This window comes from Papilio machaon, chromosome 13 (genome assembly GCF_912999745.1).
Source record: "Papilio machaon chromosome 13, ilPapMach1.1, whole genome shotgun sequence".
In the NCBI taxonomy this organism is placed as follows: domain Eukaryota; kingdom Metazoa; phylum Arthropoda; class Insecta; order Lepidoptera; family Papilionidae; genus Papilio; species Papilio machaon.
The window spans coordinates 6,809,920-7,018,173 of NC_059998.1; the positions used below are offsets into that span (position 1 = coordinate 6,809,920).

The window sequence follows — 208,254 nt, forward strand, 5'->3', positions numbered from 1 at the left end:
TTTAGTACGACGCGACCAGCGCATCCATTTAACTAACTTGGGTGTTATCATTAACCTATTAGGTCCCCTTTTTCCTTACATTAAATAATCATTATGTAATTGACAATAAATTTACGTTCGGCATTAGTGTGACATGACCTTTAAACTTTTTTGACAGTTAACTAACGCCACTGTCAATGTCAAAAATGTATAACAAATTTTTTTTTCAGCAGCTGTTTTTTATGGCGTTTTCTAAGTAGGTTTTATATATTCTATGATAGCTTAGCCCCTGTCAACGGGACAAATAACCTTGTTTAACTATAACAGTGACTTTCCACTGCCAAAACGCTTGTTAACAAATGTCATCCTACTAAATATATTTGAAATAATAGACAACATTATGTTTTTATACAAGTCTGATGGCAGTTGAAACCTATATTCATGGTTAGAAACCAGAGTACAGACAAAGTGACAATCAGTAGATGGCTACGCGCGCGCAGATGTCGGATGGTAGGTGATGACGTTGTGCGCATGAGTGAAGGGCGGCACCGGCGTGGGCGAGTGGGGAGAGTGGGGGGAGTGGGGGGAGTGGTGCGCAGGCGCAGGCGGCAGCTGCAGCGCGCGACTCTTCCCGCCGAGGATGCAGCGCGTCGTCACTCCGCTCTCCACTTCCACTATCAGCTCTGAACCAGTTAACCTGTATCAAATGTTACTTTTGTGAATACTAAAATTAGATTTAGAAAATATCAAAAATAGTAGCAGCTAAAAGTTCAAATTTTAGAAATTGCTTAAAGTAACAATTAAGAGAAAGCCAATATTATTAATAGAAAATGAACTTAGAAATATCTGAAACCTATAGTTTTATCTTCTTATGTAATTGTGTGCGCATGCGTAGGTGTGTACGTGTGTGTTTACGTGCGTGTGTAGGAGCGTGTGTAGGTGCGTGTGTACGTGCGTGTGTACATGCGTGTGTACGTGCGTGTGTACGTGGGTGTGTACGTGCGTGTGTACGTGTGTGTGTGTACGTACGTGTGTACGTGCGTGTGTAGGTGCGTGTGTAGGTGCGTGTGTAGGTGCGTGTGTAGGTGCGTGTGTAGGTGCGTGTGTAGGTGCGTGTGTAGGTGCGTGTGTAGTTGCGTGTGTAGGTGCGTGTGTAGGTGCGTGTGTAGGTGCGTGTGTAGGTGCGTGTATAGGTGCGTGTGTAGGTGCGTGTGTACGTGCGTGTGTACGTGGGTGTGTAGGTGCGTGTGTAGGTGCGTGTGTACGTGCGTGTGTACGTGGGTGTGTAGGTGCGTGTGTAGGTGCGTGTGTAGGTGCGTGTGTAGGTGCGTGTGTAGGTGCGTGTGTAGGTGCGTGTGTAGGTGCGTGTGTAGGTGCGTGTGTAGGTGCGTGTGTAGGTGCGTGTGTAGGTGCGTGTATAGGTGCGTGTGTAGGTGCGTGTGTAGGTGCGTGTGTAGGTGCGTGTGTAGGTGCGTGTGTAGGTGCGTGTGTAGGTGCGTGTGTAGGTGCGTGTGTACGTGCGTGTGTACGTGGGTGTGTAGGTGCGTGTGTAGGTGCGTGTGTAGGTGCGTGTGTAGGTGCGTGTGTAGGTGCGTGTGTAGGTGCGTGTGTAGGTGCGTGTGTAGGTGCGTGTGTAGGTGCGTGTGTAGGTGCGTGTGTAGGTGCGTGTGTAGGTGCGTGTGTAGGTGCGTGTGTACGTGCGTGTGTACGTGGGTGTGTAGGTGCGTGTGTAGGTGCGTGTGTACGTGCGTGTGTACGTGGGTGTGTAGGTGCGTGTGTAGGTGCGTGTGTAGGTGCGTGTGTAGGTGCGTGTGTAGGTGCGTGTGTAGGTGCGTGTGTAGGTGCGTGTGTAGGTGCGTGTGTAGGTGCGTGTGTAGGTGCGTGTGTAGGTGCGTGTGTAGGTGCGTGTGTAGGTGCGTGTGTAGGTGCGTGTGTACGTGCGTGTGTACGTGGGTGTGTAGGTGCGTGTGTAGGTGCGTGTGTAGGTGCGTGTGTACGTGCGTGTGTACGTGGGTGTGTAGGTGCGTGTGTAGGTGCGTGTGTAGGTGCGTGTGTAGGTGCGTGTGTAGGTGCGTGTGTAGGTGCGTGTGTAGGTGCGTGTGTAGGTGCGTGTGTAGGTGCGTGTGTAGGTGCGTGTGTAGGTGCGTGTGTAGGTGCGTGTGTAGGTGCGTGTGTAGGTGCGTGTGTAGGTGCGTGTGTAGGTGCGTGTGTAGGTGCGTGTGTAGGTGCGTGTGTAGGTGCGTGTGTAGGTGCGTGTGTAGGTGCGTGTGTAGGTGCGTGTGTAGGTGCGTGTGTAGGTGCGTGTGTAGGTGCGTGTGTAGGTGCGTGTGTAGGTGCGTGTGTAGGTGCGTGTGTACGTGCGTGTGTACGTGGGTGTGTAGGTGCGTGTGTAGGTGCGTGTGTACGTGCGTGTGTACGTGGGTGTGTAGGTGCGTGTGTAGGTGCGTGTGTAGGTGCGTGTGTAGGTGCGTGTGTAGGTGCGTGTGTAGGTGCGTGTGTAGGTGCGTGTGTAGGTGCGTGTGTAGGTGCGTGTGTAGGTGCGTGTGTAGGTGCGTGTGTAGGTGCGTGTGTACGTGCGTGTGTACGTGGGTGTGTAGGTGCGTGTGTAGGTGCGTGTGTACGTGCGTGTGTACGTGGGTGTGTAGGTGCGTGTGTAGGTGCGTGTGTAGGTGCGTGTGTAGGTGCGTGTGTAGGTGCGTGTGTAGGTGCGTGTGTAGGTGCGTGTGTAGGTGCGTGTGTAGGTGCGTGTGTAGGTGCGTGTGTAGGTGCGTGTGTACGTACGCGTGGTATCTGTGTGCGAGCACGCCGAGCAGCTCGCCGACGAGGTCGGGCGCGGTGTCTGCGGGCGCGACCAGACCCAGCACGAGGTCGTTGCGGGCGCTGGGCACGCTGATCACCGCCAGCTGCGCGTCGCCGCTCATCACGCGCACCGCACCCACCTACACATACAGTATAACAGGTAAACATCAATCAATCTACCAGATAACGTGCTAATAAGTTTAATTATTATTTTTTTTAGAAATGCAAGAAATAAAGAAAAATAAAAAGAATGGTGGTTGAAATTAAGGCGAAGTTTTTTTTTTTTTTTCATATTGCGAGCATGTAAAAAATAGTGCTTATGAAGAGCTAGTGGAATACATAACTAGGTATAAAAAGCATGAGAATTGTTCCAATCTGAAGTGTGACCAGAATTATGTTATAGTGTCAACGTCTAACGACATCTATTTGCCGATGTATGTTACCTCAGTGATGGGTGTGGGCTTCTTGAGCAACTTGAAGGTGTTGGAGTCGAGTTTGCAGAGTGCGGTGTCAGTGACGAGCAGCGCACGAGCAGCCAACTTGTTGTGCCGGTTGAACTTGTGTACGCGACATGAGAACACAGCCCGACCCACCTGATGAGACTTCTGGAGGTGCGCCAGCGCTGATCTGTACACAGCTGTAAGAAATTATTATTTTTTATATTCCATCGCAATCTTACTAATATTATAAACTAGCTTTTACCCGCGCCTCCGTCCGCGCGGAATAAAAAATAGAAAACGGGGTAAAAATTATCCTATGTCCGTTTCCTGGTTCTAATCTACCTGCCCACCAATTATCAGTCAAATCGATTCAGCCGTTCTTGAGTTATAAATAGTGTAACTAACACGACTTTCTTTTTAATATTATAAATGCGAAAGTTTAGTTTGGATGGATGGATGTTTGAAGATATCTCCAGAACGGCTCAACGGATCTTTATGAAATTTGACACAGATGTAGAACATAGTTTGTAAGAACACATAGGCTACTTATTACTTTTTTTTTAATTCCACATGGTCGGAGTCAAGGGCAACAGCTAGTTATTGATAAATTGAATAACAGTAGCGAGATTATTATTTTTATTTTCACTCAAAATGGTAAATTCTCAATTGGAAGTGTTCAACTCAAAAAATTCAACTAACCAGCTTTATCATTATAGCTATCGACCGCCAAATAGTCCCCCCTCCACAGTCTCGCAGCTCCCCAGTACGACCGTCTGCCGCGGAGGGCGCTGGCGGCGCATATCTTCAACTTCAACTGCGGCCACTGGTCTCTCGGTACGGGACGCAGTACCAGGTACGCGCGCCAACGTCGGTACGCCGCCTGTATGATGGAGACTGGTACGCGCCGCGGAGGCTCCGCCCACCTCTTGATCACGCCCCCATTGCGTTGTAACTCTTGTTGCAGCTCGGATATGTAACGTCGGTAACGATAGCGTCTGGGGATAGATAGGTATTTTAATTATTTCTTATAGTAATTTCCAAACTCAGAGTCTTTAACTGGTCACTAAGTGTAGATTTAGTTCTAATGCTAAATAGTTGTTCAAGTAACTATGTGCAGTAATATGGAAGTTTACTTACTTCCAGGCATTGAATATGAAGAGAGCTGCCTTCATCTTCTTGTAGCGCAGTCTGGCGAGAGTTCCACGCCACAGCTTCTGCAGCAGCACCACTATGGAGGGAATCAACTCTGCGCGCGCCGCCTCCAGCGCGTGCACAGTCTGCGCACTCCTACATTTACCACATACATGAAGCGCCTTTTCTTATACATGGTAATGGGAAGGGTATTTGATGGAGGAGGAGACGCATAAAAAGCTGAAATATTTTCTATCTGTGCGTCTCCTCCTCTGTCAATTAAAGATAGGCAACGCATCTGCAAGATCAGCGGTTGCTTCGGCAAAAAAGCCTGATGGTTCGGTATACCGATTACAGATTACTCAGTCGTAGGTTCAAACTCGAGTAGTGTTATGAACCATATCCCAGGACACGTGGTATTTACATTCGTTTAATGGTCACTAAGTGATCATGTTTAGATATTTCACATGAGAAATCTAGATCATTAACGATTCTGTAATTGGCAACGGTGACGACACATCTCTGGAATCAATATTACTGACCTGATAAACAGCTTAGTGTGTCCAAACTGTACGTCGTTCATCTGCAGATCTCTGAGCAGCACCATGACAGCATCACGGTCGCTGGTGCCGCGGAAGTTGGGCCACGTGTACTGAGACAGCATCTTGTAGCGCTTCAGGAAGCGGTCGTAGCGCTGCCGGGACGCGAACCCAGCGCGGCGCACGCGCACGTTCTCCACCAGGCCGAGGTACGCCACCTGGTGCCGGACCTGGTAACAATAATATTTTTTAATTTATTTATTCACAAAAATACTGTACACTAGATTCAATAAAAGGTACTAAACTGCACAGCAGTTTGATGGCGACATTCAACTGAGCAATCCAAATAGTAATAATTAATGAGACGTTTTCTAATAAACATTTTAGAATTAATTTTCTAAAAAATACGTTTTTTAACTTTTTTTACAACATTTTTTGATGTTATCACATGATGTGGGTCATTTCTAAGCCATTCTATCATCATCATCATCATCAGCTCACTATACGTCCCCACCGAGGGGCTCGGAGCCTACCCCAATTTTAGGGGTGACTAGGCCATAGTCAACCACGCTGGCCAAGTGCGGGTTGGTTGACTTCACACATATCATTGAATTTCTTCTCAGATATTGTGCAGGTTGCATCACGATGTTTTTCCTTCACCGTAAGAACGTCGGATAAATGTACATATGTAAATCGAAAACCGAAAAACACATTGGTACATGGCGGGATTTGAACCCAGGACCTGCAGATTGCAAGTCAAGTGCTTAACCCCTGAGCCACCGACGCTCTATTGCATTCCAGCCATTCTATAGCATTGTACAATTTCGGAACAAGGTATTTAATTGTAACATATTCCTTTATTCATACAAATTGTTTTTAAAACAATTACATACATAATTTCATTCGTTAATGAGTTAAAGACTTAATTTTTTTTGGATTCATTGTTTTTTTTATTTAGTCTTAGTCCCAATATAAGTGAATATATACCAGCTGTTCGTCCCATGCGTGTGGTGCTTGTACAGGGTTTGGTTTGACACAACGCACGTAGAATGGCTCCTTGCTCTGCAGACCTGACACCAGCGCAGACATTGAGTTGCGGAACAACGTCGCTGCTGATGGAGGACGCTTTGACGTCTGAAACACATTAAAAAATTAAAAAAATTCACACTTCAACTGGAACTTTGAAAAACACAAAAGAATGTCTACCTTTTCCTTTTAGATCTATCTTAAACTAACTTTTACCCGCGACCCCGTCCGCGCGGAATAAAAAATAGAAAACGGGGTAAAAATTATCCTATGTCCGTTTCCTGGTTCTAAGCTACCACCCCATCAATTTTCAGTCAAATCGATTCAGCCGTTCTTGAGTTATAAATAGTGTAACTAACACGACTTTCTGACTATATATATAGATAAGATGTCATTTATTAGAATGCTGGTGATCATTTGAAATCAGCTGAAATAATTTACTTTTAATACCACATTTCGTAAAAAGTATATTTATGTGTCGAGCAGCGTCGGTGGCTCAGGGGTTTCAGCACTTGACTTGCAATCTGCAGGTCCTGGGTTCGAATCACGCCATGTACCAATGTGTTTTTCGATTCTCGATTTACATATTTACATTTATCCGACGTTCTTACGGTGAAGGAAAACATCGTGATGCTGCACATATCTGAGAAGATCAATGATATGTGTGAAGTCAACCCGCACTTGGCTGTGGTTGACTATGACCTAGTCACACCTAACTTAGGGTAGGCTCAGAGCCCTCAGTGGTGACGTATATTGAGCTGATGATGATGATATTTATATATTATGTTATGAAGAAATGCATACTTTTTGTATATTTGTGGCACCTTCCGGCCACATGTTGGCGAGGGAGGTATTGCGTGAGGAATGCAGCAGCCTCTTGAGGTCCTGCCACAGCGAGTCCTTGTTCTTGTCCATGAAACCCGTGATGGCATATGTCACCTCTCCCGCGTAGTGACTGTCGATAACAATACGTCAACTATATCTAGCAGTTAGTTAACACTAAGGCCCTTTGTACACTACACTAATATTGTACGCACGTACGCACAACGTACTATCTAATATATAAAATTCTCGTGTCACAGTTTTCGTTCCCGTACTCCTCCGAAACGTCTTGACCGATTCTCATGAAATTTTGTGAGCATATTCAGTAGGTCTGAGAATCGGACAACATCTATTTTTCATAACCCCCCCCCCCCATTTTTTAACTGCGCGCGGACGGAGTCGCGGGCGACAGCTAGTAACTATATAAATTTGCTCCACCATCTTAGAAATCACAGCGACATTTTCACGAGGATCTTAACAAAGGTTGCGAGCGACTAAGAATAAAATGTCGGCGACTTGTGCTGTGTCCGAACTGTGATATTATATTGCATAAATCGCTTACATACACTATCCTTGTGTACGAAGGACCTAACCGACATCCGACTCGAAGGACCGAATACACGTTTAACTTAATAGCAGATTAAAAAATGTTAGAATAAACAATAAAAGACACTGAGTTACAGAATAAGGTGTTATTTATCACCTATTTAACTTATAACCGTTTACAAATAAACCTGAAGTCTGTATATTCGTAATTTTCGTATAATTTGATAACTCACGTGATCCTAAAGTCGATGCTGTGTTTGAGTTTCTTATCAGTGGGGCTGAGTTGTCGCGACGTGTAGTGTTTGTGTCCGTTCAACCTCTTGTCCATTGCTTCCAGCAACTGACTGTCTGATATCTGAAATAATGAAAACACTTGAAGTAACATTGTGATACATACAAGTGCAAATTAGTGTGATTTTTAGTGATTTTAATGGACTGTCAAATGTAAGAATTATTTACACAGACAGTACCTCAGATATTAGTTAATAAAATTGTTATTATACGCGACTTCATCAGAGCAGAATTAAAAAAAAAACATGGTAGCATCAGCTACCTTCTCGTCGAAATAGGAACCAAAAATTACTCAGAACAAATGCGGCCTTGAAGACAAGTAGTCAGTCAGACAGACAGACACTTTTATTAATGCGTACAGATAGATAATAAATTTAGTGAATTATGTTACCTTGGTGGGATTGAGACAGGCCTCATCCATGATGGCGATGATGCCCTGGTGGGGGGCGTCCACCAGCTCGCAGATGACGCGGTTGTTGAAGTACTGTACCGGAGACCACTGGATACCCTCGCGAGCGTACTCCTCCTGTTCCTGCTTCAGCACCAGCTCTACAACGTAACCGATTTATGTTATCACAGTAAATTCACCTAGTTTATATTAAAAACTTAAATACCGGTTCTGGTCGGACTAAAAAAAAACACTTGAATCCATTTCATCAATAGAAAATCTTACTTATAAATGCGAATGTTTGGATGGATGGATGGATGATAGAGGATGGATGGATGTTTGTTTGAAGGTATCTCTGGTACAGCTCAACGTATCTTGATAAAATTTGGTTAAGATTTAGAACATAGTCTGAAAGATCACGTAGACTGCTTATAATTTTTTTTAATTCCGCGCGGACAGAGTCTCGGGCAAAAGCTAATTTATTAATAAATTTACACTTATTTTTTTTCAAATTATAATTTGTTAATCTATGCATAAAACACAGACTAAAGTCTTTGACCACGTGACAGAAAAGAACGAACATGATCTGATTTATTTCAAAACTAATCACATACCAATGAAGAGCTGCTGCAGCTTCTCATTGCAGTAATTGATACAGAACTGCTCGAAGCTGTTGGTCTCGAAGATCTCGAAGCCGTAGATGTCGAGCACACCGATCAAAGTGCTGCGGTAAGTACCTTTCGGTGCTTCGATCGCTTTGTTTATCTGTTGAACGAATTTATACCTTAACTCCTTAACAATAAAGGCAAAAGTTGCATAAAGAACTTTGATAGTAGAGTTTAAGTTTTTCAAAATTATATAACTTTATCGAAAATAATTTTGTTATTACAATATGGTTCATAGAATCTCTGCAAAGGACTAGGCTTAAGGATTAATTTCAGGCACCCATAAGTCTCACATAAGTCTCTTTCTAAAATGTTTTTAACGGAGATTTTGGCTTCAAAAACCAACGTTTAGTGAAAAAAAGAGTCTTATCTCGTTGAAAAAGAGGCTTAAAATTGACCTAGAATTATTTATTAAGCTTTTTCTGTTACCTCTTGTACAATCCAGCTGAACAGTCTATCATACGCGGCCTTTGCTAGTGCTAGCCGCGTATAGTGCGCGTCACTGAGCGAGTGCCGCTTGCTGACCAGTTCTCCGCCGGCAGCCAGTACTCGGCACGCGAACGCCTCACGTAGCGCAGTCTCGCTCACACCCAGTGCACTAACACATGAGCGCAAAGGACCGCCTATGTTCAACTCGCCTTCCGCTGTCTCTGTAAAACTTAGCTCGCCCTGGATTGAAACAAATTACGTTAATTTTTATCTTAAAATTTGCTAACGAAAATTCTAATGAAAAAAAAAACACAAAATTTACCAATAAAATAACACCAGCTACAATACTCCAAATATCCTCGACAACCGTAGAGGAAAATCCTAATGCATTAAAGGCACTATTCGTAACAGAATAGAGTTTAGAATCGTGTGCGGTGCCGCGCTCGCTGCCCAATATCTTGTAAACCTCGGTTGAGCTTAGCCCGAACTTCTTTGTGTATGGATTGTTTGTACTTAATAACTGTAATTAGAAAAAAGTTGATTATTAATGGCACAATGTATGAGCAATAATTTACTATAATTTCTAGTTTATATATTTTAGATTTTCATATATGACTTCACAAGGTGATGTTTACGGTCCTGTACTTTTCAGCTGGAACCGATGTTAGTGCCTATTTTCACAGAGCAAGTGTCATTAAGATAAGACTAAGATATATGTTTTTGTTTCGACAGTGAAAACTCACGTTAATATAGCAAGGTAGAATTCCATAGTGATGCAACGGAAGTGTCTTACCGGAACCAGAAACGGAAACAGATGTCAAAAATAAATTTTAGCAGAAACGGAAACGGAAACGGATGCGGAAACAGAAGTGTAAATAATAAAAAAAACATTTATAAAAAATATTATTTTGTAAAATCAGTTTGTATTCGTTTTTAATTTATTAAGGCATTGGATATCGGTGTCCTTTAGCCTTCAATGTATGTATTTTTACTGTTCTGCAATAAGTTAAAATACGTGTTTTTTTTTTTATTTATTTTCAGGAAACAAAATTATACTATTTAAAAATTAATGTTCGCCAAACCACTCGTGTTGACAAACAACAAATACATTTTTTTATTAATACATTCACTGCTGACCACTGTTAAATACCTCCTGAAACCCATTTTGCTCTCCCTTCATTGCCGCCTTCCGAGCTACGTTAGGGATGCGATCCATACCCGGCGCCTTCTTATTCTTTATTGCGTTGTATGCGCCTACGAATTCCTCGTTCGTGATTGCAGGGACTTCGGCGGCGTTTGCGGGTATTTCGTAGTCCAGCTCTTCTTGTTGTGGGAATAATGTAGTGACAATGCTATGACACATGTGTGTATGTGTGGGTGTGTATGAAATGTTACAAGATCTTGAACCGAGAAGATAAAAGCTGGTTTTGATTAGTATCCTTACATGTTTTGATCAATATTCTGGAATTTGATGAAAAACTTGACTTTGTCAAAATCTTGTAACATATTAGTACATAGAAATGCATGCAATAGTGGAACAAATATCTACATATTAGTGAACTAAACCATTGCCATCCCTAGTGCTCAAATGCAAAAAATGTGTTTTTTTTAAATAATTATAATGACATTATTAATTTATCTATATGTTCAAACATTCCCAGATACTAAATAAAAATTCATCATAAAAAGTTTTGGCTCCCAGCTGTTACCTTTTTTATTTTGTAAACAGTGAATGTGCTAAGTATCAAATACACCAAATCTAGATTAGAAAAAGATATAATTATTAGGCGTCGGTGGCTCGTGGCACTTGACTTGCAATCTGCAGGTCCTGGGTTCGAATCCCGCCATGTACCAATGGGTTTTTCGATTTAGATATGTACATTTATCCGACGTTCTTACGATGAAGGAAAACATAGTGATGCTGCCTGCACATATCTGAGAAAAAATACAATGATATGTGTGAAGTCAACCCGCTCTGGGCCTGTGTGGTTGACTATGGACTAATCACCCCTAATTTGGGGCAGGCTCCGAGCCCCTCAGTGGGGATGTATAGTGAGCTGATGATAATAATGATGATGATATATTGCATGGTTATCACTTATTCAAAAGCACATTTAATAACTCGTAAGTATGAAATAGTCACATTTTGCCAGTTGTCAAATTTTATATGGACAACAACTAGACAGTCAACTCCAGCAAGAGAAGCTGATTGTTTCAAACAGCAGCAGAAAATATTACGCGCTTAAATTCACGAAAAAGTACGTAAACGAACAAATGCGACAAGTGCCGAAAGGCCGCGCGCGGACTGCGCGTCTCGCGCCGCGCATTTGGATCTCACAGGTGTCGTAAAGTTCCGTTTTATCTCCGTTATAAAAGTTGCGGAAACAGAAACAGAAACGGATGTTGAAAATGGTGCGGAACTTCCGCACTTGCGGAAACGGAAACAGACATCCGTTGCATCACTAGAATTCCATTAGTTTGTTGCCGATCTTCCGCGTTTCCAATGTAAACGAACGCTTACAATAACAACCGTATTATACATCGTATATGTTTAGGTTGTAAAATGTATTGTAACGTTGGAATTGTATCAACATTGGTCGTCCTAACATTTACACAAATTGGACAAATCTTACTAATGTGATAAATGCGAATATTTGGATGGATGGATGGATGTTTAGTTTTTTTTAGTTTCGCCGTAAGAAAATTTTTTCGTTGATTACCTTCTGCATGATTTTACAATTTTGACAAAATTTTCCATTTTCCCATACTAATTTTGCAAATCGGATGTGGTATATCAAGGTTACATACGATAAAATAATATTATTTAAATAAAACACATAAAAAGGAAGTTTAAAAAATTCCATTACAATGTCATATAAAAATAAAATTCTTATCGCATTTAATTCAAAGGTCACATAAAAACGACATTATTTCAATTCGGATTGTACCAGACACAAAGGTTTTCGTCTTCTAACAGTTGATTTCTGAGACCAACATCTCTGTATAAAACATATCATCATCCCAGTCATCATCATCTTTGACAAAACCGTGATAAAATGTGTTTTAAACGGAGATTTTTATCTCAGAAACCCACAGTACATCGACGTGTCATATATCATTTCAGTTAGCACTATATTCTTCATAAATTACATTCCACACACAATCTCATCTCTCATCTTGATGCCTCCTTATCACATGCAATTATTCCCACTTTTATACTATTCTCATACCATAACCCCTTCTCCCTAAATGGAACTAAATTCCGCCACAAGATTAAAACGCTAGCAATTATTGACTAATCGCAACACATTACCTGATAGAAGGAGTGAAAGTTTCTCTCGCCTGGTTGCAGACTGACAACCCGGCTCTTTTCCAGCAGATAATTACTGATATGTCCACCGACAGGATCGCCCTTATAGTCGAAGTGAATATCCATGTACTTGCCGAAGCGAGACGAATTATCGTTACGATTCGTCTTCGCGTTACCGAACGTCTCCAGGATCGAATTCGATTGTATAAGTACGTTTTTTACTCTGAAAATAAATATTTTGTTGACAATAAGATGATGGGAGATTTAGTTATTGATATATGTATATATGAAGATGTATATATGAAGTTGTGTCAAACATAATTACGGAATTATACAGCTCTAATTTAATTATATATTAAAGACTTTTTCTTTAGACAGTTACAACTTAACCATAGGTTTTCACTGCTGAAATACGGATATAATCGTCACTATTACTCTTTAGAAAACAACCAGACACAACAATATGTCTTCGTACATCTATTTTGTCAGTGAAAGCCAACGGGTATTTGATCAAAACTTAGTTTCCCATTACCTGTCAATATACTCTCTGTGAACCTGCGTAGTGTTAGCGGCGATGTATTTCATTATAAACTTGGAGGCTTCCGTCTTCCCTGCACCAGACTCTCCGGATATCAAGACGCATGTGTCCCTGCCCTGAAATCAATAAGTTCAATATTAACGTGAGTTTCTCCTTTTTTTTATAAGAGAAGGGGTAAACTAGCAGCGGGAACACCAAGGTGTTCATCGACGCCCATGGACATCTGCAAGACCAGAGGAATCGCAGATGCGTTGCCGGCCTTTGAGATGGTGATACGCTCGGTTCTTGAAGGACCCTAAGTCGTAGCGGTTTGGAAATACCGCCGAGGACAGACCATTCCACAACGCGGAGGTACACGGTAGAAAGCTACGGGAAAACCGCACGGTTGTGGATTGCCAGCCATCGAGATGGTGTGGATGGAACTTGGCAGTCTGTCGGGTCGTCCGATGACGGAACTCGGCGGCAGGAATTGTTCTACTACCGAAACACTGTACAAAAAGATATTTTTGTAAAAATATGTCGTCAGTGAAAACAGTACCCTTATAAAATCTGAAGGAATAGTTCTGAAAGAAAGACATTCCAGTCTTGGCAAATTACAAGAGGTAACAATGGAACGTAACAATATACGGGCCCGAGAACATAACTCGTCCATCAATCAGGTAAAAATATGGACTGAATACGATGTACATATATATTAAGTGTAATGAACTGAATATTACAACAAGAACAGTATATTTATAGCAAGAACAATACAAATGAAACAAATCGTTTATTACATTTTAAACACCGCAGTGCCCAAAGACATACTTCAAAGCGGCGGTGATTCAAAGACATTTTCGAGCGCAACTTTACGATCTTTCGACTCAAGTTTATGCTGGTATTTTGTCATAACGACACAATATAAGTATGGAGTAAGAGATGCAAATTTACACAGAAAGAAACAAGCTGTATATATTAACTGAATTATTATGTACTAGCAGTCATCCGCTTCTTTTGCGCGGAATAAAAAACTTAGTAGCCTATGTTTTCTTCCAGACTATGTTCTATATCTATGCAAAATTTCAGCGGGATCCGTTAAGCCATTACGGAGATAAATTCTAGAAAACATGTATCCATCCATCTAAATTTTGCATTTATAACATTAGTAAGATTAAAAACGAAGCGGACTACTTGTATCTAATTTGAGCCGAAAAGTATGTATATTTTTTTTTTACTACAAACTACCATTGTAACAAAATTTCGCTTAGTGTAGAAAAGCATCTCTATATTTTAATACGAGAGCAATAAGAGCTAATATAGCTAACTGTAGTACATGTTTCATATTTACCAGAGGTGACGAACCAATGGTGCATAATAACAGTCATAATTAAATAATTATTTGATACGTCTATGTGTTAATTAAACATTTCTTTAGTACGTAACGGTTTGCAATCCCTCAATTATATCGTTGTCACCTTTACATTAATTAATGTAACAACTATTTTAGAATATCCGAAAAATAAATAACAATGTAGAAAAAGAAGAATATGACAGTTTGGTACAAATAAACTTAGTACCATAAGTTTAACAAATAAGCCAATGACGATGTCGCCAACTTTACGTTGTACTGCGGTCGCGTGTCCATTGTATTGACTTGTGCGTGACAATTGAACATTAAAATAAAAAAATAAAAACATGATGCTAACGGGAAAACTCATTGAAATTGCAAAGCTAACGTGAAAATAAAATTGAGAAATCCAAAATTTGTCAAATAAGTCATACTGTAAGAAAAAGTCAATTAACATAAAATTGTAAAAAAAAATGATCTAATCGTCAGATTTTTATGCACAAACCTTTCTTAGCGTAAGCAGAACATCTTACCAAAGTCTTATCACAATACATCCATTGGTTTAGGAAGACACAGGGCACAAACAAACATGTATACAAAAATTGTGTAGAGTAAAAATTCAAAAACCAAAAAGGAACGCCACAAGCAAAGTACGGGTTCATTTCAAGGTTAGTTCTAATTATTCCTAAATCTAATAAACTAAATCGCCTACGTGATTAAGGGGCAATTTAACAACAGTTAAAAACTAAGGCTTCTACGAAAATATACTAACAAGTTAGATTTTCTTTCCTACAATATAGAAACAAGTTTCATCAAAAGGCGTTGAAATATTACCTAGTTCAATACGCGAACAGGGATAATTCAACTTTAGCAATCACTCATTAAATGTTACTAATGCTTGCTTATTCGAAAGATGAGTCCATCTTTAAAGTGAATGAATATTCCTAATTCTACTAAATAAATAAAACTACACATCAAGTATCACTCAGTTGTGTCTTGCGAATTGTTTATTCACGCGGGTATTATTATGACAGTTGTTCTTTAGAACACAAGTTTAATTAGTCTACATCAAGTTTATTAGTTACAGGTATAATAACGATTTTGAATTGAAATGTAACTGAGATGGATTAAAATTACAAAGCGACATGTATTATAGAATAGAAAGTGAATATTAGAACACCGTTAGCATGCAACTAAGTTTGTAAACTGATTCTTTTGCAGTCATCAACCGCATATTGTCATACGATATTCGTGGAGCTAGTAAAAGTTATCAAATTAAATTATTGTGACAACACTCTTAATAACTGGAGTTGGTACATTCAAAGAAGCAATCATATAATAGCAAGAGATCAAGCCGAGGATCGGTCTTCTCGGGGAACCTGAATAGCAATGCTAAACGCGTAATGAGTCAAAGTGAGGACCTCGCTCTATCGGAAGCTCCTCACTCCATGAATTGTCCACAAAAAAGACTTAAGAGCTCAAAGGCCTTTCAATCCGATAATAATAACGAAGTAACAGCCCGAGCCGAGGCTCCTGAGGGTGCCCTCAAGCCTAGTTACTCTTGGCCATCTCAAGCCCGGTGAAACTGTAAATGCCTCTTCAAGGCAAACAGTGACTACATCCTGAGAATTGTATTGTGACAATGACATTACAATGAAGTGGTTAGGATATAAACTTCCTCGACTGTAAGATACCTTTTAGACTGGTATTTTAGATGGAAACCCACGCTAGTATTATCCCTCACCTGTTGCCTGAGCACTCTCTGACAGGCATCTGCCACAGCGTATACATGTGGAGGCACTTCAAACATCTCCCTGCCCCGATACTGGGCCATGTGCTGTGCATTGTAGATGTCCAAGGTCTTGTATGGGTTGACGGAGACCAGCACTTCGCCGATGTATGTGTAAATCTTATTGTGTTGGAACCTGAAACAAGAGAATAAATACGATAAGACACTATTTATGACCCTGGATTTCTACTGTTTAAAAATGTGTATAAAAAAAGTTGATCATCACCGTCGTTCTTTTTGATATAAACAAAGATAACATTATGTTTTTCATAAGTGTTTCTGCAGCGGAAATCAACGATAAAACTGACTAGCCGTCTAACTTATCCTTGAAATTCAAGAGCCGACAGTTTGTCGCTCGTCTTGGCCATTGTCTGTACCTTTCTCTACTTCCTATAAACCATTTAATACTCTAACACTAATGGGTATGACAATCGACAATTTTACTTCTAATAAAGAGTACCTTGCCTAACCCTAGCCGATAACAAATGCATAGTAGGAACTAATATTAAAAAGTAGTTTTTACATAACTTCCTAAAGTATGATTCTTGGCAATTCTCTTCTGACATGCAATCCTCGACGCGTCGCAGTACAATGACCCCGAAAGCCTTTACGATTTTTTGGCACACGACGCCTTTACAAGGTTCACTTAAAGAAAGTTTTTGTTGTTTTGCTTGTGAATCGACACGCCGTGTTAAATGCACATCGTGCAAAAAAATAGCGTAAGTTTCCACTGCCGACACATGTACAACAACATAATGATATTTTTGTTTTAAGTAATAATAGGAAGAACTACATTTTTTATCAATGTGTACAGTAGAAAGCAGGATCAAAGGAACCACATGGATGGAATTTTTCGCGAAATACTATGGAGTATGAAAGAATATTTTAAAAAGAAAAAATCTCAAAGCTAACTGCAGAAGCACAATGGATCTCGATGTAATTTGGCCTAGATGTAGAACATAACCTAGAGAACACATAGGCTACTATTTTTTTTTAATTCCTTGCTAGTAAATAATAATTCCAAAAAGAGTAGTAGACAACTTCCTATTGTGTCAAACAACATTACCCGGAAACTACACATAACTACAAACACGATACTGTTTAATAACACGAGATGATGTATTATACACAGACGGGTAGGATTCCGGCCACGTGTTGACCGGTTACAAGCACACAGACGGTCGCTAATCAACTTGTGAATCAGTGCACAATTCATGTTTGCAACCTGTAAATGGTGAAGTCTATGGCTCTTGTGCAATTGCTTACTATCCTGCAATTTTTTAATTTTATATACTTGATGTTTTAAAATAAAATTTTGATAAGTTGGCAAACGAGGAGTAAGAACAAGGAACTTGAATTGATTAAATTTCTTGATCTTCCTTTATTGGTAATTACAGTTTTTTTTTTGCAAAAAAATAACGAAAAGGTGACAATATGTCTTTTGTAAATTATCAGTAATCTCACAGTAACAACACAATTCTAAAAGTTACAAGTCAAATGAAATCTACAAACACTATAGATGTTGCATCAAACGGCAAACCCGTTTAGTGACGTCATCACAAGCCGGTTTCTAGTTCAAGATCAGCGGCTGCCAGCCGGTGAGCCGGGACACCATATTTGACTCCACACATACATGGATTCAAGGAAAAAAATGGATTCGCTTTCAATGCCTCGAGGTTACCGCGTATTTTGCCCGACAGAGAGCTATTTTTTAACAGACTTCAAAAAGAAGAAGACTATTCGCATTATATTACAGAGCTCAATTATATTAGTGCATATGCATGTATAAAAATGTATTCAGAGATAAAAATGTATTCAGAGATAAATATGGATAGAAACCGATCTATCTATCTATCTATTCAACCTCGTAACGCCCACTGCTGGGCGCCTCCCCCAAAGATCGCCACGATGATCGGTCCTGTGCAACCCGCATCCAGGATACTACCGCAACCTTGAAACCGATCTAGATTGGTCTAATTCTTGCATTAACCCATTAAAGAACAATGGCAGCCGCCCATATATCAAAATAGTTGAGCCTAAATTATAGCGTCTAAGCATGAAAAATATCTTAAAACGATAATAATTAGTTGCGGAGCAAATATCTGAAAGAATTTCGGCCCGAGGAAGCCGCAAAAAATAGATATTTTGATTTTAATTTTTCGTTTTTTAAGGTTACGTCATAATGACAGCTTGAGAAAATTCGCAATGAAGGTTGTTATTTAAGTAAATATCTAGTACGTGATTTTATTTTGTATATTAAATCAGAACTGTATCGTTATAAATCAGGCAGATGGTGGTTACGAGTTATGTGGCTGATTTCGAAAAATATAAGAGTACCACTAGCTGTCACGCGGCATGTTGGTACTCTTTGCTACGAACGCCACACAAACTCAATCGACACAAGGCGGAGTATTTGTGACATGCGTGACATTTTAAAAGTTGCCATAACCATAAAAGCGAATAGTTACAACATAGTGCGGTTTACATTCATTTAAAAATGCCTGAAGCCCAAAGAACTATCTTTTTCACTAAGTATACACCTAATATAAATAATAAGTATCTATTTGAAAGTAAGTATTGGAATATCACACAAAAAAATAATTTCTAATTCGTACACTTTGCTAAATATAATTCCGAAAATACGGCATTCTTTAAATGGTGGGAACACTTTAATGGGTGATAATACGATTAGTCAATATACATTCTTGAAATTATTATAATGTTTCTGTGGCTTCAACAAAAATAGAATTATTTACGTAAATTATTAAAAAAATATGTAAATTAATTGTATCTATATGATATTTCTAGACGCTAATTTTTTTTTCAACTATTTTTCTGCCATTGTTCTTTCGTGCCAACGAGTCACAGAGTGCGAGAGAGTGTTTAATTATTTATATCATAAAGTGGCAAAATAGTGAAGCGACCCTTGCTCATAAACATCCGCACACTTTAAAAAAGTTTCATTAGAACTAAACAATTTAATGTCATTACAAGAAATCAATGTCATTGTACATCAAGGCAACTAGGTCTATTACATCCCTGAGTCACTCGGCCCGTGGTCATTGGGGCTCATTAATTCTGGTCACACGTCACTCGTTAATTCATCACACGTCTACAACGCATCTGCTTACCCCCGTTCGAGATTGAAAGCGTTGCAATTCTCTTACAATAAGCGATTTAGTGCCACTTGGAGAAAATGGCTGTTTTTTTTTAGTTTACATCTATTGCTTATTTCAATAAACCATTTGAGCGAAAACTACAAAGACGGCGTACTTAAAAAAAAAGAAAAAAAAGTACGAAATTGATTTTTTTTATGCCCGATTAATAAGAGGGCAATACTTAAAAATTAACCATAAAGCAGAAAAAGTTATATATATTAACTACAAAAGTAAAATATTTCAAATTCCGCAGTAGATTATTGCAAGGAATAACAAAACATTATCATCGTATTGACTTATCACAAAGCGATATCGCGCACGACAGGCTCGATAACTATGCGATAAATTATTTATGACCCGATAGTGACAAGTGGCCAACTTGTCGTGAGTCAGTACAACGTAAGGGCGCGGTCAAGAATGTATGACAAATCTGATATTTACAAATAGAGTTATATAACTATAATCTTTTGGCGATATATAATGCAAACGTAAACACAAGTAACTGGCTTCAAATCAAATAAGAAATTAAATTATAACAAAGTCCAAATAAGCCAAAACGAGAACAGCTCTAAAATAAACCAGAGCTAAACACCAGATGTTCGTCCAAGACCACACAAGCCGCAGAGTAACGAATAAAAGTAGGAACTTGTCAGTACCAAGTTGTACTGACATGTTGTATGCCATGTGCATACGTGATAGTATACTTAGCTATCGTCACTCAAGTCGAAGTGAGAAAGCGTGTCGTCCAGTGTCGTCAGAGGGCTCTACACGTGCGATGACCTCGGTTGTCCAAACAAGTCCCTATGTATACCTTTGAAAACATCCGTGCTAAATACTTAACCTTGAAATGTATTAGGAACTAGAGATAGCAATCATTCGACAACTCTGTGCATGGATTATTTAGTAACAACTAAATAATCCATGCACAGATTAAGAAAAACAATTTTTCAAAACAAGCTTTTTCATGTCCTTGATGATTAAAAGAAGTAAAAATGACAAATGATTCGTAACTACAATACAAATAATAAGTCAAAACTCGATGAGGTTGTGTCCTTTCATTGCGAGATTCCAGCACCATCATCAGATCAGCACCATGTCATCATAACATTGCATTATAACACGATTTACATATGAACATGAAACATGTGCAAAATTTCAGCTTAATCAGACTAACGTCGGGACAGATGAAACTAAGTAAAAGCTTTGAATAGTACTTAGATATGGCCATTCATATTAACATGATATTTGTCACATCAAACTGAGAATTTGGCATCGCAATTTAATTTTTTTTTATTAAAAGGTGGCAATCGGCCACCTGATTGTGCTGAAATAGCGAAGTGACCGATGCCCATAGGTATCCTGTTGATCTTTAAGTTGTTGAAGCGTTGCCTACCTCAAAAGAAAGACCAAACCACCTAAGAAACGTATCACAAGTAAATACAGGCCCTTGATAATTTCGTCGTGGTACTCCAATTCATATATTAATAAAAAAAAAGTTAAAACGTCCTGCGATCAGTTTCACGCAAGCGAGGTGACACCAAAATAGTATTTATTGCGATACACGAATAAATACCGAGAGCAAATCGTAAGCAGACAGGAATAGAACAAAGGTTTTTGACACTGGTGTGAAAAAAACATGGCTTGCGTGAAAAACGAATACAAGATTTATTATGGCTTAAGATGCGTTATATTTTATAGGTGACATTTTCTTGAAACTCAGTAATTTTTGTAAATTACTGTGATCCGACTGTGAAAGAGGATATGCGTAAGATGGGGGTAAATTCAGATATGACGGCTGATAGAGATGTATGGCGGAGTAGTACATACTGTGCCGACCCTCCATAGGGATAATGGCAGGTTGATGATGATGATGATGACTGTGATCCGATTTCTGACGCATATTTCCTTTAGATAAATTTAATAATGAAACAAACACTTTGGAGGACAAAAATAACGTTCACATAAATTTCACAACTTTAAAAATAAACATGAATCCTTACTGTTTTATATTATACTTATAAAAATTGTAATGGCATATTAAACTTCAACAGCACTTTGGAAAAAAGAAAGGCAACTTTAAAAAAAAGATACATATTCCTGTCCTATACCACGCCTTTCCTAAGGGAAGACTAAGGGATAGTCCAGCCATAGATAGCCGTTGAACAATTTACCTATTTAGTCGTCCTTTAATTTTTTTATTACATTCCAAGGTAACGAGAGTCGTAAAAATTACAACTATTTAGAATCACGATAATTGAATTATAACGAATCTGTTAACAATTCGACATGATCAAGAGCCATAATTATATACTCTTAGCAACGTAGCAACTGGGAAGGTTATTTTTAACAACTTTGAACGTAACTTCATTGATGAGTCTGTAGGACTTATTTTTAACTAGCTTTTGACCGAAAGTTCATCTGCGCGGGATTTAAAAAAACATACAGACCACAGACAGATTACGCTCTACGTACATCTATGCCGAATTTCATTCATCAACAAACATCCATCCATCCATCTAAACTTACGCATTTATATTATTAGTACGATCGCTATTACTTAGATTAAAGTGTTTATAGTACGTAAAGTTTTTCAACACTTTCCTCGCTATAATATTTTCTATTTACTCCACGTAATGTAGTCTATTGTTGATTTTCTACATTAATATAAAGATTAAAAAAACAAACAAATAGAAATGAACGAAGCAAAAAAAATCCTGATTTTGATATTAAATTATAATAGTTATAATTTAATTTAACGCAGAAAAACGAAAATAATTTACTAACATGGTGGCATTTAATTTATCGATATTAGATAGAACAATAAAATACATATTTATCTATCATTAAAAGAAACTAATCAATATTAATGTAGTACTATAAATTAAAATAATCAACAATTTTTTTGAGGGGGGGGGAATCTTAAAAAGATACTCTGCCTTCTTGGGGAAAGGCAGGGTTATGTGAGATTTGACTCTCTAAAACCCGTAAGAGTCCCGGGATCTCTAGATTAACGAATAGAGACTAAAATAATCAACACCTAAGATTCCTTTTAACAATAATCAGCTTGCCCTTTTCCCTACAGAGGATCAGCATAACACTACTCTACCATACATCTCTATCAGCCGTTCACAAAATTCAATCCTTTCTTCGTTCAACTTTTAACTAAAACATCTGAAAAAGCATCATCATCATCAGTTCACGATACGTCCCCACCGAGGGGCTCGGAGCCTACCCCAAGTTAGGGGTGACTAGGCCATAGTCAACCACGCTGGCCAAGTGCGGGTTGACTTCACACATATCATTGAATCTCTTCTCAGATATGTGCAGGTTGCATCACGATGTTTTCCTTCATCGTAAGAACGTCGGACAAAGCATCACGATACCAATATTAATAAAATCAAACTGAAATCATCCAGAGATATTCCTATTGCCTTCTCCCTCTCACAGTCTAATTATAGAAGACTTTCAACATAGTCGTTTTATATTCGTGAATCGTACACGTTTATCGACGTCAAAATTAACAAAAATCCTATGGACTTGTAGTGTGAAAACTTTTATGTCAAAAGTTCGTAAAAATCCGAATAAACACTTCCAATAGTGGAAGTTAACTTTGAAAAAATATAGTTAACAAAATATATTGTACAATTCTTACACAACCAATAGTAAAAGAATATCTCAATCTAATCTAAATTTCAATTTATTACAATATAAGCTGTCGCCCGTGACACCGTTCGCTCGGATTTAAAAAAAAACTAAATTAGTAGCCTATGTGTTCTTCCAGACTATGCTCTACATCTGTGCCAAATTTCATTAAGATCCGTTCCGGAGATACTTTCAAACAAACAAACATCCATCCATCCAAACATTCGCATTTATAATATTAGTAAGATATGGTATTTAACTTAAAGTTACCATAAATAGAAGACATAAAAATCCAATAGGAAACAACGGAAATGACATACTCAAGTGTTCAGTCGCAATTTCCGGCACAAGGAAACATTTCTTATTGAGTAACTAAACTTATGAAGAAAAAGAAAATGCTTTTATTTGGGGTTGGGTTCAATATCCGGCATTAAAAAGATTACACCTTTATTATTACATATCCAAATTATGTGGGGTCGATGAAATTTTCTAATGCGTTTAATAGCAAAGCTTGTACATTTATAAGTATTGATTGAATTAACTCAGAAAAAATGGAGCAGATTATCAAAAAAATCTTATCTTTATTGTACATTTCTGATAAATCGAACTTGTATTGATAAAATTGTAAAACAATATCTTATCTGTGTCTATGGATGTTTATTTCCAGTGTGTTTCCTCAAATTGTCTTTAGAATTCGTCAAATTGTGGCACCAATATTTGTGAAATGCATAATCATATCGTCAACGATAAAAGTTGTGAAGCGGGTAAATTTGTATCAGACGTAAAATACACCAGAAATCTCATAATAACTTTGACATAATCTATCTTCTATATATATAAAAGAAAGTCGTGTTAGTTACACTATTTATAACTCAAGAACGGCTGAATCGATTTGACTGAAAATTGGTGGGCAGGTAGCTTAGAACCAGGAAACGGACATAGATTAATTTTTACCCCGTTTTCTATTTTCTTTTCGCGCGGACGGAGTCGCGGGTAAAAGCTAGTCTATCTATATATATAAAAGAAAGTCGTGTTAGTTACACTATTTATAACCCAAGAACGGCTGAATCGATTTGACTGAAATTTGGTGGGCAGGTAGCTTAGAACCAGGAAACAGACATAGGATAATTTTTACCCCCTTTTCTATTTTTTATTCCGCGCGGACAGAGTCGCGGGTAAAAGCTAGTTGACAAATATTTGTGTTCACTGTTCTTAGTCAACGAATAAACCCCACGAAATGCATCCCAAGCGGCATTATAGAATATATCATGTCTTTACGTGGTATTGCAAAACATACAGGTTAACTCTAGTAGAGGGGTTAAATATTTAGAAAATTTAGCCCTCCTATAAAATATAGTATGAAACATAGTTGACTAAAGCTCAAACATAGGAAATGACACAATGTCTTTATCGATAATGTCTATTTACAATGAGCGCATCACGTCGCACTTACATCATTGCGATGCGCACGATGACTCAGGGGACGCAACTGACGGACAGGACGAATTTTGTGCTAATTTTATATATTTAAACAAGTTAACAAATTGACGATCGACAAATAAAGTTTCTAGCAAATTTTATCGAGAGCGAAACGCACATAAAAGACAGAGTTCCCTCCGTGTTAGATTCTGTTTCGTTTTTTAAGCTTCTTAATAGATTGATAAGAAAACCAAGCAACATTCATCCCGAAATCGGTTTCGCTAAGACCAAAATTCGTTTATATTAAACTTTACAAAGCTTAGCTTCTTTTGCAATTTGTGAATGAATACAAAACGTCAAAGATAATTATTTTTTTTATGCTTTGGATGAAATGAAAAGAATTTTAACGCTAAGTCATCTTGCCGTGCAATGTCACATATGTACATTAACTCCGCGAGTTAACTGTAAGTTAGTTTTTACCTCTCATTACGCAGTGAACTGCAACGGGGACAGGCGGCGTAACGCAGATGAGACCGTTAACAATATGTAGCAGAAATTGTCACAATCTTTCACAGTGAAGTGAAGGCTTTGTTAACCTTAATCTAAGTACTGATTTGTTCTGTTCCTTAGTAATATTACATGGTTTTTCTCGCTTAAATGAACCTAGAAATTACGATAGACGATTCCATTTACGTTAAGAATCTTAAAGGTTCTGCTTTTCAGATCTGTAATTCGTCTGTTATAATAGTTATTCAGCAGCGATTACCGTCCATCTTACAATCCTCATCATCATCATAATCAGCCTGAGTTTGTCCACTGCTGCACGTAGGCCTCCCCCATCGATTGCCATAATGCCCGGTCCTGTGCCGCCCATCCAATGATTATATAAGATTTTTGTAACAAAATAGGTTTAAAAATAAATTCTGACTTCACACATGATTCACTATAATGCAAAGTCGATTGACGATAAAAAAAAAACAATGAGCAATCAAACAAAATGTACCTTGACTTTCAACGTTTCAATTGCTTACATTAACAATGCGATCCGACCATCACTTTGTCAAGTATAGAGTTATTATCATAACAAACATGGAACTTATGCCATACATTTATAATTTTTATACACATACATACATACATTATCGTGTCATTAAAAAACCGCATAATGTTGGCAACAAACATTTAAATTCCAATTTAATAAGACACACGCTTCCTTCGTGTGCGTTGTGACCTTCGATGTCCTCATGAGGAAGACCGTATACTGTGGAAATAACTGAGGAGGTCTTATCCAACTGTAACTGGCAAGCTGATAATTTCTTCTTCTAATAAGAGATATTTTTAATAGTGTATGGTGGTAAACGAGCAAGCGTAACTTCACCTGAATTCATCGAAATGGCGAAGCAACCGCTGCCCATAGACATCCGCAATTGCAGATTCGTTGTCTGCCTTAAATCGACGGAGGAGAGGACGCACAAGGAGAGAATATTTCCCCTAACTATACATCCTCTCCTCCGTCAAATCCACATCTCCTTCCCATCTTTTCTCTTTTAAGAAAAGGGTGGGAAGGGAAAAGGTCTCCGTGACGCGCACCGGGCGAGCCTGCCCATTCGTGAAACAGCTGTTTTCGTTGCCGACTACCACTGTTTCATTAATGCATTTTTAATTAACACCCTCTCTCTCGTTTCAAATTCGCTTTAATAGTCAAAATCATTAGAGCATTAAACGTATTAAGACACTCCATACTTGAGTAAATCCATGCTTCAATAACGCGACTGCAAAGGGTTGTTTTATTGACGTACAGCTATAAAATCTAATATTAAACGTAGTAATGGTCTGTGGACATTCCAAACGCAATACACGCCTTATCGCCCAACCTAATAACACTAATAAACACTTGTTAATTACCTTTGAAGTTAATATTTAACTACCAACAAATGACTGTTCTAAATGCAATTGGAAAAAAAGTACTATATCCGTTTCTAATTTATCTTTAAAAAGCTTCATTTTAGTTTAGGAATAATAATCGAAGAGCGTCGATGGCGCAGGGGTTAAGCACTTGACTTGCAATCTACAGGTCCTGGGTTCGAATCCCGCTATGTACCAATGTGTTCTTCGATTTTCGATTTACATATGTACATTTATCCGAAGTTCTTACGGCGAAGGAAAACATCGTGATGGAACCTGCACATAACTGAGAAGAAATTCAATGATATGTGTGAAGTCAACCCAACCCGCACTGGGCCAGCGTGGTTGACTATGGCCTAGTCACCCCTTTTTTTTCTTTTTTTTTTCAGAGGGGAATGCTTTATGCATACTCCGCGCCCCGGGTGAGGCGCGGTAGTTATGTGGGATTCTCTTCCAGATGGGAAGCATACCCACTAAACCCCTCTGTTCCTCCAACGCATGATGGAGGGGCTGCGGGCACGCTTTCGCTTTCGTCCGCAACCCCGCCTGCGCCAGCTGCCGAGGCAGCTCCCACTACAGGGGAGGTCGATCCCTAGCCACAGGTGACGGATCCGGCCTAGTCACCCCTAACTTGAGGTAGGCTCCAAGCCTCTGTGTGGGACTTATAGTGAGCTGATGATGAAATCGAAGAAACTTCAACATTCGTTTCAATAACGAAAGAATATTTGGGCTTTGGCTAAAAATGATGGATGTACTAATTAAAAAAGTTAATTTGAATCTACTGATCAAATGAAAGGGTTCGCAATAAGTTTTTATACAAATGTTCCAGCGGTAGAACACGGTAAGGTCGCTATAAAGTATCATAAATACAAATCCAAATATTGAATACAGATTTAATATGCATTGTATGTGATAATGGCCAGTAATAAAAGATATTAAAAACAAATAATACCGCTCTCTTGATCCATTAGCTTACGAACTCATATAGATTATAGAAACACGTTATAGAGTTATGAAAAACAGAGGCGGCAAGGTCGTGGAAAAGGAAACTGAACTATCAGAGGTGTCGGTTGCGTCAGAGGAGATACTCCGTGAATCATGAGGCTAGTAGAGTAGTACATTTAGTTACTTATGAGTCAATCTTATATTTTAATTTAAATAATTTGTATTTAATTTGAATAAACATATTTATTTCATTTAACAGAACAATAATAACCGTAGAGGTGTAAGTTGTGTGTGTAATTTTTTTCTATGCTATTTCAAGGTCATTTGTGTTATACGAAGGAATGTATGTCTGTTTACATTTCTATTGTTGAACTTTGCTCCTTTGTGATTTCTACTTTAAAGAGACATTACCAGGTAAATTACTCGACCGAGTCGTTTTGATATATTTCTTTATACTTTTATACCCTCATTGAATTCAATATAAGGAAATAAGAAAACACTTTAAAGTCACGTACGTCAGAAACTTATGTACAATTGTCTACTCGATAAATGAAGTACCTTGACTTTATACAACACAATCTTAATTGTATTAAACGTATACCGTTCATTTCTTATAAAGTATCAAGACATCTCGAACGTACTACGTTAGGTTACGTACGATACGTAGTTTGACTAGATTTCGCCGTTGTCATGGTTACGTATGACAAGAATATCTCCTGCTACGTCAGTGAAATATAATTCTCAGACATTGGATATCCCCGGCGGCTGGTCAATGACCCCCTTAATTGCGCCTACCATCATTCCAAGTGCGAACCGTCTCCTCGTCACTTAATACACATCTTAAAATTATAATTATTTTTGCTTCAATATTATACGTAGCGGTGACTGCAAACTGCCTACTGCTGGTAAAAAAACTTTATGCGCCTTCATCAACTTCTGAACTAATGTCTACCTCTTGTTACTGTAGTCAGATTGTTTGTAGTCCGTGTATGGCTACCCTGAATGTTCTGCCTGCCACTTAAGCTTTCATTAGTGCGCATGACCCACTTTACATATAATGATCGAGATAACTAAGATAGTACTTTTAGCTGTGTAGACAATTTCTCAAAGACTAACATTCTTCATACTGTTACTGAAGTTAGATTTTATCAAGGTTTGTTTGATATAATTAGTACCATTATTTTGAATCAAATACAGAAAATCTTACTTATATAATAAATGCGAATATATACATGGATGGATGTTTGAAGGTGTCTCCAGAACAGCTTAACAGATTTCGGTGAAATTTGGCATAGATGTAGAACATAGTCTGGAAGAACACATTGGCTACTAATTAATTTTTTTTCAATTCCGCGCGGATAGAAAGTGTAATATATAATTGCCGTAACAAAGATATATCTCATAAAAGATCACATAAGACATGTAACCTTTTACTTATATATCGGATAGATTGCGTGAAAGGTGATATGATCAAGAAGGAGGTGATAATGGAGATGGAGGCAGACAGATTGATTTGGAGGACGGAAACCTGGTGCACCGACCCTAGGTAAGTGGGATAAGGTCAGAGAGATGATGATAATCGGTCGTATTACTCCGAGTAACGTGGATATATTACTATAGATCGGAGTTAAGCGACTATTAACAATAAAAGTAATAAGTAAGTTGCACAATCACTTGACCACGTTAACCACAAACAGACATTTAGATAATCGCTTAACCGTCACGCGGTAATTTATAACATCATGGTTAAGTGGACTAATGCTTAAACATTTTAACTTTGTTTAACAAGTCCTTTATAAATTTGGAAAAAACAGCGATTTTTAAATATAGCTTTTGGAAAGTACACCGATATTATAATTTTCATCGAAGCATACCCTTACTTAGGGGTGAGTAGGCCATAGTCCTTGCTGGCCCAGTTCGGGTTGGTTGATTTCACAAATATTAATAAATTTCTTCTCAGATATGTGCAGGTTGCATCACGATGTATTCCTTCACCGTAAGAACATCGGATAAATGTACATATGAAAATCGAAAAACACATTGGTACATGGCGGGATTTAAACCAAGGACTTGCAGATTGCAAGTCAAGTGCTTAACCTCTGTGCCACCAACGCTCTTGCCGGTAGTATATATAGTATCAAATCTAACTATACATAACTCATCAATACAAACTTTGGCCGATAGTTTATCAACTATCCATAGTTTAGTTCACATTCCATAACAAAGAATACGCATATAAAACTAGGAAAAGAATAACAATACAATATAAAGTCGACGGTGTTTTTAAACTTTGAGTCCTCAAAGTCGTTGGCTTTACTACATTCATAAAAATATTTACACAAATTAGTCTATTGAAAGAAGTTTAAAAATCACACACGATTTCATCTATAAAGTGATTGTTTTCAATGCTTAGTCATTATTAAAACATAGGTCGAATAACAAAGGGGGGAAAATGGATAAATTGAAATATCTTAGACACAATAAAAAGGTAAACTAAACGTGATGTCAGCCACTGATTGTAACTATGTATATCTAAATAATATTACTAATATTATAAATGCGAATTTTTGGATGGATGTTTGTTTGAAGGTATCTCCAGAACGGCTCAATGGATCTCGATGAAATTCGGCATAGATGTAGATAATAGTCTGGAAGAACACATAGGCTACTTATAAATTTTTATTTTTATTCCGCGCGGACGGCGTCGCGGGCGACAGCTAGTAATATAAATGCGAATGTTTAGATGGATAGATAGATGGTTGTAGGGATGTTTAAAGGTATCTCCAGAACGAATCTCGATGAAAATTGGCATAAATATAGAACATAGAATGAAAGAACACATCATAGACTACTTATAAAGTTTTTTTTTTCATATTCCTCGAGGATGGAATCGAGAGCGACAACTAATATATAGATATATCTTCCGAAACACCAGTGCAGAAACATATGTTTTTGTTTCAGATTTTTAAACAATATGAAAAGGATGACAAAAATAAAACATTTTTTATTAAATTATTTAAATTAACAGATATTCGTTTATCTTTGCCGGGATTCGAAGCCTCGAAAACGTGATCGGATATTCGTATCCTTAACCATTAGGCTATTGGTGTTTCGAAAGCGCAACATTCATATTCTTTGCTTTCGATAATAATAGGTTTTGTGGTACATTGGTTACGATAAGCTACCGTACTTGCAACAGTTGCGTGACGACCAGCACTTACATCGAAAGTGATGGTCAAACACCTCAACATACATGCTTATATTAATGTTATTGACGAATTAGTGACAATAAAACGGTCAAAAACCTGTCATGAATATTAGTAGTTTGTACTTTTTATGTTATGTAATTCTTGGGAATTGATATCCAGGTCTAGATAAGAAATTATAAGACAGAATTTAATGAGTTTATTTTTAGATTAGCAATCTGCTTATTTTCGTAGAAAACTTTACGAGTAAATTTGTTCAACATAAACGTATTATAAAGACGAAGAGACAACAATTGCCAGAACACAATAACAATAGTATACTTATATATTGTTAGTTGTACCAACTACGTGTACTAGTTATTTATACTACAATCAAATTGTTCATATCAGACAATGGACCGCACTTCTTTAATACGAATGGATACATTTTCATTTGAAAATTTGTATGTAGTGTTATTCGTTGGAACTTTGGATAGGAAGTTACACAAAATTTTGTTTTGCGATTTAAAAAATGTTGTTATAAAACATATTAATCAAATTGTATATAACACATAAATAAGTTGCTATGAAACATCGTGGAATCGTTTTCCCGGTTTTAGCACAGCCCATATTACCAACTAGACTTAAACCATGCTTAATAATCTCTATCAATTTTTTAAACAACATTTTTCCCTTATAGCACTATTTTTAATTTTATCATTTACTAACACATTTAGGTACAATATTTTGACATGTCTCCTTCCGCCATCTTGAATCGCACTGACCTTTAGAGAAGTGGAGCACGAAAGTACTGGGCGGTAGGAAAAGGGCAATTGCTATAACTGCACGCGTCTTCACGGGCTTTATAGGCACCCTCTAACATTCAAAATAGAACAAAACTGCGGGAACCTTATTATCCTAATTAGGTCGACAGTATAGAGAAAAGGTCTGAGTAGTTTTGATATTATTACGGATCACAAAATTACGCCGTAATATTGGTTTATGTCTTTAGGAATACTTTCCTTATTTCTTACCTAATACATATTATTACAATCTTTTAATCTACTTTAACTTACAAGTATTTCGAGTTTAATAAGATGTTTATTCTATCTCATAGTTAAAATTAATTATTGTATGAGAAAATATACTACAATAGATGCCACCAACATAAAGCTTAATTAAATGTCTAAATATTAACTTTCACATAAAACAAGAATAGTACATTGTTTATTATATTAAATCACAAACAAATGTTTCCCACACGGTGAAATAAAGAAGCAATTTTGTTAAAACACCGTGAAAATAATATACAATATGAAAAGACGTCTTTACCGTACCGACGTATTGTAGAGAGTTGGTAATTTCATTCCTTGCTATTGACTGGTATTGGATTGAAACATCGGCTGATAGGTTTTTGCGGTGGCCAACAATTGTGAAAGGACATTCACAATTGAGTTATACGCGACAGGAATGGAGACGAATACATTTTGTGGTATGCGGAAGATATTACTAAAGTCGGAGTAATATTACCAGAGACAAGAAAATTAGAGGCGGCAGTAATACAAATAATTTAGTTTTATCCATAAAATAACAGTAATGCTTTTATATGAATATTGTTTCGCAAAGAAATATAGAGACAACATTTAGGTAATTTGCAACCAAACCTTCTTGTTTGAAGGTATCTCCTTCGAACGGTTCAATGGATATTGTTGAAATTTAGCACAGATGTAGAACACAGTCTGGGAGAGCACATATCATACTTATTACGTTTTTTTATAAATTCCGCGCGGATGGAGTCGCGGGCGACAGCTAGTCTAATAACTTCCAAAACCAGAAATTATAAACTGCCTCTATATTTCTATACGGATTATAATATCCCTTAATAAAATTATTGATTATTTTATTTTAAAAAAAAAAGGTACAGTAACAGTCCCCAGTATTTAATCTAGAATTTAGTGTCACCAATAGGTAACAAGGAGTGACGGGAACAACTACTGCGTACGGGAAGCCAACAAACGGTCGAGGTGAAGATGTTTTATGGCGGGAAACATTTAAAACACAGAATCAGCGTAATTCATTCGTGTTTAAGAAGGTTTGAGAGACAATTTACATTTAGAAAATGTCAGCGTTTTTGTACAAGTATTTCGGCAGTAGAAACTCGAGGTAATAATTATATGACATATCAAGTATTTAAAAAAAATTATTTAAATATACCAAGAAGCAATTATATAGAAGTTCATTAGAGACAATAACATGTAACTTTTCTCTCACGGTGCATCCATTATGACAATAATTAGCGAAACATCTGCCAAGTTTATGCGACAAAAGCAAATAATAATTACTTCTTACGGTTAGAGGACAAAAGCGAGGCCTTGTAACGCAAATTAATTCGTATACCATAGACAATTATTCTCATCGATGATCTCACGGCGCGGACCAGAGTTTGACGAGGAGCATGATTCATAATTACATCATAAAAAAACTTACTTTACCATAAACAACATTACATGGCCAGTACACATATTAAAATGAGAACAAACTAACATTAATATAAAATACCAAATGTGTTTTCTAAGATCTATCCTTTTGTTCTTAACTATCTCATCATAATGCATGATAACTAGTGAAAACGGACCTTAATTTTATCAAATCAGCAAAACTAGAGTATAAGATAAAACTTTAAATATATCACGTTCGTGAAAACGCGATTATTTATTTGTGTGGCTATTTATTGATACTAAATTTAAAACACGTACCAAAGAATTATAAAAGAAATCAGAATCAGGCATATATTAATTTGTTAAATTACACATTAAGTGTTGTAAAAAAAGCGAGGATATGTCGAGTACAGTTGACGAGGAAAAAACCTTTAAAAGACAAAGAAACACCTTGATTCATGACATCAGAGCCATTGATTACAAACAATATGTAACTTCAACGCATAAGTAAAATTTTCACGTATCAAGTATTAAATAGAGGTTAGATAGAGACTAATGTTTTTCCCGTAGATATAAAAAAATGAATCCGCCAAATGCGCGCAAAAATTTTCGTGTTAAAACATTTTTATTTTTTAATGGGTCATAAGGTGACCTGCGTGTTATAGTTTGATGACCTTGCATTGGCGTCTTTATAAATTTAAGGCTACACGCATTCACTATATTTATTAAAAAATAACTTGAAACCAATGATGTTAATTATGTATATCATAAAAAAATTACAAACATATTTATGGTAGTCTTTCAGTTTTGTATTTTTGTAAAAAAAATCTCGCGATCTTTCACCGCGCGCAAAAAAAATAACATTTAGATTATTGATTTATTTTAATGTAAAATCTTCCCTCTTAAACTTTTATAAAAAAAAATGTTTTCAATACATTTTACTGTTTTTATCTTTTTAGTTTATTTTTAATTTTAGTTTAGTGTCTTTCCTATAGCTAAAAAAGCTGTTTTACAAAATAAACAACTTATAATTTAGAAGTATAAAAATATCGAAGCATAAATATCTGATTACGTTTTCTGAATTAAACAAAAATAAAGAATTAACATAAATTAATTTTGGATGCTTCAAGGCCACTCAAAATTGCCTACTCCACTGTGTCACAGTCTCACAGTCGAGTGTTCTAATTTTAACTTTAAACTTACCAAAATCTTTAACGTGTTCATAATAAACGAAAAAAAGATTTATTATAAATGTACCTTATGTATATTAAAATGATTTATATATTTATTTAAATCCTAGAATCTATTTTTTTGTTTGAAAAATGCCACATGCCTATTTATCATAGATAAAAACAAAATTTTACATCTTTCCTTGTGGACATTGTGCAACAAAATAAGAAACGCAAGTAGAACATTAAATAATATTATATGGAAAATATTGATGAAATAATGCTGATTGCAATTCTTTAATAAATATTAATTTAATTGACTTTTCAAATATTAATTATCTTTTATTGTTACAATAAATAATTCAATTTTTTTTTTTTTAGATTTTAATATAATTTGTATCAAGAATAATGTGAGTTAATTCAAAAGTTCGTCAAAAACATTCGAATTAAACAACAAAAGGCCAACAAGTTTGTATTTATTCAAGTGGATAAGACAAGGTGAAATAAATATGAAGTCATAGCTAATAATACGTGTAAACAATTTTAATGCCCCAACACCAAACGCGATGCTTCCAAAACTATACTTTCAAACTTTTTCTAAACTTACAAAAGAGAACAGATGGACAGTATTTTGGAAGAAAACGTTAAAATAACATTGCTTACAAATAAACATAAGAGTAAATAAACTTGCTAAACGTTAATTAAAAAATAAATTTACCTGAGTTGCAAATTTTCTATGAATTTATCAGTGGTCAAATTGTCTAGCAGGACGAAGTCAGACACACCGACTTCTGGCTGGGTAGCCATCGTTACGGTTCACTTTTTATACCACAAAACAAATTCTAAGTAGGGTTCACACTATTTTTGATAATTATTACAACAATTGTACAATTTTTAACAACAAACCGTTAAAAATGTAACGACGCCAAACACAACCACCTCTCGTCGACATTTCACGTAAACTGACATAATTTTAAATTCATGTCAAATTAAAGAAAAAGCTAAAGAACAATAAAGAACGCAAATTTAACACAATAGCAACATTATTCGTTACCAGTCAGAAAAATTAAAATCTAATTTCCTAAAAATGAGATTTTTTGTAGTTTTAAAATATGAAATTATTTTTTTTAAGTCAATCTAGATAATTTAGATTAATTTTTATTCATACTTGTGTACTGCGCAAAATTTTCTCACTTATCTGTGCGCCGCCATTTTCCTTGTTGTAGGCGCCTCAAATGTCATAATAATTCCAATTTACTGAAAATTACGTTTTCTTTACTTTTTACGTTCTTTTTTATATTTACTTGCTATTGTTGAGAATTTTTATGTGCAATTAGTTTTTATTTACGTAAAGAATATTTGTTTTGCCTTTTCCAACTGTTCAACAGTCCAAGGCTGTTTGATTGATATTTTACGATGAATATCAAAGATCTTCATAAAAGGTAGCGAGATATTTTGACGCCCACGGAAGTGTAATACTAACGGCCTTAAAAGGTAGTTTTTCCTAATTCCCGCAAAAATATGTGCGCGTAAGGTGGTGTAGCGATAAGTTGTGTATTGTGTACGAGACAATGAGCGAGTCGCCAGGCGTAGAGTGGCTGCCGGCCTACAGCCCAGGTCCGCCGCGCCACAGTCCCCTCGGCCCAATCCCTCGGTTTCTCTACGAAGATGTTCAACCGCCTTGCCTCCAACAAGAAAATAACAACAAGGAAGTAGACCTAAAAGAAAACTTGAACAAAATCAAACACACAAAACCTGCATACAGGTATTAATTTTTCCTCTTATAATTTAACACTTTTAAATTCATGCGTCATCAGACGCTGTAGGTCATCTCACTTAGTACCTAATTGTATTTTTTGTTAATGTATTTTCTTGCATGATTGCAAACCTGTCATAATTTTTGCTACATTATAAATTTTTTCGTATTACTTACCAAGCGAAATTAAACGTTGCTGTACATTCAATTTTCACACAATTTTTTATCATATAGCCTTATTCTCCCAAATAGTATTTAACTCTACATCAAGGATGGCAAACCAATGACAATATTTTGGCCATAGTATTGATAAAAAAATTCAATATGCAGTAGGAAGAAATTGTGAAGTGAGTATAATATGGGGAGCAAATAGAAGTGATCCCTATGTTAAGGAATAATCTTAATAATCACAAAGTCAAAATTATTTGATATATCAGAGACCTTCTGTAGAAAAATCTTTATACAAGACTATCTGAACCCAACATGAGTTACACTATCTAAATAATATAAATAAAAAATGTATTGAAATGTTTCATTTATCTTATAAATATTTTTTATTATATACATCTTAGCTCAAATTATATAAAGTTGTGTCCAATAATTTTGGATCACAAAAACCTGTATTAGTAGGATAAGGACAGGGAGATGATGAATATTCATTTTTATAGATGAGTATAAAAATGTTTATGTAATTAATACACCTACATAAAAAGCTGCTTACCAAGTTTGTATGCAGACTTGTGATGCACTTTTTTTCGCATCGCTGTTGTTTTCTCAGTTGGCGACCATATAGTGCAATTGTTAGTCAGAATAACACAAGCTATTTATCTCGCTTATAAGACCCGTCAAATCTTTTGTTGTAAAAAATATTGAATAATTAAAAAAATTAAAATTAACGATGATGGAATGTAATGAAAAATCTTTCAAACAATTATATGCGGATTCTTTATCTGATTGATTTTTAGTAGAATTGCCATTCAACAATGTGTTAATATGCATGCCCATGCAAATGATTTGTCTAGAACTTTATCTTTAATACAATGAATGCATCTTTTATCCAAATTAGGAAAATGTTGTTTCTATCTAATATGTATTTGGCCAAGGACAGAGAAAGATGGAAGAGGATGGAGGAGGCTTTTACCCAATAAGGGGCCACATAACTAAACACACAAATATATAATCTGTTTTATATTTATTTCATTTTTAAGTGGAAAATAAAGCTAAAATAAAAAAAAAATTTGATAATCTTTAATTATGTGTTTCCACTGTCAACAAACATGTACAAAAACATTGATACATCCAAAAATGGTAGTTTTCCAAAGCCTAAAATAATAAATCTTTGTTTTTTTTTCATAATGAGGTACCAAACAATTGTAATTAAAAATAATGTAGTTATTATGGATTTTTTTAAATAAATGAATTAATTCCAGTTATGCAAGTATGATCAGACTGGCAATCAGCAGCTCGCCCAATGGAAAGATGACCCTCAATGAGATTTATAACTACATTTGTAATGCATTCCCATATTACAAAGAAGCTGGCAAAGGTTGGATGGTAAGTAAATAACTTATGTGTAAATATTATCAACAGCAGAAGTGGCAATCATGATCGGCCGGTTGGTCAAGACTGTTAGTCTGATTGGTCAAGCAACTGAAATTATAAATGCATGAAACATAATGTAGCAGAAGAAGGTACTCATTAACAAATTGTCAGTTTTATGATTGCCCTTTTTTAAGATAAAAAATCTATTTCATTTAAGATTTCACAAAGTTTAAGTAATTAATAGATCACAAAGGTTTCGTCAGAAAGTAGATCTCTGGTCTAATCAAGTTGACTAGGGATGGTCTACTGCAAAGTTAATCTAGTTGTAAATGTTTTAAGTTGTTTTGAGAATGAGTGATTATGCTTGCTATTGGGACAAGGTACAAGGACATTCTTGTGAATGTACTTAGAGTTTCAGAATTTGAAATAGATATGAAGTAATCTTATATTGATGATAACACTTGTGATAATGTATTTGTATAGATAATATTAGGTCCTTACATATGAAATTGGCGTTTTTCGTACTGGCCACTTTAATCACGAATTTCTCCTCTTTGGTAAGGAATTCCAAATTCAAATTTGTACAGCTATAGACTCATGTATTTGTGGTTCGATGACCGTCATTCATTTGTTTTTTTTCTTCTGTTTTTTTCTGTTTGCGTCACTCATTTTACAAAATGGAAAACTTAAAATATCGCATTATTTACGAGTACGAGTTCCGCCGTGGCACTAGTGCTGCGGAAACGACTCGAAGGGTGAATGATGTGTATGGCGGTCGTGTTGCAAAAGAAAACACAGTTCGTTTTTGGTCCCAACGTTTTCGTTCTGGAAATTTCGATCTGCAGAACAAGCCCCGTGGACGGCCTGAGACTCAAGTTGATAATGAAGAGTTGAAGGCTATTGTGGAAGCGGATCCATCGCAAACCACGTCCGAGTTAGCTGCAGGCTGCGATGTTAGTGATAAAACTGTTTTAATTCACTTGAAGCAAATAGGGAAGATTAAAAAGCTTGAAAGGTGGGTACCTCACGAATTGACTGAAGCAAACCGGCAAACGCGCGTCGACTGTTGCGTTACATTACTAAACCGGCACAATAATGAAGGTATTTTAAACCGAATCATTACCTGTGATGAAAAATGGGTTCTTTACGATAATCGGAAGCGCTCAGCGCAATGGTTGGATCCTGGCCAGCCAGTCAAATCCTACCCCAAGCGAAAATTAACCCCAAAAAAGTTACTTGTAAGCGTTTGGTGGACTAGTGCCGGTATTGTTCATTACAGTTTTCTCAAATCTGGCCAGACTATTACGGCTGATGTCTATTGTCAGCAATTGCAAACCATGATGGAAAAGCTAGCGGCTAAACAACCTAGGCTGGTCAATCGCTCCACGCCACTGCTGCTTCACGACAACGCTAGACCACACACTGCGCAACAGACGGTTACTAAATTAGAAGAGCTTCAATTGGAAAGTGTAAGACATCCTCCGTACTCCCCGGACCTTGCTCCAACAGATTACCATTTTTTTTGAAATTTGGATAACTTCTTGCAAGGGAAAAAATTCAACTCCGATGGGGCAGTCCAAATCGCCTTCAAAGATTTTATTGATTCCCTTCCGACTGGTTTTTTTAGTAAAGGGATCAATGAACTACCTATGAGATGGCAAAAGTGCATAGAAAATAATGGTTCATACTTTGATTAATTAAATATATTATATTAAAAAATATTCGACTTTTTGTTCCTCCCATACAAAACGCCAATTTCATATGTAAGGACCTAATATAACAACTGAGAGAGATATATATATATATATATATATATATATATATATATATATATATATATATATATATATATATATATATACATATACTAGCTTTTACCCGCGACTCCGTCCGCGCGGAGTAAAAAAAATGCACACAAGATAGAAAAGTTCCTATCTCCGTCTCCTAGTTCTAAGCTACCTCCCCATCAATTTTCAGCTAAATCAGTTCTACTGATCTTGAGTTATAAATAGTGTAACTAACATAACTTTCTTTTATATATATAGATATAGTAGGTTATTTGTGTGTGTGTTTTTTCAGAATTCGATCAGACATAACTTATCACTGAACAAGTGCTTCATGAAGGTGCCTCGCAGCAAGGATGATCCAGGCAAGGGCTCTTATTGGGCCATGGACACCAGTTACAAGATGGCAGAGGTCACGCCGCGTCGCCGGCGCAGCCTCAGGGTACATTTTCACAAATTAAAGTTAAAACATCTAGTGAGAGGTCATATTTGCACATCTGAAAATATATTATATCTTCACCAGATGGCGCCGTACAGTCCGGAATGTAGTTCAAACAGCAGCGGGGAGGCGGGCATGTTACCTTGTGCCATAGACGCCGCTCCTACGCCCCCCGCCACGCCCACCACTCCCACCTCGCCTACTGTCACTGCTGTCACCACGGTCAAGGAGGAGCCTGTGGTTAAAGAAGAGAACGGTAAGTATGACCTGTTTAATCGCCCATCTCTTAAACATACTTTACAGACTAGAGTAAACCGATGTAAGGACTCATGTAGAGGGCACTCAGTAGTAGAGATAGGAGATAATAAATATATAAGGGGACAAAATTAAATAACTTGCTAACTAAGTTGTTCCACCAAGTATGTATCTAAGTTACAGTGTTGCTAGTATACATTTTAACGATCAATTTAAATATTTTTAATAATATTTATGTTTCAGATATGAGCCACACCGATGACGCACTCTCTGCTCTTATGAACGAAGAGCTGATGCCAGATGTAGACATCAGTAGAGGTGAGTACAGATGAAAAACGTTACTAAATATTACAGATTTATTAATAGTGACTACAGGGACCTGGTGAACAAAGCTTTGAGAAGAGTGAGGATATGATGGTGATGATTGTTCATAGAACGGTGGTGGTGGTCTGGTGGAAGGCGACATGTTTGCGGGGCACTTCGGCACAGCTCGCTCACAGACGACTACGGCAACTTTGTGGAGGTGCGCGACGACTGCGACTGTCCCGTTGACTGCGAGGACACGCCCCTTTCGCCTCAAGCCACGCCCCCCGCGCCTCTAGCCACGCCCCCAGCCGCGCTCTGGCCCCCAACATTATAACACCGCCCGTGTCGCAATCTGAACCCTACCGCAGGTCAGTTAAAGGCCAGTTTTGATTGCAACAGCCAGGAGACATCATATTCAACCTTTGAATGGTCAGTTTAGTTAAGATTTTTCATATTTCACGGTGCTCTCCGTTGGGCTTTTATACTCATCAACTTAATTGTTGTATTATTTCATTAATTAGTTAATATATGAGTACATTTATATGGTATTATATAGTCGGATGTGTCGTCCGACAGTCTACAATGTTAGTTATTTTGTGTGGATTGCTGGTAGAGTAGTATACACGTATATAGAATTTAGTATTACTTTGTATAGTTGTATCGATTCAATTTACAATACTGCTGTCAATTATGACAGATTATAAAATGTTAATGCATTTAATTTGGATTTCACATAAAATTAAATAATTTAATATATTGAAACTACTTAAAATATCATATATAAATCTAACAGGGTAGACGAAACTAACAATTTTCTAATAATTTATTAAAATTTGATAGTTCAAATGTCAAAGAATTGAAAAAAAACTAAAAATGTAAAAATAGTATTGTGTTAATAATAATTCTCGAACTATTAAATTAACTACAGATTCATATGCATAATAGATACGTAAAATTGTGTATATAAAATTAAGAAAAAACTATTTGGCAATGGCAACACCAAATAATGTCACTATCGACTTTGACATTTGACCTGTCAAATTTGACAGATGTCATATGTTTCCAGTGATCCGAAGTTTTCGCAATTGATTTGAAAAAATATTTTGTAAATATGAATTAACTTTATTTAATAAACAAAATAAAGTACATAAAATAGAAAGAAATAAATAACATATCTGCCAAGTATTTACATAGATTTAGTTACCTTATGTAGGTGTAATGTAACATAATTTTGTTATGTATTGTCATAATGAAATGGACCATAGAGCATATAGAGCAGTGGCATAGAGTTGACATTTAGGCTTGGTTATTATTAGAAATGGCTAATGATGCAAATATTTTTATTTTTTGCAATATTTTCAGACAATTATGGGTTTAAATATATTTGAAATATTCAATAATCTAATCTTATTGTCAGTTTGTATGAAATAGGACAATATTATATTTTTTTTTTTATAATTAATTCTTCAATAAAATGGTGTATTTTATTTATATATGAGATGAGGAAATGAGTAAATATTGGAATTAGTTTGGATAATGAAAAAAAATTGAAAAAGAATCTTGTTATTTTGAATGGAAAATGCAAAAAAGATAAAAAAAAAAACTAAATAAATATGTGTGCCAAAATTTTATTTTCTAAAAAAAGTATGGAAGGAATTGTATGGACTTAACATTTGTATGGAAAATTTTGCACTCATGCAATTTGTTATACCTATCCCATTATAGCACCAATTAAAAAAACTCTGTACATGTTCAATTGAAATACATATATTGTCCCATTTCATACATACTTTGTGCAGTGTATATATACAACAGTATTGAAGACAGATTGAAACAGACGGACAGATCTCATGTGACCAGTATAAAGATACATAACAATAAGAGAGCAGATTATTTTACATAGCGTTTATAATTACATATACAGGGTGATCGGTGATACAATAACAATACTTGAGTATGGGCTTTTTGGCGATCATATAAGAAGAATAATTTATAATAAATTAATTACGCAACGCGTTCACTATGCGTGAAATATCGCGACAGTGTTACTTTGTTAAGACGCGGTGACAAAATCAACTTTATCAGCCTCAGTAATATTATATCCAATGCTTTAATTATTAATAGAGAAATTTGGTAAATTATGAAATACATAGAGCGTCGGTGGCTCAGGTGTTAAACACTTGACTTGCAATCTGCAGGTCTTGGGTCTGAATCCCGCCATGTACCAATGTGTTTGGCTACACATTGGAGGTCTGTGATTTCTGCCTACTCCTCTGGGTCACAGGCATGAGTTGTGTGTATGAAACTAGTTTTTTTTTATATAAACTTCACTTAAATCAAGTACAGAGTGCGTTACTTCAATATTTTTAGTATGACACCAATCACCCTGTATTTTATTTCTATTTTAGTTAATATTATCATGTATATATATATATATATATATGAATTAGTTTGTACGAATTTATACTTTAATTAGATGTATCGCTGTAACTCTGAGTCTATACGTAACCGGCCTAGATGTTGCTTGAACATGTTTTTACCGCGTTTACATTGTGCCATATCAAAGTATGGCGGAACTCGACTGTCCCATATCTTATTGAAATGTGTTCAGAAATTTTTTAGATATTGTATCTACATATATGTAGTAATATTGTACATATATATATAGTGGTTATACGACTAGATAATGGATTCTGTGACGTTTTGGAATGGATTCAGGAAAACTTTGAATGGGTTTTTATACATCGCTGGCGATTGTATGGTGTTTATATTTCTTGGATCAGAAATGTAACGTCCAATTGAAATGTATAGGTTTGGATTTATATAATACTATTTAGAGTTTTTTTTTTTAGTATTTTTGACGGTGTGTCATAAAATATTGTCGGCGGGAGTGTCATGCAGTTCGCTAATCGTAGTTTAACATTCCTTGCTTTATTTAGTTTTTATTTGATAGAAACATTTATTTACATATAAATACGTACACAAGCGCTATACATAGACACCAGTATTTACATTTAAGTATTTTCTTAATATTATTAGTTTTTAATTGATTTATATTGAAATTATAGTCCTACAAACATATCTGGCCCGATGAGAAAAGTCAAAATTACTATCACAGTTAGTACTATCAGAAAATATGTAAAATATTAACTGACAAGATAGCTAGAGTATGACAAGGATCTTGTGACACTGTTTTGATACTGAAAGGAATAATGGGAATGTAGTAGAAAAATTGAAAGCTCTATGTATGTGGCGGCAGCGCCAAGAGTCCGCTGACTCCTGTCAAAGTTTTTTATAGGTCATATGTAAAAAAATGTATTCCTTATTGACTTTGCCGGAATTAAAAAGACCTCCGAAGCCAAATTGCATCCACAGCTGGAGAAAAAAGCATTTTTTTTTGCTTTTAATAATTTATGAACTATCTTAAAAATTACTTATTTTTAATTTTTTTTTTATGAAATTTGACGGAAGTCGTTGTTATGACTACAGACCAAAAATACAGTGCTACTGTCTTGATCACTGCAGTGAGAAAAACGCATATACATTACATCATCGCGTTTCTCAACTTTTTGTTTTATGGAGTTAATCGATGTGTGCACTGAGCGGCTCATATATACATTTATTCGATGTTCCTACTGTGAAGGAAAACATCATGCAATCTGCACATATTTGTGAATTCCCGGGAGAAAAAGACGGCGACGTTCCGTCTCCCAATTTAGTGTCGTTTATGTCCACCGGGTCAGATAAGTTTGTCTGTCTTTAGATTTATCTTATTCGTAACGCGGTGCATAATCGAGGTTGCCATCATTTTTTTTACATTTTTTTTTCTGTGATAACCTTTATAATAATGAATGTACGATTTATATTTTAAATAAAACATGCATATATTTTCGTAAATATTATTAGTTTTAGTATAACTTTATTATATTTCTAATAATTTAGTTTTCACCAATATAATTTTTTTTTCTGCATATTTTTTGTAAATGTATTTTAAGTATATAACATAAATGAAATGATTATAAGAATTACTTAATTGAAATAAATATAGAATTATTTATTTTTGGTGCGCAAAATTAATTTCAATTTGAATTGTATATGTATTGCTAATTATAGTCCTCTTTTCTTTCCCATCCTTTTCTTATTAGGAAGGGATGGGAAGGGGAAGTGGATTTGGCGGAAGAGGGGATGCATAGGAAGGGCAAATATCCTCTCTGTGCGTACCCTTCTCTGTTGATTAAAGGTTGGCAACCCATCTGCATTTACGGATGTCTATGGGCAACGATCGCCTCTATTTCGGGGAATTCAGTTGGCGTGCGCTTTTGCCACCTTTTTTTAAATAAAAAGAATAATTTCAAATACTTTTTTTTATCAAATGTATGTATATTTATAAATAATAAAGTTAAAATGTTTTATGCAACAATGCAAATTAGATTTTTAATGTCTATCGTTTTATGGAATCATTCAAAATAATTTTAAATTGGTTAACGACATGTTTGTTTTAGTTGTGTATTGTTCAGTTGTCACTTTCCGCCTATAGAAGATATTTCTGAGGCCGATTGCGCGCCCAAACTTATGTATATTAACCCCGCTCGAGTTAGTTTTATAAAAGTAGAATGTTCTACCTCTAAACAAAATATAGTTGATGTACAATAAAAAGTCTTTTAACAATATTGTGACTCTTTATTTATTCCTTTACAAATATCAAAACGATCAAACGTACAAAACAAAAAAAATGACAATTTTTTTTCTATTGTTACACATCAGTTACAGTTATGCTGATTTTTTTTTTTATTCAATATCTTGTCTCAAATTTCTGTTGTCTTGAAGAAAATTACGTCGGCTGGTGCTTAAAAGGTTAAATCTTACTAATATTATTAATGCGAATGTTTGGATGGATAGATGGATGGATGTTTGTTAGAAGGAAGGTATCTCCGGAACGGCTTAACTGATCTTGTTGAAATTTTGGCACAGATGTAGAACATAGTTTGGAAGAACACATACGTTACTTATTACGTATTTTTTAAATCCGCGCAGACGAAGTCGCGGTCGACAGTTTGTAGTAAATAAAAGTCATATATTTGAAATATCAACAACTTTAATGATTGAATATATACAAGAACAATCATAGATAAATGTGTTATAACAATACTCCGCAATCTCCCGCCAACTCGCAACAAACTAAAATTAACCAGCGACTGCGACCTTTCTATTTATTCTCTATTCTTCTAACTACAAAATATATTTGCTACGAATAGTTTTGTTATGTATAATTCTGAGACATAATTAGTACAATGGATTTTTACGATGTACCATAAATTGTTGATAAACGTTAATTTATATAAAATAACGATATAAGTTATAGCAGTTAACCGTTATAAAATAACAGTTGATCACTAAGGTTTGTTCGTTAAACGTGAAATGCCAAAAGAATATTTGCTGGCTGTACTTTGTTCAGACAAAACATCGAATAGGCATTTGATATTGCTATCAAAATAATATTAAGAAATAAGACAAGATGGAGTCGTTAGCATTATTTTTAAAGTAACGAATTTAATTTCAACATTTTTGAATTGTGGCAAGTTCTTTTTATTACTTTTTGAATTTATTAGAAAATAATAAATTAGGCCAACTTTTAAATTTAATTAGAAAGCAAATCTATCTTATACTTTTAAGAGTCATTGAATTCGTAGTTGTAATAAATCAATTCAGTTGATCTCCTCTAAGAAATTTTCATAGAAATTATGAAGCAAAATTTCAATTAAAAAATGATAGCAACTGCAACTAATATCTCACAAAAATAATTCGTTCCATTCGCATAAGATATCTAAAATACATTCATCAATAATACAAAATCAAAACTACATTATATAATAAAAACTAAACCTATGCTTCATAAAACATGACCATTTTGTATAGACAGTGTACATGTGACATGTGTAAGAGGGGGAGGGGGACTTGACAAAGTAACATAATGTAAACAAAGTCGCTAAAGTCGAAAAGTAAAAAAGTGTGGAAGTGACAACGTTCTGCATGTAATGTATTTTTAAAATGTATAGACATTTTGATACATTTTGTCGATTTTACCAACGATATGTTACATTGTCTATAACCGCAGGAGGCTTAAATAAAAAGCAAAAAATACAATAAGGCCACGAGAATTGCACAAAATAAAAAATAAAAAAACAAAAAAATCGCGCGTTCGACGGAAACTAAACCTTAAGTGTATTACATTAAAGATCAAAATCAAAAGACATTCATTGTCTATTGTCACACTAATAAAAATTACATTAGAAATATAAACCTCAGACTAAAAAAAAAGAACTAAACTACAATTACAGCAAAACTGCAGGTTTAATCTGAAAGTTTTTAAAAATATATATAAAATAATAAGTTAGATAATAGTTTTAAAATGTACCGCCATCGACCCATCTAAGAAAAGTAAAACTTTACATATTCACAGCCCTAACAACGTCCAACATCACATCTGATTTGACGTATTTTGTCCTTTTATGACACGTCAGGTCACAATATGACTCATCTGGTCACAATATGACTCGTATAGTCACAATATGACACGTCCGGTCACAATATGACTAGTCACGTCACCATAAGACACGTCACTAGCTAGCAATGATTCTGGTCATTCGTAAAGTAAAGGGTTTTTATTTTTAATTTAATTTCATTGTTTTAAATGAGGGTTGTTACAATTGAACTACAAAAAAAATCATAAGAATTATGATCTATCAAAATAATAATATGATAATTTGTTTTATTTTCGTCGAAGCTGATTATAAAATGTTGCCATATTTTGGTATCAGGAATGGAAATTGATGGTAAAGTTACACTGAATGTGTCTGTTTCCATGATTTATTTATTAAATGATTTTATAAACATATAATTTAGTTTATTTTAAGACATATTTAAAATTTAACGTCTCATATTTTAAGAGTAAACATTTTTTTTTAATAAAAAAAATCATCCAGATCTAAGTTTTGTATTTTAACGCTATATAAAGTTCATCTCTTTTAATGTCTAATTTAAAGCAAGCTTGTTTTTTTTTCTAAATTTATTTTCATAGTTATTAAGCAATTTACAACAGATTAGAATATCAAAGTAGTAAGTGATTTCTGTGATGGTTCACAAGAAACATGTTCTCGTTCCCATTGAAAGAAACATGTTTTTATTTGAAAATTTCATCTGCGAACTGACACAAGTTATTGCTAATTTCACTCGATTATCTTATCAACAAATTATTGCCAAAAATACACTAATCAAATAACTCTATGAACTAATTTTCACTTTAATATTTTATTTTCAAGAAACATTTCAAATCTTTCCAAATAAATCCCAGATAAATAGAGCAATCAGCTAAATGCTACAATTTAAAAGCTAAAATAAAAATAGTTTTTAAAAAACGCGGTTAACGTCAATTTTAACATAACACATGTTGAATATTTTCTTCAAAGATGAGAACTTGTTGTTATACATGTATCACAACAGTGGAGACACAGTAACGTGTTAGTAAGCAATAAATATTTAGGGACGTGGAGACATTTGCGACAAATTGTCTTATGTACTGAGAATCTTCTTTGAAGTCTGTACCTGAAATGGAACAATTAATTTTATAAATTACTAAGAAAATATTCAATACTAGCTTTTACCCGCGACTTCGTCCACGCGGAATAAAAAAAATGCACACAAAATAAAAAAAAGTTCCTATGTCCGTCTCCTAGTTCTAAGCTACCTCCCCACCAATTTTCAGTCAAATTCATTCAGCCGTTCTTGAGTTATAAATAGTGTAACTAACACGACTTTCTTTTATATATATAGACATAGATGTACGTTTGATTCAACTATATTATCTTCCTTTTCACTCGTGTAACAAAATAAGTCAGCAATAGATTCTTACATTCATCGTAATGCAATATCTGAGAAGAAATTCAATGATATGTGTGAAGTCAACCCGCAATGGACCAACGTAGTTGACTATGACCTAGGCACCCTAACAAAGGGTAGGCTCAGAATCCCTCATTGGGGACACATAATGATCTGATGATGATAAGTCACATAATTATTCAAGCTGTTATATCTTTTTAATAAATGTAAAGATATGTTTCATTATTTTCACAATAGATGTCGCTATTATTAATAAATAAGTTATAGATGTCGCTGTAGTGCTCGTGGTACCTCATAGCGAGTCACGATGCCAGACCCAGGTGCGCTTGGTGTGGTCGAAGCGGTGCGCGAGCCACTGCGCCTGCAGCAGCTCCAGCCGGTCCTGGCTGAGGTAGAGCGGCTTGCCACGCTTCAGGTCCCGGTCCTCCTCGTCGTAGTCATCGAGGTACAGAGAGCCCCACAGACAGGCGCGTCTCCCGCGGATCACAATTATATACGTCGAAGTCACCACCAGGAAGATGCCCGTGCCACCTCCACACTCCATCGCGTGCTGCAACATTAATATACCAACTTGATGAAGTATTTGCTAAAAATTCAAGTATACTGTTGTCGATTTCAAAAGAAATGAGAAATTATGACTAACGTATCTAAACAATTTTACTTTTATAAGGCTGTTGTCACAAAATTATTATAAACAGACATGTCCAAGTGTTCCAAAATCAATCCATAGACAATAAATAACTTGTCAAGTAGTGTGACAAGTGAAAATATAACTATGTTTCTTGTCTGTGACCATTTAGTGAATTTAAAGTGGCTTTAATTTTCTAACTCGGCTTAGTTATCTGAAAGCAGCGTATTACCTGTACAGCCTCGGCGACCTGATGTCGGCGGCAGCAGGCCTGTTTGAGACAGACGAGGGTACCACAAAGTAGACAGACGGAGGCCTCCTTGGGCACGGCGCCGCACTGCAGGCACACGCGCTCGTGGTAGTACGTGAACAGGCGGTCGTAGTCGCGCGGCAAAGCCAGTAGTGCAGGCTGACACCACGACACGTGAAGCGACCGGATCACACGACGTATCTACATACACACATTCATACAGACATACATTATACTATTTACAAATATTAGAATTAAAAAAGCAACATATTAATGCTTCGCAAGTTTTTTAGGAAACAGGCAATTAAAGGGAAAGGGATGGTAAGGGACGGAATCTTTAACCGTCCCCGTCATACATACATATAAAGATATGTATACTCACAGCGAGCTGTCCGCCAGTAGCGGCGGCGGCGAGCTGGCGTGCCCATGCGCGCGCAGCTTGAGGCGCGTCCTCGTGCAGCGCCGAGGCGGCTCGCACCTCCCCACCTATACCTCCTTGCACCAGGTCCAGGTACTGCACCAGCTGCGGGAACTCCTCTTGCGCGTTGTCGATGTCGGGCAACGGCTGGCCGTAGATGTGCTTCCGCAACAGTGCGGATATACGAAGGAACGGGAGGAGGAGCTCTTGAACCTGCGCCTCTAGCAGGTCGACATCGAGCGGTCTGGCGGCCTGATGCGTGGTCGGGGGCGCGTCGTCGTCGAGCAGCGCGGCACCCGCCAGCGCCGGCAGCATGAGGCGCGCGGCGGCCCGCACCGCGCACCCGGCCCCGCCCTCCGCCTCCGCTTCGCCCGGCCCCGCCCCCGCCTCACACAGCCCCGCCTCACCACCGGCGAGCAGCTGACACACCACTTGGTAGTACGTCAGCGCGTACAGCGAGCTCACTATGCACGTAAAATGTTCTGAAAAACCACAACACACATGTTATAAACTTAATATAGATATAAAATACAGAAAATAATAAAATGATACTAACGTATCTCTAGATAGGGCGCGGTGTGTGGTGCCAGCAGCAGCAGGTGCATGAGCAGCGCCAGGGGGTCGCGCAGCAGCAGCGGCACGGGCCGGCTGGCGGCGCCGGGCGCGGCGGCCACTGCGCCCCCGCCCTGCCCCGCACTCCCCGCACCACCCTGCGGAGCGGGCCGCAGCGCGCGCCACGTGTTGGCGGCACCTAGCGCTGCACCAGCTGCCGCTAGTGCACGCGCGTGTGCTCCAGCCACCGCCATCAATGGCACTATAAACACATTTTACCATTGGCATGATTATTATTGTCAATGTGTATAGAGTTAGCAGCATTGTGTAGTGCATGAGTAATATATAATGGCGGCTGACCGATGCAGTCATCTCGTGGTTTGTACCGCGGCGCGGGGTGTCGCAGCAGAGCACCGCCGCGCTGCACCAGCTCGCACTCCACGTTGCTGCGCACGAGGGACGCCACGAATGTAAAGATGGCCGCGGGCGAGGAGCCGTAGCGCTGTTTCAGCTTGCCGCCCGCCATCGCCGTCATGTCCTCCATCGCTTTGCCCATCGCCTCCGACAGACGCGAGGGGCTCTAGAACACATCAATATGCATGTTTATTTTGGCAAAACACGATTTTATATTGCTTTGAGATACTTATTATTTGGTTTCTCACCGGGGGTGGATGTTCGCGTTCGAGCATGTCCAGTATCTGTTCAACTTGTGAGGGTGGTGCGGGTGGAGCGAGTGGCGAGGCGGGGGAGGTGGGGGAGGCGGGTGAGGGCGTGGTTGAGGAGCGGGGCGGTGCTGGTGCGAGCGGCAGCACGCTGTTGGCGAGCTGGCGGCACACGGGGCAGAGGAACTCGCCGCGCTCCACATGTAGGTTGTGGGGGCGGGGCGCGGCCAGCGAGCGCAGGTACGCGCGCAGACAGCGCAAGTGCAGGTGGTGGCCGCACGACTGCGCGTGCACACCACCCTCCCACCCTACGCTCACGCTCACCACCCACGACTCCTGATATAAAAAAAAATATTAAAATGAAGGTCAAAGTAAATTTTCCTTTTTTATTTGCGAGACACTTAGCAACGCACAATGGTCGCTTTTAGGGCACTGACCTGGTCGAAGTGCTGGTGCAGGTCATCGTGCAGGCGATAGTGGTGCGCGGCGGCGGTGAGCTCGCGCTGTCCGGCCAGCCGCGCGCGCTCCGCCTCGCACAGCGCCAGCCGCGCACCACCACTGCCGGCGCGACGTCGGTGACCCAGCACCGATGTTGACTGTACAAAAGAAACAAATCCACGAATAATTAGAAACTAGTACATGAAACGTGCGCCATATTGTGACGTCATAACTGTCAAAGGTAAGAAAGTAACGTATTTGTGTACCTGCAGCAGGACGACGAGTCCTATAGGGTCGTGGTGTGTGGCGGGGGCGGTGGTGTTGCAGATGACACAGTCGTAGTCTCGCGCCGGCTGCTCGTCCTCCCAGTCCATGGCGTCGCCGGCCTCAGCTCTCATCGCAGACAGGAACTGCTGCTGACGTCGCGCGAACTCTCGCATCACCGCCTGCTGGCGCTCGCGGGCGCGACGAGAACGCTCCTCCTTCTCGCGACGCTCCCTGCAATATAAACATACAATAAAGTACATTGCAGCACATCAAATATATTTAAGTTGGAATGGGGGAGGGGCCAGAAGGAGGTGACAATCTTCTTTTTTATGCAGCACTCACTAAGGGTCTACTTTACTCTTCAGTTACTCCCCTATTTTTGTTTGTGTATGCATTACTTATTTTAATTAGTATAGAATTAAATGAGTTTATTATTATTAATTTTTTATCTCTTGTTTGTCAAATTGTCTATGTCTATGTATCATGTGATCGTAAGATATATCTTTGTTATTTCTAAGATTAATTTACTGGAAAACTTATTATTGGCCTTGAATTAATTTATATGTATTGAATGTCATTTTTGTAATTAATACGCTGTTGGTTTTCTTCTTAAGAAAAAAAAATATTGCCCCTTCATTGTCTAATAAAGATTAAACAGACATTTGTCTATGTGTTCTTTTATATCACAAGGTGGCAAACGAGCAAGTGGCCCCATGAATTCGCCGAAATGGCGAAGCGACCGTTGCCCACAGGCATCCGCAATTGCAGATCGACGAAGGAGGAGACGCATAAAAAGAGAATATTTAACCTTCCTACGCATCTCCTCCTCCATCAAATCCACCTTCCCTTACCATCTTTTCCTTATAAGAAAAGGGTGGGAAGGGAAAGAGGACTAAAATTAGGTCAGTATGATAATATATATACATTACCTAGCACGCTGCTCCGCTTGCCGCTCTCGCTGGTGAGGCCAGAGAGTTCGGCGTACATGCTGCACGGCGGCGGCGCAGCGCGCGTCCAGCGCAGCCAGCTTACGTAACACTTGACCTATGAAATATGGACCATCGCCTGCGCAACAATAAACACATGTTATTAGTCTTTTTTTACAATTATAAGGTGGCAATTGTGGTCGAGGTATGAATTCGCCAAAATGGCGAAGTGTACCTACCTTTAATAAAGGAAGGAGGGGATGCACAGAAAGATAATATTTCTACTTTCTATCAAATCTACTTCTCTTATTCTTTCCTTATAAGGTGGGAAGGGAAAGGGAACTAAAATTATACCTCCAGCACTACACTCATCTAACAGACACCTTTTGTTAGACAAAACAGAAAACGTAGTTAGTTTTTTTTTCTCACCGATAGGTTCCTGTGACGCTGGCGCAGGTTCTTCCAAAGAAAATGAATCCAATCTTCCAGACATTTGCGAGTGCAATTTGAGCAGTAAAGATATAATAGATTCGTTCACTGGGATAGATTCGTCCGGTTGTTGATTGTGTACTTGCATCTGTAAACGTACAACATTATTACTAAACCCTCCATTTATAAATACCTAACTTTTAAAATAATGGTCCTTCGAGCCATAAAAAATCAAAAATCAACAAACATGTGTCTGAAGTTATTTCACATATTTTGAAGATAAACAACTGAAGAGTTCGATAGTAGTTACTTTCAAAGAACCAAGTACAGTCGAACCTGAATAAGCGAAAATTCAAAGGATCACAATGATTCTGGTTTATAGGAATTTCTCTCCAACCCGTGTTTCTCGCTTTTAGTTATTCGTTGAGACTGGACAATGACTTATCCAGGTTTGACTGTATTTGTTAATGTAGGTGTTATTGTTTAGTTTCAAGTAAATAACCTGTGTGTCTGCGGAGGAGGGTACTGGTGGGGAGGGCGCGGCGGGGGGCGCGGGCAGCGCCTGCCAGTGAGTCTCCAAAGGGTCTGTTGTATCTACATATAAAATTCATAATTTATAGTCTCCATTTTTAAAGACAAAGAGGATTTTTATGGCTACTTCAATGGGGATAAAAACGAAAAGCTCTAAGTAGGTGGTGCCAGCGTCAACAGTAGGCTGACATCTGTCAAATTTATTATACATAATTCTCGTAGAAACGTCGTTGGCTCAGGGGTTAAGCACTTGACTTGCAATCTTCAGGTCATGGGTTCGAATTCCGCCATGTACCAATGTGTTTGTTGATTTACATTTATCCAACGTTCTAACGATGGAGGAAAACATCGTGAAGCTGCACATATCTGAGAAGAAATTCAATGATATGTGTGAAGTCAACCTGCACTGGGCTATGGTTGACTATGTCCTAGTCACCCCTAACTTAGGATAGACTCCGAGCCCCTTAGTGGGGACGTATAGTGAGCTGATGATGATGAATTCTAGTGATTTAAAATGTATTCTCTAAAATGTATTTGACAGAAGTCATTGCTAAGACCGAGTTATTTGTAATTTGCAAATAAAGTCTTTTTTTTTTGTATATCTGCGGTACATTCAGTGGCACATCCACACTTGATCATGCTGACATCAAAAAACAGTTTTTCTTCCAATTAACGATAATTTTAGTGCTTGTAAATTAACAGTACTTAGGATTTTTTTTAATTTCACAATTAGCGCATATTTCTCGTATGTATTGTGGATATTGAACTTACCATATTCAATGGGAACTGGAGGTGTGTCCAGATCACTCTGTGTGGGTATCGCCAGGGTCATTTGGTTGTCGGAGTCCATGTCAGAATCGGTCAGGGTCTGCAGCACCAGAGCTTGACTTTCTCCACTTCCACTCTGTAATAAACAAATCATTAATTAATTTGAACAAAAAGACTACTTAAGTATCTCCATACATTTTTGTATAGATATACCTCTAACGCTCGTACTTCTGTTGAATCACCGCCGGCATCTGATTGGTCATCGGGAACTGAGTTTCTATGCACCAATCGCGCCATCTACAAACCAAAATGAACATTACAATCTTATTGAAATTTAAAAAAAAATATATGAGGAGTCTCAAGTGCTCTCAGTTATGAAGGAAGATCTTCAACTTCATACTCCAATCCCTGCTAAGATACCAACAAACTTCAGTTAAACTGCTGCTACATTCGTCAAAAAGAAAACTACGATGCCCTATTCCTCTCATCAAAACTAGTTTTGCGCAAAGGCACTACAACTTGCTCTTTTGATATATAACCAAATATTAGTTCAGTGCGACATCAAATTAGGTGATCTAAATTACTTTAAATTAAAAAAAAAAATACGCAACGCAATAGCTAATGACATTCGATTATGACCAATCTGAAAATCTTTTTAAAAATAATACAATAAAAAAAAGAAAAAAAAAACATCAATATAAAAAGAAATTCACATTCATGACTGTACACACATATTAGTAACATATTTTGTACACATACTACACAGGTTATGCCTAGCACAGGTAACAGAACTCTATTAAATTTGTAAAAAATATATTTCTAGTTCAATAAAGAATTATAAATTTTATATAATTATAATTTACCTGCATGGCGGTAGGTACAGCTAAAGCAGTGCTAGTCGCTGGTAAGGACACAGACTTATTGGGTGGAGGCAGTCTCCCCGCTTCCGATTCTGAAGGCTCCCATTCTGTATCACCTGAAAGTAAAGACGCGATTTTTTGAGACTCGAATTAAAAGGAAATATAAGCTATACTAGCTGTCGCCCGCGACTTCGTCCGCGCGGAATAAAAAAATGCACACAAGATAAAAAAGTTCCTATGTCCGTCTCCTAGTTCTAAGCTACCTCCCCATCAATATTCAACTAAATCAGTTCGACCGATCTTGAGTTATAAATAGTGTAACTAACACGACTTTCTTTTCTAATATATAAAATTCTCGTGTCACAGTTTTCGTTCCCGTACTCCTCCGAAACGGCTTGACCGATTCTCATGAAATTTTGTGAGCATATTCAGTAGGTCTGAGAATCAGACAACATCTATTTTTCACAACCCCCCCCTCCCACCATTTAGTTTTTTTAACTGCTGCGCACGGACGGAGTCGCGGGCGACAGCTAATATATATATAGATATGTGTGGCTTGTACTCACTGTCGGAGTGATATGTGGAGGCATGTCTGGGGTAGAGATGTGGTCGTGCTTGTGGTCGGTGCAGTGGGGGTACAGCAGTGACCACAGTGCGTGCGTTGTCACACAGCGCGCCGCCAGCGAACGCACGCAGCAATGGTACTCCACGTACACAACGTGCACGCGACCCGCCCTCACTGTGCGCCACGCACACTGAACGCTGATATACGAACATATATAATATATTAAAAATTTATATCTTACTAATATTATAAATTCCAAAGTTTAGATTCAATTTTGGATGGATGTTTGAAAGTATTTCCGTTACAGCTCAACGTATCTTGATGAAATTTGGTACAGATGTAGAACATAGTCTGAAAGAACACATAGACTATTTATACAGCTAGTAAAGACATATTTGAAAGTGTAATCTGAATTTGATCTGAATGTTGGACCACCAAGGTTTCGGATGAAAGAAAATTACATGTAGCTAAGATGCATATGCTAAGATGGATGTATGGACAAGAAAAGATAAAGTTAAGAATGTGTATATCAGAGGAAGTTTGAAAATAGCACCAGTTATCAAGAAATTGAGGAGCAGAAGATTAGCGTGGTTTGTACATGTTATGCGGAGGGATGATGTTCATATAAACAAAAAAGTAATAAGATTGAATGTGGATGTTTATAAAGGTTGAGGAAGACCAAAGAAAGTATGAATGGATTGTGTGAAAAAGGATGTGTAAGAAGGGGGTAAATTCAGATATGAGGGCTGATAGAGATGTATGAAGGAGTAGTACATACTGTGCCGACCCTCCATAGGGATAAGGGCAGGTTAATGATTATGTAATAATTTACAAAGATGTTTCACTGTGTGTGTGTGTGTGTGTGCCTGTGTGACGTACATCGTGAGCGCGCTGCGGTGTGGCGAGGTCCGCGGCCACAGCCAGCAGGTAGACAGCGAGCGCCAGCACGTGGTCCGGCGGCGCCGCGCCCCCCGCCCCGCCCGCACCCCCCGCACCGTCCCGTCGCCGCACGCCGCGGTGCAGCACCGCCAGCAGAGCACCGTGCAGCACTCCTACACAACAACATGTTCACTAATCAGTTATTTTTGTGAGTTTATCAAATGATATGGTAGGACAGCGGCGTCCATGTTGTTTTGGAATAATACCGTATTAAGAACGGAAGTACTGTTGCGGGTAGTCTCACAAAAGTTTTGATGTGAAACATCTATAGGCTCACTTGTAAACCGAATCGTTGGCGTGGCGACGCTTGCCGTGGCGACGGGTCGCCACGCTATATTAAGGTATACATATATATATTTTATGTGTAGTAGAGTGTACGGTGTGGCGACGGGTCGCCACGCTATACTGAGGTATACATATATATATATATTTTATATGTAGTAGAGTGTACAGTGTAGCTTCTCACTCAGTTCGACGTTGTTGTTTACTACGGTACACATTACCTGCGTTTTATTTAATTTTAATGTGAAACATTTTTATTTTAATTTTTGACAATAAAATATGTGTGATATGTTTCACATCTGCCAGGCGTCCCATGACGGCTCACTTTTTTTTTATAATACTTTTGGAATTTCGTTTTAAGCAACACTGTACTACACACTCACAATTCATTGAAAATCATTAAGTAAGATCTGTATTGGTAAAATAAAGCTACCGGAGAGACAGATGAGTCTAGGGTCGCCGGCGGCTGCGGGCGGCGCCTGCGCAGGTCGGAGCGGTGGCCACAGCGTGCCCGAGCCGCTCGCCGAGCTCGTCCCCGCCGAGCTGGCCGCACTGCTAGGACTGCTTGCTGCGCCACCACTGCCACCTCCCTCCGCCTTTTGCTTTTCCCGTACGCTGCGGAAAGTGTGAATAAAATTTTATAAAGCTATACTAAATTTTATAACTCGAAAATGCAACAAAACAAAAGTATACTAGAACTAACAAAAGGCAAAAATCTTTTCATCCATTTATTTATATCTATAAAATTAAGTAAATCGGTGTGTCTGTATGTAATAAAGTAGGGGAAAAAATAGTATTTGCGTTATTTTTAACAAAAATAAATTTTTTGTTACATATTTGTGCCGGATTATCTCCAAAACGGCTGGACCTATTTTGACGGAACTTTAACTGGTAGAAAGCTAATGTATACGGGAATAACTTAGGCTATATTTTCGTTGTCAAAGTTTCAGACGACAGCTAGTTTACTAAACATATAGAACATGAAGATTACAGTAACAAATGATCTCACTATGCGGTGAATCTGTCCATGGAGGAGTGGAAGTCCCTGCGGTGTACGGCGCGACGCAGCACGTGCAGGGGGTCATAGTGCTGCTCCCACACCACAGGCTTGGGCACAAACAGACCCTGTTCCAGGTTCTCGGACCCCTTCGGCGGCGGACGATACGTCGACAACTGCAAACACGACATCACAGTAAATAAAATTTTACTATGTTTCCGATTTCTATTACAACCAAAGCCTTGAATTTTGTAGATTTAAAAATATCGAGCACTTAATTTACATTTCTAAGCGTATAATACGTTCACGCATGCGCGCGCACAGCTTAGTAAGCATCTCAAGGATAAAAAAAATTATAATCTCAAAGCAATTTGATTCATCAATGTCATTGATTTGCACATTTTTATTGGAAACTAATACTATATTAATATGCTCACCTCTTTGAGTACGCTCTCAAAGTTCCTGGTGTGCGCGTTACCGGAGCGCTCCGGCATCAGCTCCAGCAGCTGCGAGTGCGTCTTGTCACCCGCAGCCAGCAAAGTGCTCACCTCCAGCCGGGATTGCGTCAGCTCGTCGTTACCTGTGCAGTCACCTCATACATAGTTAAACACACAAGTCACAAGAACGTAATCCTGAGTTTCCACTTTCAAAACATCTATACTGAATGGCTCACAATTGTCCGATTTGTAACAGACTGTCATTGAATACTTTATTACGATTGGACCATTTTGTGCTCAAAACAACTTGTACACTTCAATTTTACATACAAATAATCTTATATAACCGAAGTTCAGTCTCACATTATTCAACACTAAAAAACCTCCTTGATAACGAACCGTGAATCCTATTGCGCCAGTTAGAATTACATCTTGTATATGTAGGATTACCTAAATTAGTTCTGGAGGATACGAGTATAGCGAGGAAGGTGAGCAGGCCCTCCAGCATGGCGTCTTGCTCGGCCGCTTGAGCCGGCGACAGCGGCGTCATGCTCAGCCATTCACGTACACCGAACCTGTGTTTAAAAGATAAACTATACAGTCAAAAACTGCTCGTGTTACACTGTATGAATCTTCGCTTACTACAGGTACAGCAAGCAAAAATGCAAATCACTTTGATAGATTTTTTCCAATGCGAAGTGTAAACTGATACAAATAGGCCATCATTATAACTTTAGTAAATCCTAAAGATACTCGTACAGTAACCGAAATTTGATTTTGTTTTATTTGATTGAATGACAAGAACAAAAGAACTCTTCTGACACACGACAACGGCGTGTATTATAAAAGTTTTGATGTTTTAAAACTGGCTTCATTTTCACATTACCCACTTACATATCAATACACATATCGAGGAACTGATCAGCGGGCAAATGAGCTGCGCATATCTGTAGCCAGTAGATGTCCATATCCACCATGGAGTTGCAGAAGTTGGCCTGAATGTACGTCATCGCCTGCCCTTTGATCTGCAGCCCGTTGCGCACCCACACACCCGCCAGGATCTCGTAGAACAGACTCTGTGAGATAACACACACTATATAAAACTTTTGCACTACGATCAAATTAACTTAAAAAAATTATAAAAATATTAATTTCTTTTGAAACCAGGAAAACAATTTTAAAATTACCAATGATTGATCTGGAGTACATAAAAATAAAGGTGGGTATAGACTAGAGCATTTACTTGTAACAAAACAACAAGCCGCTTTATGATATGTTCTAGTGTATCACACTTTCACGAATTACCCTTTCACGAACCAGACGTGCTTTGGAAACTATGCTTTTACCAATATTATACCATTCGTAAGAACGTTACATTACATAGAAATGCTTGAGAAAATGCTCTAGTGTATATTCACCTTAATGCACCGATGCCATAGAATATAATGAAAATAATGAAGTCAGTAGATAGTTACAATGAACAACGACGGTCGGCCGGCATTCCTTAATATTATTGCAAGATTAAAAACTATAATCACACGACCAATGGTTCAATATCTACTACGTAAACATTTATACTCAACAACTTAAATACAAAGTCACGTCTATATAACAACGGTCTTGATGAGGTCTCATACGTAATCTTTAGATGGATACATGGATGAATGGATGGATATTTTTTAAAAGGTATCTACAGAACGGCTCCACGAAACTCTATGAAATTTGGCAAAGATGTAGAACATAGTCTGGAAGAAAATACTAATTAAGTTTTTTTTTTAAATTCCGCGTGGACAGTGTCGCGGGCGACAGCTAGTCATCTTTATAATTTACATCAGTAAACATATTTAAAAATTCGTCGAACTTGTCTTTGTTGTAAGGTGAACTAGAGGGGGAAGAAAACATTTTAACAAAAAAATGATCGACGTGTTACATTCCTTAACGATAAGAAAAACAGGAAAGTTGAGTCATTATGCGCAAAAACAAGCGAAACACAAATAGTAACAAGATATGTGTAACCGGTAAAAGATTACTGATCCTTTTAACATATTTTTAATATCGTAACATTGACTCCATAACTATAACTAAGATATAATATGTCTGTAATCTACACAGCGACAAGCGGATACTACCGTTTTTATGTATCAGCGTGTCTTTCGACAAAGGCCTCCTCTAACACTTTCCACTTCTATCTTTCTTTTGCGAGACAGGTCCAATTTGGGCCCGCTACTTTGTTAGCTAGTTGTTAATACATAGTTATTAAATATTTTATATGTTACGAAATAAAATACATAGGTCTAATAAAAATAAAAGAAGATTTTGATACGTTAATCATAAGTCTCTTGGTTCCCTGTTAATAGAAATATCTTCAAGACAAATCTTTCGTCAAGAGAGAGTTCAAATTACACGTAAAAACAATTTATTGCGGTCGTATACCATCAAAAGAATTACGACCCTTTGTAATAAAATAGTCTGCTAAAGAAATAGTATAAAAAAAAGGATTATTTTAAGGTTTTATTTACAACGGATATAAAAAATAGTGTTATAAAATCCCAGAAACACTTAGATTCTATATATCGTCTTATAACATTTATTTACAATACCATTCTTGTGTTTCGAGTGACGTGAAACTTGTACAAATATTTTGTTGTCTTTGTTTTTCAAAGAGAATATGAGGGATGATATATCAATACTAGCCGTAGTCCGCAACTCCATCGGGCGAAATTAAAAAAATACTTAATTAGTTGCCTATGTGTTTTGCCAGACTATCTATTATTTATTCCATCTATTATTTCTAACAAAAACCATCCATACATCATTCTCATTTATTATATAATATTTTACTAAGATTTAAATATATACGTGTGTAACACACACGTATATATTTCAAAAGCGGATAATTAAAATTAATAGTGAAATTCTTAAATCATTGCGGACTGTAGTGTATAAAAACAACAATACCAAAATAAATGAAGAGAGAGACACCACATCAAAAGCGAAAGTAACAAAAAGCTTAAGTTTATAAATGGGGGAACAGTAAGGCCTGTGTTGCTAGTTGCAATACGCTTCCCACATTTGTCACAGTTTTAATAGAATGATTGCATTTCTTAACTTTTTTTTAATCGAAACCCAATTAATATCTAGGATATTAAAGGAATATTATGGTAAAAATAACGCACTATTCATTCTTTCAGATTAATTGTTATTTCATTGCAAACATTGATTTTTTCCGTTTTATTATGTGACGTTATTTAGTATCAAATACGGAGGCGTTTTTCGCAAATGTTGAGCAGTAATTGTGCTCACGCAAAGCAGCTAAACCGGTCCGTGTGGCGGGGATGAAGGTTTTGTAACGGAATACTGTATGCGCCAAAGCAAGCAAACAGAACAAACGTTAGTTCAGTTGTGAAAGTGACACTGTGACGTCTATACATTCAATAAATATATTCGATCATTGTTCTTTTTACAACTAATAAATAATCAGTGAAGGTTTACGTCGCGTTGGTAATTTTTCCAATTTAATCGTCGATGTGGGCAAATCGTTAGACACGACAGTGGTCACCCGGCGGCCGGCGGAGCGGCGTGAAGCGCTAGTGCGTGCCGGTCCATCATGTCCGTTCGCCGCGTGCACTGCGCGCTGGCGCTCCTTGTTCTCGCCGTCGCCGCACACGCTGTCATCGACGACGCGCTCGACGTTATTCGCCTCGGCAAGGAGATCGGCGAGGAAGTGCTCAACTCCTGGGACGTAATAGGAAGGCCGTTCAATGTGTCCGGTGGTGTGGAGCTGCCGCTCATCAGGCGACGGGAACGGGAGGTGCTGGCGAGGCTGGCGCAGGTGACGCGGACAATAGAGAGGCTTGAGCTCAGGATAGAGAAGCTGGGCTCAGTGGCGATGTTCCTAGCGAAGGCCGGCGGGCGGGGCGCGCGGCTGGAGCTGCGGCTGCACGAGCTGGCGGACCTGTTGAGCCGCGTGGCGGCGGCCAACCGGCAGATGCGCGAGTACGTGCGGCTACAGCAGGAGCTGGAGCGCGCCACGCTGGAGGATTTCGCAGAGTGGTGCGTGTCGCACGACTCGGGCGCGCTGCCGGGCCTTCTCGAGCGCGTACACTCCCTCATCTCGCCGCCGCACAAACATTTATTAGGCAGAGGCATTCTGCAGCTTGCCTTGGACGATTTACAGGTTGGTAAATTAATATTTCCAATGTGAAATTTTGACACAATACGGTCAGTTTCTAGATCTCGAGTCAACGTAAAGATTTGCATATAAACGGTATCGAATTCTCCTGTCAGCACAACGTACAACTGTTACAAAACTGTTAAATTAATAATTCGTGGTTTCTTCCAAAATTTTGTAGCAAAATTGACAAAGACGCCAGTTCCTAAGTACAAAGAATTATATTGTCTTTAGCATCAAATTAGAACATTGACAGTTAGTGGCACCCAATGTAAAGCAAATAATGTAATCAGTATCTACTAATTTGCCTATTTAATTAAAGTATTTACCCGATGGTCATTATGACAATAGCTTGAGCTGTTTCGACCGTAAGCAATTGTATTCTTTCAAAGTTAAACGAATTTTGCTATCATTGTAAAAATATGAAAATTTCACACATACCAACAAGGATGAGATCAAATTGAGTGAGATATAAAGACTATTATTTGGTAACATCAAAGAATGGTATTGTTATAAAAATACATAACATTGTTCCAGCATCAGAATTATGTTTACATTTTCGATTCATTGATACGAATTCTTCGGACGACAATTTCCGAGAGCTTTATTAGTAAAAATATACATTTCAATAATTTAAAAATCCTTTTCTTAGCGCTATTGTGACAAGGTAGCTTAGAACTAGGAGACGGACATAGGAACTTTTTTATTTTGTGTGCATTATTTAATAAATATTTTAAACGAACAAAAACGTCAAACAAAGCCCAAGTAGTATCTACGAACAAATAATGTGACAAACACGTAAAATTTTACTAAAACCGTTTACCAAGCTAACTCCGTGATATTAGACCTTCTTGTTTGTGTTCCATACAAGAAGTAGTTATAAGAAATGATTTTATGTGTTCCCGGTATTACTAAATGTTATCTAAACAGAATATAAAACGACTCGGCTGGACGTCTCAAATGATTACTAAGAACGTAACAATATCATATAACTTTCAAGTTAGTATTTTTGTAGTCCGTACAAGTTAGTCACCAACAGTTTCAAACATACCCTAAATTAGAGGTAATAAGGCTTAGTTAATCACGCTGCCTCCGTAAATCAGTATTAACTTTTAAGGATTTAACTTAACATATAGGAAGGGAAAGAGGACTAAAATTAGGCCTCCGGGACCACACTCATCAGACGAAACGCGGAATTGCTACCTCTTCATGCCAGTCTTTTGTGTGGTCGTGGTATTTTGCGCCGGTCGACCCGGCCCAGTAGTGCACCCAACAAATATTGTTGTTGCGGGATCTACCACTATAAAACTTGTATAGTATATAATAGCATTGTAGTGTAGGAAATTTTGTAGCCATATATTTGGTGAAAGAATATACAATTAGTATCGAAAGACGCGTGTTTCCGCTGCGCCCGTTTGTAAATAGCATACCGACGACAAACAAGGGATGTTTGTTTGTTGCCGCATCTCACAACAACCAATTAATTCGTTGGTGTTACACATCGTCATCAATTGTTCAATGGTTGCCTCATTAACATATCAACTTTCATAACTACAATGATTTAAGATTAATTAACGTATTAAATACACTGTAATGAGATTGAATGAAGAATGCTACAAAGATAAAGGATGACCGAAGAAATATGGTTAGATTGTGTGAATGATTTTAAATGTTACGTATATGAAAAAGTTGAACCGACCCTCTGTAAGTAAAAGAGCAGATTGAATGAATGACGAATGACACTGTAAAAATCGTAACAAAACAATAAAAAAATAATCTAATTCAATTAAAATCATTGTCTACCTTATGACGTTATGCTTGTGCATTTAAACATGAAAATGTATTGAAATCGTACAAATTTTTTTTTCAAGTAAGCACGAAAAATCAACGTATTTAGCCTCTGCCTACCCACTATGGTTACAAGCGTGAGTTTTTACAACGTAATAGAGAATAAAGTGTATGATTAATGATAACTATTTGACCTTAAAAATAACTCAATTTATCTTCAGTTTAGGATAACGGTTTAAAAACGGTAATAAAGCTTCATAAAAATAACTGTTCAGATTACTTTTAAGAAAAATAGAGCTGGAATCATGTGACATATCATATTTATGTACCAGTAAAAAGGACCGTACAAAGGGTCCGCCTAACGTAAGCTTTTATAACAGTCTTGAATAAATTTACCATACTTTGTAACTGACATTTACTTTAATGTCTTTTATGCGTTTTCTAATTTTTTAATGTTATAGTTAAGTTCATTGAACGCTTTCAATACCGTTACTTAGATACGTGGGTTTAATTATAAATTATTTCGTACGTGCGATTAAAAAAAAATGAATACATTAGATCAAATCAATTCATTTGTCTGCCGCACAGTTTCTGAAAGACTGCAATATTATTTAACTAACAAAATTGTCAATAATTTCGTGTATATTAAACAACAATTACTTAGAAAATCGTCACTTAAATTAGTTCACAAGTTCAATAAAGTGAGGCTAGTTGCTAGTGAATTCACATTGAAACATTTTAGTGAGAAATTAGTAAGGAATCAAGGGAAAATACAGCAACAAAGGTTCTCTAATAGATGTTCTATCGATGGCTCCTACTAATTAGGGCCAATGTGCAAATTTACAACTTTTCAGGAGAGGCTCTAAAAGTTTCAACCATATAGGAAAATAGACCGCATACGCCCTTTTACTTCAGAAAAAAATAACATTTACACCTATAAATGTGTATTTTGTTTAGTGTATGTTGTTAATTAAACTAAGATGTAGCTAACACAAAAAAGTAAAAATCATCAATTTGTTATTTCGGCCCTTATACATAGGACCCATCGCTATGTGACTTATCCATTGCTGAATTCAACAACATTTTGAACATCAATGAGGTAACGCATGATAGCACAGTAACCTTGGTAACTGATCATCATTACAATAACGACACAATCCAAATAATGAAACGTACTTATATATCGGTAACTTCGGATGTTTCCCGTTGGACCGATGGACCTACTGATCAATTTCCATTGAGCCGATTTATTCTGATGAATTTACAAGCTAATAATTTATAGGGTAACTAATTATTATAGGACCTATAAAACTTTACACATATAAAATGTACATAATTTTTTACACACCCACCTTTGAAACATTATGTCGTACAAGGGTAGTCACAAAACAATGGTAACCAAACTTTGCCGTCGGGTCTCTAGTTTGAAAACATTAATCTGTTCTATTTCTAGAAAAGCTACTCAAAAAGCAAAGTTAGTAGCTTATAAGTTTTAAATATGCTTAAAACGTACCCCCTATATTATAACCATGGGAATTCTTTACCACCTTCTTTAACACCTGTACAAAAACATTCAGTTGTCTTTCTTATTCACTTAATAAAAAAACGGATACAACATTATCCTTTTGTAGGTACAGGCGTTTGTAAATGAAATACAGTTTAGTTTATAACTCTAATATAGGGTAAGTAAGTCAGATACGGGTCCTACTTAGTTGCAATTCAAAGTTGTTGGTGACACAAAGCGAGGCCTATCAATGGAGTTACTTGACCCCGGCTGGTGTCCGGCTGACTCATTACTCTGTTATACTGTATACTAAAACTATAACTACAATGTTATTTATTTACTAACTGTTATTAATACAGCCTTCGTAATGTAGTTCCTAGTACAGGATATGCTTAACAAAATTGCATGAATACTGTTTGACATCTTACTAATATTATAAACTAGCTTTTACCCGCGACTCCGTCCGCGCGGAATAAAAAATAGAAAACGGGGTAAAAATTATCCTATGTCCGTTTCCTGGTTCTAAGCTACCTGCCCACCAATTTTCAGTCAAATCGATTCAGCCATTCTTGAGTTATAAATAGTGTAACTAACACGACTTTCTTTTATATATATAGATGAGAATGTTTAAATGGATGCTTGTTGCAAAGTATCTCCAGCACGGCTGCATGAATCTCGCTGAAATTGATGTAGATTATAGTCTGGAAGAACACATGGGCTATTAATAATATTTTTTAATTCCGCGCGAACAGTCTCGCGGGCGACAACAAGTTTTATTTTAAGATTGAAAATTAAATCATCATAAAAGGAATCTTCAAATCTTAAGCGATACACAAGAACGTATATAAAGCTTATTTTAACAGACTACTAAATATAACAGAAGAAAAATAATACGATTCTTACATATAAAATATTGATTTAGGTAATTTAAACGTACGCAAAATTGTCTAAATAAGTTTAAACTGTAGAAAGTGATCCGTTAGCACTTTAAAATTGTGATATTTACACGAACATGACCTCGGTGGAGTCCGACGTCACGTCTCATGTCGACCGTCATGAATCATTCGTAACGGTCGCTCTTTGTTTGCCAGCAATGGCTATATGCTATATAATTTTGATCACACTACCAAAATTAACTTAGTTACAATTTCATACTATCAGAAATAAATCTGGTATAGTATTCACAATGATCTCTTACTGCCTGGTTTCGAGACGAAACTCTACACTGATATAGTTATCCCTTTCATTCTTATTGAATAAAAAATTGAGATAATAATGTGTTACATCATGTAATCGTATATTAAAATAGCTAGGCCAAGTGGAAACAGGAAACAAACTTAACAACGCACGTATTAATCATAGACGCAATTGCCAGCATCCTTTACATTCTAAATCGATTACATTTAAGAATAAATTTAGTCCTTGCGGAATTAAAAAAAATATAATAAGACTATGTGATCTTCCATACTATGATCTACATCTATGCCAAATTTCATCGAGATCCGTTGAGCAGTTCTGGAGATACCTACATACATCCATCCGTCCAAACATTCGCATTTATAATATTAGTAAGAGTAAAGCAAAAATAAACTCAACTAACTTGAGTAGGCTCGTAGCCTCTCGATGGGATATTATGAGTTAACGACGTGGCAATGTCGAATTGAATGAACATTTGCTAAACACGTCATTTTTTTGCAACATTTTGCATGCTCTCGACACACATTTGTTAATTTATTAACAGGAAGATCTCTCGGGCTCACATCTGTCGGCGCAATGAACACTATATAGGCCACTGAAGCACCCCAGAGGAAGCGATACACGGTTGTATGTACATAAAGTACAATAAAGCTTATATAAAATTTAGTTTTACAATGAAAATACAATTTACCAATATGTTAAGAATAATCAGACATAATTAAATGAAATGTGATGATGATTGAAATTACAAACTTCAAATCAATTAGGTGGCCGAAACCTGTTGTGCCTACCCTACATAATGATAAATAACGGTAGTGATGATCAAAGAATAATATTACGCCTACTGTATTATTCATTTGTTTTCAACATTGTAGTAGAAATATTCAAACCAAGATCAATTGCAAATAACACACAACAAAGCATCGAGTTTTTTATTGATAAGAGCACATAAGGGGTGCCTTGATGTACATTAATTTTACGAGAGCCGCTACAAGTGTCTGTTGAGTCAGGCAGGAAACTAGCTATTGAAATCGAGGGCGGGGCGTTTTCGAAACAACACGTAAACCTTGACACTTGATATGATACCTAGTAACAGGAAGTGCAATGTGTTTTCAATATATTATGACATATTGCTCTTCGTAGAAAGATTTACTGAAAAGGAATGTTGTCATGTTTCATGAGTATTTCTATTTGGAAGGAATGAAAATAAATTGGTTGCATGATGATCATTTAAAATATTTCCTGCTTTAGAAAAATTATATCCAAGGATATCAGGAGATTGATCTTAATGCATCAAAGGTCAACAACCCCCGCTTACCCGATATTTCTAGCTGCGCGAAGGGTATTTTATATATGAATAAATCCAATTTAAATCATATTTTAAAAATAATCCTCAAAATAAATAATAGTTAGCTACAAAACAAAGAAAAGGTTATAATTATCATTCTGATCTTTTAAATAAATCAATTCAACGAGATAGATTCGTAAAAACGTATTGCACAGAGCGAGAGAGGTAGGGGCAGACAGTCCGTCAACCGCTAGGGGTGGGACGAGATGATCGATAGTACTACCCCCTCCGCAGCCCTTGCAGGCCGCGCACCGCACGCCACTGCCGCTGCAATAATAAAAAACATTCCGCGTACGATGTCAGCTGACACGACGCCGTAGCCGACACTAAATAACCATAGCACCCGACACACATTTGCCTTGAATCAAAACGCAACAAAACATATCTTGTTACTCGGTTATAAGGATTATGTGCCGGCACGATTAATTTTGCCTTGAGCTAACAGCATTAATATGCGGGCTAATGATGTTACCGTTTTATAGATATCGATGTTTTTAAAAAAAAACTTGAAGGAAATGCAAAACATTTTTTCCAACGTTTTCTCAGTGATAGTATCTTATCGTCTAATAAACGGCAATTATTGAACCTTGTTGGACAGAATGAGTATTATATTGTTCAATCTTTTCTAGAAGTTATTTTGCCTAAGTAGGTACAATCAATTTTATTCTCTTTGTTTTTCCCGCCTTATTAATTGAATATATCGTTAGAATAACCTTAAATAATCCACACCGTAAGTTTGCAAAAAATTGTTAAATTCAAATGTTGTTTTCAGATAACTAGAGACCGTCTTTTGTCACGAATTTCTCATTTATCATACGTAAACATTTAAAATTCAACGTGTCAACCCAATGCACCTTTGCGTTTGAATGATTGATCAAAATGGTTATACTCAAACATGACGAACGTGTGTTCGTGACTAAAGTATCGATAGTCGGTGTCGCGTCACTAGGGCGACGCCGAGCGCCGGTCGCAGCCGGTCCGGCCCTCCGCGCCAGTCTGCCCCACGCCGCCGCGCGCTGCGTTTTGCTTCACTATCACGATGAGAGTAGCGGCGCTTTTAGCGCTGCTGGTGTTCGCGCTTGCGGACGACCTGTCGCCGGTCGACAATGTGCGCAGCGATTTCTACGATCTCGAGGTTTCATTATGGAAGAACGTTTCGAATCCGTCGTGGCTTACGACGGGCCAGGGAGGGGACGTCGAATTAGCGAAGTTTTTCGTGACAATGGATGAGTACATAGAAGCGGTGCCGGAGCCGCCGGCGTCACCTGTTGGGACGTGGCTGTGGTCTAAGGCGAAGGAAAAGCTGCGGATCATTGACGGTCTGTACAAGAACTTCGTCGAATTCATCCGGCGGCAGGCGCTGCCGGGGTCGGTGCCGGCGCCGGTGCGCGAGTGGCTGGACCTGGCCGAAAGCGTGCTCATGGATCCCAAGGTGTCAGTGGCGCAAGCGGTGCGCAAGCTGCACGACCTCACAGAGCACGGAGACATGTTCCGCGCGGTGCTACAGGTACATGTCTAAAGGTTAAACGCAGTAACGTACGAGGGGTCAACAGCCGGTGACCCAGTGTTTATATAAACATCGATCGTATTTAATTCCCTATGGAGTCTACATTTTGCTCTTCGTAAACAATTCGGAAACACTCCGTCGTTCCACTTTTGCCCGCGCTCGATGACGTCGAGCCGTTTCGCAATAACGACCTCAATAATAACCCCAATGAATATCAATTGCTGCTCGTAATTATAAATTCAACGAAACATAATTTTCATTAATGGTACTTGTAACAACTAATTGAAAAGTAGGTAATTACTAAACGTTTTCTACTTATAAAACACCTTAATTTTCGATTTAAAATAAATCACCAACATTAAAGAATTATCAAAAGGGGATTAACAAAGGCAGCTCGAAACAAAGATCACGAGATTCACTTGTTTGTATGGATGAATTTGTACAAAGACATACATGAATGCGCGACATTGCATCGTACACACGATTCTCCTCCTTCACAGCATTGCTTTAGTGCTTTTATTAGTGTGTTGCTTCTTGCAATCATCAAAAGTGCAACAAATCTGTGTCAGAAAATACGCGATGAAAAAAAAGCAAACGACTTATAAGATAATTGCTCGAATTGTTAGCAATCTAATGATCCGATTACAATGAAGGCAAAAGCCATAAAATAATCGCTTTGTAAGAACGACGTTTTCTTTGAATGGACAAGAAACCTGAGCTCCTGACGTCGACAAATGGACTGACACAATACCGTTATCATTTGACAAAGGCCGCACGTGCGTTACTGGTTTTTACGGTTCAACTTTTTTAATCTAAACATACAATAAAATTTCCCAAATATTGATAAACAGTCCTTCGGATATTATTCTCAAGGAAAATTCTGCAACAAAACACGCTACAGTTTATATTGTTCATGTTATGTATTGTACCAATTTTATGTACAAAACATAAAATGATGAATATTTTGAGTGTCAATAATTTTTATCAATGTTTTTATAGGAACCCGTAAATTGTGCATAGGTAAAGAACAATACCAAAAATATTAAACTTTATCGTACCACATTCAGTAGGTAAAAATACAATATTTTTACGGAATTTTCAGACCTCTCACGAATGTTATAATATATATAACCCACCTCTATATTTTTCCTGTTATATTGGTCGACGTCAACATGGCTTAGTAAGAATTGGGGTGACGAATTTTTACCGATCCAAACAGCAATTTAAAAAATACGAACTTAATATACCTAAATATATAATAATATATTAAGTTAATTAAGTTCATATTTCCACTTTGTGGTTTGAAAAGCGACCGCGCAAACAGAAATAGTACACGCAAATGGAATCGAGTGACCAGTTAATGGAAATAACATTAAAATCTTCATTCTACTTTCCAGGAGGACCATCCAGATCTATGCGATCTCCAGTTGTCACCGCACCAGCTGATATACGACATGTACAATACGATATCACTCACAGAGATCAAAGGATACGCCATGATGCAGTTCTCTTGGATGCTACTGAGGATCTACGGAAAAGGTAAGACACAAAACTGTTGACTATGGAAAATAACACATAAACTATGAACAATAGTAAACTATCATCAAACATCAATCCAAAACTTTACAAAAATTCAAATCATTAAAACAATTTATAAAAATCCATGAACATAAAAAATTAGTTTTTTTTTTGTTATAATTTAAATATACAAAAATTTGAATTATCAACGAATTTATATGAAAACAAATCTACAAAGGATGTGTACTTCCTATGAAAATACTAACTCGATATAAATTACATATCAATGGTAAATGAGCAAGTCCACAGTCATTCAGTCACAATCTCTTTGTCTTTACTTCTTGGAAATAAATAGTCGAGTCAGCGTTGTTTATTGCGTATGAACTGTAATATAACGCATTATATAGTTATCGTGTCATTGTTACTTCCATAACTGAACTCTAAGGTGTCATAATATTTGCAGATATATTTATTAAATAACTTCTATAAATATACTTACCGTTGGTTTCTGACACTTAAATCTTCGTTTAAAACATATTGCTATCCCCGTTTTGTCAAAGATAATGACAGGGATGACGATATGTTTTACACAAAGATTTTGGTCTCAGAAACCCTTGGTAAGTCATTGACAGAGCATTCCACAAAATGCTTTAAATTTTAATCTTAATAATATCATTATTTATTTTTATTATAAACTAGCTTTTACCCGCGACTCCGTCCGCGCGGAATAAAAAATAGAAAACGGGGTAAAAATTATCCTATGTCCGTTTCCTGGTTCTAAGCTACCTGCCCACCAATTTTCAGTCAAATCGATTCAGCCGTTCTTGAGTTATAAATGGTGTAACTAACACGACTTTCTTTTATATATATAGATAGATATTATGACCGCGAAAGTTTAGATGGATGTATGTTGAACTGTAGAACATGGTCTGGAAAAACACATAGGCTACTAATTACGTTTTTTTAAATTCCGCGTGTATTTTACATAAACATGTGTATAATATAGTGGATATAAATGACATTGGGATAGTTAGCAGTGCGCGTTATCTTGTGAACTTACAAATAAAACATCATACGCAGATAAAACGCAAACGCAAGCAAAAACAAATACAAACGATAATATGTTAAATATATTTTAAATTGAAGCTATTACGCGTGGGTTTTCACTGCTGAACCATAAATATATTATTGTTATTTCAGTTTTTTCAAGTAGAGCAATGACAAAGTTATCTGAACCGGTGGGCATGAGTCAAATTATGATAGCTATAGTGATAGCGCCCCTTTGCCAATGTCAAAAGAGTGTCACAAGACTTGTCGTATTGTAGCTGTCTTGTCATGTTTATTAATTTATGTAATTTTTGTGTCTACATCGGTTTTGCATGTTTTCTGACAGAACTAACAGTGATAGCAGAGCTTCTCTTACATGCCCAGATAACCTTGTTACAGTATACAAATGTTTCATCCGTGGAATCCCACGGTTGCATGCAAAGTCTCAAATGATTGGTTTTCATTCGGTTAAATCGAATTACCAGATTAGTCTGTTAATCTTACTTGTGTATTATAAATGCGAAATTTTGGATGTATGAATGCATGTTTGTTTGAATGTATCTCCAGATCCGGCTCAACGGATCTTGATTTAATTTGGCATATATGTAGAACATAGACTGGAAGAACACATAGGCTATTTACTAAGCTTTTTATTTAATACTGCGCGGATGCTTAGATGGATTAGATTATATTTCTACTAGCTGTCGCCCGCGACTCCGTCCGCGCGCAATTAAAAAAAAAACTTAATAGGGGTATGAAAAACAGATGATGGCTGATTCTCAGACCTACAAATATGCTCACAAAATTTCATGAGAATCGGTCAAGCCGTTTCGGAGGAGTTTAACCACAAACACCGCGTCACGAGAATTTTATGTATAAGACTAGCTGTCGCCCGCGACTTCGTCCGCGCGCAGTTAAAAAAAACTAATTGGGGAGGGGGCGTTATGAAAAATAGATGTTGGCCGATTCTCAGACCTACTGAATATGCTCACAAAATTTAATGAGAATCGGTCAAGCCGTTTCGGAGGAGTATGGCAACGAAAACTGTGACACGAGAATTTTATATACTCGTATTATTAGATAACGAACGGTATGGAATGTTGAAACCCTACAAATAAAGTATCATAGTCAGAGTAAACAATTAATAAATAGAATTATACGTGGAGTTTACAATCCTATGACTTGTCGACGTAGAAAAACAATAATTTTATTTATTATTAAATGATTTTCCCTGAGTACTGTTATCACTCTAATTGTAATTAACTCCCCTTTGCCAATTTGTTTTACATTTAATTAGGTTTATTTATATATTTTAGAACAACAGGACAAATAAAACATAAATGTAAACCTCGTAGTCATTATTAATATAATACGAGTAACATATTATTATAATTTCGGATCAAATGTAAAAACAATATATTTTCAAATTTTTGATACTTTGTTTTTATCAAATACAAAGGTAAAATCTAACCTTAAGTCACCACTGCCGAAACACTAATACAAAAAAAAAATATTGTCTACGATTTTCCATAGGGAATGAGAGATGGGAATATCTTTTTGTATCAGTATTCTGTAGTGGAAGACCACGGTAATACGCCGTTAATTTCTTACTTTTATACATGTACACAGTATAAAATTAAGTAGCACACTGTTAAAAAATAGCTCAGATTCAGCTTAGATTTTAAGGTTAGAAATGTTATTTCTTATCGTATTTCCCTATGGTATAGGTTAAAAATTTTAATTATCTTTACTTCATTTCTTTCAAGGCAACTTCACACAAGAAGCGAGCCTAACTAGACAGAGGTACGGCGAGCGGTCAGCTCGTACCGCGACCGCCGCGAAAGCAGCCCTGGCCATGGCAAGACGAGACGTGTATCGCTGCGACCCGCCCGTCCATAAAGAAGGTAAGAACAAAGTAAATTATGAACTTGGAAATTAGTTTAAAATTTTAGTTTTCACTGCCGAAATACATTTACCAAAATATAAGTTTCAAACTCTTTGGAAAAACAGAGACATCACTATTTTTAAACAGAGGTTGCGGCTATCTAAACTAGCATATCGACGTAACCCGACATTGAAAAAATAACAGCTTGCAAAAACTTTTAAATTTGTATCAAGGTTTTACAATATTATTCATCAAAGAGCTGATACCACCAGATTCTCGTTTTATTTTACTCAATAACACAATACTCTATAACATTCTAAAAATAAAAAAGATTGGTCATAATGTCATACCTATACCTGTATGATCAGTAGTTTAACGTATTTTTTAATGTGGTAACAAACGACTAAAAACTGAATTCACCAATTAATTAATTGATCCATAAATAATCCATATCCATTTTGTTACTACGTTAAAATTTGTTCCAGGTGAAACATACGCCGAGGTGACTCGCCTACTTCAAGGTTACATAGAGAACGAGGTGGATTTGAACACGGAGGGCACATGCCGCGACAACTGCGCGTATTACACGCTGGCTGAGCGACACGGTTGCTTCAAGGATCAGTTCTGTTCCAAACAGCAGACGTGTAACGGAAGGATCATCAACTGTCAATACATCGACTCCGACATGAACGTCTGTCAGGCTAGCGTTAGTATTTATAAATAAAGGTTAACAGTTAGGTGTCAAGTTCCCAAGTCACATCAAGTAAACTTAGGCAGGGGAAATACGGCGCGATTATAAGGTTACTAAACATCTCGATTTATTCGTATTTCAAAATTAGCGACAGATTAAAAAAACGAATTAAAGAAACCGAAATGAAAGAAAAAGGGTCTATGAAATTAATTCACAAGTTAATGCAGTATTTTTGCACTAAAACAAAATTTCAATTTGTTTCAATAGAAATAACAATCTGTTTGTTAAATGTTGACTTAGTTATGTAAATCATTTCTTTGTCATTTGCAGGGAGGAAATAACAAACGTCGATATGAGTGGATAGAATATGAGAACGGCAGGAGATTTGGCCAGCCGTATAGCTGCTCGCGTCTGCCTGATAAGGTAAAGAATGTACTAGCTCTATCTCTAGAACGATTTTATATAAATAAGTCGACTTAAAAAGGGATGGCAAAACCTTGAATTTATTTGTATCAAGATATGTCTCAAAATTAGCTTTTTAAAGACATAGACGAGCTCATTAACATTTGTAGTACCGGTTTTATAACAATTTAATTCACGTCGCTGACGTCATGCCGTCACTATGTGTCGTGTAGTAGCGTGGATGAGCATAGTAACCGCGGTGCAAGTCCCACAGGTAGACTCATGGTGGCGCTGGCTGTTCTGGCACTGCTCTTACTGCATGTGCCTCTGCGACGAGGCCGACTCCAAATCCGACCGATACTTCAGCTTGTGGGACTCCACTTCCGACGTTAAGAACAACAAGTTAGTCCCCGAATATTAGGACGCCCGCACACCTAGCATTACCACCGCCTCCGGAGTACTATGTCATAAGAATTATCAGTCGTTTAATAATTTATTTTTCTCTCAAGGTCGACTCGTGGTGGAAATGGAATCTCTTCCACTGCTCTTACTGCTTTTGCCTTTGCGAGGACGATATCAACAAAGCGGAACGCTTCTTTAGCTTGCAAGAAGCATACGCTGATGACACGAAGAATATGTCAGTACCAAAACCGGCTGAGGGGATTTAAGCTATAAATTCTAGCTTTGTAAATGTATTCGCTAGATTAGAATATAGTGTTTTAGGGGCTATAATAACTCGATTATTGTATATTTACGTAAAGTAGTAGTGCTAACAGCATGGGTGTGCGGGAGTCTTTAATTGGTTAATCTAAGAGACGAGGGTTAATATTTGTTTGCGGTATTTCAGGGTTGTGACGGGGGTACGTCTGGTGAAGCACGGGCGTGTGTTCCACCTTCAGATAAGCGAGGGTACGCTGGGCGAGCGCGGCGCGGTGAGGGCCGGCAGCTGGGTACCGATACAGAAGTTCGATCCTAACGACCAGAGCGTCAGAGAAGGTATAGATTACCACACGCTCACGTACGAGAGAAGAGCTATCGATCTGGATGAATTAGACTCGCCTGTGGGACACGTTCTTACCGGTGTCAGGTAATGTTTGTAAATATTATGAAATTCCACTGCCGTTATATTTGTATTTGCACATGTTGTCTCTGTCTTTTCAAAGTAAACGACAGCGATGACAACATGATTTTATACAAGTGCTTCCATACTCGTAATCACCAATGACCTAAGGTTACGTTGTTTTTTTTTATTTAGGTTCCGTATGATCGGTGCGCATTTGCACTTCGAGATACGATCGACGCCGTTCAACTACACCACCGGTCGCCTCTTCCCCGAGAAGAGTGTGTGGATAAGTAATGACAATACTGAAGGAGCGGAGAAGCCGAGGTAAGTTTCTTGGCTATAACTAAGAAAGTCCCTTCGTGTATATTCGACATGACAAATCTATAGTTTAACTGTGAATTTTGTAAATTACTATTGAATTGCATTTAATTTGTCCAGATCGCAGTTAACACTACATCGACCTGACATACCGACGCGAAGTCCTATGCCTTTGTCAGTGGACTCTAAACATGACCAGTTCATCGAGTTCACCAACACAGACTTCGAGGCGGACGCCGCGCAGAGCACAGTGCCCTTCATTGATATACAACCCGTACAACCATTGAAAGGTAAGCTATATTATTACGTACTAATTCATGACTATATTAATAGTTTCCAATGTTGACTTTTGTATTCAAATGTAGCACTGATAAAAGCCTTATAAGCAATACTACATCGGTTATTACGACTAAATCTTGGTTGACCCTTTGATGTAATTATAACCGGTTGCAACAACATCCAGGTGGTGGTTTATCTAGTGGCGCGGGTCTGATACACCGCGGTGCGCCTGGCTCTGGAGGTTTCATTGCAGTCAAACTGTTTACGTACGACTATTCAAGACATGTAAAATCCGAGGTCCCGCCCAGCGCTTACGAAGAAATCACCTCAGAGTTTACGCCTATCATCAATTAGAATAATAAAATATACTCAATCTCTTCTTAATTATAATTCTAATGTAATTTTTCATAAATAAAATGATGACCAAAATGATTAATTTTGTTTAAATTTATACCCGCAATTCCGTCCGTGCGGAATTAAAAAAAACGTAATAAGTAGTCTATGTGTTCTTCCTGACTATGTTCTATATCTATGTTAAATTACATCAAGATCCGTTGAGCCGTTTTGGAGATACCTTCAATCAAACATCCATCCTCTGTAGGGAAAAAGGTCAAGTTGATGATGACGATCATGTCATCACGACACACTCAAAGCTTTCAACTTAGTTACAGGAGGAAGGTACAATGTGATTCAAGAAGTTTTATCACACAATTTTAGCACCATAAATACAAAAGCTGAAATCCCCAGAATACTGATCAAGATCATTGAGCGTCGTTGTTCATTGTGTGTTTATTTGTGAGTACAACAAATAAATGTGTATTGCAGGTCTATGCAAGTTTTACACTTGTTGTACATCGTACGAACCAACTTCTATTCTTCACTTAGTTCAGTATATTGTCATTAACACCAATTTCTTTATTTTAAATTTCGTGGTAATATCACAAAAAGTAACCTTCCATGCACATATAAATGTAATGCAGCCATTTATAAAAGTACTAGCTGTCGCCCGCGACTCCGTCCGCGCGCAGTTAAAAAAAAAAATGAAAAATAGATGTTGGCCGATTCTCAGACCTATTCAATATGCTCACAAAATTTCATGAGAATCGGTCAAGACGTTTCGGAGGAGTACGGGAACGAAAACTGTGACACGAGAATTTAATATATTAGATCTCTCTACATATACAATGTAAAAGTACGCATGTGTACATTTGTATAAGCTTGTGTGTGTGTAACATGTGTAAGTGTACGTGCTGACGTGTACGTATACGTGCTGACGTGTGTGTATACGCATGTGTACGTGTACGTGTGTATACGCATGTGCACGTGTATGTAGAGTGTGGTGTCGGTGTATGTACCTGCACTCTGAGCGGGTGGGCGGCGAGCAGCGCCAGCAGGTCCTGCGAGGGCAAGAGGTCGGCGGCGCGCAGGCCGAGACAGCGCACTCCGGCGCAGAGGAAGGCCGCCAGGTAGCGGTGCAGCGGGAAGTGGAATGACGCGTGCATGGCCTCCGTCTGACAACAATCATACAACTCTGGTCAATTTATAGAACTAGTTATCGCCCGCTATTCCGTTCGCGCGGAATTAAAAGAAAACTTAATAAGAATCCTATATTTTCTATCAGACTATGTTCTACATCTATGCCAAAATTCATCAAGATCCGTTGAGCCATTTCTGAGGTACCTTCTAAACATATACCATCCATATATCCATCTAAACTTTCATCTCATAAAAGTTGTGATCGTACGAGTAAAAATAGGCGCATTAGGTATTTTTTCGATGAAAACTACCACAGTGACAGTTTCAAAGACTAAATTTCACATCTTTTCTACATGTAAGCGATAAAACAAAAAAAAATGATACCTGCTTAGTAGTATCGTTTTTTTGCATCATTGCTCGAGTTGAGAATGATGTAATTTCTATATGCCTGCTTTACATTATTCCAGTACAGCAGGACAGTAAAGCTCGCCTGGCATCTGTATGGGCTCACTGGGGGCAGTTAGTGTTGATATCATGCCAATTATACGTAAGTGCTGATTTCGAGCGCTACTTTACAAGCATATTTTAAACCAGGCATTAATGTTAATTCAATTGCAATACATAGTTACTAACCCGATGCATATGCGGCGTTGTAAAATTAACAGCGTCGAGCCAGTCGCGTAGATATGCGAGTGCGGCGGCCACCATGCGACGTGCGAGCGGCGCGTGCGCAGGCTCCGACAGATGGCCGAGCACTGACCACATCGGGTACGCCGCAGCCTCCAGCTCGCAGGAGAACGCCGCGTAGTACGAGGACGGTTCGAATTCTATGTGACCACCAGTTTCACGTACGTTTACGTTCATGCCTGAGGAAAAATTATTAATGCTCTACTTTAGATATTATATGATTTAATATTCTAAGATATTTTTGTATTTTGTAATACATTTTTCGCCTTAACTAAAATACTATTGAAGAAATAACATTTTATTGAGGAAAAGAACTAACTCTGTACATTAAAACAGATATATTTTATTTTCCCAAAAGGGACCCCAGGGGGTCGATATCGAACTTAAAGCATTGCTAATTCTCACTCTGTCTTCTATTGACCTAAGTCAGAATAAATAATAATAATAATAACAATAATTGGTCTTAAAAGTAGATAATTTGGCCATTGGGGTCTGAGGAAACAGTTCATTTTGGAAAAGGGGGTCACTTGTTCAAAATAGTTTGGGGATCCCTATTTTATTCTAGTCCTACAGCCTAGTGTATTTCAATATTTATTTATTTTATCAACAAAAAAACTCACCTTGCAACATTGAAAGAAACTCGAACCACATATCCACAAGCGCATCATCTTGTAGAAACAGCAATGCCACACTTTTATGACTTAATACATTATTGAAGTCAGAAACCAGCGGCCAATAGCAATGCTCCTTCATAACTCTTCGAGTGCAGTCAATCACACGATGTAGATTCGCATCAGGATCATGCAGGGAGTTGCGGACGAGGATGCGGCCCATCATCAGCCTCAGTGATAACACCATGACATGGAGTAGATGAAGTTGTTGTACACAGCGTAATGCCAGCGCCTCATTAGAGAATAATTGTACTGACATGTGCACTACTCTGTTGGACAATGTGTCCGGGTCTGCTGCGCTTTCTAGTACGAGCGGTATACGAGCGTAATGCATCACAAATGTACGAGTTAAATGCTCCTGGAATGTAAAAAAAAAATTTTTAATATCAACAAAATAGCCTTACATATATCTGTTAATAAACAATGTATCACCTTATAGTCTTGATCGGGCAACATGTTGAGCAAAAAGCAGACTACGTTCTGAGGGAACTCGTACTTGAATGTCCAGAATATGAACTCATCCAGAAGTGTGTTGTGCTGCAGCCGAGGAGCTAATGCCGGTAGATGGCGATATCTGTAGATACAACGTTATATATTATACAGTTATATTCAAAATCATTAATTGATTGATAAGGAACACCTTAATTGTAGATTTAGTATGAGAAATCTTCACTATGGGAACTTGTAAGTAACTTATAGAGTACTTTAGCCGAGTTAATTTTATCACAGACTGACAAATAAAAAATCTAAGATCCGTGTTTATGGTTACAACTATCTTTTGCCCGCGACTCCGTTCACGTGGCGTTAAAAAATGGATGCATTATCAGACTATGTTCTACATCTGTGCCAAATTTTAATAAAATACGTAAAACCATTGCGTTTCCTTCGGGAATGGAACACATTTTTGGGTTATTAGGTAGCCTGTGTGTTCTTTCAGACTGTATTCTAGGATATACATTAACAAATACCCATCCAAACATTCGCATTTATAATATTAGTATAAGTAAGATGAGCACATTAGCGCCACTCACTCGTCAGGTGGCTCCGGCGCGGGGAAGGACTCGATAGCCTTCTCGTACATCTTACTGGACTCGGCCATGTAGCGCCCGTACTCCGTATCCGGAAACGGCGGCTCCACCAGGTTACGGTACATCTGAACAGTAGAAATTATTGATAAGGTTAAATGTTGAATCAAATATCGGATGTTGCGAGTTACTTTTCTAGACAAAAATAATTTTGCTGCAAAATTAATAAAATTTCAAAGATGTAAATGATAACATAATAATGGTATTAAGATATAGAATAAGTAGGACATAAAATATGGGAAATTTGTTCAGAAAGGACATGACACGAAATTCAAGAATCACGTCTAAAAATCTGGTGTAGTACTCTTTACCTGTGGATTTATAAGTGCTTTTGTCATAGCGGAGCGCATGAGGTCGCCCATATTGTTGAACTCCATCAGCATTTGGACATAACCCTCGCACTCTTGCACCGCAATACGATAACTGTCCGATGTGGTTTGTGTACCCCAACTGGAATGTGAAAAAAAATTACAAATTATTGAAAAGTTATTTAATACGTATTAGTATTCTATGGAGTTACAAAAAAATAATCAGTCAAGATTTTTTTTATCAAATCAACAAGTTTGAAAACGTCATACACGGTTATCACCATCCACAAAATCTAATTTACATTTTGTTTTATGAGTTTAGATGTTAGGATGTCTATGTTTCTTAAAACAATTACGCCAGCAATAAATTCTATTATACCTCCTTGTAAACACGCATGTCAAAGATGATGACCAGTACAATAAATATTGTGCAAACATATAAATACATCGTGAAATATACCATTAAAAAAAAAGTATAATAAATCTTGACTGAAACAATTCTAGTTAGTATACTAATCGACGCTGGAAAGCGTAAACGCTGTAACCCCGAAAGTATGAACTTTACAGTAGAGCCAAAAAATGATAACTCGTGAGCTGATACGCCTACAAGCATGCGGTATTTAGCAATGTTGTGTAGTTTGTGCTAACCTATAATAAAATCATTATCGTTTGATAATGGTTGAAATTATTAACGTGTCAAAAACATATTCGCGATTTCAAGGGTTACAGCGTTTATGCTTTCCAGCGTCGATATAGATTTTAATCCCTCAATGAGAAAGAACAAAGAACTCCACAAGATGTAGCTTATAGCAATATAGCATTTTATACCAAAAGAAATTGTTTTCCTATTGAAGCTTATCAGAAAGAAAGCTCAAACATCTTTTTTTATTCATACATCCACTTATACGAATTGTAATCAACCTTGAATAACAATCACCTGTTCTCTCTAAAGTGCTGCAGCAATCGCAGTATGAGTCTGGGCATCATGGCCTCCGCCACACACATCAGCTCGGCGGGCGCCGCACCCGTTCGCGGACACTTGTTGCCATGGTTACTGCAAAACCTGAAAGAAAAAAAAACAAAATCATTTTAGCACATGTATAAAAAGGTTACTGTCGACCACTGACTATTGTATGGAAGTGAGTGTTGACCACTTTTTTTAATATACTGTCAGCGTAAGAGTGTGAATAAGTTAGCTATAGACTAATTTGGAACGTAAGATCTAGATATTAAGCCGCAACAATGTTGTTATTTATGAATAAAATCTTCAACAACATAATTGACGCCCGTAAAGTCGGTTCTCCATTTGGCGCCGTTCAAACATCATCAATACAAACAACATCCAAATAACATCTTCAAATGTGTCCAAAAATTGTAATAGCGAAGATTTTTTTAAGGTTAATATTTAGTCTACAATTGGTTTATCCATCTTATTGTTTTAGTATTTTATTTCTAGAATAAACCCCACATGCATTTTTAATTCGACAACAATAAAAATAAATATCAGTTTTCGACTACATGTAAATTCGAACTTGCAAATCTATCTTATATATATATAAAAGAAAGTCATGTTAGTTACACTATTTATAACTCAACAACGGCTGAATCGATTTGACTGAAAATTGGTGGGTGATAATTTTTACCCCGTTTTCTATTTTTTATTCCGCGTGGACGGAGTCGCGGGTAAAAGCTAGTATATTATATAAACGTACTAGGATAGCATACATCTAACAGCAGCTATTCACGAATTTGATAAACGAGGACGCATTATCTAGTCGGGACACGGCCAAGGCCGGGAGCAAGGCCAAGGTGAAGTTTACAGTCGACGTAACGGAACTGTACTTTGTTTGGATTCTGATCTAGACATCGTCTCAATACAATCTATCTACTTATGGTTTGAAAGAAAACGTGCCCGATAACAGAAACTGAATGAAGACGTTTTGTGCAATCTATCACTTTAAATATTAGGTTATTTTGTTTAATTATGAAAATATATCCCTGACAACGACAGACATTAGCGACAAGAAAACACATCATGAAATAGATTTGTTAAACTTGTAAGGTTCTAGGTCATTGGCCTCTAATAAATTTAAAGTCATCGTTAAAATTTACATCTTTTTAGTGCATTCTTGATTTCTTATAATAATAACATAACAAATAATAATATCTAATTAATGGATCGTTAGACATAATAGTGCAAGACCATAGTGAACAAGCACCAAATATAGAACCCGTAAGCAGCTTTCCTGTTTACGACTGGGGGCCGGTAGAGAGTGACGTCATTTACGCCTTCGCAGACAGAACAGAAAATACATCGAGAGTTATATTCTTTATTTTTATACGCGAACTTTACATCAATATAACTAAACAACGATACAAAATGAATGCAGGACATATTTTAGACATTATAAGTATTCGTAGAAAGTTTATTAAAAAAAATACACATACGTTTCCTGTAAGTACAATAATATAAAGGAGACCATATGTATCATATCAATAAATTTACAATTCAAACAAAGGCAATGAAATTTTCATGGTAGGACAACTCCTTTCATTTCCTATTTTAACAGACCGCCTCCATTCAATGCACGATAATTATTCGTATAAGGGTATTATCTGGTCAGGATTTATGATTACAAAATAACATCGACAGACAGCCATCGTGTCTTACAACAGGATTCAAAGACTATGCGCATTTGGTGTGTGGATAACAGTTCCTGATCTTTAGGCACTACTTTAGTTTGTAGTATTAGACACTATAGTATTGGACTTGAATCTATCCATACGATTACTACTACTGTTTATTTAGTTCTTTTGCACTTACCCATCCTCTTTCATAACCGAATTATCCCCACAGTCGCAAGCCCCTCCCGCTTGTGAGAGGAACATGTTGAAGTCGTGTGTGGAGTGGTCGCCGCGGTGGAAGCAATCCCTGCAGATGGACATGCAGGGGGAGATGCCACACGTACGGCAGCGGTACGCCACCACGCGCGGTATCCAAACCAGACCGCATTTGTCGTGCTTGTCATAACTCCGCACTGTAGACAATATGAAGATATTAAAATAAATAAATTATAGAGCGGACATTCCTAACAACTTACTAGCAAACACATGTATGTATTACAATAAGACATAGAAGCCAAATTACCGGAGAAAGATAATGTTCCGATATTTTTATGGAATTGATATTATCGTGACATTTAATAGATAAGCTTTTTTTTACTCAATTTGCTCTACCGTCCCAAAAACTTTTGGACGAACATGACGGCTTTACCAAAAGGTGCGTTGGTTCCATCTTTACCGATACAAAAACACGTAAACTTTTTAAGTGGTAACTTATCATCATTATGAGATGATGGTCAACTCCAACAACCCAGCTTTGTCTATTTTTAGGTTAAAAAACAATCTCAAGTCGACACCAAGTAGTAAGGAAGTTTGCGCTTAGCTGCTTCTAGAGACGAGGTGTGAAATTTCTACATAAGTAGGTATGTGCTTACAATAAATGTTAACAAATTTAAATTACATGTAAATTACTTTTATTACAAACTTACAAACATTTATCATTTGAGTGCGCAGAGGCACTTTAAAACAATAGGTATCTCTTTTTAATTATAAACAAATTCTTGCCATTCCTAGATATAAACATTCCTAGATACATTCAAAGATAAGTAGAGGGGCAACTTAATAATTTTGGAATGTGGTCATTTTCCCTTTTTTATTCGTATAATTGTAAGATGGCTAGTCATTAGACGTTGGGTCGTGTGTCCCGCATGTCACTGAGACCGTTAGCGTCGTGTCCATATATAAACAATGCATAAAGTGCAATTAGTGGCAGCGCGTGAGCGAGCCGTTTGTCATGCAGAACGGTCGCTGTGCACTCTATTATATAGTATAAGCTGTCGCCCGCGACCTCGTCCGCGCGTAATTAAAAAACATAATAAATAGCCTATGTATTCTTACAGACTATGTTCTACATTTGTGTCAAATTTCATAAAGATCCGTTCCAGTATCCATCCATCTAAACCTAAACATTCGCATTTATAATATAAGTAACAAGTAAAATACATTACAAATACTTAGTCATTGTCACCTTCCCAGTTAGTTGCACGTAAACCTCCGATCTAATCATTAGGGTCTGAAATGCGAATCTGGTTGGTTGTGTGTATGATCTTTCGTAAGATGAATTATCGAGCTATCTTACCAATCACAGTTAAACAAATTCTATTAATTGACCTTCAAATACACAGGTCATGCAATCAATAGCAGTTACCGCTACAGTACAACTGTGCGATCAATCCGATCTCCAATCGTCATTTTGTCTAAGTCACGGTGACTCAGTTCCGTCTTCGGCAAACATCTTATAGACAAAACGACTATAAAATATGAGAACTTATAAAGAGACCAAATTGACATATTTTCTTCAGAAAGACAACGCAGTAGTTACTAAATAAATATACGTTAGTAAAATTATAATTAAACTTTTTTGTATTCAGTATCAGAAGAATTGGAAGTGAGAGGGAGCATCTGGATAACATAAGACGGGAATGAGATAGAAATACAACTAACACGTAATTATCCAATACTTAGGGATACTATTGTACAGTTATCGCATTCCCTTAAGTACACATTTAAACATACTGTTATCTCTATTTCATCAAACAGACCGAAAGAGATGATATTATATGAATACAAGTGTTACAGCAATGAAATTCTACGGTTAACAGACACATTGTTGACATTTCAATGAATTTACAGCTGTCTAGTAACGTTGTTTTATCCATAAAAAGTAGTCATGTTTCTTGTGAAAGCGATAAACGAAGTATTTATTAATTCAAATTAAAGGAAAAAATATAAAACATACTTTGTACAATTTCTTTTTTAATTTTACAAACAAAAGAAGGTACTTTCAAGTTACTGTTTTTTTAACCTTCATAAAATGGCCATACTTTTAACGTTTTTTTTTTTGTTAAATATATGAAAATTAAAAAAAATCCATTATAAGCCGAATTAACAACTCCAAGATCCCGATACCGTTTTAACAGACACATCTGTCGTATTCATTGGCATACATCCTTTCACAAATGATGTCAGTCCAAAATGAAACATAGTAATACTTTCTAACTAACAGGAAAATATAACACAAAGTTTATCATACAATTTACAGTAGACAGCGACCTAGACTTTAATACATTAAGAAACTAGGACAACATCGGATAAGAAGGGTAAGCCAATCGGAAATTCCCATGACCTGAAACTAAGTCGCTAATGTTATTATAACGACAGACATACTAAGTCTACTGCAAAACTAATATTCTTTTATATCTCATTTCAAATGAATGTAAACAGAAAAAGGTCAAATTCCATACATGGCGGCCATTACGCTATTTATTTTCATAAAAAAATGTTGTTGGTATGTGGAAATGATAAAATATATCAACATATACTATGATAGCTCATAAGCTAGCAAATCTAGATAGGGGATATAAAAAATGACAAGGCCCCCCAATTAACCGGGGCAGCGAGGCGGGCAGACGGGCGCGAGTGAGTTATGAAGTGTCGGGCGTCGCCACCGTGGTTGTTGAACCTAGCCCAATGCGCTGACTAGTGGTGACGAAGACAGTCAAAACAAACTTCGACAAATAAAGACAAAAAATATTTTTTTAAAGAACATTGTTATCACTGTTGATCTAGCTATGGCAGTTGACATATTAATCATATCTTATTCGAAAAGACGGAACTCATTTTACTAGTAATTACCGTTACAAACACTCCTCAAAATCGTTCTAGAATTTTGGCTTCTCGTCACCAAAATGGAACGCAATTGCCGCGAAACAACGCACAACAGATCAGTGAACCGGTTCACAGCTCAGCTTCATTTATACCTGGAGTTATAATTTGCGTTTCGAGCTGCGAGCTTTGAGTCACCGAGTAGTATGGGATGTAAAGCGCACAGTCTGTTTTAACGAGCCGCGTGAGCATGATTGGTCGTTCTGCGATTCGCCGGCAGGCCCGCGGTTCGTCAGCTCGTATAGTTATAGTTATAGCATTGAATCGTGAGCTGCCAATTTTGTTGTTGAGCCGCAGCTCAACGGTTCCACTGAATTTTTGAGCCGGTTCACAGCTGATTTACCCACATCTACATACGTGTAACATGTAGTTATATAAAAACACGGACACAAGAGCTGCAAAACGAGCATTTGTTATAAAAATATGTATGTAAATACTCCTCGAGATCATAAATTACTCGGGTCCCTCTTTATATGCATTGTGGCGAAAGATAAATATCAAAAGAGACATATTCAGGATGTATTACGCTTTGCATATTTTAACGCGAATGTGAGGTCTTTTTCCGCGCCCTTCAGTCTTATGAAGAACTAAAAATAATAAAAACATATTTACGAGTGGTAAGATTAAATTTATGTCAAAAGACGTACCTCCTTAATATGACCTTTAAAACCGAACAAATTGAATGAATCTCAAACTAAAAAAAAAATTACAACAAAATTTTGACAATTTAACTCTGCGTTCGATTACTTTGATGAAATCTATTTGGATCACAATGATTATGAATTCTGGCTCACATCCAAATTGTTGATATGAAAATGTAACAGTCTAGCCTAAGCCAACACTAAGTATTATATGTAAGTTGGCCTTTGTTTTCTTGCCAAACTATGTATTTCACTTTGTTATACAAAAAAAAAAATCCAAATAACAGGATAACAAAAACAGACTTGTCAAAATCAAAATAAATTATTTTAAAGAACTTTCTTAACGACTACAAACAACTTTAGCAATGTAGTTAGCTTAAATCAAATCTATTTTTTATATTTCAAAACGTAAAATAAAAATAAATTACGTTAAAAACTTTAAGTATTTTTATTTAAAACGAAGTGAGAAGTGAGAAGTGATGTTATATAATTTTATCAGCAGTTTTAATTCAATAAAAAGTTGTAAGTCGGCAGAGTGTGGAAGACAAATGGCTGTTTGCCTAGTTGTGCCCGCAACTATAAGTATTGAACGACTACTGCAGAACTAGGGTTACCATAAAACATAATCTTAAAAGGAAGGCAGTTAAATATAATATTTAAAGAAAACTTCGATTGTGTGGTTGAAATACATAATTAAAAAAGCAATGTCTAAATGCGAAATAACGACAAGTTGCAATTAAAATTATCAAATATTTTGTTAACTTACAACAAGGCACTTTCCTAGCTTTGTTAATAGATTTCTACATACAAAATGTGAAGTACAATGAAAACATAAAAGTAAATAAAGATTAAGAAGCAATATTACTTTGTACGTGAGCACATAAGCATCAAGTCAATAAATAAAATCCTCAAAGACAAAAAGAACCACAAACATAAATATCCAATGCTAACAATCGCTCTGTGACTGCGACTAAGAAAGTTGATCATTGGACGACAAAAAGGGGCCTGTTTATTCTTAGAACTGGTCCTCACATCCGAGGGGAGCAGGATAAGCATAATAGGACGGATACACGATACAAATACCTAAGCCGCTAATAAAACATAACTTAAATACTTTTATAATTCATTAAAAAAAGTTATAAAGCCATAAGGTATAAAAAATTGCGAATTACATCTAATAATAACACAATTTAACATCGGATTCTAATAAATATATTAATGTATTAGCTGCTAAACTTTAGGTAATATTGAAACGGTGATTGTTTCGAGTCGTCAGTGATCAAGATTAGACATATACAGATCTTTTCATTCTCTTGTTTTTGTCCTGTAAAGAGAGTAAGTTGCGGGAGCAAGGGAGATACGATAGACACGTGTTCGATCAGCTGTTCACTGTTGCGAGGTCGACGGCCGGTGAAGGCGGCGGCGCGATCGCTGACCGGTACAGTAGCGGCCGCACTGCAGTCAACGAACTCCAGGACACTGGGGGCTCTCCAAACTTGTCCTGCGCCCGCGGCCCGGACCCAAATTCATGGCTGACTCATAAGGAAAAGGTGGAGACGATACCATGTATTTTGGTAAATAATTTGAACTCGCCTTTGAGATATTTTTGATAGCAAATGCCTCTACCTGTTATTGTTCGTAACAACCAGAAATAATATGCATTATTAAGAAATCTTGCAGCACGTCGTTCATGTCACGAAACAAGGAAGTAACTCTATTTCTCACCCTAAATCAGGTCGATAATCCCACGGTTGAATTAGCAGTGGCGAAACAATTCCTGTCTTTTAGACTACTGTCCTTGATTGTACAGCATTTTAGGTCAAAACGCAAACATTCTTTTCAGTAAACCTTTCCTATAATTTATTCAAAAACGTGCCTTTCGGTATGTATCCGAATACCAAGTATTAAAAATTGTTCAAATATGTAAAGAGGAAGATTGGCGTGCAACATTCCAGATCATTGTAAAAGAGGTCTATTTAAGGTGTGTCTGCAAACACAAAAAATGACTGCTTCAGACGGACGGACGAAGGAGTTTAATTAACTCGGAACTTGTTTTATTTTATAGTAAACTATTTATTACCTCGATGCTGTAACTCACATTCTATGTTTCTATTTCTCGTGCAACTCCCTTGACCACTAATCAATTGAAAGATAATTCCTGATTCGATTATAAACTATTAAGATACCTGCTTATTTACACTTCTACTTTTTTAGTACTATTGCTTTCAGACATATAAATGTCAAAGATGGGTCACAGTAAACACGAAAACAGGTGTAAGCCCAGCAATATTTAATAAAAAAAAAACAGATGTCGTCTGCAACTCCGTCCGCGTGGAATTAAAAAACTTAATTAGAAGTTTATGTGTTCTTCCAGATATACTTATGCTAAATTTAATCGAGATCAATAAGTCATTTTGGAGATACCTTCTAACAAACATCCAACCATCCGTACATCTAAACTTTTGCATTTTACAAATAAATTTTAGTAGCAGGTGTATTTTTAACCAATGGCCTTGGTTAATTTCTTCGTCGGTGTAATTTATTCATGCAAGTCAAAAACATTTATTTTCGGATCTCTATGTTTTATTACTTTGCGTCAGACTTCTGAGGGAGCAAACTCGAGTACCTCGATAAGAGGAAATGATCGAGTCGGTTTGGGTTAGTATCTATGTTATCATCTGTGCTTTTTCAAATAGAATAAGCAATATTTTTCGATAAAGAGACTCATGGTCAGTGAAAAGGCTACGAACAGGAAAGAGCACTGTTGTACACATTGCTTTATGACAAATGACGCACGGGTCGTGTTATTTTGAACTTTTTTGATACATCTATGGCTTCTGTTCACTGAAATTGAAAAAGCTATTGGATACTCGAATGTTTTCGTGTTTTTCATGAGTTTGAAAACACATAATAAATAGTATTTTTATTGTTATTGCCAGAATGCAGTTGTTGAATACAAATAGTGGTATGATTCATTTATGCGATGCAAATATATTCTTCGTGCCTGTATCTCTCGTTACGTGTCCCAGACGTATCTGGAAGTATTGTTTTTATAAAACCACTCATTTGATGTTTACAATTTGCTAATAAGAAACATGCGTGTAATACATATTATGTATCGCTTCAAGTACGGCCGCCAATAGTGAAATTGTGGATAGCTAAAAAGGTAGAGAAAAACAAAAGAAATTATGAATGGGTTATGTAAATGAGGATATGCGTAGGAAGGCAATGAATTTAGATATTACGTCAGATGTATATAAGAATAATACATACTGCGCCGATACTCCGTATAAAGAAAAGGACAGAATATGATGATGGTATCGCTCCGAGAGCTTTTCATATTCTTTAGTTTCTCTTGTGATTACACCGATAGTTAAAGACCATGGCATCAAGTACTGGTTAGTAAGGATATTATCCAACGAAAAATATTTTCTGATATACGCAGTAACCGCTCGTATTAATGAAAATATTTTTGAAGATGTTACTTCATAGCACTATCGTTATTTTCAGTTCTCTTGCGTAGATAAAAACACCCCAGTAATATTTTTCTCATACACAGATACCAATTAGGTAATCAGTTAAAATTTTATTGAATAAATATGAATACTATTGAAAGATATATAGGTAATTTAAAAGCTTTTATAATAAGCAGACATAGACTTTATAAGTTAACAGATAAAAATTATAGGTATAGTTAAATGACTCAGTACCGGAGTAAGTCATTTTCATGTTATATAAAAGTTTTCAAATAATCGTAACTTGTACATTAAGTACTTATAATAGCAGTTGAGATAATAAAAGTCGTGGGAGATTATTTAAAAAAAATTTAATATGTAAATCTCTAGTTTTTTTTTACTTTGGTTAGTAAAAAATATACTTTTCGAACGAGATTTTGGTAAAATTGCAAACATAATAGAGATATCAAAAGCATTCTATCAATGGACAAATATGATGTTTACAATGTCTTGAAGCCCGCAATGTAAACGAGCGACCTTCGCTGCGAACCCGGTCGACTTGACCCTATAGCGAGGCTGGCCAATTGGGTCGCAGGTATGGTTACCATATTAGCGAAAGTTTTAGAAAAAAAATTACAAGAAATACCAAACAAATTGATGATACTTTTTCACTTGTAGAAATTACCTATGTTATATTTTTTAAATACTATTGTCGGACAATATTGATGAGATTGAAAAATTACGCAACTGTACGGTAAATATATCGCAGATACATAAATTAATTCTGATTAATCTAGAAAAAAATACAAACGCACGAGATTTTGCTTATCACAGCATTTAACAGACAGATCAGCGATAAAATCACTAGCCATAAATATTAACACACAAAACCGGTTTGGATATGCAAATTATTACTGGCCTAACATTGCACCAAGAGATTTTAGTCACAATGTAAAATAAATAAAATGACACTTCTGATAATCTTAATTACTTTCATCATCATCAGCTCACTATACGTCCCCATTGAGGGGCTCGGAGCCTACCCCAAGTTAGGGGTGACTTACTTTATTTACAAAGAACTCTGCATATCTGGAATGATGTGGAAAACTGAATGGAAGCTGAGGTTGTTTATTAATCATAATTAGTTAGTTAATATTTATAACTTGTGTTTCGGTTATAATTTTGATTAAGTTTGACCTGAGTGCTTGTATATTTCCGAATACAGGTCAATAATCACCCTAAAGAAGGAAGCTCAGTGAGCCTGAAATTAGTTGGTTTCAACATCAGACTTACTATGTGAGCAGAGCCATTTATAGTTCAATGTATTTAAATTGGCCATTCCATCTTATATAAAAGACTTAAGGTACTCATATAACTTAGTGACACAGTTGGTTAAGAAGTTGTTATAACTAACAACCCATCTTTAGCATATTATTAAAGAGTATAGCAAAATATTTCTTATTTATTTAACTTACATTCAAGGACAAAACACAATAAACTGATACATATAAATTCTATTTTTTTTAAAACATTTGACAAAAGCAAAAAATAACAATAAATAAATCAACCAAATAATCTCCTTGATCTCTAAATTTGTCCTACATAATCAACAAGTGTGATATCTGTTTGATTTATCAGAGTAAAGTGTGACTCATGCAAGGTCGCTTCACATCTGCTGCATGACATTGACCAGAAAAAATTAACAATACTGGTCATATGTTTGTGAATTTACTTTAAATATATTTACCTTTGTTTGTGATACCTTAGCATATTGAAAGGTATTCATATTGTGAAAAAATTACTAAATTCTTTTAAAATAAAGTTGGAACAAAGAGACGGTTACACCATACAACTCTTTGTTTCTATAATTAATCAGATTAAGATCTGTTATATTTAGTTCCCACTGTTCTCTATAAACTCTATTTATTAAGGAAGATTAGAAAGATCTGTAGATTTTAACAGTCAAGGAAAATAGAAAAAAAATATTGATAATTTTGCAAAAAATTATATAGCAATACCTACAATATATGAAAAGCTTTTTAGTTGTGCTTGATAAGTGTGTCTACTCTAAAAGTCAAATCAATTTTGCAATTAATATGAGTAAATTTTATACATAGTTTATAAATATGAAGTACATACCATAGAATATGTTTGTGCATTTTATGTATTATAATGTATTTTTTATAACACTCTACTTTAGGAACTGTAACGATTCTTTTCTTTACCTCTTGTAATACAACTAGAAAAATCATGCATTAATTTGATTTATCTTAGAATTTATAATAACGAATTGTGACATACATAACGGTTGGATAAAATAATACCTTCTAACAAAAGAATATAGTGAAAATATATATTGTAAAATGACAAAAATAGCCAACCTCATAACCTAGAAAATTATGGCAATTAAAGAGTACAGTTATGTCTTCAAGTACTTACCAACTGCCGCGAATTCATCGGGTGTTCTGCCACCAGCCAACAGCCAACGACACCAATCTATCGTTTCCCATTCGTCAATAGCCTTGCTAGGGTTCAGCAGCACGTCCAAAAGTGGCCCCAAGTGCTGGGGCGACCCACTGGCGCAGTCCGCATGTATGTACGAAGCTGCCCCCCTTTTGCCTTTCTTCATTAACACTTGGGCTGTCGAATTAGACATTTTAATACACTATTCACTATCACTGGTTTCGACCTAAACACCGAACACATAAGTCACTATATATTTCGGTCACTCACGGAAGAAACACCATTTCCAGTTTTACATAAGGCAATGAACTGCGGCTCGTAACGCATCCGCGGTCAAACATGTTTTAAAAGCATAAAAATCATCAGAGTTTAAGCAACACACAAAACCTTTTAAAACAAAAGAAATAGCGTTAAAACTAGCACGTACGAACGAAAATTTATTAAATTTAACAATTAAAAATAATAATAGAGTAATGCAGAAACAACTCGGCCATTAAAAAGTGTTGCCACTTTATTGACAGTTTTTTTATAGCTGATAACTTCAGTTGATTGTGAAACTACGAATATCATCAACATTTTATACTTTTTATCAAATACAAATACAAAGAGTTTTATTTTAACAAGTATGGTGATTACATTTCCTGATTACACCCCTTTCGTTAATTGAACCGCCCAACGGTTGATGGTTAGAACATCACACAACTATATTATTTACAATATCATATGTATTTGATTTGTGAAAAGTAAAAGTTAGAAGTGTAAAAGTTTTGACAAATATCAATAGGGGCGCAAAATAGGACCTGGGGCATAAAAATGGAAATGCTATGTTATTTGGAGGGACACGGGCGCCAAGCACAGGGCAGCACTGATTCTGTCTCTGACACAGAGCCGTATATTGGTATCTATGGTGTCTGTCAATCTGTCAATTTGCTATGCCACCGCCATTGCATCGCATGGTTTCGAACATGAATTTAAAGATTTATTTGTTTGCAATTGAATAATAACTGCGGATCTTCTTAATTTTAGTGCAAGCTATTGATAACAATCTACTATTTGGTGTCTTAATATTCCTTACATTTGTAGCAGGTTTGTATAATTCTTGAATAAGTGGTAAATACCACAAAATACACAATGGAAGAAGACAAAAAGGTTATGTTTCATGAAATGGAATTGGATGATAGAATACTAAAGGTAAGTTATTTTATATAAATGGAAGCATGATTATGAGAAATGGAAGAAGTTTTTCAAATTATATATTACTGTAAGTAAATGAATGTAATTACGCAGGCCATATCTTTACTGGCGTGGCCCCATCCAACACTGATTCAAGAAACAGCGATTCCACTCCTTTTGGAAGGCAAAGACGTACTCATAAGAGCCAGAACTGGTTCCGGAAAGACAGCAGCTTTTGCAATACCTGTTATTCAGAAGATATTGAATTTAAAGAATACAAGTACACATCAATGTATACGAGCACTAATATTGTCTCCTAGTAAGGAGTTATGTGGACAGGTATAAAATTCCTTATATCTTTTTCTAATCTACAAACAATATTTGCAACATAGACAAGCTGTACATTTAATGATAAAACTCGTAAAAAAAAAATCCATAAATAACCTTTTTACATGTCTATGTAACTTAGCTATCTCTATATTAGACAATAATACTTTATTAACCTCACAACTTTAACAAAATAACTAATCCAATGGCCATTTATGGGAATTGATATTCCTCAATTTTGCTAACTTTTTCTGTGACCAACACTCCTCTTACCGGGACTTTTCCCATCAAGATGAGTTGTAGGAGTTCATATCTGTTTTGCTTGCTTGCAACTTTATATTTCATTTTCAGATTACATCAGTAATTGGTGATTTAACCCTCAAATGTGCTAGAGAGGTCCGTTGTATAGATATATCATCTAGTGGAGATATGCAAATACAAAAGTCCCTGTTATCAGATAAACCAGACATAGTTGTGGCGACACCTTCAAGAGCATTGGCACATTTAAAAGCAAAAAACATGAGGTTAAAAGAAGATCTGTCTATGTTGGTTGTGGATGAAGCTGATTTAGTGTTTTCATTTGGTTATGAAGATGAAATTAAAGAACTCTTAAGGTTTGTAGTTATGCTTATTTTACAGAATAATCTGTGTAGAGTAAAAACCACTTAATGTAACACTGCAATGAGTCCTATGTATAAGGGACAAAATAACAAATTGATTATTTTTACTTTTTTATGTTAAAAGCTACCTCTTTATGTAACAACATGCACTAAACACAAATACACATTTACAGGTGTATACATATTTTTTTTTGGTTAAGTATGTGCCATTTCTATTTGTTTAAAACTTCGAGAGCCTCTCCTGTAAAGTTGTCAATTTGCGCATTGGCCCTTATTCGTAGGAACCATTGACTGGTTATAATAAAATGCTATAAAACTGTCTTATGAACAAAGAAAAATATATGTAAACTGAATGTTGCCAGTCCATTAAATGCTATTTTATCCATTTTTCATAGTAAACATCAAAATCTGAACCATTAATTACACAATATGTGTAATTATTAATATTAAAAATATGTACATCAATTAAAGACTAGCACAAAAGTTAAAATTATAGTTTTTATTGTTAAAATGTTATCCTACAGTTATTTGCCAAAAATCTACCAAGCAGTTCTCGCTTCAGCCACATTGTCAGATGATGTATTGAGCTTGAAGAAAATTGTACTCCGGAATCCGGTGACATTGAAACTTGAGGAACCAGAACTAGCACCATCATCTCAACTCCAACATTACCATTTATTTGCTGAAGAGGATGATAAGGCAGCAATATTATATGCACTTTTAAAGTTGAACCTTATCAGAGGGAAGAGCATAATTTTTGTGAGAACAGTAGATAGGTGTTACAAGTAAGTTGCTTTAAATCTTACTAATATTATAAATGTGAATGTTTGGATGAATGTATGGATGTTTGTTTGAAGATACCTGCAGAATGCCTCAACAGATTTTAATTAAATTTGGCACAGTTGTAGAACATAGTCTGGAAAAACACATAGGCTACATATTACGTTGTTTTCAAATCATCGCGGAGAGAGTCGCGGGCGACAGCTAGTTAGCTGTATTCGTGAGAACGTTTTCGTATCGTTATCGACAAATTTTGTGTAGATCCCTGATCAGGCGTAAATTGGTCATTGAAGAAGAAATTTTTATTACATTATTTAAAACTTTTCAAACATCAAAAAAGGATTTTTTTCTAATTTTTTTTTATTTTTTAAATTTAAAAAGTGAGTCGTCTAATTCTTTTGTAATCTGATTTGATTAATATTTATTTCAGATTGAAGTTATATTTAGAACAGTTTAAAATAGGTTCCTGTGTATTAAACTCAGAGTTACCAGCTGCGGTCAGATGTCTGTCTGTAGATCAATTCAATAGAGGTAGATATCAAATTATTGTGGCATCCGATGAGAAAGCTTTGGAGAAACCTGATGGAGGATTACTGGGTCCTGATGAATGGGGAAAGAAAAATAAGGTATATTGTGCTTAATTTTATTAACATGATATGGCGTAAAAATTGGGGCTACTGCAGAGCTCTCTTTAAATTGTTCAGAGATACCACTTTTTAATTAATTGATGTAAGTGTTACATTATTCCAGTCCAATAATCAATATCAGTGCCTGATTACAACTGGAAAAGTGTAATCAATAACTGGAACCGATAAAGTGCATTCAAGTGGTTGGTTACATTTTTAAAATTGTAATCCAGCGCTGATTTCGATCTATGAACTGGAATTACGTAAAGCGGACATAATTTTGTTATTTTTAATTCTGACTATATGTAGATGTGATTTGAAGATTTTTGAAATATTATTTTAAATCTACATGTCACATAAATACTGGTTTCCATTATACAAAGTGTTGTATAATAATAATATAAAACCCTCTCATTCCTGGCGGATGTTATGGGAGTGGTAACTGAAACTATAATGCAGTGGAAATAATGGTTAAGAAAAAAAAATGTCTATTTGTAACTATGTAGTTTGAGTTTTATATCGAAGCATGTTTGATTAATTATATTATTTTACTCGTAATACAAATTTATTTGACTTTATTCAGCAAAAATCAAAACGCAAAAAGGATAAAGAGTCAGGCGTGTCACGTGGTATTGACTTCCAGCATGTCTCGAATGTTATCAACTTTGACTTTCCTCTGGATGTGAACTCTTATGTGCATAGAGCGGGCAGAACTGCTAGAGGTAACAACCAGGTGAGTAACTAAATCAATAATAAATGTAAATAATGAGAATCTGTAACAAATAAAAGACCCTGTCTGCGCGGAATTAAAAAAAAACTTAATAAGTAGCCTATGTGTTCTTTCAGACTATGTTCTACATCTATGCCAAATTACATCAAGATATGATGAGCCGTTCCGGAGATACCTTCAAACAAACATCCATCCATCTAAATATTTGCATTTATAATATTAGATTAAATAATAACATGGCAATAAAAAAGAAATGAACAAAAAATTTTAAATAATGGTCCTCTTTTTTACATGTATAATCAACTTTATTTTTAGTCAATTTCTCTTTACTAAGATAATAAAAATATTTTATATATCGACGCCCCCACCGAATAACCCCGTAATAGGAAAAATCAATTTTTTCAGGAGAAGCAAAAAACCGTATTTCTTTAATAACTTCATCAATAATTATTGTACAAGAATCTTTTAGATACCAAAACAAAGCTAATTTTTATAGCTTCATTGTATTTTCATTCATGTATTCCGGGCGTATTCTGTGCTATGAAGGAAAAATGATAATACAGGAAATAAAAAAAAATCTGTTTCAATAATGACTTTATCTCTGTAATTAACATTAAGAAAAATATATAAAAATTCACACTGTGTAATAGGACCTTTAGATGCCGAATTCGACGGAAAAGCAAGAACCCGGTAAGAGTGCATTACAGGATTATTCGATGGGGGCGTCGATATTACATAAAAATTAAACTATGTCTCACTATTGATAGATGTAGGAAACAATTATGTATCTTCAGTTACCAGATTAGATTTTTTTTTTCTTAGCAAATTATCGTTTTACATGTACTTTAATTGTTCCAGGGTTCAGTACTATCTTTTGTATCACTTCGTGAGAAAACACTCATGGATGCGGTTGAAGAACATTTGTCTAAGGGTTTTAATGGAGAAAAAGTTATACAGTAAGTTTTTCATTGTATAAAAATCAGTCAACAAATAAAAATTTCCTAAACCAGTATATAAAAAAAATTTTAACTGGTAAAAAAAACTAATGGACAGATTACGAATCGAATAATTTAACAACTAACCTTTGGTTTCTGAAGCTAAAATCTCTGTATAAAACATTTAATTATCCCTTTGACAAAACAGATAACAATATGTTTTAAACGGGGATTTTTGTCTCAGAAACCTACGGTTAGTCAAGTTATTTATAAACAGTAATGGAAAACACTTGTAATCTTAATGTCTTACTAATATTATAAATGCGAATGTTTAGATGGATAGATGTTTGTTAGAAGTTATCTCCGGAACAACTCAACATATCTTGATGTAATTTGGCACAAATATAGAACATAGTCTGAAAGAACACATAGGCAACTTATTAAATTTTTTTTTAAATTCCACGCTGAAGGAGTTGCAGGCGACAGTTTAAAATTAAAAATATATCTCAAATATTTGTCTTCAGGAAATACGAGTTTGCATTAGAAGAAGTGGAAGGATTCAGATACAGGTCACGTGACGCGTGGCGCGCTGTGACGCGTATTGCTGTGCGAGAGGCGAGGCTCAAGGAGATCAAACAGGAACTACTTAATTGCAAGAAGTTACAGGTAACTTAACAAAAAAAAAACGAATAATAACAAGCTTTAAATAAACTACTTAGATTTTTTTTCAAAGCAAAAAAAATTATCTACTCGAAGGACCAACATTCAAGTTACGAAATTTCATCAAATAAAATCAAGGATTTTTAATTGAAGTGAATGGAGAGTTATAAACAAAATGAAAGACTGCATTTAGTTGTATCTAGCTTTTACCCGCGACTCCGTCCGCGCGGAATAAAAAATAGAAAACGGGGTAAAAATTATCCTATGTCCGTTTCCTGGTTCTAAGCTACCTGCCCACCAATTTTCAGTCAAATCGATTCAGCCGTTCTTGAGTTATAAATAGTGTAACTAACACGACTTTCTTTTATATATATAGATGTAGTCTCAAATGATGACACCATACAAACATAATACATTGATGAACGACTAATCTTCTCTCTGAATTACACATCTCACATTCCATACAAACCAATCCATACAAAAACTACAAGAATACCTTCTTTCCAGGGATACTTTGAAGAGAATCCAACTGATCTTGCAGCGTTACGGAGAGATAAGGCGCTACATACAGTAAGATTGCAGCCGCAGCTTGCTCATGTGCCAGAGTACTTATTACCAGCGGCACTGAGAAATGACACTCCTGAACCTGATGCTGACCAGCCTCCGGAACCTACCAAGAAGAGGAAACACAAACAAACCAACTTCGGCAGCGCTAAAAGGCATAGATATCAAGTAAGAAAAGTATAGCTTTTTAATGTGTGATTTCTGCCTTAAGATGTGTTTACAAGCTAGGATGTCCTTTTTTAATATTTCTTTTATTTCTTAGAGTAAAAGTGATAGATGGATTTAGGAAATCATTTGGAATGTCTTTATATATCTTTATATGATATGATATATATGATATGATATATATGATATGATATATGATATGATTTTATAGTTTGATGATTCTAAAATGAGTTTTTACTTGCTAGAAATCTATAAAAAACATATTACTATAAGTTTTTTAAAATAAGGTAATGACTGTTTAAAACCGCGAAAACAAGCAAAGAGCTGGGCATAATTAAATGTATAAGCACAATATGGCGACAAGCACGAAACGAGCGGGGACGAAGTAGTACTTTTGTATACATCGCGTCAAGCTTGTTGTTAATTACGTGACCGCGGTCTCAATTAGAGTAAAATAACGTTTTTAATAATATTTTCTTTGTTTTAGGCACGACAGAGTGATCCTCTACGCAGCTTTGCACTGAACAATATTAAGAAAACAACCACAGCGAGCGATACATAGCACCTTGTTAGTATCAGATGGAAAGAGATTTTTATAATCTAAATTAAAAAAAAACAATTTAATACTGTCTTTTTTATACGTCTTTGTTCTTTTGTGTAAATAAATGAATTTTAAGTGTTGTTTTTTTTCTTTCACGCAGTGCGCGTCGGTGCTTTGGGTGCGTCGTATGGGTTAGTTGTCGGGATGTCGGTTAGTACTGAGATATGGCGTCATTTCGACAAATATATTGTTTTCTGTTTTTATGTTTGTTTATTGTTTGATGGGATGATAATGGGTTGATTTTATATATTAACTATTATTTATTTTGTGTGAAAACTGCTAGATTTGAGATAGTGAGAGGGTTATTATTGCTAACTGCAATACGATCAAAGCAAAGTAATAACTTGGATTGTGTGATGATGTGGTGAATTTATATAACAAAAGACTTACAGTCTAGTTACTGTACTTTACAATATTATTTATAATGCAAAACGTTTTTCTCAAATTTTAGTCTAATTTTCCTTTCCATTCTTTCCTTATAAGAAAAAGGTAGAAAGGAGAGGGCTATTTGTTCTTCGGATCCCACACTCAAAAGACGATACACGAAATTACTTCGATCTGGTTCCTACAAGAGCTAACTGCTGCTAGGTGCTAACATTAAATATTAAGTTTTAGGTCTAACCTAATTATTTTATTACATCAAGTTTTCGTAATCAGTATTAAAACTAGAATCACTAGGTTTGAGTAAATTATGGACAGTTGTAGTATTTTCCTTCTGCATAAGATCAAGGACCGCGCAGAACGCAAGTCCAACTACCAAAAATTACGCGTACGACGTACCTCGATATGAGATAGTCACAGACTAGCTGAATCCAACCGCAGTGCAATGGCTGGAGCCAGCCCGGGGCAACCGCCTTCGTGATCACGGTACACCCTACGCAAGGTTAGTATGCCGCAGCTGATTGCGCCCCGCCTTATATACACACCTGAGAATATCTCAACACCATGCACTAATTTTCTTACTAGTGACATCTATTGTTTAATTGAGTAGATTAAATGTGATTGCTAGAACAAAAAAATAAGTTAAGATGCGTTCATTGTATAGTTTTTAATAGAAAAAATAAAATTTTATTTTACATTACTAAATATCATGAAAATAGTATTTCATACAATTTGATAGTTTCATCTGTGTCTGGTATAAATTAACGTAAATCGAAATAATACACAAATAAAAAGTTGCAGCAGTTGTTTATTAAATTTAAAATATAAAAATTTAAATGGATTTAGAAATTCTTTTCTTCTTGGGTGGTTCTCTGATAATTATTTTAGAATCACTTACTGCACGCCTGAGGGTTAGCGTGCGTTCATGTAATGATAAATTTGTGAGGGATTGTAAAGATGAAAACGGTCGATTTAAATAATAACCATAGGGACCCATTTCCCTTCTCTGCCATGGATTGCTTGTAATCCTGTGGAACAAAGATATTTCATTTTTAATTAAGAAAATAAGTTAAAATATGATGACATAAGAGACAGTCTTCAGTTCAGACACCGAGAAACTCGGAGCTAAACCAAGTTAGGCTTTAAACGCGCTGGTCCAGTGCGGGTTTTACTTCACACATATCTGTGATTTCACAGAAATATGCAATTGCATCACAATGTTTTCCTTCACCATAAGAATGTAAGAACGAGACATAGTATTTGGTGTTAAATACCATATCATAATGGGTGGTGAAGATCGCCGTGGTCGTGTATACCAGTACACCGCAAGAGGCGATACCCCGAACAACCAGATGACCCATTGCTGCATAATATTCACGGTCGCCAATTTTTCCTCGTCTATTAAAATCTCTCCCTGTAAAATGTACACATCATTAGGTAAATTGTATGCCCTGACTCAAATAATGTTTCCAAACAAATGCAACTGGGGACTTGAGGGGGAAATAAAGTAATGACGACAACTCATTTGCAGTTCTGAGCAAAGATATGCTAGGACGAGTAAAAAGAAAAATGCAATTTCGTCAGTAATCCTAAGAAAGAACTTACTTCTTCGTCGCAATAGTCTATGAACAATTTGATGAGGCCCACAGAAACGTGCCAGAAGTGGAGGCTGTACAGCACCATCCACACGAACAGTAGATGCTGAAAATGATAATTGTGTATTAATGTGTCCCTATTATGCCATATAATTTGCAAGTTGGCTTTCTGTCCATATTTAAAATTACTTGAGATTCAATTCAACGCCTTTAGAGCGTATTCTTGATCGAAAATCAAACTAGATCTTGGATTTATCTTAACTATTCCATAGAATATCCATGTTATATAATCTGATAGTCATTAGAAAGTACGAGCATACTTGAAGAACGAGTTCCCATAGCGCCACTCTTCTGAACATGAATCTACGGAACATGGAGACGAGCAAGCGATGGGCGAATGCGGAAGCGCCAATCGCCCACAGGATTGTGGGCACTGTGGATACGTAGTCGTTGCCGCATTTTGCCCATTCAATTAGCTAAAAACGAATGATAGATCGGTTACAAGGACAAAAACCTGATGTCGAACCTAGTAGGTTAAGGACTGGGATGTAATAAATTGGCTAAAATTAGTTGACCAATAGAATAACATTGTGATTCTCACAGTTGTGTTTCCATTCTATCTACACTAAATGTAGTGACCAAATTCTTAACCTATCACCAATTTTATTACAGTTGCTGATTCAAGTTAAGAATCAAAGACAGGTTTTGGGTGGAAAGAGAGTGAAAGACTGGAACTTCTCCGTTCTCTCACTGGTTCTATGTCATTCCGCACTGAGTTAGGTGTATCAAACTGACCTCTGAGGTTTGGACAAGGAGCAAGTTCCATAAATATTGTGTCCACATCTTTAAATATCATCTCATCATAAATTTGAATGCCAATACTATATACAACTATTTCGTTATTTATTAAAGTTGATGTTTATGTTGTGTTTGTACAGTTCTTGATTTTGATTCGCATTATGACGTGATTTTTGCAACTTTTTTGACAATTTGTAAAATTGACAATATGCCCCATACGTGTCAATATATTTTTAATTTTATTTAATTTGGTACAAAGGTATTCGCTCGAGTCGCGAGGCTTTTATGCAAAATTGATAGCCTGAGTATAAATTTTTACTGATATTAAAATGAAAGTGAACAAAAGAGAGAAGCGTTTCCGTATTTCCGATTAATTGGTTTGCTCTTTGGTCAGTAACATCTCTCGTATCAAAAGAGTCCATTCTTCATCCATCAAACATAATATGTTATTTTCACCAACGCATTTTTCTAAATTGTACTTGAGAGAATATTTTGGATGAGTATACTGTGACGAGAAATGAAAAGTACAAATTTTCGTGACATAAATTAGTTTATTTTCAATTTTTTCTTGTACAACATTTTTAACGCCATAAAACGTTTGTTGACGTTTTATCATCAACACGAGGGTAATCACATGGTTTGTCGGTGTTACAATAACACCTGGTGGCCTGGAAATAGATAATACAAAGATAATAAAAATAAAACTAACATACACGCCATGGTTCGTTAGATATATATATATATATATATATATATATATATATATATATATATATATATATATATATATATATATATACATTTTAGTCATCAATTAAGATATCATCATCATCAACCTGCTCTTATCCCTACGAAGAGTCGGCTCAATATGTGCTCCTACTTCATACCTCTCTGTCAGCCGTCATATCAGAATTGACACCCTTCGCATATCCTCTTTCATACAATCCATCCATACTTTCTGGTCTTCCTCTACCTTTGTAGCCATCCACAATTGACTAAGATGTATGATTACAATTACATTTATAAAATGTTTAAGCTTCTCGATCGCTTCACCGGTAGTGTCGTTAGTTTGTATCGGGAAGGGGAGTGGTGGAAGAGATCCGTCGTGCTTCTTGCAGTAGATGGCGGAGTCGCTGGTGCGCCGGCCGCCAACGGGGCAGGGGCTCGCCATCTGTGCCGTGTACGCCCGCAGGTCCACCGACGACGCCCGCCTCGTGTACAGCGTACTGTCACTCTAGGTGTAAACAGAATACCTAAAGTTACCAGTACCACTTGATGTTGTAATCTCAGTCTGAAACTCTCGGTTAAAAGCGGGCGGCTTAATTTGTTTGTTATATTTAATTTCGCAATACTTTTACCAAAATTTTAGGTGTGTCAATGATCACAAAATTCATTACACATTTTGAAAAAAATGTGAAGTATTATATCATGAACGAGAATGATCCTTACGCTAATGTTCCCAATATTTACAGCAAAGCCAAAATTATTACCTGGCAGGTTTATGACTTAAGCATTACTTTTGACAAAAGGCACGTTAATACGTAAAGGTTCCCCATCCCTGCACTAAAAGTAGTTGTTGTTGGCGCTTTTGGGTTCATCTCCTTTTTGAAGAATTTGCTGGAAACGTACGTAACAAACAGATACGTTTTACATTTGTTTGTGATAATGGTGGTTATATGGATGAAGCGTATTTTTTTTTGCTATAAAATGGTTACTTTAGCAAAATTTAATCTACAAAATAAATAGATTCTGAGGGTATAGAATAATTTTACGTTTGTGCATAGCTATTTGGCGGCGGCTCCGGCTCGTGTCTGCCGAGGCGCTGCTGCACGTTGGCTACGAATGTCTGGAGATTCATAATGGTCCTGTTCACTCCTCGGGCAGTGTAGATTTGCAGTTCGTTTTGCCTGAATTAATTAAAGAAAGAAAATAACTACTAGGTGTTTATTTCTATATCACTTTATAGGCTAGGGTTAGACTAGGATTTAGCTTTCTTGTTCGAAATAAAGCGAAGGTTCATGATACAAACCATTGCTCTAAGTAGGGCACGGTGAATCTTTCACAGTAGTGCTTCCTGATAAAGTCGGCGTAACAGAGGGCGAGGAACCAGCACGCAGTAATGTGTATTTGTCCCTGCTGCTGGCGCAGGAAGCGCGTCAGTGGGCCCAACGGCACCAGATCGCTCTCCCCGCCAAGTAGACCCGCCGTTGTCATCTCTAACAGGACGCTTGGACTCTGGTGCACGGATAATAAGACTTCGAATGTATTATTTCGTCGCCTTTTTTTCGGTCTATTCATTTATTTATTGAATTCCATTGCCATGCTACGTAGACTATACTGAGAAATTCTTTCAGTTATTCTATGACAACAATCGTTACTCTTTTGTTGCATTTTTAGAAAAGTTATTCTGGTATATGTTGGTGTACGGATTGAATATACTTACGTCTCTAATTAAAGTGTCCAAATAGTACAGGAAAAACCGCGTGAAACACACCCACAGGTGGACCATAAGCGCCAGCATTCCCATGACCATCGTCGACTAAAACATTAAATAGCACGGAGATATCGACGTCATTAGAAGCAGCATCCAACCATCCATTTCATAATATCTAGTTGAATCACCAACAGACAAATGTTCCTGGACTACTTGATAGAATCAGAAGACACGAAAATGACATTATGACGTTAGTAACGAGTCCAGTGGTAAGAATTAATTTTAATTGCACTTCAAGGCATTCAAGGGTTTTAAAATGAAGGTCACTGATTCTCAAATAGTACAACAACGTACTCTAACGCAAGGAAACGAATAAGTAATAATGAAAGATACAGTAAGTTTATTTACAATCAGCGTATTCTCTAGCATTGTACTGCGCACCGGAGCGCCGCCAGAGTTGATGGTCGCCTGAAGCTCGCTGTACAGGAAGAGGGCCGCGGCGCTGGCGAACACCGCCGTGGGGCCCATCCCCCAGCCCTCGCCGTTGCAACTCAGCCACGTCACCATCGTGCTCCCGCGGCGTGTTGCCAGATCCTGATTATTCACGATTCATTTACCCCGACCAGTCTTTAGCTGCTTCTCAAAGTTTTTGGATCATAGCTAATATCTACATGAGTGGGTTACAGTTGTTAGCCGAGCTGTTTTATCGCTTATAAGAATGTAATTCCACTCTAATAAATAATATGTTTATGTAAGATTCAAGTCATTGAAAGTTGTCAAAAGTCCTTTGTGTCGCAAGCCACATTGAAAGGTAAAACTGCTGTTGTGTTGGAGTGCAACAAATTTATTTTTCTATGAGATACTTGTTTATAAGAAGTACCTAACCGCTGCTATCGTTGCGATTTTACACTTATGCGCAGTCAACTATCTTGAAGTTCTAGATTATTGCTTCGCTGACAATCACTAACCTTCTTTACTATCTTCTGTCTTAATAAATATAATGGATGAGAACAGTACTTACGTAGAGTGTACAATAGCTTACAGACTGGACCGCCATGCTTGCGCCGCTGGCTGGTCTCCAGTAGCTCCCCTTCCAGGCTGAGCATGTTTAGAACACAACACACATCGCAGTACTTCAAATTTATCTTCAAAACTCCTAATTGTTGATATTTTTGGTTGTACGCTTTCTGATTTCGTTATGTCAAATTTTTTTGGTATTGTCAGAAACGTCAGAAACTAGGCGGTTGTGACATTTATGTGACACATGTTATGTAAATATTGAAAAGTTTGAAATATACATAGACAGGGTGTAAACCGTGATATTTTGTGCCTATTTGATTTTCGCTTTGACGCTAACGGTTGCGGTTTATGGCAGTTGAGCAGAGGATCTTTTTTAAAAAAACAAATTTTTTTTTTAAAACAAACGGCTAGAGAGACATGTGATGGCTGACACATGCCTCGTCTAGACATTTGTTAGTTTAATAAACAGTTTTTTTTTATGATTACATGTTCCCCTAACACAACAACACTTAATATTTAACAACTTAATTACAATAAATAATAACTTTAACTAAAAAAAGAATAACTGGTTTTTGTGGGTATATGAACAATTTTTGTATTTTTTTTATAAAAACACTTAGTTCTACTAACACATAACACAGTATATTATATAGATTAACATGCGGTTTTAATACATAGTTAAATACGAGTTTATTTAAGTTGATATAAATGTTTTTCTACATAAAATTTCTTTAGTATATTTTGACTAAAATTCAACTACGAACTTCAATTATTATTAGTATGAATATTGAATAATATTAATGAGATTATATGCTATATACTTTTTAAAGAATTATGTAATCTAAGTACTTCAATGTTGCAAACATATTTAAATGTTATATTAAAGTTAGAAGGCATCTAAACGCCTTTATATATAATTACGCTTATTATATTATCAACACACAAGCTCTACAACACATTATATATTTTTTTCTTAAATATATAAATGGCTTGTATTTTTCTACCCTTATATCTTAAGTATATATAAGTCATGCATCAACTACACTAACATATGTATATCTATGTATTATGTATTCATAACTTGCATGTAGACATCGTAATATTTCTGTATCCATTGCCCGCGAATACAGAAATATTAAATTATTACATTACAATAAAATAAATAAGTAATTATGAATAAGCGTATTTTTTTATTTTATAGTCTGCTCAGCATATTTATTTATATTTACAATTTAACTATTATATATTTCAAAATAAAATAAAAAAACGTTAATTTACTCATATACTTATTTTTTAACAATATTATGTGTAATATAATCTTGGAACAAACGTACTTAAAACTTACGTATATTTTTTAAGTAACACAAAAAAAATGTGTGCAAAAATAATTATCAAAAATGAAATATTCCTTAAATTTAGAAAAAGCTTTACAACCCGTCCATTTCTAACTTTTTATACCTAGAATATTATTTATGAAGCGATTTTAAAAATACATATTCCGATTACTTAATATTTAGCATAGAAACTACAGTAAAATAACTTGAAATTACACAATGAGATTATCTTATTATGTACTTATATTTTAAACTCTACGATCATATAAACTTTATTACCAAAGCATTTTACTAAAACAATTAAATTTACAATTTATTCTTATCTTCGAATGCACAGTTCTGAATTAAGCAAAATAAATAATAAGCAACTTTAAATCATTGTTTTATAACGACTTCAAAGTTAGTCATGAAATGTACTTGCAAACATTCTGTAGAGTTTCAGTCGGCTTACTTGATTTTGAAGATACTGGAAATAAAGAATATATGTCATCATCATCAGCTCACTAGAAGTCCCCACCAAGGAGCTCGGAGCCTACCCTAAGTTAAGGATGACCAGGCTAAAGTCAACCACGCTGGCCCAGTGCGGGTTTGTTGACTTCACACATATCAATGAATTTCTTCTCAGATATGTGCAGCATCACGATGTTTTCCTTCACCGTAAGAAAGTCGGATAAATGTACATATGTGTTATATATGTATCAATCGTAAAATATTCAATGTTCTATAATTAACAATATGAACTAATTTACTTTTATAAGGCTGTAATCACAGACTATTTAAAAACAGACCTGTTTGTATTAACTAATTAAACATTAAAACTATCAAAAACAAATCTATAGACAAAAAATTACATTAACAGCTAGTAATAGTTAAATATTAATACTAGTAGTTAAAATACATTAATAGCTGTTAATATAATTTCTCATTTCGATTGAATTCGGCTATAGACATGATATGATAATCATGAAGTAGACACGACTTTCAAGAATTTACTTAAGACTTACTAATAATTTAAAAGTAACAGTAGACGATGCAGAGAAAAGACGATGAAGAGGTAGAATGTCATATATTTTGCTTATTCGCTCTTATTATTTTAATGCTAGTACTTCTACTGATTGGTTAAAGGTGGTTTGGTACGTACAGTGATGAGATCAGAGTTAGACGAGCCACTCGACGGGCGGCGGCAGTCACAGGCTGCAGACGGCCACCTCGCCCGCCGGTGCAGAACTCTCCTCTGGCCGCTTGATGGTTATTATACGCTGCAAAAAACATGGGATATAATTGCGTTAAAATGCTAAAAAATAATTTTCTTTGTCAAGACCATATCTGCTTTTATCGCAATGCTAGAAATCATAAATATTCTTACAAAAGATCTTCTCTTTTGAATACTTCAACAATAGCGTTAACAAATTGACAAATTGTAGTGCAAAGTTTCATAGCGTTATCAAAAATGAACACTGCATAATAACTCTTAAACAAATTGCATATGAAAGTAAATAAGTCAAGAATTTAAATCTTGAAAGTACATTAAAGAATTTACCACTGCATCCTAAATACTAGATTAGAGTAGACTTGTCATGCAGATAGTAAAACAAAATACAACAATGACTCTTCCGTATTAATAATACAGCTCACCTGGTAGCAGCTACCCGGGGTGATGATGAACTTGTAGATGATATACAAGGGCACGCAGGAGACGGTGGTGCCTGTCATCACCCAGCCAACAGCAATAGACCAGCGAGGGTACGTGTACTCGCCGCCCAGCATCTCCTCGTGTGATAACACGGAGAACACGAACAGACCAAGCAGGAACACAGGGCTGGCAGGATATGAAGATATTATTCATGTATTCCTCGCTGCTTTATATTGTATGTGACAATCATTAGATTGGCGTTTATTAAATTGGAAAATAGTGATTTTTCTTTAATTAGAAGAAAAATTATATCTTTCTTTGAGTAATCTAGTTTTTTCGCTTAGAAGTAATTCGAACTATTTTTTTGTGGTTTTTACCTTATATAAGTCCAGCAAGCGCGCCAAAATATCCCGGGAGTGTGTCCAAGCATGCTGCGCACGTCCTCAGAGAACCTGTCGACGCCGTATAACCAGCATACGCCCGCTGCCTCCGCGAACACCAGGAACAAGATCGCCAGACCGGGGCCGTACACGTTTAGAAGATCCACCAAGTATACACCGCCCTGGTGAGAGTGGGATGTAAGAGTGCTAGCTACTTAGTCTATGAAATCGGTTTCATTGGAAGGAAGCCGGTGAGGGATGGCGGCGAAATATAAAATTCGATTCGATTATTACGTGATGCTTGCATTAAAAACTGTGAAGAACTACTTTTCGTACGTAAAATGAAGTGACATGATGACACGTTACGTTATATACTCATAATCGTGAGCTTCTGCCGAAACACACGTTCCTTTGTTTTCATCCCTTTTATTGTCTTAGAATAAAACGGAGATAATATGTTTTTTCAAATTCTTTTAACAGTGGCAACTGAGTATGTTCGAGTGTCGCTTTGCACTTCGCACTCTGGACAATTTACCCAGACAAAAATATATAAATACTCAACATAGCAAATTAAACCATCTTAGTATACAATAAATAAAACATAAGACAGAAACAAAACTGCGCGTATAGTGCCAGTAGTCAATCTTTCGTCGGGTCATCGTGTTGAGTGGGTGAGTGTTGAATTATTCAAACACCTTCAGAGGCTGTGGGCTGTAAGATAGCGGTGTTATTTATTGTTCAAGTTTATCCACTATCTTAACTAATAAGTAAGCTAAAAATTTTTACTTAAATAATACTACTGCCCAATGTTATTCTATTTTAAACCTTTGTGTTTTAATACCAAGTCACAATTAAACAAGAAGGAAACAATTATGAACGAATCCCTTTCCCTTGAAATCCTTCAATTTGCCGCATCGTGTGTCTATATCATAAAACAACTGCTGATTTGAAACAAAATGTAATACCAAAAAGCTATCATCGTAATCCCTCGACTCGAGAAGAACCCTTATTGAAGTTACCTTGATTTTATTGTTTTTTTCTCGAATTAAGTCGTAAAGAAATCTTTTTATACAATCGTAAATAGTAGGTGTTATACTTCCTGACCATCTGCCGACCTAGTATAGAGTGACGGTAGGAGATGTTAAATATTTACTTATTGAACAAAATATTACAGTTGAACCTGAATATAGAGATTTCTCACTAACAATGACAATGACTTACGTTTATAGAGGTTTATCGTTTATCCAGGTTCGACTACTTACATAGACTCGACTCACTATGTTACAAATGTGGGAATCACGCAATAAGATTTAAAATAGACTAGCATTTTTCAAACTGTGATAGTAAAGAGTATAATAACGAATTTTAATATCCTTAAGGTCATTGATTGATTAGTTAGAATTTATAGCCGGATAGTACTTACGTATGTTGTGGTTGGTAACGCACAGATGTAGATGAAGAGCAGGAGAACAGCAACAAATATCTCTCGGTGTCTGCCCAACACGCGGGGATATTCATCGCAAAGTGCTGTCGTCACCGCTTCTAAACCTGCATAGAATAATTGTTCATGTTTAATAATGAGTTTTGACTGTCTTAAAACCTGTATAAAAGCGATAGTCGTTTTGTTCTTATACAGGGTGTCCGGTAAAGAATGGATAACCTTGAAATGTCTTATAGTACAACTTATGGCCGTTCTGAAAAAAAACGAAATATAATATATCACAAGTAGAACCTTTGATATATTTTTTTTAAAGAAAAGTCGATTTTTTTCTATCTTATTTTACTGTCTTGAACACTATGACCAAAAATGAATGATTTCTATTGATTTTTTGTTGTTTTATTATTATACACTAACTGTGCTGATAGATAAAAAGTAAAGCGTATGAATAACTTTTGCAGTTTTTGTTTAAAAAAATCGCAAATTATTATTTTTTCTGAAAAACATGCAAAAAATATTATTTAAGCGAAGTTCAAACCTCTTGGGTATGAAAAAAATGTATGAATGTGTGGGTGGCCAATAATTTTACAATAATGTCGGTTTCATGTAGATTTTATAATGGTATAATTCATAAATGTATCTTCCATAAATTGTGACTTATTGCCATTAATGTAGAAAAGGAGAAAATTTGACTAAGTAACAAAATTTGTAATATGGGAACATTTTTTAAATTGAATTGTCTCTGATCATTGGGAATTAATAAAAAACAACAATTAATTTACAAAAATGTTCAAATTGTTTGCCTCCCACTCCTATGTATGCCCTACATCTTTGGATAAATGATCTTTGATTTGATTTTTGATGCGGCTGCTCGGACACGACTGCGTAGTTCGTCCAAAGACTGCATATGCTACAGAATACTTCCTCTTTCAGAAAGCCCAATAAAAAAAAATCCAATGGATTTAGATCCGGTGAACGTGGGAGCCACAAAATTTACATTTAGCTCTTCTCTCTCCCACTTACCCAATTCAGACCGTCTTTGTCTAATATAACACAAAAGACAGCCGGTAGTAAATATGAACAAACAGTTTTACAAACAAAATTAACAGTGGTAGATCCCGCAACAACAATATTTGTTGGGTGTACTAATTGGCCGGGTCGATCGGTGCAATACCAAAACCACACAGAAGACAGGCGTGAAGTGGAAGCAATTCCGCGTTTCGTCTGATGAGTGTGGTACCAGAGGCCTAATTTTAGTCCTCTTTCCCTTCCCACCCTTTTTTATTAGGAAAGGATGGAAAGGGGAAGTGGATTTGGCGGAGGAGGGGACGCATAGGGAAGAGAAATGTCCTCTTTCTGTGCGACCTCTTCTCCGTTGATTAAAGGTACGCAACGCATCTGCATTTGCGGATGTCTATGGGCAACGGTCGCCTCGCTATTAATGCGAATCCAGGTGACCGTTTGCTCGTTTACCACCTTATGATATAAAAAAATGAAGGTCACACGACCCATTTCACGCTAGTAAAGTAACCATTTTTACATTTAAATTGGTTATTTTATTACATTTAAATAAGTTAATTTCTAATACTTAATTTGGTTTCAATGTGTTTAAAAATAGCTGTTTTCATGCATGATCAACTCTTGATGTGTTTTTATTAATTCCCAATGATCAGAGACAATTCAATTTAAAAAATGTTCCCATATTACAAATTTTGTTACTTAGTCAAATTTTCTCCTTTTCTACATTAATGGCAATAAGTCACAATTTATGGAAGATACATTTATGAATTATACCATTATAAAATCTACATGAAACCGACATTATTGTAAAATTATTGGCCACCCACACATTCATACATTTTTTTCATACTCAAGAGGTTTGAACTTCGCTTAAATAATATTTTTTGCATGTTTTTCAGAAAAAATAATAATTTGCGATTTTTTTAAACAAAAACTGCAAAAGCTATTCATACGCTTTACTTTTTATCTATCAGCACAGTTAGTGTATAATAATAAAACAACAAAAAATCAATAGAAATCATTCATTTTTGGTCATAGTTTTCAAGACAGTAAAATAAGATAGAAAAAAATCGACTTTTCTTTAAAAAAAATATATCAAAGGTTCTACTTGTGATATATTATGTTTCGTATTTTTTTCAGAACGGCCATAAGTTGTACTATAAGACATTTCAAGGTTATCCATTCTTTACCGGACACCCTGTATAACGGTGACGCCATTTAAAATTTTCTGTTAAACTTCAATTAATTAATATAGATCGTGACAATATTATTATTTTTATTTATTCGCGATTTAAAATTTTCTGTTAAACTTCAATTAATTAATATAGATCGTGACAATATTATTATTTTTATTTATTCGTGTTTTAATTCTTTTTCTATATTCTTGTTTTTTAATATCACTTTATATGGTAAATGGCTATGTTAAATTCGACATCAAAAGGAGTTAATCTTTATTCTGCCAAGATTTGAATTGAATGGGTTATTCAAATTGGTTCTTTCATTCACTTCTATAGGAGCCTCAATATGAAGGGTTCTTAATACATATGTTTAACTTATTATGTGTCTCAGTGAAAAGTTTTTATTAAAGGATTTTTTACTTAATTGTTGTGTACGAGTTGTCTTTAGAGGGTTAAATGTTCGAATTCCGAGAAATGTTTAAAGGAACTTTAGTTTTAATGAAGAAAACTTCTCCATGATAAAATTTTACCGTGATACTTTGGTTTACCACTTAATTTCCAATATTATTTATTCATTTCATTTTTACTAGGAGTCGCCCGTGACTCCGTCTGCGCGGAATTAAAAAAAACTTAATAAGTAGCCTATGTGTTATTCCAGACTATGTTCTACATCTGTGCCAAATTAGGAGATACCTTCAAACACACATCCATCCATCCATGCATCTAAACATTCGCATCTATATATATAAAAGAAAATCGTGTTAGTTACACTATTTATAACTCAAGAACGGCTGAATCGATTTGACTGAAAATTGGTGGGCAGGTAGCTTAGGACCAGGAAACGGACATAGGATAATTTTTACCCCGTTTCCTTTTTTTTTAATTCCGCGGGAACGGAGTCGCGGGTAAAAGCTAGTTTATAATATTAGTAAGATAAGTAAATGCAAATATAACCTCCAAAAGTACTGTCCAGTCCCAAGGTGATGAGCATAAGGAAGAATATGATGGCCCAGAAGACGGAACCTGTCATGGTGGCAATGGCTTCGGGGTACACAATGAACACCAGCCCCGGGCCCTCTAGACCCACCTCTTCAATGCTCTTGTTCTGCACGTGCGCCATGTACCTGACGCACAGAAACAAAATAGAAGACAAATGTTGGTTTCCACTGTTGTAGTACATGTGTAACAACAAGTCATTCCTCTTGTTCTCTTCCTTATGATAGAACAACGGTAATTTTTTAAGCAATATAGTAAATTTTTTATTGATTAGATCCGAAATAACATTTGTAAGTCTTACCCTAGGACGGAGAAGATGACGAATCCGGCTAAGAAGCTGGTGAGGCAATTAATAGAAGAAGTGAGGAGTGCGTCGCGGTAACAGTTGTTGTCGAACTTGTTGTAGCTGGACAACGCCAGCAACGTTCCGAAGCCAGGGCCGAGGGAGAAGAAGATCTGAGATGCTGCGTCAATCCATACCTAACAAATATATAAAGAATTGTGATATAAATAGAAGAGCCAAAAGTAATTGTGCTACAACAACTATTACAGGCCTCGTAAAAATACTTTGACATGATTTTCTCTGTGAATGTAAACTTGTAGCTTAGCCTGATAAGGTAATGGGGAAGTAGGTCCAATTCCAACCTACTCTCTTATACTTTCGTTATTCCTTTATCTGTTTGTCCCCTACTTTGCCTAAAACAGACAGTGCATCTACGACTTTTTGTGTACGTGAATATTTTAAAGACAAATCGAATACCTTGGAGTTTTGCAACTTATGCCATTCGGGCGTGAGGTAGTAACGGATACCCTCCGTGGCTCCTGGCAAGGTGACGCCTCTTGCAAGCAGAATCAGTAATACAACATACGGAGCCAGAGCTGTTACCCACACCACCTAATAAAAAAATGAAGCTATAACCAAACGTTCCAGATTTCATTTGGCAACGTCAAAAAGCTAGTTAACCTTAAATATGTGGTAAATATCTTATCATTACATTAATAGTGGCAATAAAATTTCTTGATATACCTTGCCAGCACTCCTGACGCCTTTCCATAGCGAGAAGTAGACGAGGACGAAGACTCCAAAGACGCAGAGTGCGAGCGATGGCTTAATAGGACCCATGTCGTCCAGCCCGTTAGACCTGTGTTGTTCCAGCACGTTGCGTCTGGAAACACACACTATTTTAGTATTTTTCGTATAGATTTTTGTAAGTTATGTTTGAGGAACCGAACATTAAAAAAATTAAAAATTAACAAGCGTAGAGTTTAACTTTCAAATAATATTTTGGATGGTGTTATGATTCGATAATAATTTGAAAAGACCGTCAATTGTCTCTTTAAAAGTATTACTCGAAGAATTCCTTGGCAGGCGTAGTAGCGTTGAGAAAGATCTGCGGCGAGGTGATGGGCGTGCAGAGAGGCGTGTTCCACTCGTTGTCGCAGCTGGTCCATGGCAGCTGCGAGCCCAGGGATGCTAGGGAAGCCACCAGGTAGTACACTGCCCAGCCGATGATCGTGTTGTAGTACATGCCCATGTAAATGTCGATCATGCAAATTGCGTAGCCCACGCCTGGAGACAAACGATTTTTGTTAGAATATATAACGTAGCACACTCATGTAGACAATATGCGCGTAGCAGTTTCGTAGCAAATTGTAGATATTACTTCATATTAAAAATGCTTTTTTTTAACATTTTAATCTAACTAATAAAATATTATAAATGCGAAAGTTTGGATGGATGTATGTTTGTTTGAAGGTATGTATCTCCGGAACGGATGTTGATGAAATTTGGTACAGATGTAGAACATGGTCTGGAAGAACACATAGTATACTTATTAAGTTTTTTCAATTCCGCGCAGACAGAGTCGCAGGTAACAGCTAGTTTTTAAATAATAGAGATAAAGAATTAAACAAATGAATTTCGTTCGTTACATACTGCGTACAAATTAACGTAACAAGAACAAAAACAACGAAACAGGGGTACAATAAACCAAGTTCTAATTAAATTAAAGCCTCTTACAAGTGGATATAAAACTGGATTAAGCCATTTAGTCGTGTCACAATAAATCTCTAAACGTTTAGAATCAAATTAATCATCCGGTGCGAGCATCAATTTGTGCAAACGCAAAGTTGGCGCGAACTCGGGACGCCATGTTTGATCGAATCAACGCCATCTATCGGGTAATCAAATGACACCGTATTGGATGTCGTTAATTGATTTAGGTTGCGAGATGGTGTTATGACGATTGATAACAAATCTTCAAGATGCTGTTAAATCGTCATGCCACGGTACACAAATCAAGTGATGACAAACTTATGTTTTAATGTAATATATAAAATTCTCGTGTCACGGGGTTCGAACTTGAACTCCTCCGAAATTATTATCATTAAATTTTGTGAGCATATTCAGTAGGTCTGAGAATCGGCCAACATCTATTTTTCATAAACCCCCCCCCCCCCCATTTAGTTTTTTTAACTGCGCGCGGACGGAGTCGCGGGCGACAGCTAGTTTATTATAAAGAAAACACGTCATAAGAATATTTTTGTTGTAATTTTTCTATCAATGATATAAGTCAAAAAAATATTAATCGAAATTAACAAAAATTAATTAAACAATCGGTTCAATTTAATCTCTACATGTAGAGCAATCGAAGATAGGAAGACAAAATTTTATCTTGCATTTTTATTTTTATAAGTTGTACTATAATTCGTGTACCGTGTAACATTCATAAGAGAATGCTATAAGTGATTCAGCAAAGCGGGGAGGCACGATTTGTTGATAAGCGAGTGAGGGGCGAGGGGTGAGAGTGGCGAGGGTATGATGCATGGGGTACAGATAACGGAATATACGCCATCAGAGAGCATATTGATGAGGACGGAAACATGTTTGTATAATGTATGAACATCTTCAAGGGAATTAATAACATTGATGCGGTAGACCAGTCTTTTTTTAAATGCGATTTGATATATTTTCAAGAAATTCAGAACTTTTTAATGTACTTACTTTGTTCTTTGTCAAGAAATTTTAATTGTCTAACTCTAAAATTCGATTTAAAAGAAACAATTTTATTCAGAACTGATATTACGATAACTTTATAAATCACCGATAAGTTGTTGAGGGTGAAACTTTCTGAAAGATATCGAATTGGTCAAATTATGTGACAGGAGGTGACCTCCGTGCGATGATCTGCCAACACGAATAAAAATGTTATACACCTTATAAAATATATTTTAAGGATACCTTTGTGGGAAAAGAATTCTGTTAAGAAATTTCAAATAAAAAAGTATCTTTAGAAAACTTGTTAGTTAAAATGATCTCAAGGTTTTTATTTTTTATTTGAATTTTCTCCGAATTATGTCGACTTTATTTTAAGTATAATGGATTTACTACAGATTTAATGACTTTTAGTTTAATATTATGGTGACCATGAAATATAATTATCGTCATCAGATGAAAAAGAATATATTGAACAAATCTGAAACAAATAAAGTAATAAGTAATTCAACGGTTATTCCTAATAAGAGGACAAAAGTTATAAGCCTATTCTTGTTTAAACAACAAGTTTGTATAGACAATTTGTACGTCAATTCAACTGGCATCGAATTTGGAGAGTTCGGAACGGGAAGCGCGGAGAGCACAGTTAATATTTGTCTGACAGATCAGGCTCTTTCTGAATGTACCAGTTAGGGATACTGGAAAATATTATAAAAAGTTATATGAATCTATCCTAGATATGATCATATATTTCTAAACGTTCCAAGTGGCATACGCTTATGTTATAAATTTCGTTTATAAAAGAAAAAAGGAATTAACTAAAATCCTACTTAGATGAACAATCTATATATATATTTAGTGTTTAATAAGTGATCACGCACAGTTTCACTTGTAAGTGTCGTTGATGTTAAAATATTGTAGAAAAATTGTTACTAAAGAAACTAAATTTAAAAGAAATAGCAAGAAAATACGACAAGATTATAATAATATTAAATCTCCTTACAATATCAACGATGCCACATTACCATAGACACGACCGATTTCTAAACGTTTAATACAATCTGTGAACGCGCGCCGTTCCGTCACTTTTCCCGCCAAGTGCGATTCGGCCGTTGCAAATTGGATTCTTCGTGGGTTTCATACATTTTAACAAGCACTATCCATTGAGTGGCCACCATTTGTCTTGTCTTAAAAGCATTGCCTCCTGTATATTTATAAAGGACTTGCGTTGTAATGCACGATAGACCACTGCTCTAGTGGGGAACGAAATGAGGTTATGTTGATTCTATTTCAGAGCGTGTGGTGATTCAATTCAAGATGTTTTCTAGAAATTTCAAACGTTGATGATGAACAGACTGCTAAACTCCTAACCAATTTATTGCAAATACTGAGAGATGTAATCAAACTTGCAAATATCGTTGAATTGATTTTCATTTATTTCTAACACAAAAATCAATATCCAAGAACTTACGAGCAGTGAATTAAAAGGTATTAAAATGATTAAAGTATTTGTACAATTTACTTATTTATCTACAGTAGAATTATCGATAAAAGAGATTTCCCAAATGGTTGTTTTATTGTCTGTTAGTCAATCAATCATTATGAATGCGGAATGTCTGCAGGAGGGAGTCTCTAGAGATGTGCGGTAAGTCCTTCATCAGTTAAAAACGTTTATGCAAAATAATTGTTTATAGCAATGTGTAATGGGTAATATTGACTACCGATCACGCGGTCGTAGGTTCGATATCTGTCATTTGACTATTATCATGCTAAAGCTTAGTTCTAATGATAACAAAAAATATAATTAATATCAAGTAATCTTCTAAAATTTTACTACCAAATTATTATTATAATGTAATCGTGACGTGAGTAAAAATGACTACGTTAGTTACGATTAGGTTTTATGTCTTGATCTTACCTGAAGGTTTGAAAGTCCTACCTTTAAGTGCAGGACAGATCTTCTTCCAGAGCGTAAGACATCCGCAGCGATGGTACTGTCCCAGCGCCAGCTCCATGAAGAACAGGGGAAGACCGCCAAAGAGCAGCATTATGCAATACGGGATCAGGAACGCACCTGACGTGTAATGATTTTTACAAGTGACAAAGGTGAACTACTAGACAGGTAGATTGGTCTTCAAATTTGTTCTTCCAATATTATTTTGGTTTATGATGCTACCAAAAGTAGAATAAGAAAGTAAACGCGTATCTTAATCTCAGAGTCAGTGTTAAACATTTTATACAACAAAAAATATGTGTTTGTTTTTAAAAAATGGACAACTGTGTCTAGAAGTCTCACAGCTTGAGATGGTGGAATTTTTACCAATCGCTGAAAATTTTACGTTTTTAATGTATATTAAGAGTTACATCGGGTTCTTACCGCCGCCGTTCTGGTAGCAGATGTAAGGGAAGCGCCACACATTGCCGAGGTCGACCGCAAACCCGACCACAGCCAGCAGGAACTCGACCTTCTTCGCCCACGTCTCCCGCTCCCGCGCGGGCGTCAGAGATACCACAATAGAACGTGTCTTCTGTTGTTGCTGTGTTACAATTATCAATGCCTTTGAGAAGTATTTATTACTGTAAAATTAATTACTTAAATAACCGATTAAAATTAAAATAACAGTCGGAATATTCCTAAGATTTCATGCCAGAAATTTGTATTGGTCTAAGTGATGTATGTTCCTTATGTATTTAATATAAAATGTGGAGAAAGAAAAGAAGTTTTAATGTTTCGCAGTAACTTACAGGCGGTTGTACAGGTGGCGGAGCATGGTCGTCGCGGGCGGGTGCGGGCGCGGGCGCAGGGGCGGGCGGCGTGGCTGCCATGTCCACGGCGGGTGGCTCGCACTCGCCGTTACGCCGCTCCGGCCCTGGGCTCTCGCCCTACGGACAAACGATATCCTGAACTAAGCTCACTTAAATGCATGTGTCAAACACAAAAATGTAAAAACAAATGAACGCAGTATTTTTGCCGCGGCGAGACTTTCCGCAGCGAGCGTTTGAAAATTTTCCCAAAAACTTTTTTACTTTTTACGTGAAAAAAAAACCAACAACCTTACAGCATCTATCTATTTATTCCTCTTTTTGTTTTTATGGAGATATTTATACAAGTTCATTACTCGCAAAACGTGTGTGCAGTCAGTCCATTGTTTAGTGAGGAGGCCAGTTTACTTTAATGTATGTCAGAGTTAACTAGCCATAACATAGTCATTATTATACTTTGATATTTTTATAATGGGAGGACAAATTATGTTATCATTCATGTATCTAAATTTAAATGTAGTAATAGCTGATTTTATATATATATATCTAGGAGATTATTGTCAAAATCAAAACTATTATCGAATACTCGTAATAACGATGAGAGCTTTTGTCCGATTTATAAGCAATTTTCTATCTTACTAACATTATAAATGCGAATTTAGATGGATGGATGGATGGATGGATGGATGGATGGATGGAACTCAACGGATCTTGATGAAATTTGGCACAGTTATAGGACATAGTCTGGAAGTACACATAGGGTACTTAAATGTTTTTAATTCCGCGCGGACAGAGATGCGGGCGACAGCTAGTTAAGTTATAAAAATAAATATCTATGCAGCATTCAATGTTTAGGGATTTAACCAAGATAGGTATAAAAATGAAGAGAAATATATATTTTTTAATCGTTTGAACTTTTTCTTGACCTTCACGGAATATAATTTTTTAAATCAAAGATCGGGATAAACGTCCCGTGTCTTGTAAACATCGTCTACGATTTGTTGTATTTGCGGAGAGTTGTACAAACACGTCCGACCGCTGGGACGATTGCTTCGCAAATAAAAATAATAGAGAGTAACCGTAGGCTTAGTGATGTCCGTTCATTGGACGTTCAAGACCGAGTTCCTTCCTCAACAATTTCTAATGCATTATGAAATTGCTATTGAAGTTTAAAATCTTATTATAAAGTATGCGATGAATGAAGTTCTTAGAGTTTTATTAAAATGGTACAAGAACATAATCATTTTTAATTTTGAATATAAAATGTAAAATCAATTGTAATAAATATTTCAAATAAATAAATGTTAATTGTCTAAATTTTTATAAATAAAACTATTCCTAGTTGCTTAGCAATGTTTTTATTTAAACTTAAACGTACAATTAAATTTACGAAGATAGAACATGGTAGATAAAAAGCTTCAAAAAACAAATCGTTTCCTAGTTTTCCTACGGATGTGTAGGTGAAGTAATTTATTGAATAAGAAACGTTTAAGTGCTGTGTTACTCCAATTAATTTAGTCAATTTTCTACCGCCAGCGAACTGGGAAAAGCTTTCCACACTTTCTTAACGAGGGCATATATATTTCTGGATAATTGAAATGGACCACAATGTGATTATCCTATAAATATACTTAGTTCAGGGTAATGTCGATTTTATTTTTTGCAACAAAATTGTACTTCTTTAAATATCCGAGTGGTCTAATAAAAGTTACAATGCTTTTTTCTACATGACGTTATTAGAATGAACTTATAAGTTAATCTTGGTAAATGTATATCAATTATCTTGGCAGCATATCGTAGGATAATAATATTAAATTACATGCAATTAATGCCTTAAATTTCGTATAATTAAATAGTTATTAGTTATCTTAGTAATATTATAATTGCGAATGTTTAGATGGATGTTTGTTTGAAGATATCCAGAGAACGGCTCAACAGATCTTGATGAAATTTAGCACAGATGTAGAACATAGTCTGGAACATAGACTTATTAAGTTTTTTTTTTAATGCCGTGCGGACAAAGTTGCAGGCGATAGCTAGTATATTATACAGAAGAAATTAGCGATGTCAGAGATGGGTATTGTTGTATATAAACTAAATTTTTCATACTTTTTAGATTATGATTAATAGAATAGTGTTTTCTGATTATTTCCCTTATTACTATGTTAGTTAGTTAATCCTACTAATATTATTAATGCGAATGTTTAGAATTTAGATGAATGGATGGATGGATGTTTGTTTGAAGATATCCAGAGAACGGCTCAACGGATCTCAGTGAAACTTAGCTTAGATGTAGAACATAATCTGGAAGAACATATAGGCTATTAATTAAGTCTCTTCTTAATTCCGCGCGGAAGGAGTCGCGGGCGACAGCTAGTTTTCTATAACTCTGACAAATGGTCTAAATATGTCTCTGTTAAAAATACTTATTTGGCATTCTTTTACAATCTCTTGTAACCCTCATAGTGTTATTTTTTTTATTTCAAAATTTAATTTATCGATAAATTAATAAAATTGAGGAAAATTAAATTTTTATTCTATAAAAGAGAGCTTTGAGGCCGTGTATTGGCTGTTTTATTGATAATAACAGTTTGCGGACGTCGTAAAGTGACAACAAAGAGTGGAATATCCCTTGCGTAGGACGTTTTGCATTTTATTCCCTAATCTTTATATCCCGATGAATACATCTATTGTAGCCACTGCATAAATTTGTGTGCTTTAAATGCTTAGATATGTCACCTATCGATTGTCAACTTCGTCATTTCATAATTAGATTAGGTTATTGATTGTTATTATAAAATACTAGCTTTTACCCGCGACTCCGTCCGCGCGGAATAAAAAATAGAAAACGGGGTAAAAATTATCCTATGTCCGTTTCCTGGTTCTAAGCTACCTGCCCACCAATTTTCAGTCAAATCGATTCAGCCGTTCTTGAGTTATAAATAGTGTAACTAACACGACTTTCTTTTATATATATAGACTAGCTTTTACCCGCGACTCCGTCCGCGCGGAATAAAAAAAAAATAGAAAACGGGGTAAAAATAATCCTATGTCCTATTCCTGGTTCTAAGCTACCTGCACACCAATTTTCAGTCAAATCGATTGAGCCGTTCTTGAGTTATAAATGGTGTAACTAACACAACTTTCTTTTATATATATAGATTAATTTGTCTTGTCTTCTAGTAAGTAATCACGCGTACCAGAAACATTGACTAAGGAAGGGACTGCAAATAATCTTCCTTGTTTAGACGAGTTAAAAATGCTTTTTTATAAAGGATTTTTATATTCACTCTATATTGTATTTTCTTATTGTAATTTCAGAAATACCATGCCGGACTGATTGAACATTTTTAGTTAAAATATGTCTGATTACCTGAAACTTTGGATTCCCAATTTTCTAATATTTAACGAAGTAATTTGCCATCGTTAAAAACGAATTGTTTGACCCTGATACTACTATAAAGGTTGTATTAACTATTCTCACGAAACGGAAGCTATTAAATTAACTGTTGATGTTTTATTGTTACGTGTTAGTTTACTGTTGGTTTTTCTATGATATAAGTTATAAAAGAAAAGAGGAAGACTGACACCGGAATTATCATCACACTAATATTATAAATGCGAATGTTTAGATGTATGTTTGTTTGAAGGTATCTCTAAAACGGCTCAACGGTTCTTAACGAAATTTCGCACATATGTAGAACATAGTCTGGAAGAACACATAGGCTACTAAGTTATTTTAATGAGACAGATTCGCTGGCGACAGCTATTTATAAATAAATACTAAAAGCGAAAACTTGGAACCCCTGGAATTAAATAATTGTAATTTATAAAACGTAATATGGAGAATAAGTGAATAAAACTGTTTTATATCAATAAAAATCTTTAACTATTATATATAGGGTCGAATTCCAAATAATAGATGACTATTATACTAAATGGTGAAGAAAATCTTGGAGTTGAGGTTATGTTTAAGGATCACAATTGCCGAGTTCATTTTAAAGGAAATTCAAATTGAATATTAATAGAAAATTCAAAGTTCAATAAAGTTATATATTAAATTAGAAAATCAACCGATTCTTTCAATTTGAATATGTAATACATTACAGTTAAGTCAATATAATCAACAGTTAACGATTACTTCAGAAGTTAAGACAAACCGAGTTAATTACATTTTGTACTTGAAAACACTCAGTGATTTGAAATAAATCTATTTAAAGATATAACCATTTACTGAAATCGGAATAGAAATCGATTCTTTATTGATTTCGTTTATCTTGAATTCGTATTTTATGGCTAGCTAGTTTGTGTTGCTGCTTTCATCACCACTGTGTGGTTTGTTGCTTGGTTGTTTTACGAACAGCGATAGTTTTTCCTCTTGTCTTTTGAAAGGTACTCTGCTAGCGAAGAGACACAAAGTGGGTCTTGGCCTCAAACACAAGAGATACAGGTTGATTATTCCTAAGATTAACCCTAGCCTGTTATGTTCCTTAATTTCTTTAAAAAAATTGTATCAATGGCTACGTAGTTACTTGCTGCGATTTGATAGGCAATTATGTACCTTACATTACATACTTTTTAGTCGTAATATCGCTAATTTTCATATTTGTATTTAATTTATAAACGCTTATGATTTAGACCGAATTTAAACAATGCGGGCTATGGCGGGTATCAAGGTCTCTCAAAGCATGCGGTATCAAAGCTCTTACAATTATGTACGGAAGCCCAACGATTCATTGTGTTACAAACATAACAGACAAAACTAAAACATGGATAATATGAAGAAATATTTGACAGAACTGAACTGTGCCGTGAGTTTTTTTATCGTCTCCCATATCCAACATAGTCCTTATCCCTCTCTATCTAAGGCTGGCGCAATTTATTTTGTTGTTCCGAATCAATTTTATTTCTTGTCATTTCAGCCTTCGCTCACATTTGATCATGTGATTGTTCTCGCAATCCACCACTACACAGACGTACTAATGACCGAGCCACATTCATGTTATAAGTTCCTTTAGATAAAAATTTTTACTTCCCCATATCATGCTAACCATACCGGCCTATTGCTTTAGTTTGTCTATCACTGGTGCTATTTCCAGACTTCGTGTAAGATATTAGATGACCGCGACTAAAAAAATCCGCGAGAAAAAATCTAGCAATAGCCAATATCACCCGGAGATAGTGTAGTAGCCTATTCAATACAAATCAACATACTAACAATCGAATCTTTCCTCTTTATAGCATTAACAAGCTGTCGCCCGCGACTCCGTCTGCGCGCAGTTAAAAAATAACTTAATAGGGGTATGAAAAATAGATAGTAGCCGATTCTCAAACCTACTGAATATGCATATAAAATTTGGTAAAAATCGGTAAAGCCGTTTCGGAGGAGTACGGTAACTAACATTGTGACATGGAAATTTTATATATTAGATAAAGATTGTAAATATCTATAACATCGTTATTGTAAATTTTCTAAGATAAAACTTAATCATTAAGCCGTAAGTTATCCATGAACTGCAACATATAAGCTGGCCTTAGATAACTTGCGGTGCTTTAACTTAAATACACTTGCTAACTAAGTTCAAGTATTCACCTGACCTTTGTCATGTTGACCTTTAACTTTCAATATACGATATTTGTTCGTACATTAGCTTACATAATATATAAGGAATTATTCTATCCAGTGTTTGAAACAAAATGTTGATAGAAATTATCTATCTTAAAATATTCCAATTATAATATGAATAGCTTCATTTTATTATAAAGGATAAATCTAACTGAATATATATTTTTTAAGAGTTATGAAATACAATGCTAATAGTAAAAAGAAGTAGTGCCAGTATTTAATTATCTGTTGTTTGTGACAGAAGATATATTGCCAACATTGTATATATTCGTATTGGTGTTGGCTATGAAAATCCACTTCTATAGGTTAACACTTTACTTCTACTACAAAAAACGTATAGAATCTTTTTTTTTTTTTTGAGAAAGGCTCTTTTCATTATGCCAGATGACCTTTTAAATTCCTTTTTACAAAATTCGTATTCTTTCGTATCTTAAATACTATGCAAACTATTTGAGTTTATTCGGGCAAAAATGTTGTTAAGAGTTTTTAAGGAAATTAAATTACCACTGAGCAAAAATTGCCGAAATTCTAAACGTGGACCGGACAAAAACTGTGAATAACTGACAACTGTAGAGTACTTTGCATTCTAGGGGGTTTTTTAGTTGAATGTTAGTTGCTCAGTAAAAAAAAATATAAAATCCAGTAATGTTTTTTGGTCTATCATCCTTGGTCATATCCTTATTAGTCCATAGTCCCTTTAATGTATCCGTAGTTTTTGTAACGTGTTACCATAAATTTTGAAAACGTCGAAAGATTTGCAATACCACTGTAGTAAGCTATCGTAAAATTATAAACTGAACTAACGATTTACAGTTATCAATAAAAAGATAGATAGAATTTGGTTTTTTTATTGAATCGATTCCTAGGGTTTTTAAACATTGATTTTGTAGTGTGTATTTTTTATACCTAACAACAAAAAGATTTGATTGTTTGTTGGTGGTTGGTTGGTAGTTGGTGATTTGTTGGACAAATAATCGTATAAAAATAAAGATTTAAAAGATCTATGTGAAAGTTTCAGTAAAAAAAGGATTGCGATCATACAATTTAGTAAAAAGCGAGTTTATATTGAAAGGCAAAAGAGTTATTTTAAATTAACATGATCTTGCGCTCAACAGGTGATACTCGGAAGTCGGGAATCTTTTGCATTTTTTTTGTGAACACTTTTTTAAATCGCTTTTAAGCTTCTGTTCCTAATTGTGGAAAAACTTTGTAATTTTTTTTGTTTTATCTAAATGTTGATGGTTTTCCAAAATTTGGTTCTAGAAATCTGATAAATTAATAAACTTTTTCAAAATTACTGAGATTGTTGTTGTATTTTATGACCGATAGGGGGGCGCTGCACAAATTTTATTGATGACGATACGTTGGCGACTGTCATAAATATTCTACGAGTATAAGTGAATCTTAAGATTAAAGTACGAGTAACCGACCCAATTCCAAGCCTCCTACACATAACTTTTTAGTTTTATTTTTGTGTAAAAAATTAATTTTTAGCTTACTTTAATTACATTTGTACATTTAAGTTTTTGAAAGTGTCCTTAATTGCCGTACTCAGAGTCGTAAAGTAATCTTTTTAGTGTACTTGATAGTATGATAAGTCTTTTGATCACTTAACTACACAAGAGCATTAAGAATTTCTTAAGATTAATAAATAATTAATCATACCTTATGTTTAAGTAGTCGTCAGCGTTCCGGAGAAAGGAAGCTCATATCGAATCGGAGTATGCGCGCCATGGTCAGGATACTTGTGGTCTCCTCGGCGTCAGCGACAGGACTGACTGCTGCTGCTGGACAGCAGACACCTCGCGATGGTGAAGTGGGCGTGGCAGTAAGCTCCGCCTACCCGCAACAAGTTGCACCCTTCTCGACAGGATCAGGGATTTATTTATTAGAAATCCTAAGGCCATTTGCACACTCTTGGACATGATGTTAAATTGAGGAATTTTATCACATATTTTTAAGTAAAGAATAATTACAACCTTTGTAATCTGGCTTCGAAAGTGATCACCTGATAGAATACGTTCTCAGGCACTTTATTAGCATAATGGACAAGTTTTTTACGTAGCTGAAATGTTTGCTTACTAGTCGAATGTAGATACGAAATTACAATACAAAACTTACTGTTTACAATTGTATGAATGAATTAAGTGACATTCGTGTTCACACAGAGATACTTTAATGTGTGCACTGGGTGTACCTTGTATAATGTCTTACTCTAATTCTACCATTACTTAGAGTAAAATATGCTTTTTATAGGGATGAAAGTATATTTTTGTACAAGTTTTTTGACATAGTAAACCCTTAGCTATTAAATATTACCTGTATAATATTGTTCCCCTTTTCAAATACGAAGATTTTACGGTTATTTTTGTATAGTTTTATTCTTAAACGTGGTCTAAGAGTTTGTAGTATCGGTGACACGCCTACATCCCGGCCTGTGATCTTCACAGATTGGACCAATCATCTAGGGGCCGCAGTTTTTCTCCCCCGGGGTCCGCATTGTCTTCTAATGTTGATTGCGAGTCTATGTAGCTAGTGTTGTATAAATGTATACTTTTAAATAATTTAACATTTTTAAGTTTAATAAGAAAAAGCGTATTTAAAAAATAGAATGTGAAAAATAACTTCGACTAACTAAAATAACTTCATTTAAGCGTCACTTGAAGGTGAGTTTCTTAAGTGTTGGTTCCCTTTTAAGTCACCTAAGTAATTGCAAACCCATAGTATGACTCTTGCGTACCTTTAGTTAGATTAAAAAAAATCTAATAAAACGCCAGCGCCACTTAAAAAAAACCTTTATTAGTAGCCAATGTGTCCTTTCAGTCTGTGTTTTATATCTGTGCCAAATTTCAGCAAGATCAGTTAAATCGTTCTGGTGATACCTACTAACAAACATCCATCCATCCATCTAAACATTGACATTTATAATATTAGTAAGATTATTTCACTTTTTTAATCCATCATAAAAAGCATATGATCATGATTCGGTAAAATTCATTATTTTTTTAATTTAGCATTTTAATTTCGTCTTTTAGTAATTTGAATTAATATGCAGCCATATTATTATAGTTTTAACAGATTATTAATATATGTATGAAGACGATACAATGGCTATGCGAAAGATAAAAGCCCGCATACCATCGCTCTGACCATCCCCTTATCAAAAACATTTTCAAACAACGTGAGAATAGAATCATAATTGAGTATATATATTTAGTAATAAAACCTTTATCATTAAGGAATTTCTTCTACTATTTGTGTAATTAGGCATATACCCCAAGCACCCAATAACCCACCTAATTTTAACACCCTTATAAAAATTTAACTTAGGCCTAAACTCACCCGTTCCCGGAATTATTTATTTACTACCTCGCAACTCCGTCCATTCAGAATTAAGAAAAACTTAAAAAAAAGCGTATATGTTCTTCCAGACCATATCTGTGTCCAATTTCGTCAAGATTCTGGAGATACCTTCAAACAAACATCCATCCATCCAAACTTTCGCATGTATAATATTAAGATCTATTAGAAACTAGCTTTTACTCGCGACTCCGTTCGCGCAGATTAAAAAATAGAAAACGGGGTAAAAATTATCCTATGTCCGTTTCCTGGTTCTAAGCTACCTGCCCACCAATTTTCAGTCAAATCGATTCAGTCGTTCTTGAGTTATAAATGGTGTAACTAACACGACTTTCTTTTATAAATATAGATATATCTTAGTATTTAATACAGTGTCGTAGAAAACTATATAAATAGTTTGACTGTGAGATCACAATGATAAATTACAATAGGCAGTAGATAATAAAAATAATGTTTTCTATGGACATCCAATGAATAACACAGGGGAAAATACACCATAGATATTTATTGCACTTACATAGACAAATTCAAGACTTATTTATTCACCTTCAGAGGTTCAGACTTAGACTAAATTTCTATTTAATTATACATGTAATTCAACAAATTTTCAGACTTGGGAATTATATTAATTTTGTGAATATTAGATGATTTATCTGTTATGTATACATATATAAATAAATATTAAAAAAAATAATGTCATGTAGAGTTAACGTCTTTAAATACTTTTCTGTATGTTCTGGGTATCATTTTAAAAAGACAGTGTAAAGATGAACAATTGCCTGAAAAAAAAAAGATCTTTAATTTATTTGAAAGTATGAAAATAGGCATTCAAATAATAGCGTAAAACAGAAATTAAAAGTTACAAAACAATAATTATATAGTAAATAAAAACATAGAGAATGGTATTTAAAAGGAAAGCTTATGATGTCAAAGGCTGTATTTAATGTAATAACGTAATTGTATTTGCTAAGAGTGTTGCGGGACAGTGATTAAAAACTACAGAGGTTTGAAACTATTGTGTATTTTATATTCACTATACAACGTAATAAATAGTATGTAAGTATCCCAAAAAAAAAAAAAAAGTAAAGGTAATTTTATGGAATAGTATATATAAAACATTAGAGTTTGTTTCATTTTTGTTAATTGCGAAAATTCGCAATATATCGTGCGTTATAAGCATCTGGTAGTATCGTGAGGTTTTACTTGTCTGTCCTACCTAGAGAGAGTGTGCGTTAGACATTTGCTCATATTAAAAAGGATCTGGTAAAACAACTTTCTGACGCTTTAATTTCATCGTGCATCATAAAATAACTGTATTACAAAGATAGAAGTTAAGGAAAGTAGGGGTAATTAATTTCGTATTTCTATACAAAAACTCCTAAAGCCTTTTTTTGAATTTGGTTGCCGTTTAATTGGACAACTTCCTGACACTGTAAAATAGTTACAAAAAATGTTTACAACACCTGGAACAGATAATTAAAGCAAAATCAAATTAAACTCAATTGTTTCGATGCGAGCTTTTCTATTCACACAATACGTTAAGACATCAAACATGGCGGTCATCGTTGATAATGTCAACTTGTCCGTCCGTGTGTCACTGACAGCATTGCGACTGGTCGGCTTCTGGGCGCCTGAGGGACTAACTAAGAACGGGAAATGGTGGTACAATGCATATGGTTTTTCCTGCTTTATGTTTCTTTTGGGTGAGTACAAAAGGGGACTTCGAGGACCATAAGGTTTGTCATGATACGTACCAACGAGTGTTAAGTGGTCACTGACGTTTAAAGATATCCAGAATACGAAAGGCACTGGATACTCGGCAGCACAGACTTTACCTCTGGTAACCCCGTGGGCGAGATATCCAGGGCACCCTCTTTATTGTGATGCATTTGAGGGTGAGGGGGTAGTTAATAAGGTTATATGAGACTGTGTAATTCGTAGATCTTTGGCACCATTTTAAATCCAGTGCGGTCGCCCAACCGCGCCCTATCCTACCGCCGACTCAGAGTCACGAATTTGAGAGGCCAAAAGTTTTTCTATAACTACACTGAACACCAACATAAAAAAAATACACATACATACGTACATAAAAAAATATTGCTCTGTTGCTATCTTAACTTAATAATCAATATTATTACCAATAAACAGGCACATATATTATAATCCAAGTTGTGGATTTATTTTTGATCTGGGGCAACCTACCGCTCATGACGGAGACGGCTTTTCTGCTGTTCACAAATTTGGCGCAGGTCGCCAAGTTCGTTAACCTAGCGGTGAGGGAGAGGATGATAAGGTTGATCATTAATGATGCTGATCAGATTCTGCGAAGAGAGAATACAGAAGAAGGGAAAAATATTGTGAAGCAGTAAGTTTTGGTATTTATTTGGCATATTTATTTACTCTGACGATTATTTAATTTCTAGTTGCTTCAGATTTTATTTACCGTTTTAATTGTTAAGAACAACACAAAGAACATCAAAAATCTTAATAAGGTATATTGATTTAAGAACGAATTAAAGGAAGAAATTGTCTGAAAATTTTCTTTGTAATCTTAAAATACAAGAAAATGTTTTAAACAGAAAAGATAATAATACAATGTTCAAAAGGAATCCTACGATAATTTTTTGACAAAAGTTCAAATTTCATTATTTATCTATTTGTACAGATGCAATCGTGAGACTGCGATATTTCAATTCTTTTATATGTGCATAACGCTGGTGACGATGCTCGGGTGGGCCTTCAGTGCTGAAACGAACATGCTTCCTCTTCGCGCTTGGTACTAATTATTATCTAGTATTAATGTTACATTTTTAAGTGTTGATTTTAAAATTTAAGGCTTCATTTAGAATAGGTTTTATTGGATTATTTCTCATCACCTTCATACCAGGTACCCATACGACACTCGTCAATCTCCGGCGTACGAGTTGACGTACTTGCACCAGGTGGTGGCGCTGTATGTTGCGGCCAACCTGAACGTATGCAAGGACTCCCTGGTGACAACTCTGCTGGCCCAGTGTCGCTGCCGTCTACGTCTCCTGGCCCTCGCCTTGAGGACTCTGAACAAGGATTTAGATGTTAAGGGAGATGTGAGATTATGAGAGAGCGTTAATTATTTATGTGCGGTGTTGGTGGAAGTGGGTTGGGTCGAAACCTAAAGCACGTTAAGAACTCGTCAAATAATAAACAGTTTTGTTAAATGACATCTAGTGAAAGTTTATAAAAGACAATTTTTCTTCTGACAAATGTACCTTAATCGTAAAATAGATGGCGCTATAAAAAAATTTATTTTTTGTTTTCCACAGAGGCTCACGGTAGAGCAAGAGGCGATAGTGTCAGCTAGACTCCGTGATTGCGTAGTGCGCCACCAGGCAGCGCTGCACGCAGCGGTGCAGCTGCAGACCTGTTTCTCAGAACCAACCTTCGCACAGTTCACGGTGTCTCTTGTCATCATTTGTGCAACAGCTTTCCAGCTAGTCTCTGTAGGAATTAGCTTAAATTATACCTAAAAGATTTAATTTTTTAATCATTGTTTAATAATGTTGACAGAAAAATCTGTTCCCAGCAAGTTGGCAACGTAGTACGCTTGTTGTCTATGGGGACGTATCTACTTAACATGATGTACCAGGTCTTCATCTACTGCTACCAGGGGAACCAATTGTCTGAAGAGGTATTCTTACTAAATTGAACTTTATGTAAAGATAAAGTATCTGTTATCTCGTGCTGGATAAGACTCTAGTTCATTAAGGTTAACCTTCTGGATGCACCATAGACAAATGAGTAGAAGCTTAGCAAATATGAGAAAATCAACATGGAATTTACTTTAGAGTGTAGGCGTTTGTGGCGCCGCATACGCCGCTCCGTGGCACACGTTCAGCGCGCCGCTGCGCCGCTCTCTGCTCTTGGTGATGTCGCGCAGCCGCCGCGCCGCTCGCATCTCCGCTGGGGGATTTACCGCGCTTTCGCTCGCATCGTTCATGTCTGTAAGACAAGTGTTGCCACCTTAAGCTACAAGAGATTGTAGAGCACAGAACAGTGAGGTAGAGCAGTAGAGCAGTGCTGTACTATTATTGTTTGAACGCTCACACCCTATTTAAAATTATTGTTTTTCGTTGCGTTAAAAATTTACAATAGTTTGACTTTAATTCAGATTAACTATTTTTTTTTAATGTATTGAGTACTTTTTTCTTTCAGATAATCAAGGCGTCATACTCTTTATTCACATTGCTGCAGCAAGTTGAAGAAAAAAAATAGAATCTTGTGATTTTCATTTTGAAGTAAATAAAAGATGTATCTAGATTTTAATCATACTGTTTTATCTTAATCTATTCCTTTTAAACGTCAACGTAATATTAAGATAAATGCATTTGAATATTTTTATGGAAGGAAATGGATAGAAAATTATATAGGACACAGCCAATTTGCTCGTAAACCTAGTGTTTGCATGTTTTGATTAAAAATATGACAAAATCGAATACAGCAAAGTGATGGTAAGTTAATAGCAAGTTGCTGGAGCGAGCGACACGTCTACCTAGTAATTACATAAACAAAGAGCAATGGTGTTACCAACATTTTAAATTGAACCAAATGTATACCTAAAATATTACGTTATAAAAGTATAAAACCCGATGAACCCCAGTAGCTAATTCTCTCTTTGAAAACGCTTGGAGTACAGTTTTAGGTTGATGATTGAAATAATCAGATAATTTTGACTTTTACAACTTTGAATTTGCTTAAATTAAAAAGAAAAGGTTTGGAATACCTGCGTAATAATAAATTAATGTGTACCATCAAAATATATTACCCGTTGCAGCAATGTTGCACTTAATTTTATTGATGTTGATTGAGGTATCCACACGATGATTTCTCTTGTCGGAACAGTAAATTCTACCCTCAGAATACCACTGACCTTGTTCTTAGTGTTAGGATTGTGGGCACCGAACCACTTTCAAGGGTTACGAAAGTGGCTATTTAATATTTATACCTTTTTCTCTTATATGTTCTTAGTGGGTAAGTTGAGTCTATTACGTCGGTGGTTCATGTCTTGCTAGAATTTGTACATTGCATTTGTTTCTTCTAGGCATTTGCATCACTGTACAACTTGGCGATCTTTACCAAGTGTGGGGCAATGTACCTCTGATGACAGCCACCATGTTTCTGATCTTCACCAACCTTGCTTTCAGCGGTAAATACATATATATTATATTAAGAAAGACACAGATACAAAGCATAATCGCTGAGGTGAAGGAGGAATTGGATGCAGAGTCTAGAGATGAGGGAATAAAAGTTATTAAAAGGTAAAAACCAAATAAGTATAAATAACATTACACAAGATTGGTGGGCGTTATGATAAAATCTGAAGATGAGGATAAAGATTGCAAAGAATACGTGACTAAAATGAGACTAGATCTTGGGATGAAATGAACAGAAAATTTTGTAAAAGTTTGTGGCAGTTGTATTTCTTGATGAAATGATATCAATCAAATGCACTAAGATAATATTTTGTTAGCGGTATAAGAAATTTGTTCTTAAATAACCATGACCTTTGTTTCCTTTGTAGTTGTAATCGTGAGACGACTATCCAATATTACGGATATATCTGGCTGTGTTACGTTACTATACTGGGCTTGGCTCTTAGTGCCGAGATGAATCAACTACCTTTGCGAGCTTGGTATGGAATTCTCCTAGTTCCAAACTTCAAGATTCAGTTACATTCGTTAGGAAATTAATCTTTCTGTTTGTTTAAGTTTATTTCTCTTTTGGCATAACCTTGTTCGCTTATATATTATATTTATATAGAGACAGACACATTCTTATTACAGACGGTTTCCTTCCAGGTATCCTTATGATGTGTCTAAGACTCCTGCCTATGAAATTACGTACTCGCATCAGGTTGGTAGAATCACTATAACTAAGATTTTTTTTCACTGTTATATTAATTACTTTAATTTATAATAATGTCTATTTCCATCCTTGCTAATCATCATCAGCCTGTGACATCACACTATTAGAGGTATGATCTCCTGAAGAACACCATCTTGTTGCAGTGCATAGCACTTCTTCTTGCTTCAGCACTGAACGTCAGCATCGACACGTTGGCCACGACCCTCATCTGCCAATGTCGCTGTCGCCTGCGTTTACTAGCTCTATCCCTCACCACGCTTTGTGATGGCGCACTGGTGGAAAATAAGGTTAGATAAGTAAATGGAATTGGAATGCAATGGCGCATTTAAGTAACTGGATACGAAGTGATATTATTAAAAAATTGTTTTGTAATGTTCCTTTCAAGTTTTATGCTCTACTAACCCTGTTTAAAACATTTATTGTTATCTCTGTTATCTGTGTTTATGTGTGACAATATGTTTTATACGGAGATTTTAGTCACAGAAACCAACGATGAAACAACGGTGATTTTCGACAATTTTGTTGTGGTCATTTGTGCAAAGAATAAAAAAATAGCTGAAGATGTTTTTCAGCTTGTCTGTACAATTGTGGAACTGTATACAGGATCGATTAATAATTAACTATTGTTTCTTTAGAGTCATGTTTCATGTAATGAAGAGGTAGTGATGTCCCGCCTACGTAAATGCGTCCAGCGCCATCAAGCGGCGTTGGAGTACGCTCGCCTCTTGCAACTCTACTTCTCAGCACCGATCTTTGGCCAGTTCTTAGTATCTGTACTTATTATTTGTGCGACTGCTTACCAGTTGGCTTTTGTGAGTACTTAATTATTAACAATGATAGCAGCATTCAAAATCACTGTGACTTGGTGTGAATTTGGAATTAGAAGTCTACCAGAAGCGTCTGTTGAAGGAGAAGAATTAACATACAAATAGAAAAGGATGTTGAAGATGTCTTTTCTTGTTACATGTAGTATTTAGAGACATGGAAGAAGAAATTGTGATATTTAGCTATTTGATAAATTCTTTTTTTTCTAGGAGTCATCGAGCTTAGTACGAATTTTTACTATGATAACATGTTTACTAGACATGATGCTTCAAGTTTTTCTTTACTGCTACCATGGAAATGAACTCATTCATGAGGTATTAAATATTTGCTTTTAATTCGAAAACCGAAGCCAGTTCAAGAATATGCGGATATATCGATGGGTCCTGTGTATAAGGACGAAAGTAATAAATTGACGATTTTTACTTCTGTGTTAAAAGCTACCTCTTAGTTTAGTTAACAGCATGCACTAAGCAATTTACACATTTACAGGTGTAAATGTTATTTTTTGTTGAAGTAAAAGGTCTTACTTGGACTATTTTTCCATATGGTTGAAACTTTAAGAGCCTGTCCTGAAAAGTTGTCAATTTGCATATTGGCCCTTATTCGTAGGAGCCATCGATATGTGATCAAAGGAATTTTTAAAATAGATCAATTTGGATACTGTCCGCTTACCACCGTGTTTTTTCCGGCGTGGAAGATGAATTTCCAAAACACTAAAAATAATTGTTACGTAGTACTTATTTAGTATAGAAAAGTGTTTTTGTCCATTTACAAGAACTGAGGAGACAATGATGACAGAAATCTTTATAGAAAATCTCAAGATATGAAGTTAACAGTTTGGATAGTGTATTGATTGATATATCTGTAAGTTTAGTCTGATAAATGCTCTTTTCAGAGTGAGAATATAAAAGAAGCAGCGTACGCGTGTCCGTGGTACTACTGCAGCGTTCCTGTGCGGCGCATGTTGCTACTCGTGACCACCAGAAGCTATCGACTTGCTAGGCTGCGGGCGGGAGGGTTCACTGAACTCTCCCTCATTTCATTTATGGGTGTTAGTGGATATTTCCACTTAGTTACTGTGAGACTCTGGTCGCGATGCTATCATTTTATACTACAGAAATTGCGACCACGCCAGTGCAAATGGGACTTTATACAAATGGAGGTCGTGCGCATCTAGCCACTAAATCGATATTAGATTACAATATTAAAGTGTGAACTTTTTTGTGAGCATTTCTCATAAAATTTTCTTGCAACTTCTCTTCTAGATGTACCCAAAATAACACTCTTATATAAAAACAATGGCTATGATTTCACTTTTGTTTTTTTTTCAGATAATCAAGGCTTCTTACACATTCTTCACAGTACTTCAACAGGTGGAAGAGTAAAGAAATTCATAAGTGAAAATGAAATTACAGAACTAATAAACTAATTATTATAAACAGCACATAAAGTTTAAAGTTGTTTGATTTTTTTCTTAAAACATGACTAGCATTCTGGTATATATTTTGATTTTAAAATTTATTTAAAGTCTTCACTTTAAGCCTGCTTATATTTATAGTGGTTGCATATTTCAAGGAAATATTGGGAATTACTAATAAAATTATCAACATTTAATCAATTAATCAATATATTACTTTATCAAGATCTAATAAATTAGAGGAGTGAAGTTTGATGTAATTATTTTATGATGCAAGTGAACGCCGCGTGGTTTCCTAATATCGTTACATGATTGATACATTCATTTTATACAGGATGTTCGAATATGAGATTTTAAATTTTATGCATTAGTTAACTAAAATAAAAAGTATCTTACGATAATTTATTTTTAAAGCGGATTTAATATTATAAAACCTCTTTTGTTTTATGGCAATTTTGAACATGACTGTTTTTTTTTTTAATTCAGTCTTTATGTCTTGTCTCATTAAGATACTTAATTTGTTGAAAGTAATTGATAAAAAAACTACGTTTTGATATAATTTTATGCCTTTAATTTTACTTTGCTAAGTAAAATAATGCAAAAGTAGCGTCAGCAAGATAAACCGCTTTAATAGATTTCTTAATAAAAAATCTAATTTACCGTAGATTTTTTATATGATTTTTAATATTATGAGTCTGTATAAATATCAAAATGAATAGATAAAGACACGAATCGAAGGCGTGTATATGACGTTACTTGATTGTGGGTTTTCATTGGCGAAAATCTTATCGATAAAGCTATGTTTACATTGTATCATTTAGTATTATTATATTATATGTTTAGAGACGTTAATTGTATTGTTCCATTTTATTTAAAGCACTTCAAATTATTAATTTCTTTACGTTATGATATTGTACTAGGTATTTATTTGGATAATTACTGGCACAGATTTAACTACCTATGTATGTAAAATTATAATTATAATAGTCTGAGATTTTTCCGCACTTTTATGTCAAACAATTAGTTACTTAAAGTAGCTTTAAATAGATGAAAACTGTTTTGACCATGATCTCTTTGTGTCAGCTATTGTTTAACAAAGACCACTTCACTTCATACGTATTATATTGTAACTAACAGTTCCGCTATGGTAAGCGTGTTCTATGCACGTGTCTCAGATTTTGTGTCCAACTTGTGAAAGGTATAATGTTATGAAGAATCGTCAAGGAATTAAATTTAAGTTAAAAAATAAGAATGTGTTAACTATATTTAAATTAGAAAGTGAAAACAATAGAACTGTTAAATATTCTAGAACAATCGACTGACCGTGAGCTACTGAGATCACAATCACACTGATAAAATATATCGTTGTCCCTGTTATTATTGTTGACAAAAAAGAAATAACAATATGTTTTAAATCAATTTTAGTTTCAGAAACCCACAGTTAATGAATCTATTTTTGTAATTCTTTCAAAGCAATCATAAACCGAGAAGTAAAATAGGATATATTCCCTTAAAATAAACACGTAAACTCCGGCGGTAAAAAAACAATTGTGAAACGACCTTTAAATATTTAAAAGAAAAAAGATAAGTGAAAACTATAAAAGGTTAGATTGACGTATTGATAATGGCTTGGCTAGGAAGATGTTTAACATGATCATAAGTTTAGTCCTACTCTGTGTGGCGAGCAGTGTCTATGGCCAGCGGGAGTGTTACTGGAACGCACAGTGCCCATACCTCCTCTACTCCACGAAGACACCTTATGACACCATCCGAGGAGATATAAGAGACCAACCAACTATAGATAGTAAGATTTATTTATACTTAAATATTTTTCATCAAGGTGACATAGTATATCCCTAATCGATAGTTTATTTTGTTAGACATTCGAAATTAAGAAAGAGACAAAAAATGAGAAAGACCAGAGAGAAGAATTTTGATAATTTTCTCCAATTGTCTAAATGAGAAGTTAGGTTCTGCAATTGTAAGGTTGTGACAATTTGTGCCTCTTCACGTCGGTTCATTTAGTAAATACTTCCTTTCTCAGTTTAGATCTCGTATATGTTTTAAGTTACTTCAACATCCTCATATTATAGAGTTCAGCTTGTCTACAAGTGTTATTCTCTTTAGATTGTCAAGCCGTGAGCATCTGGTCGTTGCACCGTCATGGCAACCGCAACCCCGGCTCCAGCGTCACCGCCAGGATCAAAGTGGTTGCTGGTCTTAGAGATGAGATAATTCAGAGCTTTGAAAATGGTAGAGGACAGTTGTGCTCACAGGTATGTCATTTCGATGGAAAATCTTTTAGTTCTCTGCGTAAATTGAAGTCTTTGTTTTTGAAAACAAAGGCTGGCCGTAAATACTCTTGAAACAAGATAGCCGAGATTTAGAAAAAATATTTTTATTCCCAGGATATTGATAAATTCCGTAACTGGAAATGGAATGAAACCCTTGAAGTATCCCAGTCTTACCTAACCGGGACTGGGTATGAAGAGATCTACGACATTGCTAAACGTCTTCGTGAGAGATATCCTCACTTACTACGAGGGTCTGATGACGACTACTACTTTAGAGTCACCAACGAGCAACGGACTGTCACCAGCGGCATGGCTTTTGTCCATGGTCTAGCGGAAGGGAAAAATCTTAACCTAACTATAGACGGACCATATGAAAGGGATGACTTAATAAGAGTAAGTGCAGATAATACTTAATATTTCTGAGATATTACTTATTTCTTTATCAGTAGGATAAGGAAAGAGATTGCAAACCCAATTCGGGAACGAACTAAAACATTAATCCAAACAGTCATAACTACTACCTTTGACTTGTGCGTGAACTGCTAAAAGTTATTATCAATATATTACAGCCGTATGAGAACTGTGATAGATACCAGCAGGAGGTGAAAGGAGGTCCACAAGTGGGAGCCGAACTTGAAGCGTACTTTGAATCCACCGAATATAAAACAGTGAGTTTTCATATAATCTTTTTAACTGAGAAAATGATTATTAACACAGTATTAGAATAAGATAACTTGTCCAAAAAAAAAAAATCTTTAGAGGTATAAGGTGGCAATAAAAAAATAACCGCTACATCTTGATACTATTACTAAGTATAAATAATGAAGCAATTAACATAATACATATTCTACTATTTTATTGTCTGCAGGTTCAGAACAATGTTCAAGAACGCTTGGGCATACAAACTCAATTGTCTGCAGAAGATGTGTATTCTATTTACGAAATATGTCGCTTCTACCGTTCTTGGAAGGAGACCAAGCTGTGCCCCTGGTGCGCCGCCTTCTCCGACCAGGATCTTATCGTATTGGAGTATAGAGATGATGTGCGGCATTATTACAGGAATGCATACGGGTCTTGGGTAAACATATTAGATTTCCTAATAATATCTATACGACATATAAAAACTTGTCAGATCTTGCTCTAATGTAAAAATATAATTCAAAAAGTGTGTACAAATCGCCCTCTAACAAAAAGAAGACAAGAAGACTGTTGATTGTTTAAATTTTTGTATTCACGTAAAGGTACCCGGTAGCATTGGCGGTAATCTGGTCAAGAACCTTTACGAGAACTTCGAAGCTGCAGTCAACGGGACAGGAAAGAACATTGTCTCCTACTTTAGTCATGACACTATGATGGAGATGTTCTACTGTGCTTTGGGACTCTTCAAAGATGACGCTCCTATCAGGGGAGCAGTCAGGAATCCTGATAGACTATGGAAAACGAGTTTAATTGCTCCATTCTCCGTGAACATTATTGCTGTTTTAAATACGTAAGTCTACCAAATCATATGTAATAATTTATCCAACAGTTTTCTATATCCTATGTCATTGCTAAAATAATAAGGGAAACTTACAATACGTTTCAGTTAATTAATAACTAGTTCTAAATTATTAAGTCGCAATGCTTAACAGATCTTAAATTCGACTAACTCTGAATCTGTCTTATTTGGAAGACAATCAAATTCCATTTACCAAAATTAAACCAAATCCTAGGAACTAATTGTTTTCTACATCTCTGCCAAATTATATTAAAATCCGTTGAGCCGTTACTAATATACCTTCTAAAAACATCCATCCAACCATCCATCCATCTAAACTTTCGCATTTATAATATTAGTAAGGTATATATTAAGGTACATTGAAATGTTTATCAGTACTCTAGTAGGAAGTTCCACGTTGTGTAAGATTATGCATTACTAGCATAAGAACACGTTAATTCATTGATAGATTATCAATGTCATCTTTATCAGTTGTTGTTGAAGACATCTTGATAACATAAGCTGTTGCGACATGTGCGTGTCGTGTCGCCAGTTCTATCTTTCCCAATTGCTTTTATCCGTATTTGATAACAAATTTAGAAGCAGGAAAAATAAATTAATATGATTAATTTGATATTCTTACTTAATTTGCTCTGTTCTTTTAAGTGTTCTTGCCTTGGAAATATTAAAATCTATATTTTAGAATGTTTCCTTAATATACTTATTTTTCTAAGACCGGAATGCATTTGCTTTGGGGTTATGATCCACTTCGCAACTTGTCATGCTATTTGTAAGACTTGTTAATGTACGCAAAATTTCTTTGTTGAGAAGAGGTCTTAAAGATTTATGTGATATGTTTCTTTTTTACAGTTGCCAAGAATCAGATAACCAGACGTTCCGCGTGCAGTTCTTTATGAACGAACTAGTCACGGAACTGTGTCCATTAGCCGGTTGTACTTGGGAACAATTCCAAGAGAAATTCCAGAAGTTCACAGAAGCTAATCTAGATTTCTGTAGCATGGACAATAAAGTCAATGAACCCGAACCAATTGGAGGAAAAGCATCGTCATTTACTGCGGTAATTAATATCTTAGTGATGGTGGAAGTTATTGCTTATATTATAAGATATTAGATAAGAGAGATAAGACTTATTTTATAAAAAATATACCTACAAAAGTACTGTAATCGGTTTTTGTTATATCTAAAAATAATGCTCTATCGCCTACTGGTCAGTAGATCATTGGTTTTTTAGGTTTAGAGCACTAATTTTAGAAATGAATCTATCCCTTTTTCCTTTACGCTTATTTGTTACATTAGAAAATAATGTTAAGAACTCCATACATTCTATTGACAATTTGTCACTATCAAAATATGTGTCTTCATTTATAAATGGCCTTTTTTCTTTTCCAATTTACGTAATGTCTTTTTGTAATATCTGTCAAGAAAATATATTTTACTGCGTTAGTTACTTGATACAACTTTTGCATTAAATAAGCCCTCGGAAATTAATAATACAAGCTCCTACTGGTTAAAGAGATTTTTGATAAACCAATCAAATTCAAGAAATATCTAAGGATTTAATATTCTATATAAAAATTTACTTTAAGCTGATAGTAGACTTAATAGACGCTGTTGCAATGCATTCTACAGAAGATACAAGAAGCGAAGTGACATAAAATAATTTAAGGATAGCCAACAAATATCTACTTTAATAGACAAGAAAGTGAATAATAATCTAAAGTCAATCAAAATAATCTTCCGAGTCTCTTCTGCGAGTAAAACTTCATCATTTATAAATGAGTAAAAAGATTTAATTTAATTACAGGATGATGACGACTAAAGGAACTCTCGAATATTTTTAGGAAGTCCCATGGAGGCGACTCTATTGTTATATAAGTATAATAAATGGTAATAAACGATTATAAATATAAACGCATGTTTATTGATTTCATCAAATAAACAGTTAAAAATAAACACTGGACTCGTAGTATCAAAAAGTGGGCACGGCAAAATTTTAAGTGCCAATTCTGGTAATGCAATTTCAATATCTGACGATGTCTATCTTCAAAGGTAAAGAACCAATAGTAGAATTAACTTCGTGATACATAGCTAACCTATTTAGAAAACGTTGTCCCTTAACAGTTGCTATGGTACTTCCTTTAGGTGGCAGTAAAATTAGAGAGATCAGTTATTCATAGGCCCGGCAACCTGCCAACTATGTCATTCGCTCTGCTAATAAGAACCTAATGGAGCATGTAATGCAATTAATTTATGCCAAATTATTGATATTAAACATGAAATGTTTATGTTTTACATATTCTATTAACAACCAGTGAAAATATCTAGGCTTCGAACCTAGGAATTTAAATTTATATTTCAAGGTTCATCATATGAACATCATTTAATATATAATTTTGACTTTGTCGTCTATCTTTCGAAGAACCAAAGGGATTGGATACAATCCCATAAATTTTCCATTTATTTTCACTGGCATCTGCAAAATTTAGCAGTCAAAATCACAAAAAATTTTGCTACAGTCGTTCTTTGTGGGCGTGGATAGCATAGTCTTATGCATGGCCCAGTATTATTTTACTACTCAGAAGAAGGACGAAGAAGTATTTTAACCTCATGGATTTTTCCTTGCTACATGCTTCTTCTCTCATTTCTTTATTCGATGGCTCTTTTCTTGAAGAGTAACCAATGCATTGACACTTAAAAATCATAATCTTGTACTTAAGAAAAACTTGTTTGATCATTCGATGATTTCATCATAGGGTTATTTGTAAGGGGTTGATAAGAAGAAAGAAAACTGCAGGTAAATGTTTTATGACAACGATATCGCTTTATTGGATGTCAAAGGAGACGCGGACGGGAAGGTGCTCGCGGGGCCGGTGCGGGGTTGGCGGGTGTGTCTCTGTGACCGCGGTCCCGCGTGCACCCCTCCGCCCGCTCCACACGATACATACTCCACGGTAATAAATTATCATAAATAATAATAAATATCAACAAATTATAAAATAGCCTTCCGTAAAAAGATTAAGATTCTAATGTAAATGTTTTTTTGGCGTTACAAAAAAAGGTTGTATGGTTACTTTTCTTAATTTACAGTTTCTCGTTTCAGGCATTCGTAACACGTTTTTTCAACTAGGCATAACATTTTTTTATTTTAAGTTACAATTCAACGAAAAATCTGTACAGTCCGTTTTTTGAGTTGTTTGGAACGTTTAGAAATCGCTTTCGGGCGCCAGATCGAACCTTGGTGGGAAGGTGCCGAAACCTTCGAAGGCGGGGCGCGTACGTTGGGGCTGGAATTAAAGACAACTATTAGTACACATCACTTAAACTACCTCCAAGACATGCAGGGCACATGCCGCGTGCTTTAGGAACAATTTGATATCAATAAAGGGAGGAACATAAACTCGTTACTCGATTTTCCCATCAAGAATCATATTAAATGGGTCAAATATTTGCAAGAGAAAACAAAACTATGAGGATCTATGGCACCAAAGGTGTCTATAAAGATATTGTAACCACAAATGAGAAAACATGATCTTTTAAACTAAGCTTTTTATTCTAAGCTCTTTTATCTAATTCAAACCAGTTTTATCTAGATGAGATCAGTTTTTCTCTTGTAGCAATAAAGTTTCGGGAGTGGCACTGTCTAAGGTGCTATAAGGTTGAACCACTCTGTTCACTTACTTATACTCCTGTGGTGATCTAGGGGCGCCCTTTAACGGACGCCTGAATAAGAGATGTTTTATTTAGCAATTTAGAACTATAAAGTAAAAACACAATACAATTGTATTCGTATTTCAGTCAAAATTCTTATTCAGATAATGTTCTAAAAGGTCATATGTAATAATTAATGTACGAAATATTTAAAAGCGACACTCACCGCCGGGCTGACTCCTCTCGCGGTGGATCCTGCACGTCCCTTGCCACGGAATTTGCTGATGGCCTGTTCAGCGAGGTCTGCCCTTTCCTCAGCCTCCTCCAACTCTTGCTGAGCCTTACGGAACTTAGCCAAGTTGAGGGCGGCGATTTCTTCTGCTTCTTCGATTTGCCTCTTGTAGGTCTTGATCTTCTGCTGCAGTTTGTCGACGAGGTCCTGCATGCGCTCGTGGTTCTTGCGGTCCTCCTCGGCCTGGAAGCTGAGCTCCTTGATACGCCTCTCGCTCTTGCGCAAGTTCTTCTGTGCGTCGGCGTGTCTCCTCTGTTCACCATCGAGTTCGTTCTCGAGTTCCCTAACTCTTTGTTCGAGTTTCTGGATGGCTTTTTTGCCTCCCTTGAGTGCGTTAGCCTCGGCCTCGTCCAACCTGACTTGAAGCTCCTTGATCTGTTGTTCGAGAGCCTTGCGGAGTTTCTCCTGGGTCTGAGCGTGTTCCTGTTCAGCGCGAAGTTCATCGGCGAGCCTGGCGGCGTCGACCATAGCCTTCTTAGCCTTCTCCTCGGAGTTCTTAGCCTCGTTGAGGAGCTCATCCAGATCGGAGTGGAGGGTCTGCAATTCGGACTCGAGTTTCCTCTTGGCCGCAGACAGCGACGCGCTTTGTGCAGACAACTCATTGAGCTGTTCGTGGGCGTCACCCAACTCTTGTTCTGCCTGGCGACGGGCACGGTCAGCCTGTTCCAGGAGAGTTCTAGACTCTTCGAGTTCGTTCTGGAGAGCGTTAGCGCGGCGTTCCGAGATGCCGAGCTGTTCACGGGCGTCATCGCGAGCGCGCTGTTCCTCCTCGAGGGCGGTCTGCAAGTCCTTGATCTGTTGCTGGTAGCGCTTGATGTTCTTTTGTGCTTCAGCGTTAGCCTTGTTAGCGTGGTCAAGAGCAATTTCGAGCTCGTTGATGTCAGCCTCGAGCTTCTTCTTCATGCGCAGGGCCTCAGCCTTACCCTTAGCCTCGGCCTCAAGGGAAGCTTGCATGGAGTCGAGAGCACGTTGGTGGTTCTTGCGTGTGTTTTCGAATTCCTCTTCCTTCTCTTGGATCCTTCTGTCGATTTCTTGTCTGACTTGAGAGAGCTCGAGCTGAGCGCGGAGAACCTTGTTCTCTTCCTGTTCAAGAGCGGCCTCGGCCTCCTCAAGAGCTGCCTGGAGTTCGTCCTTCTCGGCCTCCAAGCGCTTCCTGGCCTTCTCGATTTCGTGAATGTTGCGTCCACCTTCGCCGATTTGGTCGAGCAAGTCCTTGACTTCGTCAGCGAGGTTCTTGTTCTCACGGCGGACAGCCTCAAGCTGCTCTTGGCCTTCTTCGTAGGCACCCTTGAGGCGGAACAGTTCAGTAGAGTAGTTGCGGCATTCTTTCTGGCTGGCGTCGAGTTCAGCGGCGAGGTCATCGACCTTAAGCTTCCATTCTCCGATGATCTTGTCGAAGGCCTTCTGTTTCTTCTCAGCAGCGTTGGCAATAGCGGTGGCACGGTCAACCTCGAGTTGCAAGTCCTCGACTTCGGTGGCAAGGCGCTGTTTGGTCTTTTCGAGGGCAACGACCTTCTGGTTGAGGGACTCGATGGTCTCCTCGGCCTCGGCAAGGCGGGCCTGGAGCTTGCGCTTGGCCTCCTCGAGCTCTTCGGAGCGGGCAACACCCTCGGACTCGTACTTGGAACGCCACAGTTGGGCCTCGGCGTTAGCCTTGGAAAGCTGTCTCTGCAGATCAGCCTTGCCTTCAGCTTCCTCCTCAACCTGTTCACGAATGTTGTCGAGGTCGTGCTCCAAGTTACGGAACTTGCCAAGAAGAGTAGCGCGTTCCTGTTCAAAAAAAAAAATTGGTTATTTATAAGCTAACACTGTATTTATCGAAATTTTCAATAAAATGTAGCAAATTTACATACCCTGGCTTCTTCGTCAGCAAGCCTCTTGGTATCTTCGAGCTGTGTGGTAAGCGACACCTTGATCTTGGACAGCTGCGACACCTGCGACTCAGCCTCCTCCAGCTGGCGGAGCAGGTCGGAGTTCTCGATGGACAGTTTCTTCTTGGCGGCATCCAGGTCATTAAGGGTGCGGTTAGCCTCATCAGCCTTGTTCTGCACTTCGTTGAGGTTGTGTTGCAGTTGCTTGACAATCTTCTCTTGGGCAGCCTAACAGAAACGATTATTTAGTAATGAGAAATTACGGTAGGATTGGTTTTTAATTGTGTCAATACAAACCTATAATATGATTTCTAACATGTATGAACTTGTTAAATTTTTACCTTGCTTTATTTTCCAGAATATGTTAGTTATTTTTATTGGTGTCGTCTAAAATAGTATACGTATTTTGATTTTGTTATACTGTTATACTGTTTATGTTACATTTTAATTAAAATATATCATGCAAAACATTAAAATTAAAAAATTAAAACTTCATATTTTTTTCGAATATATTATGGTTAATTCAAAACACACCTTATATCAGCGGTTCTAGCTTTCGTGCATGTTTTCTCAATGGAAAATTGGTTAAGAGTTAATAATGGGTCAATGTTATTCGTATCGTATTATAATGCAAGTGTTTACACGTGTGCTGTTTGTTCTATATTTAGTTCTTCGAAATATTTTTGTAAAAGCTGCGAAGCGATATCCAACTGGTGATGCCAACAATTCTTTTATTTTTATTTTGTACCTTTTCGTTGGACAAGTGGTCGAGACCGGCACGAAGGTCATTGACTTCGCTAAAGTATTGAGAGCGCTCTTTCTCAGCCCTGAATGGTTGGAATATAACAAAAATAAATAAATAAATAATAGTTCTATGATGTCGATTGCGGGCCTAACAGTGAGACATAATGAAATTGTCAGATTTGTCATTGTGTGGCTCTGTTTCCATGTTTCCATTAAAGGACCATGACACCATGCAAGGATCAACCCAGGCGGCATCCATGCCATTGTGGGTGACATGTTACCTTCTCCCTTGCGACTTGGTCAATGGCCGCCCTTGTGTTGTTAAGCTCGTTGTAGCACGAGGCACGGTCATGTTCAGCCCTGAATTTTAATTGAATTTAAATTCCACTATAATTTTTTTTTGTAACTGCTAAACACGGAGGCAAACAATTGGCTCCACTGCCATATCTTCGTCTGAATATACTTTCGAAGTATACTTTGTATACTGTATACTGTAGTATAACTCCTGTAAGGAAATTAGATAAGTCGCCTGTTGCGTACCTTAGGCGAGAAAAACAAAGTCATTCTGTTCCAGCACTAGAACTTTTGCTAAGATCGAAAACCGATTGGGTTACACATTTTAAATATTCAGTCACAAATTTTATAATGCAACAAGACCCTGTAAGGAAAAATCTTTTTAATATGTATAGATTAATACGTACTTAGCCTTGAGCTTGTTGAGCTGGTCGAGCTGCTCGCCCATCTCGGCAACAGCATCGTTGTGCTTCTTGCGAAGGTTGGCGAGCGTCGACTCGTGCTGGATGTTAGCCTCCTCGAGGTCGCGGCGCAGCTTGCTGAGCTCGGCCTCGCGCTTCTTGTTGAGCTCGATCTGAGCGGAGGTGGCGCCACCGGCTTCCTCCAGGCGCTCGCCCAATTCCTCAAGCTCACGAGCAAGGTCGGCGCGCTGCTTCTCAGCCTTAGCACGTGCCTGGCGCTCGGATTCCACTTCCTCTTCCAACTCCTCGATGCGGGCCTGCAGTTCCTTGATTTGTTTCTGGAGCTTGCTGACCAACGACTGCTCGTCCTCGAGCTTGGCGGTGAGCGACGAGATTTCTTTGTCCTTGCGCTGGATGGTCTGCTCGAGCTCCTTCTTGTTGCGCTCGAGGTCGGTAACTGCCTCCTGGGTGAGCTTGAGGTCTCCCTCCACCTTCCTCCTCTGCTTCTCGACGTCGGCGCGCAGTTTCTTCTCGCGCTCCAGAGAGTCCTCGAGCTCGTCGAGAGTCTGTTCGAGCTTTTGCTTGACCTTGTTGAGGTGGTTAACCTTATCTTCGGCGGCCTGGAGTTCCTCGGCGGTCTTCTGGTTCGATTCGCCTTGCATTTTCTTCTCCTTGTTCAACTTGTTGATGAGCTCATCCTGGTGGGCGATCTCATCGTTCAAGTTGCGGATCTGGTGGTCCTTGGTGGCCTTGTCTTGTTCAGACTTCTGGACGGACAACTCGAGGTCTTCGATGTCCTTCTTGAGGCCGGAAACCTCCTGCTCCAACTTCTTCTTAGCCTGGAAGAGCTGGTTGCGGGCATCCTCTTCCTGAGTGAGGCGGTCTTGGGTGTCCTAAATAAAGAATTATTGCTACAAAATTTGCTTTACGATTATATTAAATACTACCACACATCCGCTAACAGTGTCTGTGCTGTGTCTATCGTTACAATAGAGAAGTAATAAAAGTTGCAATAAAGTGCGCATGTGGGCGTGAGACGCACTGAAAATGTTTCGAACTACTTTTCGTATAAACAGTTTATGTTTATTTAACGAACCGCCATAACCTAAACACAGGTTTGGCCGATTCGCAAGCAGTTTCTTCTGAACAAATTTCGATATCAACAACGAACTCTTTTTAGAATATGAATAAGTTTATATAAAATTTATTTACCTACTATTTAAATTGACAAAAAGATCAATTGAGTTAAATCCATTCTGGATTGTCAAAATAGTGAAAATATTCTTATTTCAAAATATCTTATTGAAATATGTTTATTATAGAAAAACTAATAATAAAATACTTCGAGGATGAATACAAAAATGTAATATTCTTATGGCACTACTTACCCTAAGTTGGTTCTCGAGGTCGTTCTTCTGAGCCTGGAGCTTGTTGGCGCGCTCCTGGGTCTCGGAGAGGGAGCCCTTCTCTCCCTCAAGGGTGGCGAGCAGGGCGGTTTTCTCTTCAAGCAGCTTGGCGTTGAGAGCTTCGACCTCCTTGCGGAGCTTCTCTTCCTTCTCGAAAGCCTCCTGGGCCTTCTGGGCCTTCTCCTCCAATTTCTGTAAACGATCCCCACTTTTATCCACTCCGTCCCATACCGACACGTGATTTTCGGCCATCGTTTTTTAATTGATCACACCATGAACTAAAACTAGGAATGTAATTCGGTTCGTTCGTTGGGTAAGGAAGGGTGGTGCGCGCGCCGCCGACCGATCCGCTACTGAGCCAAGCTGGAGATTTCCAGCGGGCGGGATTATCGCCCCCGCACGTTATACATCGAGTGTGGAAAAAGCGCGCGCCAGCGAGTGGGGGGCGGAATCCAGAAATGGATACGGCAGGTGTTGCGGTGTCACGTAACCGCCAGGTGGGCGCGGTCGAATCTATTTGCGTTTTCCTGATTCACGCGTGCTAAAAGTGTTGGAATTTATTGGGTCACAGTATATAATGATAAATCACAGGACGAGGTACTCACCGCGATCTCATCCTCGATGCGGGTGACGTTGAGGAGAGGCTTGACCCTCTGCCACAACTTCCACCAGGGCCAGGTGCGAAGCTGCAAGTACTTGCGCAAGTTGCGTTGTACCACTTGGAGGGCCAACCTAATAAATATCCAAGTATTTCAGTATACATTCAAACACAGAAATACAAAGTGGAATGGGTATGCCGATTTTAACCAATTTTACCTTTGTTCCTGGAGCTTCTTGTACTCTTTGCGAGACAAGTAACCACGAATGTACGCCTGCATCCAGGACACAATCTTGGACAACCTGTCGTCACGCAACTCTTCCATCTGACCCAGAACACCAGCGCGGAAGAACACCTGCTCAGCCATATTAAGTGTTAAAGTAATGCACAGTGCGCGTAGAAGATGTAAAAAATATATGATTTTTATAGTAAAAAAACATATTTTATATATACAAAATAGATTAAATACTACATGTGTTAATTTTGAAAACATAATGTTATTTTAATATACATGAGGAAGGTGTAAAGACAGGGTGGAACTACAGACATTTAGTGCATATGAAAAGTTGTGTTGTTTACATGCATTTTACTTTTTTTTAAGCACGGTATTCTACCTTGGTCTTTCCGAGCCTGAAAGACTCCGAATCCAAGCCGGTGTGTTCGAGAATTTTCTGTGTGGCTTTCTCGGGTGTAATTGGCTCTTTGAGGAGGTTCGGGCACAGAATTTTGTATCTGCGTTTAAGGAGCACACATAATGTAAAAACAAATAGGTACATGATATAACACTAGGTAACCAAACGAGCCTGTGTAACGTGGGCTCTAAAAGGAAAGCGAACTTGGTTTTCTAAGGTTTTAGGATCATTGTGACACTGTCAACTTGTGCCCCAAATGGTATGGGTAAGGATATTGCGATCGATCAGGTGTTCTCAAACCGATGATGTCAAACCGCTAAACTACAAAAACCGACTGTAGACATGCCTTGGTGTGACCGAGACGGTAGGACTCGGGGTCCAAGCCCGTCGCGTCCAGGATCACTTGAGCGATTTTCTTAGGATCGGTCTCCTTGTCTGCAGCTTGAGGAGCCAGGATCTTGTAGCTACATTGTCAAAATATACACGCACTCGATAAGCTAATGTCATACAAAATTCATACAGCTTAAATACTTGTCGTAGCTTTTTGGTGTCGAAGGATAAAAAACAACAGCATGACTCACATTGTCATGTTTTATGGTTGTATCAGTATCTGCTAATATATACCTTTTTGTGGGATTTAATATCTAAGGAAGACAAAATACTCAAGTCCTAATTTCCAAAAGGTACCATAGGTATGTAGAAGAAAATTCAAACTGTGTAAACTAGTCATTACACTCTATTTTTTAGAGTTTCGTGCTATGCGTCTTAACATGCTAAGTCAACACTACCATACATAGTGTAATCCTTTAACTATCTTGCCTTTGTATGACCAATACGATAACTCTCAGGGTCGAGTTCGATAGACTCCAGACACTTCTTTGCTGCTATTTTAGGATCACTTTCGGCAGCCATGATGGCGGGAGCAAGAATCATGTAACTGTTTATAATAATATGTTATTATTTTAAAAGTGGTGGGTAGGTGCGCTTGCTAATAAAAGTCGATTGCTCATCGCGATCACCAGGTGTGGATCCTAAGACAGAGTTTACACGATGAAACAATTTTAGAAACGGTTGCTCACCGTCGCGTTGTGCACATATTGTAATGACGTCAGAAGTCAGCTGCAATACCAGAATAAAACAGTTTCTATAAGAAACTTCGAGAGCTGAAAGAATTTAGTTTACAACAGCTAACAGTGTTGACGCCACTTATCGAAATAAATATGATCCTTGAATTCAAAAATATCGTGATATATTTAATAGTCCGACGGATCATAAATATTTTTCGGTTGAGAGTTACGCTGGAAATAAATTTTATTGGTTTGTTTATGAAATCAAAATCTTACCGGAGCTTGAAGTCAGGGTAGACCATCCTGTTGGGGAAACCTTTACGGCAAATACGGATGCCTTCAAGCACACCGTTACAGGTGAGCTGGTGCATCACAAGGTGGGAGTCGATGAGACCTGGATAACGATGAGATCGAGGTCAATGATATCGCGCGCTTTTTTAAACATTATCTCGTGAAAAGATCATATACATTCCGCGACTAATTTCAATTATTAACATCAAAGAATCTGGGACTTTTAGATAAACATCTTCATAATTAATTCTTTTAAAATGATGACATATTTAAACAACTTTTCATATATTTTAAAACAATTTTTTTCTCTATATTATTTTTGGACAGCATAGCTGAATCATACAGTTTAAAATTTGCGATGCGTCATTATCTAAACTTTTCGCAGTAAATTTAAAACGTTTCCTGTATGTGTGAAATGATTTCAGATTTCTTTTTCAGTTTTCAGAATAACATTTTAGCTATAATTTAAAGGTGTTACTTTACTGAAAGTATAAGCAGTTACTAAAAGAATATTGTATACTCACCAGCCTGTTTCAATTCGTTGGGAATGATACAACGCACGAAGTGAGGCTGTGTCGACCTCAGCGTTGTCATCAAGTTGTTAAGTTGTTCCTATAAGAGTTACATAGTTATAATATTTGTCTGCAGCATTTTTTTTAGTGAAAAGCAATATGATTTTTAAGATCAAGGTATTGAAGTACAAATAATTTTATTATTGCCAGTTTTATATAGCAATAATATATTGGACATAAAAAGCAAATGAGCCATGAGGTGAAAACATAAAGTAATTTATGGTAAAATGAACGAAGAACATGGTTAGATCACGCAAAACACAAAAAAATTACACGATCACACACACAAATAGCTCGAGTTTTAATCGGCGGTAAGTACGTAAAATTAAGACCAGTAAATGATTTCTAAAGTTGTAAAACATTTTCTGGTTTTATATTCTTTAGAATTATAAACCAGATCGACACAACTGTTTTTAAGCGTGTCGAGTTCAAATGATAATGACTTTAATTGAATATTAAACATTTAATAAATGAATTTTCGGAGGTGTCATCGCCTCGTTGATTTGAAAATGATGTTTCAAGTATTTCACTTCTTTGTCCTGAATAGAGAAAACTTACAGTATGCAAAATGGATGCATTACTACAACCAAGTAGTAGTAGTCTACATCATTAGCATGATTTAAAACAAAATCCAGCTAAGGAAAACCATAAAGACATAAGTACCCTGTATGCGGAGGAGACAGTAGCGAAACCACCGCCCTTCTTACCGCGACCGCCTATGGATGTACATTTACAAGCAAAGATTAGTAAAAACGGACGGACACAAGAACGTCACAGGGACTACTACATTTGACAATAAGACTCGTAGACAATACACCGGCGGGACACTCGGCAACATGAGCTGTGCTGTAAAACATACATTGACGTGGACAAGTGATTAATGTGAAAGCATAGAGGGCTGGCTTCTGATTGCAATCGTATGGACGATGTAAAGCATTTGAAACCAGCCCTAAGCGTGTTGTAGACGAAGACAATAAAGCTACATAGAAGAAATTGAAGCAAATCTCGAAAGTGAGATTTTTGTTTACCCTGTAGAGTGATGAGACAGTCTGGAAGGCAGAACCCTTGGCGCGCTTGCCTCCAGCGCCTAATGTATTTAAAAAAGAATTCAGTAACATGATAAAGTATTGTAATGACATCATCATTGTGTTTGACATGTTTTGATGAAGATCGTCTTACTGTAGTACATTGTAAGTTCGATCAAGTGTATTGATGACGATGTTCATGTTCATAGAATAAATGAAATATTAGTGCAATAATGAAATGATTTTAAAATCTATTGTATGTTCACAGAAGTGTTTTACAGCTCACGTACCCATTCCTTCAGCATTCAACTTGAGTGGTTCTTATAATAATAGTATAAAAATATTCCTGGTAATGCTTGAAAAATAATATAAATCAAATGATAATAAATAAGATAAATATCAAACATTGAAATTCATACGTACCCTTGCCACCACCTCCAGCACTGGCATCACCAGACTGGCCAGGATGGTCAGCGAAGATCTCAACCAACAATTTGTTGGCGCCCTTCTTGAACTGGTCGACGACGGTGTCGTTAAGAGGGTCCTTGTTCTTCTCAAGCCAGCCAGTGATGTTGTAGCCGACCTATTTCAACAAACAAAACTAAGTAAATATTTATTTTCTCGAAGAATTCCAAAGAAACGCCAGAACCAGATCAGATGAAATTTGATAGACATTATGTGAATCCGTAGTTACTAGAATACTTGCCTCATTTCGTTGCAAAATAATATTTGGAAAATCTCAATATCGTTATTACTTGATTAAGACCTTGATTTCAATAGAACCTGTAGAGATACTTACATTTCCGGCATAATGGCCGATGGCGAAGTGGGCGGCCTGGCAACCAGGCTTGGGGGGTTTAGGCTTCAGGTAGGGAGCGGATTTGCCCAAGTGGTTGTTGTTCAACTTCTCAACGAAGGTCTGGTCAGTAGCTTTAGGGAACATAGACTCTTCCTCAAGAATGGAGAGGATACCCATAGGCTGAAAACGTACGAACTTGTTAGATGATGAACTCTATTTCCGATTTTGTCTGATTTGTATTGTGTATAATAATTTTGCAAGAAATTCAACTTGAATGTGTAATAAAATATGTACTTAATATTATATTTTTTTTAATTCTAATGTGATTCTTTCGTTTCAATTTTGAATATATTCGGTTTAGATCTTAATAATTTAAATTGAAATGTGTGTCTTAATACTAAAAGTGTTATGCGTTAAAATAAAAAGCAACATGCAAATAGAAGAAAATTGTGCTTGTGTTGTGCCATCAAATATTATAATCATTTTTAAACTGTTATCAAAATAACTAAATAATTTGTGCTCTTGCAAAAAAATTACGTGACATTTTAAATGATTTGCAATCATTATGAGAAAAGCCGGTAATCTACAAAAAAGGCACTTTTGCAATTTTATGAGGGAAAAATTATTATTATCATTCTTCGGATGTTACTTGAGTATTGCTTGTGTACTTTACTAATTTCTGTGTAGAAAACTATGGTTATATTGTAACTTTAAATACTATATAAGAAATTATATCTAACGTATGTAAGTCATTAGATTTGTAAAATATTTTTTATTGCAATTTACCGCGTGCAAGGCATCTAAAGCAAGAATATTTTTATTCTCTATCGTGTCTGCGAGGTTTACTTTTCTATTTTTGCCCGAAGCTTCCTGTACTCTTGCCCAGCTTCTAATATTATATCAAAAGTTTCTGATACCTTTTCTATCAAATCTATCGTCGGTTGAAGATCCAAACCGAAATCAATAAAGGTCCATTGGATCCTTTCTCTTTCGTACTCCTCTTGTTCTAATATGAACATGTAATGATTAAAGTATTGTTGCAATTTTTCGTTGGTAAAGTTTACACAGAGCTGGTTAAAGCTGTTCATCTGCAGCGTAGATACATGGAAAAGATAATCTAACTGAATCAATGTGGTGCTAACTGTCGTGGCGTGGTTTGTGTGTGCGTGTGTGTGTATCTGAGAAGTGTGATTAGAAGGATTTTATACATAAGAACACACAAAGGTAGCACACAAAAACACAATGAGCATTTATAGCTACCCTAACACCTCCAAATGAAATCCATAAAATATCCGTGTTAAATTTTCAGTTATTTACAGACTTCACCCGGAGGCTATGGCGAGATGCAAGCGTTCATAGTTGCGTTGCCGCCATATACCTTTTCGATAAGGTCAATGCAATGTTGAAGGTCCATGCCAAAATCAATAAAAGTCCACTCGATGCCTTCGCGCTGGTATTCCTCTTGCTCCAGCACGAACATATGATGGTTAAAGAACTGCTGGAGTTTCTCGTTGGTGAAATTAATGCAGAGTTGTTCAAAACCGTTGAACTGCAGGTAGACAATTAATAAGGAATGTTAGGGGTTTATTATAAGATACAACAAGTACGGATCACATTCCGTCTTCGGTTGAACCTTACGGAGTGACAGGGGGAAAGTGATGGGTTTGGGAGTCGCTTCTATCCCCATAGAGTCGCGATTGCAAACGATACATCTACGAGCCGTATCTATCCCCATAGACTTGGCGAATGTAACCAAACATAGGCCCGCCTTCAGTTGTTCATTAACGACGACGGGCGACGAGCGACGGGCGCGTGGCCTATTACCTTCTCGATAAGATCGATACAAGCGAGCAAGTCCATTCCGAAATCGATGAAGGCCCAATCGATGCCCTCCTTTTTGTACTCCTCTTGCTCCAATACGAACATGTGGTGGTTAAAGAACTGCTGGAGCTTCTCGTTTGTGAAGTTAATGCAGAGTTGCTCGAAACCGTTGTACTTTTATAAACAATACGAAACCCAGATGAATGGATAGGAAAAAATGTTAAGACAAGTCTACGCTATAAACATTAAGCTACATATAAAAATTAGTCAGCAGGATACTCAGAGATAGCTTGACAAAACACTGATAGCGCTGCGGGCGGTGCGCCCAACCCAGGGTTTCGCAGACCCTATGTACCTTTTCAATAAGGTCAATGCAGGCCACTAAATCCATTCCAAAGTCAATGAACTCCCAGTGAATGCCCTCCCTGGTGTATTCCTCTTGCTCCAACACAAACATGTGATGGTTGAAGAATTGTTGCAGTTTCTCGTTTGTGAAGTTAATACAAAGTTGTTCGAACCCGTTGAACTAAAGGAGTAAATTTATAATATTATCAAAGAAATGAGTGGATTTTTTGTACATTATCCACCCGATACCAATCACCTTTGAATAAAATTTACCGGGGATTCGAACCCAGCATTCGAAAATACTATAGTGCTTACTGCTAAGTAATTCCTGTGAAAACAAACATTAATTACACGTTAACTATAACAATCATCCACAGCTAATCGTAGGTCTTATTTAATTGTAACTTTTTCAATGTGTCATGATCCGGTTGTTTTATCATAACGTCAAGTCTGTCTCTTGATCTAAGAGATGTTCCTTATAATTTACTAATAAGGAACTCAAAAGTTAAGTTTCCCAAGATCCCCTTGCTCCCAATACTCACGTCGAAGATCTCGAAACCAGCAATATCCAGTACACCAATGAAGTGCTGCCTCTTCTGCTTGGTGTCTAGAGTCTCGTTACACTTCTTGACGAGCCACTTGAAGAGACGATCGAATATGCCCTTGCAAAGAGCACCCACGGAGTTGGTGACCTGGTCCTTGTTACGACCCTGGGTGACGAACTCGTTTCCGACCTTGATGCGGGGCTTCAACAAGTTCTTGTACAGGTCCTGGCAGTCGACACCGAGGAGCTTGGCAACCTTCTCACCGTCCTGTAGTAGGAAAAACACGAAACATGAGTCAAATCTACGTTAAATATATAGTCCAGTCTGTCTGTTTCATAATGAAACTCGGCTTTATATATAGATCATCCTTTGAGCGGTCTACTTGTGCTGCGACGTTCTGCACATGACGAATATTTATAATGACATTTTGTCTAAATCGGTCAAAAATCCTTTTATAAATTTAAGTCACTTAAATTTAAAAACATATAGGTCTTACATCATTAAGTAAAAATGGGTTTTTACCTCTGTGCCGTCAGCCTCAGCCTGTTCCTCGCGACCTCTCTGCTTGAATTTCATGCAACCCATGTGCATGACTGCGGCGGTGATCTTGTACACATTATCCTTCTCCTCTTGGGTGAAGCCCAAAATGTCAAAGGCTTGCTACAATTGTATAAAAAGTATTAGGATTTTTGTTTAAACTATTTTAGCTGATTTACATTGTGATGAATAAAATATAAATAAAATGAATAACTAAAATTTAAATATTTTACTAATAATACATTTAAAAATACGTAGATACAAATGAAAATATAAAATATGAACAAATTATTGTAAAATAAATAAACAATATTCAAAAAATAGATATTAGTGTTTTTGTTAGTAGTCGATTAAAAGCATTAAGGCGGAATTAGTGCTATAATTTTTGAACTAATGCACAGGATTCGCGAAATGCTATGGTTGGGTACGGGTGTAATACGAGTATAATTGCACCAACTATCGTGGTATCAAAATGTTTTCGGATTCTGTTGAACCATTTGTTACTATAAATTTTAGTGTTGCAAATGGTCAGAGGGTATCTAATCTAATCACTACATCATTCTAGAAAATTCAAGGAACGTCTGGTGGCTTCTCACAAGGGACACCAAATATTGCTTCTTAAGAAACTTACATCAGTCAATACGCATTCTTCGCCGTCATCGACGTTTGGGATGGTAATCTTACCCTGAGCGATGTTATAGTAATCATATACGTCGTTGGATAACATACACATTTCTGCAGGTGGAAATCAAAATAATTTTATTAAAGTTAAACAAAACACTATTTTAGACGCTCCGATATCTGCTAACCTAACCGTACTCTTCACATAGTTCACCTGTAACTGTGTCGGTGTTATATTATTGTGGGGCGTGCTGGTGCTGGACAGGGAGGGAGCGTAATATGTATATATCGTGATATAAAACCTGTGCAATAAGCTCATCTGAACTCTTGCAAGGAGCGAGCAATCATGTGAATGTCAGAAATTTGGTGTCAACAGGACTACGTCCGAAAAATCCAATTGAGACGCGCGCTCCATGCGAAAGTTCGCAACTTACGAGCGTCTTATCAAATTCTTCGGAATCGTTGAGTCCAGGTATCCGAGTCTTCCCCTGACTAATGAGGGGATAGTCTCCGATGCGGTTGCTTAGCATCGTTAGCTCTGTAAACACGAAATCATCTGACATACACATGCAAAGACCGGCGCAGCCGTAAGCAAAGCAAGCGGAATGAAGTAGAGAAGTCGAAAGATAAAAATGTTTTTGCACAATGAGATGAGTCATCAGTCTCGTTCTAGACTCACGTCAGTAAGCCTCATTTCCTCGCCGTCATCGACGCCGGGGATTACGGTCTTGCCTTGGGATACGATGTTGTAATCCATGATGTCGTTGGACAACAAGCACTTTGCTATAAAATTACACCATTTACAGTCACTTTTTGTATTTTGGTGCTCAACTAAAGGGCATAAAGGGCGAACATGCTCTAATAAAACGGAAAAAACTAATCTAAACATCTCATGCCGGTTCTAGGGCGAGACATAGTTTGTATCCCGCGCGCCGGTTCCGTGCGGCGCGCGGTAGAACAGAAGTAACCAATGAACACATTGTATCGTCGTCAGAGCATCCAAGTCTCTTGGAGGCTCAACTTACATCAGTCAATAGACATTCCTCTCCATCGTCTACGTTCGGGATGGTGGTTTTTCCTTGCGAGACGATGTAATAATCATGTACGTCGTTTGACAGGAGACACATGTCTAAATGGCGGAACTCAAGTTAAATTATTAGGGTACTACATGGTAAATCGGTAGGGGCAGTCTAGTTACACAGGTTTCTGTAGAGTGTCATGACGGTTTCTAAATTCAAAATTAATCTGCTAATAACGTAATAAAATAATTTGATAACCCATCTATCAATCCAACAGTAAACTAATTAGAACATATCACCTTAAAAAGTAAACTAAGGCTAACAAATTGTACTTTACTATAATAATGAAATAAAAAACTATTCGATTACAATATAAATTATAAAATCTTATATTTCTTATACAATCTGTAAAGTGTCTATACGCACCCTTAAGACCAGGGACGGATCCGGACATCATTTGGTAGAAAATGTGGTAAGAACGCTCCAAGGCTTGCTGAGAGATGACACGAGCCTTCTCGAGCAGGTCTGGCGAAAACAATAAAGTCAAAGTTATATAAAAACTTAAAGTTGACAAGATCTACTTAATTCAAGTGTTGCAGAACTTACAGGTCTCGATATCAGCACCAGCCAGTTTTCCAGAAGGTCCGAAGTGGATACGGATGAATTTACCCTGGAGAAGAAGAGAAAAGATATTTTAGTATCAACATAAATTGATGGTCAAAATCCACTTTTGAGCTCATTTCAAATACCAATATCAGAAACTGATATCAACAATATTAAACGAAACAATTTGCGCATATCATAAACTGAAGAATCACTGATTCGACTTTAATTGATTGGAAATCGTAAAATTACTTTTAAAATGTAAGGTTTAAATTGTAGAAAAAGATACTTACGAATCGGGAAGAGTTGTCGTTACGCACGGTCTTGGCGTTACCGAAGGCTTCAAGAACAGGGTTAGTTTGTACGACTTGGTCCTCAAGGGAGCCCTTCTTCTCTTGCGACGGGTCCTTCTTCTGCGAAGCACCGACGGTGGCGAAGTACGCAATTACCTTCTTCGTGTTCTCAGTCTTTCCGGCACCAGACTCACCGCTGTTGAGTTAGTAACATTTTAGTATAAAACAGAGGTTCCAAGTTTCGTCGTTAAGTTTGACAAGTCTTTTTTGATCGCAAGTATTAGAAATACGTTTTTACATTTGCCTAGGTCATAAAATTGGGATTGATTTGAGATGATTTTGATATTTTGCAATTTTGTTTCTGCAAAGTTTGATTTTTATAGTTACAAGAGAACTTATTACTATTATACTCGGGATCCACGAATATAGAAAAATAAGAAATAAATTATAAAAATCCAAAGATTTCATAGCAGTTCCAACACTTCGCGAATTTTTACCTCATCCATACTGCATACTACATCTACAGTGTCTATGGCTAAATAATTAATTAAATTATGATAACTTACGTAATCAACATAGATTGATTCTCGTGGTTGGTCAACATGTTGACGTAAGCGCCATCGGAAATGGCGAAAATGTGAGGCGGCACTTCCGAGCGACGCTTGCCTCGGTACAGCTTGGCGCATCGGGTCGTGTACACGGGGTATCTCTTGTAGGGGTTGATGGCCACACAGAAGAGACCCGAGTAAGTCTGTTGATTATATGAACATTAGTACTGGTGAAGATAGTCATTTAATGAGGAATTTGTAACAAAAATTGGTCGTGGGTCTATGTTTTTTGGAATTTAGGTTCTTGTCTTTAAAATTGTTGACCCTATGAAAGCAGCAACTGTGCTAAATACTAATTTTAGTGACTTCATACGTTGCATTAATGTATTTGTATAAATTCATATTTGTATATTACTTGAATTAGCAATTTTTACTATCCTAAAATAACAAAGACTTGTTTAATATACCAAATTCGAGAGGGAACATTGCGTTGTTGAAGTGACTACACGACCATTTTTGATACAGATTCGATATGTAATAATGATAACTAGTAGAAAGTTCCAAAGTTCAATAATAAATATTTTAAACAAAATTTTATATTTATTAATGAAACTTACTATGATATTCCAGTAACAAAACAAATGTACAAAAACATTCTGTCATATTTCTTATCCTATTTTAATAGAGATAAAACATGTTTTTGTACAAGTATTTTGTCAGTGGAAATTGATGGCTAGGAACAATTGAATTATAACAAAACACCTCAAATGATCACACCAGCACAGAGATTGTATTGTAATGATACTTTCGCCCAATGTGCTTAGAAAGTTTATAAACTCAATATTCTGTACAGACGGAACCTGAAAAATATATTTTTCTTAATAAATAACATATAAAACTATGTACATATGTATGTCTGTGCAGAATACTGTGTCAAAACACAATAACATATAATAACAAAGGACGTCATAATATCCAATGTCTGAAAACCATCAAAACAGTCAGAATAACGGTGAATCTCCACTGTCGTAAAACCAGTATTACAATATTGCCACCGTCCTCTTTGATAAAAACAGAAATAGCAATAATGAATAAAAGTTTCACGCCATTTGAAATTCACTGCAATATCTGAGGAGAAAACTATCACAACACTGAGAAAACTATGCTAAGAAGAATTGTTGTTTAGACGCCGTCTTGTCCGTTGAGTACCGACTTGTCCTGTGTAATAGGGTTCAAGATCGGTTGTGAATCTGGAATGGATGGGTAGAGAATGGAGAAAACTTGAATGCGACCTTTGTTAATTTTAACTGTCCTTAATTCTTTTATATTAATCTATTCCTTCGTTTAATTCTTTTAAAGAATAAAAGTTAAGTTTGGTTGAATGCCACAACATTAACTTCTAAACACATATTACTAACATCAAATCTAATTCAATTAAAGTTCAAATTAAGACAAGTTAGAAATAAGAACTTAAAACTTGATATATTTTAATTATGCTTATTCAGATTTTGTTGCATAATTATGTTATATAGAATACCATCCATCATCAGCTCACTATACGTCCCCAATGAGGGGCTCGGAGCCTACCCTAAGTTAGGGGTGATTAAGTCATAGTCAACCACGCTGACTAGTGCGAGTTGGTCGACTTCACACATATCTTTGAATTTATTCTCAGATATGTGCAGGTTGATTCACGATGTTTTCCTTCACCGAAGTTTATCTTCAACCAATCAATATTAAAAAATAAAAACTTGAACTTGCAAGTCCAAAATTAAGAATGAAACTTAGAAGTAACTTTAAGTTTTGGTCGCAAATCAAGTAAGTAAGAGATGTAGAAAGAGAAGTTTGCTTGGAGTCATGCACAGGGAGAGACGGGGCACACTTGAACGCTGCAACCGCTGCCGATTCCTGACTTACGTAGATAAGCTTATGGTAATATCTCTGCTTCAAGTTATACAAAACCGAAGCGTCGTTGAGGTATGTCAAGTTGGACATATCCTCACATTTCTCGTACTTAGGCGGGTTCACTTGAGCTACAAGATCCTTCTTGAAGTCTTTGGTCTGTGGGAAAGATATTATGGTCAATATTACTAAAGTGGTAAAGGCGCTTTTCGCGCCTACTTACGTAGATAAGTTTCGCATAGTATCGTTGTCGGAGGTTATGCAGCACAGCAGCCTCGTTAAGATAAGTCAAGTCCGCCATGTCCTCGACTTTTTCGAATTTCGGCGGATTCACTTGTGATAGAAGGTCCTTTTTAAGTGTCTTCTCCTGCTCGTTCAACAAATGCATTAAGTATGTGTTTAACACCTTAAGGTATCCTTTGAGGATACTAAGTTCTAAGAGAGTACTAAGTTAAAATAAAAAGTTGTCTTTGAATGTAACGTTGTTAACTTAATGAATTCTAATATTGTTTCTATTTCAATTGTTTTAAGTACAAAGTATTCCAAAATCATATGTTCTATCATCTTTAATCTTGTTTTTAATCCTATTATTTTATTCGGTTTAATTTAATCTCTCAATAGTGGTGAACTGTAAGTTTATCTTAAGTTTAAGTTCAGTAAACTTATTTTCAAAGTATCTGTAATTTATCCTTGCTGTCATAATTACCTCGCCTCCGGGGAGGTTGACGGTCACCAGGTCGCCCTTGGTGGCCTTAATTTCACCCTGCACGAAGCCCTCCTTCTCGTCCGGTACCCAGCAGGCCTTCTTGCCATCGTAGGGCTTACTTTGGTCGATACGTTTCTGTTCCAGAGAAACGAACAGGTACGGGGTCGGATCGGGGTCCTCGCCCTCTTGTACTTGTGGCTTCGGCATTTCGGAGGGCTAACGAGACTTTGGGCTAGTCGAGACACGAGAACACAGCCCTGGAGCCTTCCTGTGGAGCACAGCGCGTTAGACTGGCCGCTATCGAGTGCCGCCGCAGCACCCGCCCGTGCGGCTATTTGTGGCCGTAACCCGAGTAGAGGCCGAATTGGGAACACTGCCAGCGCGGACGCCGTTTGCGTAATACCCGACTTTCATGCGTTCGTTTTTATTGGCTATCCCGATCGGCTCTACGCGGATGTTACGTCACTGGAGCGCACTGGAACGCAGCCAGCGGATTTACTCGATCGTGCTTTGTTGTTTATTGTCTTTTATGGCAATGGCTAATGAATTCGAATTCCGATTGTCGTTCCGCCTCTTTCGCTCAATCAATTGTTTAATTGAGAGTATAATGTTTGACTGTACCTCTGTTGTTATTCGTGTCTCGTGTTGTGTTAAGGTTACTGGCGTCCGGGCGGGACGATAATCGGTTCGAACTCGTCGGTAATATTTACAGTTTCTTTTACTGCTGTTCACACTTAACGCGCAACAACCATCACCATCGATCAATAAACAAACGGTATCCACTGGAGAGACCACTCGCACAAAAATCCAAATCCAATCGGCAAATCAGCTGGCGCGTTCGACGTCACGGCACGGACACTCGCGGGACACGATAACACAATCGCACGGGGCGTGCACGTGCGTGCCTACTTACGTTTGAAGCCGTTCTGACCGGCGGCGGGGAGCGCGGTTGCTTTTTATACCGGGAACACGACACCGCGACGCCCGATCACCCCATTTTAGGCGGATGCGCGCCGCCCGGCACCGGCCGCTGGGCGGGCGACGCTTTCAGACGGGCTTGGCTTTCACTGGAGCGGCTGCTTTGCGTGGCCGCGCACTGCCACCGCGTCCATCGCGCACGCAGCGCGTTCACCACCCAAACTCTATGCCCTTCAGTATGTTATCTGTTACATCAATGTTTATAAAATAAAACTAACTATGCTATTTTGGCGGTAATTGAAAACATATCTACATGGACTGCTATTCGGCTGTTATATACGATCAATATCCACGTAAATTTTTACGATATTTCTTATTACTATTTTATCGATATAATAGTAATAAAATTTTAAATCGTTTACTTTATCCACGTAAGGTAATAAAAATGGAAAAAGGATTAATATTTTAGATCTGAACTGTTTTTATAGAGAACACGGTAATTTAAAATAATAGGAAATGATGTAATAATTTGTATAACAAGAGAACTAAAATAGCTCTATTTCTATTGTAAAAAATTGAACAATTTCTGCACTGATTTTGAATAATTACGACCTTGACTTTAAAAGGGTCACAGGAATGCGGTCTATGTGAATTAAATCGGAAGATCAGAAAAGATTATTTGAAGACGTTAATACAAATTTTAATATTCCACGTTAGGATCGGTATACAAATAGTGGAAAATTATCAACATATTTTTTAAATATCGCAAATTATCTTTAACAACTGATTCATATCCTGTAATATCACTAAAGCTAATATCTTATGGAGTACACTGGGGTTGTCTTGACAATCGTAACAGAAAAATACCGTGGGTTTCCATTGTCGAAGTAAAGAAAGGAATGAAAATATGTCATTGTACGTGGAAACCAGATTACTGATAAGAGATGGGTTATTGATACGTTAATCTGAGCTAGTTCCTACTGTTTTGATTACACGGCACGATTTAAAGTGTCACTTCTTTTAAGTTTCAAACATCTTAAAAGACGTCATTTTGATAAAATTTTCAATAAATCAGCAAGAATACATGTAAATTACTTTGGTCTGAATTTATGAATGAACAATGTATTCAATTTTGGATTAATTTTTTATAATATTAACACACCGAGTAAGTCAAAAATTGTATACCAAAGACTCTGTTTAGGTAAAAATATGTTAAATTTTCTTACTAAAAAATAATCAAGAAAATGGCGATAATCCTGTTTGTTTAAAACTTAAAACGTTCATAACATTCACCATCTCAAAGGCCGGCAACGTATCTGCGATTCCTCTGGTATTGCAGATTCCCCCATCTCTTATAAAAAAAAATAAAAAAATGTATGTATCCGAGGTAGTCACGTCCCAGATGCGTAGATTTCGTTCACTCATTTGCTAACTTATGCAATTATCTTACTAACATTATAAATGAGAATGTATGGATTGACTGAAGATATCTTCAGATTGGGTGCATGGATTGGCTATTTAAGATTTTTTTAATTGCGCGCAAACGGAGTCGCGGTCAGAAGCTATTATATTTAAAACATTACATAAAATAGTCGATATCTTTGTAATCTCTATTTAATAATGACAGTAGGATTCCACTGTTGAATCAATCATGAGAAAGGAAAGTATTGTTATTTTATTTTTTGAAAATGAGAGGAATAATAGGTTTAAATGTAAATTGTCTTAAATGCAAGTCGCAAAAAATGGTAAAAAATATTAATTTATATTAAATATTAATATTATCTTAGTTTATTCGTGTATCACAACATTTAACCAACAATCGAGATCTTTTGAAATTAATTAGCAGCAACAGTAAAAAGGATGCAAAATTATGCAATATAATGCAAGTATACACGATCCTAAAAATATTATTGCATTTTTTTCTTATCGTTGTTATTGTTGTAGTTAATTTAATATAGTTGTATAGATAATTTTATTCGATTGTGACATAATTATAATAATCTCTGTCCACGGCACATTTATACAAAGGAATGCTCACCTAAAATATGTGTTTATTTATAGAGCAACGGAGCAAAATAATTATGACTCATGGCTTCAATATCCTCAGCGGCTTGAAACTTTTAATGATTGCTGACTAATGCGGACATAATGCAAGGTGGTTTTGTAATTATATTTGGTAACATTAACCCCTGTAAAATAAAATAAATATAGACAATTTTAAGTTTAAAAATTCTATAATAAATAAAAGTACTTGGCTGAAAACCAGCTCGACACTGTATCCTGACCGGTGTTGGCGAAGCTGAGCCACCCCCTTTTGCCATAACTGAATATTATAAATTATTGTTTTTTTTTTAAATTTTGTTAATTTCTATGGCAATAAAAATTTTATTATTATTATTATTAAAAAAATTTACTTCACCGACTTACCCATTTAAAAATTTACCAAACTGTATGGATACTGAAACCTTTAGTTTTCAACATTCTTTTCGTTCTCACACAAACACTGTGATAACTAAATTTTTGTATCGGCAGTGAAAACTGACGGTAGGGTCAGTTTTTGAACATCCCAACGATGAGGATCGAAGAACGAGAGTCGGAGCCTACCCTAACTTGAGGCGCATTTTCTTTATTCAATAACTCGGTTATGTGTCTGTGGTGCCGGAGGCCTAATTTTAATCCTCTTTCCCTTCCCACCCCTTTTCTTGTACGGAAAGAATGGTAAGGGGAGGTGGATTTGATGGAGGAGGAGATGCATACGAAGGTTAAATATTCGAAAATAAGTATACAATGTAAGAATAAAAAACAACTAGCTTTTACCCGCGACTCCGTCCGCGCGGAATAAAAAATAGAAAACGGGGTAAAAATTATCCTATGTCCGTTTCCCAATTTTCAGTCAAATCGATTCAGCCGTTCTTGAGTTATAAATAGTGTAACTAACACGACTTTCTTTTATATATATAGATTAATAATTTCTAATAGTAAAGAGGTTTCGAAATACATTATTACAGAACGATAAAACGAATTTGTAACCACTTTCTAGTTTGAAGTTCGTATAAAGTGTATTGCGAACGCTAAATAACTGGAAGAAATTATTCTGTTGTTTGTATCTGTTTTTAACCGATTGGTAAATATATCGGTTAGATATTCCGTAATATGATACCTAAAATAATAAATGGATATGTCACCGATCGATTGTTAAATTTATCATTATACAAACGGTCTAGATGTTTCATACATATTTGTAAAACATCATCAAATTGTAATTGCAAGTAATAATTAAAAAGTAACAAGACTAACTGATTTTGCGAGAGTATATAACAAGCCATTTTAAATGCATTTTGTAGAATAAATGTAACCTTTAATTTTAGAGGTTATTGAAGTTTATTTTGTTTTCAGTTGGTTTAAAAGTATGAATGAATTACGTAAAGTTTTGACGTCTTGTGGTATATGTAATCGACGAGTTAACTATCTATCGGTATAATAAATTATACTAAGTTAAGGCCGAGTAAATGTTACGTTAACGAAATTAAAACGAACACGCTCAAAATAAATGCATCTGTTAGCTGCCTCACTAAATTCATAAATGTTTACGTAATGTAAGGAAAAAGTATAACAATTACGTGCTTTGTTGGAAAATATTCACATTTATTAATACTAAATACTTCATTATTTTCTGTAAAAAAGCTTGCATTCTTACAATTTTATTATGTTACAATATGTTTTTTATTATTTCTTCCGTCTGTATTTTATGTGGTCGTGGTATTACAACGGGCGAGCGAATCATACGTGAATAATAACTAATGACTATGAATAGACTTTACCAGTAAAAATATCTATAATAATTATAATGCAAAGATTAAGTAACTAATAAACAAACCAACCTTAATTTAAAAAAGCCAACTGACATTTTCTGATAGATGAAGTAGCGCCATCTATTGTCAGCGTTTTAAAACAACGATTTAATTTTTTTATTGAATATAAATAAATTGTTGTTATTTGTAACATTTTCTTATTTTAGAATAGACTCGAAACCAAGGAAAAAAATCAAATACATACAAACCTACAAAACATTTCCCTCATGTCAGTGGGTTATAAAAAGAATGGAGACACTTGAAAAATGAAACACTTCATGAAAATGCAAGCACGGTTATAATAAGAGATTATTTTAAGATTTTGCACATTTAATAGCTTTACTTCAGAGTAGACACGTGTTCTGTACATTATCTAAGACAGTCTACGTAACACAATATATTACGTAGATTTATTCTCGACCCACTTTAAGAGCAAATCTTTGCTACGGCTGTTAATTACCCGACATATTACAAACATTTATAATAATTTCGTGGAATATTATAAATGTTAGATAATTTTATTTAATAGACGCAATGTATGTTCGGGATTAGAATTAAGCTAGTGTAATTAATTTCAACTGAGACGATCAGAAGCTTAGTGCAGAAGACCCCGGTTTATTCCTTTGGAGATACCAGGACTCGCTGTCTTACTTGATGGCTACAGAAGGAGATTTAGTGAGTAGGGATCTCACATAACTCTTCCTTTCAAAAGGCAGGGCATATTTTGAAATTTTCCCTATACCAGAAAGAAAGTTACATTGGATTTATTCTACACCATAGCTGAGGTGTACGTTCGAAAATACATGCTGTTTAGGCTGTGATTAATTTTGGTTTTAGATTTCAAAAATAATTCCAGATAAAAGAAGACTAAGTATATCTAGGCGATATTATTTATAACTCACATGAATAAGTACTTCATATTATTTCGCAATAGCTTTTTTATTTAAACTGCCCGTCACCGAATTTCGCCTGAGACACGGCTACGACACAAAAATAAGCCTACGACACTCTAAGACGTTTCTGTCATAGATTATAACACTAACAGATTGTTTGCATTGCATGCGAGTTACACGAAAAGGTTCAAGCTTATAGCACCCGTCAAATGTTAGATCTAGTGTTAGGTTTAGAAGGGATATTTTGACACTTGGATATTTTGAGTTTCTTGTCTACCGCTTTCACTTAAATTCGTCTTTTATATGACAACCATTTAGTAAATTTTGGCCATTTTCTTATTACTTTAATGATTAAATTGACATTTCGCTTCTGTACATCTGTATAGTCTATGTCGGAATGAGACACCGTGCTTTTATGTCGGTTGGCGTGTCGCCAGCGCGTCTCTGCCCTCATAGAGGTACCAGTACCAGGTATAGTAAATAATAAACGATACGTATGGAAATATAATATGAACATATATCCTGATATCTAATAATTATTATATGAACATTTAATTATGATCTACATAACCTCCGTAAACATATATAAAGGTACATACTTAAGATATACATATATAGTCGATATACATATCCATTGAATTGAACTATACGAGAAATATATAAACGAGTCTCTCGAAATATATAAAGAAATCTTTTTTTTAACAAAACCATTGCATTGCGGGACATTTGCGTAATGTCCGTTGTAAGAGACGGTACTGCATCTTCTGAGTCATCAGATATGTTCCTACTATCGAGTATGTCATTATGTTTTTGTGTGCGAGCTAGTGGAATCCTACATTTAAAAAAACAGTTAAACTATTTGATGCTAGATGTTTGCGTCTGTTTAAATTTCACCCGATTCCCACATTTCAATGCCTCTAAAAGAAATAACTCAATTTTAAAAATAACGTTGCTGAACGATTTATAACCACTCGATGTTTATTTTAGAGTATTTATCAAATTAAATTTTATTTAAATTTAAAACCAATTATTTGAATTTTTTTTATAATCAGTCATATTAGTCATAGATGCATTAAAACTTACTTTATATAATTTTAAAAAAGTAGTCTGTAATATGCCCGAGTGCATCAGATTATTCGAAACTACAAAGGTTGTTAAAATTTTCACCTGGGGTATAGCACATCTATTACCCTTTGAGGTTATTCGGGGTAATAGATGGACTAACCCCCATGAACTTGTCAGTGACGGATTTATCCTAAGGCCCTTATAGGTCTAGACCCAAGACTTCTAAGTATGTTAGGATATTGCAAAATAAAGTAATAAACTACGAAGTCTTCCACTAATCTCTGCAGTAAATTATATTCTAGAAAATCTAGATTTATTCTCGTTACCTATTTAAAATGCATTGGTTCGAAGCGCCGTATTGGACATGGGGCAAAAATTCGTCGTTAACCGACCGTTGCCAAGAATTCCCGATTGTTAACTTTGTGATGTGTTGCTTGGTATATTTTTGTTCTGGTAAAATAAAAATCGTGCAGTTGGAAAACGTTTGGATTTTCACGAGTCTCAATACGATGTATTGATATTTAACATACTTTATTGTCTTGATGTTCGATGTTTTTATTGTCTTAAATAAATCATGAACTTATTGAATGCATTCAATTTATTTTATTGACGTATTTCGTGTGAAATTTTATGATTTTCGACTTTTATATGACTTTATTGATGTTATTTTGAAAAAAAATTGATTTGACACGAACATTTTAACGGGAGGCATTTTAAAAACAGTTTTACATAAAAGTTATTTATAAAACACATTTCTAAAAAAAACGATCCAGAAAAATGTCGGCTATGAATTTTATCTTAATTATAAGCTTGTAAAATTCTAGGAAGGAAAAAATGGATTCTGGAGATCGGATCGTATCGTTCGGTCCGTTTTACGGATTGAATTGGCACATTAGACAATAGATTTAATTTCTGGCTCTATCACCGTTACATAGCCTAGCTCTAGAATATTATTAGGTTGCTATTAGTTGATTAAATTGTTAGCATTTTAAATCAAATCTGTGATCATGTTTCTCCAATATTCAAAACGTAAAAGTCAACTGAAAAATGTTTATTAATATTTCTCTGTTCATCGTATCTAAAGTTGATTACAACTGGTAACAAAACAAAGTCATACCTTCAATTATCCGTAAGAATACAATTATGTGACATTTAAAAAAAATTAGCGCCGTTGACGACAATCGACATGAGATCAAGTCGTGGTCTATATCGGTCGCCCGGCCGCCGGCTATTTCAGCTGTACTATATTTAGCGCCACAAAGATCGCTACAGTTATGTGGGTCGAGATTCCTTTTAGATAAATACAATGGCGGATGCATTGCGGGACATTTGCGTAATGTCCGCTGTAAGAGACGGTACTGCATCTTCTGAGTCATCAGATAAGTTCCTACTATCGAGTATATCGTGTTTATTACAGAAAGAACAAATGAACAATTTTCTAAATATTCCTGAGGCCTCAATATATTGTTGGCTAGTGATGTATTGTTATATTTGTTTTCATAAAGCGTAGAGTTTGGCGTAGCTCAGGAATTTTAGCTAATTTCAAATTTTACTTAGAGTATATCCAAATTTATAAAAAAGTAAAATTCCTAAGATTCAAGAAACTGTTTTATTATTCTATTATTATACATGAATTATTTTATAATGGTTTAATTTAATCGACTTCATATATCTGCTTAAAATTGTTATAAAAGGATCGAAATATTATATATTTAATAGTGGGTTTCTAAGACCAAAATCTGTGTATAAAACATATTGTCATCCCTGTCAACTTTGACAAAACACAGATAATAATATGATTTAAACGGAGATTACAGTCTCAGAAATCAACGGTAGATCTTATAATACAGTTCATCGGAGAGGTGTCTCGTTAACTGGCCGTTTAAAATAATGAGTCAGCCAGTACTGGCCAGCAGAAACCTAATATACACCGGCGATCGTCTTTGCCAAATCTATTCTTACGTACTATAACATATCAACAAGACAAATTTAATCTTATGTACTAAGTTTTAAAGTTCAAATTTAATGGCACATGAGTTTTTGAATGCTGCAATTTAATTTGAATTTACTGCTAACGTTATAGAATTGAATTTTGAAGAGCAATTTTTTTTACAGTCGTATGTTATTCGGTGTTAAATAAACAACACCTTTTCGAATGAATTTATTAAAATGTCACAGTGTTATGTCAAATGTTTGAAGCTGCAAAGAACGAAATGTAAAAGCAATGATTGAATTGAGTTTTCTAGAAACATATCAATTCTATTTAAAAACAAACTGTATGAGATTATAGTACCCATTGGTTTTTGAGTGTAATAAATCTGAAGTGACTTATTGGATGAATTTCTTTCTTTAGAGCCATATTATAAAAATATTCTTGTTACAAATTCATTAATTCTCACCTGACAAACTGAAAATGGTTGTCGCAAAAATTTAACAGTTCTTTCGTTAAAGAATACATAGAATTTTAACAGTGGTATCCGCGAGCAACAACAACATCAGTTGTACGAATTGGTCGGCTCGCCCGGTTAAATACCACGACCACACAGAAGACAGGCGTGAAGTGGAAGTAATTCAGCGTTTCTTCGGAAGGTTTAATATTTTCTTTTTGTGCGTCTCCTCTTTTGTCGATTGAGGGTAGGCAACGCATTTGCAATTGCGAGTGTCTATATGCAGCGGTCGCTACTCCATTTCGACGAGTTCATGTGACCGCTTGCTCGTTTGCCACCTTGTAATATAAAAAAAAGAATACATTTAATAAAATTATCTATGAAATCAAAGGAATGTTTTTTTGTCTTTTATCATAGTCTCGTAGACTTGTCAGTTATCTAGATTGGCACTCGGTTTGACAAACGATGACTTGCTATAACTACAGAATATTTATGATCACATTAATTATGTTGTAAGTAATTCTTATGCCCAGCAGTGGGCGTTACTGGGCTGAGAAGAAGAAGAAGAAATATTTTTTACAGTACTAAAATTATTAAAAAATAATCAAACGTGAAACCATTGCTAAATAAATAGTCAGGGACGGATTTACTCTAAGTCCTAGTTACCTCGGTCCTAGGGCGGTGAAGTTTGAAAGATGGCCTATAGTTAACTCTGTAACCACCCTCGAGACAGACGATAAAAAAAATACGAAAAAATTGAAAACCTCCTCCTTTTTGACGTCAACTAAAAATTGTAATCAAATGACTAATCACCATCTCGTTACAGATTTTGTTTTCTTGAGAGACATATAACTGGTGTAACAAATTAGTGTAATGTGTGACTCAGCTGTATGTACAGATGACTTCAGACCATCTGGAGTCGCTCCAGCTTTTGGCGATCATTATAAATAGCACCTCACCTGTTGTAACGCCTTGTCACCGTGTTCCTTAATTGACATTAATTCAGAATGAAAAGGATTGAAAAATATATCAGAGTTAGTTAATTACTTACAACTATAGATCGATAAAGTTATCTAACTCACCGTGGGTTTCTGAGACCAATATCTCTGTATGGAAATATATCGTTATCCCTGTCATTGTCTTTGACAAAACAGAGTTAACAATCTGTTTTAAAAGGAGATAAAGTTATACTGAATTACGATTGCTCACAAGTGCTTCCCTGTCAATGTGAAAGGAGTCAAAATCCTTTCCGTACTGCTGTCTTGTCATGTATTTTTCTATTTGAACTTACCTTGATAGCAGCACCTTCTCCCACTATATTTATCTGAATGTAAAATCTTGTGTGAGATTTCAATGAAATTTTATTGTGATAGTTATATTCTGAGCCGTCAAAGAATATGTGCGCCCTGTAAAATCTAAAAAAAAAACAATGTTTATCAAGCTTACTGAAACTTTTTGTTTGCATTACGACATTTGATAAGTATTTCATCTGTTTAGATTAACTATATTTAAGGAGTCAAATTTTATACAAATGTGAACTATACTTTTCAAATATCATACTTGAATTGGAAAATGCGATAGAATTCAATGGTTATCTGAATTTAACGTAACTAGAATGTAATGCCAAGAATTCTGCAATACAAACATTGACCTTGCCTAGCATTACACCTTACAAAGATAGGTCAGTCGGATTACGTACACGTCATATCAATAGATTATAGAACTACGCGAACAAAATGTTTGACTTAACGTTGGTTTCTAAGACCAAAATCTCTGTTTAAAACATATCGTCATCCCTATGTTTGATAAAACAGAAATAACAATATATGTTTTAAACGTGAATTTCGATATCACAAACCCACGGTTATATGACGTCATGAACTTTACAAAAACGTAACTTAACCTATTATAAGTGTATTACGTTTACTCGTAATAATTTAAAGAACACTTAGTTTTCTTTTAAGTGTTAGTAAATGTTTTTTAGTTAAAGATACTCCAAGTGACAGTATACATAATTACGAAATTAAAATAATACTTTAAAACGTTCAATACAAATGGTGGAGAGGTCAAAATATGTATTTCAAAGAATATATGCTACGCGCAAAAGCGCTACGCCGTAGCATCTGTAGCAACAAGCTACTGTCTTTAGAAATTTTGATTGAGTAACAACCTATTTTTACTTTTAAATAAAGTAACCAGGCTTTTTAATTTAGTAATAGCTCGGTTATTTTTTTCGTAATATCTTAAATCTTCATAATTCGTTCGTTCGTTTCACAACCGTTGTCATCCTATGTAAACCTGTCTTTGTCGCACGGCTTTTTTATCATATACGTGAGTTTCAACACGTTATTGTAAGAAATATTATTGCCATCCCTTTCCCTCTCTTTGATAAAACTGGAATGACTATATTTAAAAAACCGGCTAAGTGCGAGTCGAACTCGCGCACCGAGTGTTCCGTATATATTTGTAGGTATATAGATAAAATTTACGGTTTTCGCAATTTTTCTTTTATTTGTGCTAAAAGACGTTGCTTCGTACGAAATTTCAAGAATCTTAGTACACGGGAAGTAACCTTTAGGTTTTAATTCTCTTGTGGGTGTCGAAAATTTGCACCACAAACAGCTGTATCTTTTGAGTGCGCTGGCTTACAAGTTTGATTTTTTCATAACTCCAAGGGACAGTAGACCTGAGTATTTGATAAAAATTCCAACTTGAGTTTTGATAGACAGACAGGCGGGGAAGGACAATAAACTGAACCTATAAGGATTCCGTTTTTTTCTTTTCGAGGTACGGAACTCTAAAAATGTATGGATGTTTCGAAAGTGGAAACCTACTTTACAAACAAGAAACGTTGACACACATCTACGTGGATAGTTTTTACTGTAAATAGCAGTAGTCTGATTCACTCGCGACTGTAAAAATACAGTTTGTGAAATGTTTGACGCGGCCTCGCTTCCTTGTCGGCCCTTTACTATATTTAGATTGCCGGGGCTTGCGTTTACTAATAACCTACATGTTTCTATTTTAGATTTTAACAACACAAAATGTTTGTAAGTGCTTTTTTATGATGAATAAACATCTTGGACGCAAATCAATAACACTATGAATAAACTTTTGAATTAATTAATACTGATTGTTATTTGTTTTTTAGTAAAACAGCTACTTTTATATTTCTACTAGCTTTTACCCGCGACTCCGTCCGCGCGGAATAAAAAATAGAAAACGGGGTAAAAATTATCTTATGTCCATTTCCTGGTTCTAAGCTACCTGCCCACTAATTTTCAGTCAAATAGATTCAGCCGTTCTTGAGTTATAAATAGTGTAACTAACACGACTTTCTTTTATATATATAGAAAGATTACATTAGTTGCAAGGAGAATGAAAGATTTGTACAATCTTACTAATATTATAAATGCGAATGTTTAAGTGGATGGATGGACGGATGTTTGTTTGAAGGTATCTCTGGAATGGCTGAACGGATATTGATGAAATTTGGAAGGACACATAGGCTACTTATTAAGTTTTTTTTATTCCGCTCGGACGGAGTCACGGGCGACAGCTAGTAACAAAAAAAAAAGAAAAAATTCAAGTTCTGTGAATCTCATTTTAGATAAAAACTAGATCTCTAGAACATAGATCTATTTATAAAAGTGCATACCTGAATTTAACTCAATAAACTGAATAACATATTTAAACAGGAAGATGATGACGTATTTCGCAGCATTCGACGTATCCGAACGATCATGCATTCCGAGCATCGCATCGCTTTAGCCAACGGCTCTTGTACACAACCAAGCGTAACACCGAAAGCGAACCAGAAGCGAAACGAACGCGATACTTTGACGCAAAATTTACTTTTTATTAAATTTGGTATCTCGCAGTAAGCCGGTTCGCTAGCACGAACACAATTCATACCAGTTTCATATTAAAATTAGCTTAGCTTAGCTTTGCTCCGCTTAGGCGGCTGTGTGTTACACGCGTTAAACTTGTTACAGATTTATTATAATGGCGTCAGCTTACGTCAAGCGGAGTGATAGCCTGAGAGTGCTCTGGAAATCCACACGAGATCGAAGATCAATCGTTAATATTTGTAGGTATTTAAAATGTTTATATCCTTATCGAGATATATTTTATTACGCTTTCAAATAATTAAGGAATAAGAAATTAACTAATTAAAAATGGCTACACTCACTCACACTCAGTTGTTTGCATCTATTGATTAAAAGAAATAATTTCAAATTGTCTTACAACTTTGTGGCAATAAACGGCGAATTTCATCTGTTCTGCCAGTTACATTGTAAGTTTACGATAAGTTAGAGAAAATTAAATTAAAAGTTTGTTGAAATACCGAAGTATTATGCTATTATAATAAAAAAACAATATAAAAATTGCTTCATAAAATATATTTATTACAAATGCATTGTTCCTGTCGTTTTTGTACAGTAAAAGTTATTTACAATCATCATACTTCTCAATTGCTTTATTATAAATGACCGCCACTTCAGCAGTAGGAGACGAGCTGGTCACACTTAATATATCTTTCTTGATCTTCTTCCTGATTATGAAAGGTCTGATGATCTCGAACCACACGTTGCCAAGGATCGACATGAGACTGATGACGGAAAGACCGAGGAGGAAACCCTGGTAAAAAATTTAATGTTAGGATCACCTCTATCAAATATTGTGTAGATGTTTTTGAAAAATCAAATTGGTATGTTCAAACAAGAACTACTTTAATATCTTTGATGCGAATTATTAAATTTTAATTACAGCACAACAACTAAACAAAGGTACAAAGTCCTAAATGATTCTAATAAAATAATCCTGATTCTAGTTATTATAAACCAAAAATATCTGGCATAATAAAATATAAATAATTTGTTCCTAACTTTTTCTATACTTATTTATAAAATTGGAATGTTTGTTTTAAGAAACAATCATATTTCCTACACGTGATTTATTTACGTAGCTAATAACGAAAAATCAATTTTTAAAATGTCTATCTGTCTCTCCGCACGGCCGCGTTTGTTCCAGGTAATCTCCGGAACGACTGGAGTGATATTGACGGTATTTTGACGGGAAGGTAACTGATGCAGGCGGGCATATTATAGGCTACTTATTTAAAAAAAATTCTGCACCGAAGAAGTCGCGAGCTAGCATTAGTATTAAATAAATCAAGACATGTCTATTTCTGTCAATCAATTGGAACAATATCAAAACGGAAATGGTGCCACATTACCAAATACGAGTATAATAAATGGTTTACTTCTTGCCAAAGTAAATGCATCACTTTGACGCAAAAGAGATTGATTGACAGATACATAAAAATGTGAAGAGAAACTAGTTGCAACTGATCTAATTCAAAATCGAATTCCAAAAATAACATCCACAAAACTATATAGCCTAGGCGTTATTGAAAATTTTAATCAATGTTTGATCCAAATTTCATCCAGATCAGTTCAGACGTTCTGAAGTTACATCCATCCAATCTTTGGCATTTATAATACTAGTAATTATTTGATGTAGATAACCTTAAAAGAAGCTATTCATAAAACTTTACACCATCTGACGTCGCTCTGAGCTTTGGCTGTTGGCCAAAATATTTGCAATCAATGGTAACCATAGAAATATTTACTGTCTGCATAAATTACCGAACACCGACTCGTATATATATTCCATAAGATTGCTGTTCATTTGAATCTTCAGGTGTATTAAATTACAAGATCTAAGAACAGATTTCCACTGCCGCGCTTAAAGGATAATTTTCGACTTACAACGTTCCTAGTTGACATATAACTTTCTGTGATGTCATTTATCCAGGTATCATGTTATCGTAAACGAGTACTCACAATATTCCCGCCGAGATCCGACAGGAAAATGTTCCAGTCGTAGTTATATCTCTCCTCGTACACCGACACCATCATACTGTTGAAGTGAATATACAACTGGAAGAAATTGTTTTGTTATTCATTATTAATACCATTACCCTTTGTTGAAAAAAAAAATAATCTTTAAGAAACATCTAATTGTAGTCAAAAATAAACCAAAAAGTCAATCAAAGTGATTACTTGTCCTCTATCTTATTTAATTCAGCTTAAGAAGACATCAAAGTTGAAGTGTCACCGTAAGAAGACATCACGTGACTTATAAGATGCTTCCTTAGGTTTCCTAATACTATTGAATTGATTATTTTTTGAGAATTTGATTCAGCGAGAAAATGACGTATGAGAAGTATTCTTTTGTGTGCGTCCTCTCCTCAGACTATTTAAGGTATGTAAGGCATCGACAACTGGTTAGAGATGTCTATGGCCAGTGGCTGCACCGCTACTTCGAAATCAGGTGGCCTTTTACTGTTTTGTAACCTTTTACTAATATTAAAACAATGATATATTGTTATATTTAAAGGTGACTGTACCTGAGACTGTAATCGAGTGTAACCACTCTTCAAGCTCCATAATTTATTGGAAGAGTCCCACACGTAGAAACTCTGTCTGTCGGTTACAAAGGCGTTGTACAAATAAGACCTGCAGAATCTGGGGCAGGTCTCGCATTCGTTGTTTTTGTATGTGCTAGAAGTAATAGAGGTATATTATAGAAGAAATGTATATCCAGAAAGAGTAACGAAAAATCATCATCATTATTATCATCTCCCTGTTCTTATCTCACTCTATGTATGGTCCGCACAATAGATTCATCTTAGTAATTTGTACAGATATATAAGTGGTTATTTCTGTTGTCCCTCCTTTCTTAATCATGTTACCTTATAGCAAGAGATTGAAGATGAATGTTTATTATTACTTTTAGAATGAGTTATCGGTTTGGTCAGTTTAAAATTGTTGATTTTGAAATTATTAGTAAGTCTTACTTGATGTAATTTCTGATAAGATTTCTCATGGTTGTGTAGTTGCTGCAACGAGGCAGGTTGCTCTTCATCCAAGGTCCAGAACATCCAACAACGTCCTCTACGTGGCTCCATACGAACTGTGTTGTGCACTAAGAAAAGAATTACGAACATTTGTACAGAAAAACCTCCGAAATTTTGTTCTTTTTTGACTACTTCATCGGCCACTCACACACGATCATCTTATTCTATGAGTTGAGTTGCAAATTATGAGGCAAGTTTAATTCTTCACTTACATTATTAGCACTATAATTGCTCAAATACGTGCAAGGGTCATCAGCTTTGGATAACTTGACGTACTCATCGACAGTCAGCTTGGCGTCGACCGTCTCTCCCGCATTGATATAGAGGTAATCCACTAGTCCGCCGTTGTATACTTCTACTTCTGCATGAGACACAATAGGAGGAAGTATAAAAACAAATTCAACTGTCATGGCATCATCTATTCTATAAATTTTAAAGTATAATAATATTTAATTAGAAAAACATCCTATAGCGTTATGGCATAGTACAGCTATGGTCTTGGATTTTTTACCGACTTCAAAAAGAGAAGTTAATTAATGATTCTTTCTTATTATTACTTAAGTATTTTTATTTAACTTGTCGGTACAAACCGGTGAAGGGCTCGCGGGTATAGTGCACGTATACATGGTACCCTGGAGGACAGACACTAGTGCTAGTTGCGATGTCCTGGTCTCGGTGCTGCAGCGTAACGGAGTACCCCGAAGCTTTGGACGCCTGTCTCAGCTGCACTTTGGGAGACAGTGTGAAGCAGCGCCCCGTCATAAAGCCTAAAGTTGAGGTTAGTTCTACGTCTGTAAAAATTAAAGTCATTAACTTATTAATGATATTATGAAAAATAGCTTCTGGTTTTTATTTTATTTTTTAGAAATACACTAATTAATAATCATAGTAGTTATGGTATGCTCAATCGATTAACTTTACTTAATATATCTCCATACATAAATACGTAAGTATCAATGAAAAGCGATACACTTTCTTTTAAAGTATAATTTCATGAGACATTTTCATGACTCGTAAATTTTTAACGTAAATCCTTTGATTTAGTTTTATTGCGCAATCGTTTGATTTTAATGTTTATTTCATGATAGATATGAATTGATGCTATCAGTAAGTTAAATAATTCATTTATTTATTTTATTTATTTAAAATATGTGAGAATCAGAATTCGCAACTATTGCAGTTTTTTTATTTTTATACTATTAACGGTTGTAGATAGAGATAGCGATCTATCCGTTCTTAAATCTATTTTTAAATATGGCATACAAAAACATAAGTTATCTATAATCCTGATATTTCTATCCTTTCCCGAAAAAAAAGCGGACAAATATTTCCATACTTTCCGCTGATCCCTCAAGGCCGTACTGGACGAAGAACTCTCCTTCATTGTACGTGATCTCGTCCCACAAGTAGTCGAGGTTGATAGAAAAATTGAAATTCATCCAAGTTGACGTGAATCGAGGGTGTGAATACAGGCCATAGTTCTAGAGTGAGAGGATATCAATATAATATTAAAATGTATCTTTATATAGTATTAAAATTTGTCTACTTCGAACAAATTAAGACGTATGAAAACATGTTACTGTACAAGTATTTCAACAATGGAAAGCTTACATAAATATCTTATGTGTAATTATTTCAAGGGAGCTTCGCGTTTAAGCGCATTTCGTTACAAGATAGAGAAAAAAGATATAACATGTAATGTTAAGGAAAGAGACAGAAGTAAGTTATACAGTATGTTTATTTTATGTTCCTTTGTATTTTCATACATTCTTACCAGCAATTTATCGTACTTGTAAGCAGGCTCTCTGCAAAAAGTAATGCTAGGATACAGGATGGATTTATTGAAATCGAAGTGCGTGTAAGTAACCACCGGTATGTTAATCATCAGTTTGTTCACGCATTCAGTTATCTAGAAAAATATAAAAATATCACAACAAGAGTAGGCCTAGCACGAATGTTTGTGACAATCGCCATCGCCATCGCATCGTCATCAAAATTTGTGTTCAGATCTCATATTAATTATGACATTTAAACGTGACGATACGAAGGCGGTTCTCACAAATATTCGTGCTAGGCCCACTGTCCGAACAATACGGATCGAATGACATTATATTTAAACTTTAGGGTACAATAACAAAACCACACAAAAAGCGGCCATGAAGTGGAAGTATTTCCACGTTACATCTGACGAGTGTGTCGGAGGCCAATTCTAGTGCTCTTCCCCATTCCGCCTTGTTCTAAATCGACAAAATGGAATGAATTTTTTGGAACGAAGTTCCTTATCGCGCGTTGTGAAAGGGGGCTAGACGGAAAAAATTCTTATTAAAAGTTGTCACGACACTTTTCGCTACTTCACCATGGCAACGACGTGACAATATATAACGAAAATTCATAGAAATAAATTGTACTTCTTGTGAAGACTTAAGTTTTTTATTCATAGAATAAACATTGGTTCCTTCACTAATTAATCGAAAGGAACTTCGTTCCATCCGGGTGTCTCTTGACACCTCTCAAGTTTTTTATTGTATTTTATTCTCTTTCTCTTCTTACCTGTTGTACCACTATTATAATGCACCCAAAAACAACTAAAGTCTTCAGTAAGTTGGGACCACGGAGACATCTCGCACATTTCTCCTTAAACGTTCGCAATTCTTTTTCCGCCTTTGGAGATAAAAAAAAAAAAAACATTTATTGTACTTCGAAGTTTTGAAATTTAAAAAATGAACTCCATATTATTAAAAAGTCTAACCCCACTAAACTATACTACAAACCAAACTAATAGCGGTAATTAAACGACACATATAATTCAAGTTTTCTTTATTCGAGTTTTAGTAAAAAAAACAGTATAAAGCTAAAATAAAAAAAATACTTACCTCTTCATCAATAATTACTGTCATTTTTGTAAAATGTTTTGTATCTTTAACTTTATCCCATCGTAACTCCGTATGGTATCCGTCAGAAGCAGGACATAAATGCTTTATTGAAAATAGTTCCACATGTTATCATGAGTATTTATTAGAAAATAATAACGATGTATCTGTCTGTATATAACATCTATAAAATTTTAAGCTTTCACTTTCATTAATAAAAATATTGCTTACAAACTTATTTACGAATAAATGCAAACTAAATTTAAAGTAATGTGTCAATTTTTTAGCCGACTTCAAAAAGAAGGAGCTTATCAATTCGACTGTATTTTTTTTATGTGTGTTACCGCGAAATTCCGCCCCTGGTGGTCCGATTTTGATAAAAAATATTTTAATCGAAAGGAAGTGCTTGCAGATGGGTCCCATTTTTTTGTTTTTTTTCAAATAACTAGAAGACTAGTAGATTTTTTTAAATCAGTTTGAATGTCTTATACTTAGCCATAAATTTTAAAGGTTTTCATAGTAATTATTAAAGTATATGTTCAATTTGCCTGTAATACTTGCAAAATAAATGGTAATGCTGTTCATATAAATTGTAGATACGTGCAGGTAAAACCAAAATATTTGTATAGTGTTGGACTTAACATTTTGTTTACCTTTCATTACATCATAAATTGAGTATCGTGAAATATTTGATGATAAGGTTTAGTGGGGGATCTAAAACTTATCTAATTAATAAAATTGTCATAATTTTATATATCTCTGACATTCCTTAGGGTACTTAACAATAACAAATAACACGTTTGTTATTGTTATGTTTAGAAACTGTGGGCCTGGCAAGAATTTTTAAACAATTGCCATCGTATAATCATAGACAAGTTTGTATTAAAACTTGTGCAGCGCCCCCTATTGAGCGTAATGTACACCAACAATCTCATACTAATTTTGATATAAAAATGAGATTGACGATACGAAAGACATTGTCACAAATATACGTGCTAGGCCCACTGAAATCTTTTTTTACTTCTTAAATTAAAATAACAATAGACAATTAAAACGCAAACGCCATCTATTGGCGCTACTAATAATCTATTGACCCTCAGCACAATGGCGTATATTATAACGCCATCTGTAAAAGGATTGGTATGAAATTAGTCCAAGTTTTAAATAAGTTTTTTTTCGAAAGATGGCGCTATTACAAAATATTTCTAATTTCGTATCCAATTTGTAAGCCCAGCTCAACCAAAATCACATATACTTTTAAATTACAGTGTATAGAAATGTAATTTACGGAATAAAAGACATTTAAAGCTTTTAGCATTTAATATCGCCATTTTAACAGCATATTTACAAATATAGCTATGCCATTTTGCACACGCTATTCTAGAATTTTAAGGCACAAACTTTTAGTAAGTACATTCTATCCTACATACTTAATTTATCATCACAATAAATAGAACGGTAACGTATATATATAACCGCCGATAAACCAGATAAAATGAGATTTTGTGAAATAAAAAAAATATTGCATAAAATTATTTCTTTGTTGAGCAAAATATCGGAACTGTCCTACAGTTTTAACATATTGTAACATTTTCTGTGATTTTATTTTTATATTCACTTATCTTATAAAATACATTACTAAAGATAAGAAACAACTCTTAAAACGTACATTTTTATAAATATAACCTTAAAAGCAAATATCCAAGTTATATAAGTTTTAAATGACAATATTGCGGAACATAAAGCATGTAAACATTTTTAAGGCAAATTAACATTCCATACTATCTCATTTGAATCACATATATTTTACAATGAAAAGAACATTATTTTATGCATTTTAAATTTAATTCCCTTATAAAATGTCGTTTAGATTAATTTATTTTGAATTCAAATAAATTCCGTATCATAAATAAAACAACGATCTTTGTGGTTCATTTCATTCGGAAACATTTTTAAAATACGTTACCATATTTAATTTTTTTTTTTTTTAATTAAACAAAAATCACAAAAGCAAGAATCCAACTTGCAGCCAGAGTACTTACTATTGAAAATGGTGAAACCGTTGCAGCCGAATTAGGATTCACTTTAGCGGCAATTTTATTTGTTACATTTTTAATTTTATTAACAAATTTGTCGAGTATATCTGATCTGGGTGTTATATCACAGGCTGTGTGACTGATTGCATCTACCACATGAGCGAAAAATACTCTAAAATTCACTTCATTAGGATCCAATTGTCCATACATCCAAATTGGCATCCTATTTGATAGAATCCAAAGGTTGTCGTTATAATCGACTTTAATATCAGTCGGGTAAATCATTGTCTCGTCATTCATATAAATTCTGCCTTGATTCTTCATATTGTAATTTTTGTTTGTAGTCCGCCAACAAGCTACAGCATTCAAATTAACCAAGGAATAGAATAAAACACCAGTTTTAGGATCAACGAAGGATACACTTGATTGTGCATTAGGTCCTCTACTACCTAAAAGTTTAAACGCATCAAAATTGTTTTCAGCTAACGATTGATTTCTCAAATATTCAGTTGATACTGAAAACTCATTGTAACTAGCCATAGGATGGAAATACAACGTACTATAATTATCCGCATTAGGTCCGGAAAGACCTAAACCAAAGATGGCGTCAGTCCAACTAAAGTTATAACCTTTAACGCTGAAGTCACACGCTAAAGGATCGGGGTGGAAGAAGTGATGTGATATCCTCCAAGAATCATTCTTCGCCCACGAGTAGACCACAATACCAGCTTTGCCAACGTCACCCGCATACGCATAAGTATCATCACAATCTCTATCTTCTACTGCGATATTTGCGAAACCAGAATCTTCTTTGACTTGGTCTTTCGGTAGTTCATATTTTCGGAGTAGCGTATCTGTTGTTAAATCGTAAATTAAAATTGCTGGTGGATATTTAATTGTGTTGTTGCCTAGATTATTTATCTTTCCGTTATCGACTACCCATAGTCGATTACATTTGTCAGCGCGCACTCTAAACGGAGAGACGATCTCCGGCTTGCCGTCAGGTCCAGGGATATGCGCCCCCCAGTTCGGATACGGAATGAGTTTCGGTGATACCGTTGAATTATCTGAAATTATAAATATTTATGTTCAATGAAACTAATTTAAATTGAAATTTAATACGAATGTAGTAACAAAATGAAACGAAATCTTTTGGAATTTTGAACAGGCTCAGGTTCTTTTTCTGTGAAATACAAAGACTAAAATTACACGTCTAATGCGTTTAAAGCTAATTTTTAGCAAACTGATTAAATAAACAGAGTTTATTCGGTAATTACAGTAAAAATACTGATTTTTTCATACGATTTCCATCTTATTTTTAGCATCCTTGATTACGTATAACCTATTTACACGTTGCATTTCTTTACTGTGTTGTTATTAAATAATAATAATAAGCGATGTTTGCATATAACATTCATTAACATTTTTCAATAGATACCTATTGTAACACTTCGTTGTTTTTACTTTATCTTATAACGTGTCAATTAACAATTTAGTTTAATTGAATTGGTATTTCTAGTTATTATTCAAGAGAATGGTTATGGTAGCAATTGTGAAAAAAATCCGGAAGTATTTACAACCTAGGCAATATAGAAATATGTGGAACAAAAATGGTTTATATTACTAGTATCTTACGTGTTTATAAAAAGGCATAACCTTCATTCTATTTACGCGTTTATGTTGAAGTAATTTTAGCCAACTTCAAAAAGGAGGTTATCAATTCGACTGTATTTTTTTTTTAATACGAATATATTCACCTTAGAAAAATTGTCAAGTCGCTTAGGTAACGAGTCATTATTAAATCTATAGACATTATACATAATTACTAAAATGATTACTTAAACATAAATCATACAGTCGGGGATTTATATCTCCTACCCATTTCCGTAAAATTTAATGCTCACAATACAGTTCAAAAACTTACGATAGCAACACGTATATAACGTACTAATTAAAATGATGTCTGCTTTTTGATTATAAATGGGAAACTAATTTGACTGTACCTTTTAGGTTAATATATGTTAAACTAGCTGGAACCCCAGTCCGCCATCTTGGCACAGTGATGAACAATCTATCACCGAATACTTCAACACCCATGGGCATATTATTCTCAGGGATGAAGGTCCCGTTGCTGATCGCCTGATGCCTGTCGTCCAAGGTCGGGAATTGGAAGTCGAGTTGCGTCCACTCGTACACGATATGCAGCTGATCCATACAACTGGTGATGTAGACCAGCTGCAGGAGTATGAGGCTTTTGAAGCCCCTCATTTTGAACCTGGAACATATAAAAGAAAGGTTTAGAAATTGTTTCTGTTCATTCAAAGTAAGGTTACTTTTGGAACGAAGTTCCTAATCGCGCGTTGTGAAAGGGGGCTAGACGGAAAAATTCTTACGAAAAGTTGTCACGACACTTTTTGCTTAGTAAGTATGTTAACGACTAATGAGCGCTACTTTACCATGGCAACGACGTGACAATATATAACGAAAATTCATAGAAATAAAATGTACTCCTTGTGAAGACTTAAGTTTTTTTTTTTTCATAGAATAAACATTGGTTCCTTCACTAATTAATCGAAAGGAACTTCGTTCCATCCAGGTGTCCCTTGACACCTCTCAAGTTTTTACTTTTTTTTATATACATTTTTAGACAGAGGTAATCCAGAGTTAAAAACGCACTCACATATTTTTTAGCTTTAAAAACAATTTAAGTATACCAGAACATTTAAAGATTGTTACGTTTATAAAACAACAGTGGTAGACGCCAGCAAGAACAACATCCGTTGCACGAATTGGCCGGCTCGCCCGTTGAAATAACACGACCACACAGAAGACAGGCTTGAGTGGGAGTAATTCTGCGTTTCGTCTGATGAGTGTGGTGCCAGAGGCCTAATTTTAGTCCTCTTTCCCATCCCACCCTTTTCTTAAAAAGGAAAGGATGGGAAGGGAAGGTGGATTTGATGGAGGAGGAGATGCATAGGAAGGTTAAATATTCTCTTTTTGTGCGTCTCCTCCTTCGTCGATTGGATGTAGACAACGCATCTGCAATTGCAAATGTATATGGGCAGCGGTCGCTTCGCCATTTCGGCGAATTCATATGGCCGCTTGCTCGTTTGCCACCTTGTAATATAAAAAAATCGTTAACACTTTGTGGACTTCAATTACACCATTTTTAAAGTTGTTAATATGGACTATAGAATAACAGCGGCACTCACAGTCATTAATTTCGTAATAAATGTACCCTTAGGTAAGATTCTGAGTTCGTCAATAAGTCCAGGTATACATTAGTGATCTAATTGGGGCACATAAAGACCCAAATATAAAACCCAAGATAAAAAAAATAAGATTCAATTAACAGAGCATAGAGCGTATGGCGAGGTCGTATGAAATGTGTTCAGGTGTGTCCCCACACAAGGTCACATGCCTTTCTATCTGCTTAATTATTGTACTTGTATTATAAATAACATTAATAACTCAATGACTAATGACTAAGTCAATATAACTACTGTGTACATTTTGCACACGTTTGACAAATTTGTTTGATCAAGCAATTCATCTAATATCTAAAATATAGACAGAAGTGTCAAAAAGGTTCGGACTATTAAACAATTTGAACAACACTTATCATACTATATAATATTATAAAGATGGATGGATGGATGTTTGTTTGAAGGTACGAACTCCAGAAACTGCAGAACTCCAGAACGGCTTCATGGATCTCGATGAAATTTGGCACACATGTAGATCATAGTCTGGAAGAACGCATAGGCTACTTATTAAGTTTTTTTTAATGCCGCACGGACAGAGTCGCGGGCGATAGCTAGTTATATGATAATTTCATCGGTTATAGGACGCCTCATATTTATTGGGATTGTTTCGCAGACTTTCATGTAATAATAGGACTACAAAAAGTTTCTACTTACGAACATAAATTACATACCCTCGAAAAACTTTATCCATATTATTTAATCGTTTTATCATATCGTAAAATTGTTTTTACTTTTATTAGTATAAATTTATCTAAGTGGGCATAAAGAAGTAAGTTCTTTAGAGCGATTTCAAACCCATCCACTAAAAGAGTTACATCTTAAATGGGATCTCCATATATGATGTAACTTTATTCGTCGCAGGTGTAAAGTGGAGTTTTTACAGTGAATTTCAAGTTTCCAAAGTCGTTAAACTTGTACAAAAACATTGTCATCGCTATTCTTTTCAAAAATAAATTCAGGTTTACGATAAACCTTTAGACCTTGTTCCAATTTACCGTCAATTAGAGGTACGTTTTATGCAATCCCAAACAGGAATTTGGCAATAAATTTAATGACATTTGCAATAAAAATCGCTCGTAAAATGCAATAAACCCGCCGACAAAATGGAGTTATTATTCTAAGTAATTAAATCGAAGTAAACACTTCGCATTCCAAAGCCGTGAGCTGGACTTATAATACTAAAGCCCTTTGTACACAAGGCAATGTGCATCGAAAATAATATTGTAATAAATGTCAACCGTAGATTTGCCCCGCCATTAATTGCGAGCGACTGATGGATGATAGCGACAAAAGAAATAAAATGTCGGCGACGCGAGCTGTGTATGAAACTCTATGGTACTGTATCGCGTTAATCGCTTAGCGACTAAAATCCACAGGTTTCAAAGATTTATGTTGTCTAGTGTACGAAGGGCCTTATACTAATGAATAATAACTAGTGATGCAACGGAAGTGTCTTACCGGAACCAGAAACGGAAACAGATGTCAAAAATAAATTTTAGCAGAAACGGAAACGGAAACGGAAGCGGAAACAGAAGTGTAAATAATAATAAATAAACATATTTACAAAATTTTTTTTTGGTAAGAACAGTTTGTATTCGTTTTTAATTTATTAAGGCATTGGATATCGGTGTCCTTTAGCCTTCAATATATGTATTTTTACTGTGCTGCAATAAGTTAAAATACATTTTTATTTTTTTAATTTATTTTCAGGAAACAAAATTACACTATTTACAAATTAATGTTCGCCAAACGTTCGTTCGACAAATATATTTCTTTATTAATACATTCACTGCTGACCACTCGGATCCGAGTGGGCAGAGCTATTAGTAGCGGCGCCTCCCCCTCGGATCCGAGCGAGAGGCCCGTTCACTTTGTAGTAGCCAGTAAGCCGCCGGCGTTTGAAGCGAGTCCATGTTGCTTTGTGTGGCCACTCTGGCAATATAGTCAACTAACGAAAAAGATTATTAGTTTCATTCTTACAGTGTTGTAGTGACCACGTTCGTACGGAGGCAAACATACAAATATCTTGTATCACATGAAGCTAAGGCTGAACTTTATGTTATGTATGTATATTTTTTAAATATATGTATGTCCTGTATGTGTGTACGTGTGTGTGTATACGTATGTGTATGTGTGGGTGTGTATGAAATGTTACAAGATCTTGAACCGAGAAGATAAAAGCTGGTTTTGATTAGTATCCTTACATGTTTTACTCAATATTCTGGAATTTCATGAAAAACTTGACTTTGTCAAAATCTTGTAACATATGAACAGAAATGCAATCGTGGAACAAATATCTACATATTAGTGAACTAAACCATTGCCATCCCTAGCGCTCAAATACAAAAAACATTATTAATTTATCTATATGTTCAAACACTCCCAGACATACTAAATAAAAATTCACCGTAAAAAGTTTTGGCTCCCAGCTGTAACATTTTTTATTTTGTAAACAGTGAATGTGTTAAGTCTCAAAAACACCAAATCTAGATTACAAAAAGATATAATTATTAGGCACTTGACTTGCAATCTGCAGGGCCTGGGTTCGAATCCCGCTATGTACCAATGTGTTTTTCGATTTAGATATTTACATTTATCCGACGTTCCTACGGTGAAGGAAAACATAGTGATGCTGCCTGCACATATCTGAGAAAAAAAATTAATGATATGTGTGAAGTCAACCCGCTCTGGGCCAGCGTGGTTGACTATGGCCTAGTCACCCCTAATTTGGGGTAGGCTCCGAGCCCCTCAGTGGGGATGTATAGTGAGCTGATGATAATAATGATGATGATATATTACATGGTTATCACTTATTCAAAAGTATATTTAATAACTCGTAAGTATGAAATAGGAACATTTTGCCAGTTGTCAAATTTTATATGGACAACTACTAGACAGTTTACTCCAGCAAGAGAAACTGATTGTTTTAAACAGCAGCAGAAAATATTACGCGCTTAAATTCACGAAAAAGTACGTAAACAAACAAATGCGACAAGTGCCGAAAGGCCGCGTACGGACTGCGCGTCTCGCGCCGCGCTTTTGGATCTCTCAGCCGTCGTAAAGTTCCGTTTTATCTCCGTTATAAAAGTTGCGGAAACAGAAGCGGAAACGGATGTTGAAAAGCATGCGGAACTTCCGCACTTGCGGAAACGGAAACAGACATCCGTTGCATCACTAATAATAACCATTGCCTTTTAAGTTTTTAGAATCAATTCAAAAATGTTTTAAACCAAGACCAAGCTTACATTTTCATTTGTTCTCCAATGCATGACATATTCGAACTACTTGAAATAACTATCGACTGCTTCAAGCGTTCAGCTGTGAACAGTTGACGTTCGCTATATATGAACAAGTTGCAGTTACCACTGAAAATACGGTCACTGCTTGAAAATGTCGTAAACATTCTAACAGTTCGTATACCCTTATCTTACATGTTAATCACAACTTGTAATTTAAAAGTTTTTCTCTTTTTTCAAATTATATAGAACTAGCTGTCACCCTCGATTCCGTCCGCGCGGAATTAAAAATAAACTTAATAAGTATGTCTATGAGTTCTCCAAGACTATGTTCTCTATGTGTGCCAAATTTCATCAAGATCCGTTGAAGCATACCGGAGATACATTCAAACAAACGTCCATTCATCCATCTAAACATACGCATCTATATATATAAAAGAAAGTCGTGTTAGTTACACCATTTATAACTCAAGAATGGCTGAATCGATTTGACTGAAAATTGGTGGGCAGGTAGCTTAGAGCCAGGAAACGGACATAGGATAATTATTACCCCGTTTTTTAATTTTTATTCCGCGCGGACGGAGTCGCGGGTAAAAGCTAGTTTATAATATTAGTACAATTATCCTTCAAAGTAAACTCTTTTACAAATTAAAATAAATAACTGTTATAATTCTATTGTTTCAATTTCTATGTTGAATTAAGTGTAAAATGAAGGCGATATTGTAGCGAACAAATGTTTCATAGATATTTCTCAATGACATAATATTAGTTTCAGACGAGGGCAAAACAGTAAGGTAGACAGAGCAGTACTACTATAGTTTGAGCTGAGACAAAACTGTACTTGTACCTCACTTACCCTAGTGTGAAACTGGTATAAGTAAAATTCTACAAACATGTGATTCAGCACGGATATCGAACGCATTGTACGCATTGACTATTGTTTCTCGACGGCAATGCAAAAACAATCTTAAGATGTTAAGAGTAAGATATAATATAATTAAACATAAATAATTATAACAATTCGTCTCAAACACCGGCAGGCATGTTAAACAAGCTAATACCAATTTCAACAGATTAATGTGACAGATAAATATAGTCTTTGCGCATTTGTAATAACGTATTAATTGCCATGATGCATATTGTACAATGGAATTATTCAAATTGTATTGCAATTGAATAAATAATTAGATTACTATCAAATGACCTACGACTCTACATTTCCGCAAAGGAAAACGGTAACAAAAAGTATTCACATTTTACTTAAGATGATGGACTTATTTTAAATTAATAATAATTTAAATTATTTGATCCTGGTGGGCATAAATGACAACTATAATAGCTCATTAACCTCCTCCCACTTCCTTGGTTTTAAAAAAACTAACACAAATTACACGTCGCACCGAAAACGTGCTAAAGACGCCGCTTGCACGCCTACTTTGGCAACGCTATACAAAATTTATATTCAATATAAATTGTTCGAACAATGAATTGTTTGAATTCTGTTTGTAGGCAAATATAAGACATTGCTCATTGTTCCATTATGCTATCTATATGAATAGTATAATTTAAAAAACTTTATTATCATACCATATCATATTTCAATTCTTCTAAATGGTATGTAAAGAATCTGCTTTCGTGTGCTTCGACGCTTAAATAAATTAAAAATAAACCAAGCGTAGTTTAAGCAAAAGTAGTCTAAAAAATCTCAAGTAAAAAAATGTTAGTCCATACTATAAATTTTATTCCTTCGAACTTAAACACGTAAACTTCACAACCCGTTGTCTACTGTACAAATACATCTAGTTTTAAACACGAAATAACTGCCTAAAGCAGTTCTACTCTTACATCACCTCGCTGAGTTAGTCACAACGTCGTTGGCAGAATGATAAACAGAATGTGTCAAGATTATGCAAAAATGCAAATCAAGCACTTAATACTCTAAAAACATAGGTATTGTTATGTAATATGAAGTAATACTACGGTGCCAGTAGGTTAGTTTACATGACACAAAATAGTTGAATATTTTTACGTCTTTTATTGCTCGATAAAAAGATTTAACACAAAAAAAATGTATTTATTTTTAAATATAAAATGGCGGCAGATTATCAAATTCGGCCAGATCACTGGTCGCCATTATGGATTAGAACAAAATGGTTGCCATACAATATTACCAACACAGTTTTAATTTTAAAGCTTAATTCAAGAAATAATACAAATTCTGTAATTTTACTAATATTATCTTATCTTATTTTTTACTTCGTACTCTACCTATATTATAAATGCGAATGTTCAGATAGATGGATGTTTGTTTGAAAGTACCTCCGGAACGATTCAACGGATCTTGAAGAAATTTAGCACAGATTTAGAACATCGTCTGGAAGAACACATAGGCTACTTTTTTAATTTCGCGCGGACGGAGACACGAGCAAAAGTTAGTCAATTTACAATAATAATTATGTCAATTTTTAGAGCTATTTCAACGAAAGTATACATACTACGATGATTTGATGAACGTCGATTATCAAAACAGGTTTAACTATTACAGGAATAAATAAACAATAAACAGCAAAAAACTAAAACTGGGAGCTGTTGCATCATAAATCTATTGTGCTAGATGGTAGATAAATATAGTAATTATTTGATGTATAACAATAGGTTTGCAAAAAGTTACTTCTAAGATTAACTTTAATAGACTAAAAACTAGTTTTAATTTAAATAGTTGAACTAATCTATCTAAAACTCATTAAAGAAAAATAATAACGATTCCAAGTATCAATACAAATACTAATATTTAAAAGTAGTTTATCCATACATTTCGTTTGTTCAATAAATCTTACTATCATACTAACATTATAAATGCGAATGTTTAGATGGATGGATGGATGTTATAAGGTATCTCCAGAACGGCTGAATGGATCTCGATGAAATTTGGTATAGATGTAGAAAACAGTCTGTAAAAACACATAGGCTACTAAGTTTTTTTTTTAATTCCGCACGGACTTAGTTGCAGGTGACAGTTAGTATGTACATAAAAAGACGCAAAGCAATATGTTTATCATTTGCGTACGTCAGCTCTGACAATTAGCATATCTGTGGGAATATACATTATATACTTTATTAATAAAATAGAAAAATATATCGTACTTCTAGATGTTAGTATCATGATTTGATAATTTCCCATACAAATATATGTTGTGTTTATAAAATAAACTTAAAAGTGACTCATTTATATTATTTTATAACCCATACGACGAAAATAATTGTACCTGCAAAATTAGTATTAACTTTAAAGTCGTTTATGCGTCTTTTCGTTGCAAAATTATATCGTGAACTAAAGAGTTATTAAAAAAAGTAAAATTTAAAAATTAAATAAAGGAAATACTTAAGCTGTCTATTAAGTTCAGAATATATAACTCTTTTCGCTCCATAAATATTAGGATACTAGTTTAATAGGACCAAGCCAAATGGAGATCCGTGGTCTCCATCTACCCTTCTGGATTACGGGCGTGATTATATTGTTGTTACTAGTTTTAGTCTTTTAGCCAAAAACATAGAAGCAAAAGAATTTGTACCTTGTAAATGCTTTTAAATGTAATTTTTTATTGACATTTGTGAGCTAAAGGTCTTTCTGTCGTAATGATGTAACAGCCTTACTGTGATATTGCACAGCCGAAACATTTGCAATTAAGCACTCTTACGTTGATGAAAAACATCGTGATGCAACCAGCACATATCGGGGAAAAAAACATTGTTATGTGTGAAGTCAACTAAACCGCACTGAACCAACTTGGTTGAATATGGCCTAGTCATCACCAATTTGGGTAGGTTTCGAAACCCACAGTGGAGAAATTTATGAGCTGGCGACTCCTCTAACTATCTCTTTTTTATCATTAAAATTGAGAAAATTGACAATATATTAGTATACATATTATACAGTATACAAGGATACGTCTTCAAAGACTTTTGCGATGTTTGAATACATTTCTGTAAATCTTTAATGTAAAATCCTTAACCGAGCCGAAAGTATCAAGTAATTCAAAGAAATTTTAATACGAACGTGTCACATGATCTTAGTTATCTTGAAATTATAAATGAATCTCCTTGTACCGGGAGATTCTGAGAAGTAAATAATGGAATTTTCTGTTTCTGTTTCTGTTTGTAAACAAACCTGGAAACTGATCGTTAAATTCAAGCGTATGATAATTGTAACATTTCAACTACAACAAAGAAAACTTAAAGATATGCAATCTTTTTTTATTACTACTAGAATCATCAATATCGTCACAATAGTAGAAAAGGCAAAGAAGGGATTTTAGAATTTACTCGAGCGTGGCAGTAAAAGATAAGGAGGGAAGCTTGCACCCAATACAGTACACCTTTCTTAAAAAAATGCCTTTGCAATGGAATAAAAATCGAATGACAGCTCACTCGGTTCTGTCATTCAGGCTACAGTAGTTACCAGGATAATGGAATTGACATACAATTTATCTTACTGTGTCTGTCGGGTAAAAACGTATATTCGAGCAAAATGCGCTTCCCGAGTCATTGGGGTAATAAACGCAGAACTTTAGTGAACGGAAAACTTACATTTTTAAACAGCTGCTTTTAGTACGGCTTTGTATATCGTAAGATAAATTAAGGTTTATGAACAAAGGTTTTTGTCCTATGACATTGCATTTCGAGAATACATGTAAAGATGAATCTTATATGAAATGTTCGAACGCGTTTTGCAAGACCGCCTAAGGGGTCAATCGAAGGTGAACCAGATACGGTTTAGGGGCTTGCTGTTAACCTCAAAGGGACCACACGTATGAAAGGTCACAAGAAGGAGGAAGTCGGAAATCGTAGCCTCCATGCTCGATTGAGAAATTAATTTAAATACATAGCTTTGATGTAGAAATTTGTCAAACGATTTACAAATTAATGTTGCGAATGTAGTTACGGACATTGGCGAATGTAAAATTATATAAAAATATGTCTTTCATATGACTTATAGCTTTTTGTCCGATGGACAGATTGGTAATGTTTTGCAGGTTCTATGTATCTTTCGATGTATCAGGCGATTTTTTTGTATCCATTTTGCGTTACCGGTGAATAAGCTAAAATGTTTGGCTGATTTGACATTGATTGAATCAATTAAAAACCTAAAAAATATTCCCAATTTTCGACTCAAAAGTAAAAACACGATAATCGAAATTCCTGCAAATTAATTTATCGACTTCACCGTAAAAGAATTCCCGGAAACACTAAATAAGGAAAGAGTACCGGAAAGATCTGACTGTGAAATATTGAAGGCGACATTTCTTGAGGTTCGTGTGCTGCGTGCTCCAACACGCCTACCCTGACCCACAATGTTGTCACAATCACTAGCTGAGGCCACACTTGTATGACATGCTATCGTTTTCCTTAATTATTTTTTGACTGGCAACACAAACGTGCGGAATGTTGACCGCAGAATATAACAAGTACCAAAATCTGAGCGATATCGTAATAATTGTGTCCGAAACAATGTAAATTGTTAAGGTTCTTATAGCTATAGTAATAGACGAACTCCCGCTACTAAATGAAACATTAGAATTAAAGATCTATTGGTTGTTCGGAAAGTCATTTCTTTTTTATTTACATTTTTTTTTTCTATTTTCTATGTTTAATAATGTCTTTATCAGTTCCAACTGACCTTCCAGGACGTGGTGAATCTTCGTCTAAAATACACGAATCCTAAGTCAGAAAAAACGAAATGACATTCCGAACGGCCTATTATTTTAAACTATGGTTCCTACATACAAAATAGTAAGTTCAAAATTGTAACTTTACATGACAGAGCTTTAGTAACTAAGTCTGTAAATATCTCTATACCATACCGCGTGTTTCTTCTACCGAATCTGTAGGAAACATATTGTTACTTGTTGTACAAAAAATGCACTGAAAAGTAACAAAATAATGTCATGAAAACTCTCTAAACTCTAAAGAAAGTTCTCTTCTTTCTTGTAACATGTCTATATTGTATAATTATTGTTATTTCGCAGTCGGTATCGGCCGAAGTAAATAGGTGACATTTTATATTTGAGATGTATTAGACATACTTACGTTTATGTCCCTACGTAGGCCGAAACCGACTCCAAAATAACAATAATTATACTATAGATCATGTTACAAGAAAGAAGAGAACTTTCTTTAGAGTTTAGAGAGTTTTCATGACATTATTTTGTTACTTTTCAGTTCATTTTGTTTGAGATTGTTTTTTTTTTGAAGTCGGCTATTTTTTTTTCTTAAAATTTTTGTTTTATTTCACAATTTTTAGTGAATTTGAAGTTCAATTACAAATTTATTAAAGTATTAAAGCCATTAAATATATAGAATTTCTCGCGTCACATTAGAATCGTATCGGTTCCGTTCAATCGATTTTCAAGACACGCTATATAATGATTAATCGATTGCTCTATTCGATGCAGTTCGATAATCGAGTAAATTGGTTCCACATGATCTTACATAACTGAGGAGTCACCGCATCATGTGCTTACATCTTATGACGCCATATTGACAAACTAAATTACAACATCACGATGCGAATGCGCGCAAACCTTTTATAACATCGATTAGCGTTTGTATTGTCGAGAATGTTGATTTCCTACCCATATGAAAACTTCATACCAAATAATGTGTTCGATCTTAAGTGGGAAGCGAATTAAATTCTTCGACTGTACATAGTAAAAATTCTTCAGACCAATGTATCAAGCTATTTATGAGCATTACCTAATTTTACAGATGTTTTCGAATATTTTGTCAAGGAATTTCTCGTTAAAGTTGTGAATCAAATAATCATTATAGAACCATTTTCGCTTGTCTCTGGTATTTTTAATTAACATTTTACATCGATCATAGGATCGAAAATGCAGCCGAAAATCCTGGCCTTAATAATGGCCTTTGTAGTCTGAATTAAATAAACATTATTATTATTATTATTAATAGAATGACCGACTCTTGTACTGCTACCAATTCCGTGAAGATTAATTTTATTTATAATATGAATACGAATGTTTAGATGTATGGATGGATGTATAGATGTTTATTGGAAGGTATCTCCAGAACAGCTCAACGGATCTCTATGTAATTTGACAATGATGTAGAGCATAGTCTAGAAGAACACATAGGCTATAATTTTTTTTTCTAAACTCCGCGCATACGGTGTTCGGTTCGGAGTTCGTCGCGTAAGGAAGAGAGAAAAAATATATTTGAAAAAAAACGAAAGTAATTTGTCTTTTTCTTCGTAAAACTGAACGTAACAATTTCAATTACAACGAACGAAAATTGTTATTAATTGATGTAATTTGCATTATAATCTATAAGGTGACTCCCACAGCTTAAACTATATTTATATTTAAGTTTTTTGCACTTATTTAAACGTGAGAAAACATATTCGCAATAACTTAAATTCATGAGAAATGTACATAAAGGATAATAAATCCATCATTTGTCCAGTGTTTTTTATTCATCTTCCCATCTTTACTGTGGAATAAGGACAGAGAGATGATGATGACTCTTTCTCTATGTAGATCGATCTGTCATTCGTCTAGGCCAGGGATCCCCAAACTATTTTGGACAAGTGACCCCCTTTTCCAAAATGAACCATTTCCACAGACCGCCACATGGCTAAACTATCTACTTTTAAGACCAATAATTGTTATTATTATTATTTTTCATTCTGACTTAGGTCAAGAAGAAGACAGAGTGAGAATTAGCAATGATTTAAGTTCAATATCGACCCTCTGGACCTCTTTGGGAATCCCTGGTCTAGGTCATCCATCTAACCTACCCTATCGATGTACCACATTCCTATTTAAAGTTCTTCTTCATAAATTTCGATCATAAAACAATGTTATTCACTAAATCCGTTAAAAAAATGTATGACATTGAAAAATAGCAAGTGATAAACTACCTCTGCACAAAACTGGTTTCCCAGATACGTAAAGATTCTCCTATTCCACGGGAGGAATGCAACTTAAACGGGATCGAGTCTGATAAAACATTCTTGACTTAAGATTGTTTTTAATTCCTATGAAATAAAACTTTGAATTATTGAATGTGTTGTTTAGAAAAGCGACAAAAATTAAAGAGATTTAACATTAAGAAAACCCGCGAATAAATAAACAATTTAATGTCTACACGTAGACACTTTACGGCCAGATACTTAAGGAATTGGCTGTGTGTTGTCACTCATAAGAAACAAGGCTACCAATTGTTTTAAATAATACGTTACGCACTACATTTCAAGGATAACGGTTTTCACGCGGACTTTTAAATTCCCTGTTTATAATTACCGGTCACTTTGCAAAACCGGTTGTTTCCGATTTGCCCGTTTTGTAAAACAACGCCGGGAAACAGCTAAATCAAAACTTTGATGTCAAAATATTTTTAATTTGTAATTTCGTGATAAAACCGAAGACATTATGGAATGTGTGAAAAATGGATATGAAAGAATAGTACATACAAAAACTAAAATAAATTATATTTTCACACGGATGTTTCTGCATAGCCAAACCGTTGTAAGAATTCCCTTCTCAGTATTCAGTAAATGCTAGCAATGAATCACCAAGTTATCTTTCTTTTGCGAATTTCCACAATATGTGCGTATATCAGTAAATAGAATGAACGGTTTATTAAAAAATCAAATGTCTTATATATATTAAACAAAATTAGATTACCTAGTTAGTTTACCAACGTCTTAAATACTAATCAACGACACTTTCGAATCCTTGGAATCGATCCTTATAGTCTTTATTCGAGATTCCAAACTAATTAGTCGACTATCGTACGTTTATTTTTTATTACTTTAAAACGCTATTATAATATCAAATTGAAATATGTAAACATAAACGATCTCGAAAGTATAATAAATGTAACAATGAACCGGTCAGTGGTAGTTTACATAATGATAAACAAATTGCCAGATGAAAGAATAAAATCAAATAAAACAATCTTACTAATATTATAAATGCGAATGTTTGAATGGATGGATGAACGGATGTTTGTTTGAAGGTATCTCCGGAACGGATAAACGAATTCTTGATGAAATTTGACACAGATGTAGAACAGAGTCTGGAAAAATACTTAGGCTACATAATAAGTTTTTTTTTAATTACGTACGGACGGTGTCTCTGGCGACAGTTAGTATTTTATAATCGAAGAAATTACAGACACAAAATGAAATAAAATATATAAACACAGGAGAAATAAAATAGAACTATAGCTATTTGTGTATATGTTCATATTTCAATTTCTTTGCTACTTTATATATTTAGATTTTAAATTTTAACAAACAACATATAGTTTTGTTTTTAATACATACAAAGAAGATTTTGTTATAATTTCTGATACGTAGAAGATGAATTATGTATTACGACTAGAAAATAAACAATTACGTATACGAAGTTTGTTTTCAACAGTGAATCGAAAGTATATGCGCTTTTTAAGATCTTAAGATGCTACAAACAAAGCCATACAAGTCTAATTAGCGACCCTAAGGTAAATGATAACCCAGTCTCGTAAAATACTTGCTCCCGCCATTACGTTCGCAAACAAGAATCTATCAGTACCGTTAATCAACACGCAAATAACAATTAAACGAAACTAACCTCAAAATCGTCCAAATCGGAGACAGTGTTGGTTAACACAACGAACGCAGTGTGTAATACACAAGTTTTAAAGTTTCACGTAAAGAATAAAAACGAGATGCGAGTTACCTCTCGCTAGTTTACACGCAAACTGACGGGACCGGCACCGGCTCACTCGCTGATTGCTGATCTGTTGTTATGTAGGGTGACAAACATTTAAATATTTCAATAGGATTTTCTTATTGGAATATAAGCAAAAATTTTACCACGTATCATTTTTACGTCCGGCAGATTTTTTGGGAAGTCTAATTTATAACAAGGTATCATATTCAAGCTCTTAAGTTACAGAGCCAATAGAGATACAGAGCTGCTATTGTATGATGACCTCACAGAATATCGAGATATTCTTGCTTGGTTTAAGTTTAATAAAAACGGCCCGATCCACCTAAGAGTTAAAGGGATTGCAGCCCAGGATAATAGCGTCAATATTTTGACGGTCTGTCCCTGTCAATTTGACATTATGAAGTCACCTTGAGTTGGTCATATTTATAACGTTACGAAAACATAAAACGACAGACGATCGAGGTTAATCTCGAAACTTAGGCGACCTTCAAGGTTTCTTCCTACCTATGAAGGAAGGAAAACTTGAAGGCTATCCTATGAACTAGTCGTTGACCTGTAATTTCATGTGAAAAACTATATCGTTTTCCGTAAATTGAAATTTTTATAGAAACCTCTTTTAAATCGGATTTTTATTCGTTTATGTAAAATTAATAACTACCCACAGTTATTGTAATGCCTAGTCACCGTAGTTGAGTTCGGTCATCAATGACTTGCTTTGCTCGGCGGGCCTCGGAGCCGCCAAACCGCCGCTCCGTCTCGCAACGTGAACAACCGCTTTTGAACAATGCAATTTACCGGTAAAACTTCTGATTCATGTTAAATTCATTAGCGAATCATAATTATACATGCCAAATCATTCTATGAGTTGGTTACTTCATTACCCTTGAAATGGTTAGTACTAAACATGTTCATGATGTATACGTGAATAGCGTTGCCAGGCGTCCGGATAAAGCCGGACATAGGTAGGCTTTTTGATTTTGTGTCCGGCCAAAATGAACAGTTGTTAGGCTTTTTACATTTCCCAAACGAGAATGTACCTATTAATAATGCGACAAAATCCTAAATAATATAGGGTGTCCGACCTTTCTACCCAAATGTCCGGCCAAACTGGCTGGTCTGTCCGGCTAGTTACTAGTCGATAGTAGGTTTGGCGACCTGGCAACCCTATACGTGAACATGTCTGAGTGATCTTTGAAGCAATTATGTTTTATTCTTTTTGGAATTGTAGTACCCATGGGAGTCGTCAGTCGTCATGATATTAATCATGTATATTCCACCTCTGGATATACAAATGTAATAAGTAGCATTGGTAAGCACCTTTTCACGCTTGTCAACGATACATTGGAAATATGTAGTCACTTGGAATACTCATACGTTGTACAACAAAACAGATACAAAATCGAAAAGTTCCAGGTAATACTAAATGCTACAGTTTACTGCCACCTAGGGAATTCCAATGGGTGCGTCATACTCTTGTTTGTGGATTTAACGAGCATTTCAAAACACCATTTCTTGATTCCGATTAATTTACAATCTTCAACACTTCTCCAAAACGTTATTGTTTGGCTTGAGATCGATGTTTAAAACAGATATGACCTACTTAGACGTAATTTTCTTCTAACGCATTTGTACTTGTACATCTTAATGTTATTTCGGAAAGCTATTAAAACCAGACGAACCGCAGATGCTCCTCTAGTGTTGAATTACATTTTCAACATGCTCTTTGGATTAAAAAATCTAGCTAGCCCTCCCATTTAATCGTCGAATGTGATGCCCTTAGTTCCAAGTATATTCTATCTAACGCAATCCTAGTAAAAACAAAACAATCACAAGTTAGTCCTGTTGCACAAGCATGAAGCAGAAGTTTAATTTTAAATCCCTTTTAATTTCAAGAGAATCTTATAGAAATCTTTCACGAAGGTCATAAAAATATAGTTTGGTTGAGATGACAAGAAGTTCAAAAGTTTAGTCTGTAAAGCTTATTATTATCAGCCCATTTATTTCTATAATTATCCTCTTTGAGAGACTGCCTCTTTAAAAAATAATAACACAGCAAGCTGTGATAATGGAGTTGTAAATGAGAAACCAAACATGACATAAAGATAGAAAAGGTTTTTTGTTTATCATTAACTCAAAATTAATGGATGAATAACAATTTTTTTGTAGATTTATATATTATTTCAATTAAATTAACATTAAATTTTTCAATTCAAATGCTTTAGTTTGTTCTTAAAAAAATTTGGTTTTTGAACAGTCAGGTGCACTTCAATGTCAATGTCATTTTAGAATTTCACATGAAATATTTATCAAAACAGATCAAAACAAATTGTGAATTTAAACCGGTCTATAAATTAAATAAATGCTATATAATAACTATTTTAAAAATATGAGACGGGAAATTAATTAAAGAAATGACTCCATACATCCGTGCGTTCGTTAGAAACTATTTAATCTTGGTTGCTCTGTTTATCTCACCATGTGTTTGTTTGTCTAATAACTTTTGTAAGTTCAATATAAAAGTCAAGCAAACATTAAAAAATGAAGGATTTCATAGGTAAATTAAAACTAATACTATAACGAGAGTGAGACATCTAATATATAAAATTCTCGTGTCACAGTTTTCGTTCCCGTACTCCTCCGAAATGGCTTGACCAATTGTCATGAAATTTTGTGAGCATATTCAGTAGGTCTGAGAATCGGCTAACATCTATTTTTCATAAAACCCCCCCCCCATTTTTTAACTGCGCGCGGACGGAGTCGCGGGCGACAGCTAGTAATTTGTATAATTCTATCGAACCTGTTACTATTGCAGAAACATTACATATGGTATTATATTTGACAACGAGAACGATGAGAGATGGTTGTATGATGGTTGCCTAGTTGGTTTAACACAAAAACTACCAGCCGGCGTGTTCGCTAACCCTGATGAATTAAGTGATTTAAGAAGAAATAAAAAGGTATGGTTACTTGTTTTTCCACTCTGTTTACTAAACGATCGAATCTTTATAAGCAAGAACTAGATAAGTCAGAAACCTCAATAAGTAAGAGAGTTATTGTCTGGTCGCGTCAGATGCCTTCATAATCCAGAAATCTCTATAAATATGAAAAATATTACAGACCTATGGATTCTTGCTTATCTAGGATCAGTTCAAGTATTTGATCTCTGTTTCTTTCAATGGAAATGAGAGGTACGATAAAATGTTGATGTTAGGTTAAAAGTTAGGTTTTTCATTTGTCACAACCCAAGGTAACATTTGATTTGGCATTTTCATCAAGTCACATGAAAATTTTCTGCATTGGGGGCACCCTTGAAAAAAAAAAAAAAACAAAGTTCTATAACAAAAGAACTTCTAAAATATTATTATTACCTTTATTGTTTGCTATTTTCCAGTTGAATGCTGTTCTAAAGAACCCTGTTAATATTGAATTACCAACTGAACTGTCAACACCAAACAATGTGTACATAACTGGTAAGATTGTTGATGGACGAGTTAATCTGTGGTTACCAGTACATGCTAGATACCATCGAGCTGTTGCTGGCGGGGGGTAAGTGAAATATCACTATTTTTTACAACAAGACATAAACACTCTTTCATGATGATTCTAATAATAAAAAAAATAATCAATTTATTTGCCATAATATGGTACAAATGTTGTTACATGATTAGACAAACAAACATATTCTGCCACGTATGGCATGCAAATATTATATTGAATGCTAATTTAACCTTTTTATATAAAATCATATTAGTAGGATTATTTTAGTCATTAATTATTTATTTATTATTAGGTCAACATTTTGTAAATTGTCAGCTAGGAAGTGTTCAACACTATAATAGCATTTATCCAACAGCAAATTAAATAATTGATTTTTAAACCGTGTAAAAGGCAATTGTACAATATTTGAAGGTAAATTATTGAATATCATGATACACATACAATAAACATTTTCCTTAAATAATTTTAGCTTTATCTGAGGTAAGCGTTTATTTTTATGTCTACATCGGCTATATGTACTATCGCTAAATGTTTCAAAAAATTGACGGTGTTTTTTCACAAAGATACATATTTCTAAGATGTATAGGCAGGGCAATGGTAAGATTTGATGTCTTTTAAAAAGTGGTTTGCAACTATCTAAGATTTTTTTTCTTAGATAGTTGCAAGAATTCTTTTTGTTATATCATAAATTAAAACAATTTATTGCCTTCTCCATTAGCAACTGTATCCTAAAATGTTATATATTCTGTGTTACTTTAAAAAAAATATATGACAATTTTATATTATGGTTGCACGTTTCTTTTGCATGTGGCATATAAATAATGTTTATGAAAACTTTTTTATTTTGACAGATCTGCAAGGAATAAGATTGGGCCACCGACACTCTTCCTAGCTTGTCCAGATAAAAGACTGGATGTATGCAATATGCATGATAATTCTATAGTATTTCTGTGTAACGGAAGTTCACAAGAGAAATGCAAGTGGAAAGAAATCAAATATACAATGGTAAGAATATTACGAAAATAAATTATTATTCATATTAATGGGTTATGCCATTACTCGGCTGAGATGGCACAGGTTTGGAAGTGAAGACTTGTAGTTCCAAGACTTGAACGCGACTTGTAGTTGGAGGAGAGTAGCGGCCCATTTTGGATTGCTTTGTCACTCTAGTCAGTTTATATGTAAACTACGTACTACTTACTACTTAATTTAATATGTTAAGAAGCCATTTATCACTAAAGTTTAGTCTGATCATCATCAGCTCACTATACATCCCCACTGAGGGGCTCCGAGCCTACCCCAAGTTAGGGGTGACTAGGCCATAGCCCACCACGTTGGCCCAGTGTGGGTTGGTTGACTTCACACATATCTTTGAATTTCTTCTCAGATATGTGCAGCATCACGATGTTTTACCTTCACCGTAAGAATGTTGGATAAATGTATATATGTAAATCAACAATCGAAAAATACATTTGTACATGCGGGGATTCGAACCCAGGACCTGCAGATTGCAAGTCAAGTGCTTAACCTCTGAGCCACCTATGCTCCGTTTAGTTTAGTCACCCAGTTGACTTAGTTTTAATCACTCTTAATTTGTAATAGGGTTGAGGACATTTGTTGAAATAGTCAAATATTTTTCCTAAACATTTTAATCCGACTGTATGTAAGTTTGTTTTTATGTCTGTAGGTTTTTATGTATGTAAATTCCTTTGTGAAGGTCTAGAGCCAAAACAAATGAAGTAATGTTGACAAGTGAATTGTCATTTGATTTGTCCCCTTCCCTGGAGTGTCATAGTGTATATTACATTGGCACAAAACACACACAGTGGCTGTTAAAAATTAAATTCTAATTTAAGAAAGATTTATGAAGGCTTTGCCTTTTATTAAAAAAAAACTTTGTTTTAAAACGCAGCTAATAGATGGCGCTATTTTATCTGTTAGAACCTTCGCTTTTTGCAAATTTAATACTAAGTGCAAAGCAAATATAATTGATTAGATTCTTCATATGAGTTGGAGACATCGCTGAATTATTATTTCTTCTAATTACAGTTGACGGACACGCTAATCTGGGACGTACCTGTTGGTAATACGGATCATTATTACGTGGTGGCTACCGGCACCACTATCGTTATTATAGTTGGATCTTTGTATTTACTGAAAGCCATTCACGATTATAAAGTGGGCATAAAAAAGAAAAATTCCTGATATGCAATATTTTAAAATTTGAACCAAAGATTGATAAACTTAGTGTGATATTTAATTTATATGTTTTTTTTTTATTTTAAGACATTAAATTTGTCACAAATCAAAATGTCGTGATAAAGTATTTTTCTTTTAAATGAAATTGTTGCCAACACTAAAAATCAGAAACGTTAAATTAATATGGTGAAGTTTTTTAATAACCTATGGTTATATAGTCTGTGATTTTAATCAAAGATTACTGGCTGGTAATTTTCAAGACATGAAAAAAAACGAAGAAAAAATTAATGATTTAGCAAAGCCATTTTTAATTGGGGTTTTTATTTGAATAAATAAAAAATGTGTGTAAGTTTATTGTCCCGGGTTTAAATTTATACCTTGTCTCCTGAGTGGTATGTATTTCTGCTTTCCTCAAAGATCTGGGACTTACAAGTATTCATAAACAGCTCTGATCAGATTTCGACAGGAACGCATAATATTTAGAAATATTTTGAATTTATAGTTTATCTGGGTTTCCTACTAAGTTACAAGTATGAGTTTCTAATGATTTTAATGCTTTTTTAGTTTTATATAACTACATATTTTAATATTATGGATATCGTACAATGACGATATTCGAAAAACCGCCATAACAATTTCAATTGATTTGTTTCTATTTCACATAAAAGATGGCGCTGTACACTAAATCTATGTCGTAAAATTGTACCGACAGTGACGTATTTAAAACCGTGCCCTCTATATGATAGAAACTTAACACTGTATCTATTTACATGTTTCATAAATATTCCGATATTTAAGACGTATATTTAATAATGCTTATTAAAATAATTATTTAATATATTTTTAATTCTTATTTTAAAAGCTTTTTTTTAAACTGGTAAAGAATTGAGTTGAATGCTAAAACAGCACCATCTGTTGTACCATAGTTAAACTAAAACTTCGTTTGGTGAAATGGCCGAAACGAGGAAATTTCTTATTTATTGATTTTGGGTAGTTAACACTCTCTTCCTAATTTTTACTTTTTATTCAATGCCCTTCCTCCATGGCAGATGTATAATATTAGGAAGGAAATTATTAAAACTGAATGTTTCGTTGCCTTAATTTCTACCTAACAGTTTTATTTTCATAATATATATTTTCCGCAGTTTCTGAGTAGACTTCGCAGGGTTACCGCGCTAGTGAATAAAGTTTGGCCAGTAATTTGTGTTTGTGTTAAGTCGTTGCCTTTAAATAGTTTCCGCTTAACTAGGCATAGGCATTGTGATGCGTGTTGTTAATGCGAAACGTGTGTCAGACCGCAAAGCGCAGCCGGGGGTCGCGGGGTGCTCCTGCCGGCGCGAGGGAGACTGTTATTGCGTCTGAGGCAATTAGGACCGCCTGCGGTTTGTGTATACGGCTAATAGAAGTGTACTGCGGCAGACGAGTCGCAACAACGGTAAATCGAAGATATGTTTTGTTTCAAAATCCGGGTAATAGAGTTTCCAAACGCGAATGACACCAGCGAGGCGAGCTCGCGTTCGCAGCCGGGGGCGTGCCGCGGCGCACAGATATGGATTTAAGATTAACGAGGACACGGTGCGGGGTTCGGGGCGCGGTGCGGGGCGGGGGCGCGGTGTTTACATGCGGGTGCA

At 35.8% G+C, this 208,254-nt stretch overlaps 14 protein-coding genes and 1 non-coding gene across 54 annotated transcripts; 6 read left to right on the forward strand and 9 right to left on the reverse strand.

The window, feature by feature from the left end:
- Positions 1–297: 297 nt before the first annotated feature.
- On the reverse strand, positions 298–34,824 carry LOC106711596 (unconventional myosin ID). The gene is made up of 17 exons (XM_045680791.1): positions 34,599–34,824; positions 15,975–16,155; positions 12,898–13,019; positions 12,369–12,588; positions 9,378–9,575; positions 9,056–9,295; positions 8,576–8,726; positions 7,965–8,122; positions 7,516–7,637; positions 6,719–6,869; positions 5,876–6,022; positions 4,892–5,118; positions 4,356–4,505; positions 3,918–4,213; positions 3,222–3,415; positions 2,761–2,918; positions 298–676 (listed from the first exon to the last, which is right to left on the reverse strand). The coding sequence occupies exons 1-17, from the start codon at positions 34,685–34,687 to the stop codon at positions 466–468; spliced, it is 3,015 nt and encodes a 1,004-aa protein (XP_045536747.1). The 5' UTR covers positions 34,688–34,824; the 3' UTR covers positions 298–465.
- Positions 34,825–35,145: 321 nt separating this feature from the next.
- On the forward strand, positions 35,146–40,756 carry LOC106711589 (forkhead box protein J3). Its single transcript, XM_014503948.2, has 6 exons — positions 35,146–35,645; positions 37,067–37,190; positions 39,258–39,404; positions 39,486–39,657; positions 39,900–39,974; positions 40,091–40,756. Exons 1-6 carry the CDS (start codon positions 35,452–35,454, stop codon positions 40,294–40,296), a joined length of 918 nt encoding a protein of 305 aa, XP_014359434.2. The 5' UTR covers positions 35,146–35,451; the 3' UTR covers positions 40,297–40,756.
- A 6,657-nt stretch (positions 40,757–47,413) lies between these two features.
- Positions 47,414–93,577, reverse strand: LOC106711585 (E3 ubiquitin-protein ligase Ubr3). The gene is made up of 31 exons (XM_045680715.1): positions 93,075–93,577; positions 83,577–83,790; positions 81,690–81,815; positions 80,756–80,894; positions 80,391–80,512; positions 79,792–79,933; positions 79,309–79,717; positions 78,635–78,867; positions 77,881–78,036; positions 58,702–58,883; positions 58,258–58,382; positions 57,808–57,950; positions 57,383–57,546; positions 56,807–56,988; positions 56,032–56,204; positions 55,154–55,349; positions 54,591–54,703; positions 53,941–54,024; positions 53,731–53,863; positions 52,931–53,022; positions 52,429–52,576; positions 52,003–52,138; positions 51,073–51,304; positions 50,806–50,964; positions 50,369–50,704; positions 50,067–50,286; positions 49,711–49,968; positions 49,119–49,636; positions 48,719–48,937; positions 48,150–48,408; positions 47,414–47,564 (listed from the first exon to the last, which is right to left on the reverse strand). Exons 1-30 carry the CDS (start codon positions 93,289–93,291, stop codon positions 48,151–48,153), a joined length of 5,829 nt encoding a protein of 1,942 aa, XP_045536671.1. The 5' UTR covers positions 93,292–93,577; the 3' UTR covers positions 47,414–47,564; position 48,150.
- LOC123721596 lies at positions 61,282–76,941 on the forward strand. 3 transcript variants are annotated; one of them, XM_045680724.1, is made up of 10 exons: positions 61,282–61,984; positions 70,720–70,861; positions 73,654–73,791; positions 74,258–74,478; positions 74,794–74,886; positions 75,375–75,502; positions 75,713–75,952; positions 76,121–76,252; positions 76,367–76,536; positions 76,710–76,941. In XM_045680724.1, the coding sequence occupies exons 1-10, from the start codon at positions 61,415–61,417 to the stop codon at positions 76,877–76,879; spliced, it is 2,004 nt and encodes a 667-aa protein (XP_045536680.1). In that variant the 5' UTR covers positions 61,282–61,414; the 3' UTR covers positions 76,880–76,941. The 3 variants fall into 3 exon arrangements, with proteins under 3 accessions (XP_045536680.1, XP_045536679.1, XP_045536681.1); XM_045680723.1 differs by lacking the exon at positions 75,375–75,502 and adding an exon at positions 75,140–75,267 and having other exon boundaries at positions 61,345–61,984; XM_045680725.1 differs by lacking the exons at positions 61,282–61,984; positions 75,375–75,502 and adding exons at positions 68,793–69,322; positions 75,140–75,267.
- Positions 93,578–94,025: 448 nt separating the features above from the next.
- LOC106711593 (probable ATP-dependent RNA helicase DDX56) lies at positions 94,026–100,474 on the forward strand. The gene is made up of 11 exons (XM_045680726.1): positions 94,026–94,289; positions 94,386–94,610; positions 94,950–95,212; positions 95,743–96,003; positions 96,429–96,624; positions 97,208–97,357; positions 98,213–98,310; positions 98,814–98,955; positions 99,457–99,681; positions 100,166–100,246; positions 100,380–100,474. Exons 1-10 carry the CDS (start codon positions 94,230–94,232, stop codon positions 100,238–100,240), a joined length of 1,695 nt encoding a protein of 564 aa, XP_045536682.1. The 5' UTR covers positions 94,026–94,229; the 3' UTR covers positions 100,241–100,246; positions 100,380–100,474.
- A 532-nt stretch (positions 100,475–101,006) lies between these two features.
- On the reverse strand, positions 101,007–101,170 carry LOC123721609. The gene has a single exon (XR_006756272.1). It is a non-coding gene; the product is annotated as a U1 spliceosomal RNA (small nuclear RNA).
- A 313-nt stretch (positions 101,171–101,483) lies between these two features.
- Positions 101,484–103,224, reverse strand: LOC106711592. Its single transcript, XM_045680716.1, has 5 exons — positions 103,051–103,224; positions 102,576–102,731; positions 102,213–102,361; positions 101,935–102,111; positions 101,484–101,688 (listed from the first exon to the last, which is right to left on the reverse strand). The coding sequence occupies exons 1-5, from the start codon at positions 103,096–103,098 to the stop codon at positions 101,493–101,495; spliced, it is 726 nt and encodes a 241-aa protein (XP_045536672.1). The 5' UTR covers positions 103,099–103,224; the 3' UTR covers positions 101,484–101,492.
- A 342-nt stretch (positions 103,225–103,566) lies between these two features.
- LOC106711584 lies at positions 103,567–106,709 on the reverse strand. Its single transcript, XM_045680687.1, has 7 exons — positions 106,509–106,709; positions 105,896–106,081; positions 105,497–105,592; positions 105,083–105,288; positions 104,826–104,960; positions 104,072–104,285; positions 103,567–103,721 (listed from the first exon to the last, which is right to left on the reverse strand). Exons 1-7 carry the CDS (start codon positions 106,542–106,544, stop codon positions 103,635–103,637), a joined length of 960 nt encoding a protein of 319 aa, XP_045536643.1. The 5' UTR covers positions 106,545–106,709; the 3' UTR covers positions 103,567–103,634.
- A 1,573-nt stretch (positions 106,710–108,282) lies between these two features.
- Positions 108,283–120,307, reverse strand: LOC106711597 (sodium-dependent serotonin transporter). The gene is made up of 13 exons (XM_045680717.1): positions 120,227–120,307; positions 119,859–120,018; positions 119,421–119,555; positions 115,837–116,056; positions 115,514–115,652; positions 115,247–115,381; positions 114,788–114,966; positions 114,445–114,614; positions 111,278–111,402; positions 109,852–110,036; positions 109,477–109,660; positions 108,983–109,100; positions 108,283–108,307 (listed from the first exon to the last, which is right to left on the reverse strand). The coding sequence occupies exons 1-12, from the start codon at positions 120,305–120,307 to the stop codon at positions 109,029–109,031; spliced, it is 1,785 nt and encodes a 594-aa protein (XP_045536673.1). The 3' UTR covers positions 108,283–108,307; positions 108,983–109,028.
- A 10,475-nt stretch (positions 120,308–130,782) lies between these two features.
- Positions 130,783–137,353, forward strand: LOC106711583. Its single transcript, XM_045680718.1, is given in 17 exon segments — positions 130,783–130,933; positions 131,379–131,595; positions 131,896–132,006; positions 132,118–132,316; positions 132,533–132,709; positions 132,793–132,897; positions 133,055–133,210; positions 133,422–133,474; positions 134,125–134,237; positions 134,308–134,524; positions 134,788–134,898; positions 135,065–135,119; positions 135,275–135,418; positions 135,767–135,943; positions 136,166–136,270; positions 136,852–137,007; positions 137,288–137,353. Coding segments are annotated over 17 exon segments (2,313 nt in total).
- Positions 137,354–138,932: 1,579 nt separating this feature from the next.
- On the forward strand, positions 138,933–142,302 carry LOC106709198 (multiple inositol polyphosphate phosphatase 1). The gene is made up of 7 exons (XM_045680658.1): positions 138,933–139,177; positions 139,501–139,649; positions 139,782–140,060; positions 140,237–140,335; positions 140,536–140,745; positions 140,909–141,156; positions 142,015–142,302. Exons 1-7 carry the CDS (start codon positions 139,015–139,017, stop codon positions 142,274–142,276), a joined length of 1,410 nt encoding a protein of 469 aa, XP_045536614.1. The 5' UTR covers positions 138,933–139,014; the 3' UTR covers positions 142,277–142,302.
- Positions 142,303–143,962: 1,660 nt separating this feature from the next.
- Positions 143,963–164,726, reverse strand: LOC106709212 (myosin heavy chain, muscle). Of its 38 annotated transcripts, XM_045680508.1 has the most exons (26): positions 164,659–164,725; positions 163,746–164,013; positions 163,055–163,198; positions 161,156–161,340; positions 160,590–160,785; positions 160,300–160,363; positions 160,120–160,218; positions 159,354–159,457; positions 158,039–158,176; positions 157,514–157,783; positions 156,630–156,800; positions 154,806–154,985; positions 154,430–154,589; positions 154,010–154,068; positions 152,934–153,021; positions 152,395–152,512; positions 151,398–151,515; positions 150,638–150,774; positions 150,427–150,553; positions 149,804–150,013; positions 148,422–149,308; positions 147,725–147,803; positions 146,959–147,204; positions 145,040–146,875; positions 144,844–144,885; positions 144,287–144,449 (listed from the first exon to the last, which is right to left on the reverse strand). In XM_045680508.1, exons 2-25 carry the CDS (start codon positions 163,950–163,952, stop codon positions 144,862–144,864), a joined length of 5,847 nt encoding a protein of 1,948 aa, XP_045536464.1. In that variant the 5' UTR covers positions 163,953–164,013; positions 164,659–164,725; the 3' UTR covers positions 144,287–144,449; positions 144,844–144,861. The 38 variants fall into 38 exon arrangements, with proteins under 38 accessions (XP_045536462.1, XP_014356444.2, XP_045536447.1 ...); XM_045680506.1 differs by lacking the exons at positions 144,844–144,885; positions 147,725–147,803; positions 151,398–151,515; ... (1 more) ...; positions 156,630–156,800; positions 159,354–159,457 and adding exons at positions 148,002–148,080; positions 151,871–151,988; positions 153,645–153,697; positions 156,184–156,354; positions 158,685–158,788 and having other exon boundaries at positions 143,963–144,449; positions 164,659–164,726; XM_014500958.2 differs by lacking the exons at positions 144,844–144,885; positions 147,725–147,803; positions 151,398–151,515; positions 154,010–154,068; positions 159,354–159,457 and adding exons at positions 148,002–148,080; positions 151,871–151,988; positions 153,645–153,697; positions 158,685–158,788 and having other exon boundaries at positions 143,963–144,449; positions 164,659–164,726.
- Positions 164,727–177,288: 12,562 nt separating this feature from the next.
- On the reverse strand, positions 177,289–182,585 carry LOC106709181 (degenerin-like protein asic-1). Its single transcript, XM_045680719.1, has 10 exons — positions 182,556–182,585; positions 182,335–182,445; positions 181,559–181,693; positions 181,121–181,265; positions 180,375–180,575; positions 179,997–180,145; positions 179,725–179,852; positions 179,275–179,428; positions 178,709–178,804; positions 177,289–177,500 (listed from the first exon to the last, which is right to left on the reverse strand). Exons 1-10 carry the CDS (start codon positions 182,583–182,585, stop codon positions 177,309–177,311), a joined length of 1,341 nt encoding a protein of 446 aa, XP_045536675.1. The 3' UTR covers positions 177,289–177,308.
- Positions 182,586–184,588: 2,003 nt separating this feature from the next.
- On the reverse strand, positions 184,589–200,969 carry LOC106709183 (protein yellow). Its single transcript, XM_014500895.2, has 3 exons — positions 200,825–200,969; positions 186,694–186,965; positions 184,589–185,757 (listed from the first exon to the last, which is right to left on the reverse strand). Exons 2-3 carry the CDS (start codon positions 186,956–186,958, stop codon positions 184,646–184,648), a joined length of 1,377 nt encoding a protein of 458 aa, XP_014356381.2. The 5' UTR covers positions 186,959–186,965; positions 200,825–200,969; the 3' UTR covers positions 184,589–184,645.
- Positions 200,970–203,326: 2,357 nt separating this feature from the next.
- Positions 203,327–206,652, forward strand: LOC106709211 (phosphatidylinositol-glycan biosynthesis class X protein). Its single transcript, XM_014500931.2, has 5 exons — positions 203,327–203,480; positions 203,739–203,883; positions 204,318–204,472; positions 205,276–205,429; positions 206,474–206,652. The coding sequence occupies exons 1-5, from the start codon at positions 203,338–203,340 to the stop codon at positions 206,627–206,629; spliced, it is 753 nt and encodes a 250-aa protein (XP_014356417.2). The 5' UTR covers positions 203,327–203,337; the 3' UTR covers positions 206,630–206,652.
- The last annotated feature ends 1,602 nt before the right edge of the window (positions 206,653–208,254 follow it).

Coding starts and splice junctions, on each gene's coding strand:
- LOC106709181 (XM_045680719.1), bottom strand. CDS start 182,585: ATGTGTCGTTTAATTACCGCTATTAGTTTG. Junction 182,446..182,555: donor TAATTACCGCTATTAGTTTG/GTTTGTAGTATA, acceptor TTATCTCCAAAG/GCGGAAAAAGAATTGCGAAC. Junction 181,694..182,334: donor TTATAATAGTGGTACAACAG/GTAAGAAGAGAA, acceptor ATATTTTTCTAG/ATAACTGAATGCGTGAACAA.
- LOC106711592 (XM_045680716.1), bottom strand. CDS start 103,098: ATGTGGACACAATATTTATGGAACTTGCTCCTTGTCCAAACCTCAGAG. Junction 102,732..103,050: donor TCCTTGTCCAAACCTCAGAG/GTCAGTTTGATA, acceptor ATTCGTTTTTAG/CTAATTGAATGGGCAAAATG. Junction 102,362..102,575: donor TATGGGAACTCGTTCTTCAA/GTATGCTCGTAC, acceptor TATCATTTTCAG/CATCTACTGTTCGTGTGGAT.
- LOC106711597 (XM_045680717.1), bottom strand. CDS start 120,307: ATGGCAGCCACGCCGCCCGCCCCTGCGCCCGCGCCCGCACCCGCCCGC. Junction 115,382..115,513: donor GCGTCAGGAGTGCTGGCAAG/GTATATCAAGAA, acceptor TTTTTTTATTAG/GTGGTGTGGGTAACAGCTCT. Junction 114,615..114,787: donor GTCATCTTCTCCGTCCTAGG/GTAAGACTTACA, acceptor TCTGTGCGTCAG/GTACATGGCGCACGTGCAGA.
- LOC106711585 (XM_045680715.1), bottom strand. CDS start 93,291: ATGTCTAATTCGACAGCCCAAGTGTTAATGAAGAAAGGCAAAAGGGGG. Junction 50,705..50,805: donor TGCACCAGCACTTCGACCAG/GTCAGTGCCCTA, acceptor TTTTTATATCAG/GAGTCGTGGGTGGTGAGCGT. Junction 48,409..48,718: donor AGGTCGCCGAGGCTGTACAG/GTAATACGCTGC, acceptor TTAATGTTGCAG/CACGCGATGGAGTGTGGAGG.
- LOC106709183 (XM_014500895.2), bottom strand. CDS start 186,958: ATGAGGGGCTTCAAAAGCCTCATACTCCTGCAGCTGGTCTACATCACC. Junction 185,758..186,693: donor AACATATATTAACCTAAAAG/GTACAGTCAAAT, acceptor TTATAATTTCAG/ATAATTCAACGGTATCACCG.
- LOC106711584 (XM_045680687.1), bottom strand. CDS start 106,544: ATGGCGGTCCAGTCTGTAAGCTATTGTACACTCTAC. Junction 106,082..106,508: donor TAAGCTATTGTACACTCTAC/GTAAGTACTGTT, acceptor GTGAATAATCAG/GATCTGGCAACACGCCGCGG. Junction 105,289..105,496: donor TGGACACTTTAATTAGAGAC/GTAAGTATATTC, acceptor TCCGTGCACCAG/AGTCCAAGCGTCCTGTTAGA.
- LOC106709198 (XM_045680658.1), top strand. CDS start 139,015: ATGTTTAACATGATCATAAGTTTAGTCCTACTCTGTGTGGCGAGCAGT. Junction 139,178..139,500: donor AGACCAACCAACTATAGATA/GTAAGATTTATT, acceptor TATTCTCTTTAG/ATTGTCAAGCCGTGAGCATC. Junction 140,336..140,535: donor AATCCACCGAATATAAAACA/GTGAGTTTTCAT, acceptor TATTGTCTGCAG/GTTCAGAACAATGTTCAAGA.
- LOC106711593 (XM_045680726.1), top strand. CDS start 94,230: ATGGAAGAAGACAAAAAGGTTATGTTTCATGAAATGGAATTGGATGAT. Junction 95,213..95,742: donor GAAATTAAAGAACTCTTAAG/GTTTGTAGTTAT, acceptor GTTATCCTACAG/TTATTTGCCAAAAATCTACC. Junction 97,358..98,212: donor CTGCTAGAGGTAACAACCAG/GTGAGTAACTAA, acceptor TAATTGTTCCAG/GGTTCAGTACTATCTTTTGT.
- LOC123721596 (XM_045680724.1), top strand. CDS start 61,415: ATGTCCGTTCGCCGCGTGCACTGCGCGCTGGCGCTCCTTGTTCTCGCC. Junction 74,887..75,374: donor GCTCGCGTCTGCCTGATAAG/GTAAAGAATGTA, acceptor TTTTCTCTCAAG/GTCGACTCGTGGTGGAAATG. Junction 75,953..76,120: donor CACGTTCTTACCGGTGTCAG/GTAATGTTTGTA, acceptor TTTTTTATTTAG/GTTCCGTATGATCGGTGCGC.
- LOC106711589 (XM_014503948.2), top strand. CDS start 35,452: ATGAGCGAGTCGCCAGGCGTAGAGTGGCTGCCGGCCTACAGCCCAGGT. Junction 39,405..39,485: donor GTCGCCGGCGCAGCCTCAGG/GTACATTTTCAC, acceptor TATCTTCACCAG/ATGGCGCCGTACAGTCCGGA. Junction 39,658..39,899: donor TGTGGTTAAAGAAGAGAACG/GTAAGTATGACC, acceptor TTTATGTTTCAG/ATATGAGCCACACCGATGAC.
- LOC106709212 (XM_045680491.1), bottom strand. CDS start 163,952: ATGCCGAAGCCACAAGTACAAGAGGGCGAGGACCCCGATCCGACCCCG. Junction 160,364..160,589: donor ACGACAACTCTTCCCGATTC/GTAAGTATCTTT, acceptor CTTCTTCTCCAG/GGTAAATTCATCCGTATCCA. Junction 158,177..158,684: donor AAGAATGCGTATTGACTGAT/GTAAGTTTCTTA, acceptor ATACAATTGTAG/CAAGCCTTTGACATTTTGGG.
- LOC106711596 (XM_045680791.1), bottom strand. CDS start 34,687: ATGGCTACCCAGCCAGAAGTCGGTGTGTCTGACTTCGTCCTGCTAGAC. Junction 9,296..9,377: donor TAGCTGGTGTTATTTTATTG/GTAAATTTTGTG, acceptor GTTTCAATCCAG/GGCGAGCTAAGTTTTACAGA. Junction 4,506..4,891: donor CACACTAAGCTGTTTATCAG/GTCAGTAATATT, acceptor TGGTAAATGTAG/GAGTGCGCAGACTGTGCACG.
- LOC106709211 (XM_014500931.2), top strand. CDS start 203,338: ATGACTCCATACATCCGTGCGTTCGTTAGAAACTATTTAATCTTGGTT. Junction 203,884..204,317: donor ATTTAAGAAGAAATAAAAAG/GTATGGTTACTT, acceptor GCTATTTTCCAG/TTGAATGCTGTTCTAAAGAA. Junction 205,430..206,473: donor AAGAAATCAAATATACAATG/GTAAGAATATTA, acceptor TTCTAATTACAG/TTGACGGACACGCTAATCTG.